This window comes from Notamacropus eugenii, chromosome 4 (genome assembly GCF_028372415.1).
Source record: "Notamacropus eugenii isolate mMacEug1 chromosome 4, mMacEug1.pri_v2, whole genome shotgun sequence".
Taxonomy (NCBI): domain Eukaryota; kingdom Metazoa; phylum Chordata; class Mammalia; order Diprotodontia; family Macropodidae; genus Notamacropus; species Notamacropus eugenii.
The window spans coordinates 60,136,023-60,381,403 of NC_092875.1; the positions used below are offsets into that span (position 1 = coordinate 60,136,023).

The following is a 245,381-nucleotide window of genomic DNA, read 5'->3' on the forward strand; positions in this document are numbered from 1 at the left end:
CTTACCCTCAGGATTCCCCCATTTTTTGAAGTCTTATTTCTCTTTAAGGCCTCGGTCAGACACTACCTCCATAAAGTCTTGCCCGATTTGAACCCAATTGGAAAAGATTCTTCCTCAGAATCTTCATAACACCATACCTGTTTATACCTCATTCACCTTTTATTTTCTATTGTAGTTAAGAGTGTTATTCCCCTACTAGATCCTCAGCTCCATGAGGGACTGCTATCAGCTTTCTATCCTACTGAATACTTAGCCTTCTGCATAGCAATTAATGAGATTATCTATTCTATTATCTATATTACTGAATAGTTGATCTACTTAAACTTTAATTACAACCCATAGTGGTTAAAGAGTAATGAGAGACAAATGGATGCTATAAAAGCCAGGGCCAGAACTAAAGAAGGATGTATTTATGAAGAGCCAGAAGGACCCCACATGTCTCCTCTACCCCTTGTAGAGAGGGGAAATTCTGTCTTAGAGAATTCAGATGACTGGCCCAAGATCATACCCAGCAATGCCAAGATTCAAACTCAAGTCCTCCAACTCTGATCCAGAGCCCTTCTCCCTCCCCCCACAGGTCCTCTTCACCTTCTCAAAGTTATTTGAATTCAGTAGACCAATCTTGCTGAAGGAAGTTAGGAGCATTTCTTCAAATGGGGCCTATAATCTCTAAACAACAGTTAAAGTTAGCTAATCCAATCTGTACCTGAACAAGAATCTCTTCTCCCACGTTTCCAACAAATGGCCTTCTACCTTAAACTTCTTGCAGCCAGAGGCAAGCGGCCCATTCCACTTTTGGGCAGCTCTGACTGTTAGTAAGTTTGTCTTACCAATTTGCTAAGCCTAAATTTGGCTCTTTGCAACTCATCTTCAGGCAGCTACGTGGTGCAGTGGATGAAGTGCTGGGCCTGGAATTAGGAAGACTTTTTTCTGAGTTCAAATCTGGTCTCAGACACTTAACCAGGCAGGACATTTAACCCAGTTTGCCTGAGTTGCTCATCTGTAAAATGAGCTGGAGGAGGAAAAGTCAACTCATTCCAGTTACTATGCCAAGAAAATCCCAAATTGGGTCATGAAGAGTGAAACAACTGAACAACAAAATTCATCTTTTATCTGACATATAGTTCTACAGTTTCCATTCTCTAGAATGGATACTATGTGAAACCATGTATAACATTGGAGACATCATGATGGTTCCGTAAGGCCCCGTAAAAGTTGCCGGGAAAGGCAGGTGGTTATGTATACGACGAAAGATCACCCACTAGACAAGCAACCATCCTCTGGCCGTTGATGTGGAGAAGTAAAGACTTAGGTTGTCAGTAAACACATTTGTAGTTTCCGATGTGCAAATGCCACATCAAGAGGATGTGTAAGAAAGGGCCCATGCTGGCTAAATGTTTGAAGCCCTGGGGCTTTTTGGAACAGTCATTTTGGGCATGGCCAAATTTGTTGGTAGGCAAACTTGTACAGGCTGTGCCAAGCATTTGTTAGGGAAATAAACTTGGTTTATTCAGTGCTATCCTAGATGGACAACTTGCAGTCAGTGCAGTGGCCCAGTTCTGGTCCTCATTGTCAGACAAAACTCAGCTTACTATACAAGCAATCTTCATTCCTAGGTACACAGTGGGGGTCTGCTGCCCTTGTTGACTTGATTGGTGTTCAGGGCTGGGGTCTTCTTGCAGGAGAGTTTTCTTTTTATTGATATGTGGAACTGAGCCACAAGACTTCTTCCACTGAGACTGCTTTCCAGTGAGTGAGTCAGTTCATATTCTATACGTTCCGTGGGCAAAGAAATTGCCATCTTTTATGACCTGTTGCCTAAGTAAACTATCTAGCAGAGACCACAAGGAGTATGGAGATGCCCCTTTCAATTCTGCAAAACAAGATGCTCATCCCAGGCTCCTATCCTTGGGTGCATGGACCACATAAGACCCCTTTTCCTCTCATCTGAAAAAAGAGGACATACTTGAGTTCATAATGCATAACCTGCTCCCAGTCCAAGTATTTGCATGCTCCATGAACAGAACATGCCACCTCTCCATATGCTGGCTTTGTCTGGTTCCAAAATGCCCTCTTCTTGTAGTGTTCAGTTCACTTTGCTCACTGACTGAATGGTGGTATGTCTGAAGCACAAACCTTAAGACTGGCTCCAAGAGAACTCTATCTCTTCCTTGCATACCAGATGGAAAGCAGCTTCTGGTAGCAGTGGCAGTCTGCTGCGCTCAGTGATCCTGGGTAGTGTTGGCAGGGAAGGAAGATGAGGTTATTACTGCTTAAGCACTGGTGAATCTCTTCAGTCAGTGGGGAATTCCTCAAATCTGAAATCTGCTGTCAAGTTGTACCAATGTCACAAAAGTGTTTACTTTCAGAGACCCTAGAGTTTGAACAATTAGTTGCTTCATGTGTACAAATGTTTAAAAATGTCAATTCCCACATCTGTCTTCTTAATTGTTTGCACTCCTGTCTGTGGATTGGTCAAAACCAACATGTTCCAGAAGAGCCAACCACTTGTCAGGTTATTCCTCTGTTATTTCCAGAGGTGACATCGGGATTCTCCATTTCAGTGAATTCCTTTGCGTTTTGTGATATGTCACATCTATGTCTAAATGCTCTGTCACCTTATTTTGCAGTCCATGATGGATACATCATATCACAGCAACCAACCACAGAGAGTAATCTTAAATGTTATATGACCACCTCTTTAGTGGGCAGTCTCCTTCTCTAGTAATAACAGTCCATCCAAACTGTTACTCATGATCAATTTTAGTTCCAAACGATGAGATGCCATTAGAATCACCAAATCAAGTTTCTACCTTATAATTTGCAGTCCGCTTCATATTTAACTGTATTATAACTTGAAAGAATTACAATTAAGAAAGCAAAGTCTGAAAAATGTAGTAAACCTTTAGAAAGTATGACAATGTTTGTTTGCTAAGCCATCTTCCTACCTGAAAGCAGGATTTAGATATATCTTGATTTACTATATAAAGAGAAAATAAAATTCGTGTTCTCCACAATTAAATTAAGGCTGAAGTTTATTCTACACTGATCCTAGGCATAAAAAAAATCCTCTGGAACTTCATGATCCAAAAATCAATTTCCTAATTACCAAATTAATTCCGTAGGACTAGTGAACTCAGTATTCAAATATGCTCATACTTGCGTTGCTTAACACATTGGCTGGCGCAAAATAAGCATTTATAAAGACTTGCTGACTCATTCTATTTTCATTCCCTTTTCCACTTCAACCCTGTTGGAATTTCATGAACGCTTTTTTCCTTCTCATTGAAACTCAGCATTTTCTTACACTTCCACTTAATCCAAAGCCTTATTCCAACTGTAAAAAAAAAACAACATAATTTCTTCAAGCCAAATTAACCCCATTTAAATAGACATACATTTTCCCTCACAACACAGATAGGGGAATGACATTTAACCGTGAATCAAAACTACTTTTTCCGGGTCTAAGGCTGCTCCAATTGTACACTGATCAGATAAAATTCGCATATCATTGGAAAGTACTTTTCCTTCCTTGAAGTGCACTATTTGGAGAAATGTCACCTTTCTTGGAGAGTGGCACCCAGACCTTTCTGCTGCAAAGTTGAAAACCTTGTAATAAAAAACTTGCAGGCAAGTTTCCAGAGCATTGTAAAGGGGATAGTTCTTGTCTTATAGGACATACTGTATACATCTTCTTTAACTTCTCTGATTCCTTCCTACCTGATACGCTGTTCTTAGTCCTTTGTAGACTTTGAGCATTGGGAAATGCGCCCCTGTCTCTGGTGACTGAGGCACCCCACACCCAGTACAGATAATTTGCCAAGAAAAGTTCATTACCTCTCACCTTGGGTAGTCCCATTGTAGCATTCTTCCCCCCACCATCCTCCATGCTTTCCCAGGTTATTCTTAATGTTGCACTTGACTTTGCTCTATCCTATTCGATCCTTAGCCTATCTCCTCAGTCCCTTTCTCTTTGATCCTCTCAAAGATCAAAGGTCTAAACCTATCCCTCTGCCCCCTTCTTCCATTAATGATTTCCTTCTGAGGGGTTTCCATTTTGGGGATGGGCCCAGACTGGCCATATTTCATAGACTTCCTGGCTGTACTTCTGACTGAACTCCACCAAGACTCACCTTCCTTTTCATCTTGAAGGGCAGGGACTTTCTTTTTGCTCATATTTGTGTCCCCAACCCTTAGAACCATTCCTTGCATGCACTTTTTAAGACATTATTAGGCTTGTTGACAGTTCCCCAGTGAAGATTTCTCCCTTATTTCCTCTTGTCTCACGGCCGGATTCCCCCTGGAAGGGGAATCCAAGCAAGGCACTGTTCTATAGAAACATGTCTGTCTTGTCTGGGTACCCCTTCCCCATCCCCATCCCCCAGCTCTTTCCTTCTACTTATTAGCAGATAGGGAGATTCAAGTCAGTGGCATGTTTTTATCACTTGGACTCTTAAGATCATAGAGTTAAAGCTAGAAAGAGCCTCTATTGTAACTCTTTAGTTTCTTTTTGAATCTTGATATGTTTCCCATAATACTTAGTATTCACCTAACGGCAGCAGTTTGTCAGTTATTGTAAATTTTGCCTACAAATTCTGATGTAACCTGTGTTCTTCTTGTTCCTCAATTAGGTCTTATTTTCCTACTCAGAGTGGCTAATTACTCTCTGTAATTTATCCAGTTCCTCAGGGAAACTGTGCTGTAATAGGAAAAGCACGAATTAGGGAGTCAGAGGACCTCGGTCCAGACGCTGCTTTTGATACTCATTACCTGTGTGACTGTTGGCAAGCCACTTAAATCTTCCTTATATGGCAAAATGAGGGTGTTGCAGTAAATGGCCTCTGAGGTCCCTTCCATCTCTAGATCAATGATACCTATGCGTCAGTTTCCACCCTTACAAATATCTAGAAATATTCCTGGTGAACCCACTAGCTTGACCAATCTGCAATATACCTCTCTCCCTTATCGTTCTAGTTGTGAAGATTGCATCATCTATCTTATATGTCTCCTAATTTTCCTACTCATACTTGGCATAATCTCCTCTTCCTCAGGAAAAGGAACTATTTCGTTTATTAACTTACAGTGTCAAATTATGATTCTCCATTTTCCCCATCAGGAATTTCTGTCCCCACTCTGAGAGCATCATTACTATAATTGAAGTGTTTTCTCAAGCATCTTTATAACAAGGCTTCTAGTTTCTCACCAAGTTTCCCAAATCTGTACCATCAGCTCCCAGATGGTGGGAGTTTAATCAAGTTCCTTCCTGCTGGTTATGCCAAAGATGTTTGCTCTTGAACTCACCTTCAGAGATACCAGTGTTCCATGACTCACAGACATTCAATATCACTGGATGAGTTTTGCTGTTAAAAAAAAGGTGGACCTTGGTTTCAGGAAGAAGTTTGAGGTTACTTGTAATTTTTCAAAGACGGTCTGTCCCATTCTCCTGTTCAACTCGGAGCTTCACTCATTGTCCATGCGCAGTGTCTGTCCAAGATTTAAATACCAGTTGATGTCATTCAGCTGCATAATAACTGTAAGCAGGACAAGAGGCAGCCCTCATCAAAATGATTTTTCCTGTGTGGATAATTAGGCCAACTCTTTTGAGTGATTATGCATGTCATTTAGGAGGTCCTGAAATTTTCCACTCAGTACATAGAAAAACATCTGGAGGACTTCACTCTTTGATTTGGATTCTGCGCTGGATCTTCTCCGTGACAGTATGAGGAGAACGCTTTACCCTGTTTCATGCCTCCCGACACCAGAAGTCTGTCAAACAAGGTTCTCTCTCTTCTATCTTTCAAGGAAGCTTGCCTAATTTGAACATGTGAACTGGAGATTCCTTTTTGGAGGAGGACCTTTATGGTGTCTTTTTGTTTTATTAAATCAATTGCTTTTTCACAGTCAACAAGTCCAGTGAGAACTTGCATTTTCTATATACATGGGTTGGTTAGTTTGTTTTTGTCAGTGATGTGATGGCAAAGGTATGCTATACTATGGAATATTGCTTGTGAAAGCTTGTCCATTCTCTTCCAATACTCTTCATTGAGAATGCCCTTATGTGTACAGGTTATTCTCATTAAAAATGGCACATAGATATTGGGTTAGTAGTCATTGAAGTTCTCTTGGTTTCATTCATGTGTGTGTGTGTGTGTGTGTGTGTGTGTGTGCGTGTGTGTGCGTGTGTGCGCGTGCGCATATGTGTGTGTGCATGCGATAATAGGATCCAAGATTTTTTCCATGCTTTTGATATAGTCCCCTCTTTTATATACTTTGAGAATTAATCCTGCAGTATCTTCAGAATTGTATGATTTCCATCATAGATCTCCTCTCTGTAGACATAGGGTCCAGTCTAGTCCTGTTATGTCTCCCATCTTTGTCCTTTGCAGGGACATTTCTGCTTTAGCTGTAAGCACATCTGGCTTGGTGATGTTGGGGTCCAAACGTGGTGGCTCTGCTGTCTTTGTTGGTGAAAGGAATGTGTTATGGAAAAATCATCTCAGCTCTCCTATCCTTTATATATTATGCTTCCTTCAGTTTCATCCTTAAGAATCCTTTGGATGACGTGGCTTAGTTGGATCTTTCACCAAGCTTTTTTGAAACCAGTTTTCCCTTTCACCTCAGGTTGCTGTTTTATGAGGAAATAATGCTCATAATCTTCCACCATTCCCTTTCATAAGCTATTACAAACAAATTTAGAGTCTAAACCAGTATTGTCTTTGACTGCTTTGTCTCTTCATGTGACAAATGAGTCAAGTATTTTTGCTCATTTAGGTGATTTTGGGGTCTCCTCCTTATTGCATTGATTTATATTGTTTATGAAATTGTCATTAGTGTTGACATCCTTTTCTCCATAAATTAAAAAAATTTTTTGGCATCAGTTACTTTTAAAAATTGGTCACTTTGGAGTTGCTTCAATTGCATAGCGTGAATAGCAAATCTTTTTCTCATTTTTATTTTTCTAGTTTCGTACTCATTTCTGTCAAGGTTACCACCAATCTTCCAGTCATGACTCCCCACTCATTCCTCATTATCTTTTTGCCAAGTTTCATCAGTTCTGTTTTCACCTCTCTAGCCTCCCAGCTGATCTGACAACTTCAAATATCCCATCATCAATCCATCTTCCACATAGCTGCCAAAGTGGTATTCTTAAAGCACAGATCTGAACATGCTACTCCCCTGTTCAATAAACTCTTGTGGCTCCCTATTACCTCCAGGATCAGATACAAATTCAAAGCCCTTTGACATTCAAAACCCTTCACAACTCAGCTTCAGTCAACCTTTCCAGCCATGGTTTACTTTATTCCTCTAAATGATGGTCCATGCCATGGTCCAGCCAAACTAGCCTTTATATTGTTCCTCACAGATTCCACTCAATCTCCCATCACCACATCTTTTCAGAAGTTGTCCTTCATGCCTGGAATGCATATCACCCCCCACTCCCTTCTTTCCTTTTCCTGTTGGAACCCTTAGTTTCTTTCAAAGCACACCTTAAATACCACCTTGGATATGAGTCCTTGTAGCAGCTTAGTGCTCCCTCCTCACCCTACCAATGACCTGGTAGTTATTTTACATGTGATTTGCATATTCTCATTTTATATATCCTTGTGTGCCTACCTATTTTCTCCCCTGCTAGAACTAACTGTGTGCCTACCTATTTTCTCCCCTGCTAGAACTAACTGTAAACGCCTTGAGGAAAGAGACTGCTTCTGTATTGTCTTTGTATCTATCCCCAGTGCCTTGTACAGAGTAGGTACTTAATAAATGCTCGTTGGTTGATTGCTTGATTATTCTACCAAAAAGAGCTTATTCAGAAATTCCTACCTCCCTTCCCCACCATCACTAATGATGAATGAGTCATTTACTGCCTGTGGAGACAATCATGTTCATGTTTTGTGATGTTAATTCAGTGTTCACTATGTCTAGCATCTTTACTCAGACAGAATTAATATATAGACATGAGATTTTGAGTAGTCTACAAGTCTGAATGTTGTTACTCATAAATCACAGTTTTCAACATTTTTCATCATCCTCATCTATGCTCACTTTTGCATTGAAATCACTGAGTATCGATGTACATATTGATTTGATTTGGAAACTTCTTGAGCTGTTACTGGAGTTTCTACCTCTTTATGTCCTGGAACAGATGGTGCATAAGCTTCAGTGATTTCGTGTGTGGTCTTCTTGGAAATGCTCATAATGACCGCTGCAATGCAAGATAAAACAGCACAGGAAGTGATATTTCTTGGTGCCTTTTGGTTATGAGATAAAATCAACTTTGACCTCTTTGTTTTCCCCTCTTCAAGAAGAACTTGTAAATCATAGTTTGATTTCAAGAGGGTCCCCTTTTATCCTTTTGTTTAAATTATGGTGAGAATGCTGAGATTGTTGTGACTCAGTTCCTTCAGTAGTAGGTTCATCTGTTATGGACCTCCATGGGTCTCACAGGACACATTTCTGGCTACCAAGGGGTTGGACCTCAGAGAAGAACCTCAAATCTCATGCCTACCTCATTGAACTTCTCTCCAAACACTGATATTCTGCCTAGACTCAGTGCTCAATGATTAGAATACTTCTATCTCCTTATACTCAACCCATTCCAGTGATCCTGAACTCCTGACTGCCAGTGTATAAACTCCATTCCCAGTCTTCAATTGGTTTTTTTTTACATCTATCTCCCATAACCCTACTCACTTGAGTGTCCTTTTGTAAATTTGCCTGCCCCTTCTACTGTTCCCTCTGGAACGCCTGCTCCATAAATAACAAACTTCCTTTTATCTCTCACTACTTCCATCTTCTGACGCTCACCAAGACATGGCTTCCTTCTGACAACATCACTTCCCACATCCTTCATCATCCTTTCCGGTGCTGGCAATAGTTTCATACCTCCTTCATTTCCCAACTCACTGCTCATGGTGAGAAAGCTGGAATGCTACTCAATTCCTATTGACATTTCCAAACTCTTCCTCAGTTACCTTCCATGAAAATCTTTCAGGTTCACATTATGCAAATTTATCACCCAAATTAGATCCTGGTGGCTATTGTCTTTAACACCACCCCTCCCCCCCCCCCACATACTTTATCCAAGCCCCACCACCCTGGACATTCTCTTTCCTCCTTCAATGAGTTTAGTTTGTCTGATTGAGCCAGGCTCATAGTCCTTCTCTCCTTTCCATCTCCTGCTTTTATATTAGGGGACTTCAGCATGTATGTTGACATTTCTTTAAATATCCTAATGTCCCAGTTCCTCAATCTACTCAGTTCTCATGACCCACTTTAGCTCAGCTATACAGAGATAGTCACACCCTTTGACCTTACCATCACCCACAAGTGTTCCATTTCCATGTTCTTAAACTCTGAAACTCCTTTATTTGATCACAGTATTTTGTCATTCCACTTTTCCCTGTGCCTTACAACCCTGAACCCTGTTCTTTGTGCTCCTTGTGACCTCCCTTCCTTATCCTGACCCGTTGGTGTACCAACCTAACTCTTTATACTCCAGCCTTGATTCCTTTGCCCTCTGGTGTTCTTGCCATGTCCCATCCCTGGGTTACTCCTACCATCTGCCTCATTCACTTTTATTCACATGCTGCTGAATTGGGGATTCAGAAAAATCACAAATCTGTGCCATCTTGTTCCACTTCAAATTCATATTGTCTGATCTCAACTGGGCTATCACTGGGAGGCAAATATTCTGTTCCCTCCTCATTTCCTCACTATTTCACTCTTGACAGTAGTTGTTGCGATTTTTTTCCTCATTTTTCCTTAAACCTCCCACAGTACCTCCTCTCTTTCCCTTCTCTTATGAGACCCTCTCATCTCATAGTTAGCTGGGCAAATTAGTCATTAGACAAGAATGACTTCCTCACCTCACCTTGCTCAGACATCCTCTACTCTCGTCTCCACTCCAGTCTCAGTGAAGAGTGACCCTTTCTGCCAAGGCGAACCTTCTACATGTGCCCTTGATTCCATCCTCTTCCAGCTACTCTAGCAGATAACCACTCCATCTTTCATCTCCAGACCCTCCCTAAATACTGGTTCTTTCTCTGCTACCTACACAAATTCCTAGGTTTCCTCTGCCCTTAAACAACCCTCACTTGATCTGATGACCACCCCCATCATCCCTCTCCTTCCCTCAAAGGTGAAGCCCCTCGAGAAAGCCATCTGCAGATGGGGCCTCCATCCCCTCTTTTGCACTTTCTGCAATCTGGCTTCAGACTTCATCTTTTAACTGAAAGTACTTGGTGGCTCAACGAATAGAGCACTGGACCTTGAGTCAGAAAGACCTGAGTTCAAATCTAGTCTCAGACACTTACTGTCTGTGGAACCCTGAGCAAGTCACTTCACCTCTGTTTGCCTCAGTTCCCTCATCTATATAATGGAGATAATAATAACACCTGCGTCCCAAGGCTCAAGTGAGATAATATTGATAAAGTATTCTTAGCACAGTGCCTGGCACATAGTAAACCATATAAATGTTAGCTGCTAATGATTTCTTTATGGTCAAATCTAATTGCCTTTTCTCAATCTCAATTCTCCTTGACCTCTCCAGAGTAGCTGACACCGTCAATCATTTCCTTCTGGATATTCTTTTCTCTGTAAGCTTTCCCAGCACAGCTTTCTCCTGATTCTCCTCCTCTGTCTGAACCTGTCCTTTTAAGTTCTCTTTGCTGGTTTTTTATCCAGGTCCAAGTCATACCCATTAACTCCAGGTAGCCTCATAAGGGGGCCTGGGCCCCCTTTACTTTTTACTCTCTCAGTAGGTGATGTCATCTGCTCCCACAGTTATTTCTGTGTATGTCATTGCCAGATCTACGTATCAACCCTCTCTGCTCAGCTGAAGTTGTGCATCTTCAACTGCCCCTTTGGCACAAGACAGCTTAGTGGTACAAGAGGGCAGAGAGCCCTGGGACTGGAGCCAGGAAGACTTGAGTTCAAATTTGACCCCAGACACTATCTATGTGATCCCAAGCAAGTCACTACCTCTCTCTGCCTTAGTTTTCTCAGATGTAAAATGGGGCTTATAACAGCATCTACCTCTCAAAGTTGTTTCAAGGATCAAAGGAGATAATTGTACAGTGCATAAAACAATGGTAATAGGCATTTAATAAATTCTCTTCCCTTCTCCCTTTCCCTTTTGAACTGGCTGTCTTGTGGCATCTCAAACTAACATGTCCAAAACAGAACTTGTCATCATTCCTCTCCAATCCCTTTCCTATTACTGTTGAGGGAGGGTGTCACCAACTCTGGCTCCTGACTATCCTTGACTCCTCGATTCTGCATTTGCACCTTCACATCCATGTCACATCCACCCCCTTCTCCCTCATTACTGGACGCCTGCAGAAGCCCTCTTCCCTGGTCTCCCACCCTCAAGTCTCCTCTGAGGTGATGTGGATTCCTGTTTGGCATTTAAAGTCCTTCCAACTTTTCTAGGCTTCTTAAACCTGACTGTCCTGGCTCACTTTCTATTCCTGGAACACACCACTCCATTTCCCACCTCTGTCCTTTTGCACTGGCTGTCCCCAACGCTTGGAATGCATTCCCTCCTCACCTCAACCTCTTAGTTTTCCTGGCTTCTTGAGACTCAGCTCCAGATCCTTTGCAGGAGGCTCTTTCTAGTCCCATTAAGATTGCCCTTTCAGGTGACCTTCATCTACTCTGTATAGATCTTTGATTGTTTGAACTTGACTCTACAATAGGCACTTAAATGCTTGTCCAATTTAACTTAATTAATTAACTTAATTAATGTCTCTTGACAATGTAAGAGAGAAAATAAGGAAAATTGATCTTTCCAGGAACCAGAGGAATGGGACCTCCAGGGAGAGAACTGAGGACCTTGCTCCCCAGCATGGACCTCCTGGCTGTTCCATGAATAAGACACTCCATCTCTGGGCTCTGTGCTAGGAACTGGAAATAGAAAAACAAAAAAAATAATCTTTGAATTCAAGGAGCCTGGTAGGTAGGTAGTGGTGGTGGTGGTGGTGGCAGTAGGGATGGAGGTGGGGTGGAGAAATCAAAAAGTTTATAGATAAGTAAATACAAAGGGGTTTGGGTGGTGAGAGGGGAAAGGTTAAGAACCTCAAGACTAGAGAGGATCAGGAGGACCCTGTGCAGGAGGTAGCATTTGAGATGAGCCTCAAAGGGAGCAAGGAATTCCAAAGACAAAAATGAGGAGAATGAATGTTCTATGTACCAGGGAAGGCCTGTACAAGAGCATGGTGGCAGGAGATAGGATGTTATATGGAAGGAATGGTAAATAAACCAATTTGGCTGGTCCTTAGAGTATGTGAGAGTTTGGGACCACATATAGATTTGGAGAATGTCGATAAGGGTAACCCTAGGTTGGGACTTGGCAAAGGATAAGTGATGATAGGACAAATAGGCAAGTGATTTGAGAATAGAGGATGGTGTAAAGATGAACTGGCTAACTACAATTTTGGAATTTCCAAAAGGGGGAAGGTGAGGTCAGAGGATGGGTGTTATATGGGGAAGCCGAGATGGAGAAATGAATACAGGTTATGAGGACAAAGATCAAGTTTAGGAGGAGTAAAGGAGTGAGAGTGATGGAAGTGTAAGAGGGGATCAAATAGGAATTTCAGAAGTTGAGGTCATGGAGGATGAGGAGTTATGGGTGATGATGAGATCTAAGGGTGTGACCATCCTTTTGTGTGGCTAGCATGCCATGAAAGTGAAAACTACTGGAGTTGAGGCTGGATGAACTGGGAAGTCAGGATGTTTGAGTGAACACCAACATGTAGACTGAAGTCCCCAGGTACAAGACCAGGAGTTGCTGTGGAGAAGAATCGCAGTATTTGAAAGTTGGCTATCTAGTCCAATGGATCAGGGTGTAGGGTGTGTTCAGGGAGGACCAGTACCTTTGGTGTGATAACTGCTTTGGTGTCCACCTGTCTCACCTAACTCACCTGTGGCTCCAAGAAGCTGGAGCATATACAGGGGCCACACCCCAGTAAATTGTTTCGGCAGACGGGCCAAACCAGGTTGAGGGTAACCAAGGGTTCTCAAACCCATTGGTGAATTAGGAGAGTCTTTATTCCAAGCATGTGAAGACTTTATCTGGTGGAGTGGGCGGATGAGAATGATTTGTTCCAACAGCCATGAAGGCAGATGAAGCAGGCGATATGGAGTGCTTATAGCTTGGTTAGACACTGAAGATGCCAAGGTCATCCACTGAATCCTGAGCCATTGCCAGCCATCTTGACTCTGTCCTGCCACTGAACTATGATGACTCTGGAGGACAGAGCGAGGCTGATGACTTCGTGCAACTCTGCCTCACTTAAATCCAATTTACGCATGAATCAAAAGACATCACCCATATCATTTCACTATTATGTCTCAAAATCCTGTGGCGACAGGCAAGTGATGAAGCATGACCCTGTACACAGGTGGCCCAGCCATAGGGTTGTTTCTCACTGGAAGCAGCAGAGGGATTTGGCAACCCCCTTGGGTGTCTGAGCAGCCTTTTAAGGATTGCACTGCTCACCTCCTGGTGTGAGGAATAGGGCTAGAAAAGGTGCCCTAAACATTGTCTGCTTACCCAAACCCAGCCTGATTACTGTGGCAGGTGGGGAATCCCACTATGTGGTCGAAACACAAAAAAATGTATGAAAATATCTGCAAAGACGATTCCACTCACCATCAGCACATGGAACGTGCACACACTAATAGACAACACAAAATCCAGTAGACCTGAAAGGAGAACTGCTTTTGTTGCAAGAGAACTCAACAGGTATCGCATCCAAATAGCAGCCCTGAGTGAAATAAGGCTGGCAAATGAAGACCACCTTACTGAAGTTGGAGCTGGATACACCTTTTTCTGGAGTGGGCACAGAGAAGGAGGGCTCCATGAAACTGGTGTGGGTTTTGCAATCAGAACTAATCTAATCAGTAAGTTGGTATGCCTGCCAAAATGAGTGAATGACAGACTCATGACTGCAATTGCCCCTCGCAGGAAAACTCCATGCCACCATCAACAGTGCCTATGCTCCCACCATGATTTGACTGTGCAACATGGGAGACACTGGCACAGGACCACTCAGCATGGTGTGCCCACATAAGAAAAGGTGCTGTGCTCTTTGAGCAAAGCAGAATTGAGGCAGCACAAAGTAAATGCAGGATGCGCAAATTTGGAATATCCACCCCAAATATTCATATGGACTATCTGTGCCAAACCTGTGGTAGAGCATTCCGAGCTCATATTGGTCTGATCAGTCATAGTTGGACACACTGAAATTTCACTTTACAATGGTGATGTCATTTTGGGCCTCTTCGAAGACGAAGGACAACCATCTAGTCCAATGCTTAGCTCAAAAAGAATCCTCACTGTAAGAGAGTAGACATCTGGTTTCTGTTCAAAGATTTCCAGTGAGGGGCAAGACAGTGAACCAGGTAGATGCTCAACTCCTTGAGAAAGGAAAGGAATGAGCTGGTGGGTGTGTGTGTGTGTGTGTGTGTGTGTGTGTGTGTGTGTGTGTGTGTGTGTGTGTGTGTGTGTGCAATCACCAATAACTGCAAATGAGGAAAGCTTTCTGAAACATGACAGAGGCAGTATCTGAAAGAGGCAACGAAAACCAAAGCCCCTGTGATGACATGAAAGAAGGTACATCCAGCCAGGGATGCTGTATCTTTTGGGGAGAGTCAGGTTCCCCTGAATGCAAGGTAGTGGAAGGGAAGCAGGGGGGCAGAAGTCTGTTTTGTTTTTTGTTTTGTCTTTATATCTCCAGCATTTAGCTCTGTGCCTGGCACACTTGATTAAAGTTTGTTGTTGATTGATGATGATACAAAGGACAGTCTATTAATAAGAAAAGGAGGTTGGAGGAAAGAGCAGAATAGGAACATAGGGGTGAGGCAGAGGTCAATGGAGGTGTAGCCTAGGAAGGCAGTTTCTCCTCTGGCAGCCTTGGACTCTGAATCGCAGGGAACCAGAAGGAAAGAATCTCCTTGTCCTAGGAGAGTATGTTGTCACGTCCTTCTTTCCCAGTAAACAAAAGTCTCTCCTTCCCAGAACCACTCTGCACCACCCCTGCTCTGGGTTGATTTGATTTCTCTCCTTTGTGAAGGGTGAGGATGAACTCTGAACCTCCAGCCCTGGCTTGGGCCCAAGAGTCCATGTGGAGAGAGTTTTTGTGTTACTGCTTTCAGTCAGTGGATCGTGAACAACGAGCTTATCCACATAACCTTTGTTTGCTTCCTGCTTCAGCACAGACACCTATTGAGCCTTCTCTCCCCTGGGGATGGAGCATTGCTGGTGCACAGGCTGCAGGGCAGGCCCTGCCACTGTTGTGTGGACATAAATTAGCTCCATTCAGGCTCTCTGCAATATCGGCTTCCTATGTGGGTCCTGCCATCTTGTTTACCTGGTTTCCTGCCTCTTGGACACCTGGAACTAGATATTCCATGGACATCTCATACTCAACTTGTTCAGAACAACTCACTGTGTTTTCCCCCAAATTCTCCCCTCTTCTCAGCTTTTCTATTACTGTCCAAGGCACCACCCCCCTCCCTTTCACCTAGGCTCAGAACCTATTGTGATCCTCGATTCCTCATTTGCATTTTGTATATCAACCAACAAGCATTTGTTAAGCTCTTACCTTGGGACAAGGATTATGCTGAACGCTGGAACTATAAAGAAAGCCAGATCCATTCTATTCTCAAATTCCATGGTATCTGCTTTCATAACATCTCTGCTTGGTCAAGAAGTGTTTGTTAAGTGTTGACACTGTACGTTGGAGACATAAAGGCAAAAAAATGATCTTGGCCCTCAGCAAGAGTACGTTCTAATGAGGGTGGTTGTTCAATCCTTTGTCATGTCTGACTCTTCATGACCTCATTTGGGGTTTTCTTGACAAAGATACTGCAGTGGTTTGCCATTTCCTTCTCCAGCTCATTTTACAGATGAGGAAACTGAGGTAAACAGGGCTAAGTAACTTGCCCAGGGTCACACAGCTTCTAAGTGTCTGAGGCTGGACTTGAAGGCAGGTCTTCCTGACACCAGGTTCAGCGCCCTATCCACTGAGCCACCCAGCTGCCCCTCCAATGAGGGAGATCATTGCAAACAAGTTTGTATATATAAGATACAGTCCAAAGGAAAGCAGCAGCGGAGGTAGGAGGAGGAGATAGAACACCAGGTAAAGAAGGCATCTTGTAGATGGTAGAACTTGAGCTGAGTCCCAAAGGAGGCAGAGGTGCAGAGGGAGATTATTGTAGGCCTGGGGGCCAGTCAGGGAAAAGGCACTGGGTTGGGAGATGGGAGACACTGGGTGAGGCCAGCTTCACTGAGTTGTACAACAAATACATGGAGAGAAATAAGGTAAGAAGAGCTTTAAATGCCAAAGTGGATTTTAGATTTGATCCTGGAGGTAACAGGGATTCACTGTGTGTGTATGTGTGACAGAGGGAGAAGAGAGTGGGGAGAGACAGAGTGGGGGAGAATGAGATCTGTGCTTTAGAACAATAACTGGTAGTTGAAAGATAGATTGGGGGGTGGTGATGGGAAGAGACACAAAGTAGGGAGACCAAGCAGAAGGGTGTTGTACTAATCCAGCCATGAGGTGATGACAGTCTGTACCAGAGGAGCAGCTGTATGAATAGAGAGAAGGTACATATCTGAGATGCACCAAAGGTAGAAATGACAAGACTTGGCACCACATTGGATATGTGTAGTGAATGTCAGTGAGGAGTCAAGGACAGCAGCACTGGTTGAGTCTGAATGAGTGGGACGATGGTATACAGTAATAGAAAAGTTAGAGGGGAGGGTTGGAGGGGAAAGACAACGAGTTCTGTTTTGGACACGTTGAGTCTGAGGTGTCTATGGGTCATCTGGTCCAAGATGTCCAAGAGGCATCTAGTTGGTGAATTGAGCCAGCTGTGAAGTGAGCAGGGTGGCTGGAGCTCACTCAAGAAATGATGATCCCAGGTAAGGACTGAACAATTAGTGAACAGGTCTCAGAGTACATTCATCTGGAAGAGAGCAAGGCAAGCTGGTGGGAAGGGGAAGAAATCCCAGACAGTGAGTTGAGAAGCAACTGTGTGTTCTAGTGTGCAGATAAAAAGACAGATGGTGATGGGGGCAAAAGAGACAGATCAAGTGCTCTAGGAAAACTTGGGGAGAAGGAAAACAGCCCCAATGCGAAAATGATCATAGGAGACGTCACAAAGCAGGTGAAACCTTAGCTGGGTGTTGAAGGGAATGAAAGTTTCAGCTGTTAGGTCTAAGGATAGTCCACATCACAATGGGCGCAGGACTGGGGGACAGCTTGCCCCAAGGGAAAGGGAAGAGAATAAGCATTTATTAAGCACCTACTATGTGCCATGTACTGTGCGAAGTGCTTTACCTCATTTGATCCCCACAACCTTCTAGGTAAGTACTGTTATTATACCCATTTTATAGTTGAGGAAGCTGAGGTAAGCACAGGTGACTTGCCCAGAGTCACACAATTAAGAGATGTCTGAGGCTGGATTTGAACTCAGATCTTCTTGACTCAATGCTCATTGCTCTATCCACTGTACCACTAACTCACCCCTCTCCCCTAACCCAAAGGCCAGAGGCATCAAGCTGGCAGTAAGGAACACTATAATTGGGTTCACCTGGAATGTTGAGTTTATGAGTAGATGTAACATGCGGTAAGACTGAGAAGCAGGATCAGAATTGTCTTGTGTGGAAGCGCCAGCCATTGGGTGGATAGTCCTTGAAGCAGGAATAGATTTTCTTGCCTTGTATCAGTTTTTAGAACATAATAATAATAGCTAACATTTATATAGAATCTACTACATGCCAGGCACTTTACAAATACTGCTTTATCTGATCCTTACAACAATCCTGGAAGATATTATTATCCCCATTTTACAGATAGGGAAGGTGAGGCAAACAGAGTTAACGACTTGCCTAAGATCCCAGAGCTAATACGTGTCTGAAGCTGAATTTGAACTCAGATCTTGAACCCAGAGCTCTGTCCACAGCACCATCTAGCTGTCTCATTGGAACATGCACATTTATCCTCTGCCTGCTTCCACAGTGACTTAGGGAGTACTGTATTGTGATGAAGAGTTTTCTCATTGGTTGTGGAATCAGAAGGACTTTTGACTCATGAGTTTCTGAGCCAGAGCTGAGGGTTCATACACAATCCTTGGAGTCCACCCCTCCTTGGGTTCTTTTGTCTCTTTTCCTAACTGGCAAAGGCATAACTGCTTTGAACCGCTGGGCCAGGGGCAAAAGCAGCTGCCCTCTCTTTCACCCAATTTCTCTGTGTCCATGAGTACATATGGTGTCTGTTTCTTTTGTATTTATTCTTCATTTCAGGTCAATGAATATTCTGATAAAGAAGTACTGAGGTGATCAGGAGATCAAAGATCCCTCTGGCAAGCAGAGTCCATTAGTAGAGTCTGCGGGAAGAGCCGAGGCTGATGACAAGAAAATGCCTGCAGACCTCCTCTCAATATGGCAGCAGCTTCAAGGCTCGTGACCTGTCTTGGTAAGAGAGGTGCTGGCTGTGGCATCGATCCTTACAGTCCAATAGAGGTCTGTGAAGATTCCACAAAAAGGGGCCACAGGAGATGAGAAGTACCTTTTGGTCACATGCTTTCTCTATAGCTGTGCCTCATTAACATTACTATACTCAAGTTGGAGCTCACTTTTCCCAGGGACCTTATGTATGTATGTAAGGGGAGAGTGCACCTGTTTGGGGAGGGAGGGTTGTAACAACTCCCCCTTGCTGTATCTTCTTAGGAATCCCTTTTTGGGAACCTGATTCTGATTGATAATAGAGAGTCCTCTGGATGGGGGCTTATGATCAGCAATGTTATAGTCCAGCTCCTCAAGTTTACCTGCCTCTGGAGAACTTATCTGTCTAGCACAAGTAATGATAAATAGCTAACATGTTTATAGAGCCTATGTGCTAGGCCCTTGTGCTAAATGCTTTACCATTATGTCATTTGATCCTCACAACCCTGGGAGATACCTCCTGTTATTACCCCCATTTTGTAGATGAGGAAATAGAGGCAGACAGACACCCAAGATCATGCAGCTAGTGTCTGAGGCTATATTCGAACTCAAGTCTTCCTGACTCCAAGCCACTTACTCTGAACACTATGACACCACCTAGCTGCTTCTAGGAGTAGAGGTGATGAGAGTGAGCCCAGTGGGGCTGCTTCAATACACATCCCGACCATCCCTATGTATTTTTTTTTTAAATGGTCAAAGAAGGAAGAAAAATGGACCAGGGGGTGGCAGAGCTTTGGGCAGGCCTGATGGAAGACACAGAATAGAGTTTTTGGTGGTTCTTACTGGTGCTGCTGTGTTTGACCCTATGTCACTGGTTCTAGAAGTGCAGTGGTCACTCATGTGCTCACCCCCTGCTGAGCTGCTTTTTCCAGTGTTAAGATGTTAGGAGACACATGTTTTCCAGAACTAAGACCCAGAAAGCAATCTGTGCCCTGAGCTTGACATAGCAACAGTCCTTGGTGCTCACCCTCTGGATGATCTCAGCCCCAGCAAAATCCCAGAATTGTTTCCCAGCAATTACCGTGTTGCGGTCCTGAAGACCTGCTATGAATCAAACTTGTCACATTGTCAGGGATACAGTACCATTGCAAGGCCATTATGGCATAAGTATTGAGACCTCCCCACACTGCCTTGGCCCTCCAACTTGGGGAAGGGCTCCTGCACATGTATCTAATCTGCCTTCTTGTTTGCAAGTCCTTTCCCTCACTTTGAAATTAAACTTGTTGGATTCTTGACTCTCCTGTCTCTAGCCTGCTCTGTTCAACTCTGGTCATGCACCAGTTACAGGCTGGTTCCTGTTGCGTTGACCTTTAAATTGCCATCAGAAGTTGGACTGGACTCAGAACCAGGCCAAGTGGACTTCCCAGTGTCAGTGGGAGTGGACTAGGTGCCATCAGAGATTTCTCCAGAGCCTGACACAGGGGCCCCCCTCCCCCATCATCTGCTGGAGTCCTCTGGCCCTTGTTCTTGCTCCAGTCCTGGACTCATGCTTTGGTTGCCTCAGAAACAGTTAAAATAAAACTTCTGGGCCCCTCATCTTGGACAGACTGGTTCTGGTCTGGCTGACACCAGGCTGGGCTGGTTCACCCCTTTTTAGGCAGCTTGTGGCTTCCCATTTGGGGTTGGGGGGCTTGCCCTATTGATGCCAGACTTAGTTCACAACTTGATCAGTTTCAGCTTCATTACAAATGAGCTTGAGGAATTCGTGGGGTCTGCCTTTCCTAGTGGCAAGCATTACAAGTGTGTGACACCATGTTCCTCACTCATTTTGGGGGTTCTGCCTTATTAAAAGCAAGGGCTTGGTGGAGGATTTTACTCCTTATTTTGTCTATTGATTTGTTTTTGTTGGTGGCCGGCAAGTTAGGTAGCATTTACTAACATAGCTGCTATGTGAAAGTCACCGTGCTTTTACGCACTCACATATACTTACACACACACACACTCACACGCACTCACTATTTTATTTTTTTCAGATAGTGATTACATACACTAAACAGAGTAAACAGAAATTGGGGGAATTCAAAGTAGAGAGCAAAGGGTAGTGGATAGACTAGACAAGATTTGGTTGAACTTGGAGTTCAACCAAAGAGAACAATCTGACTGGAAAAGCCCACTCACTAGAAGTTGAGAGGGTGGGGGGTGGGGAAAGGGACTTTGGGAATCAAGGGATGGGAGGGGGCAGATTCTCCAAATGCCTAGAACTTTGCAAATGCTGCTGTCTCTGGTAAAGGACTATGATCTCAAGAAGGTGATGCCATGACTTGCAAGCGAATTGGATTTCAGTGAGTGCAGGTTGTGCAAAGTCACCAACCTCACTTTCTCCTTCAGAGCCTTCTGGGTGCAGTGACCAGATGTAGATCAGGATGACTGGAGATAGTCCCAGCTCTTAGGTGAGTTAGGTGTCCGATATTTCCAAGCTTTGTCACTGCCCCCCTCTCTGAGCTTCAGTTGTCATATCTGTAAACAGTGGGTTGAAGGACAGGGCTTCTGAGGTTCTTTCCAGGTCTGACATAATTCTGTGCTCTAAGGGCCCTCCCAGCTCTGACATCCTGGGTTCTAAAGGCCCTCCCAGCACTGATGTTCTGAGAAGCAGGCCAAGCCAGGAGATGGAACAATTAGCTCATGGAAGAGCCGAATCTCTGGGAAATTATCCTGAAAAGTTCTTGGGCAGGAGGCTTTCCCAGACCCTGTCATTTACTGACACCAGAGTGACCAGAATTGCTCAAGGTCAGTGCAATAGAAACAAGTGTCCATAAACAGAGACTCCCCTGCCCTCTGCACAGCCCTCGAAGCATTGCTGACAATTAGCTTTGGAATGACAGGCTGTTGCGGGGGTGGGGGGGAGTTTTACCCTGGAGCTGCCCTCTCAATGGGAATCTTTTTCTTCCATCCATCCCCTTGGCCATCACAGAATATAGCATCTCTTTCCAGTTTCTGATTTGCTTCCCAGAAGAGGAGCTGATCATATAAACAACTCCAAAAAACATAAGTTCTTCAAATGTGAAGAATTCCAACCTGCGGTTGAACCTGAGTGGGTGACGTCTCCACAGAGGACAAAAGTGCAGCTGTAGTCAGGCAACGTCTGTGACTGGCCTTGAAAGGCACTTTTGGGTCAAATTCACATGCCTGTGCTTTCCTGGGAAAACAAGCGTCAGGAAGTGGGGAGCTGAAGTGATAGCTTAACTGGTGAGCGTCCATACTTCCTTCTGTCTAGGGAAGTTCCGTCAGCAGGGCCCTGGGGGTCCCCCTTAGTGCTGGGGCCCCACCTCCCCAAAGAGCTTTTGTTTTATTATGTGATTACAGAATTATCTTCACCATACACTTAAAACATATGCCCCCCCCAAAAAATTAGATGTACATTTAAAGCTATTTATATGAATTTTTACAAAATAGTTATAACCATTCCCCAGGTGCTCCCTCACTCTGATGTCTTTTTTCATCCATTCATTTTTGTTCTTTTAATACATTTGTCTTATTTTCTCCTCTGAGATCACCTTCTATTTCCCCTGCTTGTACCTTGTTAAATTCATGTCTTCCCAATCCAAACACGAGCTCCTTGTGTCAGTGGCTGTTCTTGCCTTTTCTTTGTACCCCAAGATTCAGCATAGTGCCAGGCACGCAGTGACCACTCAGTAAGTGCTCATTGATTTATAGTTCATGTTTATATTCGTCCTCATTTCTTCAGTTCATATGTCTGCACAGTTCTCATGTAAGTTCATTCAAGGATCTGGGATTTTTGTTATCATGGCTAACTCCTGCTCAGGGTGGGACTTCATCCCAGGGTGGGACTTCACTGACTTCAAAGTCAGTGTGGGTCCTTCATCCATCAGTGATCGAAACTTCGAGTCAGAAAACCCTCTGGCATTTTCTGACTGTGTGACCTTGGGTTAGGCACAACCTCTCTGTACCTTGCTTTCTTCCTCTATAAAATACGGATAATAAAAATATTTATGGTAGCTTTTTTGGTGTGGTATCAAGGAACTGAAAACTGAGGTATGCCCATTCATTGAAGTTATGGCATATAAATGTTAATGGGGAGAGAGAGAGAGAGAGAGAGAGAGAAAGAGGGAGAGAGAGAGAGACTGGGGACACAGAGAGAAACATGATGGCAGCGGCTTTTGTCAGTTTCAGAATCGCTCCCTAAGTGGTTTTGTGTCAGTCTCACTGGAACAGGGACAGCAGGAAAAATTCCTGGTTCTGCCCCTTAGTAGCTGGTATGATCTATCTGTACGTGTTGCTTTGAGTCTTAGTTTATTCATCTATACAAATGGGCCTTGCGCTATTTACGTCGAAGTCTTGTTACTTTAAAAACTTTAACGCATCACATAAATTTGAGTTAGTAATATTATTGACCAATGGAAAGGTATTATGAGGATCGAATGAGATAATCCAGGCAAAGAACCTCGTGAGCTGTGGAGCCCTCAGAGCATGGCTGCTGTGAACATAAAGAATGAACCGACTCACCTCCATTTTGCCTCCTGAAGCCTTCTCTGAATATTCAAACCCCCTTCCCTAGATCACAGAACTTTTGAGAGCTAGGAAGGGCCTTAGACCAACCCCTTCAGTTTACAAAGGAAGCAGTGTCTTCAGCAAAGCTCGACGAGCAAGTTAGTGTCACCCTGGCAAATCCCTTCCCCTTCTTTCTCCTCTGAGGTAATTGTCTCAATTATTTAAAAAAAACAAAATAGGGTGGGGTGGGGGTTTGGACTGAGCTCCTCAGCAGTAAATTCAAATCCAGTGAGCTTTGTGTGATAAAGCGTTTGCTCTCCTGCAAGCTCACAAATGCTGATCCATTTCTTCTTTAAAGGGAAGAGGGTTTGATGATTGGCTTGGCCCCCTGCCTGCCCTATGGTTGGCCCTTTGCCTGAATTCCCTCTGTCTGGATCAGGGTCAGTGGGTGGAAGCTTAGGGTTTTCCAGGTTAACTTCCTCCAGAAAGGGAAGCATCTCTTCCAACTCTGACATATTGGGGTTCTTGGTCTGCTCCTGGAAAGAACGAGATTTGGAACCAGAGGATGTGAGTTTGAATGCCTACCCTGGTACTTACCTCCTGTGTGAATCTGGGTCTCATTTAACAGCAGTTTCCTCATGTGATGAGGGACACAGTAGAGTGGAAAGAGCATTCACTGGCTCTTGACAAAGAGGACCTGGGTTCAAATCCTGCCTCTAAGGTCTCTTACCCTTTAGACTTTAGGCAGGTCACCAACTCGCTGAGCCTCAGTTTTCTCATTTGCAGAATGGACTGTCTTTTGATTCTAGTTTGATGAACTGTGGAAAAAGCCTTGTATAGCAGACAGAGCACTTGGCTTAGGGAGAACTGGGTTTGAATCCTGCTTTTGAGGCATTCTAGCTACATGACCACGGATAAGTCACTTATTGGTGGGTGGAAGGCAGTTCCTTAGGACCTGTTCTGCTGATCTGCACAGGAGGGACTGGAGGTCCCTAGACTGACAAATTTGTGCATTTCTCTTCCATAAAATGAGGGGAATGGATTAGCCCAGTTTTCCTTGTAGCTCTAAATCTGATGGCTTGTCCAGGCCACACAGTTCGAAAGTGTCAGGAATGTCTTTGGACTTCACGGCCAAGATTCTTTCCCTGTATATCAGACTGCCTCTCCAGGATTCTAGCCCTAATGCCAGCCCCATATGAAATGTCCTAGGAAAGGGTCTAGCTCTCCTCTTGGCCATCCCTGTAGGGAAAGTCCCTGGTTAAGGGTAAGGCAAACAGCTACTGATAGGTTGGTGTTACCCTAGGCTTCTGGATGAAGTCAGGTGGGAGGAAGGCAGGGCAGATTCAGAGGCTGATGTTTGGCTCACAGAATGAGGACAGGTAGAGAGAGCCCTGGCTGGTAGATTATTCAGGGCTCCTAACTGAGGCTAGCTCTTAGAAATGCCCAATGCCTGTCAAAGGCTGCCTTAAGACTGAGAGAGCTGTCAGGGACGTAGGAGCCAGTGGGAGTTAAAGCAACTTGAACCCTCCTCATATTTAGCAAACTCACAGGAAACATCTGCCCAATGTCTCCAAAAGCTCAAGTGCATTTTCCGGCTGGACAATGATGTGAACCAGAGTTAAGGGGCTCTCCCCGGTGGCTAACAGATAGGAACCCAGGCATAGAATCTAAGGGACCAGTGATCTGGGTGGAAGTTACCTCCTTGTAACTTCCCTGCCCAGGGCCCTAGTTCTGCTCGTTGGGACTAAGGAGACTATTAGCTGGATTTTTCTGAAGTGGAAAAAATAATCTAGGGGACAACACTGAGTCACATGTAGTCAGGAGACGATGAGAGATAGACCCTATATTCAAGGTTGTGGCCAGAAAGACCATACTCTGCCCTGTGTTTATTTTCCCACCCCCAGCTTTTCCTGTCCTCTCACCCTTCTTTTCTTGTGTTCTGCCACGAACCTTTCTCTGTGTCCTTGGAGGGGCAAGGCCCCCAAGGGCACAAAGTCAGGGAACAATGGAGGGCAGAGGGCCAACTGATGCCCACTGGCTTGGGGCTCCCCTTCTGCTCTTCCAGCCTTAGCTGGGTGCTAAATGGGCCAGGTCTGCCCTCCCCTCTCTGCCACTGCGCCTGGATAATGTGGGCCTAGAGCTGATGTGCACGTCTCCCATGTCCCCACCCAGGTCTGTTTCCATTTATCTAAACTCTCTTGGTCTCTTCCTCAGGAAGTGAGAGAGTCTGTAAAGGCTGTAACTATGTGTGTGTGGTCTCAGAAGGAAATGCCTCATCACAGCAGCTCCTATCAGTCTCCTCAGACAACAGCGTGGCCTCACTAGTCCTTGGCCCCTGCTCCTTTCAGTCCCAGCCTGGTACACTGGACCATGCGGTATCCTTGCAGCCCCAGTCTCCTCCTAGTCTTCTGCTTGCTGGTGGGCAGCCTGACACAGACTGACTATGATGAGGAGAATACCAATGCAGGTGAGTTATGTTCTTAGAAAGGAAAGGGCAATGCTCTGAACTTACCCCTTGAGAGAGACCCAAGGGGTCCTTGTAGCCTCCCCAGTTTTGCTGATAGTACTGTTGGGAGTCACCTTGTGCTCCAGGGCTGCTCCAGAGAATGGAGTGCTGGGAGGGTGGGTAGGCAAGGGTTAAACATAAGCACTCCTGCCATTGAGATTCTGTCTTTGACCCAGGTGACTGAGATGAACAGGGTGCCTGAGGCTGGCATGGGACAAAGAGACTTTAGGGATTATCTATCTCAAGTCCCTCATTTACACAGAAAGAAGCTGAGGCCTGTATGTGAAACCATGCATACAAGCTAAATCCAGTACTTTCCCCCTATGCCACATGTGAGATAAGGTCTGGACAACTGAGATTTGGAAGAAATCTTGACGATTGCCTGGTCCAAGTTATACTCAACAGGAACTTCCACTGTGATATACCCAAGTGATGGCCAGTGCTTAGCACAGTGCTTGGTCCGTGTGATTATTGATCGATTGACTATGTGCATCTGTTTGGGGAAGGGGCCCTATCTCACGGTGGCGCTCTCCACGGGGGTGAGGGGGAGCGGTGCTCTAATGATGAAATTCTTCTGATATTGAGCTGAAATCTGGCTCTGCTGCTCTCGCTTCTTTGCCTCCTGAAGTCGAGTTCTTCCTTTTACAGAGAAGTGCAGCAGTGTCAGTCTTCTTGTCTATAAAATGGGGCTAATGTCTGCTTAGAGGAAAAGCTTTGTAAGCTTTTGTAAGCCATCAAATGCTATAGAAATGGGGAGATGGGGGGATGATGCTTTCGAACTGGCAGCTACCCATGGGCTGCGCCACTGGGGCAGAAATGGAATGAGCTGAAAGGCATCTAATTCAGTCAGCTGAGCAAAGAATGACACAGAAGTCAGTCCTCCCATGGGCAGTCACGGGGGATTACTGAGTCCTGGTTCTCACCCTCTTTGGGGGTTAGGGGTGGAAGTAGGAGCTGCCATGGCAAGGATGCCTGGGGAGTAGGCCATGGTGGTCATGCCCTGTTCCTCTGGAGGAATGGGAAGCAAGGGCCAGGTTTGGTGGCCTTTGCCCTTCCATGTCCCCCAATACTACTAGCACCCTGAGGAAAGGTCCTGTTTTCTCCAAGCTAGTAATGACTCCACTTGGGGCTCTAGTCTCAGGGAAGCTGTGTTTTGGGGTGTCCTGGGGTAGAGGGCAGCAACATGCCATAGGTGAAAGAACACCACATTTAAAGTCAGAGGATGTTGGTTTGAATCCTACCTAGCCTTGCTATTATTATTTACATGATAGTGGGGAAATTTTATTTCTCTGAATCTCAGATTTCCATCTGTAAGATAAGGAGAGGGGCAGGGTTGGGATAAATGAACTTGAGCTGGAATCAAGATCCTGCCATTTACTACCTATTTGATCATAAGTAAATTGCCTCTTCTTCCTCACCTCTTAAATGAAGAGGAGAGACTAATTGACCTCTAAGGTCGATGGTCCTTCCTCCCTCCCTCCCCCCATCCCCTCTAAACAGACCCACATCCTTTCCAATGGTCAGGACTCTCTGTGATAGGCTGTCTCTGTTCCTGAGGACTTCCCCAGCGCTTGCCCACCCCAAACCATTTCCTATCATTCATACAATCTACCCAGAACATCTGGAAGACTAAAGAGTTGCTTGTGCTGGGAAGGAGGGAGGGAAACATTCACAGTGGGCCAAATAGCGCTTTAACTCACAGTGAGATGAGAGATTATTTTGATTCAGATGTTTTAGGAAGGGTTCAGAAGATTAGTGTAACTTCTTGGAAAAGTCTGAGGTGTCAGTCCAGGCTAGGACCATTTTCAGTATCATTATTCACACAGGTTTTGGGATGTGGAGGCAGAACCCTGGATCTTCCTCCTGCTTATCCCAGGGCCACAGACAAATCACAGTTCTCCACTTCCTCTTCCACCTTGATAATCATCTCAGATAAGGGGTTATGACTCATGGTTTAAGAAGTGCTAAAGGGATCACGAATGAAAAAATTTAGGAAGCCTTGATCTAAGGCTCTTTCCATTACAGCTAATGACTAAAGTGATCCTGCACTTAGCACATAGTAGGCACTTAATGTTTATTGATTGATCAACCACTAAGTGCTCCTCACTGGTCTTCCTCTTCCAGACAAGCCAATCACACACTTCTCTCATTGACAGCACACACAGCTTATCCCATAGGCCTGTTTCACTTCTTTATGGGCACCCAGAGTACAGGCCCAGCTGGGCAACCAGCTCCAGCTGTTGACCTGGAGGAAATGTAGCTGATGACAACTTTGGGTTCGTCCTCTTCAAGCTGAGAAACTGAGACTTGGACTCCGGTGAAGAGAGCCGCTAGGTTTCCACCCTTGCAGAGCTGGTGATGGTCCTTATTATGGGGTAGGGGAAAGCACTGTTTCCATGATTACCGGGCCATGGAGCAGAGGGTGACTGGGGTCAGACTGTGCTAACCCATAGCTGTTTCTTCTCACAGATGATAGTACAGATCCCCACACTAATGAGACCTCACCCCTCTTCGGCCTCTGCCCAAGGAGCTTTCCTGGGAAGACGATGAGCTTAAATAACATCACCTACCTGTGTATTGAGAAGGAGTCCAGGGAGCACCTCTTTAGCTGGGTCTTCACAGCCTTGGTCCCTTCCCTCTATACGCTCGTCTTCTTGGTGGGCTTGCCAGCCAATGGCTTAGCGTTGTGGGTGCTGGCTGCCAAGATTCAGAAATTGCCTTCCACCATTTTTCTGATGAACCTTGCTGTGGCTGACCTGCTCCTGGTGCTAGCCCTGCCCTTCAAGATCTCCTACTACTTCCTGGGTCACCGCTGGGTCTTTGAGGAGGGGCTCTGTCGCCTGGTGACTGCTTTCTTCTATGGAAACATGTACTGTTCTATGTTGCTGCTGGCCTGCATCAGTCTGGACAGGTACCTAGCCATCGTCCACCCGTTCTTCTCCCGTTCTGTGCGCAGCCCCACCTTTGCCACCTGCCTCTGTGCCATTGTCTGGCTTGGGGCAGCTGCCCTCACAGTGCCCCTGGCTGCACAGCGCCAGTCCTACCCACTGCATGGCAGCTCTGGCCTCATCGTGTGTCATGATGTGCTCCCCCAGGATGAGCAGGTCAGCCACTTCCTGAAGATCTTTGTCTGCCTGGTCCTGTTGGGCTTCTTCCTTCCGCTTCTGGTGATTCTCTTCTGCTACGGTTCGGTCATCTACACCCTGGTGGCCAGCGGGAAGACGTATGGCTATGCCATCAAGCTCACTGTGCTGGTGCTGGCCTCAGCAATTATGCTCTTTACCCCCAGCAACATACTCCTGCTCATCCACTATTCGGATCCCAGGACCAGTGGCTTTGGAGACCTCTACTTCTGGTATGTCCTCAGCCTGGTCATCAGCACCTTCAACAGCTGTGTGGACCCTTTCATCTACTACTATGTATCGGAAGAATTCCGGGACAAAATAAAGAGAAAGCTTTGTCAGCAGGACAAGGACATGCTCACAGTCCAGAAAACTTCCAAGGAGGAAGTCCTTGGCTTGGGCACCCGCTCTACATCTCTGCTGTAGAGATCCATCTGATGTTGCTCTGGATCTGGCTGGAGGGTGGGAGGCACGGCTTTCTGATGGGCCTGTTGTTTGTGTCAGCCCCAGAGGCATCTCCCTTTGTCCTTGCCCTCAGTGTTCCCTGAAACTCCCACCTTTATCCTTTCCTCAGCAAACTTTGCAAGGATGAGAGGGGATAAGCACTCTGTTTTTCCCTCCCCAGCTTCTACTTCATCCAGAGGACTTTCACCTTGAAGACCCAACTCCATTTCCAGGGAGGTCCAGTACCTTGTTCCCTATTAGATAAGTACTGACAGATCTGAGGGGTGTCAATACTGGAGAAGAGAAAACTTGGTAGGGGCAGAGGTCATGGGGGAAGTGGCGGAACAGACACTATCTGCCTTCTGGTGATTGAAGGAAAGCGATTTTAAGATGCTCTGCTTTGTCAAAGAAGAAAGAAACAGGACCAAGACTTGGGGAGGGATTTATATCAGACTTTAGCTAATATGAAAAACACCTCCTGATGATAAAAGCTGCCAAAAAGCAGGAAATGTTGGTCAGGAGGAGGTGAACTCCTAGAGGTACTGATGAAAAGGTTGGATGAAGACTTGACAACATTATGGAGATGCTATGCCATGCTTCAGGCAAGGAGGTGGAAGGTCCTGCTAACTCCAGCATCCTGTGCCTTGTCTTACTGGGGCTGCTGGCTGCAGGATTTGAGACCTGTCCCCTAAGGGCATAGTCTTGCTGCTGAACCTTCAAGATCCCATGCCTCTCCTTCCTCACTTGAGGCAGGTCAGGCTGGCTGGTGGATTCTACTGAACGGAGAGCTGATTAAGACCCAATCCAGTTCTAAACAGGTTCTTCTTAAGTGACCCAGCAAGTAAAAGTAAAGATTTGTGATCAAGCCAGTTGCTTGGTCAACATGAGACATAAGACATACATAAAGCCAAGATAAGATATCCATGCTTGGTGGCAATAGTCTATTTCAGCCTGTAAAGGCTAGAACTGACTTTAGAACACAGAATGTGGAATGTGAGAGGGACTTTACAGCCAATAATGTGGGAGGTAGGAGAGCCCTGAGGACATAGAATGTCAGAGCTGGGAAGGCCCTTAGAACAGGGAATATCAGGGCTGGGAGGGTCTTTAGAACACAGAACGTCAGAGCTGGAAAAATCCTCAGATTTCCTCAGAGACCAGCCAATCCAATATTCTTACTTTACAGAAGATGGAAGAGAAGTTTAGAGAGAGCTCCCAGGAGCTAGCAGGTCCCTTAGAGATCATCAATTTCATTTTACAGATAAGGAAACTGAGGCTTTGAAGATGGGTGACTTGTTCAGAGCCCCACAGCTATGAGTATATGAGGCAGAATTCAAACCCAAGTCTTCCTAAGTCCAAGTCCAGTTCTCTGGTACCTCTCATTTATTCTAAGCCCTATATCTGACAAATGAGGAAAGTGGAACTGAGAGAGATGAAGTCTCTTTCCCTAGATCACACAGGTAATAAGTGGCAGAACTGGAATTAGAATCCAGAGCCCGGCTCCAAATTTCATACTTTCTTCATTGTATTAGAGTCTTTGAACAGTTCAGTGACAAAGCCAGAACCAGAGTCCAGCTCTCTGACCCCATCCAGGGGCGGGTTCTCATTCTCTGCCCTTTGCCACAGCCCACTGATGCCCTTCATCCATGATCTGAGCCAGGCCATACTCAGGATGGAAGGCTAAGTCATGGGTGGTGCCTCCACAGGCCCTTCTCTAATAGAGTCTCAAGTGAGAGCTGGGAGGGACCTCAGAGATCACTTGGTCAAATCCCCTTATTTGACAATTGAGGAAAGTGAGGCTTATCCTCCCTTGCAGGTTAAATGACTTGCCCAGGGACACTCAGTCAGGAGGTGCCAAGATTGAAACCTAAATCCTTTAGGCTCTAAGTCCTATATTCACTACACTCTGACATACTTCCTTCTTAAGGCCTTGACCTGAATTCTTCTAGATGGGGAAATGATGAGAATTTTCTAAGTAGAAACAAGTGAACTTACAGGTCAAGTGAGGCTGAGGATAGAAAGTCTTGGCAAGCTGGTGGAGAGAGAAGAGGGTAAAGAGGGGGCAGAAGAGGGTCGGGATTTGACCAGAGCCCTGCAGGATAATCTGAGCAGCCCCAGGTATCTTGCCGAACACTCTGGAATGTAAAGTTTCTATGACCTTGGTGACTTACTTATACTCTATGAAAGAACCAATGGGCACATGGGATGACAAATGGCCTCTTGGGGGCAGAGGCAGGACCGTTGGGTGCTGAGGTCCTAAGGAGGGTTGCTCTAACAAGAAAGAAGGTTGCTCTCACTTCCCACCCGGTGGCCATCCCTCCACACAGCCCTATTTTATATAATGGCAGTAGTACCCTCCACTTTCTCCCTGCCTCCTCCACCACAGGCTCCAGGTCCTGCCAGCCTTGGTGCTTCTCATCACCCATAGCTCCCATTTCTAAGACCTAAAACCTTCAAAGAACTTAGACAGGTCTGTGGGCAGCAGGGGTGGCAGGGCAGATCCCGAGTCTGAATTCAGAGCCAGGGTCCTAATCCTGGCCCTTAGAATCAGAGCATCTTAGAGTTAGGAAAGTGCCCCTGGAGGGCATTTAGTTGAGCTCACACAGGGGGAATGCTCCCTGCCACATGCTCCTCCAACCTCATACTTTCCAGGTCCCCTTGAGTCTTAGTGTCTTTCCTCCAGCCTGTCTCTATCTTCTATGTACATAGTTGTCTGGAAATTGTTGTTTTGTGTCCTCCCCTGCCCCCTCATCAGACTGGGAGTTCCTTGAGGGCAGGGACCATGTTTTTATCTTTCTTTGTATCCCTTGAACTTAGCACAGTACCTGGCACTGAGTAGGTGCTTCATAAATGTTTGTTGACTTGCTTACAAAACATTTTCTTCGAAACAATTCCTTGAGATCAGCGGTACAAGGACGGTTATATTTAGCAGGTGAAAAAACCGAGCTCGAAGAAGTTATATGACTTATCCAGTCACAAAGCTAATGAACGGAGCCAAGTCACAAGACTGAGTCTTCTGACTCACTCTGCTGTGCCGTGGTGGTCTCTGCGTGACAGTCTTTATAAATCCATCCTGACTCACAGAGATCCTTGCTCCCCCTTCTAGATGCTCACACACTATCCCTTCACCAATCCCTGTCAGGTAAATGGCCTCCAGTTTTCCTCCCCTCCACTTTTTGGAGGAGAAAATGGAGACCTTTCCCCATGTCTAGTCTGGGAATCTCCTAGTTAGCCCTCCAGTATCCCAAAGAATCCCTGCTAATGACTCAGGAAATGCGCCCATTATTCTGGACTCAGCATAAAGTTCAGCAAGGATGGGTGACCTGAATGCTCTGAGTGAGGGTGGCTGGCTGCCCTGCTCTGATTTTTCAGGGACCATTTTGGCCCTTTTCACTTCATCACGCCAGCTTCATTCTCCTTGTTAGAGAAAACAGAAGCTTTGTCTGGCTTAACCTCCCCTGAGCCCTGACACTTATTCTGACAGGCTCCCTCCTCAGTCCCCTGCCCTTTCATCCATCCTTGGTTCTTCTCCAGAATCGCCTGGATTCCTCACAGCTGTCTGAATGTGAGGCCTTGAGGTTTCATTCATTTGTACCCTGGTAACTGGACCCCACACCCAAAATATGTGACTGATGTTGCAAGGAGGCTTCATTTTAGATACTGAGATTTTATTAACAATTGCCCTCTAAAACCGCCCAGGGTCAAGTGCTTCCTCCTTGCTTTGAGTCCTGTGGCCATCGGCCAATCCTGGGGCAGCAAAGCCTGGGCCAGGGCTGAGCCGGCTCTAAGCTGTAGCTGCGGAGCTGAATGGGGCCCTTGGAGATCAGCGTCCTGAAGGCTGAGCAGCACACGAGGCACCACATTTCTACGGCACTCTTCACTTTTGTTTAGCAGATTGGCACATCTTTTGTTTCATGTCTGCCTTACCACAGCCCTTCAAAATGGTACAGCAAGTATTGTTACTATGTTACAGATGGGGAAATGGAGGCCTGGAGAAGGGATGGTACTTGCCTAGAGTCATACCCAGACCTCCACACTCTTAGCACTTCATTCACTATGCCAAGCTGATATCGGCTAGGTCATCTGTTCTATCCATTTGTCAACACGTCTTATCTTTCCTCCCAGATTCCATGAGGGCAGCAATCATCTTACTCATATCTTACTTTGCTTCTCCTCAAGGCTGAGAACAGGGCCTTGTGCATAAAGGGAGGAGTACTCAGTAAAGGTTCTCTGCACCTCAGCCTCTTCATCTGTAAAATGGGACTAATGCCTGCCCTACCCTAACTCACAGATTGTTGAGAGGCTAAAATGAGGTGACTGATGTGGAGATTCATTGATCAAAAGTGAAGGCACCAAGAAGGCAGGGGGCAGTGGCTTACTCCAAAGTAAATAGGTCCCCTGGCCCCTTTCTGTCCCCTGAGGAGGCCGTGCTCAAATGCCACTCCTGCTCTTGGCAGTTAATGGTATGGTAGAAGCTCTATGGGAAAACCACAAAGGAGGCAGGAAGTGCAGGTATGGAAGGGTTGGGGGAATGGTACTGAGAGTAAAGCGCAAGGCTGGTCTAGACTCCCCTGCAGACTCAGCATGACTAGGGAAGGGACACAAGGCCTTTTGCAGTGGGTGAGAAAGGTCCAAGTCCTTCTTGCTCTCCACAAAGTCAGCGATCTGAGCAAAGCCATCAAGGAGGCACCTTCTGGGTCACTTCTCCTGGGAAGGTCGTCATTTCTGTTGAAAAAGAGACCACAGGGTCATTATTGCCAGCATCCATTTGTAGGAAAATGGGACATTGTGTCTGGAGAAGAGAAGATTCAGGACGTGACCATTATCTTCAAATATCTGATGCTAGGACGACAGGAGTGATTGGAGGGAGGTAGATTTCAGCTCTTTTTAAAGTGTTACTTCCAACAATAGCCAGGTGGTGCAGTGGACAGAGCACCAAGCCTGGAGTCAGGAAGACTCTTTGGGTGTTCAAATGTGATCTCAGACACTCACTAGCTTTGTAACCCTGGGCAAGTCATTTAACCCTGTTGGCCTCGGTTTCCTTATCTGTAATATGAGTGGGAGAAGGAAGTGGCAAACCAGGATCTTTGCTAAGAAAATCCCAAATGGGGTCATAAAGAGTCAGCCATGATTGAAAACAACTGAACAATCCAATAATGATCATAGATTTATAACTGGAAGGGATCTTAAAAGTACGGGCAAGGACATGGAGGCCCCAAGGGGCTGTGACTTGCCCAAGATCACACAGGTAGTGACAGGATCGCTATCTGACCCAAAGTCCTGTGACCCCAAACCTAGTATTCTTTCAGTGGACAGCTATTTGGACACTGATGAACCGATCGCCTCAGCAATAACCCTGCCAAGTGGTGTTCAAATGTGGCTTGTCAAGGATGTTGTGGAAGGAAAGCCTGTATAGGAGGCATGGATATGGTTGGCTGTCGAGAGGTTCTCCCTCTGGTGCAGTCACACCTCATGTCTGGAGGAAGGCTTTGTTGCCCTTTCTGTACGCTTATTTGTATGCTTTTACTCATGGTTATTAGTGTATAACAAAGACACAGACACCTTAAAAAACACTCTGACCTTCCTCGGCTCCTGGATTCAGAGCTGGCAGGGTCCTCAGAAATTGCCTTAGTCCAACACCTTTGCTTTGCAGATGAGGAAACTGAGGCCCAGGGAGGGTAGTGGACTTGTCCAAAGTCACATTGCTAGGAAGTCTTGGAGTCAGAATTTGAATCCGGAATTTAGAATCCTCTGATTCTTTCTACTGTACCACATTGCCTCCTTTCAGTAGGGAAGCTGCTTAACTCCCATTTTACGGATAAATAAAAGGACAGAAGGGCCCTGCTTATGGCACCCTACCCAGGGAGTCTCGGCTGCCCAGCACAAGGCTCTTGCGCTGTCCTCCCCAGGAATGTCTGGCCCCAGGACTGACTGGCTCCCTGGCAACAGTAGCTGGTGACTCACGGACTGGACGAGATCCTGGGAAGGAGAGTAATTCTGGTGGCTGCAAATCCCTTCCCTTCCCAGCAGGCAAGGTGTCACATGTGGCACAAAGACTCAATGTTAAACGGAGATGAATTTCAGAGAACATCTGCTCTAACCACCTGGTGACTCAATAGATGGAGCCCGGGGCCTGAAGTCAGAAAGACTAGAGTTCAGATCTGGCCTCAGAAATGTTTTAGCTGTGTGTCCCTCAGCAAGTTACTTACTCTCTATCTGTCTCAGTTTCCTCAACTGTAAAATGGGGATAATAAAGCATCTACCTTACCAGGTTGTGACGACTAAATGAGATGATACTGATAAACCACTCAGCACAGGGCCTGGTACATAGTAGGTGCATAATAAATGCTTGTTTCCTTCCTTCCTTTTATTCAAAGCATATGCCCTGTTTAATACACTCTCCAAAAGTGGCTCCATGGCCTCTCTGTGAAGACTGCCAGTGGCTGTCTGACTGGAGACAGTTTGTGAGAGGCTCACCATTCCATGTGGTCTCCACGTCCTTCCTTCCAGGTACTTTCAGAAGCACTGCTGGCTGTCGTCAGCTCTGGCCTCACGTCAGAGCTCTCGGCCTCAGAGCCGTAGGGGTCAGGGTCATACTCATAGAAGTAGTAGGCAATGTCTGATGGTGGCTGTACTGGGCTCTCTGGAAGGAAATAAACAGGAAACACCGACTGATGTCTAGGAAGCCAGGGTTCTTGGGGGCTGATACAGCACAGGATGGACCTGGAGCACCTACGACCGCAGACACCCAAAGCAAGAGGACCTTAGAGGATACTACAACATGACTATGCAGTGCTCACTCAGCTTCTAGTGATGGGGAGCTCAAGCTCTGCCAATCTGTACCCACGAGACCATGGGCAAGTCACTTACTCTCTCTGGGCCTTAGTTTCCATAACTGGCAGTCTAGATAACCTCTAAGGTCCCTGCCAGTTGTGAATCCTGTGATTCTATGAATTCCTCAGTTGTCAATGTCTTTCCTAAGCTGTGGTGCCCAGCATGAATGGATGAATGAATAAGCATTTATTAAGGATTTACCATGTGCCAGGCCCTGTGCTAGGCCTTGGGAACACACACACATGCGCACACAGCGCGCGCACACACACACACACACACACACACACACACACACACACACACACACACTGCCCTCAGAGAGGGGAAGACAACACAAGAGGCGGAGGGGTGGCCAGGGACAGGAGCATTGGTTGGGGAATGAAACATAAGTCTCCAGATGGAGTTCAATGAGGGCAGAAAACAGAAGGATTTGCATGGAGCATAAAGGGGACTGAGACAACTCCAAGCCAGGGATCCTGGGAAAATGGTGACACTGCAGAAAATCGAAGGACTGGTTTGTGAAGAATGCAATGGGTTCAAAGGTGACCAGTAATATTGTGAGTTCGCATTTACACAGTGATTTACAGTTTCAGAGCATCTTCCTAAAAGTGATCCTATAAGCTATGCCTTGTTAAGTATGATTAATCTGGCACATAGTAGGTGCTTAACAAATGTTTATTGACTGATAAAATGAAGAAACTGAGGCTTAGAGGTTACATGACTTGACTGAAGTCATACAAGCAGTAAATCTCTAAGCCAGAATTTGAACCCAGGTCTTTTGTGATGTCAAGCCCAGGCCACTATCCTCTACAAACATTCTCCTTGCCTTTTCTGGAGCTTGTGATGCTCATGGCCACCCCTCCTTACTAGAAAAGAGTACAGCTTCCTCTAAGCTTCAAAGACGCCATGTTCTCCTGGATTTCGTCTCTGTCTCCTTTGCTGGCTCTTTGTCCTTAGCCCTTAGCCCTCCTCTCATCCCTGGGTGCTTATGAGCTAACCTTGCCGTTCACTCTTGTGGCCTCTGTCCACACTTCTCTCTGTAGCTTCCAAACCTCCACTTTCACAGTGGCCGATGGCACCTGCAGCCATCTCAAGGACATCTCCCACTGAATGTCTCACTGGGACCTCAGATTCGACATGCCCATATACACCCCTTTCCCTTCAGAGCTCCCTATTTCTGTCTCTGGCACCTTCGGATTTGAAACCTTGACATCATCGTGGACTCTTCCCTCTCCCAAACTTCTCATACTCAATCAGTTGCCAAGCTCTACAACCTGCTGGTCTTTGCATCTAGAGCTGTGATTTCAGTGGGGTAGGAACTCTCTTACCAGCACCCACTGGCCATTTCCCTACAGTTTCAAGTATCAAGAGTTGCCAGAGGCATTGAGAGGGAAGTGCTTTGCCTAGTCACAGAGATAACGGGAGTTACAAATGAGACTCCACCCAGGTGATCCTGACTTTGCAGCCACTTTTCCCCTACCTCCCTATGGAGAGACCCTCACTATATCTACCTGGATCCCAAAAGCCTCCAAAGAGGCCTTTCAGCCTGACTTGCTCCCCACTCAGTCTATCCTTCACACCCTGCCAGAAAGAAGGATCTTTATGCCCATATCTGCTCATATCCTTCCTCTCTTCAGAAGCCTTCTATGGCTGCCTATGGCTTACAGAGAGCACATCTCACCCCCTTAGCTCAGCAGTCAGTCTAGGGACCTCCAGGTGCTCTATGCACCAAATGGAATGCATCCTTCTGTCCCACCCACACCCCATGCTGCCCTGCTTCGTCTGGAATGCCCTCTTCCCCACCTACTCATCATTTATTTTATTGTTAGATTATTAATTGGTGCTTAAATTAAATGTTTATTGGCATTCTCTGCTTCCCTGTCACTTCCCAGTGTTTCCACCATAGACCATCATTCCTACAATCTAATCTTCTTCAACAACAGCGGCAGCAGAAACAACAACAAAACAGATTTCAAGCTGGAGAGGACCTCAGAAGTCCCATTTTCCAGGTGGGAAAACAGGTCTAGGGCAGTTATGCAACTTCCTCAAGTTATGAGACTCCAGCCCAGACTGGAGAGCTGTGCTCTTTTCACTGCACAATCCGGCCTCCCCTAGTCCAGCCAAACAAATCACGCTGCACATGCCACGGCTGAAGATACCTGCCTCACTGGGTGCCTGTTGCTCCACCCTTCTGTTGAGCGTCAGGAGGCATACTCCATGGTCAGTTCTCTGATGTCATGATTCTTACTTCTCCTTGAATGCCCAAGTCAGACTAGACTTTCCTGTTGTGTTTCATGTGATGTGATATATCATACAATTTGGGCATCATCTCTTGTTTCTGAAGTGTATCTCTTTTCTTAGCTTTAAAATGAGGGGGGCGGGAGGGGCAGAGCCAAGATAGAAGAGTAACACTACACACTTTCTAGAATGCTGCCTCCAAGCCCAGCCAAATACGTATACAAAGGACTCAGAAACAAATTCTAGAGCTGCAGAGCCCACAGAATGATGGAGTGAAGCAAATCTCTAGCCCAAGACAGCCTGGAAGGTTGCCAAGAAGTGTCTATCATGCCATACAAGCAACAGGGCACAGTCCAGAAAGGCAGAGGACTGAGGGCTGAGTCCTGAGAGGCACCCATAGCAGAGGGGAGCAGGGGGTAGGGAGATAGAAGCCTACAAAGGAGACTGATAAGGAGTGGTCTGAGAAGTAGGAGAAGAGACAGGAAAGAGCATCTTCCTGGAGAGCTTGGACAGAGTCACCAAAAAGAAAGGGAAAAAATGAGGACAGAGGAAAGAACACTGGCTTTGGCAAGAATGAGCACCCTGATGATATCCACAGCTGAGGGCCTTGGGAGGGGGGACATAGCTACAGGTCTGCCTGGGCTGGAAAACAGACTGACAAACACCAGACAGAACCACAGAGCTTCCTGCCCATCATCTCCTCTCTCTCACTCCCAGAGTCCTGGAAGAAGGCCAGGCTAGAGGATCCTACAGCAGAATCAACTGCCTCTGGATATAGGGAGCCCCCAGTTTCTAGACATCTTCAAGTGGTGGCTCATCTCCTAGGGGTATTAGAGAGGATATTCCTGTTCTGATAGAAGTGGTCCTAGGCATCCCATGAGGCTAATTCCACCTCTGACACTCTGTGATATCCATTTGATAGATAGGGGAAACTGAGGGTCAGAGAGAAATGCCTTGCCTGTGGTCACACAGGTGGTGTCGCTGGGATGTGAACTTGGGCCTCCTGGCTTCTGGTCTAGTATATTTCCCACTGTACTTTGTTAGAGAAGTCAAACATGAGCCCAAGAGCTCTGACATAACTGAAGTGATGACAGCCTCACAAAAACGTCATCTACTCCTTTTTCTCAGGCCCCAGTGTCCCAGCTCAGGACAAGAGCAGCCTCCCAGGAAGAGGTCGTGGCATCCTTCTTTCCTCCCAGGGATTCATTGAATTGCAGATAATTAAAGCCACACGTGGTAGATCCCCAGGCATCAGTCTTGGCTGTGTGCATTAGGTGACCTTTGGGCAAGTCACTGCCCTTCTTTGGGAGCTATAAAATGAGCAGGTGATCCCTAAAGTCCTTTCCAACTATGGCACACTGTGATTTTGCAAGAGGTGATGGGAGCCACATCAAGGATTAGACAACAAGTAGAACCCTGGAAGTTTAGAGCCCTGGGTTCTAGTTTCTATCTGCTGCCATGACTCTAGAATCTAGTAGGAAAATGAATGGACTGAAAGTTAGGAGACTTGATTTTGAATATAGCACTTCCAGTTTCTAGTGTAACGAAAAATAATCATAGTGCTTTAAGGTTGGCTAAGCACTTTACATATGCTGTTTCATTTAATTTTCACAATAATCCTGTGCTTTTACTATCTCCATTCTACAGATGAGGAAACTGAGGCAGAGAAGGTTAAGTGACTTGCCCAGGGTCACAAAGCCATTAAATGTCTGAGACAAGATTGAACTCAGCTCCTTCTGTCTCCAGGTCGAGCGTTGTATGTACTATACCACATGGTTGTCCACATGATCTTACTTAGTCTCTCCTTTTGTCTTTGGATCTTGATTTCTTCCACTTCAGATTGTGGGTGCCCAATTAAGTGGTTGCTAAGGCCCTTTCTCTAAGCTTTGGCAACCTGTGCTCTAAGGGACCTTCTCAACACTAACATTCTCACCTGCATTATTAGAAGATCTTCTAACTGGCTGTCCTGGTTCTTACATCTTACCACATAGCTGCCAAAATAATCTTCCTTCTAATCTCTCTTGTTTTGGTTTTGTTTGTGCAACTAACCTGAGGTCCCACCATCTTTCCTTCTCCCACAGATTCCCTAAGGGAAGAGTAATGGTGCTCCCACCGAATCTTGATCTCTTTCTGTAAGTTTGCTAGGGGATGAGGCCCCTGCCTGGACACAGGACTCTTCTTCAGCTACAGAAGAGTGAGAATGAGTCCTGAGGTTTCACTGCAGGAGTGAGCAGGTGAGGCCAGAGGCAGGTGGGAGAGTGGGAGGGGCTCTAAAGAGGAGGCAGGAGATGAAAGCCCCAGCTCTTAGCCTTGGCACTGCCACCTCGAGCCCACCACAGCTTCCTGAGGCCCCCATCCATGGATTCATTCATTCACCAGCTATTTGCTGAATTCCAACAATGCACAGGCACTGTACACAGGAATAAAGTGAGACAGAATTCCAGGGCCCTAAAATAGATGAGGTTACATCAGGTTGGGAGAATGAGGAACAGCTTCTTGGAGGATTTTGATGGGGAGAGATGAGTAGGGAGGCAGAAAGAACAGCATAAACAAAGACCCAAAAGCAGACAAAGAAGGGGCCTTATCTGGGAAGAGTGATGTCCACTTTGGATAAAACATCAGGTAATGTGTGCAAAGCGATAGGCTGGGGTCAGGTCAAGTCCAGTACCTATGGGAAGCATCTGAGTAGGAGCAAGATGTGATGAGAACTGAACATTTGGATGATAATTCTGACAGCCTGTGGATTGTGAGGGGATAGAATGGAAGCAAGGAGATCAGTGGCAGCAGGTCAGCCATAAAGGAGTAAGGGCCTGAATGGAAAGAACAAGATAGATGGGAATGACCAGGAAGACAGGCAGAATCAACAGAGCTTGGAGACTAATTGGAAAAGGAGAATGTGGAGAGAAGTTGGAAATGACTCTGACTGACAGAGGAAGGCAAGTCAGGAGGAACAGGTTTGGGACAGAAAATAATGAGTTTCATTTTGGACATGCAGAGTATAAAGTATCAATGGGCCATGAGATGGAGATATTTAGCCGAAAGCTGGAAATCTGGGTTTTAGCCTAAGGAGAAAACTGTTTTAGATGAAGATATGAGGGTCCAAGTTGAGGGTATGGAGGATGGATGAGATTGTGAAGGCCTAGACACAGAAGAGATGAGAATGGTGACAAAAGAGTAGTCAAAGGTGGGAGGTGGAAAAGATGATCTGTTCAATATCTTTGTGACTCTTGGGGACCCCATTTGGGTTTTCCTTGGCAAAGATATTGGTGTGGTTTGTTATTTCCTTCTCCAGCTCATTTTACAGATGAGAAAACTGAGGCAAGTAGAGTTAAGTGATTTACCTAGGGTCACACTCTAGGAAGGGTCTAAGGTTGGATTTGAACTTAACGAAGAGTCTTCCTGACTCTTGATTCCTTTACACCCAGTGTGCAATATTATGGGGTCACAGTATATTTGAGGTGAAGGATGCTTCCCCATAACCTAGTTCTAGTCCCTTGGGCTGCCCAAGGAAAGAGTTGCTTCATGTGTAAAATGAGGAGGGGGATGTAGGTGATCTTTAATAGTAATAACTTACTTTTTTCTGTGGTCACTAGATGGAGCCATATGTGCTGGGACTGAAATCAGGACTGCAGTTCAGATTTGACCTCAGACACATACTCTAGCTGTCTGACCCTGGGCAAATTGCTTAACCCTATTTGCCTCAGTGTCCTCATCTGTAAAATGAGCTGGAGAAAGAAGTGGCAAGCTACTCCAGTATTTTGCCAAGAAAATCCCAAAGGGGTCACAAAAGGTTGGACAGGACTGAACAACATGGTTTTGTTTTGGTTTTGTCTCACACTTTCAGGCTACAGAGCACAAAGCAATTCTGGGAAATGGATGGTGCAGATGAAACTAAGGCACAGAGTGGATAAGTGCCAAAAGTATGACTGGAGCTCAGGTCTCCTATCTGCCTCCAAGGTTAATACTCCACTCAAGTACTTTCTCCATTTCCTTTCAGCTTTACCATTGCCTGGTCTATGTTCTAAGATCTGCTCCAGGGCTAACATTCCATGTTCTATTAATTCCAGGCTCCTTACAGACCTGACACTCTAGGACAATGCTAAGGACCAGCCTTTCTGGGGGAGAGGATAGAAGGCAGCCTTGAGGACCTGGAGCAAACTGGATCATTTGGTAGCCACCTGAAGACTGAAGGTGACTTATATGAACAGATGTAAGGTGAGCAGAACCAGAAGAACGATTTATATGGCAGTAACATTGGAAAGATTCAAGGACTCTGATCAACCCAGCGATCAACCATGACTAGAGCAGGATGATGAAGCCTGCTGCCCACCTCCAGACAGACGTGATGGGGCATCGGGGTGCAAACTGAGATAGACATTTTTGGACGTGGCCAATGTGAGAATTTATTTTTGCTTGACCATGCATATTTGTTATACTGGTTTAGTGTTCCTTTTTCAGTGGAAGAGGGAGAAAATGGGAGAGAAAATAGATTCTTGTTAAATGGGGAAAAAAAATCAAAATTAAAAAAAAAAAAGAACTTCCCAGATCTTAGAAAAGGCTAGGTACTTCTCTGAGGGACACCCTTTGGAAGCAGAGCTCAGCAGGACATTCCAGATCACAATGACTTTTTGGAAGTCAGACATGGCCCCCCCAACCCAGGTGGTGGAGAAGGAAAGGTGAAAAAAAGCTAGGCATTTACTTGCAGTGCAGTGGGCTGCTGATGCCTGCTCAATCCTGGTGCTGTTTCTGCAGGCAGCCACCTCCATCTGACAATGGTTTTGGTAGATGACTCCATCGGATCCGCACACGGGGTCCCCGTCATAGCCACAGTCCCGAGAGCAGAGGCACTGTTCAAAGGACTCCTCAGCCAGGCAGCCCGGGACATTGTTGCATGGACCATTATGAACCAGACCTGAAAGAGTAGCAGGCAAAGGGCTGGGGAGAGAACACCTGAGGCAGGCAGAGTATTGGAGGGTACTTTACCCCTTCCCTCTCTGAGGTCTGTGTAGGATTCCCAGTGGAAGACAATGTCAACCCAAAGGGTCAATGAGAAGGACTTGAAGAAGCTCTGCTCGTTTGTCCCTGGAAATATACCCTAGGAGAGTCCGTGGATGTCAGTATGGTAGGGGAGGTGTTCCAAGCCATTCTGGGTTATTCAGTACTCCTCCCCAGGCCACACAAAAAGCTTTTCCAGACCACCTCTTCTTTCCTCAAACCTCTCTATCCTTCCCCTCCTTTTACTGCAGCTGAGGACCTTGCCTCTTACTTTGCTGAGAAAACTGAGGCCATTTGTCATAATCAATCTTCTCCATTTCCCTTTCTCTCAAACCCCTCAACACCATCTCCTGCCATCCCCTCGTTTCTAGCAGTCTCGGATAGTGTCACAGGTGACCCTTTGCCTTGCCAAGGTCAAGCCCTCTATATGAGTTAGACATGAAAAATTAACAAATACTTGCTGATTAACTGATTGAGTCAGAGATGAGAAAATGAATTAGCATATATGACTTTTTCTGGAGGTTTAGCTATGGAAGAAAAGAGTGATATAAGACAATAACAAGAGGTAATGGTCAGATCAAATGGAGGATTTTTTGTTTAAAGGATGAAGAGACTTGGCCACCTTTGTAGGCAACAGGAAAGGCTGGAGTAGATAAAATGAAATTGAAGCTGAGAAACAGAGAAGCAAGTTCTCTACAAGAGGAGGGGACTGGATGATGGACAGATCTGAACTCATAAAGATGAGTCTGCCTGATTCCAAGCCCAGCGCTCTATCTGCTGTCATCTTAATTAAATTATCCTCGTTCTTATTTCTAAATCTGAATATTCTGTCTTCTCTAATAAATGAGCCATAGGAAAACGTGTTCTTTTAACCTGGATTTTGTGGAAAGAGGTGAGTAGAGGAGAAAGAGGAAAGAGGGTACTGGAAGTGAATGCCCAAACCCAGGGGCAGCAGAGGAAGGTAATCAGGAACCAAGGGTGGCAGTGCTGTTAAGTAGGAGAGCCAGAGAGTTCCAGGAGGCACACAGTACATTCAGCTGGGGTTCAGTGATTGGCAAAGGCTTAGAAACCAGTGAAAAGAATAGGCCCTCAATCCGAAGGCAAACATCCCCTAAACCAGGTCCAAGCAGAGGAGCCAGTGCCCTGGAAATCTATGATTTATTGCTGCTTAAGACCCATGGGATGATTCCTTTACAGATGGTGGTAGCGACAGCAGTGGTGAAGATGATTGTAGAGGTGATAATGAGAGGGGTGATGAGATAGACATGGGACACGGTGACAGACTTGGAGTCAGGAAGACCTGGATTGAAACCTGCCTCAGACATTTATTACCTGTGTGAACCTGGGCAAGTCACTTAACCTCAGTCTACCTTGGCTTCCTCATCTTTAAAATGGGCATATATAACAGCACTAACTTCAGAGGGTTGTTGTGATGATCAAACAAGATAATACATGCAAAGCACTATGCAAGCTTTAAAGGGCTAGGCTACGTGGCCTAAAGTGTGCAGGACATCTACCAGTATGAGGATTAGAGTGACCGTGATGTTGTACATGACAGTGATGACAGCACTGGTGAGGAGGACAACAGTGATAGCTTTCCCTTTCAGAAGAAAGCTGTAATCTATTTATCGATTTGCCATCCTAAGGCATGGCTGTAGATGATTCCTGCACTGGTCAGGGTCAGACTGAATGACCTCAGAATTCTGAAATTCTAGAATTCTATGACATATTTCAGTTCTGTGTTTCATAGGGCAGAGCAAGACAAATGTGAAAAGACTTGCTGCTGGGAGAAAAATGTTGACATGGTAACAAGTTCTCAGTTGGAATATAGACTGACTTGGGTTGAAAGCCTCAAGGACTTTGTACTGAGTCATTTTTCAGTTGTGTTCGACTCTCTGTGACCCCCTTTGGGGTTTCTTGGCAAAGATTACTGGACTAGTTTTCCATTCCCTTCTCCAGCTCATTTTACAGATGAGGAAACTGAGGCCAACAGGGGCAAGTGACTTGCCCAGGGTCATACAGCTATTGAGTGTCTGAGGCTGGATTTGTACCCAGATCTTCTGGACTCCAGGCCCAGCACTCTATTGAGCCACCTAGCTGCTTGCCAAGCCCCAGAAACTTACCAGGTCCTTGACTGGCTGAACTTTCCACCTCATTGCAAGTGGGCCCATCACACAATTCCCTGGCCAGTGGGCTGCTTTCACTGACATTATAGAAGCGGGTTGCTTCAAATGCTACATGGAAAGAAAGTAGACAAGGTCAGGACTGCTCAGAGCAGCAACAGGAGCTCAGGGAGATATAGGGTGGTTGTGCTTTGAAGGATAAGACCCTACCTACCCGGCTCATAGTAGTCATACACAGTGATTGGCATGGGTGCAGTCTTCCCAACAATGTACTCTCGGAAGGCCTGGAATCTCACACAGGTCAAGCATTGGCTTGGAATCTATAAAAAGACAGTGTAAGGTTAGCTCTAGCTGTCCCTGGTTCTAGACCCTATTGCATAGTTAGATAGCACACAAAGAAAGCAGAGTGGGCAAGAAATGCCCAAGACTTCAAAAAAGAGAGATAAACCAGATGCTGGTTCTCCCCAAAGGAGAAGTAGACACAAACAATCAAGGAGCAATGTGCTTGGGGATTTGGAGTCTGAAGATTATAGAATCTCTTCTGTAAGTCTCCATTTCCCTTTTCATAAATACAATATTTCAGGGTTCTCTGATTTTATCTGCGTGGAGCTCCACATAAATAGATCCCAAAGCCACCAGGGCCTTAGCCGCTAGTCTTCCTGGATTTCTGATGATGAAGAAATTCACCCTCTATTAAGCCAACTTTCTGCTGGTGATTCAATTCAATTCAAAGCCTACTGTCCACAAGGAAATGTACCAGGAGAATGAAGGAGGGCTACTGCCTTCAAGGAGATTCCATTCTATCGAAGGAGATAAAAACAAGTGCAGATAAGTAAACACTATATTCTAAAGAGGGAGACAATTTTCTTAAATGGAGAGCTCTAGCAGTGTCAGGACATGGCAAGCCAAGTCTGGGGATCAGTCAGTGGGTCAGTTTGGCTAGACCAGAAAAGTAGAATAGGAAAAATTTGAAATGTATTTGGAAAGTTAGGCTGAAGCCAAACTACCAAAGTCCTTAAATACCAGGGTGAGGAACCTATATTTTATTCTAGAGGCAACAGGGAACAATATTTGTATTTTCAGTGTGAGAGGATGAAACCGTCTCTTAGGTGGGGTTCGATTTCAGCATCCGATGGAGGATGAATTGAAGACGAAAAGACTGGAAGCTGGAAAAGCAAAAAGCAAAAAGCAAAAGCTGCTACAGAGAAAGGTGTTGGAACCAGGGTATGTCATGAGAGTGGGGAGAAGGGGAACATATGTAAGAGAGATGATGGTGGGAGACTAGACAAGACTTGGCAGACTGCTTAGATATGGAGGTTAAGGAAGAAAGTCAAGGACGACTGAAGAGGTTAACAACCTAGGAAACTGGGAGGATGCTGGTCTTATCAACAAAAACAGGGACATCAGAGAGATGGGGAAAGTTTAGTTTGATATGCCCATGGGATATTCAGGAAGAGATGCTTTTCTAAGCCTATGGTATCTACTTCTTTAGATACCTTACATATCAATCCTTTAGGACTTTCATAATTGTATCTTTTCCTATCTACATTTAGTCCAATCTCCTGATTGTTCACTTTCGTGCCATTCTTACTTTCTCTATAAGCATATCTAGTACTGGGATATGAGGGTCCCAGAATGGTGGTTCCACTGTCCTTGATGGTGAAAAGTTTGTTACAGTAATTACAGATTTTTTTCATTTAAAAATAACTGTTCTCTTTTAATTTTTGTCTTTGAATGTCCTTGGAATGACTTTGTTTAGTTGGATCTGGTAAAGCATGGATTATAATTCTCTACGGATTATAATAACCCTACCTCATAGGGTTTTGAGGGGACCCAATGAGACACAGTATATAAAGTGATTTTAACTGTAAAATGTTACATAAATGTGAAACTATTATCACTCTAATTGTACCACAAACTAATCTTTCATTCCATTTGCTAGTGGTCTCTCTGTTTACTCAAGCTTTCCTGTATTGAACTACCTGTGAAAATATTATATTGGAGAGACACTTTATAATATAAACAACTCCTGGGAGCAGGAAGTCTCACTTTTAACTTTGTAGGCACCCAGCACAAGGTCAGAACCAGAACTACTAGACATGTAACAAATGTTAGATGCATTGAATTGAATGTATACAACACTCTGATTTTCCAATGTCAAGTTGTTTCTGCTATCTCACAATACCCTTGTGAAACTGACAGAGTAGGTAGGTTTTTAGTATACCCAGTTGACAGAGGGAAAAACAATCAACCCGTAAATCTGATGTGGCCGGCATGGAAGCAGGAAGACCTGAGTCCAAATTCAGTCTCAGGCTCTCACCAGCTGTGTGACCCTGGGTAAGTCACTTAACCTCTGTTTGTCTCAGTTTCCTCATCTCTAGAATAGGGATAATAACACCTGAGGCTGTTGTGGGGAATCAATTGAGATATTATTTGTAAAGTGCTTTGTAAAGTTCCTGGCACATAGTGAACACCATATGAATATTAGTTATTATTACTATTACAGAAATTCAATGCCTTCCCTTAGGAGAGTCAAAGCTAGAGATGATAATAACTCACGTTTTTCTAGCACTCTCCTCACAACATTCTGAGTGAGACAGGTAGTGCCAGCGTTATTATTCCCTTTTCACAGATGAGAAAACTGTGGTGCTGATGTTAAGTGACTCACCCAGATTCACAGGTCTTAAGTCGCGGAGCTTGGACTCAAACCCAGTGTTAGTGGAAAGAAGATGGGATTTGGAGTCAGCATACTGAGCTCTGACTGACCTTTGTCTGCCTGCACAATGTGAATGGAGCCTCTTTAAATTCAGTTTTATTTTCAGTTCCTAATTCTCTTCTTTCCTCGTCCCCCTCTCAAGGAGAAGGCAAGAAAAACAAAACCCATTCCCAAGATGGACTGTGGCACCTTGGTTTCATCACTTGGACTGCCCTACGTCATGGGGCTGCTGTGGGCAAAGAGAGAGGAGCTCTCTGTGGAGACAGACCAAGGAATGGTGATCGATTACCTCATCAAAATAGAAAAGGACTTTCCTTCCTTCAACTTCATATCTTTTGAGTCCAATCTGCTTGTTCATCAGTAACTGAAAAAAAAAAAACCCACAAAAGGTTAAGCTTGATTTGCATTTCCTGAATACTCTTCTGGGAGCAAGTTGGAGCATAAGGATGCTGTGCGGGAGAGGACATGTTTCTGAGCCCCTAACATAATCTGATCTCCACCTGAGGGACTCATTTGCAGACTCCTAGAATCACAAACCCTCTGGAATGGAGGGCCCAGGATCCACCAAGTCTTTTTTTGAAGACTGGGACATTTGCCCTACTCTGGTTCTGTGGCAGGGTCACTAAGGAGAGCTCAGCAAGCACATGTGCTTTATCTGAGTGGCCATGAGGGTCTTGAGCTGGGTGCCTTCTTCCTCATGGTGCTGCTGTCTCGCCTCTCTCAGGACCAGAACCCTGAGAAGATCAGATCATATGTGAGTCAGGGACAGAGCTTCTGTCCCTCTTTGTTTCCCTTATAGTGACAAAAGCCCTTTTGGTTTCTTGAAGTCTTCACTAACAGACTTAACCCAGCAATAATAGCTGGTCTTTGGGGTCCACCCTCTGCCCTCTCCCCTGCTCGCGTCTTGTGTCCATCTCTCTGTGTCTTTCATGTATCTGAGCTGGTCCCAGAGTTCCCCACATCAGATCTGGCTCCCCTCTTTCTTCTTTTTTTGTCTCATCAGAATTTCATTCTCAAGAGCTTTTCATTCCTCCAGGTCTGTCTTCCCTTAAACAACTGTAGGCCATTGGATTCTTCCTCTGAACTCTTTAAAATCTAGGATGCACATTAGATTATACCTGACTTTTCTCTCCTCTAGAATGAATTCTAAGACAGAGAGATCACTTCCTTCCAAGGCTTCTAGTATTTTTGCTTTACTGCTATTATAACAGAGACAGAATTTCCATTTGAAACTAAACCTGCCAGGGAGTTAGCATATTTGTTCACTCCCAGAGGAGCTAGAAGATTTCCAAGGGTGCCCCTCCGGTGCAAATGATCAGCAAAAACCAGACCAAAACACTTTTTCCTCTCCTCTACCAGTCCTTACTGAGCTGCTCCAAGTGCCCAACTTTGTCCTAGCTACGGCTGGTGGATTCCAGAAGAGAATAATAGGCCTGATCATCAGCTTACAATCTAGTTGAGGATATAAAACTCATGAGCATGAACACTGAAACACGACACCTGGCAGCCTAGGAGAATGGCAAGAGGAGAGGATCAGGGGTCAAGAAACATGGGTCCAGTCCTCAGTCCTGATAGGAGATCACTATAATGGCAGGCAAGTCAGTTCGCATGGCAGGGTCTCACTTTTTCTCATTTGTAAAAGGAGGGTTTTGGTTCAGACAATCTAAGGTTCCTTCAGTTGTAATGTTTTCTGAATGCTACGGTTGAAAGTCAGGGATGACCCAAGGCCAGGAAGCTGCAAGGACAGTTCAGATGGGCACTGCTAGACTGAGTTTGTTTTCACAGCTTTGTGATCACTTGCTTCTCTAGACTGATATGTATGTTCTGGGGAGGGACACATTTCAGGGGAACCAGATATACCTTCCGTATGCCACAGAGAGGACTTGGCTGAAGAGGGTATAGAACAAAACACAGCCCTGTACTGCCCATTCTTTACAAATCTTTCTCCTGCCAGTACTACCTCATTTCTGACAGAAATGCTCACTGTTAATCACCAAACATTATTGCCACTACGATGCTCTTTCTATCTCAAGCCTTCCCATAACCAAATGATACACAGTAGAGCCTAGGAGCATGGCTTTAGGGCTAGGAGGGACCATCTAGCTCTAAAATTCCTCATTCTACAGGTGAGGGAACTGAAGACTAGGCAGGGTAAATGTTCTCCAAGGTCATACAAGTAGTTGGCATCAGAAGCTAGATTTGGTAAGACAGCCCCTGGCCTCCTAGAACTCACAGACCAGTAGGGGCATAAGGCACAAAGCCAGGTAACTCTAGTACACATTACATGATGGAGGAACTGGAGAGTTGTAAGCATAAAGTGTGTGAGGCTCAAGGCTGTTAGCCACTGGGAGCATCAAGGAAGGCTCTATGGAGGAGGTGGCCTTGGGCCATGGGTTCATAGATTCAATAGGCCAGGAGACATCAGCATTCCTAAGCCCTGCTGTGGACCCACTGACAAAATTCACAGTCCCAGTATCCTAGTAGATGTAGATTGTTGGAAGTCCCAGGAAGGTAAGACCCATTCACTAGAATACTCAGGGTAGGCCTCATGGAGGAGCTGGGCTGCAGTTAGGCCTCAAAGGGTGGAATAGATTTTGGAAAGAATTCCTGACCCAAATAAGAGGGACCATTCAGAGAGATTCCTGAAGCAGAAACTCCTCTTTCGGGGTGTCGGCTACATCCCCCACAAAGCATTCACAGAAGTGACCTACAGCTATGCATTACTGTTTCCAACAAGGTGACCACAGCCTCCTGATGGCTGCTTCCCATGTACTGTACTTAATGCCAGCAAACATCCTGTCCCTAGCTGACCCGGAGTGCCCATAAAAGATGAGGGAGGAGCCTCACACAGTCCCTGTAATTCCTAGGAATGGAGCCATTTCCTTATAAATGTCAGGGCAATGAACCAGACCCACATGGAGCCTAGAGAGAACCAGGTACTTCCATGATGCAGAATGAATGTGACCATAATGCAGCCAAGCCTGTCTTTCCCACATTATGATCTCAAGAATTCCCAGGCGAGACACAGCTATAAAAGCTGCTGCCACATGTCCTTTCACCATCACTAAGGAGCAAGCATGAATTTTACCTCCCTCAGAACCAGGCAGGATGGGGTAACTGTCCTTGTGATTGGGGACCCTGCAGGGAGAGGTCATTTCTCAGCACATCCTCTTTCTCTGATAAGCTGGAAGGCTGAAACCCCTGGGAGGGACTTTGGTCAGCTGAAGTACCATGTTCTTGAGGGACGTTCAGTGTTTTCAGTACATGGTCACATCTGGAGGCTTTGTGGTGAGCCAGGGCACAGAAGATTCATTAAAACACCAAGGCTCTCCAGATGAGGAGAAAGCCCCCTGTCCAAATTCTACCTGGTGACAGAGACACAAGATGTAGAGACAGGGGGAGAGACAAACAAAAAGAAAAAGGCAGGGACAAGGACAGTGAAAAAGGGTGGGGGAGAGGGAGAAGAAGAGGGGGGAGGGGAGGAAGAGAGAGAGGGAGTGGGAAAGGGAGAAGAAGGGAGAGAGGGAGTGGGAAAGGGAGAGGAAGGGAGAAACAGGAGAGAGAGAGAGAGAGAGAGAGAGAGAGAGAGAGAGAGAGAGAGAGAGAATGCCCAGAAGAAAGAAAGAAAATGAGGGAAAAGTAGAAGCTGAGACCAAGTGAACTAATACGTGGCAGTAATGGAGGACCCTGGCACAAAAGGCAGGACCATGACTGGCCAAACCTAACAACAAGCCTGGCTGGAAGCAGAGGGGGCTTCAGAGAAGGGGGCCCTTGGCTAGGGTATGACCTCAGATGGAGCTGCAGCCTCAAAGCTAATACTGTGAGGTCCAAGCCCTTAAGCTCTGCCAAGGCGTGTAGGATTCATCATGCTGGAAGAGCTCTGATGATTTTAGATCTTGAGCAGCCAGCTTCCTCCCTTTTGGTAAAAAAAGTTCCAATCTTGGGGATCCATGGAGGGTGGGGTCTCTACAGCCTATGCCACTCTTGGGAGAGCCGCCTCTGACATGGGAGAAGAAGATAGGATGTCTCCAGAGGATGGTGATCAGTGTGGTGAAGAGCCTGGAAATCATATCAGAAGAGAAGGATCTCAAGAAGAACGACCTTGGGGAGATAAATGTCAGCTGTCTTCAAGTTTTGGAAGGTCTGTTGTATAGAAGAAGGACAAGACATGGGCTTGCTCCAGAGGGAGGCACAGGGAGTGATGGGGGCAAATCACTGGGTGACAAATTTTAGCTTACTATAAAGACCATTGAATGAGGAGCACTGTGCAACAATACAATAGGTTGGGCTGGGCTGGGCTGCCTTGGCATAAGACATTGAGCTCTCCAGCCCAGTCCTGGCATCTTTGGGCAGAGGCTGCAGAGGAAGGTCCCTGCAGGAGGCTGGAGCAGCTGGCCTCTGCGATGTGGCATCTCTGTCCCTCTGCCACGTTGTTTCCTATGCCTGCGATGTCCTTCTTGCTATTCAGTTCCTATCCATCCGTTAAGGCCCAGCTCCTATGGCCCCTCTCTAAAAAGCTGGCCGAGCTTCTACCCAGTCAGCAGTAACATCCCTCCTCAGACCATCCAACATTTCCTTTACTCTCTCTACTTGGTTTAGGGGTTGCCTTTGGCTTCATTCATTCATTTGTACCCACCGCTTACAGGTTCAAAACCAAATCACTTAGCATGGCACTCAAAACCCTGTAGAATCTCCACATCCTGCCTTTCTAGCCATCTCCTCCACAAATCCTCCATTTCATAGCAAAACTGATGAACTTCCTATTCCCTGAGCAACCCATGATCATTTCTTCCTGCCTTAATGTACCCCATTTCCCCCTTTGAAATGATCCCCCCTTCTCTCTCTGTACATGAATTTTAGACATTCTCCAAGGCTCAGAGAAGGCCCTGAGGAAAGGCCAATCTCCTTGTGGGGCCCCCAAATCACAAGGACAGTGACCTCAGCCCTGCCTGGTTCCTGGGGGAGGTAAAATTCATGCTCGCTCATTAATGATGGTGAAAGAAGACTGTGAGGCAGCAGCTTTTATAGCTGTGCCTTGACTGGGAATTCATATGTTCCTAAGTTCTGCCTTCTCCAGGCCCCAGGAATCCCTCTAGGCCTGTCTGTTCTCCTCAGCCAGTACTTGTCATTTTAATCTTTTTGCTTATTTTGTATTCCCAACAAAACTCTGCATTCCTAAAAGACATCCCTTTAGGATGTTTTGGATATAGGTAGGTGGCAGTGGACAGAGACCTGGGTCCGGACTCAGGGAGAACTGTATTCAAATTCAGTCTCAGATACTTACTAGCTGTGCAGCCCTGGCAAAGTCACTGAACTTCTGTCTACCTCAGTTTCCTCAGCTGTAAAATGAGGATAATAACACCACCTAACTCCCAGGGTTTTCATGAGGATCAAATGAGAATGTTGAGTTTCTTAGCACAGGGCCTAGCACATAGTAGGTACTCATTTCTTTCCTCCTTTTCCTCCCTATGCCCTGCCTAGCATCATGTACAGAACACGTGTTCAGTAAACCCTTGTTGACTAAAGCACCAATACCTTTATTTCATCCATAGTAGAAGGTCACCCCAAGCAGAACTCTGGGGAGCCTAGCACAGAGCTGTTGGGGGCTTCTCGGGGTTACTCTGCAGGACAATGCACTTTGTACATGTCTGCTTGCCAGGACAATGACTGGGATATTCACCCAGAAAGAAAGAAAGGGGGGGGTGGTGGTGGCAAAAATTCCAAGACACAGAGCCTCCATTTAAATGCAATCCAGATGTTGGAGATGGTACAGACCCCTAAGAAGCCATAAACAGCTCCTGGGAGAGCACATTGGCTCTTTAGTGTTTCCAAATGTATATCATATAATTACCGTAATCCATGCACAATAATGAACTCAGACTGGGCTCTGTGATAGAAATGTGCTAATTGGATTTAAAATATCTGTCAATCTACTTGAAAATAAATAGTTCTCAGCAACCGAGGTTTTCTGTTTTGTTTTCTTTTAAATCCCTAATTGTCAATGCCATGGAACCTTGCCATGTACCTTTTACCTTTGTTTACCCACGCAGAGGGCCCCATGAGGTGTTTTAGCACCAGCTCAGCATCTTACCTGCTCCAGGCTTTCAAGGTCAGCTCGGAAACCTGAGAAGAGAGGGACCTCCAGAACAGCCATGTTTGAGGATCCAGAATGAAGCCACCTTCCCAAGAAAAAGAAAAATATATTTAGGATCAAATGTCTCCACAAACAGCGATTAGGCACTTGTTGGTTTCCTGTTCTTTGACATCAAATGCTGTACAGATAACACCATTAAAGCTTTTTTCATAGTAAAAAAAAAAAAAAAAGGCAGCCATATTACTTAGTGGATAGAGTGCTGGGCCAGGAGTCAGAAGACCTGAGTTCAAATCTGACCTCAGATACTTACTAGCTGTATGACCTTAGGCAAGTTACTTCACCTCGGTTTGCCTTAATCCTTAATCCACAGTATGGTCCATGGGGTCAAGAAGAGTTAGATATAGTGAACAACAAAAATGCATAAAAAACACAAAACTTAAATAAAACTAGAAAAAAAAAGTGAAGGAAGTCAGGTTCTCAAGATTATGGAAATTTGGGCTGTGATTCAGGCCCAGTGATCCAAAGATAGGCCAACAGCTCCTGAGGTTAGAGATTTGCTCAAAGTATCCATTTCTCTGTCATCAATTCCCAAACTGAAATCCAAACCAGGTAGAGGACAGAAAAAGAAGGAAAACTCTTTATTAGGGAACTATTGGGAGATATCCCAGGAGGGGGAAAGAGGGAGAGATTGGGTATATTGTACAGACTTGGAAGTCCCAGAATCTCAGAATTTTTAGACTTGGAAGCTACCCTAGTAGTCATCTAGTCTGGTCCATACCTCAAAAACAATCCACATTTCAACATATCCAATGAGTGGTCATCTAGCTTCTGCCTGAAAAACTCCAGTGAAGGCCAAAGTACTGAGGGAAGGGAAGGCGTGGGAATGAGCATCTATATAATGGCTACTATGTGCCAGGTTCTGTGCTAAATATTCTTTTTAAAGCAAATATCTTGTTGGATCTGTCTCTTCAGGCAACTCCTTTTTATTTTTGGACAGTTCCAATTGTTAGGGAGTTAGTCCTGACATAAAATCTAATTCTGCTTCTTTTCGACTTCTGGCTGTGGGTCCTGTTTCTTCCCTTTGCGGATCAAAAAGAATAAATCTAATCTGTCTTCCACATGGTCCCTTCAAATGTCTCCTCCCCACCAGATATTCTCTTTTCTAGGCTAAACCTCTCTGGTCTCTTTAATTAATCCTCATATGACATGGGCTCAAGGCCTTTCCACATCCTGGTGACCCTAATTCTCCAGCTTATCAATATCCTTTCTAAACTGTGGCACCCAGACCTGAACACAGTACTCCAGATGAGGTCTGAGCATGGCAGAGCACAGAAAGACCACCACATTTTTATTCCTCAAAGGTTTGACTCCCTCAGTGTAAACTAAGATCACATTAGTGTTTCTGGTCATTTTATCACATTACTGACACATTGGACTTGCAGTCCACTACAACCTCCAGATCTTTTTCATGAAAACAATTTGATTTAACCATGTAACTAATGCTTTGTGAAGTCAGTTTTTTTTTTAGTCTAAGTATAATACTTTATATTTATCTGAACTGAGTTTCATCTTAGTAGATTCAGCTCAGTGTTCTGGCCTGAAGAGATCTTTACGCATTGTGTCGTCTGCATTATGAGTCTGTCATCTGGTGTATTCGCTGTCCATTCTAGCCTGATGTCATTCGCTATTTTGATAATCATGTCTACTACGCCATTATCCTGGTCATTGATAAAAAATGTGAAATGGAACAGGACAAGCAGAGATCCTTGAGGTCCTCCACTGCAGACCACTCTTCAAAGTTGACATCAAATTATTGACTACTCTTGAAATTGAGTGATTCAACCAATTCCAAATCTATATAATTATACTATTGTCTAGTCCACATCTCCTAGTCTTCTCCATAAGAATGGCATGAAAAATGAGGGGAGGAGATTGTCTCTTATTAGAGATAATTTGGGGCTTAACTTAAGCTCCGAGCAGTTAGTTAGCATGGTGTGGTGGAGAGAACTCTGAAGTAGGAGTCAGGAGACCTCATTCAAAGTTCCAGCTCTTCTACTAATAAGGCTGTGGGACTTTGGAAAAATTGGTTTTCCTCCCTGGGAGGAAATTGAAAAATGAAGGGATTAGAGTATATTTAATCCAACAAACACTTAATGCCTCCTATGGGTTAAGCACTGTGTTGCTCATTGGAGTAAATGGAGTAAAGACCAAAACAGTCTGTTCTTAAGGAGCCTGTATTTTGGTAGAGGCTAGTTCTCTTCCAGTTCCAACACTCTGGGCACTGTATCCTAAGTATCCCCGCAGCTTTGGCATTCTAGATTCTAAGTTCCTTTCTGGCCTCGACATTCCTTTTTATAGGGGTCCTTCCAGTTTTGACATTTTATGTTCTATGTTTTCAGGTCCCTTAGAAGACTGCTGATCTGTCCTAAGGTTCTTTTTGGCTGTAACGTTGAGTCTACGAGGATGATACTGAATCTTTAAAGTGCTGACAAGCTCTTTCCCCTGTTGCCTATAAATGAAGGTGTAAGGTAATTAGGTACACAGGGGAGAATGGAAAGAATAAGCAGTTTCAGGACAGAATCCATGAAGAGGCCTGGAAAACGTCACTCCTGTCACTGACTCAGGCTGTTCTTCTCTCTGGCAACTGGCAGGATCTGAAACTTGTTCTCTCCAAGAGCTCTTGAACAGTCTGACTGGCCCTCAAGACTGGCTCTGCCCATTGGCACCTTTCAGTCTCCAAGTAGCTGGCTCTATGTGTACCCACCCACGTGATCCCAGCATCAGTACAGGAAAGGGAATCAACTCCTTCATTTTTCAGAGGAGTAAAAGGTTCAGGGAGCCATTGGTAAGCGTAGCTTGTATTCCAAGGTTCTTGTAGCTAGAGGAGTGATTTAGAGTAACAGCAGTCACCAAATGCTTTTGAAAAGGCCCAGGGAGCTGGGCTGGGGGTAGCCTGACTCTCTCAGCGCTGAGGCTGAGGTCTCTGGGGCACTGCTGCCTTCCTTGAAGAGGCCTATAACCCAGGTGGCTGCCTTGCAGCAATGAAGGCTTTCCACAGTTATTTCCATAACTTCTGCCATGGGAATTGCCAGAGTGAAGACAGAGGTTTGAGACGAAGCCCGGCTCAGGCAGATTGATGGCTTGTGAGAAGAAGGCGGGGAAAAAGGGCAAAGGAAGCCATATATTTTCTTTAATTGAACACACTTTTTCTTCTATTTCAAACTGTATTTGTCTCTAACTCCTTGAATAGTCTGTTAGATCTAGAAAGGACTTCAGAACGTAGAATATGGAATGTCAGGGCCCTTAGAAAAGACAGTGTCAAAGCTGGGAGGGCCCTTAAGAATATAAAGTGTCAGAGCTGGGAGGGATCTTGGAAGACAGACAGAATTTTGGAGCTGTAAAGGACTTTGGATGATAGATGACAGAATGTCAGAACTTTGAACATAGAACATAAGATCTCAAAGCTGCAAGGAACCTTAAGCACAGAGAAGAGAACTGACTTACCCAAGATCACACAGCTAATCAATAAAACAACAGAGAGAAGATAGATATGATATGCGCATATGTTTTTCCTGATTGAATTAATAAATGAATGGATGAATTTGTTAGCGTCTCTTTTCAGCCTGTTCTGCCAAATGAACCATTTTCAAGTTAATGGTGTGCCAGAAAGAACTCTGGATGGAGTCAAGATTTCTGGGTTCTAGCCCCTACTTTTGTACAAGATGCTTAACTTTTTTCACTCTCAGATTCTTTCTCTATAAAATAAATTTGTAGGAATAGACAAATTCTTAATTTTCTTCAGTTCTAACACTCTATGTTCAAAGGTCCTTTCATGGACAGGAATAGTTAGGACAGAACACAAGTGGTTAATAGGGAGATGAAGTAAAAAAAAAGTGAAGTGATAATAAGATTTGACTGAATCCAAACTACATAGAACAAATCCCCTTAATAAAAGGATTTGTTCTATAAAACTTGGACTCAGTCAAGAGGCCGCACCTGAGGACCTAGAAAGGTACACGTGGCCTCGAGGTCCCAGGTTCCCCACCCCTGCTCTGAGTGTATCCCCCCCGCTTGCTTTTCCATTAGACTCCCATCCAAGTTTTCATTACCCTTGCTTTGCCACCAATGTTTGTTTCCTCCTTTGACCCAACTTCTCAAAAGTGAGCATGCTCAATGCTGGTCATTATAACTTGTAGACAGAAGTGCATGAACAATGAATAAATGAAAGTTTGTGTCTATTAGTTAAAAGATTCCTGCTTGGTAATAAATTTGTGAAAATCAGAATCCTTCTCATTTGGCTGGTGCCTTAGCACTGCCTAATTTGGAGCATTGCTGATTCTATATCTGTCTGATTTCTTCCAGGTTTTCTGATGATCCCTCACTTCCAGCCCTGGGGAGCTCCTTACCTGGTGCATATTTCCAGGATCACTTTGTACTCTTGGTGGTCTTGATCAGATGCTGGGTCATCATCATCTACAAGGGATAAATCCCTTTGAGGGCCTTCCAGCTTCTTTGCTGGAGAGGCCAATCCAAGTGGGGGCTGAAAGCGGTGCCTCTCAGTTTTGGGTTCCTTGAGGTTCACAAAGAGCTGGAAAGCTGGCTTAGCAACTGGGTCAGGCACATTATAGGTAACATCAATCTGTACCAGCAAAGAAAATATATCATTTAGCCATCAAGAGCTCTGTGTGGAGTCGGGGTAGCCTGCATTTAATGTGACCCCAGAGTCATGGACACATGGCATCTCAGAACTCCTACCTAAGGAATGAATTCTCTGTGGTGCCTCTTTGACAAGAACTTATCCAATCTCTGCTGGAAAATCTCCTGTGATTCACTAATGAAGCCTGTTCCATTTTTGGACAGTTCTAATTTCTGCCTCCAAACAACTTCCCTTGGTTTTAGTCTTTTGCTCTGGAGTCATTTAAAAACAAATCCAGCTTCTTGTCCACAGAGGAAGTCTTCTCTAGGTAAGCAGCCTGAGCTCCTTCAGTTGAATGAGTGTTGGGGGAGGGAGGCAGAGGCTCCCAGCCTATTTTTCCATCACAGTCTCCTACTACTCTTCTATAGAACACCACTTCAGCCAGACTGGGCACATCATTTCTGGAAGATTCTTGTACTCTCCCATCCCTGTCTCTGCCATTCCAGCAAGCTGAGGATTTCTTCTTCTATTTTTTTTTTTTTAATCTCGGCAAATCCTGCCCATCTTTTAAGGCCAAGATCAAAGCTTACCTTCTTTCATGACATTCTCTCCCACTAGTGATAACTGTATCAATAGCTTATATGAATATAATGTTTTCAAGTTTACAAAGTACTTTCCTCATCACAACCCTGGGAAAGAGCAAGTATTATTACCGTCATTTATAAAACGAGGAAACTGAAATTCATAGAGGTAAAGTGATTTATCCAAGATCCCACAGTTAATAGGAGTCTGAACCAGGATTGGAAGATCCCTAAGGAGATCCCACCCATTGCTTCCTGAGGTTGTATACTCTCTCTTTGGACAGCTCTAATGATTTGAAAGTTTCTCCTTAAATTGAACCCCTTCATACTTTCATCTAGGGGTGCTAGCTCAGTTTTCTAGGGTCATGTAGAACAGGTAATACATTCTTCCTCCCATTTCAAATGCCTAAGGTCAGTAATCCTCTTTTTCAGGGTAAACATCTTCAGTTCCTTCAATGAATTTTCCCTAAAAAAGGTGCTGACCTGAGTGGAGGAGGACTGTCTCCTCCTACAGCCTGCCCCTTCCTCAATGCAACCCAAGGGCTCACGGTTTTGGCTGCTGATTCACACTGAGCTTGAAGTTGTTACTCAGAAAACTTCAGCTCAAGCAATCAAGAGCTTTTGTCAGATAAACCATGAACCATGTTTCCCACCTTAGACTTGTGAAGTTGACCTTTGAAACCAACTGTGACTTCTTATTTTTTTTATATAACATATATTATACGTATAACATAGAAGTTCATCTTCATTTCTGTCCCGTGTTCTAGGACACACATTTAGGACATATTCTAGGAAATGTTCTAGGAAAGAGTGGAAATTCTCAAACCCTTTTACTTTTTCTCTATCTGCTGTGTTTATCTTTGAAAGCAGGGCTACCCCCAGGGAAAGGAAAGTCTGGGTCCCTGAACTTTGTAGGTATGTATGTGGGAAGAAACAGTATTTGTTAAACAGTTACTGTGTGCCTGGCCCTGTGCTAAGCACCAGAGGTACAAATACAAGCAAAAAGGCAGACAGTCTGCTCTCCAGGAGCTTATATTGTAATTGGGGAAGGTAACATGCAAAAGAGAGTCCAATGGGACCTTGGGTTGCATTGAAGGTACCCTTTATGGGGACAGGATTTTGAAGTCTAGAAAGTCAGGAGAGTCCAGTCTGGCTCTCTACATGGTAGTGTAGAAAAACTGCTGAACTCAGAGCTGGGAGAGACCAGGTTTTCAACCTTGGGATACTTAGTAGCTGTGAGATCTTGGGTACATCCTTTTACCTCATTTTACAAATCAGGTAGTAAGTAATAACATACATATTCTCTTTCCTACAGCGTTGTTATGAGGAAAGTGCTTTGCAAACTTTCAAGTGTTATATTAATTTAAGCTATAACTGATGTTACCATTAGAGAGAATTTCATGGAAGAAGGCGACCCTTGATCTTGGCATGATTTGCAGAGACTGAGAGAAGATGGGAAGAAAGAATTCTAGGCTTGCTGGCATGGTAGGAGCATAAACAGAGACAGGGGAGTACAAGGCATGTTCCTGAAATGGAAAGACCGGTCTGGACAGATGAGGAAACAGAACTACAGGTGAAGTGATTACTCCTAAGACTACTTGGGCTTCAACTCCCACTAGGATGATGCCAATTCAAGGTCAATGAAGTTCTGTTTTTACCCAATGTGCAGGTGACTAGGAGCTTCAGTTAGAAAGACTTGAGGGGCTCATCAGCAGACAAATAAATGGCCACTTTCTGACGGTGAATGGAGTGGGTTGTCCATGACCATGGACACTTCAATTCAACATTTTCTAGAGTTACAGAATATATGGGAAGAGTCAATCTTATCAAGAATCCCATTTATGAGTTCCTCAGCAAGTGGTCATTCATCTATCCATCCATCCATCCACCCATTCTCAACTTGAAGAACTCCAGTGAGGGAGAACTTACTATCTCCCAGGAAGCCTAGTCCTTTTGGGAGATAATCCTAATTATTAGGTTTTTATTCAGATTTTATTTTATTTATTATTAGTTTTTTTCCTTCTATCAAAGTTACATCTGCCTCTATCCATTTTTTACCCATTGTACCCATAGCTCTTGCTGCCAAGCAGAAAAAAATCTAAGCTCAAGACAGCAGCTCTTTTTAACGTCAAGATAAAGTATTATATCCCCCCTGAATCTTTTCTTCTCTTCCCTAGTTACTTCAGTCAGTCCTCTAGACTGCTCACTGCCCTGGCTGCCTTCTTCAGGAAGCTCTCCAGCTTTCAGTGTCGTTCATAAAATACTGGTTGCATGTTGCAAACTAAATAATCCCTTTGCTCCAACTACTACTACCCTCTTAAAGGGCTAGAATTTAAGAGTATCTCACAGGACCAAGCTGTGAAAGTGGACACAGGACATTATTTTGAACCATAAAGCTAAGAAAATAGAGGGTGAAAAGTTTTATTTCAAAGTATAATTATAATACAATTTTTGTGTCAGTTGATGTGCCTGGCCTCTGTCATATTAACGTGGCTTATGATAGCCTTAGTATTTTTGGCTGCCATGTCATCCCGTTGACATCTCTTGGGTTTGCAATCCACTAAAGCCCCCAGTTTTATGCTACATACAAAGCCTCAGACTCAGTGGGTAATACAAAAGCAAACTAGAAACCAGCTGATCTAGTTGAGAACAAAGATATTGACCTTCCAGCTGGTAGTGTGGTGACTGGCATGGAGCCATGCACATTCTGTCTGGGGCCCCGTTGTGGACAAAGTATACTTCGGCGATTTATTTATTTTTGGTGCAGGGAGTTACCAGTCAGTATGTGCGTACTAGGGGGAAAGAGAACTTGATTAGCTTTGAATTGGCAAGGCTGCCATCATCCTAGAAGTTCCTAGAAAACAGTGAAGCCTGCAGTAATAACTACCAGTTGTCCTTAAAGAAAACTGACAATCCACAGCTCTGCTAGAAAGTGGGACATGGAGAGATAGAGGGAGGGGGGAACGAGGAAGAGAGAGAAGGAGAAACATACACACACACACACACACACACACAGAGGTCTCAGCTTCTTTTTCTCACCTGCATCAGGCAGCAGCCTTCTCCCTTGGCGCTAACAAAGAGTCCCGTGGGAATACTAGGTATCTGCAGAAGAAAGAGAAAACATGACCTATGATTCTTAAGAGACACAGGAAAACACATTCCATGTAAAGACTCAGGGCCTATCTGACCCTGCGTGTAGTTATCACAGCCAGCTATGTGCCAATATTCCCCATCAAAAAGCCTCCAGCACCCTCTGTGATGAACGATGCAACCATAATTATGTCATCTTTAATTTATAAGTCATGTGTGTCCACGCCTAGGGAAGGGCCTTGGAGAGAGTAGCTCCCAAGGTTTTGTGCATTATCGAACTTAGCCTTGCCCTGACACAGGAGACGTTCCTTAGAGCTAGGACCTGGGCTGCTTCCCATAATCCTTCTTCAGGGAATTCACACCCACCAGCTGAGAACAGCATTTTCTTCCTCATGGCTGCAGTGTGAACGGAACGTACCACCGCTGTCTGCAGGACCTTCTGGTTGGACTTGTTCAGTTCGAATGTCTCCTGGTAGTCTAAGTTAGTTGATGCCAGAGAAATGGTGAGGTTGACTCCTCCAATGTAAGACAGGATAGCATATTCAGCCAGGGCCTGCAGGGCCACACATGTGTCCTATGAAACACAGATCAAGTTCACAGTAAAATGAAAGAGCTTCATGATCTTTTTTCAAACTTCCCAGGTAGTATGACAGTAATTATGGCAAAAAGACAATGGAAACAGGAGATGCTTGATAAATGTGCCATGAAAGACTGATATCTAGAATATTTTATAATCTTATTTCCACTTGTACCAGGGGACAAAATCTCTCTGCATCCCTCAGAAACTCCCAAAGAGAAGAGTGCCATAGGTCTGTTATAGGCAGGCTTGGGGCATAATACTCCGTAAGTTATGAGCTTCCCACAGCTGAGGCGGCACAGTATAATAACACTCCAATCTGTGTATGCCAGATGGATCATCTTGGCCATGTGTCTTGACTTCACTCTCAGACATGGGAGCTCTAAGAGATTCCCAGCTCAGTAACTGAGAAGTGATGTCACAGCCCCCAAAGAAGAGGAGGACGTGGGCTGCACGAAAGAGAAGCAGAGTAGGGGTGCTGAGGACGGGGAGGGGAAGAGCCCCACAGTCTTCTGCCAATCTGGGCTGTTCTATTCAGTGATAGGATCACATTGTGGAAGAGACTGGAAGAAGGACTAGGAAAGTGAGGACACTAGAAACCATGTCATTTGCTGACTGTTTGAAGGAGCTGAGATTGCTTAAGAAGATGACAAATACAGACTCTCAGGATAAAGAAAGATTCAACTTATTCTGCACGGTCCCAGAGGACAGAAGTAGGAGCAAAGTAAAAATGTTGCTGAGAGACCAATTTCAGCTTGATGTAAAACTAAATTTCCAAACAGTTAGAACTGTCTAAAAGCCCACCAGAGTCACTTTATTCAAGCAGCTAGGTGGCACAGTACATAGAGCGCTGGTCCTGGAGTCAGGAAGATCTGAGTTCAAATCTGGCCTCAGATACTTAATAGCTGTGTGACCCCGGACAAGTCCCTTCATCCTGTTTGCCTCTGTATCCTCATCTGTAAAATAAACTGGAGAAGGAAATGGCAAACCACTCCAGTATCTTTGCCAAGAAAACCCCCAATGGGATCATGAAGAGTTGGACATAACTGAAATGACTGAACAACAGAACCTTCTGGGGAGGTAATGAGCTCCCCACTATTAAAGGCTTTTAAGCAGAAGCTGAAGCTTAGAATTTATATTCTAAGCATAAATAAAGTATTCCTGGTTAGACTGGGATTGGACTAGAAGAACGCTGAGCCTCTCTGATTCTAGATGTACCATAGGGATAATAGTAATACTCCCCACTTTATGGGGTTGGGGATAAGATCACATAAGTTTCAGAGATGATAGGGACCTTAGAGCTCATCTAGTTCAAGACCCCTTTCATTTGACAGATGAGGACACTGAATCCTAGAGAGGTTAACTCACACCCCAATCCTCTAACTCCCAGTCCAGAGCTCCTTCCAGGCTTCCTGCTTGTGAAAGTGCTCAGAAAACCATAACCAGGAGCCATTCTGGTCATTCCAAACAGACCCACCTGTGTGGATGAGAACCCCCCAAGGGCATTTCTTTGCTGAGATAGCCACTTCACCACTGGCAGTGCAGATGCCACGTCTCCCAGAAGCGTGTAGGTCAGTAAGGCATAGGCTGTCATCTCTACTTCAGCTGAAATAACTGAAAGAGAGGGAGCTACTAAGTAGAGGAGGGAATTACCACCACCCCCCCCTCCCCACAAAAAAAGCAGAAACTCCCTTGCAGGTGGTTTCACAAAGGCAGAGATTCTGGGTGATTTGGATAAAGACTCAGTGATAAGCAAGGATAAAAAATGCACATTGTTGTCCCAGCTATGGAAACACACACACAAGACATCTGAGAATACCAGTACCTGATTGAGAAAGTCCATCATTAAAACCCATAAATGTGTCCTCATCTGTAACAAGTGTTCCTGTTAAGCTCCAATGTGTGAATCCATCTGGAATTATAAAACACTGATGTTAAAAGATTAGATAAAAAGCTAACCAAGGTCCCAGAGTCCTAGAATCTCAGGGTTCGGAGGGATGTCAGAGGGTAACTGGTACAACTACAACAACCGAAGACCTCCACAACCAGGGTATTCAGCTGTCCATCTGGCCTACTACCCTGCTTATCCCCATCTGAACCAGCACTACCAGAACAGATTGTCAAAAATATGTCCTCAGTACCTGAATGAAGCAATCCACTCATTTTTGAATGCTCACCCTGGGGTTTTTACTGTTCATCAGAACAGTAAAGTCAGCACTAGGTCAACTATTCCAGTATGCCTAGTCAGCCCCTGACCATGACACCAGACAGTGTTTCAACCAAACTACCCTGGTAGTCCCTGAGTGAGGTAATCCACTTGACCTTACAACTCCTGTGCTAGGAAGGGGCTGTACTGATTAGCGAACAAGTGACCCTTTGACTGAATCCAAACTTCACAGAACAAATTTGTTCTGTGATTCAGTCAAAAGGCCTCCCTTGAGGACCTAGAGGGCCACATGTGGCCTCAAGGCCTCAGGTTCCCCACCCCTGCCTTAAACCCTCCATATGTAAAATCAAACTCATCACTGTGACTCTAGACTTTCCTATCCTCCCCACTTCCTTATTTCTGTTGAGAATACCACCATCTTCTCTGATGCCCAGAACTATAACCTCAGAGTCATTTTCTCACTTACCCCAAAATCAATCATCTTGTCAAGCCTACCCTGTCTGACATCATTTTGTGACCATCCAAAACCTCAGCCTCCTGTAGTCTGACTTCCAACCAAACCACTAGATTAAGAGGCAGTATGGCATTTATTGACCAGAAGTAAATTAACATGTCCTCATCAACCTTATAAAATAGATTTATCACTGCCACATCCCCTTATGTTTTCTGTGCCACAGACCTAGAGAAACTTGGCAGAACTGCTGGGCACACACCAGATTCTCTTTGTGGACACATACAGCACAAGCAGCACTGATCCATAAGCACAGATCTGATGGGAAATCCAACTTCACAGTTCTACTGATCCATTGCAGTCATGTGTGGTTTGTCTCCTCTATCCCTTCTATAAGGTTCTACTCTAGCATTCTCGTGAAAGTTGTCTCAAAGGCCAATGGAGAATCCATTCTCGTCCCTATTAATGGAGGTGAGCTCAAAGCAAAGGAGAGAGGCTGGGACCCTTCCTGCATCTACTGTCTACCAGTGCTGCTGTATTACCCTCTCCATTCACCTAGCCTACTGGGCTAACACTAGATCTCAGCTTAGTCTTTGCCTGAGTCGCATCAGAACAACATCCTCACAGTTCCTGGCTGTGAGCTCAAGTAACTAGCAAGGTTTTTAAAGGATAGTTTTAAATATACTGCAGTATTATCCTAGTGCCAAGCATGAAACCAAGCTTGTTCTCATTTGTATCCTTTCAGTATGTCATCAAATAAAGAGACATGGGGTACACAGTCACAGTGATATGGATCACCACTATGGAACAGGCCATGTCCTTGTCTCCTTTGCTGTATCCCACACAGGGCCTTGCTTGATATTTTTGAACAAGCTGGGTACTTTGGCTCTTATCCTAGGAGACTTGGTGAATGAACCGAAAAACCTTGTTATAAGGTCCCCCTATTAAGGAGAAAGCTTGGCATGGGTCCCAAACAGAGCAGAACAGTGAGCTTCCTGTGGAGTCCTTATTCTCAGCCATTGCCTTTAAATGAATTATTCCCAATTCGGAGCTCATTTGGAAAGCCTCACTGGGAAACATGAAGACAATTCCAAGCCCCTTCTTATTCCCCACGTCTTGTTGCTGGGGAGATTTTTAGGTAGAAAAGTTGGGTATGGGAGATAGCACGGTATAGTGGGGAGGGGGCAGGCCTTGCGGTCTTGAAGACCTGGGTGCAACTTGTGTTTCTAGTTTGCGTGACAGTGGGCAAGTCATTTAGTCTCTTAGGGTCCTAGGCAACTACTTAAAATGATAAGCTATAGAACAGCTGCTGTCTATGTAATAAAATGGAGTTTCCATATCAGGAGTTCCCCATGCTGATGAAATTACATCTGTGGGGAGGAAAAACCTTTTAGGTTTTAGAAAGCACCTTTTCCATGATCATTTAATTTAAATATTAATTTAAATTATTTATTTAAGGATCATAACAATCCTATGAGTTACAAAATGGAAGCATCATACTAGCCATCTGACAGATGAGGAAACTGAAGTTCATACTGGGGAAGTGACTTGCCTGGGTAAGTAACGGAGTCAGGCCTTTTGACTCAACACAGAACATTTCCCCCATGCTGGGGGCCTCTCCTTTGGAAAATACTATCATCTCACCACATTACAATGCTCAGGACTTGGTTTAGTAGCTTCCTCCTCCTGGGTCTGAGGTATATATATCATCTGGAGAATGAGGGGACGGCCTGTGCTTTCTAAGGCCCTCTCCAGCTCTAACATGACTACAGGGTTCTACATGTCCATTCAAGCCAGGGTGGGGGTGGGTTGGGGTCACTGGTGGCCCAGTAAGGCCACCCACCCAGATTACCTTGCATGATGGCCAGGCTATTCATCTTCCGAAGCACAGCTGGAGCAGCTGGACTGTGCAGGAGAGTGAGGCAGTAAGCAGTGAGGGCACTGCTATATGGATCTTCTGCTGAGTACAGGTTGGACTCCAAAAAATGTTTTGCTTTACTAATAGCTGCTTTTTCTTCCTAAATTGAGAGAGAGAAAAAATCTTAATAATAACTCTCCTTTACACAGAGCTTCAAGGTTTATCGAGTACTTTCTTCACAACAACTCTGGGAGGTAGGGAGTGCCAGGATGATGATGCCCATTTTCTTTCATTCTTCTTGTTCTACCTATGACATCATCACTGTGGGGAACTCCTTCGTGTGTAAAGTGTCCCCACAATGAAGATCAGCAACTCATCTCTAACTTAAGAGTCTGAAAGAGTTGATCAGGGCACCAAGCGTAACATATAGGGCTTCACTCAGATGGTCCGAGGCAGGGCATGGAGCCATCTTTCTGACTCCAAGATTGGTCCTCATCCCTAGTCTCGAGAGAGGAAGTGATTTGTTCATGATCATGCTGCTACTAAGTAGGAGGAGTGGCAGAAACATGGAACTTACAAATTAGAAAGGACTTCAGAAGCCATCTAGACCAAGCCAGGTTCCCAAGAAGAAGCCCCTCTCTAACATGTCCAACTAACAGCTGCCCAGTCCTGGCTCGAAGGGCTCCTGTGCACATCTGGAGACAACTGCAGTGCCCACTTCCCGAAGGCTTCTCTTCTCCAGGCTAAACATCCTCAGCATGAAGAATCTTGACTCTGAGTCACAAGGATGCTTTGATGGGTTACTCAATGCATATCTTTCATCTCCTCCTTTCGAGACTTCTCCTGTCTTCCTCAGCCTCTTATTAGCACAAACTGTCAGAATTTCTCCTTTGGATCTCAATCACTTATAATCTGTTACTGGTTATGGCTAGGTGGCACAGAGGATAGAGTGCTGGGCCCAGAGTCAGGAAGATTCATCTCCTGGAATTGAAATCTGGCCTCAGACATTCACTAGCTGTGTGAACCTGAGCAAGTCACTTCACCTCTGTTTCCTCATCTGTCAAATGATCTGGAGAAGGAAATGACAAACCGCTGCAGTCTCTTTGCCACGAAAATGGAGTCATGAAGAGATGGACACAACTGAAAACAGCTAAACAACAATAATTCATTATAATTTTTTGTATGTTTCCACACTCCACCTACAAATCGTCATTTAAGCTTCCTGACCTTCTCAGTCCTCTGAAGTCTGGATCCACCTGCCTTTCCCCGTCCCTTCTCTATTTCCTCTTCTTTAAATGGTTTAGGCTCCAGCTAAATTCAAGGAGGATTCATTACCCTTCAGCATCCATGCATTTTTCACCCACATTTCTCCATAGGCAGGTGAATGGTGCAGTGGATAAAGTATTGAACTTAAAAGTCAGAAAGACCTGAATTGAAACCTGGCCTCAGACACTTACTAGCTATGTGATCCCCGGGCAAGTCCCTCTGTTTGTCAGTTTCCCCAACTGGAGAATGGGGATAATAACACCACTTCTCTCCCAAGGTAATTGTAAGAACCAAATGAAATACTTAAAAGCACTTGTCACAGTGCTTGGTGCATGCAGATACTATCTAAATGCTTAGTCCCTCCCCCATGCCTAAAAAGGTCTCCCCTCATGCTCACTGAAATCCTCCTCTTCCTGTAAGGTTCTGGCTTCCTCAAGAAACTGACATCCCTGGGTGGAACTGATTCCTTTCTCCTGGAAATAGCTCAGGTTTGTCTGACTAAAACTCCCATTTAATCATGTTCTCACTTGTTTTATGGTGATTTACTCAGATGGGATAAGCTCTTTGAGGACAGAGACTAAGGCACTTGGTCATCTCCCTCCCACCTCTATATCTTTAGTGTGGAGCAGAGGCCTCTGCAAAGGGAAGACCCTTAATGACAGCTGATCGTCATTACGGTGGAACCTGTCTTATCTAAACTTTGTATGTCCCCCAGCACTTACTAGTGTTCTGCATACAGCTGGAACTTTGTGAATGTTTGTTGAAGGCTTTAATGTTTGTTGGATTGGAATGAACTAGATTATGTGCTCTTTGAGGGCAAGACCACATCATTAGTCATTTTTTTCCAGCCTCTCCCTCCCCCCACAGCCCTGCACATCTGAGATGATAATGGCAATATGGTGATTGATTCCCTGGAGAATTTTAGGAATCCCAGAATTTCAGGGAAGGAAGGGTCTTCAGTGCCTCTCCACAACGAGAATCCTCTCCACTTTATATCCAATTAGTGGTCATCCAGCCTCTGTTTGAAGGCAATCCATTCCCTTTGTGATAGTTTTAATTGTTAGGAAGCTTACATTTTTGCAACTTCTATGCATTTCTCCTATTTCTACCTTCTTGGGCCATGCAAACAGGTCTAGTCTTTCTTTCACGGGAGAAATCTTCAAATTCTTGAAAATGGCTATCAGGTTGGTCCCCATGAGGCTTCTCTTTTCCCCATTTCCTCCAACTGATCCTCACATGGCACGAAGTTGAGAGCTTTCACCATGCTAGTTGATTCCTCTGGACACTCTCTAGCTCATCAATGTCCCTTCTAACCAGTGGAGTTCAGGACTGACACATTATCCAGATGTACTCTGACCAGGGCAGGCACAGAGGGCTGTCACCTATATTTTTCTGAATGCAGCCCAAGATTGCATTAATATAATCAATGATTCAAATTGCGCTTGCAATCTATCAAACAACCAAAAAACTTTTCAGGCAAACTGCTGTGTAATCGTGCCTCTCCCAAATCATAACTGTAAAGTTAAAGAATAAGACCTTTCCATTTATCATTATTGTGTTTTATCAGCATTGCATTCCAATTTAACCTTTTCGGATATTGACTGTCTATTGGTATGTCAGGGATCTTTCCAGTTTGGTGGGATGTACAAATTTCACGGAATATCAGAGTCATAAAGGGGACTTTATGGCCACAGTCCAAACTACACATAAAAAGAATTCTTCTACCCCCTACCTTCCCGGCGGCCACCTGGCCTTTGCTTTATGAGTTCCAATGGAGGGGAACTTACAGTGTCCTTAGGCAACCCATTTTCTTTGGGTTTTTCTTTATAGTTATTGTTAATTTTTCCTTTGCTCTTGAAGAGGACCATGACATCAGGAAGATGATGCCATGACTTGCAAGTGAATTGGATTTGAGTGAAGGAAGGCTGTGCAAAATCAGCAGTCTCTCTCTTCCTCTGGAGCCATCTGGGTCCAGTGGCCAGGTATGGATCAGGACGACTGGAGATGGCCCAGGATGTGGTGGGGGACCTTGGTCTTTTTAAGCTGGGGTTTTTTCCAAGTTCTCACTTTGATTGAGGTAATGCTTATTCAGTCATTAAGGCTAGGTAAGAAATGAGCCAAAGAACGGCCCCTTCAGCCCTTTCACACTGATATTAAGATTAAATTGCCCTCTGTCACTGCCATCCATTACTCCTAGTTCTGTCCTCTGGGGGGTCAATCAGGAGAAGTTTACTCCCTTTTTGGGCAGGTAGGTGGTGCCATAGCACACAGAGCACTGTGCTTGGAGTCAGGAAGTTTCATCTTCCTGAGTTCAATTCCAATCTCAGACACTTACTCACTGTGTGATCCTGGGCAAGTCACTTAATTTGGTTTGCCTTAGTTTCCTCATCTGTAAAATGAACTGGAGAAGGAAATGGCAGACCACTTCAGTATCTTAGTCAAGAAAACTCCAAAGCGGTCACAAAGAGTTGGACACAACTGAAAAATAACTAGATGACACCAATCCCTCTTTCACCTGACAGTCATTTGAGAGTTTTCATGTCATTCCAACTACCCTCCCTCTCACACACACTTTCCACTCCCCATTCTATTGTCTCTTCTCCAGGCTGAACACACTTAGTTCCTTCAGGTGGTCCTCCTATGGTGGCCTGATCACTCCCTCTGGATACTATGCAGTTTGTCAATTTGCATCCTCAAATGTGATGACCCAAACTATACACCACAGGATTGCTCCCAAACAGTGTTTTCATTGCCAAGGAACCTTGTCTTCCTAGTCTTAACCCATGAGAGCCCCTTCATTGCTGGAGACTGCTCCACCTCAAGCAGCTCCCATGTCTGCTGCCATGACTGGTCAGAATGGACATGTTACTTACTGAACTGGCCAGTGGAAGAGGGACGATGGCCCCAGGAGCAGAATTAGGAACAAAAGGCTGAAAGGTACAGAGAGGCAGATTCCAGTTTGATAAAAGGACAAATTTACTAATAATGAAAGTTCTCCAAAATGAAACAGGCCACTAAGGTAGATAGTGAACTCTTTATATACTAAAAGTCTTTTAGAGGAGGCTAGATGGTCACTCATAAGGGATGTAACAGAGAAAATTCATTCTTACCTCTGATCTGGAGTATGCTGGACCTGGGTAGGTGACTTAATCTCTCTTGGCTTCAGTTTCCTCATTTGTAAGATGAAGGAATTGGACTAGATCACCTCTATGATCCTTCCATCTCTAAATCTATGATCCTATGACCCCTGATCTCCTGTCCAACCCCAAGACTCTGTGACTTTGAAGTAAAAATTATTATTCTTTAAAAATAACATTTTGTTGTTTTCCAGTTGTATCATTTTCAATTGTATCTGAGTCTTTGTAATCCAGTTTTGGAGTTTTCTTGGCAGAGATACTGGAGTAGTTAGCCATTTCCTTCTCCAGTTCATTTTACAGATGAAGAAACTGAGGCAAAAAGGGTTAAATGACTTGCCCAGGGTCACTCATATCTGAAAGTTAGTATAGAAAAAAATCAGGAACATTCAATGTACTCAACTTTAGATTTTGTAACATTTTTCAATATGCTCCAACCAAAGAAATATGGTGAGGAAGTAACTTGGTATTAAGAAAGAGAATAAAGAGACTACTGGACATCCTTGCTATGGGAACCCTTGGGCGCCATACTGAGCTATTTAGATGTCCTTACTCACAAGGCTCAGAAACTTTCACCCCTTCCCATGGAATTGTACTTTCTTCTCTGTGAAGGGTTAGGATTCCTGAACTTTCTCTTTGTCTCTGAGACAATCATATGACAGGAGGAAAATAAAGCTTGAAGCCTAGCAGATGGCAGGGCTCTGGAGTGGGGAGGTGAGTCAGGGTCCTTATATCCAAGCCTCCTGTGGGCCAGTTTGGAGAAACATTCTTCTCAGAATCTAGGAGGTCTCTAGAGGCACTAGAATCTCATGGCAGCCATGACAAACTCATAAGGCTGGACAAATGGACAAGCACTGGTTGAACAGAGAGATTAAATTACAAAGTGATTTGGTTTTTCCCCAGTATTCACTGAATGCCTCTTATGCGTTCTGCAGGAGTGATGAAAGACATATAATCCATGGTTTGTAACCTCCAGGAGCTGAATATCTTGTTGAGGACAAGAATTATATGCATACAACTACACACATACGTTCTCTTTGAGTGTAGGGATTGTCTTACTTTTGTATTTGAATCCTCAGGAGAAAGCACAGTGGCTGGCACATAGTAGGAACTTCATAAATGCTTATTGATTGATTACTGACTACATGAAATAACTGGAGGACAATTCAAGACAGTTTAGTCAAAGTCTAGTTTGTATGGTACAGAGTAAGGGGGCCAGACAAGTGGATCAGAGATAGGACCATGATGGTTCAGGTGTTAGGGGATCTGGGTTCTAGTCCCAGATCTGCCTCCAATTAGCGAGGTGGCCTTGTGTAAGTCTAGAGCTTGATTTCCTTATCTTTAAAATGAATTGGTTGAACCTCAGATCACACAGATTTAGAGCTGAAAAGGGAGCTCAGAGGTTGATTATCTAATGCATCTCTCTGATAATGCTGATCAAGAAACTGAGGCCCAGAGAAGAAAGGACTTACTCAATCCTCATTCATTCATACACTCATATATTCATTCATTCAACAGACATTTACTTAGTCACAGAGCCACAAAGACAAATCCTTTTCCCAAGGAGGAAACAATATGTACCCAAATAAGTAAAATCAAGGTATCTTCCAAGCAAATCCAAAGAAATTTCAGGAAAGCAGCCCTGGTGCCAAGGGGATCAGGACAGGCCTTTCATAGGAGGTGGCCTTTGAGCTGGGGATCCTAAGAATAAGTCTGGAGGGGGCCTGAAGACAGTCTGTGGTTTATCTGAATGTAGTAGGTATAGAGGGAGGTTCAGAGTTTGTTCGATTTAGAGCTGGACTTTAGAGATTGTGTAGTACAGCGTAGAATCAAAGAATGTCAGAATGAGAAGGGCCCTTCTTGCTTTATGCTCAGAGAAGGTGAAGTAACTGGTGTCACACTCGATGCCAGGGGCAGTGGGAGAGAAAACACGAGGCCAATGATCATGGCTCTGAGGGCAGGCGGGTCTTGGTGCAGTTTCTAGGGCTGCCTCTGACACAAAGGAGGGCAGAGCAGATGCCAGAGAATAATAAGGTCCTGAGGTCTCTGGGTGGGGGTAGGGGGCGAAGGGGTGACCGCATCCTGCAGTCATGTTTTATGAACTGCGATGACCTTGCCACTCAGGAACGCAGTTCTGATAATTTATAGAAACAATGTAATTGTACTTGATGCAATTTGTTTCCTTTCATTCCTCTGGGGTATGACCTTTACTCGCCCCCCCTTGGCTCGCTTGCAGACAGATCAGCCCTGCCAGTACTTGCTGTGCTGCTGCAGAAATGGGGGCCTCCGCACCAGGCTCTCCCCTTTTGGGACCCGAGCCCCGGGTTGGCACCCAGGTGGGGAGCAGAATCACAAGCTGTGCACAAGACAAGGGGCCCGATGAGCCCTGGAGGCTTAGAAATAAAGGAAACCACATTTGGTCCTTTGCTGTAAAACAGAAAATGTGGCCTGATGCCTCGTAAAGATGTTCATACACAGCGAGAGAGAGAGAGAGAGAGAGAGAGAGAGAGAGAGAGAGAGAGAGAGAGAGAGAGAGAGAGAGAGAGAAACAGAGACAGAGACAGAGAGAGAAACAGAGACAGAGACAGACAGACAGACACACACACACACACACACACACACACACACACACACACACAGAGTGGGGTGGGGCAGGGTACTGAGAAAGAGCTGGAGTTATGGACAGCACCTCTTCTCCCCAAGCGAGGTTGGAGGGGCCGCCTGCACAGCCCAGGCGGGGCAGCCTCTTCAGCATCCAGCCCTCTTCTCCCAGAATCCCAGGACCACAGAGTGGCCTAGCACCTCAGAAGGCATCCAGCCCAGCCCTCCAACCAACATGTCACTGAATGCCTTCCCTCATCCCAGCTGCTTACTACCTCCAAAGGCAGCTAGCTCAATCCACCTTTGAACTGGCTGGATGAAGGAGTTCTTTCTTCTCTGTACTAAGTCACAATCTGCTCATCTACCTTCCCGTCCCCCCAGTAATCCTAATTCTGCTGTCAGCAGCTACATGCAATTGACTGATTCTCTCTTCCACACGAAAACTCTTTAGATGTTTATACAAGTGATCATGAGCGAATGGTCTCCTCCAGGCTAAACAATTCCAGCTCCAGAGGATACTCATATTACCTGGTTTTAAGTCCTCTCACCCCACAGAGGCAGGCCAGTCTCCTCTGGACCCGCTCTAGCTTGTCTCTCCTTTCTGAAAGATGGCACCCAAACTGAATCTCAAACTCTAGATGCGGTGTGTGGAGGGCAGGGCAGAGGACCTGTTGACATACAAAGATACTGAATGTCCTGTCATCCCCCATGCCTAGGATGGCATCTCACTTCCTCTTTGTGGGCTCAGAAAGCACAGCAAACTTATTAGGATCCTTACGCCAGCACTGAGTTGTCTTGGAGATGAGGTGCTTCTTGTCACAAGAGGTCTTACGAGTTGAACACCCTTTGTCAGGGATATGGCTGGAATTCATAAGCTGCAGTTAGACTCGAAGACCTCTGAAGTTCCTTCTAACTCTGAGGTAATCTGATTCTCTTGTCATTCAGTCTTTTTTCAGGCATGTCCAACTCTTTGTGACCCCATTTCAGGTTTTCCTGGAGTATTTTGCCATTTCCTTCTCTAGCTCATTTTACAGATGAGGAAACTGAGTCAAAAAGGGTGAAGTAACTTGCTCAGGGTCACCCAGCTAGTGTCTGAGGCCCCATTTAAATTCAGGAAGATGTGTCTTCCTGACCTCAGGCTCAGGTCTCTATCCATGGTGCCACCTAGCTGCCCCCAATCTGATGCTCTAAATATCCTCTAATTCTCTTACAGTATCCAGTTGTCGAGCCCCTTTCTTTCCTTTCCAGTTTTAGCTCATCAGCTCCCTCCTCCAACTTTCTGATACTTCCCTACCCACTCCCCCACCCCACCCTCCAAAAAACTTGTACTTCTTTTAATGTATTTATCATAGATCCAGCTACATCAGAGTAATTTGGGGAACATATCTCTAAGTTCCTTGAGGGCAAATACTGTGTCTTATTTCACCTTTGTATTTATGTTCTTCAGTGTTAAGGACATAAATGAATACGTCTGCACTTTACTGCATATGCTTCAAATTTTTACTAAAATTTTTTTTTTGTGAATCTGATCTTTTTAATCAGCCCATGTCCATCCAGAGTCCCTGCCATGGTCTGTTGTATGAGCTGGTATTCAAAGGAATGAGGCAGTCATCAGGAGACCACTTATTTTTTAAAATTAAGTGCAAATAATCTTGGGTACCCACACCTAGGGCTGCAGGGGTGGCTGTTTTCCAAGTCCAGACAAAGGGCTCATAGGATCATTGGGCTGTTCCTGAATGTATGTTGTATCTGGAGATATTAAAACTTCATTTGTTCCCTGGGGAGCCTTGAACTACAGTTATCTCTGAGTTGGAAGGGACCTCATCTTGTCTGTCCTCATCTCTCTTCAACGATACGAATAATGCAGCCTGGGTTCTGATGCGAACCATTATCCCTATCCCATATGTAGGCAGCATGGAGGTCCAGACTTGGAGTCATGAAGACCTGAGTTCCAATCTTGCTTCAGGTATTTACTAGTTGTTGACCATGGGTAAATGTTCACTTCATCTCTCTCAGTCTCAGTTCCTTATCTGAAAAATGGGTTGTTGTGGGGATTAAATGAAATAACATATATAAAGTGGTTTGCAGACCTTCAAGTGCTATAGAAAGGCTAGTCAGTTGCACAGATACTTCAATGATGCACTGTACACTTGGATACTTTCACATACAAATGATTTTTTGATGTGAATATGTTCTCTAGTGGTGCAGACTGCAATGGGTCTGCACACTGTCTGGTCCAGTATTTTCTAGGAGGTCCACCTAAAAGTACTGGAAGCTTCCTTTGGGTCTTCTGATATTGCGTGGACAACTGCGTAGCATGCAGGCTGCCCTCGGGATGACTTTAGAGACAGTGACAGTCTATGGTTCCCAGCTGTCCAGCATTACCAGAAGAATGTTGATGTTAAAAAGGAGAGTTTTTGTTATGGGATAGTTTGGGGGTTATTCAAAGCACTACACCATTTCCCCAAGGCAATCCTACTGGATCTTCTCCTCCTCCTCACTTCTGGGCCATCTGTAGTGTCTGTCTAAGATAAGTGGTAGGGTCATCCAGCTAATGGGTCAGCCATCCAGTGTACATTCATCTGAACAACAGGCATTCTCCTGCCATTTGTTTATCCTGTGTGATGACTCAGGACAAACATTTTTTTTTTTTTTGTGATTCCGAAAGGCTGGCTCCAAGTCTCTCCCTTTCATTTAGGAGATTCTTTAATACACTTACTTATAGCACACCCTGGGCTCATCAGTGTCCTGGGGCTTGGTGAAATTGGCACGCCATTCCCAAGCAGGAGGACCTCACTGTCTGTAGGGCATTCGTCTTCCATCCAGACCAAACGCTGAACATTCATCATGACAGTAGCAAATACCTTTGGTGAGCACACATCTCTTTTATTCCTTGCTTCATGTTAAGGACCAGAGGGTTGTTGAACAAAACTATTTCTGCTCTTACATCTTTCAAACACAATATGTCCATAGAAGATACTATGTTGGAAGAGGACATAGTATACAAGTGATTAATAAATGAATAAATGAAACTGAAAAACACACAGATAGAAAACCAAATATTAACAAAGATAGATACACACAAATACTCATGTGCGGACGTGAATAGACACACGCACACACACATGGGAATTCATTCATACATACAGGCACAGATAGACCCTTACTCATATACATGGGTGTATCCATACATACATATTCCTATTTCAGATATTCACAAATGGAAAAACACTGACATCTCCTCATCAATAGGCTTCCCTTTTGACTCTAGGAGGGCAAAGAGAAGCAAAGATCATAACAACTGATCTCCTGGGTTAGAACTCAGGTTCATGCCTTTGAGGACATTATTCTGACTTGGAAGCACAGGAAAGTCTCTGACTTTCATGCCACCAGAGCACTGAGGTTTTATTTTACTTCTGGCCTCTTTTCTTTCTCTCCTAATTGCGGGGATTTCCCTATCTTTCTTCCCTTCTCCTCTCTCTCCATTCCCATATCCACTCCCACAATTTCAACTCTGACCTCTATTAATCAATCAATAAACATTTATTAAGCACCCCCTATATGCCAAGCACTGTGCTAAGCACCAGGGATACAAACAGAGGCTCTCTCCTCTCCAGGAACTTACAATCTAACGGGGGAGACAACTTGCAAATAAACATGTCTAAAGCAAGCTCTATACAGGACAAACAGCAAGTACTGAACAGAGGCCACTAATCCCAAATCTGCAGCCCCAGCCTCGACCTTTCTCCTGAGCTCCAGTCCATGATCGGTGCTTCCTAATCACAATCCAGATGTCCTACTTTCATGTCAAATTTAACATGTCTTTAGTCCAAATCTTTCAGAACTAATTTAATCCCACTTAACTACAACCACCCTAAAGATATTTGAGGACCACAACATGTAGTCTTCCCTCTTCCAACTTGTTACAGCCTTAGTTCCTATGAGTCCCTTCCTAGCAGAGAATGTCATTTTGTACCCCTGTGCCATTTTGGTGGCCCCTCTAGTCAAAGCCCTTGATTAAAATGGCACCTTTCCAGCTCCTTTACTCTGAATAATAATAATAAAAATGATGGCCATGATAAATGACCCTTTTATTTCAACTTAAGGCTTATCAAGTATTTTTCTCATAACAACTTCCTAACAAGCAGCATAAGGATTTATCCTCATTTCAAAGGTGAAGAGGCTGAGGGCTATAGCAGTGGAGGATCGCAAACCGAGGGGAGGAGACCTCACAAGTCATCCAGCCCAAGGCTCTTGTTTGACCCATGCGGAAAGATGAAGTGACTTGCTTACTGTCTCACAGGATGTAAGTGACAGAACAGGCCTTGTCTGAACCTCCGGACCTTTCTCACTTACAGCGCTGCTCACTTCCCAACCATGTCCCAGAGAATTTCAGAGAGGTCATAACAAGGATTAGAGGTCATCGAGCAGAACCTCGGCATTTTGGAGAGGAAGAAAATGAAGCCAAGAGAGGGAAAAGAACCTACTACCACTAATAATAACATAATAAATGATAGGTAATAATAATAGCTGGTATTTATAATAATAGCAAACAATTATATAGCACTTCAAGGTTTGCAAAGCACTTTACAAATATCTCATTTGATCCTCACCACAACCCTGGGAAGTAGATGTTATTAGTATCCCCGTTTTACAGTTGAGGAAACGGAGACAAATAGGATTAAGTGACTTGCCCAGGGTCACACAGCTAGTCAGTGTCTGAGGCTGGATTTGAAGTCAGCCCTCCTAGTCTTCAGGCTCAGGGTTCCATCCGCTGTACCTCCAGCAACCTGAAGCAGAACCACCTGGGTCTTCTGACTCAACCCTGTGCTTGTGTTTCACCGTTCTCTATAGGCTCTCAAAATCCAATGGATTATTCAACTGTTCTTGTCAAAAGAGAACATGAGCATCTCCACAAAGTAGCAGAGCAGTACTAGACCTGGAGTCAGGAAGATATGAGTTCAAATCTAATCGCAGACACTGCCTAACTGTGTGACCCTGGACAAGTCAATTAATTCTGTTTGCCTCCACTTCCTCAACTGTAAAATGGGAATACAAAGACCACCTCCTTCCCAGGGTTGTAGAGAGGATTAAATGAGATAATATTGGTGAGCACAGTGTTGGGCACAGAGTAAGTGCTATATACAAGCTCATTCCCTTTCCTATTATGGGCAAAGGGCCCCCTCCCCCAGGATCTGTTTCCTAGGGGCTCTCTTCTCTACTTGATGACCAGACAGGTATACAGCTAACAATACAGGTATCCATGACTACACAACTCCCCTGGCCTTGGCCCCTATGCCTTCAGCACAGTCCACTGCATGCATGGACAGATGAAACCACTGTGTTTGGGGGCTGAGCACGGATGAATCCAGATTGTATATCCAAGAGTAGCAGTTACCACCTGCCTTTCCCACCCTGATCCCCATCTCTGCACCATAAACATATACTCACACATATTCTCCCTGTTTCTGTCTCCTCTGTGTTGTTCTTTCCCTCCTCTATCTCTTCCACTCTGTCTCTGTGTCTGTCTGTCTCCGCCTCCCCCCCAAAGATGCAGTCCCTCCTTGTCCCTTACCTCAGAAGTTATGCCCGTCTCCAGCAGAGCAGCCACCACATAGGCAGTCAGAGAGATCTTCCCATGGATCCCCCCCTAGGAAACAACACACGATGTAAATGAGTCCAGGTGAGAGGCACAGTCGTTGCCCTGCCCTGTGTCTGCCGCTCTGCATGTCTGAATGAGTATATTTATCACGTAGCAATAGCTGGCATTTCCATAGCATTTTAAGGTGTGTTTTCTTGTTACATGCAATTTAGAGATATAACCTCATTTGATCCTCGCAATGACCCTCTGACATAAGTGCTATTACCCCCATCTTACAGACTGGGGAAACTGAGGCAGACAGAGGTTGTGACTTGTCTAGAGTCGCACAAGTAAAAGTGAGTGAGGAAGGACTCCTCCAGTTCACTATCAAATGCAGTTAGTGCGAGCTGCCTTTGTGTATCTCAACGAAAGCATTCAAAGGGTATTAAGTACTGCTCACATTCAAGGCGCGGGTTATATCAGTCCCTTCCCTCTAGCGAAAGAATTTGTTGTTCTGGGTATGCCTACATATATCTGTATGTGTTAATGTGTATCTGTGTGATTGTGGGTCTTAACATGCTTGTATTTGTCTGTTTCTTTGTGTATATGTGTGCACGAGTGTGTGTGTGTGTGTGTGTGTGTGTGTGTGTGTGTGTTTCAGTTCTAGTTCAGCACTGGTCCCTTGGCCCATCTGTCAGACTGGAGCGAAAGGGATAGGGGCTTTGACTGCAGGGAAGGTGCTGGGACCACGTCCCTCTCTCACCCTTTGCTGCTATGACTGGGTTGGCTGGTGCCCAAGAACATTTCCCAATTCCTTTCTAAAACTTTACTTAGCCTTACTTAGCACCCCACTAGTCATCTGACTAGTAGGGAGATTCCCAACTGGGGGTGCATTAGAGCCAGCCCTAATTGGCCCAAGTTAATGCTTAGATTTTCAGTTAGAACATACGTGCCTCAGAAATGGGCAGTTTCTACAAATTAGGGATTGCTTTAGTGTATGGTTGCTTGTCTAAACTTAAGAAAACTTAATGCAGGCTAAACTAAAAAGTATGAATGCACACAGTGCTCCCGCAGTCTGGTTATTAAACACTGACTAGCATGCCCCTGTGTGACCTAACAGGAGGGCAGGAGAAGACTGCACCAGGAAAAGAAGTCAGCACCAGCCTGTGGGCCTGATGACTTGAGGACGATGATGATGATCACAGTGCTTTAAGGTCTGCAAAGTGCTGTCCATCCATTATCTCATTTGAGGCTCATAGTACCACCAACTTTGGCATCACAGTTTCAGGGGATATCGAAGGAAGGGCTTGGATTTGCCACTAATATTCCCAAGAACAGTCAAAGAGTCTCAGATTGTCAGAGTTGGAAGGGACTTTAGGCCCTGGGCAAGTCACTTAACAACAGTTTTCATCCCAACATGAGGACAACGCCCTTGACTACCTACATCAGAGGGTTGTCATGGTGCTTAATAAATGCTTGCTGATTTGACTCGCTGACTTCAGAGTGCTCTGCTGCTTACCTGGATGTCTTTGTTCAATATTCTTCCCATAGCAGGAAAGGAGCCATCTTCCTTCTGATGCTGAATGATCCAGTCCTTGGCAGACACCAGCTCCTTAGGATCAATGAAAATAAACCCCCGTGACTGGGCAAAGGACTTCAGGACAAAAGCTGTTAGCCTAAAGCACATCAAATGCAGATGATTCAATACAGGTGCCCACAGAGAACCAAATAATCAACCAACATTTATCAAATGCCTACTATATGTTCTAGGGATACAAAAACAAAACAAAAACCCATAACTCCTGCCTTCCAAGAGCTTACGGCCCATCCCCTGGAAGGGGTTGTGCACGTGATGATTTATGCAGGTGTAGGCTGGCCTTCTCTGGGTGTGGGGGCGTCCTTCGGGGCCTTGAGAGCATGCCCTGTTCTATTTAACAGAGAGCCCTCTGTGTCCCCCTACCACGTGGCGGGGATAGCTGCCTTTGATTGGCTACCTGCATCTTTAAAATTGGCAAAGCTGAAACTCTCCCTCTCTCTTCTGCCATCATTTCAGCTTTTTTCTCTTTAGTAGCTCTCATCTGCTGAGCCCAGAGAGATCACCATGAACAGAACGGGTGAGAGGTGGAGGCAAGTGCTTCCCTTGGTCCCCTTCTTTTATCCCAGCTCCAAGAAATGGGCCTGGGGGTGCTTGTTTCTGTTCTGTGTTGTTTGTTACTCTTGGGTTCAGGTGCCAGAAGTGATCCCCATGAGACCTGGTGGTTCAAGATATGGACCCCTGAAGCCAGGATTGAAGACAGGATGGTGCAGCCAGCTAGCCTGGCATGGAAGCCCTGAGGAGACAGGGTACCTAGGATTCAAGCCTAGGGGCTGGGGGTAGGGGTATTGGGACCTTGTGCAATAGCAGTGGAACTAAACTGTGAACTTAATCTGTCTTCTCCTTTCCATGTGGTGGGGCATAAGTTTGTATATTTGTGGTTGTACTTTTGAAGTAAATATTCCCTTTTTAAAAGCTCTGGTGTTACACACATCTACATACAGACACATATATGTAGGTATGATAAATACAAGGTAAATGTAAGGGAAAAAACTAGTAGCTAGAAGGATCAGGAAAGGACCTATGTAGAAAGTGCCATTTGAACAGAGTTTTGAAGGAAAAAAGGGATTCTAAAAAGGTAGACTACGGTAGGAATGTGTTATAACCATGGGAGAGTCAGTTCGAAGACAAAGATTGGATATGGAGCTTCATGTGTCAAGAATAGCAGAACTGTGGAGTGTGGGAAGGGGAATGATAAGTGATAAGTTTACCAAGGAGGATTGAGACCAGATGACAAAGGGATTTAAAACAGAACAGAGGCTGTAGAGAGCCACTAGGTAATTGCACAGGGGAGTGAAATGGTCAGCCTCCACTTTAGGAAAATCCTTTTGGCCCTGGATGGATTGGAGAGGGAGGGGAGACCCTTCAAATAACCAACTGAAAATCATGCGTTTGGTGCCTATTATGTGCCAGGCACTAGGGATATGAAACAAAATTTGAAATAATCCTTGTCTTCCAGAAGTTTTCAATCTAGAATGCTCATGTGTAGACACATCCAAAGGACACTTAAGGTCATTGGGGGGGGGGGGGCGCATTAGCAGCAGAGGGTATCAGGAAAGGACTCAGGTTGTGCTTGAATTTAGCCTTGAAGGAAATCAGGGTTTCTGAGAGATGGACAGAGATTCCAAAGAAGTGGAACAAGCAGTACAAAGACACAAAGACAAAAGAGAAAGTGTGGTCTGTAAGGAATAGAAAAAGGTCACTGAGCTACAGGGCAGGCTACTGACGAGTCCAGGCCAGAAGTGATAAAGGCCTGAGCTGAGAATGGTAGCCAAGGGAGTAGAGAGTGGATTCATGGAGATAGAAATAACAAGATTTGGCAACTGAATAGATATATGGGATGATTTCAAATAAAAAAGCAGGTTTTGAACCTTGGTGACTACAAGGATGGTGGATCCCTCAACAGAAATAGGGAAATTTGGAAGAGGGCTTGAGAAGGGAGAAAATTAAGATGAATTATGGATAGGTTGAGCTTGAGATGACTATGAGGCATCCAGTTTGGAATATCCAATAAATAGCCGGTGTTGCTAGGACTGGATCTATAGGGCCAGGAGTTATTTGCATGGAGATGATAATTAAACCAATGGGAGTTAATGAGGTAACCAAAAGAAAGATGGTAGAGAGAAAAGAGAAGGCCTAGCAGAGAAAACACTCAGTATACTATGAGTTTTCAAAAGACAACAAGGCTAGATGGATCTGCCGGGAATGTTGAAGGAATTCCTATGATGGATGAAGTAGGGATGGTTGAACTAGACAATGTCTCAAGAGCTTGTCTAACTCATAGAATCAGAATGTCAGAAGTGCATGAGTTCTAAGAACATAAACATAGAATATCAGAGCTGAGAAGGATCACAGAAAAAAGAACACAGAATATCAGGGCCAAAAAGACTCTTAGAGAATCAGCCCCTTCGTTTTCCAGATGAGAAAACAGAAAGTCAAGGACAGAAAATGACTTGACCATGGTCACCCATAAATTGTGGCAGGGCCAGGCCTCCTTCAGCTCTCTTTCCATTATACCCGGATGCCCCTCAAGGGATGGTTTGTCCTTTACTTACAAGGAAAATCTTCCATTTACAGATATTATAGACCTTTTAAAAAATAAACTTTTACAATTCATTTTTTTTTACAGTTCATTCATGTGAGAATCACACACACACACACACACACACACACACACACACATTCTGGAGATAATATAGTCTCATTGTTCCCAAGGTTTCTCAGTTGGGTCTTGGGGAGTTTGGCTCAGGTTCCAGGACTACAGTTGTTTCCTCTGGAAAATCCCTTGGGGATCTTTGGCATCATTAAACAAAGAATTTATTGGGGGGACCTGCAGATTGTCACGTTTCCCTGTCCCTCATGGACTCCCTTTTCTTTTGCTGAGGTAGCTAGCTAGAGCAGAGATCAGGATACTAGAACTAGAGTCAGGAAGATCTCAACTCAGATCTCACGATGACTGTGGGCAAGTCCCTGAACCTCTTTTCGCCTCAGTTTCCTCATCTATAAAATGGGGATGATAAGAGTGCCTATCTCCCTGCGTTGTCATGAGCATAAAATGAGACAATATATATAAAACGCTTTGTAAACCTTTAAATGCTACAGAAATGCTAGTCGTTTCTTTTATCATTATCACTATCACTATGAAAGGTTTGACTTTCATAATAATACACTTCTATCCAACTGAAAGTTTACAAAGTGCTCTTCTTACAATAATCCTGTGAGAGAGAGGGTACAGGGATAATTATGTCCATTTTACTGATCTGGAAACTAAAACACAGTATGATAGAGTCACTTGCTCATGGCTCGTCAGTTAAAGCTGGCTGGGATTCAAACCCAGGTCCTTTGGCTCCTCTGTCCCATAACACCATGTAGCCAGCTTTCTATGTGTGTGCATGTGTGCACATTGTGCCGTATAGGAAAGAGAAATATCATGTGAAGTAATTTCTCTCCAATTTAATATGTGGGGAACAAAAATTCAGCCCTTCCAGTGCCAGTGACCTTCCCTCTCCCAGCCCACATGGTGTTCTGTGGCTCTCGACTGCATTTATCATGTAATATTGTGTATTCCAGCCAACTGTGTGGGTGTCTTATCCCCAACTGGACTGCTGATGAGAACTGGGGCTGTGTCTTATCTAAATGTGATATTTTCCTCAGGATAGAGTCCTGGACTCAGTACACAGTCATTATTTAGTAAATGCTCCTTGTTAAAATGTGTATTTGCCGTTAGGTGGTTTTTTCCTAACTTTTTTTCCAGGGGATGTATTTTGTAGTGAGAATCTGTTGGGTGTCTGTTGGGATATATCAAAACAGATCATATGAAAAAAATTTTTAAATAAAATCAAAGGGCTAAAACAGAAAAAATTGAGCTACTTAAAAAAACTTTGTTCATCTAAAAAAAAAAAACCTTCAGAAAACTAATTAACTGTGTTCAACCACAGAAAGAAATGTCCTTACATCTCCTGATCTCTAGTCTCTCGATGTCAAGATACTGAAGTCACAAACCAAGGAAATGGAGCCTCTTTGCAGCAAGGGAGAGCTCTGGCCTGTTTTCTGCTGTTGACTTATCGGGTTTATCCATCCCCCGAGGAGAGGAGGGTGGGAAGCACCCTGCCTGGCAAAGCATTTTTTAAGTGTTAAGTAATTGTATATCACAAGATTTCATATCTAGGGATTGAGCAGTGCCAGATCTTCAATCACAAGGAAAGTTCATTATATCAAAAAGGGATGTAGCCATGTCATAAAAGTAAGTTCCCTCCAAAATGAATTCTGACTCAGAGAAAATAGCACAACTGAAAAACTAAGCAACAGTGGGGGAAAAACAAGGCCCAAGGCCTCGGCTGTTAAGGGGCTCCACCAAGTGTGGAGGCGTCAAATCCCACCCTGAGCAGAACAGATGGGCCTCCTATTAATGGAGCATTTGGCCTTGAGGAGTATGTGTAGACTGGAGCCAAATGTTCATTTGGCTTTGGTTGGTCAAGCAATTACTCACTCGCATGTGGCAAGGAGGATTAGATGTGATTTATACTACTATGTCCATCTTCTCCTGCACATTTTGAATCTTGTCATGATTCCTAGAGGAACTCATATTCTATGAGACTCAGTTGCCTCATCTGTAAAATGGGAATAACCCTGGCTACTTACCTCACAGGGTTGAGATAATACAGGTAATTAATAGCATTTAGGGGATTCATGCTTGATTGGGGGTTGCATTGGGTGATCTCTGGGATTTCTTCCACCCCAGAGGTTCTATGATTTTACAAGGCTGCACAAGGGAGTAGGGGTCATGAAGCTGGGTCCAAGTTATAGGGCATGAGCAATATCTTGATTTGCCAAATTTTGGGCAAGAAGACAAGAGTCCAGTATCTTTAAGAAGCCTAACGACAATAATGAGCTAGATTAAAAGCCTTGATTGGCAATCAGACTATTAAGTGAGGGCATCTCCTCCAACACACTGCCCCTCCTGCCATCCCCACTTTCCTGGGCTCCTTCCCTGCTTTCTACAAACATATCCCGGTATCCCCTATCTTTAAAACTCCAACCCCGCTATCACTGTCCTATGTCTCTTCTGCCCTTTGTGGCCAAACTCCTAGAAAAGGCTATCTACAATAGGTGGGTGCCTCCACTTTCTCTCTTCTCCTTCCCTTCTCAGCCCTCTGTAACCTAGCTTCCAGACTCCTCATTCCATTGAAACAGCTCTCTCCACAGTTAGTAATGATCTCTTAGTTGCCAGATCCAAAGGCCTTTTCTCAGTCTTCATTCTCCTTGATCTTTCTGCAGCCTTTGGCAATGTTGATTACTCACTTCTCTCTAGGTTTTCAAGACACTGCACTCCCTTGGTTCTCCTCCTACATCTCTGACCACTCCTCCTCTGTCTCCTTTGCTTGATCCTCCTCCAGATCATACCCTCTAACCACAGGTGCCCCTCGGGGCTCAGTCCTGGACTCTCTTTTCTCTCTCTATTCTGTCACATGGTGATTCCATCAGCCCCCAGGAATTTAATCACCATCTCTATGTCGATGACTCTTGAAACTCCCCATCCTGCCCAGACCTGTGGCTCACCTCTAATCTCGCATCTCCAATTGGCTTTCTGATGGCTTGAATTGGGTGTCCAACAGACACTTTACATTCAACATGTCTAAAACATAACTCATTATTTTCCCCTCAACTCCCCTTCTTTTAAATTCCTTATTACAGTCAAAGGCAACACCATCCTCCCCGTTCCCCAGGCTTGCAACCTAGAAGTCATCCTGAACCCCTTATTATATCTCACCCCCATATCCAATCTGTTGCAAAAGTCCATTCATTTTGCTTTTGCAATATCTCTCAAAAACCCTCCCTTCTCTCCTCTGATATTGCCTGCAACCTATATTTATTAAATGTCTACTCTGTGCTAGGCACTGTGCTGAGAAAGGAACTCACAGGTTAATGGGGGAGACGATATGCTAATAGTCACGTGTGGACAAGCTACATATAGCATAAATTGGAGATGATCAAAAGAAGGAAGGCATTGGTGTTTAGGGAGAGCCTCCTGATCTCTCTGACCTACACGACCGTCTCTCTGAGCCTCAATTTTGTCACTAAAAAATAGGGCTAATGATAACTTGTATGATCCACATCACTGTGAAGAAAGTGCTTTGTAAAAGCCACACAGAAATATAAATTAGTACCATTTCTATGATTATTCTATGGCCCTTCATGGTTCAGAGGGTATGTTCTCACCACAACCCTATGAGGCAGGTAAAGCATTCTCATTATTGTTCCTATTTTACACAGGGGGAAACAGAGGCCCAGGGATTCTAAGTATCTTGTTAAGGTCATACAATTACTATTAAACCACAGAGCCAGGATCTGCTCAAGGAAAGCATGCTTTCCATGGCACTCTAGGGACATGTAGATTGCACACTGGAAAGATGCCCACTCACAGTGTAAGTCCCTATAGTTCACCCTATTAAAAATCCCTGACTTTTCATTCTTTCCTCTCACACTCCCACACTCCAGCCCTGTGGAAAGTCACCAGATGCACTGACCTACAGTGAGCTTATGTTCAAAGTGGACACTGAAGTCACCATAAAAATGCCCTTCAATTTTTGCATTTTCCCCCCTCACTGCCACTGCCCAAAATTACCTGCCATGATGCCAGTTTCTTGAACTCATATGGTTCAATGGCCTGCTAATCTCTGCATCACCGGAGTTGGTGTCAACCCCTTTGAATAGTTAATGACCTCCACCCCAACCTCTAGCCCTCTGGGAACCTTTTCGAGCCTCAACATTCAGCCACCAGCACCACTCCCAGTAACATTCCACAAGTACGGGGCACACCACTTCTGAAAGATTGTGGACTTCTAGTCTCTCTCTCCCCCTCTCGATATCATGATGTGCTTTTGCTGCATCAATCCCAGAGCCTTCTGCTGCAGTTTTAATTATGTCCCTTCTCAATGGAAATGGAAAACAGCTTTTGCTGATGTGGCAACTCAAGTGACCTGGAGTAGAGGAAAATGGGCCGGGTCAGCTGTCTTCAAGTACTTGAAAGTTGTTATGTATGAGAGGTATATACTTGCTCTCCCTGGGCCTAGAACATAGGTATTGGAGCCACGGGAGAAAGTTACAAAGGCAGATTCCAGATCAACATCAAGAAAAACTAGTTAACACTTTGAGCTTTCCAAAAGTAAAATGAGTCATCTCATAAAGCAGTGAGTTACCAGTTACCAGGGGCCTCCAAGCAGAGGTCAAATAACTATTTGTCATAGAGGGGCCTCCTACCCAGGTATGGGTCACACCTGAGTGTGACTTTTCTAAATCTGAGATTCTTTGATTGTGTGTCAACAATCCTTGGCCTAATGGGTACTGCAGGTTAAATGTAGCCAGCAGGGAGAATAGACTATATTGTACTGAGAAGACGTAGTCATGGGCTAATTCTGGCCCTGAATGTTTGTTTCCACAGAGGTGGAAAAGAATTGGTATGTAAACATGGCAACATCCCCAAATCTAACATGCACCTCTAAATACACAAAGACTTCCTGAGCTCTTTAGGCCACTGGCCCAAACATCAGCAATCCTGAATTTCAGGCCAGGCTGTGCTACTGACTTCCTGGGATATTAGGCTGTCTTTTTAACCTGCCTGGGCCTCAATTTCCTCATATTTAAAATGGAAATAATCTCAAGGGGTGACAAAGAGTCAGCCACGACTGAAACAACAAATTAGGATGTTATTTTCTGACTTCCAGCCTAACTTTGCTTTTTTGCAATTTTCACTGTTTCTGGATCTGTCTTCTGGGGCCAAACAAAGCAAATGCAATCTTTCCACAGGACAACACTTGGGATCACAGAATCATACATTTAGAGCTAGAAGGGACCTTGGAAGTTACCAAGTCCAACCCTCTTATTTTACAGATGAGGAAACTGAGGCTAAGAGAAGTTAACTGACTGCCCAGTGTCATATAACTAGTAACCGAGTTAGGTTAGAGCTCTCGTTGTCCAGTGTGTTAGCATCCTCCCAACTTTGTGGCAACTGCAAATCTGATTGGCCTAGAACCTATGCCTTTAACCAAGTCACTGATAAAAATGTTAAACAGCACAGGGTCAAGTACAGATTCCTGGGGCACTCTGCTAAAGACCTTTACCTACGCTGACATTGCATCATTAATGATCACGAGAGTACCACGGCTCTAGGCACTCAACTTCCCTGCTTTGGTGTTATCTTGGACTCCTCACTCTTATCCTACTTGTCTAACCAGTAGTTGTTGAGTCTTGTTACTTCTATCCTTACAATGGCTCTTGCATCCATCCCCTTCTCTTCACTCACACTACTGGCTTGGATCTCCTAATTGGTTTCCCTGCCTTAAGTTTCTTTTCACTCCAACTTTCTCCACAAGTGGAAGACAGTAAGGTCCTTGAGGGCAGAGATGGTTTCACTTTTTTTTTTTTTTGCTACATACAGAACCTGTCACAGTGCTTGGCATATGAGTGACTGATACTCCAAGTCTAGTTATTCAACCAGTTCAGAAGTCATCTAATTGCATTACCCTCTAGTCCGACTCTCCCCAACTTTCCCAAAAGAATACGATTAGATACTTTATTAAATGCCTCACTAAAATGTTTAATAATCCTCTTTACAAAAAAGAAATAAAGTTAGTTATGCATGACCTATTTTTGATGAATCCACACTGGCTTTCTGTAATTATCACTTCAGTAGCTTAAAAGAAACATGAGATGTGCAAATTTAGAGCTTTCTCCACTCCAAATGTTCGTATAGACTTGGTGCCAGAGCTGTGGTAGAGCCTTCTGAACTCATATAGATCTGATCAGCCTCAGTCAGACACACTGTATCTTGATCCCAATGTAGTGATGCCATTTAGGGCCTCTTTGAGAATGAAGGACAACAACCAACCAAGCAATTATCACTTCACAGAACAACAGGATCCTGGAATCTGAGAACTGGAAGGGACCTGAGTAGCCCTCTTGTAGCAGGTGCATCTGAAAGGAAGCCCCACTAGGAGATACCTGACCAGGGCTCACGCTCAACGCCCTCTAAGCAGGATGAGCACCCATTGCTCTAGGAGGCCTGTTCAGCTTCTGGATGGCTCTCATGGTCAGAAAATGTTTCCTGACATCAAGATTAAATTGTTGTTTTTGTAACTTCCATTGACTGATCTTTGTTCATTGACCAGTGACTTAACAATCTGTTCTGGAATATTCCTAGGAATTGAAGTCAAACTCACTGGTCTCTCTTTTTGTATCTTATCCTTTTTTTGAATATCCGGACTTGCCCTCACTGGCTCCTGCAGTATCTCCATCATCATCCACAGTCCTTCATCTATCACTGACAGTGATATGGAACCCATATCCATCAGGTTTTGAGGATATGGCTCATCTGGACCTGGCAGCTTGAAATGAGTAAGGACAGCTATGGACTATCACCCTACTTCCTGGTTTGTCAGGGATATCCACTCCTCTTAGCCATGTCTATTTGATTACTTCTAATGCAAAGGTCCTTTAGCTCGACAAAAAAACCCAAAAAACCCCAAGCAACCAAGAGCTGAGAAGCTCTGACTTCTCTCTGCTGGCAGTTAATATGGCACCACTCCCCCCTTATTTGATCCTCTTTTCCCAATATGGTTTTTAAAAAAATAAAATAAAGCCCTCTGACTGTCCTTGCTATCCTCCAGTCTTTCTGAGTATAATGGAGGGCATTCAACACTTTTACCTCCAATCAACAGACATAAGTTGTTTTTCAATGAGTAAACAAGATTGACCAAACCCTGTGATTCCTTTATCAGGTGAAAATTCTTTAGTTGGGTCAAAAGGGGAGCAGTAATTGGCTAACTGAGCAAGCTACTTAGGTGGGGAAACTGAGCAATAGCTGGTCCAGTGGTGGGTTAGTCTAGGGGCAGAGGAGCTTGAGACAAGCCTCTGAGAGGGGTAACTTGAAAGGAAGAGTTAGTATCTGTCTCTTTGCCCTCTCTTCTCATTCTTTCCCCCCTCCTTTTTCTCCCTCTCTCTCCATGTCCTATTTCCTTTACCCCCTCCAAAGCAACCATCCAAGAATGGCATGACACAAAGAAGTGTTGGTTGCAGACTCAACAGAGGCACCAACCCTTGGAGCCAAATAGAGCATTACATCTAAAGAAAACTAAAAGAACTTCTTATAACTTGGCCTTATGAATTTACTCTTGTCCACACACGTCTCTCACTACTTTAAGCTAGAATCTCCCTCTCTTCAAGGACCTTATGTCTTCAGGGGAAGGGGAGGAGTGTTTTTGTATTGGCTGTTTTTTTGGTGTACCTGCTTAGTAAAAGATAACTGAGGCTATTGACTGATAATCAAGGAAGGGAAGGGCATAAGCATTTACATACTTACAATGTGCCAGGCACTGTGCTAAACACTTTTTACTTAATCCCCACAATAACGCTTTTTTGGCAGATACTATTATTATCTCCATTTTACATTTGAGGAAACTGAGGCAAAGAGAAGTTAAGTGACTTCACCAGGGTCGCACAACTAGGTCTTGTGTCTGAGTGGGAAACACACTGGTGGGGGTTCCAGGGCAACAGTCCTAAGAAATTCCAGTCCCCTAGGTTTAGCCTTGGAAACCTAAGGGGAAGAATTAAAAGACCCATAGAGAATCAGCCAACATGAAGCAGGAGATAAGGAAGTCACCAGCTCTCTGCACCTCGTCACATGAATGACAATAGTTTTACAAGACTATGTTTTTATGTTCTTTGTTACCTGCCCTTGTTTTCAGCGTCTATACCCAGATTTTAAAAAAAATCTGTTAGTTGGTGAGTTCCCCATGCATCCACACTGGTCTCTTCATACAATTTCCCTTTTTATTCCTCATTAAAATCCTTTTCCTTTGTATCTGCAGAATTTCCTTCTTGGGAACTTCCCAGTCTTCCTAGGCTGACTTCCTCTGCAGTTTTAGTCCACGAGATCCCACCTACTTTTCCTCTGAACTCCGTGAAGTCTGCTCTCCCCAAATCTGGGGTGGACCTCTATGAACCCAAGGCTGGCTCACCTCTCTCTATCAGACTCTAGGAAGGGAGTAATCACTTCCCTCAAAGTTTTCATCATTTCTACTCCAAGCAATCAGTTTCTCCCTGTCAGTGAGAATCAGATCCAGAATATGATTTCCATGTATTTGGTTCCTTTACCTTTTAAAGGAGAATATGACCATTACAGCTTTGTTAACCTAATCATTCTGGGTCTGGCAGACAGAGTTCCAACAGAAGCTTGGATAATTCAAGTTCTCCACTATTAATATTGCATGATGTGGTGCTAGACTGGCAGTCTATCTCCTGAACTTCTGGGTTCCAATTCCAACCCAGCTGTGTGACCAAATCTTTATTGAGAAGTACTGCTTCAGTTTCCTCAGCTATAAAATGGGGAATAATACTTATAGAGTTATGATGAACCACTTTGCAGACTTTTAATAAGACGTATGGATGTGAGATACACTACCCTATACTGCCTCCCAATTCTGTGATGACAATGACAATGACTTACCACATGCTCCCTGAAGCATCCCTCTCCCCAAAAGCACTGTATGAGCCATCTTGGCGCTTGTAAGTCAGCTGGCGCTGATACCCTGAGAAACACAAAGATAAGATTCTGTTGTACACAAGTGGTAACTCAGTCATCCCCGGGAACGTAGAACCTGCAAATCTCTTTTGTGTTGGCAATTCGCTTGTTCTTCTACTAGGACTGCCAACACAACACTAACAAAAAATTATGAAGAGGTTGTTCTCTATAGAATACTAGAATTTCAAAATTGGAAGGAGCTTTAGAGATCATATAGTCTAATTCCAGGCCTCTGCAAATTCCATCTACCACATACACTGCTTGAATACATCCAGTGATGGTGAAATCACTAGCTCCTGGAGCAGTCCATTCTATTGTCTTTCAGTTAAGAATTTTTATAGGGTCATAGGTCTAGAGCTAGAAGGGGTCTCAGAAGCCATCTAGTCCAACTCTCTCATTTTACAGTTGAGGAAACTGAGACTCAGGAATGTTAAATGACTTGCTCAAGGTCACACAGGCAAATAAGCATTGATGGCAGGATTTGAACCCAGATTCTTTAAAGTCTGTTCTTGAAATCCACTCCACCACACTGTCTCCTTTTGGAGCTAAAAAAGAACCTTCCTGCCATTTTCACCCATCACTCCCATGTTGATTGCCTGCCTCCTGGGACCACACAGCACAAATCTAACCCTTCTCTCCCATGGCAGCTCTAATATACCATTTTTGTTCTCACTCAGTCTTCTCTCCTTCAGGTCAAATAGCCCCAGCTACTCAAATTCATCCTCTGGTCTCACCATCCTGGTCCCCTTCTACTGAAGTTTCCTCTAGTCTATTGTTGTCCTTCCTACAATGAGACGCTCAGAACCAGACACAAAAACCCCACATGAGGCTCTGACCAAGAGAGAGGATGGTAAAAACCACTCCCTCCAAACCTAAGGACACCCTCTTGACATGCCCAAATGGAAGGTTGGGATATTCTTCAGTCTAGAAGCATGGCTGATAGGTCAGGCTACCCATACAATCCTACTCACTCTCAATTTCCATTTGAAAAGCCCTGGCTAAACTTAGGCTAAGATTAAACAAAAAGGCTTCTTTTTTAGTCCAATAGTTGTATATTGCTAACTACAAACATTTTGACTCCCCCTAGTTCCATTAAAATTTAAACTATCTATAGCAAACCTGAATGTGCAACACAAACTAGTTACATCATTCCAATAATATTCATGTGCGAAACTGGCCAAAAGACGACAAATAGATAAGATGAACAGATCAGATCACTTTTCTAAGATGGCTCATTTTCTCCGTTAGTCATAGAAAACTTTAGTTTGTAACACCTTAGTTCTCAAAAAGGCAGCAGAAATAGCAGTGAGGCAGACACATGCAACTGTGGTGCTTCTATGTTGGTCTGGAGATTAAGCAGGCAGAGCAGTCAGGCACTTTTATTCTACTTGGGCTCAAAGGAGTTAAAATCTGACCTAGATGTTAGCTGTGTGGCCCTGGACAAGTCACTTCACCTTGTGTGTCTCAGTTCCACATTTGTAAAATGAGCTGGAGAAGGAAATGGCAAACCATTCTAGCATCTCTGCCAAGAAACCCGAAAAGGGTCACAAAGGATTGGACGTGACTGAAATAATTGAACAACAGTAAGAACAGCTCAGCCCCCTCCCCTCAGAGGAAAAAGTGATTTTCTTTCAAACCCAATTGCCCCAAGAAGATTAAGGGCCTGTCTCCCCTCCTTCAGTAAGCCAGTTCACTTCTTTCACAAGAGAGAGAAATAAAAATCTCTGGCTTTTATGACCTACTATGTGCCAGGCACTGGGCTAAGCACTTTACAACTATTATCTCATTTGATCCTCACAACAACCCTGAGAGGTAGGTGCTGTTATGATCCCTGATTTACAGATGAACTTTTGATTGGCTGATGGACTGGAGCTGGGTGTGTATTCAAAAGGCAGCAGTAAGAGTCTCTGTGCTCTCTTCCTGGCCTGGCTGTATTCAAATGAGGAGGCAAGGGCTGCTGTAAGCCTCTGGGTGGGGAGATAGAGGGGCACCAGCAGCTTACTGTCTCCAGGAGGCTTGAGCTGAAGCCAGGAGTATATGGTCTTGTTGTTTGGGGCCCTGTTGTGTCTTTTCTTTCCTGCCTTAGGTAAGGGAGTCTTGGAGATGGAACAGACTAGGCTGTGAACTTGTGAGCTTCTAAAGCAGGAAGAATGAGCCACCTAGAGGTCCAGTGACTGCAGTCCATGCTACAGTTTATGAGCAGCTGAGCCCAGTGAGGTACAAAAAGCCCTCAATGACCTGCCTGGTCCAGCACAGCAGTGGATCAAAGGCAGCCAGGAGAAAGTGACTCATTCATTGGCTATGCCATGTTTGGAAGTGAACTCGGTGGGGGCAAATGTTTTGTAGCAAAGGTTTTAAGTTTGAGCCCACTACCCCCAGGCACCAAGGTGGTCGAGGGGAAAATTGTGCCCCCAAGTACTGAGTGGAAATATTTTTACTTCTGTTTTTGCTGTATTTTGTTAGTAAAGTTCCCTTTGTAAGAACTAATTGATTAAATGATACTGAAGTGATAATCAGTAGCAATTGATATTGAGAAGACCCCAGAAAGGGGGCTGAAGCCAATGGCATTTAGAAAGATACCACAATCCATCAGGGATACCTCTAGAATCCTGAAGGGGTTCAGTCTTGTTCTAAGCAATGTAACTAGTTTATGTGAGCTGGGATAAGTATGCCCTGAGTCTGTAATGGACTACAAATCAATAACTCTTGTCTTTATCTCCAAGTCCCCAGCTAGAAATCTTGCTCTGATAAATCAGTTTAAAATATGTCCTAATCATACACATACTTTAGCACTTAGCTCTTTATCGCATTTACCAGCTACAGAAAATAAAGTGTTAAACACAAAAGAGTAAGCAGATTTCTTAAGAAACCAGGTTAGACCATCTTGCATAACCCAAACCCAAAGCACATATATTTTTCCTCTTATAAGCAAAAGGGAAAGGGGAGAGAAGAAATGAGGGTCATGAGCTTGAGTCTCCAGCCCAAAAAGATTTCACAGCATGGCTCATGTATGCTCTGTCTTAGTTTGTGACAAGTCCCTGGGGCCATTAGCAACCTCCTGTGTAATAACATTCATCCCTGATCTCTGCCTCCCTGACTCTCCCTGCTTGTACTCCCAATAAATCCAAAAGTTGGAAGAAGAAGTTTGGGAACCAAGGCCAGCTCCCTTCAATAGTCCTAAGGTAAGGTCAAAACTACCTGAGGACAGGGTTGAGGATGAAGACAATGGGAATTTCTGCCCAAATACACAGGCAGTCCTCTACAGCATCCTGATCTCCTAAGCAACACTTTCAGGAAATGTGGCCAAGCCAGGTCTCCACAAAGTTGGGAAGACAGACAGAACCAGACCAAGTACACACCAAGGAAATCCATGCTGGAAGTGACACAACCTTGAAAATATTGGAGTACCATGACTTTATAATGTATCCACAAAAATAAATCAACAGAAAGGGGGGGAAATCATGCCTGATCTAACATAAAAAAAAGGCAATCAAGACTGTCATTACCTCTGAACCATATCCCTATCATCTTTCTTGTTCATCCTTCATTTTCAAAGAGGACCAAAGACATCAAGGGTAATGTTTTGACTTGTTTGTAAATTGGATTTGAGTGAGGCAGAATTGCATAGTCATCAGCCTCACTCTTCCTGAGTCATGGAAATTCAGTGGAAGAATAAAAGTCAACATGACTGGTGATGGCCCAAGATGCAGGTTGATCAGGAGAATCCCCAATTAATTTGATTTGATCCAATTATACTGGATATGGGTATCTGGAGGAATCTCAGAGACATTTCCCCAAGCAGTATGGACATGCCTTCAGATACCTTGTTGAGAGGAATAGAGAAATCCTGATTGGTTGTGAGTGGCTGGGATTGCTTCCAAGATAGTAAAATGATTGGAACTCAAGAGGACAGACTTTTATCAGAAAAACCACCACTCTCCACTGGTATTGCAAAAGAAAGCCAACAGACCAGCTTGACTTCATTTGGATTTCTTCTTTGCTTTGCCTCTTTTCTGTTGAGAAGATAGAGAAATGGCAGCAGTGGAAAGCCTACACACCGCCACCTCCCTCAGGTATCTGACAAGGGCTGACTTAAGGGCGTCCATTTGGCGTGTGAGACTAGAAGGGTAGACCTTCCCTGTCCGAGAGATGGCACCATCCAGGGCAATGATAAATTTCCTGCAGAATGCCATTTTTGACACACTTGGTTATTCTCAGCAATATAATGATCTAAGACAATTCCAAAAGATTCATGATGGAAAATGTTATCCACATCCAAAGAAAGAACTAAGGAGTCTGAATGTAGATCAAAGCATAATATTTTCTCTTGTTTTTTCATGGTTTTTCTCTTTTGTTCAGATTCTTCTTTCACAACATGACTAATGTGAAAGTATGTTTAATATGGTTGTAAATGTATAGCCTGTATTAGATTGCATGTTGTCTTGGGGAGGGGAGAGAGAAGGGAAGGAGAAAAAATTTGGAACTCAAAATCCTATAAAAGTTAATGTTGAAAACTAAAAATAAATTTAAAAAAAAGAAATAAAAAATTTTCCTGCAGAAACACAGAGAGCCTTTGTATGCTCTCCCATGGATTTCTGAGCATCCATTAGAGACTAGAGCTCCCGAGAGTGAACTTTCCCAGGGTTAGAGATAGCACCAGCTGATAGATGTCCTGCAGAAGTCGATGGTAGAAGCAGACATAGGAGTGCTCATTCAGTCTGGAAAGGGAAATTGTGGGACCCCAATGTCCTATGTGGAGGAGGGAGAATTTTTATTTACTAGGCAGTGTGATCCTTGAGTCCAGGCTTTCAGGCAGAGGAGGTACATTTCTTGAGCCTTGGAGGCTGAGCTCTGGGTGTTTCCAGGTTCTGGCATTCCCAAATTCAAGAGTCTAGAGATTCAAGGGAGAGATTTCTCCTTTTCAGAGGGAGAAAGGGATTTTTTGATGCAGTGTTCTTCTTAGAGAAAGATCACTTACCTACCCATTTTGACCCCCCAAAGTTAAAGGACAGGGGACACCTAGGACTAGGAGGGAAGCAAGAGACTTGGGTGTTGCCAGAGCACATCTCTCCAATCGTCACTATTACAATCCTTGCAATTATAGGGATTCTGACTGTGTAAGTCTGATGGGAACGGGTGTTGGCTGGTCAACAACATCCAAATATGACTGCCTTTCAAGAGGAATTTAGGGGCTATGTAAGTGCTTTCTGTGTTTTCTGTATGTGCTTTGAGTGTTGGATGTATTTTCTGTATCTATTTGTGGGGTCCTTCAATCAATCAATTAATCAATCAGCAAGCATTTATTAAGTGCCTACTATGTGCCAGGAACTGTAGGTGCTAGGCAAACTAAGACAAAGAATGAAGTAATCCTTATTCTCTTGGAGCTTCCACTCTAACAGGATACAAGTGCATGGAAGAATATACACAAATAAATAGGGTCACCAAATACAAAGTGGTCAGCAAGGGAAGATACTGACAATTGAGAGGACCGGGAAAGGTTTTACGTAGAAGGGAAGCCTTGACCTGTGTCTGGAAGGAGAATAGACATTCTGAGGTGGAGGTGAGAAGGACATGGAGGACAGCTGGGCAAAGGTGCGCTGTGAGTGCCATGGGGGAGGAGGAACGGTCATTGTGCTGGGATGTAGAGCAGTGCAAGGTTGGGGAAACCAGTGTAAAATGAAGCTAGAGAGATAGGTTGAGGCCAGGTTGGGAAGGGTTTTACATAAGTTCCTAGAGGCAGTAGGGTGCTGCCAGAGTTTATGGATGTGGTCAGACCTGTGCTTCAGAAAAATCCCTGTGTTAGCTGGGTGGATAGACCAAAATGGGAAGAGACTCAGGGCAAGGAGATGAATTAGAAGATTAATCTGGGTAAGAGTTGAGAGGGACCAAATTAAAGTGGTGGCTGAGAAGAGAGAAGGGTTGGGATGTAAGAGATACCGTGAAGGTAGAAATGACAAGATTTGGTAACTGAATGGAAATGAAAGGTCGAGTGGGGAGTTAAGGTCATGAATCTGAGAGACTCCAAGTCTTTGGAACCACTAATTGGATATCTCCAAAAGACAGTTGGCTACTCTTTTGAATTTTTTGCATCTTCTGCATTTCCCATGGGGTCGAATAAAGACTTCCCCACACCTGACACACAAATTGTCACATTGAATTCTTGTATGTGGATAGGGGACCCTATTAGGCATATTTGGGGAAACCTAGATATGAGCTGCAGCTAGAATATATTTTGAGGACAATAAGGCAAAAGTAAAAATGCCCTTTAATATTGGGAGAAGGAAGAAGGAGGTGGTAGTGGTCATGGTGGCAAAACTCAGGTCCCTTGTTTTTTTCCAAGTCATAGGTCCTCTTTTTGTGGCTCCTGTAGCCAAGGGGCCTAGTTGGTGACCTTCTTTCTCCAAGATATGAGATGCATCATGAAATCCTCTTCTCTTCCTAGAGGCCAAATTCTCTACCTTCAAAACTACAGAACTTGGGGTCACTCACAAGACAACCCCACCCCATGGCCAAAGCTGCTCAGGAAATCTCTCTTCTCTGTAGACAGGTTAAAGTATAGGATGATGTTGCTGAGAAACTAAAAATTCACCCCTGATCTACACAGTAATTTAAAGTTCAGGAGAACTGTGGATATACTCTCCTCTTGGGCTGAGGTGGCAAGCATATGTCTATATTTCCATGTACTTCCACTGGAAATCTATCAGTCTGCTGCCATTTCTAGGGCTGAGAAAACCCATTCTCAGGCTCTCTCCCCTCAGGTCAAATGGGCTAGTTCATTTAAACTCCCAGGTGCTTCAGGTGGGAAGTCATTATCAGATTGTGGAGAGAGATCATGCCCAAGTTCTCCTCATCCCTAGAATGCAGATCTTCTCTACTGTGTCCTGTATGTAGCTACACAAATAAAGGTCAACAGAAAATCCAAAGGAGGGTGGAATGGTCAACATGTTTTTAAACCACAATAGACAGGAATGTCTCTCATGACTGGTGTCCACCCTCCCAAGTCCTAGCCAGACAATTATTTGTGGGGCAGCCCTAGCCACTGTAAATCAATCAGGTTCTCTGTGACTTCTCAACAAGATGATTGTGGGAATGACCATGTGCTCCATGGAAAGGTGCCCCATCCCAAATGCCTTCAAACAAAGGCTCACATCCTATAATGAAGTCAAGTGGGGACCTTATCAAGTTGATTAAATGTCCCTGATCAACCCCACCTCACCCCCTTAAATAATGTCTTTATAAGAATAAACCACATGGTATCAAGGGTATCCTTGATTGAAATATGAAGAGAATAGGTAGACTTTCACAAATGATTTCCTACAGCATATCCCATCTTAACAGATCCACAACTGACCAAGCAATTCTACCATGTATGTCATTCCCTGACTTCAAAAAAAGCACCTCCCTTGGTAGAGCAGAACACATAGCCTTCGAGGCTTTCCTTTCACAAATCTCTTCTGCATATGTAACAGCCTTATAAGATTTCTTAATAAATGCAAGCAAAGAGATAGTTCTGTTTAATGACCCTCTGGTTACTAACATTAAATGAAACATATAAGATGAGTGTTTGCCACAAGCACTCACCACTGCCACGAGGATGTCTTCTGCAAGGTCCAAATGGAACAGAGACTCCCACAGAGGAAAAGGTATTCTAGATACTCCTGCTCCCAAAAGATACTGTGAAGGTAACAGGGTTTCCTCAGTGGGATCTGGGATTGTTCTAAAGAGACTGGTTAAACTATCCATTCAGGAAAAAGAAAATGGGTGAAAGACCTTGAGCAGGTCACAATCTCTCTGGGCATCTATTTTCTCATCTCTAAAATGGAGTAATTGAACTAAATGATGACCTCTGAGGTACCCTGGCTTTTAACCTCACCATTCAACTGAAAGTGCTCTCTTTTCTCCAAATCTAACGGCCTCTCCTCAGTCCTCATCCCTCTTGACACTGTCCTTCACCCTCTTCTTGATACTCTCTTCTCACCAGGTTTTCATGACACAGCTCTCTTCTGATTCTCCTCCTACCTATCTGACTACTCCCTCTCAGTCCGCTTTGTTGGATCTTCATCTAGAGTACAACCATGGGTGTCCCACAGGGCTCTGTCCTGGGCCTTCTTCTCCTCTCCTTCTATACTGTTTCACTTGGTAATCTCATCAGCTCCCATGATTTCAACTATAATTTCGATGCAGATGATTCTCAAGTTTAGTCATCTAACCTTTACATCTTTTCTGACCTCCAGTTCCACATCTCCAACTATTAGACATCTTGAACTGGACATCCCATAGACTTATTAATCTCAACATGTCCAAAACTGACCTCATTATCTTTCTCTACAAACCCTCTCCTCTTCTGAACTTTCCTCTTCCTGTCAAAGGAACCACGTCCTCTGAATCCCCTAGTCTTAACACCTAGGTGTCATCCTCTACCTCTTACTCTCTGTCACCCCTCCATCACAACATTTCTCACATATGCCCCCTTCTCCCCTCTGACATTATTATTTATATCAATTCTAACTGATGTTGTTGCTTTAACTTTGCCCCAGAACCTTAGCACAGCCCCTGGCGCAGAGCAGATACATTGAAATGTTCACTGATCTGCTGTTTTGGCTGCTTGGGCCCTCCCAGGTCTATAATTTTGTGTTCCACGATTCTCTGGGAGGTTTGAACTGGAGGCTCTCTAAGGTTCTTTCCAGGCGGATCAATGATTGTTTTACTTGCAACAACAGTTATTTAATGTAATATTATTGAGCATTGAGAACTTTATAGCTTCCTGATGAAGGGCAGGAAGCAACACAGAATATGCAGGGAAAAAATGAAACCAGGAGAAAGTAAAAAACAGAGGTTTAGCCTCCATTCAACATGATTCATTTAAACTAAAGGCACATGGATGAATGAAAGATGAAATCATATAGTGGCGCCTTCAGCACCAAAGGTCACCCTATAATACGTCAGTGGTAGTGAATTTCCTTATCACTTCTTCCAACAAAAGATGGATGACCCTTTATCAACGATCTTCATCGTGGAAGGAATTCTTCCTTTGAATAACAATAATGACGATTCATATTCACATAGAACTTGAAAGTTTACAAACCATTTTGTTCACAATAGGCCTATGAAGTTAGTAGTGCAAATGTTATTATGCTAGTTTTACAGATGAGGAAACTAAGGCTTAGGGAGTGTAGATAGATGACTTGCTCACAACCACAGTTAGCAAATGTTAGAGCGAGGTTTTGAGACCAAGATTCTGTCAGTTTGTCCTATGACACCATGTTCAGAAGGGGTAGATTCCACGATCTTTGAGATCTCTAAATCTGGAAGGTTCTTTGATCCTATGAATCTCTACCCTGCTGAAAACTCAATTCATGGAAAGTCAGAGGGATATTGGCAAGAAAAACACAAAACCAGACGTTTTTGGTTATCTAGACACAGATAGATCTTTATATTCATCCAACTATGAGAAGAAGGCTTGATGTCTGCAGCTTCTATCTCAAGCTTGGTAAGGTAGCTCGTAAACACTACTTGCTCTGATTTCTTCTAATGCCAGACTTCACTGGGCCAAAAGTCAAGGCAGGGCAGGGGGCTTGATCACCCTCCAGCAAAGTCTTCTAAAATCAGCATACACCAATCAATCTCTGCTCTCCAAATCACAAGACTGGGGAGTTGGAAGGGAAGCAAGAGGCCATCTAGGCTGATCTCCATCAGGCCAAGAATTCCCTCAATATCACTAACAAGTCACCCAGCCTTCTCATGTAGTCTTTGGCTAGGGAAAGGGAACCCTCTGTTTCCCAAGGCAGCCCATATCACTTTTGGAAAGCTCTCACTGTAAATTAAGCTTTTCTTTACCTTAAAATAAACTCTTGTCTCTTCACAAGCTCTGCCCTTGGGTCAAGCAGAACAAAGCTAATCCCTTGTCTCCAAGACAGCCCTTCAGAAGCTTGAAGGCAGCTCTCACCACGTGCCCCCTCCCCACCCCATCCTTCATTCCCAACCCCAGTCTTTTCTTCTCATGCTGAGCCTGGTCAAGGGACCAAAGCAAATCTATGAATACTGAGCTTCTAGCCAACAAAAGGGGAGGGACATTCAGCCAAGAAATGGGAAATTGAAAATATCCGACAAAGTCTACACAGTCAGGAGGGCAAGGAAGGAAGGAGGTAAGCTGATGTGTGGGGCTGTGAACACAGCAGATATTGCCAATAGCCTCAAGGAGGACACCAGCTTAGCACACTCTCTCTCTTTTTCTCTGGGACTATCTGAAGCTAGCACATCATAAAGGTAGATGCAGGGCTTCTCAGATGGTCCTTGAGACTGGTCCCCATGATACTGCTTATGCCAAATCATTTTATATCAGAAGAAGACAGCAGCAAGGCAGCACCTCCCTCCACTGAAGGAATGCAGCCATGAGGGCTGGCTGCGCCTGGGAACTGCTCTTTCTATGTCTGTGAGTGTGTTGTTCGTGTGTGCTGTGTGTCCTCTGGGGACATCTTCTGTGCTAGGTGGTACTACTGATCTGAACCAAGTCCAGTACTCAGAGACTCCTGGAGTGAGGAGACCCCATTTGTGTCTGTTACAAGATCACCAACAGCTGCTTTCTTGACTACAAATTTTGAGTCCTTCCTTCTTCCTTAAGGCATATCTTTGTGTAATGGTAATTATGAGAGTTAAAGATCTTCCCCACCCACTAATGGGCCTGCCCATTAAGGGAAGCTTGTTTAGGAGAGATTTGTTTTGTAGGAAGTTCCATACACTTTGCTAATTTCTATCGAGGCACTGCATCAGAGGGTCCCACTCTTTGGCTTTGAAAAGTGTATAAATACTCTGAGATGATGCTTTGTTTTGGGGCTTACTCATTGGAAGTGTTTGTTTGTCCAGATGAAACTCTGGGCAGGTGATAAGGAGCCCCACTTCACTCCCCTGGCTTTGAAAACCCAGGTGTTGGTGCTTCTCTCTCGGGTAACTATGTATGTATGATCAGACAGCTGGATCTGTCTGTTGATCTGTGATGTATGTATTGCTTACAGTCAGTTGGAAACCCTGTCTGCTGATCTTTATTTCTCTGTTTGTATTTTCTTTGAAGTTCAAGATGCTAACTTTTCCCCCTGAACTAAGTGAATTATATATGTGTGTGTGTGTGTGTGTGTGTGTGTGTGTGTGTGTGTGTGTTTGATTAAAGTAGATTGTTGACCCCTCAAAAATTGCTTTCCTTTTAGAAAAGCAGATCTAAGAACCTGTACAGCAGGCCCTCCTGTGTATGTCAGGGTCCTTACTATTACACTGTGTCCAAGGTAGGACTACTCAGACGGGCAGGGATTGTTGGATCCTGACATGGCTTAGGGCATTTGTGAACTTAGATATACTTCAGAAAGTGTGATTTCTCTTTCAGTGACAAGTAGAGTACAATTAGTAATCTGGATACTCTTTCCTTTCAAATGTTTCCTTCATCCTCCCTAAATGTCTTCTTCCTTTGAGGGTTGCTGAATTGCCTCCACCACTAACCAGGGCAATACAGAACATATGTGACAAGGCTCATAAGTATTTATCGATCAAATGCCTTCCCCTCTCCATTTTTCATTCCTTAGCCTTCTTACAGTACACCAGACATTCCTTTCCTTGGTTCCTAAGGCTGTTGAATGAAGGCCAAGCCTGTGTTTGGTGCAAAGGACCTGTCCTAGGGAGCACCCAGGCCACACGGTACAGGAGAACATTGGGTCTGGGCACTAACATGGCCCTTTCCCTGGAATACCTTGAAGGAGGTAATCTGTTGCTTCACTCTCCACCTCAGGGCTGAGCTGTCTGGTTTTCTGAAGGTATTTTAGGACAAAAACGTTGGGGGCAAAATGGATCATATTTTGCTCTCCACAGCCAAAGGGCAGTCGCAGAAGGTTATCAAGATGATTCAGAGTTGGACCCATCACGTCTCCTAACAGAAACAAAAAGGAATCATGATTTAAGTGTACGCTGTGGTCATGCTCCCTTACGTGCCTGCCATAATCCTTAGTAGGGAGCATGCGATCCTTCCCATTAGACTGAATGCCTCCCTCCTCTGATCTCCCAACATTTTGTTGACAATTCCCTTATGCATTTCCGTAGAGTTTTCTGTTACGGTGAATGAATTTTGGGAGGTCAGGACCTATGATTTTATTAGTGTAGGGAACTCCCAGGAAGTAAACTCCCTTTCTGTGACTCAAGGTCCTAGTGAGGTTAGGGGACTTGCCTGATGGGGGTGAGAGGCCCTGGGGCAGTTCTCTCTCCATGGCCATGCTAGTTATAGTGGATTAATGGCATTACTGTGGGATGATGTTGGTCAGGACAATGCTATGAGGTATAGCCTATATTGGTCTACTGTGTATGCCTATTCAAATGCAGGTTCCTATAAGGGAAGGAAGGCTTTTGTTTTGTTTTTATGTTGTCAGTGCCTCTCACAGTTCCTGGCACAGAGTAAGATAAATCCTTGGTGAACTGAACTGTTCTTCTTCCCCTGCCTTTCCTCAGTAGAATGGAAGCTTTTTGAGGGAAGGAATCTTATCATACATATTCACTTCATTTCTACATGCCTCACAGTTTTCAGTGAAGGGCTTGCATAGAGTAGGTCTTCAGGAAATATGGGATTGAACTGAATTCAACCTGAGCTGCTGGTTGTTCCTTGAATTTGACTCGAGGACGGTAGTGGAATGGAGGCAGACTCCAGCCAAGGCTAGGAAAGGTTTCCAAAAGGATAAAAAAAAGTCCTGGTAAGCTTCCCAAATTGGTTTTAAAATAACTTACTCTGTTCTCTTTTCCCTCTCATAAAATAACATGGAAGATCAAAAGATTTAAGACATTGGTCTTTGGGGAAAAACTCAAATCCTTGCCCCTTGGCATTTCTCACAAAAAAAAAAAAAAAAAAAAAGAATTTCCACTGAAGGAATCAGATGGAGGTCCACAAGTCCAGGACCAAATAAGAGAACCTTTAAAGATGACTGGTTGGATCCTAACAACAGCCACATTCTAAAGGGCAGGGTAAGGTGGAAGGAGGCAGGAGACAGGAACAAGGAAAGCCTTTGGGTGTGTTATAAGGCCACCAGGCCCTTCAGCTGAAGCTATGCAGGTGAAGAATTTTAAATTCATAATGAAGCATATGCATCACAAAGTAATACTTCAAAAAAAAAAAAGAGAGAAAACTAGCAATAGTTTAAATGAGGTTATGAGAACAGGTGGCAAAAATAACCACCATAAGAACTCTTCCCCTACGCAGTTCTGTGAGGTTCACCCAGGGCATGCTCCTCACACCCATCCTATGGGGGAGGCTGGCAAAGAGAATTCTCCTCATTCTTCATGTGAGCAAACAGGATCAGAGAGGAGGGAACCTGTGCAGGGTCACTCAGCTAGTCAGCCAGTGGAAGTCAGAACTCTAGCCTGGGTCTCCTGCTTCTTCTATGACCTCCCTTCTCCTTCAACTTGCCTGCACTAACCAGGGGCAGCAAGCATTTCCCCAGGCTTATGGGTAACTTTTACTGGCCCCATCCCCAGGGAGTTATGCAGGCCTACTGTCTATATATGTAATGAAGGGAGCTTGTTCAGGACTTGGTCTTCAAGGAACTCTACCCCTGCACTGTTTCATGGCTTACCCAACCCTTCTCTCATGTTGTGAATGTGTGTCTACCTCTGGGCCAACAAAGGAGAGAGAAGCATTACCTTCTTCTGTGCTCCTGGGAGAACATCAATTCATGGTAGAGTCTTATTGGTCTTTGGGTGGCAAGAGGGACTCGGCGGACTGATCAGAGATCTCAGTTATCCAAGATGGCAGCCACTGATGATAACTTGCCACATGTGAGTGTGCTTTAAGAGTATAGTTATGATAACCTCCTCTGGCCCCTAATATTTTAGTGAGGATTGCCAAGGACTAATCCTCACACATCTCAGACCAGTATGTGTGCCTGATTGAAAAAGGAAAGAGTGAATCTACTGGGCATATCTACCTGATCGGATGTCTAAGTGGGACCCAGTGAAAGTGCTGCTTGTTTCCACTGGCTTCATGTGGCATGAGGTACCTATTATTGAAGCAGCTGCTCTTTCTGATCCTGGGATCACATTTAGTGGAACTCCAAGAGTAAAGGCTTCATTGTGGTTTTCATCAGTCTCCTCTTTCCTCCAGATCTTGTATTCTCCCATGGACCCCCAACCCGTTGAGAAGCCAATGTACGTCACCTCTGGTGGTTTGGGAAGGCCCCACTCCACAATGACAGACTCATTGGATGGTTCGATCCCATGGCCTACCTGTAAAGAGATGATGGGTCTGATATTTCTGGGCAAAAAAAAAAACCGCAGCAACTATTGGTTTAGTTCTTATATTGTAGCATCAAGGTAAGTGTCTTTCCCCCAAGAAAGTGACTAGAGATCCCTGTGACAATACTTCAAGGATCTGTGATGTCTTCAGTGTGGGTTAACTCCATTTACCAATGCGGACAATAACTCCTCTACCCCTTAGAAGAGAGCTTTCACAAGCTGTGGCTGAAAACCCACAATCATATAGTGACCAGTAGCCCTCTGGGGATGAACTTCTCCCTTTAGCTAGGCTTTTTCTTCCTTGGATTGTCCAATGTAGGACCTGCACCCCAAGCTTTTCCAGACAAAAGGCCCTACCAAGCTGATACTCTGTCAGCTCAGAAAGGCCACTAATGTTATTTTACATCAGTGGCTAAAGAGAAATGTATAATAATGATAGTCTAAGCATTAGTAGTTTCCCAGTGTGGGCAGCTCCTGCGCTGATCCATAGCATGACCTCTCTGGCACCTGGGAGCCAATTTGGGGGACTGTGGCAAAAAAAATGCATCAACCTGCAGCCAGCCTGGTAATGAGCCTATCAGACAGCACAGTCACTGGGAACCCAGGGTCATTTCCATGCCTTAAGTCACTGAGGGAGGGCTTTAATGAAGGAACAGCATTTCCCTTTTCTGTGGTGCTCTGTGATTTACTGGGCCTGGAGTTAGGAAGACCTGAGCTAAAATCTCACCTCATACACTTACTAGTTGTGTGACTCTGGGCGAGTCACTTCTCCCTGTCTGCCTCAGTTTCCTCATCTATAAAATGAACTAGAGAAAGAAATGGCCAACCACTCCAGCAACTTTGACAAAAAAGCAACAACACAAATAACAAAATCAAATGAGGTCACAAAGTCAGATATGACTGAAAACAACTGAAAAACAACATTTTGCCAAGAGCTGGCCTTACAAACAACCCTTGGGTGTAGGAGGTACAAATATAATGCCCATTTTACAGATAGGAAAACTAGAGTTCAAGTCCACATTCAAAAGTTGCTGGGATTTAAATTCAGAGATTTTTACCAAATCCAGTATTCTTATGACAATACCACATGAACAAAGGTCACATAATCTCATTAAATGGCAAAAGACAATTTAAAATCAAAAGTCCCTGAATCCTGTGAGGAAAATAAGAAACAGTGAGGTGATTTCATTCAAAATTCATTACCTGGATAATTCCATTTTTCCAGCTGATCCAAAAAGTCCGGAATTCATCCCAAGAGAGAATTCCAGTTGTGTCTACACTAGCCACAGGGTCACCCATTTTGCTCAAGGAAATCCATGTCTTGGAATTTTGGTGCCCGCCAATGACAATCTCTGTCATCTCTGCTGTGTCATGGGGACCAGACGACAGTGCAAAATGGGCATCATTGTGGGCTTTCACAGCAACATCAAAGTGGGTCATACGCAGTGGCTTCTGAACATATTGGTACTCGTACTTATTCGGAGTTGAAATGTGAATTTTCTCTAGTCAAGGAAAAAAAAAGAAGTGCAATTGTGCAAGATGGTGGCCACACAGCCTGTCCTCTAATGTTTTCAGATGGGCAGGACCCACTAGAGCTTGAAATTCACCAACAGAGCCTCCACAGCACGATGAGGGACTGGACGAATGCTTTAGTGGAAGACTAGAGGGGGATACACACTCTCAAAAATGGTACGTCTCAATGACTTCCTGGGGTAATTGTACAATTCATACCAGTCTGTTCCATATCAGGCCTCAGAAAACATTGGAAATGCAATTCAAAGAGCCTACACTGGGAGCTCATCATACAGTGAGATTTTAAAGATGTGCTTTTTCAAACCTACATATGCTAGAATTTAAGGCCAATGAAGGAAGAGACCCTATCATTCCTAGACTTTGTGTCTTCCTTAGCAGCTAAGATACTAAATTCAATGTCAATGTTGGATTATTTGAATTTTTTTAAAAAAATTCTGCACTGCTATAAAGATACTATCTTAGCTCTTCAAAAATACCAAACTAGTAGCTTGTGCTTTCTTTGTGTCTTCCTGGCTCAAACTACCTCTAAACTAGGACAAGCTATGGCAATTGAGAAGGAGAAGGATAAAGGAGGAAGCCTGGTCCGATTAGGTGCCTAGGCAATGAGAGAGGGGGAAAGGGATGCACCTTGGGCTCACTTAGAAGTAATCAGTCCAAAAGATCTTACCACCTCCCTTACTATGGCAAAATGCATGGTGCTACCCCTTCCTTCTACACACATTCCTCAACTCAACGGTCTTTTGTCACTTCTTTCCCCTCTGATGGTGGCATATGTATTTTAAGCTGACTGTATCTGGATAAAGGGCTGGGAGAGATATATAGTGTAATTAGTCCTGGGCTGCCACATGGTGAGAGATAGCCAGCCCTTAAACTCCCAATTGCTCCAAAGTCCCCTGATCCCCCAAATTCCCCTGGGGTAACTTGTGGCTTCAGACACCTTCTAGGGATATCCCTATTCCTAACCGTCAACATTTAATTTTTCTCTAAGTCTTGAAACATTACAGTTTGATTGCTTGAATAAGTGAAGCAAGACAATAGTTGTGAGAGTCAGATTCTAACTTCCACCTGCCAAATCAACTCATGTAACTGATAATACATTTTGACTTTTTTCCTATGATATTTAAGAAAGTTGTCTTTCAGTGATTTCTAACTTTATGGCTAAGCTTTGATATTCAGCATAAGGTTTGTAGGCTTAGTTTAATAGTGGATATTTACCAAGCAATTTAATCCTAATAAAGGTTAGTCAAAGAGTAAGCTAAAAACGAAATATGCTTTACTCAAATACTACTATAGTAGAACATTCTTTGCCTTCTGGAAAGATGCTGAGTCCTGAACGATATCTTGGCTGAGACAGAGGGATGTGACTTTTTACGTAGTCGGTCAAAAAGCATTTATTAAGTGCTTTCTATGAACATGCTACAATCAGAAATCAAGACTTACCATTGGGGCAGAAGAATACACTATACGTATATTCTCTTGGTAGTCCTTCTGGCTGAAAGTAAAAAGAAATGCAGCAAGTGAGAGATGTGGAGTAACCCTTAGAAGGACCAGTCTTTTCTTTAAGCTCACAGCTGACACAAAATCCTGGCAAAAGTGCCCCATGGGCTTCACCAGTCTTAGCACAGTGCCTACCGAATGAGACAAGGGTCATTGCTTCCACCCCAGAAAACATAAAAAGGGCATTAGCGCATAATGTGTCAAAGTAGGAAAGGAACTTAGAACCAAGAACACGGAATGGAAGAATGAGCCAGAAGAAACCTCAGTATCATTCCATTCAACCCCAATGTACCCAAGACAAAAGACAACTGGGCCCAGCAGGAGGAAATCACTTGTCCAGTCACCACCCAGTCACCACCACTTGCTTTACAAGTAAATTTATCGGTTTGATATCTAATTTCAATCATGATTTCTATTCCATCAAATTTTCATGATAGTTATACAGTCACATAGATATGTATGTACATGTATGCATGTGTGTATGTAGCTGCATATTTATATCTGTCTATATCTATGGAGTAGCTAGGTGGCACAGTGGATAGAGGGCTGGGCCTGGAGTCAGGAAGACCTGAGTTCAAATCTGACTTTGGATACTCACTATATGACCCTGGCCAGTTATTTAACCCTGTTTGCCTCAGTTTCCTCATCTGTAAAATGAAGGAAATGCAACCATTCCAGAACTTTTACTAAGAAAATCCCAAATGAGATCAGGAAGAATCATACTGAAATGACTGAACAAAATATCTCTATCTCAATATCTATTTCTATCTATTACATCTCATGTTAAGACTCCAAGTTACATAAAAATGTACATTTCCAATTTTTGTAAGATCCTAAGATTTATAGCTGGGGGGCAGGGTATCTTCCATATAATTCATATAGTTCAACTGCCCAGGAAGAAATGTAAAATGACAAGAAAACAAACAACTTGTTTCCTTGGATGATGAGTACATACCACTTGGCCCAGATGAACTACATTTCTGGGTACGGAAAAAAATGGGCATCTATGATTACTGAGCCATTACCAGCAATCTCTGAAAGTCTGTAAGAAATGAAAGAAATATGACAAGACTGTAGAAAGGTAGTTTCATGTGGAAAAGAGGAAGAGAGGTCAATTCGACAGTAGTAGCGCAATTAGATGGAAACTGCACTGATTCAACGTAGGGACCAAAAGAGCAGCCAGTGGTGTGAGGTCACCTGGGAAGAGAGCATTCAGTGGAACACAAGCCCAAGGGCGTGCACTTGGCCCTAGACTAACTAACGTTTTTGAATGATGACTTTGTTAAAGGCAAAAATGGCATCTTTACTGGATCTGCAGATGACGCTAAGCTGGGAAGGGGAGCTAACACACTGGGTGACAGTCTGGTTCCAGAAACATCTTGCCAAGATAGAGTGCTTGGTCGAAACTAATAACTTGAAATTTCATAGGGAAAATGTGAAGTCTGACATTTTGGTTAAGTAAATGCATTTGATTTTAGGAAAACCATTGACAAGCTAGAGGGCATCCAGAGGATGGCAATCTGAATGGTAAAGGGTTTCAAGTTCATAAAGATGAAGCCATATGATGACTGGTTAAAGGAAGTAGATATAACTACATCTATCTATACAGGACAGCTAGGTGGCAAAGTGGACAGAGTACCTGGCCTGAAGTCAGGGAGACTCATCTTCCTGAGTTCAAATCCAGCCTCAGTAACTAGCTGTGTGACCCTGAGCAAGTCACTTTACCTTGTTTACCTCAGTTTCCTCATCTGTCAAATGATCTGGAGAAGGACACGACAAACCACTACAGTACCTTTGCCAAGATAACCCCAAATGGGGTGACGAAGAGTCAGACATGACTGAAAACACTAAACAATCTTTCTCTCTCTCTCTCTCTCTCTCTCTCTCTCTCTCTCTCTCTGTGAGGAGGACCGTGATAACTGTCTCTAAATACTGAAGCATTATTATGTAGAAGATGGATCTATTTTTTTCTGTTTGGTCCCAGAGGGCAGAACTAGGAGCAGTGGGTGTGTGTTTGTCCTTCGTTGCCGAAGAAGACCATGCCATCAGAGAAGTAATGACATGACTTGCACTTGACTTTGTTTTGAGTGAGGGAGGGCTGTACAGGTTACCAGCCTCACTTCTCTTCCAGAGCCATCTGAATCCAGTGACCAGATATTCATCAGGATGACTGGAGATGACCCAGGATGAAGTAATTGGGGTTAAGTGACTTGCCCAAGGTCACACAGCTAGTGAGTGCCAAGTGTCTGAGGTGAGATTTGAACTCAGGTCCTCCTGACTCCTGCACTGGTGCTCTATCCACTGCAGCACCTAGCTGCCTCAGATTATAGAATATGAATTTTATGAAGTTGCAAAAGGACAAATTTAGTCTTGACGTCAGGCTAACACCTAACCTGTGACAGAAAATGGCAGACTTTCCCTCATTGAAGATCTTCAGGGAAATGCTATAAATGGTCACCAAGGTCCCTTTTAGGTATGATTGTCACAGTGACTTGCCAAAGGTTACAGAGTGACTAAGTGGAAGGGCTAGGATTTGAACTGAGGTCTTTGGATATTGATGCTGGTTTCCTATATCTGCAGCCTCCCTGGCCTATTCTGGCTTATCATGACTTAGCACTGAGTATGTAACAAAGAGATGGTGCAGTAGGTTCCCATAGAGCTTGGTGTGAGAAAATGATGAAGAAATCAGATCTGGCCTAGACACTTACTATGATTTGTTGATATCCTATGGGGTGGTGTAGGTGAAAGTTCCCCCCACACAACTCATTACCAAATACACATGGGAGCTGTGCTAGTTCTGGGCATGCTTTCTCCTCCGCACACAAAGCAAACTCAGAAGCCACTGTGCAGGCCGTTTGGGTGCTATAAACAAGGGAAGTTTGGCCACAGGTTGTATAAACAAATAGCATTTCTACAGCTGACCAGACAACAGGTTTTAAATGATACTCTACTTCCTGTTTGCTTCCTGTCCACTGGAAGAACCCTTTTCCACTTAGTGGCAGAGGACTATAGACATACACATTCCTAATACAATCACACATTCAGCTCAGATGGACACAGGATGTCAAGTCAACAGTACTCCAAATAATTTTACAATTACAACTGGGAGTTCGGCACAACAAATATGTGGCTCTGGCCGGGCCACATCCCTAATTGAAAACAGTTGTAAAATTCATCCCTACAGGATAACAACTATTCCTCAAACGCAGCTGCAAGTCAGGGAAGAAAGACCCATTGTAGCTGAGGTCCTAAGACAGGCTATATTAGGGGGCAATGAAAGTTGCTTAAATCCAGGATACTGGATTTCTAGATTCCCTTCTTCCATCTAAAATCCACCCCAAATGTCTCCTTCTGGGGTGGTTCCACAAATAATGGCAATGATGCTAGTAACAATTCACATTCCTACAGCACGGTAAAGTTTGCAAAGCATCTTCCTGAAAACAGCAAGTGTGCGATGTGACTGCTATTATCCTCACTTTAAACTGGAATCCTGGGGTTGAATGACTTGCTCAGGATCACAAAGCTATCAAGTGTCTTCTAAGTGTACCAACTCCTACCTTGGGATCCTGTGATTTAAGGGGATGCTGCACTGGACCAAGAGTCTGCAGGATCTGAGTTCAAATCCTGCCTGACCCTGACTGACTGTGTGACTCTGGGCAAGTCCCATACCTTTCTTTGGTTCCAGTTTCCTTATTCTACCACCCACCCCAACCTGGGTGTTTGTGAGGACAGAGAGAAGAAAGGAAAATGCCTTGAAAACCTTTAGGTGCCGTGTAAATGCTTCTTCCTATTACCACCTATGTGGCTTTTGACAGTTCCTGTAACCTCTCTGGGCCTCAGCCTCCTTAACTATTTTAAAATATTTTATTTTATTTTCCAGTTACATGTAAACATTTTCTAACATTCATTTTTTTTAAATTTTGAGTTCCAAATTCTCTCCCTTCCTCCTTCCCTCCTGTCCCCCCTCACTGAGAGGGCAAGCAGTTTGATAGAGGTTATACAGGTACAGTCATCCCAAATATAATCCTTACTTATTTTTAAAAAGGGGGAGAAGGATGAAGGACCAAGGACTCTCCCAGTTCTAACTCCTGGGATCAACAAATTTCATGTTCTTCTAGCTGTAGCTTTTTGAAGGCTATCTTTAATGGAGTACAAGCTAAAGTGAGTCTTACAAGGAAAAAGGGAACGAACATTTATAAAGGGCCTGCTATGTGCCAGGCCTGTGCTAAGCCTGTTACAAACCGTCAAGATATTAGGAGACACCCTGTTTTCCAGAGTTAAGGCCCAGCAAAATGGCTGTACCCTAAGCTTGGCATAACAACAATCCTTTGCGCTCACCCTCTGGATGATCTCCCCCTCTGGCAAAATCACATAATTATAGTATCGCTTTGACCAGCACCAGGTGTTCTCTGAGCTTGGACATGTCCTGGTCATGAAGCCCTGCCATGAATCAAACTTGTCCCATTTTTACCGTTCCCCGTCCTTGTCAGGACTATAGCTCACTCAGAGGCCATTTATGTAAGTACTGAGATCTCCCCACACTGCCTCCCCAGCTCACGTGTCTTGGTTTGCAGGCCATTTCCTCACTTTGGCATTAGACTTCTGTTTAATCCCTGACTCTCCTGTCTCTGCTTGCTCTGTTCAGTGCCAGTCCTACACAGGTTAGAGGTCAGTTCGGTCTGGTTGATACAAACATTATCTCATTTGATCCTCACCACAACCCTGTCTTATTATTATTCCCATTTTATCATTAAGGAAACTGAGGCAGAGGTTCAGTGATTTGCTGGGGTTACACAGCTAGTAAGTGTCTGAGGCTGGATTAGAACCCAGCTTTCTATTCACTGTGCCACCTAGCTGCCTACCAGGCCAGAAAGGCTCTTACTATAGACCTCTGAATGGACAGTGTAGCTGGAGTCTGAGGGCTGGCCCCAACAGGTTCAGAGATCAGAGGACTGACTGGGTCTAAGATTTGAATCAATAGAAAGAATGTCTGCACAGATCAAACCACAGGTCCCTGAACAAAGTACACCCTTCCTTGTCTAAGGAGCTCAAAGCATTTCACATGGATTATATGATCTACTCTCAGTCTGGCTTCTCTGGTTTCATTGACCAGGACTATCCCACGGTGGGAAGCCCTAGGGGCCTAGAAAAAAGACTCCAGTTCAAATCTGGCTGCCTCTGGATGTGACTGGCTGTGTGACCATTGGCAAGTCACTTACCCTCTTTCTCTGCCTCAGTTTCTTTCTCTATATAACGGAGATTACAATATTTCTAAGTCCTACCTCCCAGAGTTGTTGTGAGCACCAACTTAACTCATGTATCTAAATTGCTTTGTAAACCTTAAAGTGACACATATAAAAAAGAGTCAATAATTGTTATTTTCTATTATTTCTGTAATGGGGCTTTGCCCAAGTTCAGATCATCTAAGATGGTAGCACCCATGTGGGAGACACCAGGAACCTGTTTCTGGGGAAAACATTCTATGTGCCTTATCAGGCGAGTGACAGCAGTCTTTTTCCATTGACTGAACAGCAGGAACTGCCTTCCTCTCTAAAACTACCAGACTGTGGCAGTCTCTCTCTTTGTAGCTCTATCTGGAAGGGACGATCTTGTTCACTTGTAGGTTTGGCACCATGCACCAGGTGTGGAAGGAAGGGCTACTTTGCCCTATGGCCCCAAGAAACAAGTCTGGGATTTTTTAATCTGTTTCGGTTGCCCTTTCTTTTCAGTTCTAGGTGCAGGCAGTGGTGACCTTGGAAATATTATTACAGGCCAGATGTTGCTGCCAGTTCCGCTGGGAAGCCCTCAGAAGTCAAGGTTCTGGGATGTAGACCAGGAGGGTTTTGGACTTGGAACTTGGTGGGACTTTGACTATATAAGTTGAATTAAATTCAACCTAATCTCCTTTCCCTTTCCCAGACATGTGGTGGTACTGGGGTATTAGGCACCCCAAGTGTCGGGAGGGATGTGCCTGCATGTTTGTTCTTACTCTTCCTTTGAAGCAAATCTGGTTAAGCAGAACTAGACTGCTGGCTACCCCAGTAAAACTGAGGGACATAACTGGTGGGAACATGAGCCAAGAGCAGGCACTAAATGCCTCTTAATCCCTTAAGGGTCCTGGTTTTTTTGTTCAAAGGGACTGGCATGTGCCCAGAGTTCATTGGCTCTGGCCAACGTAATTCCCCATGTGGAAGAGGCTGGAGATCCTACTTCTGGGAAAGTCCTAATGGTGTGTGATAGTCATGCCTTGGAGAGACTTTGGTGAAGATGTAGACATTCTATGTCCAGTCTGCTAAACACACGGTGAGTGGTCAGCAGCCTCTTTGATTGACTGCAGTGGTAGAGCTGGGCCCCTTTCACCTTGCCTTGGTTTGATCCCTTCACTGATAGCATCCATTAAGAGACAATGGCATACAGGGAGAAACCTTGGATACTCTTCCTTCAAGGCCAACATGTGGCCCTGTGAATCTGGGCCTTGGTATTTGTGCTTTTTTATTTTATTAGTGGAAGGGAGTTGGAAGCTTTGACCACTGAAAAAGGTTAGGAGAGTGAACCATGAAGCCTGGGAGTCAGGGGTCTGGAAGTCCAGGATTTTGGAAGTCTAATATAAGATGGGCTTTGTAGCTACTCCAGCATGGTAGGATCTTCAGAACTTGACTCAAGGGTAAAGGAGACGAGGACTCATCCTGCAGCATGGGCACCTTTGGACAGCTCTCAGTCTGGAAGAGTGAGGCTGCAGAGAACATCTGAAATACTTAACAAAAGTCTGATGAGGGTGGGACGTGTATTAGTATCCCCATTTTACAGAAGAACAAACTGAAGTTCAGAGAAATGAAAATGATTTACTCAAGGAGCTTTGTGTCAGTATCTTAGGCAAGTGACAGAACCTTGAATTGAACCCAAACCTTCCAACCCTGTGATACTTTCTACAAGCCATTTCCTTGCTTCTCACGGTAATGCCCACATCTGATCCCTTTCTTGTGCACCATACTCCAATAACATAAGCATTGCCTTCTTTTATAAAGCAGAGTGAATGAAATCCTCAACCTCACTTTAATTATTTCAAACTGGAGAACATTCCTCTTCTAAGGCATTTCTTCTTGTCTCACACCCAGTTCCCCCTGACAAAATACAGTTTGGTTTTTGTTTGTTTTTCCCTCCTGCGACAACCAGTCAAATGAAGAAAGCTCCAAATGTGCTTTAACTCCACAATTGGCACAGGCGACAGAGGAAACCCGGGGGAATTGTGGAGGCCTCATATATCCCACTGACCAAACAATCTGGATTTTTGTTTCTCATTATGAAAATCTGCCTTTGGCCAAACATGGATGTATATCTCCTTACCTCAATAATGACACTACTTCTGATGTAATCTGTCCCAACTGGAGTTCTTTTGTCAAAGTAATTATCCTCTGGATGTTTGCTGCCTTTGGGGATCTGAAAATTGCCTTGACAACAGTTTGTTTCACCATAAGCAAATGCTTTTGCTGCAAAATTGAATGGGGGAAAGGAGGAAGAGAAATGTACTGATGAAGGTTCCTGAGTCTCAGAACCCCTCCCATGGAAGGACCACCCTCGTTATTAAAGACAGGCATCAGGACACACCACATCCAACCAAATGCAAATCGTTCCCTGACGCTTGAAAAGCTCTTGGGCGTTACCTGTGATGTTGCTGAGGCCGAGTTCACTGAAGGCCAACACTATGGAAGTGGGCTTTGCTTCTCCCGGTGCCACACATTTTTTCCTTGTCAGATGGTGTTTACCAGGATGTCCAACAAATTTTATGCCTTTGGGAATGGAAATTTTCACGTAAACCTGCAAACAATGTTCTTTGATTGTATTACCTATGGAGCCCAGAATGCCTAGAACATAAGCAGTACCTCTCATTGAAACATCCAACCCACCTCTGTATGGATTGTAGACTAGAAACCCTGCACTGACACAGTGATTGAATAACATTAAAGAAAATGGAAATGTCCAGATCTAAGAGACACCACCAGGGAAAAAGGACTCAACTGACATCCTAAGGAAAGCAGGCAGTATTGTCTAAGGGAGGATTAACTAGTAATGAAGAAACCAGTCTCAAATATCTTCCTTAAACTAATATCTCTAGTAACACCATCCACAGAGAAACTATGAGACCAACAAAAGAGGCTTCATGACCCACATTTTCTACATCTTGAAACAGATCGACTTTGGTCTACACAGATTCACTGTGGTTTGCACTGCAAGCTTCTTAGTGGGGGAGGGGCTGCTTCTTTCCCAGCTGTCCCTAGGCTCACTCACCCCATAAGGGCATCAAATGTTAGAGCTGGAAGGGACCTAAGAGACCCAAGGTCTCTTCCGGTGCTAACATTCTAAGACTATATTATACTAGTCAATTTGTAGATGGCAACCACATGGTGTAGTGGACAGAACACTGGACTGGAGTCAGGAAGACCTGAGTTCAGATCAGGGCTCTGATACTTATTAGCTGTGTGACCCTAGGCAAGTCATCTGACTTCTCTTTGCCTCAGTTTCCTCATCTGTAAAATGGGGGTAAAAATAGCACCTACCTCTCAAGATTGCTGCGAAGATCAAATGAAATGGCAATTACAAAGCACTTAGCACAATGCGTCTGGCACAGAGTAAGTGCTACAGAACTGTGAGCTACTACTATCACTGCTGCTGCTGCTGCTGCTGCTGCTGCTGCTGCTGCTGCTGCTGCTGCTGCCACCACCTGAGTTCAATCTGGATTCTGGGCAAATCACTTATAATCTCTCTTTGCCTTCATTTCCTCATCTGTAAACTAGGGTCATGACAACACCTACCTCCTAGGGTTACTGTGAGGATCAAAGCGCTCTGCAAATTATAAAGTAAGTGCCATAGAAACAGCAATTCTGAGGACAGTGAGGGCCCACTGAATGGAGTGTCCTGGCCCCCACTCTCCCATTCATTCTTCATCCAGGGCTCCTTCCACCACACCCTCTGCTCCTCTACTCAGGGCTCTGTGGAGGAGAGGGGCTACACAGAAGGTGCAGGAAGGCAACAGGCTCATGGTGAATCCAGCCATAAGAATGACTAAGAACTTGGTAAGTATCTGTAATATAGATATCTCTCCGAACATTTTAAACCTATTTACATTTCTAGTCTGTACCACCTTTGAGGGGTAGTGAATTCCAAGATTCTGCTCCTCCCTGAATGAAGCAGATCTTTTATAAATGTAAGAATCCTTTTCTGTTAGAAGAGGCACCTTCCGGCTCTAGTTCAGGGCCATATTAATTTACTGAATCATACAATGGCAAAGCTAGAAGGGATTTGAGAAATCATCTCATCTAACCTCTTTATTTTAAAAATGAAGCACAGAGAGGGGATGTGACCCCAGCACTTATTGACTCCAGGTCTTGTAGTCCACACTGTGGCTGTGCCACAAACCAGACTTTTTATTTGCTTATAAATTTAGATATTCCTTCCTTTTTTGGTCATTCTTGCCCTTGAGCAGCCAATGTGAAAGACACTAAGGGACAAATCATTGCTATCCCAGACAGAAGTTCAGTCTTGCATTTTGATCCATTGAGGGGGTTCAAGCTAACCTTCTACACTCTGGACTCTTGACTGCCTCAAACACTTAGGCCTAGCTGCCCTTCTCTCCTTCTCTCTGACCTCCTGAGTTCCAAAGGATTGCTCCCAGGAAGTGATGTCTTCAATCCCTTTACCTCTACCTTGACATCTCACTGTCCAGATCTTGGATGTGCCCCACCTTGGCTAGCACAGACTTCTTCATCTCCTGGTTTCTAGGACTTTGGGATTCTCATCCCCTACTCGCTATTCCCAACAACTATGCCTGGTCTAAGCTGGCACTGTAGTTGTCAATGTTTTAGCTGAATGCACTTATTTACAAAATCACAGAAGCTAGAAGGCCCCTTTACAACTCATCGAGTTCAAGCTTTTCATTTTATAGGTGGAGAAACTGAGGCCAGAGAGAAGTGACTTGTTCACTTTTGTATTCGTAGTCACTGGCAAAAGCAGGAGTAGAAGCCCAGGTCTCCTGCCCCCCAGTCCAAGGCTCATGACATGACACCCATAACACTCAGATTCTATCTCCCACTCAAAAATCTTCCACAACTCTGTAAAATTAGAAGTTCTTTCTCTCAAAACACAGAATAATAGAAAAGTCTTTACCTCGACACAAATGGTCAAGTAGTTATAGACACTAAGAGGGATTTTAGTTTGCTCCCCTCTGATGACATGGTAGGGAAGAGTGAATTCTATGAAGAAGGGTTTAAATGTCTTCAGTTCGGTTGGTTTGGCGATCCCTAGTCCTTGCACTGCAGATAAGCCAACGGCTTCTGTTACCCAGGTTGTGATGGAGTCAGGAACTTCCACTCGAAGAGACTCCTCACCTGAAGGGTCACTGCAAAAGGAACAGAGGGCAACTGGAGGTCCAAGAAACCAGTGGGAAAGGCTTTCAGATATTTGACAATTGACTCTTAACATCTAAGCATGCCCTCATGGCAGGCACTATCCCAAGAACAGACACAGAGTGGATGGGATCACAGAACTGTACACTTAATGGCTGATACTGCTGAATGAACATTTAATGGCAGAAGCTGCTACCAGAAATTACGCTTATGGCGATCCCATTCTTGAAATATACTGCTACAGAAGACGACAGTGGGGAAAACACACACTTAAAGCAGGCATTGTTACAAGAGTACACAGTTAGGCCCTGTTGCTGCAAAAACAAACACAGCTGACGCAATTGTTATCACCGAAATATGCATTTATGATGATAGCCTTTCTAAAATACACACTTAGGACAGAGACCACCACTGAAATTTACTTCTGATAGCCCCATTCTTGAACATTTAGGGTCAGTCTGTCTGTCTGCCTGTCTATCTATCTATCTATCTATCTATCTATCTATCTATCTATCTATCTATCTATCTATCTATCTACCTACCTACCTACCTACCTACCTACCTACCTACCTACCAATCATACATATCTATGGCTGATATGACTGCTAAAATATACACTGGTAGCACAAACCAAGCCAGATTTATTGCCTTAATAACATGTGGTGCTCCCAAAATATATCCTCATTCCTGTTACTATCATCACCACTGATAGAGATAAACCTTCTAGGAGATTCTCCAAGATCCAAGATAAATGGTGACCAGGAGACCACGGAGTAGGAAATACTTCTCCTTATGCTTCAGTACTCTTTAAAATGAAAGCTTTAAAGATATATATTCCCTGGCAGTAGAAACTTTAAGATAAAAGAGGAAAAAATGTGAAAGCAGGATAAATTATTAGCTGGTTATCAAAGGAGGGCAGAGAAGTCTTTGTCTAGGTTGATAGTTGTAGACCCTGCCATACTTCAATGAGAAAGGAAAAGAGTGAACCCATTTCCTGCCTTTTTAATGACAATTTCATGTTCCTGAAACTGCTTTCTAGAAATCAAGATCCATCCGTGAGGTTACTGCCCTATGCTGGTTTCCACATAGGAACACAACGATTTGGATGCAGAAGCAAACAGCTTCTTGCCTATGACAAAAGAGCGATCTGTTTCTAAGATTCTATTACTTGGTATACTGGCTCTATTATTTTGTCACACAATAGGACGATGACACCTTCTTTAACACCAAACTTGAAGTCTTTCAGGGATCCACTGTAAAGTCTATAAAGGCACAGAAGTGTTATGTGATCAGATAGAAAATGACCCAAAGGCCCTAGCGTCTTCCTCTGCCTGTTTTCATCAGAGGGAAACTTGATGCTCGCTGTTTTTCCTCGTCTATGCTTCTGATTACATCTGAAAGTGTATTTGTAGCTCTCTCTTCACAACATCTGCCACATACATCCCTTCTCTCCCTCTGACACTGGTGCAGTCCTTCATCACCTCACCCCTGGACTATAGCAAAAAGAGCCTTCTGGTTGGTCTCTCTGCCTTGACTTTGCCCCCTCCAGTCCCTCTCTCACTCAGACGTCAAACTGATCTTTCTAAAGTGCAAGTTTGACCATATCAACCTCTCCACCTCCCCCACATACTCAATAAACTCCAGTTTATTGCCTCCAGATAATCACAGTGCCTTTTGCATCTAGAATCAAATATAAAAAAATCCTTTGGTTTTTAAAGCCCTCCATAATCTGTTCTCTTTCTGTCCTTCCAGTTTCCTTACTCTTTATGTGATAAAGTGACACCAGCCTCCTTGCTCTTTCTCACACAGGTCACTCATCTCACAAATCTAAGCATTTTTACTGGTTGTTTCCCATGCCTGGAATACTCTCCATCATTTCCACGTCCTACCTCTCCTGGCTTCTTTCATGTCTAAGATCTCACTTTCTGCAGGCAGTTTTTCCTGATTCCCTCTCATTCTAGTGCCTTACCTCTGTTGATTCTCTCCAATTTTTCCTGCATATAGTTTGTTTATACGTAATTATTCACATGTTGTCTCCCCTATCAGACGGTGACCTCTTTGAGAACAGATGATCTTTTGCCTTTCCTTGTATCTCCAGTGCTCAGCACATAGCAGGCACTTAATAAAACATTTAAGCGACCGACCCTAGGACTTGAATCCCTTACTTACAAGACCTGGAGTATTTTGCCACATTCTTCTTCCCAAAGAAATCTAGTCTCTGTGAGCAGATCCTGCCTCACAGGCATGACACGCATATATTGCAGAGCAAGACGGAGCCTAAAATCTCAAATCCTGATGCCAGCAACAGTTTGGAGACCCTAACTACCTAGCAGATTTCAGCCCAGTAAAAATTCTTAAGTAGAAACTCTACAGATACCAACCAGTAGTCAAATGTCCCTTTGCCTCTTTTTTTCCCCTTTTCCTCAATCCCAATGTCTGATTAGATTCATTTTCCAATTTTTTAAAAACCTGCATTTTTACGTGTTTACATCCGATTTTAATGCATACTTGTAAACTGAATCTGGTACCTAAAACTAAGGGCTGCAAGTTAAGGCCAAGCCCTCCTCCTTGAACTTGGTCAGAAGCCAAACTGTTTTTGCTGAACAATTTGTGGCTACAGATGCTCTTTCCCCTGGGATTTCAGCCCATAACCAGCATTAATGTATTATTTTCACACATGAGGGCACTCATTCTTCTAGGCAAGAAGCCAAAATACACACGTCCTTCCAGTCGTTGAGCACTTAGCAATGTGAGATTCTACGCCGGTCGGGAGGTTGGTGTTCTACTTCTGTTGAATTTAGGGATCATATGTTGTTATTACATATGGTCAATAAAACCCAAATTCTTCCTCTTTGTCAAGAGCTTTAATCAGGCTAAAACTAGATTTAGAATAAAATGAAGAGGGTAAGTTGGAATCAGAGCCACAGAAGGCATAAAGGACCCTATTACATGGAACAGAGATCATCAGAGCTGGGAGGGTTCTTCCAACATATATATTAGAACTGAAAGGAACTTTAAATGAAATCTGGTTTGATGCTTTATTCTCTATATGGCAAAACCAAGGTGAACTGTACGAGGCTACAGAACTTCTTAGTGGCAGAATTCAGCATTTCAGGGCCACTTTTTCATTTCCCTTTGTTTCTGTGGTTAATCCAAAAGCAACAAAGGGTTAAAAAAATAAAAACAAAAACCCAGCTGTGCAAATACATGAAGGACGAGCTAAAGTTTAGGTGGGGTGAGGCATCCCACATATGGCCCTCTAGGTCCTCAAGTGCAGCCCTTTGACTGAATTCACACTTCACAGAACAAATCCCCTTAATAAAAGGATTTGTTCTGTAAAACTGGAATTCAGTCAAAAGGCTGCACCCAAGGACCTAGAAGGGTACATGTGACCTCAAGGCCGAAGGTTCCCCGCCCCTGAACTAAGGCAGAAAGAGATCTCGACTGCAAGCTCTCTGTGAGTCAGGAATGCACCATGGCAGCCAACCAAGGCTCCTACCATCTTAGGCTATGGCAGTTTAGGCCTAGTATCTGCAACAATGGGGATGGTGTTTTTCTTTGTCAGACAACAACTGGAGAACTGTGCTCCTTTCTGGGCACGATAGATCAGGAAGGTCATTAACGAGCCTCGAGGTCAGTGGCCGGAATGGCAGAATGACTAGAAATCTGCCATCAAAGGATTAGTCAGAGAAACAGGGGACATTTAACTCAGAGAAGACTTGGGGAGCTTTCCTCAAGTATCTGAAGGACAGTTCTGTAGAACAGGCATGAGATTTGTTTTGTTTAGACCCAGAGGAAAGAACTAAGATTAGGAAGAAAATTTCAGACAAGCAGATTCTAAGTAAATATAAAGAAAAGGTTTCTAATAATTATAGCAGAAAGGCCAATGGACCTGGGAATCAAGAGGCCTGGCTCTGACTCTTCTATCTGATACTTGTGAGCTACGCAACTGTGAGCAAGTCACTTAAGCACTTTGAGCCTCAGTTTCCTCATCTGTAAAATGGGGATAATTATTATTTTTTTACTATACCATAGTTACATATAATTAGTTTTATATATAATATAGTTACGTAAAGAATAATTATTTCATAGGATTAGTGTGAAGTAAGCATTCTGTAAGTCTTTTGTGTCACAAAATTAAAATGATTTATTGTTTATTAATAGGCATAACCATCATTAAAATCATCACTGATGATAACAATTAAAGGTAAATTATAAAAATTAATAATAGCAACAAAAGTAAAATGGGCTGCTTTAGGCCATAGTGGTAGGTTCTCAATCACTGACAGTTATATTCCATCAGAAGCTAGAGGAGAACTTGTAGATTGTGTACAGGGGATTTCTTGGTCAGGTACAGGTTGAATTAGATTCCTGTCAAGACCTCTTCCACCTCTGAAGTTGTGAGAAAAAGAAAGGAACTTGTCTATTGTGTTGGAATATATCAATATTCCCAAATAGGAAGAATATTCAGTAGGGAATCTCTTCTTTGTATTAGGAACTGTGGAATACATCCTTCTCTACGGTCAAACCATAAACAGGCCTAGCTGATATCACAAGAAAAAGGAAAATGTCTTGCGAATTCAATTTTATTTTAAAAATTGTTATATCTGACCTTGAAGTATCTAGTCAAGAATGGACAACTGCTAAAGTAGGCTCGGTGTATACGATACTATGGATTTATCCTAGAGCCAAGGTAGGTACACAAAAGGGGGTAGGGTATTGTGGGTGGAGAAGATAGGGGATGAATTGTTAGAGGGAGGCAGATTTCAGCTAAATGTTAGGTGAAAACAGTCATAGATGATCATAAGTTAGATGGGCTGACTGAAAAGATAGCGGGCTCCCTTTCATTGCAAGTTATTAAATTAAAGCAGGGTTCTAGGACCAGAATCACAGAACTTGAGAGCTGAAAAGGACCTCAGCTGCATAGTCCAACTGCTGTTAGAAAGAAAAATGTGGTAGAACATACCAGCTAAGTCACTCATGGAGTGACTCTGGAGAACTAAGGGACTGGGGACCATTTCAGAGGTTTGGGTATAGATAGACAGAGTGTCCCAAAAGTCTTGGTGCAGGATTAAGCTATTCAAGTTTTACTAGTTTTGGTGTTATTAGTATATAGTATTATTAGTATATTTTCTAGTATTATGAGTATTTAGTATTATTAGTACAAACTATTAAAGATTTAACAGAATAAACTCCACAAAAACTTTTAGGATATCTTGTATATACACACCCACCCCCATACTCCTGTATCCATCTCTACGCTCCCTGAGATCACTTCCATATTTCTTTCTGAAATATTCTTTCCTACACCCACTTTCCCATAGACCTCTTAGATTGAATATGTGCTACATAAAGAAATAATTATACAGTCATAAATTATTTTTATTCACATCTGATCTTCAGGCACTTTATTCAGGAAAGATTTATATTTGATTCTTAAAAAAGAATGAATAAATCCATCTATTAACAAGATTCCACTAAAACACAATGCACACACTTCACCTCCTACTGCCCTCCTAGCATCTGACGAAATGTCAGCCCATCACTATTCCATCTACTGCCTGAATTTCTCTTCTATAAAGACTCACCGAGCGACTTTTATCCTGGAGTAGAATAAGTAAAGAGCAGATGAACTGCTAAATGCTTTTATATGGCAAGAGAATTTTTGGCTTAGGCCTCTTGCAGTTACCATGATAAGAGAAAGCTGGCCTCAGGCTTCTCACCACAGCAGGAGGACACTGCCCTGGCTCTATTTGGAGCTTGCAGATAGCACTCCTGGAAGCTCCAAGGTCAGAACAGCTGTAGAATCAAGACAAGGGAAAAAGGCACTGCTCCTGCCTGCTTTGACCAGCTGGCAAGTATCTGTATCTTCCCCCTTTTGCTACTTGTCATACCATGACTTGCAAGTGAATTGGATTTAAGTGAGGCAAGACTGTGCCAAGTCACCAGCCTAGCTCTCACCTCCAGAGCCATCTGGGTCCAGTGGCCAGGACAACTAGAGATGACCCAGGATGCAGTAGGACGCCTTGGCTCCTTTAGACTAAGGTCTTTCCAAGGTCTCAGTTTGTCTGAGGCAATGCCTATTCAGAGATTAAGGCTAGGTAAGAAGAAATGAGATGAAACAATGGCCTCTTTTACCTAGTCAAAACAAAACAAAATAAAAAAAACCAACTCAACAATCTAGGAATCAAAACAAAATCTACACTCACTCTGAGCCATCAGAACCCACACAAAGCCAAGATCCCCCACTGCAGCCTGGGCCACCACCAGTTGCCCTGATCCCTATCTTGTCCCTGGGCCCAGATGACTCTGGAGGAGAAAGTGAGGCTGGTGACTTTGTAAAGCCCCCTCTTACTTAAATCCAATTCACTTGCAAGTCATGACATCACCTTTCTGATGTCATGGTCCTCTTTGAGAATGAAGGACAAACAATTACAACTTATTTCCAGATATAGACACCCTCATCTTCTCCTGTTTTCTGTAAAATTCCATTTTTCTATGCTGCTTATGTATTCACACTCTATATAAGGTTGTGAAGCCAATACTCTGGGCTCTGTGAAGTCTGGTGTGTTTTGTTTTCTTTTTACAGATGAGCTTGTGCTCGGAGTGTAAATAAAATCTGTGGATAACTATCTCTGAGTTATTTGTTGATTTGGTGATTGGGAGTAGTACCTAACTGATAGGCCTTTTGATCATTTTTTAATTCCATTTATAATTTGTTTTACTTAAAAAAAACAAATTTGCAATTAGATGGTCCATTTGGCTCTTGGAGTATGTGAGGTGCAGTTTGGAATTGAGAGCTTCTGGGGTGAAGTTCCCAGCAGTTAGCTGACTGGGCTAGAGATACACACATCAGTAGGACAGCATCTACTCTCAAGAAGCTTACCACCTAACAAAGAGAGGGGATAAGAGAGCAAGTAGTTGTTTTATTTACATAAATGCCAACTTGTGCCACTGCAAACACGGGAAATGGCTAGTCCACTAAGGGTTTCAGACGGTCATCATGAACAAATGACTCAAAGAATTATAGAACCTTAGAGATGGAAGGGCTTCAGAGAGCACTGAGTCTAATCCTAATGGAAGAAGGAATCTCTTCTCCAAAAATATCTCCCAAAAGAGACATCCAGTCCCTGCTTGAATAACTCCAGAGATGGGGAACTCACTAACTTTTGAGCTCATTCCACTTCAAATAGTCTCGATGCTGAAATCTGCTTCCCAGTAACTTCCTTCTGTGGCTTTTCTGGGGGACATCCCTCTACCACAGAATATTCTTTCAGATATTTGGAAATAGTGATGTTTTGTCCCCCACCATGGGTCTCTCTTCTTTATCCTCTCCAGATTCCGCTACTGACTCTTAAGATTTTCTCTACCATCCCTCAGGTACCTTTGCCCTCTCTTTTTCAGTTCTCCTTCCATTAGAATGCAATCTCTTTGAGAATAGGAATTTGAAGGCAGTTAGGTCAGGGCAGGAGGCAGAGTTCTGGACCTGTAGTCAGGAAGACCTGAGTTCAAACCCCACCTCAGATACTTTCTAGCTGTGTGACACTGGGCAAGTCACTTAGCTTTTCTAGACCTTAATTTCCTCATCTCTAAAACGGTGGCAGCCCCCTCTTACCAGGGTTATTGTGAGGATCAAAATTTTAAAATATAAATTTGCCTATATACACATACATACACACATATGTCTATATATGTGTGTATATATACCTACATATGTGTATGTATGTGTACATATGTATATATGTGTACACACGTGTATTCTTTGCAAAGTTTAAGGGACTGCATAAAGGTAGACATCCATTATGAGGAGGCAGCCTAGCACAGTGGATACAGTACTGGGCTTGGAATCAGGAAGCCCTGCCTCAGACACTTACTACTGTGTCATCCTGGGAAAGTCACTTAACCTCTGACTGCCTCAGTTTCATCAGCTGTAAAATGGGGATAATAACCACCTTCCTGGCAGGGCTGTCTTGAGGATAAAGAGTACTGAGAGCAGTGCCTGGCACACAGCAAGTGCTACATAAATGCTCCTTCCCTTCCCTCTTTGCTTGTCCCAGGCTTGGCCCATAACACCTGCTTAATAAATGTTTACCGATGACTTGATTGGCTATGTATGCTTTTCTCCAGCATCCCTAGTTCCTTTGACCAAGGAGCAAGAATAAAGTTCTTCCACCGTCAGAATGAAGATGAACTAAACAGTTTTTAAATAGCGGGGAGGCCAGGGAGGTGAAGACATGACTGGTTTTAAAAGGGATAGACAACGGATCCTCTCAATCAGAAGCTGATGTAGAGCAGCCAGAGGATGCAGGCCATAGTTTGTCCACCAGTGCTCTCCATCAGTCACCTTCATTTTCCTTCACCGCAAACACAACTAAAACAAAGTAAGCTGGGGAAAGAGGCTTCAGCCAAAGTGTGGAGCTGCCCAAGGTAGAGAGGCCATAAAGAGCTGGTTCTAGTGAATAGTTTATGGAATTTTAATTATCTTAATCAATGTATTATGAAGACAAAGTAAGGGATGATACAGGAGAAGATGAGGGTGTCTATATCTGGAAATAAGTTGTAATTGTTTGTCCTTCATTCTCAAAGAGGACCATGACATCAGAAAGGTGATGTCATGACTTGCAAGTGAATTGGATTTAAGTAAGAGGGGGCTTTACAAAGTCACCAGCCTGTAGAAATATGAAGTATTAATATAATTATATTTCAGAGAGAGGTTTCAGAGGGCCACATTAGTACTCTTAGGACAAATGTGGATCCCAAGCTGTACTTCATGTTTCTAAAGGTAGGAAAAGTGTTGACAAAAAAATAAACCCATTTAGTTCTGGTTTCCAAGTAAATTATGATGGTTATATTTTCTCGCAAATGCTTTTTTTTATTAAACAAGGAAAGAATAAGACTTAGTACCTGATATTTAGACAATGCCACATCCATGTCTCAGGGAAGAAAGTTCTTTTCCTCTTCTCAGCTCTATCAAGAGAAGGAAAGAAGCACGAAGGAAAGCTTACAAGGAAATGGCTTCCTTCCTAATCCAAATGGCCTTTGGATTAGGCCAGGTTGGCCAGGTACCCATGTGGGGACTAGAGGAAAGTGGCAGGGCTGAAATGAACAAAGGGGCCAATTAACACAAAGCTTGCCCCATAAGGAAGCACCCATCTTTTCACCAAATGCAGTTCTTTCCATATTTTATCAAATGAACATCAAACAGAAGCCCAAAATTGAGTCTGATTATAATGTTTAAAAGAAGCTATGCTGACTTTCTTTAGATTCTATTAAATTTTGTCTAGCATTTATAAAGTACATGCTAAGTACAAGGTCTTGAGCTGGGGGGATTGATATAAAGATATAAAAAAAGATACTGTCTTTCCTCCTAAGAAGCTTCCCAGGGAGACAAGACACAAATACAGACAATCAAAAGGAAGGTAGAGTGTAAAAGAGACTAAGGAGGAATCCTGACAAAATGTTCTGAGGTTCTTTGTAGCTTTAACACTCTGGGTTCTAAGGTCTTCTTCCATTCTGATATTCTGAATAGAAAATCTGAGGAAGAAGAGAATTTTTCAAAAAAACCCTTCCTACATGGTTTTATTTTAAGTTTTTACTGAGCTTTTTGTTTGTTTGGTTTTGCTTTTTGGGGTTTTTAAAAAAAATCTCATTCTTACTGATTCACAGCTTTTCTGGTTCCAGAGCATCTTGGTATATATTTTGGTTTTTTTTACATTCTCTCTACATTAAAGAGATTTAGAATTTACAGATTTTGTATTGTGACAGCTTCTCATTTTCAGAAACTATTTGTCTCAGGACAACAGAATCCTAGAAGCTCAGAGCTCATCACCTCATGCCTGGATCACTGCAGTAGCTGCTGGGGAGTCTGCCTGCCTACTGTCTCTCCCCACTCCAATCACTCCATTCAGCTGCTAAAGTAATTTTCCTAAAGTGCAGGTCCAATATCATCTCTCCCCACTCAATAAATGCCAGTGGTTCCCTATTTCCTCCAGAATCAAATATAAAATGCTCTGTTTGGCATTCCAAACCCTTCCTAATCTGGCCTCCTACTTTTTCAGTCTTCTTCCACCTCACTACCCAGCATATACTCTTTGATCCAGTGACACTGGCTTCCTGTCTGTCCCATGAACGAGACACTCATCTCTTGGCTCCAGGCATTGTCTCTGGCTGTCCCCATGCCTGGAATGCTCTTCCTGCTCTGCTCTGACTACTGACCTCCCTGGCTTCCTTTAAGTCCCAACTAAAGGCCCGCCTTCTAGGGGAAGCCTTCCTAACCCCTCTTAATTTCAGTCTCTTCCCTCTCTTGATTATTTCCTATTTATCCTGTATAGAGCTTGCTCTCTACATATTTGCTTGTCTATTGTCTCCCCCATTAGACTGTAAGCTATTTAAGGGCAGGACCTGTTTTTTGCCTCTTTCTGTGTACCCAGCACTTAGCACAGGACCTGCTACATTATAGGAGTTTAATAAATGTTTGCTGAATGAATGAATGAAAGGTAGTAAAAATGTAAGAAAACACATTGGCTTAGAATTTCATCTGTCTCCAGGTCACCTAAGTTCTTATTGGTTAAGGAGCTGACCTACAGCTCTGGATCAGATTCCACCTGGCACACTGTTGGCTCCAAATTACCTGGGTATGATCTTGGAGTGGGCTGTGCTGCCCAGCGTCCCCGTGTGTGGCTGGAAGGCTGGCACAGCCTCATCTGTGTACATGTCTCCATCCTGTCGGTGGTTCAAGCTGACCGAGTCAGTCATGACTACCAGCCCAGTTTCCTAGATAAAGGGAAATGACCAAAAGAGCTTCATCAGCTTGGTGGCTGGGCTGTCCTCTGCATGGCTGATGAGTATACAAACCCAAACACTTGTGTCTTCCCACTAGCACTTGTTAGTGGGACACAGGAGGTCTGCACAAGATTAAACATTTTCATATTTGTTTTGTTCTAGGATCCAGCTGGTGCCATAGACAAAGGAGAACTGACACATTTGGGGGAATAATTAATTTGTTCATTTAGAAACTTAATAAGTAGATCATGACTTGCCAATTCTGTAGAGCAAAAGAACACATTTTAAACCTAATAAGATTTCATCTTTTCTTAAAAGCTTGAATGCTAGAAAAAACACTGAACCTAGAGTCAGAAGACATGAGTTCGAGTCCCAGCTTCATCACTTATTAGACATGTGACTTTTGGCATGTCACAATCACTTTTAACCTCAGTTTCCTCATCTATAAAATAGGGAGAATAATATTTGTACTCTCTTCCTTACAGGTTTTGTTTGGGATCAGATGAGATAACAGTTGGGAATGTACATGGCTGTATTAATTCATTTTCAGGAATTGGTTCTTCTAAAAAGATCCATAAAACAAAAAATAAGGCCCAGATTTTATTTAGTCCAATCAACATTTGCTGGTGGCAGCTGCCTTGCCAAGGCAAGCCAGGAAGAATCTGAAGATTTCTGAGCAAAGGAATGACATGGCCAGATCCAGGCCTCAGGATACCAATGAATGAAGAAAGGGACACTGGGCATGAGGAGGGAAAACCTGTTAGGAGCCTCCTGCCACAGTTCAAACCACGTGGTGGTGAGGGACTGTATTGGAATGACAGCAGTAATGACAGATGAGAGGGAGCAGATGTGGGCGGTGCTAGGAAAGAACTGAGCCCTTCATCCAAAGCATCGTTCTTACAGCTCTGTGAGAGGGGTAGTACAGGTAGCATTATTCTGTTTTATGGATGAGGATGTGAGGCCCAGGGGGAGAAATGACTTGTCTAAGTGCATTCAACTCTGGCTGGGGCTTCTGACCACAAGTCCAGTGTTTATTCTACTAGCCTACATTCACCGAAAAGTTAGCCAAATTCTCAGCTCCCAACTTTTCCTTTGATACGTATGTCGTGTTGAGGTTAATACCTTAGACCGACATATTCCAGAAAGGCCTTTTGGAGAAGGAGGAGAGTAGCAAAGGACAGTACTGCTTACGGTAAATGCAAATCGTGCATCTTTTGCAATATCCCAGTGCCATGGGAAAACAGAGGAGCGGCGGCGGCGTCTGTGGGAGGACATGCCTGGCCACCAGAAATGCCCGTCTTCCTTGGACGTCCCAAAGGTATCAGAAACATCATATTCCGTTAATTCTTGGAAAACCTGTATGTAAGCAGGAAGAAGGAGAAAGAGAAGAGATAAGGAAGGTAAGAAAGAGAAGAGGAGAGGGTCAAGCAAGGGATGCCACTTTGGACAAGTATTGGAAATTATTCAAAAATCCTTTTGACTGTTTAATTCAATTACAAAACACTTATCTCACATCTCTTCTATGCAAGGTGTGATGCTAGGCCCTGGGGATATAAAGACAGAACCGACATGGGTCCCATACTTGAGAAGATGACACTATTTGGGGAGAACAGCTAAGTAATAACAAGGTAATTTGAGGAGAGAGAGGATTAATGTAGGGGAGACGGTGTCAGAATATACCTTGTGTAGGAGGTGGCACTTAAAAAACTGAGTTTTGGAGGCAGTTAGAGGTTCTGAAAAGCAGAGATGAGGAAGGAGGCCATCCCGGAGCCAAGGCATCTGTTGTAACTAGGTTAGCTAAGTCTCCCAGTGTTTCATCAAGAAGAGGTGGGGCCCCTGGAGCTTTGGCAGGGCCTTCTAAGTTGGAAAGGTTTCCAGAAATAAATTGTGTCAATGACATAACTACCAGCCTAGCAAAGTGCAGAGACTCACTACTGGGGCTTGGGTAGGGATGGTCACCAAAGGATGATTTTTTTCTTACCCATGGCATTTCAAAGACCATTAAGTATGTTACAGAGGGGTTGGCATAAACGTTAGTAGAGTGAGTACCCACAATGACAAAAATCACTGTTCCTTGTAATACTGAGGTAAGTAATTCATGGGATCTGTTCATAGAGGCAGAGCAGGACTGCAATCTGCACCAGTGGAGAGATTGGCCCACGTTGATAGGTGGATACAGATCTTTTCAAGTATTGAAGTTTTAGAAGCATTGTACTAGGTGTTAGGAAGGATAACCTTCGAAAAAGGGTACATTATAGTAGGGGAGTTAAAACACATCTGCGTATGGATAAGATGAGAAAGATAGATAATAAGACAAAGTTAATTAGGAATATGGGCAGCTAGGTGGTGCAGTGGGGAGAGGGCTGGACCTAGAGTCAGGAAGACTCAACCTTGTGAATTCAAATCTGGTCTTAGACACTTACTAGCTCTGTAACCCTGGGTAAGTAACGTGACCCTGTTTGCCTCAGTTTCCTCATATGTAAAATGAACTGGAGAAGGAAAGGTCAAACCACTCCAGTATCTTTGCCAAGAAAACTCTAAATGGGGTCATAGAGAGTTGGACATGACTGAGAAATGACTAACAGTGACAATAAGAAAATTAGGAATATGAAACGCGCTAAGTGAGTGATACAGTCAGTGAATGTTAGAAGAGACAATGGAAGACAGAACTCCCTTTGGGATAGATGGTCAGGCAAGACTCCTTAAAAGAGGTAGATTTTAGTTGGCCATAAATGGCTAGAAATGATTCTGATGAGTAAAGAAAGGAGGGAGAGCATTCCTGGCAGGGAATCTGAGCAAAAACAGGAGGAGAGAGAATACAAAATCTGCTGTGAGGACAGGGAGTGGACCAATTTGAGTGAAATATCAGGTTCTGATAGTGCAGTAACAGAAGACTAGGCCAAAAAGGAAGGTTGGGCCAGACTGAAGTGCTTTCAAAGCCACGATGCTGGCTGACGATGAAGGCAGTGGATGGTGCTGACTGACTGATGGTGATGAGTATTAGTAACTGAATTTCGGCAGCCCTCAGCTTTAGGCCCTTCCCTCCTTACCTGGGCAGGTGTCAGCTGAAATCCGGTCTTGAGGAGATAAATGCTCTTATCGACAGTCCCGATACAGACGCAGCTTCCTTTAGCACCTTTGACCTTCATGTCCACAACATCTCCAGGTCTTGTCTCATTGGAGGAATACATCACTGAAATCTGAGCACAGACACTTCCCACTCACCGCCAGCAGGAAACCCCAGCCCACCACTTCATTCCCTCACTTTTAGCTTGCCCTACCTGGTTTTCAAAGGAGGCTTGGACTACCAGCTGCAGACTGTCTGTGACTCCTTCTCCATTCTCCCTTACGTAGTATGCTAACAGGCGGCTAAGAGGAGCCATGCTAGGCGTGATTCGAAGATGTAGGTATATCATGCACACCTCAACCTCAGCACCTGGGGTCTCTGGAGAAGCTGAGCAAGATACATTATTTTGTTAAAAATTTAAATGATTAAATTCCAAACTTGGCCAGAAAACTTGAAGGTATTAAAAAGATGTGGATGCAAAAAGAAACCTCCTAACCATTAATGCCAACTCTAGTACTAAGGTCTTCTGGATGTTTGATAACAATCTTGAGAAAGTACATTTTCCTCTTTGAATCCCAAATTCCTATTCCCATCTCCAGGAGTAGGTAATTCCCTTCCTCCTGAGATATTCTTGAACTACCTTTGAGCTAAAATGTACCAACAGCATCCAAACTCCCCTTTGCTATTCTCCCTGGATTTCTGGGAGCCCTCTACCTGCTTGGAAGGATCTGGGACTTGAATCATGATGCCTGACTAGGAAAATGCTAGTTCAGATTACTGGTCTCTCTACATCACTTCTTTAGTTGTGGATTCTAGTAAAAGAGGGAAAAAACCACACACACTATAGGTAAGATGTCTGCGTAGCACCAACTCTAATCCAAGTGCTTCACCTGCTCCAGCTAACGCTCATGGCATCACCATTCTGACATCCATTTGTGAACATCCTACCCATCTTTCAAGGCCCAGCTCAAAGGTCACCTCCAGCAAGCCTTCACAGACCCCTAAAAGGGAAGGGATCTCCACCTGGCTTAGGCAATAGCATATAGGAAGGGTAGAAGCAACCTTCATTTACTGGATAATTCACTTGATCATTCTGGCTCTTAGTTTACCCCTCTGTAAAACAGGGATGATAACACATGTCCCACCAACCTCACAGGGTTGTGTAGGGAAGAAAGCTTTTTTGTCAGTTTTCCCTCACAGGAAAGAGACCTTCAAGTCCTACAGAACTGGAAGTTAGTCTTCACGTGACCAAACTCTAATGTGTGCTATATTTGTCTCAATATGTGCCTTTCCTCTTCCTAGAATGTAAGTCCCATAAAGGTAGGGATCATGCTTTATTTATCTGTGTAGCAGTACTGGGAGCCACTGACAATGTCTGACAAGGCTGTGAAGAGAGTGGGGTTTTAATTGCTCCATGGTGACTGTACTTACTTGTTCCTGGGAGGTGGGTTACATTACTGGTCGGGTCTGAGGCAGGTACATCTCTCTTGCTTCTTGGCTGTGTGACATTGGCAGGCTGCAGGCCTGACTGCACAATGTTGCCTCGTGATGCAACTTCATAATATAAAGTAAAATCACAAGGACAGGTGGACTTTACGGGAAAACGGACTTCATCCCCCACCTTAGGGAAGAGACAGCAGCTGAGAGGGAACCTGAGTTATGCTAAATAGAAACAGATGATACGAACACACCAAGAAGTCAATGACCTTGAGCCCTCCCAAGTCCCAGACAAAATGACACAAGGCTGAGATGTCCAGAGGTGGGTAGAGATGCCCTTTGCTCTGTCTTAGAACAGGATCTGTTCGTTTTGCCTCAACAGAGCCCAGTACATGAAGGAACACAATCACAGACGAGGTCCTGGAGCTTTCCAATAGGACCTGGATCTGAGAGTCCCCACATGTCCTATTGTGACAGTGCCACTGCCCCCTTCCCTGAACTGTCCTCTGCTCACTCTAGAAGCCACATCTGAAGAAGGACCTTGATCATCTGAATCATATCTAGAGGACAGAGATCAGAATGAAGAAAATGGGATGTTTAGACTAAAGGCCATAGATGGGCTGGATTCACTGGCTTCAAATACCTGACAAGACACCGTGGGGTGAAGGGAAAGGACTTGTGTTGCGTGGCCTGTGCCAGCAGGACGAGGGGCTTCAGGGAGACAGATTTCATCCCTCAATTTAAGGGAGAACTTCCTAAGGATCGGACTGATGGGCTGCAAAGGGAGACTGCCCTTCTGCCAGAAACACTACAGAAAACATTCCTGCCCCAGGTAGGGGCTGGGCCTGATGCCCCTTGTGGTTACCTTCAGTGCTTACGTCACTCAAGCTGCTCTGTTCAGCTTGGCTGCTGACAGGCATTCCCCCAACCAGCTGTACTGGGCAGCATGACACAAGATCTGTCTTTGGCTGCCTTTATGAAGATTAGCCACCCAGGTCCAGGGCAGGAAGGCAGGGGTCATAGAGTCACAGATACACAGTAGGAAGAGACTTCAGAGGCCCTCTAAGTCAATCCCTCATACTGGAGATGAGGATACTGGGGCCCACGGAAGTCAAGGAACTTGTCTGAGGTCCCACAGGTTGTATGGACTAGCAGAGACACAAAGCCTGGTCCGGTCACTCATTTATTAGCTGTGTTTCCTCGGACAAATCCTGTGATCTAACAACTAGCACTTACATGGCAATTACGCTGTGCCTGGCATGGTAATGAGGGTTTTGCAAATGTTACCTCATTTGCCTCTCACAAAACCCTGGGAGGTAGGCACTGTTATTATCCCCATTTTACAGTTCAGGAAACTGAGGCAAATGGAGTTAAATGACTTGCTCAGAGTCTCACAGCGGGGAAGCATCTGAGGCTGGATTTTCCTGACTCCAGGTCCAGGCTCTACCCACAGTGCTACCAGTGGCCTCATATGATCTCTCTGGTCCCCTTCTCTCAGACAAGCACAACAATTCTGCTTCTCCCGATAATTCTACCATCTGAAAATAAAATGGATCACCTTTGAGGTATTGTACTCACTGTCACCAGTGCTGAGCTTGAACTATCATTTGAAAAATTTTTGTCCCTTCCCTATCACTACCCTAACTCCTGCAAAAAGAATAAGCCCTCCCTTATAACAAATAAAACAAACCACTGGATAGTTCTATGGATTAGAAAAGGTATTGTCCATCCCACCACTTTTACTGACCCCTGGGCTCTTCCCGTTCCCTTGGGATCTCTCTGTGTCAGAGGTTTGGGAACCCTGACAGTCAGAAGTCGTGAATGTGTCAGGAAACACTAAGAATAGTTCTGGCAGGAGGGGAAAGCCAGTGCGCTTCTCAGAGTTGTGACAACAGCGGCTGCTTTCTAACTGCCCTACAGTTCAACTCTCCCACCTTCCTCATTGTACTAATACAAAGGAGATGATGTGTTCGGTCACAAATGTTTATTAAGAACCTACATGTAAGTGGCTATGTTAGGTGTCATTTGTTTAAGTGTTATGTAAATGTCAGCTATTGATTACATTACCAAGATATCTGACTTGGATGATTTCAGAAAAGCCTGGGAAGATTTACACGAATTGATGCAAAGTGGAGTAAGCAGAACCTGAACAGAGTATACAGTAACAGTAACACCGTATGATCATCAACTGTGAATGATGTATCTAATCTCAGCAGTATAATGATCCAAGACAACCCCAAAAGATTCATGATGAAAAATGCTATCTCCCTCAAGAGGAAGAAATGATAAGAGTCTGAATACTGACTGAAACATACTATTTTTTCCTTCCTCCCTTTTTCTCCCACAAAATGACTAATATGGGAACATATTTTATATGATTTTTGCACACATATAACCTATATCAGATTGTTTACCAGGGAGGGGGAAAGGAGAGGAAAGGAGGGAAAGAATTTGCAACTCAAATTTTTTAAAATAAAGGTTAATAATTGCTTTTACATGTAATTGGGGGAAAATGAATTATTATTAAAAAATAAAAAAAAATCTGACGTGGTAAGATCTTCTACTTTGAGTCTTAGAAATGAAAATTATAAAAGTAAATAATGATAAAGTGTAGAATGATAGAGGTTTTTTAATTTACAGGTTTAGTGGTGCCTCCGTTTTTATACCTTTTACATCGCAATTATTTCCAGTTTATTCCTTCACCCTCCTTACCTAGTCCCAAGTGAGCCCCCTGTTGTAACAAAGAAAAACATGTAAGAAAAGAAAAACATCCTGATCTAGTAACCATGTCTAACACAATGGGCAATATTCTACACACACAGTCTCCCCCTTTCCCCTTTTTGAAGGAACAGAATGTGGTCTATTTTCTCATCTTGTCTCTAGGGTCATGACTGCATACTACAGTTTGGCTAAAATGAAATTAAAGGGTTTTAAGCTTTGGGAAGAACCTTCAGAAGTCATCTGATCCAGCCCTCATCAGAAGATTGTCCAAAACAAAATGGGTGCTTATTATTTAGAGAATGGCTAAGTTAAGTGTGGTTCATGAACATGGTGGAACATTATTGTGTTGAACTAAATGACAACTATGACTGGTTCAGAGTAGCCCTTGAATGCTCATATCAAATGAAACAGAAGGAAGAGAACAGAACCAGGGGGACAATTAGCATGAAGATCAAAGGACTGAGAAAGCAAATCTGAATGACTTCAGAGCCCCAATCAAAGTAGTTCTTTTATCACACTTTTTCAGAAGACGGATGATGATGCCTGCCATTTCTCCCATTTCTTGGCAGAGAAGTGGGGGCCTGTAGGTACATAATGAGGCTCACCCTTTCAGATATGGTCAATGCTTTGGTTTGTTTTATTTGTTATAAGGGAGGGCTTCTTTTTTTTGCAGGAGTTGGGGTAGTGATAGGGACAAAAATTTTACAAATGGTAGTTCAAGCTCAGCCCTAATGACAGTGAGTACAATACCTCCAAGGCCATCCATTTTATTTTCAGATATCTCTCACTGTTAGAAGTCTGTCTTCCTATTAAGACAAGTCTGTGATCCTGTAACTCTAGAGCCACATGAAAGAAAACTCCTCCCTGTTTCACACAACAGTCCAAGAAAAGCAAGGGAAGGAAATAGAAGAAAGGATTCTAAGACAAGAACTTGCTAGCTCTTAAGACTTGTAGTCTAGGAGAGAAGATACTTGGGTTCTAGCTCTATCTCTTCCATTAATTGGCTATGCAGCCCTGGACAGATCACAAGTCCTGTGGACTTCCATTTTCTCACCTGTAAAATGAGGGGGGTTGGAAAAGATGACCTCTGAGGGCCCTTCCAGCTTTGATATTAACTCAAATTAGGGACACATAATCCTAAATCCCAAGAAAGCCATGTGATAAATGTGTTACATCCCTAAGTTCATAGGATGACAACCTCAAAACTGGCCTAAGCACTCATGTACACCTTAAGAATTTCAGATTGGAAAAGAGAACATTTTTACTTAGCTGAAAACACAATTAAAAAGTCATCGTGTGAATAATTCATAGGACAGTTCCTGCTAACACACTGATAAAGTTTCTGGCTGAAATGATGCAACTGTTTATGCAAAAAGTCTCTGGCTAATTGGAACACACAGTAACGGGAGCTGAAGAGCCTCTGTTCCCACAATAGCAGAAAGGCCTTTTCCAGCTTTCCCACAGTGGAACTGGTTTAAATCAGAGCGTAATAAGAACAATGTGTCCAGATTAGCTGTGCAGAATCCCATTTGTGTTTCCTTCCCAAGGAAGTCCTGTAAAATATGAACTACCCATTCAACTTATGTAAAACACAGCAGCTACGAAACCTCAAGTGGACTGAACTGACCCTCACCTTGAGAAGAGAGGCCTCACGTCTGGGCTTTGGCTTCTGACCATGAAGCATCATTCTTAAGATACTGACAGGTGCCGTTTGTAGAGATTCAAAGTCTATACCAACTGGCTATCACTAACAAGCAGCACCTTGGCCAGAACCCAGGGAGATCCTTGAGTACAGACAGGCTGGCTGGGAGGCCACCAACAAGGAATGCAGCTCTGAGAACAATGGAGCTTTGCCCCCTTGCCTGACTCATGCATAGCAGTACCCAGTGTAAATGTGAAATTGTTACAGAGGCAGCATGGGCTCCCAGGAGTCAGATCTGGGTGGGTGGGCTCTGTGGGGTCATCCAGGTGTGTAACCCCTGGACCTCAGTTTCCTCAATTACAAAATTAGGGGGTTAGACTGGATAATCGCTAACATTTCAACATGCTGCCATAGAAAAATCCTGGATTTAGATGGCTTCAAAATCCTAACCTTGCCTCTTATTACCTGGGGGACCTTGGAAAATCATTTAAGATTCCTCATATATAAAACAACAGAGCTGAACTAGACAATATCTAAAGTCCCATTGGCTCTAAATATATGTTCCTGATCCATCTAGTCCCCAAATTCCTAAAACAGTAGAGAGAATATTGTATTTGGAGATAGAAAAATTGGTTAGGTTCCTCTTAGAGCTCTCACACTTCTTAACTGTGTGGATTAAGCCTCCTGGAGCCTCAGAGTCATTTGTCTGTGAAACAAGAACGATAAGAGCTAACTCCCAGGATTTTGTGAGGATCAGATGAGAGAGCAGATTGGAAAACATTTGTGACTATGAAATACTTGTAAATTAGAGCTGCCCTTTACTGTGTACCCTTCTTCCAGTGATGAAGAAGAATCATCTTCTGTGGATAAGCCAATAACACTTTTCTACAAAGCCAGGTAATTCTACGGCGAGCCCCCAAGAAACAAAGCACAAACTTGGAACTCTGTGCTCTTGCCTTGGCTTTCTTGCAAGGTTGGGAAAGGATTCTCTGCCTTCAGCACTGAGATTCATTGTCTATGGTCAGAGTAAAAGAGGCACAATATCACTGTCCTCCACTATCATCTTCTGCTAGTGTCCACCAGTGGTGATGGGAGGAAGGCTTAGTGAGTGGAGCAACCATTCTGGAAGGTGTTGGAACCAGAAAGGTTCCAAGTGTGAACCCTGCACTGGACTGTTAGTCAAGGATCAGCTTAAGCTACTTGAAGGCCAGCCCCTGGCAGGCTTTGTCGGCCATGGTGACTCTTCAAGGGCTGGATTAGCCTGTGCACTGGAGAGAAGAGCCAATCTAATCCAATTACAAAGCATTTTAAGCTGCATGGAGTCACAGAATCTGAGAACTGTAAGGGACCACAGAAGTCATCTAGTCCATCCCGTACTTAACAAGAGGTACATACATCCATGCAATCTCCTGAAGATGTGGTGTTTGGTAATACACTGCTTTGTGGGGCAGCCCATTCTCCTTTTGGGTAGGCAGCTCTACTAGTCAGGAAGTTTTTCTTTACATTGATGTAAAATTTGCCTTTGCACTGCTAGTTTTGTCTGCCAAGCAGAACAAGGCTGATCCCTCCTCCACAGGGGACCCCGGCAGAGAGCTGAAGGCAGTAAATGGTCTCCACTAAGTCTCTTCCCGAGGCTAAACATTCTCCATTCCTTTAAACCAGTGATCAGCAAATTACAGAATATGAGAACCATTCTTGGTCCATGGGTGGCCCCACAGGCCACAGTTTGCTGACCCCTGTATCACGTGGCTTCTGGTTTTCTCCTGATCTGGTCGCCCTTCCCCCACTTCCCCATAAACTCCTCCTTGTCAAGGTCCTTCCTAGAATGTGGCACCCAGAACTGACCACGGAGAGACTCTCACCTCCTTCATGCTAGGCCCTGTGGTTCTCTAAAACCACTTCAACTTTCTTGGCTGCAGCATTCCACTGCTGACATGTATTGAGTTTGCAGTCCACTAAAGGCCTCAAGCTATAAGCTTGTCCTTTTCAAGTAACCTTAATACAGTGAGGCTCCCTCCATTCTATCCTTGTACAGCTGACTTTTTAAATGCAAGAACTGGACATTATATTTATTCCTGATAAATTTTATCCTATTAGACTTGAGCCATCCATCACTCTAGAACGCAAAGCAATTCTTACCTGAAAAGATGAGTCAGGAGCCTGGAGCTGTAGGTAGCATTTACTTGGGGAGTACCAGCTGCTAATAGATAAATAGTTGGGTAGGTATTGGTTCCCAGCAGGTTTTCCATCAATTGCTAACACTTTTGTCTGAAGGAAAAGTACATTTGAATGTTATGCATGCATTTTCCAGTAATTCTTCTGCCTCTGTTCCTATGATCTTGTTGGTATTCCAGCTTCCAACTCAATGGTTCTTCCACATTCTTCCACAAAAACCAAAATAGCTCAGACCCAGAAGTAGCAACAGAGGCAAAAATCTGGGTTTAGGGCTGGTTCTCTCAGTAGAGTCTCCTTTCTCTGACACAGACTCACCTACTCACAGTCAGTCACTTCCCACTTGCCACCAATTATGCTTACTTCCAGACTTGGGGTCTTTTGCTTCTCCCTGAACACTCTCCTTTCTGGCTTCAAGGGATGGCTTCAGAACCATTCATCTAATACGTACATCTGTAGTGCTTCATAACCACCCCATCTCCCAAAATGTTCACACTGCTCTCTGGGAAGCAACACTGGGACTCAGACTCAACATCTTTTTATCCTGGAATACATCCTCCATGCATCCATCAGGGAAGGCACTCGAGGATCTGACTCCAGTGACCTTCCTTCTCTGTTTCCTTGAAACATGGAATCAGTTCTGAGGAGAGACATGTGGACAGGCTTCCTGCCTTAAACTTTCCTTTCCGTATTAAAAACTCACTGTGCATACAACTTGATGGTCATTCCAAATGTATTGGAATAGCCTTGTGAATTCTATCTGTTTCTTTCTGTCTCTCACACACATACTTTACTCAATAATCACTCCATCTCAAATATGCTGAAGGACACAGCTCTCTATGATTGTGACAGAGGAGTTGTTACATTCGATAAACATGATTTTTGAGTCTGGCCTTATAATTTCACTGGTACAGAAGACTCCTGGGGAGGAACTCTAACAGTGGCAAAGTAGAGAGAACCCTTGGACCTGGAGTCAGGGAGATGTGAGTTCAAATTGAGCCTCTGACACTTCCTAGCTGTGTGACCCTGAGCAAGTGGCTTAAACTGTCTACTTCAATTTCCTCATCTGTAAAATGGGGATCATAATAGCACCTCCCTCCCAGGGTTGTTGTGAGGATCAAATGAGACAATATTTGTGAAATACTTCGCACGGTAGGTATTTAACGAATGCCCCTTTCCTTCCTTCCTGTGATACACACACACACGCACACATATGTGTATGTATCATATACACACATATAAATAATAGAGCCAAAGTTGTTCTCTAACATATGTGTCAAGTTCCTCTTTAACACAGGAGTCCCCTTATGTTTATGCCTAAAGGACAAGATTTACTCACCTCTAGCCAAACATACTGAGCAGTGGGGGGAATTGTGGGGATCTCAAAATCCACTACACCTCCTTGAGAAGGTAATTCACTGGTGTAAACATTGTCCTTTGAAGTCAATTCAGCTTTGATGCGGACCAACACCCCGTTGGCTGGGCTACCATCAGGGTAAGAAGCTTCCACCTGGACAGCATTTAAGCAATGGACCATTTAGGAATGTATTTTTTAAAAATAATTTATAACTAAACAGTTGGTGATTCAAGAAAAACCAGTTAACCACACTAGAATATGGAGTCATGAGATAGTGTTTTAAGGGGCAATAGTTTGGGATGTCATTTAGATGTCATCACAGGGACATAAGATTAAAAGGCAGAAGGTACTTACAGATCACCTAGTAAACTAGGTATCTCATTTTACAGATTCACAATTAGGGATAAGGGACAAGTTCTTGACTAAACAAGGGAAACAGATGATCATAGTAAAGAAAAGGTACAATTTTGATGACATGATATTTGAAACATTTTTGCAAAATTAAATTAATACACAGAATTAAAAGGGAAATAGCAAATTGGGGGTTTTGTGTTGTTGGGGTTTTTTTTGTTTTTTTTTTTGCTTTGCAGCAAACTTCCCTGATATCCAAGATACATGTATAAGAACAAGAGCCATTCTCCAAAAGATAAATAATCAAAGGATATGAACAGGAAATTCTCAATCCTTATTTGAAAAAAATTCCCAATCACTATAATAAGATATATACAAATTAATACGTGTGAGGTTCTACCTCACACGCCTCAAACTGGCAGACTGCAAAAGAGAAAAAAAAGTAATTGCTGAATAAGTGATCTAACCATTATTGAAAGCAATTTGGAACTAAATCCACCCAAATTACCACTGTGCATACCTTTTGGCTAAAGGATACCACTATGAGACACATATGCCAAAGAGAAAGACAGAGGGAAAAGACACATATGCAAAAAATATTAATAACAGCACTTTTTACTGTAGCAAAGTGAGTGCTCATCAACTGGGGAACGACTGGACAAAATATGACATATGAATGTAATGCGATATAAAAGACAGACTCAGAGAAACTTGGGAAGATGTATGTGAACTGACACAAAGTGAAGTGAGAAGAACCAGGAAAATGATTTATGTGATTATAGCATAATAAAGGAAAGCAAATTTGAAAGACCAAAGAACTCTGATCAATGTTATGAACAATTATAACTCTAAGAAGTCTAATGATGAAGCATATCTGTCACCTCTTGACAGAAAAATGATAGGTTGTTGGTGCATAAGGAGATAGCATATATGACCAATATCTGCTCAATTAGATTTGCATGATATAAGGGGGTGTTTCTGGAAGGAGGGGGTGTGTGTGTGTGTATGTGTGTGTGTGTGTGAGAGAGTGTGTGTTTAGGGGAGAAGTAATGATTAAAAAAAAGAAAAACATATCAATGGAACATTTAAAAATACTTGTACAAAAGAGAGCTGAGGTAAGTTCAGAAGGGAACACAGAAAAGTAGGGCAGTGCTGGCACTAGCAAGTTCAATGTAATATACACTTTAAAAAAATTCCAAGCTGTATATAACAAATTCATGTTTTTATATACAGTCCTCTTTTTCTGTTCTTTGTATATAGGCATGTCAATGTTTGTTGATGTTTGCAATAAAAATTTAATTAATTTTTTAAAAAATTGCCTATAGTCACATAGATAGCAGAACCTGAATTCAAACCACGATTCTAAATTCATTTATCTACCACACAATTATATCAACAGATGCAGAAAGTCTTAGATAAAATATAATTTTTATTTAAAACCCCTTAAAATCATAAACATAGAAGGGCAATTCTTAAAATGATTAAAATTGCAAATGTAAAACCAAAAATTATCATTATTTGTAATGAAGAAACACAGAAAGCTTTCTCAATAAATGCAGATGGAAAGCAAGGATATTCCTTCTCTCCATTTCTATTTGGCATAATTCTAGTAATTATTATAGTAGTAATAGGAACAAAACAATAGAGATTAGTAAGCCTAAGAAAGGAGGAATGAATGAATAAATGAAAAATACTTATTAAGCACTTATTATATGCTAGGCATTAAGGATACCAATAGGAAAGTAAGACAGCCCTGCTCTCCAAAAGTGCACCTTCTAATGAGAGGACATACTTAGGAGGTTTTAGCCACAAGTCACATGAAAAGGTCCCATGCTCCTTAGGGTGCAAAGCAAAACAAATAGAAATGCATGTTTTTTAAACATTATTTCCATTAATAAAAACTTACTGCTTTTGCATGTTGAACTATTTGACAGTACCAAGGACTTTATTAACAAGAGCCTTCTTTTGGGGGGGTCTTCAGCAGCTATGACTGTAGAGGCAAGGGCTATGTCACCTAGAGAGAAGTATCCAGGTCCCAGTAAACAGAACCAGGGAAAAAACCTCACTAATCAAAAAGCTTGAGAGTTGAGAGGGCCCTTAACAGCCATCTAGTTCAAGTTATACATGAAAGGAATCCCCACTGTGACTAACAAGTAGTCATCTAGTCTCCGCTTGAGGACCTCCAAGGAGGGTGAATCACCCCTTCCCCAGGCAGCACATTCTACTTTGGAATAGCTGCACTTATTAGGAACGATTTAGTAATATCAAGCCTTAACTGGTCTCTCTGCAATTTTTACCTATGGCTCCTGGTTCTGCCCTCAAGGACCAAACAGAACAAGTTGAATCCTTCTTTCATTATAGCAGTCCTTCAAACACAGCTACGCTGTCCCTCCTCAGCCTTCTCTTCTCCAGGATGAATATCTTCACTTCCTTCAACCGCTCTTCCTTTGACATGGACTTACAACCATTAAGCATCCTGGCTGCCCTCCTCCGGACTCTGCCTAATTTATCAACATCCTTCTTGAGCTGTGAAGCATAGACGGCACAGAATGCAATCCTCCAGATGAGGTCTCACAAGGCTAACTCTTCCAGTAACTAAACAGGTTACTTGAATTTTTCACTGTTCCCTGCCCTCTTCACAACATCTTCCTGAGCTTCAGAATCTACCTCTCATGATGCCACTTCACCTACTGCCTTGAGCCCCTGGGCTTTTAGTTGATGGGCCTTCCTCATTTCTAGCCTGACCCAGACCCTTGTGTAGCTTTGCTCTGTCCACCTTCATGCCATGCAGCTGCAACACCCCTGCTGCTGTCCTTCTATTGCCCTAGGAAGCAAAATCAAAGCAACACTGCCATTCCTGGAAAGGGCTTGTCAAACAATTACTCCTTCACTTCACTCACCATTTCAAAACCTTTTCCCCTGGTCAACCATCTCTATATGTGATATCCAATATAAGAATAGAAATTCCTGAAGGTCAAAGACTGCCTTCCTTTTTGTTTTTGTATCTTCCACCCTTACTTAGCACAGTGCCTGGCACATAGTAAGAGTTTAATAACTGCCTTTTCATTTATTCATTCATTGATTCATTGAGTGTGACTGTTTTCTATTTCCTTACTTAAGTATAGGCCTTTGCCCATACCCCAGGGGACAATGATTCACAAGATTTGGGAGGAGGCACCCACTTCCACTGGCAGTTATCAGACCTGGACTACCAAGTTCACCCTTACTACCTTTTGAACTTCTGGGAACAAGAAGTAGGAGGGCCATCAGTGGGCAGGAAGTAGGAGTTGGGGAGAAGCCACCATGGAAAATGAAAGGGAGCTACCTGAAGGACACCTTAGCAAGGCTAGCCATGTCATGGATGTAAAATCCATTCAGGCGGGAAACTGAAGACCCTCATTTTTGTTCCCCTTTCCCTTCTCTTTACCAAGAGGGCAAGCACATTGCCATGGAACCTGATGCTCCCCTCAGGGCTTGTGTGTACGTTTAAATTTTTATTTTGCTTTTTAAAGCCAGCAAAAGTGATAAAACTGTTAAGAAAAGGGATTGCTAAACTGTGTGCTCCTGCTTGAATGGGGGTGCTGAAGGAGACGACCCTGAATAAGCTGGGACAGGAGAAAGATTTAAAACTGTTCAGTCTGCCACGAGGAGATTTCTGGCAAAAGATTATTCTGATTTTATTTGAACAGTTTACCAGAGCAGAGAGAATACAATCACTCAAGTTTCTCTGGTAACACTAATTCACCAGATTCATATTTATCCCTAGTTTTGTATCTTCATTTCCATCTTCTGTACCTTTCTTTTTAAAGACTAAGTTGGTTAGTAGGTTATCTGCGCATGTACAGCTGTCTCTTCCGACAAATTCCATTTTTCTTTCCCATTAGAATAGTTTCCCTTTGTGCCTTCAGGCTTTCATTCTTGAGAATCTACTATCCCTCTTGGGCTTTTCTCCCCTGTAGTATGTTATTCCACAGGAGAGATCTCTGTATCTTTCATCTGAAACTTTTGAAATCTGCTTTCTCCACATCTAAGGTGCTTGTCAGACTGAGCCAAGAATTCCTACCTTTCTCTGTCACAAATTTTAAGAGACACTTTCCTTCACAGTTCATTTTCACTTTGGCAACCAGTTCCTCTTTGTTAGTGAGAATCAGATCCATAAAAGAACTTCCCTCTGTTGGCTCCTTTATATTTTAAAATGTAAGAGTGGAAATAAATTGAGCCAATCAAATACCCAGTGACTCCATATCAGAGCACCATAACTGGATGAGAATACTTGTATTGAATCAATCAATCATTAAAATGCCTCAGACTAGGTGCAAAATGTTCTAGATTTGTTTAGAAGTTCTTAAAAGCCACCAGAAGAAATGGAGTGTATTACACAGAAAGCATAATTGGATGTGTTGAAAGCAGTGATCATGCCCTATGAGTTTGTACAAAGCCAGCAAGTTAGTTTGGAACTGAGTATTTGAATATTAGTAGCTTAGTCTGAAATTACCAGCTAAGTGACCCTGGGCAAGTCACTTATCAGCTTTGGTTTCCTCATCTGTAAAATGGGGATAATAGCACCTAACTCACAGGGCTATTGTGAGGATCATATGAAAGAATATATAAAGCACCTGCAAACCTTAAAATGCAAAATCAATGCTAGGTATTATTGTTGACTATGTAGTGTTGGAGGTCATCCAGGAAAGTCCCTGAGGAGGAATTTCTTAGGAGTGCTTGGGACTGGAGAGGAGAGGTGCTTGGCCTCATTCTTCCACTGTGACCAGAGGAGGGCCTTGTGAACTCTGGAAGAACACTAGACTTGGAGTCAGGAAGACTTAAGTTCAAATCCTGCCTCAGATACTTATTAGTTGTGTGACCCTGAGGAAGTAATTTAAAGTCTTCTCTTCTATAAAATGGGATAATAATAGTAGCTATCTCCCAGGGTTGCTTTAAGGGATCAGATGAGATATCTGTAAAGTTCTTTGCAAATCTTAAAGCTTTATGTGAATGAGAGCTGTTATTATCAGCTTATTCTGGCTTTGTGCCTTATAATTCTTTGTAGGACAGTCTCCCATGTCTAGGGGAGTTATTGGCGATGCCAGAAGCAGAACAACAGACTAGTTGAATATTTAAGGTCCTTTTCAGTCATGTGATTCAATAAACGATGATTACTGAATACAAGCTGCATCTTGAAAATAAAGTCTATTTAAAATGTAAGGATACCCTAAAAAAAATTACCAAGGGGTCAGCTGAGAATGTTTTACTTTATATTTCTTCTCATTCAAAGAAAGTGTGCACTGTTTTAACATAACTTATGTTATCATTCAAGGTAGGCTATGGCGTTCAGTGTATACCAAAAGTGTGGTGATGGGCCATATTCAGGTCTTATATGAAACCATTTTGGGGAGGTAGAAAAGGAGAAGAGAGGGAGGGAAGCAATGCTAATATTTGCATCACCATGGTATACATAATAACTTAAAGAAAGGTATCAGAATATCAGTGAATGAAACTATATCAGGAACATACCTTTCCTCGATAAGGCAGACCAGGTTTGAACTGCTTTCGTGTATCCTTGCTATATCTGATATCAATAAGCTGCTTCTGCACGGGGGTGGAATCATCAAAGGTCACCTGCTGACTGCCATCAACACTGGTCACTGTGGCCCAAATGTTCACAGTGCCTCGAAAGTGCTCTGGAACATCTGCTGGCATCATGTCTTTCACACACACGTCAAAGACTGCAGAGCCGTGAATCTGCATGCAGAGTCGGGATGGAGATGTTATATATTCAAATAACTTTTGGTGAAACTTTCCCTTTCTTTCAGGGTCTGGTGCTTTGCTGCTCTTGGCAAGTAGGAGGTAAGCAGAATGTCAAAACCAAGCTAAACCCAAAATGAAACACAAATTTACAAACATTCGTCTTTCATAAAACTTTAATCTAAAAACTTGGTTGATAGGTGAGGTTTGTTTAACTCTGAGTTTTATTTATGCCATGAATAGGAAACCTCTAGCCCATGAGCTGGAGCCTGGTCTTGGGCTCTTCCATCGAGCTCACCCGTTCATGCAACAGGACACGATAGCTCTGTTGGAGCCTAAGCCTGAGAGAAAGCAACAGGCCTTGTAGGCTTTAGCAACAATATGCTGAATCAGCACCATAAGGGAATATTATACCCTCCCCCATAATTGTGCCATGCCTATGATTATGAACTCTGAAGTTCCCTTCTTGGTTCATCATCCCTTATCCTTCCATTTTTCCTTCTGCCTCATTTCTCTTAAAGCGATTCATTCTTCTGCCTGGGACTTTTAGTCCCTCCATCCTCCTCCATTCTCCGAAACCATACTCCTGCTTCAGTCTTTAGTCTTGGGCAGTGCATCTATACACTGTACATATACTATACACCCTTTGAGTCTCATTTCCCCTTGTCCTCAGGCTATTGATGTCTTTGTTACTGTTCTGTCATATCCACAAGACCCTGTGGACCATAGCACGCCAATGCTGTCCATGGGGTTTTCCTAGCAAAGATACTCGAGTGGTTCGCCATTTCCTTCTCCAGTGGATTAAGGCAAACAAAGGTTAAGTGACTTACCCAGAGTTACACAGCTAGTAAGTGTCTGAGGATGGACTTGAACTCAGGTCTTCCTGACCCAAGCCCAACTTTCTATCCACTGAGCCACCTAGTTGTCTCCAAGGCAGAGGATAAGTGACTTGCCCAGAGTCACAGCACTAGTGAGTGTCTGAGGCTCAATCTGAACTCAGGATTTCCTGATTCCAGACCCAACGCTCTATCCACTGAGCCATCTAGCTGTCTCTTGATGTCTTGCCAATCAATGTTCAACCCTTGGTTACTTTCACCATCTATTTTTTCCATTATTATACCAACGTCACTAGAGGAGGTTTCAAAAATATACTTTTGCTGGGTCCACTATAAATTCATACTAGCTACATACATCTCAGCAAAGACCTCACTGCTGCATTCTTCCTTGACTGAATCACTTAGAAATATATCAGGTTCAAGAGTTTAATTCTTTTTCATTAGGAGTTCATTTATGACTTGCTCATTTCTTGGAGATTGAGTTTAGATTTCTACTTCCTGTTTTATCATTTGGGATATTTTGTATTTTTGAAGATACTTACCTATTTCCTTTAAGTTCTAGTTTTGGTGGCATGTAGTTTCTGAGGATAGTGGCTTCTGGTAATTTTCATATCCTATCCGTTGTGAATTCACCATTCTTATTTGATTTTGGCAATCTAGGTTCTCTCTTGCTTTTATTTTGCTTAAATGAGCTATAGTTTTATCAACTTCCATAGTTTTTTTAAAGGTTCTATTTGATATATTTCTACTTTGATTTTTAAAATTTCCTTTGCACTTGTTTTTCCAAATTAGGACTTCTCTTCTTCTTTAAACACAGGACTAAGTTTCTTCAGCTATTTTAGCTTAATCTATTTTAAGGTACCTCTATTCCCACTAGCTTTCTTCCATTCACCCACAATAATCCCTCTGCCTCCCACTTTACTCCTTTCCCTAGTCTGGCCATTTGCTTAACTTATTAGTTCCTTTTTCTTCATTTTGCCTAGTTATTTAATTCTTTCCCTTCTTTCCCCCTCTTATGTAGGCTGTCAAGTAGAATCTCCTGTCCTCTCCTCCCCTTCAACTTATTTTGTACATTCATTTTTTTAAACTTCTTTTTCTATGCTTTAAAAAAAAAGAATTTCCCTCATTCTCTTTTTTGTTATTAATTTTCATTTTCCTGTCTATTCTAGATTTTTATTTTAGCCTCACGGCCCTTCTATATGTTTAATCCTTCTTTAGCCTCTATATTCCTCATGGAATTAAAATTTCTAAGGTACCTATTTGAGTTCCTTTTTCTAAACAGTATCTGTATTATTGCCTTATTGTTCTTCCACCTTAGTCTTTTTTTCCTGTTATACCTCACTCTTAGAAATACCAATTTCTGAAAGTGATAGGATATTGTCCTATGGTAGAAATTTTCCTGTCCCTAATTGTACAGTTCATCACTGACCTTTGCCTTCCCTGTGGTGATTGTTTTTCCTATTTGTCTTGAAATCTCCTCTCTAGATCCATGCCCTCCCAGTCTTTTGGGTGTCAGTTGCCCCTAGCAGCCATGATTCCCCTTCTCCTGAGTCAGATTGACTGGTTTCTCTAAGATCAAATCCCTTCAAATTATACCCATTTCTCTTAACAAAATACCTCTTTTCTCCTATAGGAGCATTCATCAGTGGTACCCCTTTCCCCTACTGAAATAAGATTTCCTCATTTCTTTTCCTCTTTTTCAGTCCCTCACTTTGCCTAAATTCTGAGTCTCTTGTAGTCTCTCTTCTTCTCAAGAGACCAACAGAAGTTATTTTCACTTCATTGTTAGACTTTGACTTGAATTTAATACAGCCCATATTTCTTTCTATCTTCTTCCCCTTTTATGCACCCTTGAATTCTGTAATTCAGTCCCACCAAAAAAAAACCCCAAAACACTGATTCATCTAAACAAGTTGTAATTTATAAATATAATGGAATATTATTGTGCAATAAGAAATGACGAGCAGGTAGATTTCAGAAAAACCTGGAAAGATTTATATGAACTGATGCAAAGTGAAATGAGCAGAACCAGGAAAACACTGTATACAGTATCAGCAACACCGTATGATAATCAAGTAGGAATGACTTAGCTCTTACCAGCAACACAATGATATAAGACAAGTACAAAGGACTCAAGATGGAAAATGCTATCCACATCCAAATAAAGACCTGATGGACTCTGAATGAACATAGAAGCATACTTTTTTTCACTTACTTTATTTTTTTCATTTTTCCCCTTTCAATCTGTTTCTTCTTTCACAACTGTAACTAATATGGAAATATGTTTTGTATAATTGTACATATATAACCTATATCAAACTCCCTATCATTTTAGGAAGAGGAAAGGGGAGGGAGGGAGAGAGGGAGAAAAATCTGGAACTCAAAATCTTGTAAAAATGAATGCTAAAAAGCATCATGACATACAACTGGAAAAAATAAAATATGACTTTAAGAAATACACTGATTCACCGGTAGGTGCTTTTCTAGGAGGTTTAATCCATGATGTTTCAAGTTTATTTTTCCACCATCACTTCTATTTGACTTCTGAGCAGCTAAGTGGCACAATGTATAAAGAGTTGGGCCTGGAGTTAGGAAGATCTGAGTTCAAATCCAGCCTCAGACACCAGCAGTGTGACAAACCTGTTTGCCTCAGTTTCCTCAACTATAAAATGGACATAATAATAACATTTACCTCCCAGAGTTGCCATGAGGATCAAATGAGTTAATAATCGTAAAGCGTTTAGCACAGTCCCTGGCACGCAGTAAGTGCTGTATAAATATTAGCTATTATTATCATTATCCTTGCCCTGCATACAATTAGAAAAAAATCTTAATGGTCTCTGTTATTTTGTTGGCGACTGTATTTGTTTGTGTTTCTTATATTTCTGTTGTCTGGAATGTTTGAGAAGCAAATAATTTCCTCAGATCTGGTTTCCTAGAACGTTTCTACTGCCTCTTTTTTTTTTTCCATAAACATCCATCTTTTTTCCATTAATGGTTAGGATCAGGTTTGCAGGTTTGGTCATCTTGGGTTAAATACTAAAGCCCTTTTCCTCTCAGGAAAACATTACTCCATTTCCTTTTGCAGTTTCTGGTGAGTGCATAATAATATCTTGGGTTATTCAAATTTCCTTTCCTTTATATATGAGAAGCTTGTATGATTTAAGGTTGCCTTTCCTTGATATTTGGGGTGACTTTTCTTGATTGTTTAGCAAAATGTTTTATTTAATGTTAAAGTTCTGGAATTTGGTGAAATTTTTAGGTGAGCTGAACTTGGAGATTCTTACTATGGAGTCCAGTGCATTCCGCGAAATTTCACTTTGCTCTCCATTTCCAGCACTTCTATGCAATTCTCTTGAAGGATTGACTAAAGTATAGTATTCAAGGTTTTTGTATCATTTTTTTTCTGGAAAATCGATAGTTCTTACAGAAATATAGACACAAAGCTAGAAAAGAATTTAGAAACCACCTAGTCCAACCCCCTCATTTAAAACAAAAGAAAACAGGCTCAGAAAAGTTGATTTGTCTAGGGTTATATAACTAAGAAAGTGTTTGAGGCAAGATTTGAACTTACATCTTCCTGAGTCCAAGTCCCAGTCTATTCACTGTGACATTTAGTTGCCTCCCTGAGTTTTTTCAGCAAGGTCAATTTCTATAACTTGTGCAGGTATCAGGTGGTCTTCCCCTTTTGTTTAACGCATTTTGTCCTTATATTTGTTGTTGCATCATTGCCGTTTTACAATCTGTATCTGCTATACTCTATTACAAAGTGTCCACTATTTTATGAAGCTCCTTTACCTTCAATATTGCATATAACTTCATACTTTAAAAAAATTTCCTTCTCTCTCATCTTAAATTTTTTTTAATCTTTATTACAAAGAATGACTCTTTGGTAGGGATTGAAGGGAATACAGGAGAGGTTTAAAAAATCAATAAACTATTTATTTATAAAAATAAAATTCCTCACCTTCTGCTCTAAACCATCAATTCTCTTTTCAGAGCTTTAACTTCTCTTTTTACTTCCTTCTTTTGTTTTCTTCTAATTTTTAAATTAAGTTTCTCAGTTAATTTGGGGTCTTTTGAAGTTGTTCCAAACTAGTTTCTATTTTCTTATTCTGCAATCTTTTCTTATTCTACCTCCTTGGAGTCTTTTCTTCATTGTATTTATTCATTGGGATATCTTTGTTTCCTCACCTTGTATTCAATCTCTTGCTGTTTTTTTGTAGGATTTTCCTCGAGAAGTATCATCATCATCTTCTTCCTCCTTTCCTCTTCCTCCTTTTCATCTTCCTCTTCCTCTTCTCTTTTTCCTCTTCTTCTGCTGTTTTTCTACTTCATTTGTTTCATATCTTGCTGTTTTGAGTTGATGAAGGGGCGCTGGACTTAGACAGGACTATTCGATCAGCCACTTTGTGGGAACTCTTTCAGCCTGAATTATTATCATATTTTCTACAAAGAGGAAGCTCCAAACTTTCTCCTTAAGATTTATAGGTCACCCATATTTCTTATTTATCAGCATCTGACTTTGCTTCCTAATACACTGAGAAAATAGAAGGAACTGTCTGGAGATCCTTCATCTTCTCTGTTCACATCTCAAAATTCATCTATCTCTTCACCCACAAGGGTTCTTCTCCATTGCTCAGGTTTCTAAGGAAGAGGTATTCCTTTTCTTTACTTCCTAACAAATATGTATTAAGTACCTTCTATGTGAAAAGCATTGTGTTGGGTGCTGACAATACATGTAAGGACAAAAACAAAAGCCCTACCTTCCGAGAACTTATATTCAATTATATATAATACCTAGAAATGTGAGAATGAACTGAGTCAATCAATCAATTACCCCACCTCACATAAAGTCAATGCCAAAATGCTCTACCTTAATACCTTTTTCAGACATATCAAGCAAAGAAAGGTGTCAACCAAAGTATGAATAAGGACTTGATATTAATTGATCGATCTTAGGCTTTAGGCAAGGTGCCAAAAGTCCTTGAAGGTCATTAGATGCAGTGAAATTATGTTATACAAGAAAGGTGTTTGAATGGTTGAAGAACTTAGAACTGTGGGGCTTGTGGAAATGCAGCAGGTTGGGGTTGTGAGAGCAGTTTCAGGGCATGTGCTACAGAAAGGGAACAAATACATGGGCCTCTGAGGAGAGACAGGCTTTGCAAATGAAGTGACACCTGCGCTGATCCTGGAAAGAAGGCAAGGATTTTAATGGAAACTCTGAGAGGAGGGAAAGCAGTGCAGGTCTGAAGATGAAAGATGGAATGGTAAATTTATGGAACAACTCATTGTCCAGTTTGACAGAAGGGAGTAACATGAATTAAGTCTGGAAAGTAAGTGATGATGCAAGCAAAGAAACTAAGCAGCGCTCAACCAAATGGAAGCAATGCCAGGAAAGCCAAAGTAAGAGAAAGTACCCAAGAGGAGGGGTGGCCAACACTGCCAAAAGTTGTACAGGAGTCACATAAGAGAAGCATTTAAAAAGTCCACTGGATTTAGCTAAGGGTCAAAAAGTGTGTGGGAAGTTAGGCAGTCAAGGGAACAAGCATAAATGACTTCCTATGAGTTTGTCTATAAATGGAAGAAGAGGTCTAGAATAGTATGGAAGGGATGGAAAGACCAAGGAACCAGCAGATGAGAGAAAAAGAGAGAATGGTGGAAGGTGCAAACTAGAAGACACAGGGGGATATCTGACTTTATTTGATTGCACAATATTTAAGGACCTACTGTGTTCATAAGTAAAATGCTAGTAATCTTCCTCTGAGACTGAAGAAAAGATGGAAAGAAGATGAGGGGGAGATTTGGGGTGGTCTATCAGAATTTGGAAGTATGTAGCAAGAGAAAAGAGGTAGTTCAGGGAAGATGGTCTGAATTTTCCTTATCAAAGCTAATACCTCTATTTGTGTCCTTGATGCCCTCCCCTTCCATCTTTTCTGAGAGCTTTCTCTATTGGTCACCATCTTTCTCTCAGCCTCAGTTTCTCTTTTTCTACAGCTCCTCCAGAGCTTATAAATTTCCTTACCTCCATAGTTCTGAGAACAGGATGTCCCACTTCATGTCTATAGTAGCCCACACCATTTATAGTCATGTTGATCATTAGTTTCCCAGTTACTGGCTTCCCAAATGTATACCTGGAAGAGAAAGAAATGAAGTACTTACTTTGCAGAACCAAGAGATCACCACACATGAAATGCCCTGGAAATCCTTTGATGGATCAAATTGCAAAATCAAATACTCTCAGATGTTGTTCAGTTGTATCCGACTCTTCATGACCCCATTTGGGGTTGTCTTGGCAAAGACACTGGAGGGGTCTGACATTTTCTTTGGCTCATTTTATAGATGAGGAAACTGAGGAAAACAGGGTTAAGTGGCTTGCCCAGGATCACACAGCTAGTGTCTGAGGTCAGATTTCAACTCAGGTGTTCCTGACTCTAGCTGTATCCACTATGGCTCTCAAAACTGAAGAGAAACTCAGAGGGTAACTAAGTCAACCTGAAAAGACTTGAACGGAAATTCCCTGTACAACATACCAAGCAAATGGCTCCAGAGATTTCCATTATCTGCTGAGGTAGTCCCTTGGAATAGTTATTAGGAAATTTTTCTTCAGATCAAGCTTAAATCTGCCTTGCAATTTCCATCCACTGTTTCTAGACCTGTTACCTGATACAGAACAGAGCCAATCCAATCTTTCATTGTAGAGATACACACACACACACACACACACACACACACACATACACCACTCAGAAATCAGTGGGCAGGTTATTGGTCAGCCCTCAGGTGCTACCTCCTCAAGGAACCAACACTTTGAGACTGGTTGGGAAGTGGCACACACTCCTGGACATTAGACTCTATTAGAAATTAATGGGCATTCATGAAACAGACCAGTCTCGTTCATAAGGAAGTTTATGTCCTTTACTAACCTGTTAAGTAACAACATTGTTAGGTAAACAAACCTGAGAAATGCCTGACCCATTTCCTAAAGTTTCTATATCAAAATGGAGAGATGAAAATGGCATGGCTCCCAAAAGACAAGTTGTGAAGGCCTCTTACCTGGCATGAACAGTCCCCTTTTCACATGCTTCAAGATCCCTAATATACTGAGGAGGCTCAATGAGGAGCTCAAACTTGGGCAGCACTAAATGGAAAAAATAAGAGAGGCATGCACGCTTAGTTTGTGCACCTTGATAGGATATCTCCATGTTATAACAACTAAGAGTTTTGTGATTAAAAAGTACTTCATATTCACCATCTCATTTGACCCTCATAACAATCTCCCACCCCCTCCAGAGTTAAGGAGTGTAGATATTATCCTTGTTTTACACAAAGAAATTGACATTCGAATAGATTAGGTGATCTGTTCAAAGCCCCACGCATGAGCAGTGACCAGTAAGTAAGATCCTAAGTCAGGTCATCTGTTCCTCAAAGACAGAGTTCTTTCAAGTACATCTTGGACAGCTAAGTCATCAAAGAAAAGGACAAAAAAAATCTGGATTCACACACACATACACACATTCACACATACACAAAACAAAAACCAAAAAGAAAATTTTTAAGGATTCTCTACTTACACCACAAGGAGCTAGGTGGTGCAGTGGATAGAGTGGCCAGGCCTGGAGTCAGGAAGACTCACCTTCCTGAATTCAAATCCAGCCTCAGATACACTAGCTGGGTGACCCTGGGCAAGTCACTTCACCCTGTTTACCTCAGTTTCCTCATCTGTAAAATAAGCTGGAGAAGGAAATGGCAAACCACTCCAGTATCTTTGCCAAGAAATCCTCAAACAGGGTCATGGAGTCAGACATTACTGAAACAAGTGAACAACTTATACCACAGTATCTAGTTCTAGGATCAAAGGGGTGGAAGGACCCTTACAGCCCAACATAGCCAATCTCCTAGGTGATACAGAAATCCTTTCTTCAGCCTTCTAGACAGGGAGGTATAGTAATAATAGTCTACATTAGTATTGCATTTTGGCTATAAGACACTTTTGTACCACGATCTCCTTTGGTCATTATAGCGTCCCAGTGAAATAGGATCATTATGCCTATTTTATAAATGAGGAAGCTCAGAACACCCAGGGGAGTGACTTACCTAAGGTCACAAAGCTGAAACAAAGTGCCTGCTTGCTGACAATTTTCTCTTGTGTCTTGGCACTGACCTCCATATAGAGGCTCAGACACATAGCTCTCAAGCTAAATATAGGTAAGATTTGTCCTCACCCCTCAGATTCCCTCTTGGAGGTGTTCGCTGTCCTAGCTTGAGGGCAGAAGAAAGCACTACTATGTGCTCCACCAGATAGCCAGGGGAACAGAGACTGGCATGCCACAAGACCTCCTGACTCCCCTTCCCATAGGCACTGCAGTGTTACATTCAACAGTATCAAGGGAGGTAACAGGGAAAACCTAGATCTTCCCAGATTGCAAGTCTCTCCAAGCCCTGCCTGGATATACACTTCTCAATGCTGTAACAGGCAGTTTTTTAAATTTCCCAAAAGATGGACTAGTTCGCCAATAGTACTTCAAAACCAAAGGCAGTGCTAAACTAATTTAAATGCCTGCTTTTCCCCTAACCCACATAGGAACTGGAGCTTTCCACCATGCCATTGCCCTGAAAGAAATCCTTCTGAATAGTTAGATGCTAAATGCTGCCAGACTCACCATATTTCTGAACTTCAAAGGATTTGTTGTATGTATGCCCTTGCATTTCAGCAAAAATAAACCACTCTCCAAAGACAGGTTGGTCAGATAAAGGAAAACTTACGTTGATGATACCTGGATAAAAAGAAAGTCTTTTTTTAGACATCAATCAAATGTGTTCAGTTTCTACCATATGTGAAACACTATACTATAAACTATGAGTAAGGAAAAGAGAAGATACTGTCCCTTCCCCCAAGGAGCTTATAGCTTAGTTGGAGAGAATGGACATAAAATAGAGACTGTTTATAAAGAGCAACATCCCAACTGGTGAAGCTCCCTGTCCCCAAAGACATTCAAACAGAAATTGGATGGATGACCATTTATCAGGATTGTTGGGGGAAAAGATTCATGCTTCTGATAGTGGCTGTAGTAGATGACTTCGAACATCCCTTTCAACTCTGATAGTAACTAGAGAATTTACAAATGATTACTAATTGACTAATTATAAATTAATGAATTTACTAATTATAATTGACTGATTATGAATTGACTAATTATAAATAACTTACCTTTATATATCACTTTATAATTTACAGAGTATGACATAGGGCTAAGGGGATCCTGACAGAGGAGTGATCAGTATTGGGTGGTTTTAAAATAGAAAGAGGTCAATCTTAACCTGATTTTCAGAAAAGCGGGATATAGAAGCAGAGTGGGAGTCACGCTAAGTCACTGCCAAGCATTACAGAACAGTGGAGGTAGAAGGATCCTCAGAGGCTATAGGGCACTGCCTTAGCTGACCAAATCCCTTCTATATTATCCTCAACAAGCAGTCATCCAGCTTCTCCTTGGAGACCTCCAGTGATGGGGAGTCCATTCCACCGACAACTTGAGCTTTTAGGAAATTTATCTTTTAAATCAAATTAAAGTCTGCTCCTTGTAATTTCTCTCTATTGGTTCTAGTTCTGAGGTAAAGTAAGTGAGGAATCAAGAATGACTCCAAATTTGGGAACTTGGGCTACTGGGAAGATAGTGGTGTTTAGAAGAGGGGAAGGCTTGGGGGAAATAATGAGTTTTGTCTTAAGTGTGCCGAGTCTGACATACCTACAGGATATCACTTTCAAAATGTCCAAGAAACAGGTGGTGCTCTGACTGGTTTCCAGTCCATGGAATGAGATGTGCCTCTTGGTCTAAGCTCTTCACCTCTAATCTCTCTGCCATGCTGCTACTTCCCTCCCTCTGCCTCCTCTCCCTTCTGACTGGAGGACTGGATTGTGCTCAGATCCTTCCACTAAGCACTTGCTGCTTTTTCTGGTTTCAGTGCTATGAAATGAAAAGCCTGCCTTGCTGGGAATCCCTTGGTGTCCATCACCCCTGCTTCCTTGCCTCCTTTTGTGTCTTGTCTCCTACCTTGTCCTCCTAGATTGTATGCTCCTCGAGAACAAGGACTGTCTTTCTTTCTATTAATTGTATTATCAGAGCTTGGCACAGTGCCTGGCACATAGTAGGTGCTTAATAAATGTTTATTGGATTGAATTAGTGACATAAGAATAGAGCTCAGGGGAAAGGTGAAGGCTGGCTATATAGATCTGAGAGGGAGAGGCACAAGATGATAACTAACCCTAGTGAGGTCACCAAGAGATACTCTAGAAAGACAAAAGAAGATCCATGACAAACAATACTCATACTAGTTGTATTAAGTCTGAAAACCTACAAAGCTTCATTAGGGAGACCCTTGTCAGTGTTAAAGCAATCAGTCTAACCATCTACCCTGGAAAAAGAGCGGATGCAATAATGCATGTTCCCTTATGAGGTCATGCAAGTAGATGTGGAGACTGTCAAGTGAGGCAATCAATACGTCTGTGGTGGACAGGTGCTACAGACAGACAATGAGCTGAGCCCAGAACTGATGATGAGAAAATCAAACTAGATAGTGTGAGGGAAGTTGTGGAATAAGTTTCATGACCCTATGTCATTTTTGCTACCAAAGCCTATCTCCTTAACATAGAATTCTAGAACTGGTAAAGCTCTCACTTCACTAGTCACTGTCTAGTCACTAGACTAGACACGGACTGGCCAATTCTCTCATTTGAAAGATCAAGAAACTCAGACTCAGAAAGAGAAGTGACTTGTTCAAGGTCACACAGAGAGTTGGTATCTGACCTCATGGGAATGAATGAACTCTTTAACCGAGTAAGGAAAGAGAAAGAGTATCAGGGTGGCCAGGAAGGAAGCAACCAAGAAAGCTAATGAGACATCAACAATAGTTCTAATAATGGCTTGCACTTCTATATAGTTTCATGGTTTATAAAGAACTTTGGCTCATTTGGTTGTTCCAAAAACCTCATTTTACCTTAGAGATGAATGGGATTTGGGTGCCCACTAGCAACAAACCAAAGGAAAAAGGTCAGAAGGAGCAAAGACATTACCACAACATAAGGGCTTCAGGCTGCTCCATTCAATCATCCGAGATCCCCGAGGGTCCTGCAAATTTTAAGGAAACACAGATGTGGACAGTCATCTTTACCCTAGCATTCCAACCACCTGTGAGAAAACTCAGTCAGCAGAGGTGAAGCAACTCCACTTCTTTGGTCCCTTTTTACTCACAATTCACTAGTAACGACTGAGGTAAAAATCTCAGAAGTCAAGTTTTGAAAGGGGTGGTAAGATGTTACAAGCTCTTCTAGAAATGAGCCATGCAGGCTTTCCAGGGTTTGTGCATAGAATCAGAGAACATGAGAACTGGCAGGGATCCCAGGATAGAGAATCCTCAAATGGGGGGTGGGGACAGGGACCTCAGAGATCATCTGATCCAATCATCTGTCATATGGGGGCACTGGAGCCCAGAGACAGAGCGTCATTTGCCTAAGTTTAGCCAGGCTAGGTGAATGGCCAAGTTAGATCCAGAAGCCAGATCTCCTAATCCTGATCCTTGGATCTTTTCAAGAGGCTCTGCTGCCCACCTCCACCCCCACCCTGAAGACAGCAAGCCTGAAGACTGCAGTACGGAACCTCAGAGGGTGACTGGTACTCACCAGTGGTGACTGGTCCCTGCCAGGACAGGGAATTTTCAGAAACTACCAGGGAGGGAAACAGGAACATAAGCAGAGCATAAGAACAGGCAAGGAGAGAGAGAACAAACAGTGCCTTGTACAAGGGGAGGCCAGAACAGCACCTCGTGTTTCCAGGAAGATACTCACCACTATGTAGGCTTCCAGCTAAAACAAAAACAAAAAAGGCAAGTCAAGTTCCAGGCCAGGTACTAACTCTTCATATTAATTAACATTGCTTGAAAACATGTGTTCTTTCTCTGACCTCAAATAACACTTTGTACTTCTCTAAGATACTTAGCATGTTTATGCCAACTTATACCATAGTTATTTATCTAGGTTCCTATGCCCCATCCATGTTCCGGGCTTTTCTGTATCTAGGCCTTTGCCTTTCCCAATGCCAGGAATGCCCTCCTTCTATATAACTTTAGGGTTTAGGACACACTTTCATCACAATTGCCCTGGGAAGTTAGTAATGTGAATACTCCTTCCACTTTACAGATGAGGAAGTTGGGGCTGAAGGGAGATAAAGTGGTGTGCCCAGCCAGGCCCACACAGTTAGGGTGCCTAGAGTAGAACTTGAATGCCTTCTTTTTCCAAATTACCCTGTTCTTGAGGGTGCCATCATTCCCCAGTCACTCAGGTTCTCAACCACAGAATCATCCCCTCTTCCTCCATCTCTTTTACCCTGCCCCCCCCAGCCATATCCAATCAGATGCCAAGTTATATCAATTCGACCACCACATCATTACTCATGTTCTCTATGTCATAAGCCAATACCCTAGTTCAAGTCCTTGTACCTCCTCAACTGGACTATTAAAATAGCCTCCTGACTGCCCCCCCTGATTATAGTCTCTCCCCGTGACCCTTTCCAACTTGTCCTCCATACACAGCTGCCAAAATAATCCTAGGGCACAAGTCGGATCATGCCACTCCTCTCCTTGAAAACTTTCAGTGGTTCCCCGCTGCTTTTGGGATAAATTACAAACTCATCATGGTGGCTAAAACCCTCTATGATTTGGCTCCAGCTTAACATTTCTCTTTCATTCACACCCTTTATGTTTCAGCAAAACTAGACTCCATGGAGCATCCTTCACCTCTGTGCATTAGCACAAGCTGTCACTTATACCCAGGACATATCCTGGTATAACCTTAATTTTCTTTCCATACCTTGCTGTCTCATTTCCCCCTACCAGAAGTGTGGTCTCCAACACTGCCCTCCCTATGCCCCAACCCCCATAGTGGAGGTTTTGCCTTAACTTCCTGGGCCTCACGCCTTCACTGTACTTACTCATCAGACCACTACATGTGTCCAGCCCAATTCCCTGCTTTCTAACACCTCTTTATAAGTAGTCCTCCCCAACAGAAGGTAAGCTCCATTGAGGGTAAGAACACTTTTGCTTTCTCGTCTTTACCTCCTTACCACTTCACGTAGTACTGGCACATAACAGGCACTTGATAAATGCGTTCTTTCTCTCTGTCCTAGCCCCTAACTCTCCACCATGGAGCAGCTAGCTGGTGCAGTAAACAGAGTACCAGGCCTGAAATCAGCAAGATAACTTCCTGAGTGCAAATCCAGCCTCCGATATTTACCAGCTGTGCGACCCTGGGCAAGTCACTTCACCTTCTTTGCTTCAGTTTCCTTATCTATAAAATGATCTGGAGAAGGAAATGGCAAACCACTTCAGTATCTTTGCCAAGGAAACCCCAAATGGGGTCATGAAGAGTCAGACATGGCTGAAAAATGACTGAAACTGTGAGTCAGGCACTGTGCTAAGGCCTGAGTGTACAAAACAAAAAGGAAATAGTCTCTACCCTCAAGGAGCCTACATTCTCTAGACAAAGACTACTTAGAGACCTCGTGTAACCTTTGGCTTAACCAACTGGAGGTACTGAAGTTTCTGGTATTGGATATACTCTCGTCAATGAAAATTAAATAAGAAACTTAGTCTCCTTACCTTCTCATTTACAGGCCTCAGTTCTGGAGAAACCATGAATAAATTTATGAGCACTAAAACAAAAAAGAAAAATATTGGTTATGTGGGGTTCATATTCTTTGACATGTAACATGGTAGATGCGGTAGTAAACCTAAACATTTATACTTCTGGAACACGTCATAATCACAGAATCTTAGCTTAAAGGAATCTCAGTCTACAAATGTTTATTAAGTTCCTGTTCTGTACTGGGGATACACAGAAAGGCAAAAGCCAGTCCCTGACCTCAAAGACATCACAGAATAATGGGGGAGAGCACATGTAAATATCTCTGTACAAACATGATTTATGCCAGAGTGGTTGAAGGTCATTTCAGAAGGAAGGCACCAAGAGTAAGAATGCATTTCTTGTAGAAGGCAGGACTTTAACTGAGATTTGAAGGAAGTCAGAGGATCTAAGAGACAGAGATAAGGAGAGATCGAGTCCTGAGCATGGGGGGCAGCCAGTGAAAATTCTTGGAGCCTAGAAGTGGAAAGTTCTGTTGAGGAACAAGAGATCTCAGAAGATTTCTAGACCAATCTATGCCTGGGCAGGAATATTCTCATCAGCGTTCCTAACAAGTGTTCACCTAAACTCTGCTTAAACATCTCGCATGACAGGGAACTCACTTTTTATACCGCAATGCTATTTGGACGTTGAAACCCAAATAATTGGGCCAGAGAAAGTGGGTAGTTGCAATGAACCTATGTTACACCTGAAACTTTCAAGTCCCGACTGCAAGCACATGGCTTCAGACTGATCCCTCTTCCACATGATAACAGTGACCAACTAGGGTTACCATACCTCTCTGCTTTGGTTTGTATAAAGGCTTGTCTGTCTGGATAAACACAGATGATCCTTTGCTGTCAATGGTCACTGTGGTGTAGTTGTGAAAGATGTAGCCTTCTTCCGTCAGGTGGCGATTACCCCAGACCTTCAAAAGTGCTTGGCCACGAAGACCTGAAGGCACCTAGAGGGAGAGAACATAATGGATAGAAGAGGAGAAAAGGCCAAGGTGCTGGTCTCCTACCTTTCTAAAACTCTCAATAGAAGCTTTTCATTAAGAGGGCTGCACTAGCCCCGTGGAGTGAGGGCTCAGTATTATGCAGAATAGTGAAAGGGTAGGAAACTTTTAGGATTCTTAAGTCATGGAATTCTAGAGTTGAAAAGAATTTAGGACTGAACACAGAATATAAGAGCTGGAGTAGATATAAGTTAGTCAAATACTAGACCTAGGGCAGCTGGGTGGCTCAGTGGATAGAACACTATACTTGGATAAGACTCATCTTCCTGAATTCAAAACTAGCTGTGTGACCCTGGGCAAGTCACTTAACTCTCTTTGCCTCAGTTGCCTCATCTGTCAAATGAGCTGGAGAAGGAAGTGGCAAACTACTCCAGTATCTTTGCCAAGAAAAACCCAAATGGAATCATGAGGTATTGGACACGACTGAAAAAAACAACTTAACTGAATTGACTTAGTCAAATTCTCTCATTTTACAGATGAGGAAACTGACACCCTGCCTCCCTAGAAAGCAGGTGACTTGCTCAAGGTCTCACAGACTCTTAGCATTAAAGCTGACCCATTAGCACCCCCGTCTCCTGACTCTCAGCCCTGTACTGTTCCCCCTGCATTGTGCTGTCTTAGGATGATGTTGCCAGCATGATTACTAGTCACTGAAGCAAAAAGTGAACAGCTCCATGATCTATGCTAACTTCTTGGAGCAAAATCAAAGTTTCTGTCTAATCTGTATTTAATTTTGAGAATTGAGAGTTGAGACACAGCAGCATGTCTCAGGCCCCAGGCAAGAGCAAGGGATGAGCACACGGTCTGGTCCATACTAAGTATACGGGCAATGCTGACTGAATTTGTGGTTCCATTTTCAGAAGGAAGACAGCATCTGAGGCTGAACACTAGACTTTCCCACCCTGCCAACCTAAGGTCCTGTTCTTGCCCTGACAGGATGGCTCCCTGCTGTCTCCCACCTGCCTGGAGTATTTCCTTATGGAGCTAAGCTGTTTTTTGTTATTTTCAAATGAAAGTGTTTTCAGTAATCATCTATGATTATTTGCAATTACAGGGATGGTCCCAGTGCTTAGACTTTCTACACACAGGAAGCGCAAGCCCCAGAACTAATTTTTCAGGATTCCTTCTGCTCGTTCTAGCGGGCATGTTCAGCTACCCAGAAGGAGAATTCCCAAACACCAGGAAAGTTATTTTTTTGATGAATTTATTCTCCATTACAATACAGTGCTTCTGCAATAATCTTTTAAAAACAGATTTGTTGTCATTTTAGTTGTGTCTGACTCATCATGACCCCATTTGGGGTTTTCTTGGCGAAGATGCTGGAGTGCTTTGACTTTTCCTTCTCCAGATCATTTGACAGTTGAGGAAACTGAGGCAAACGGGGGGTAAGTGATTTGTTCATGGTCACACAGCTAATAAGTGTCTGAGGCTAGATTTGAACTCAGGTCTTCCTAACTCTAGGTCCAGTATTCTGTCCAGAACTGTTCTGTGCAGAACTATCAGACATTTACCTGTGGATGGAGAAATTAGAACAGCCTATTGCATTAAGGGTTCTACTCTCTGGCCATTGTAGAGTCAGAGAGTGTTCAAATTAGAAGGGAGTGCTTATGGCCTCACCCAACACCTGTCATTTTACAAGGAATTTGCTTGAGGTCACATGGCTAATTAGAGGAACCAGACTGAGACTTGAACTTGGCTTCCCTATGCCTCATCCAGTGTTTCCGCTCCAGGACCACACAGCAGTGTTGCTTTAAAAGTCAAGTTCTACTGTTTAATCATAGAATCTTAGAACTGGCTATGACCTGGGATGCCCAGCCCCCAGCTGAAGGAGAAGGGAGCATGCCCGGCATGTTGGCTCCATGCAAGCACGCAGTCTCAGCCCTAGGCTGTTACTTCTTTGGTGCTACCTGACCTTCTCCATGCCAACCTCCAGCTGCTCCACTTACTGCTTTGGAAAAATGTACTGACTTGTTTGCCTAGCCCTCTGAATTTGTTTCCCCTGGTGAACTCTTGACCTGTACTTGACATGGTGTCTGGGTTACCTTTTTAGATCACAACTTGAACCATATACTTGTTTCTCCCTAAGACTGTTCTCTTTCTGCACTTGGTAACTGCTCCCATGTCAGAAGGGACCAGGACCCTATTCTTGAGATCATGGAGTCACAAGATTTGGAGGTGAAAGGAACCTTAGATAATATCTGGCTTGCCTGCTTCATCTTACAGATGAGTAAACTGAGGCCCAGAAAAGGAAAAGGAACTTCCCACAAACTTACACGTAGTAAAAGCTGAGAACCTGATTCCAAATTCAGTGGCCTCTATCCTACCACATGTTGTCCAATCCTTATCTGAGGATGAATCCCTTCTACATTTTCCCAATTGTTCCTTCATCTCTATATACAGCAGATATGTGACAACAGAAAAGGAAAGTTAGACAGATACTAAAGAGTCACACAATCAGAGTTGAAAGAGACCTTAGAGATCACCTAGTCCAGGGGTGGGGAACCTGTGGCTCCAAAGCCACGTGTGACCTTCTAGATCCTCAAGTCCAGCCTTTTGACTGAATCCAAATCAAAAGGCCACACTTGAAGACCTGGAGGGACATATGTGGCCTCAAGGACTCTAGTTCCCCACCCCTATTCCAAGCTTCTATCTCCTATGACATTCTAATTTTACAAGTTTTGATAGGTGCTCATCTAGCCTTCACCTAGATATTTCTCTGTGGTCCAGCTAGTGTCATCCTGATCTAACCACTGATCACCTTCTCAGCCTAGCCAAAGTCTATATAAATCCAATCTGTACCCTTTGGAAGTCTGCCACACCAACCTATGTATGAGAAGCCAGAAGACACAGCCCAAAGTTACTGAAGATCATTGCTATAGAACTAGAAGGCACCAATCTCAGAGGCCATCCTCACCAACCTCCTCATTTTCTAGTTTAACAAACCAGGACTCAGATAACATAAGTGACTTGCTCATGGTTGCCAAAAAGGGAATTTGCATCCAGAGCCTCTGACTCCAGGGCAGTTATTTTTCCATCACACCAGCCTGTCTCCTATGAGTGTAGCTGAGAGAATACCAAACTGAGTCTACCCTAGGGTGACGTGGGAGGCAAGATGAACACAGAAATAATCTTACCTGACTCAAGGACATATCTAACCAAGAAAATAGGATAGGAATAGTGACTGGATCTGTGATTTCATTTGTATAGGGAACTTCCACGTAAAGAAACTCTCTTTACCAACGGCCATCATCATTCTCTCTAGGACTCGTAGACTAAGAGAGCTGCCTGGGGGATTCGGAAGTAAGAAGACTGACTCTCCCAGAGTCAAAAAGCCAGTCTGCATTACACCCAAGACTTGAACTCAGATTCCTGTCTTCCTCATTGAGATCTGGTTCTCTATCCACTACAATATGTTTCCTTCCAATATTTTCTTCAATTTGCAGCCTACTTTCCTCTAACCTGGCCCCAGTAACCCAGAAATGAGCACACTCTTGTGAGTTTTTCCAACACCTACTTTATACCTGCCCTGAATCACATTATCTGTATCCATGTCTTATCTCTCCCAAATAACTACAAACTCCATGAGGGTAGGAATCATGTGTCTTAACTTTCTATCCCCAATAGTACCCAGCAAAGAGCCCTACTCATATAGATATTAATAAATAATTAGTGATAAAGCTATTGTCATAGAAATATAAAAATTAGAGATAGAAGGGACCTCAAGGGTCATCTATTCCACTGCTCTCATTTTACAGATGAAGAAATTAAGGTATAGGGATGTTAAATGACTTGCCCAAGGTCACATGGTATTAAGAGACAAAGCCAGGATTCAAAACTAGATCCTGTGACTTTCCTGCAGAAGGATACATGGAGAAAATCCTGCCACCTATCCCCCAATGTGTACATTATAATCACACAGCAGGAAAATCGCTCAACTCATTGGCAAAGTCCTACTTTCCAGGTAGATCGGGAGAGCACGTGATACTGACTGAGAACCTTGTAGATGGAATGAGACTTCATTGAGGGATGGGGTTTAAGCTGCAAAAATGAACTCTCACCCTAACACCATCCTGAAATGCACTCGATTCTAACCCTGACCCTAAACATAACCCTAACCCTAACCCTAACCCTAACCCTAACCCTAAATGCACTGGATTCTAACCATAACTCTAAACCTAAATGTGTTCGATTCTAACCCTAACACTAAATCGTCCATCTCAACACTAACCCTAAGCCTAAATGCACTCAATTCTGACCCCAAATGTAATCCTGACCCTAAGCCTTACCCTAAACCTCGATTCTACCAACACAAACCCTAACCCTAATCCTAACCCTACCCCTACCCCTACTGCTAAATGCACTCTAACCCTACCCCTAACCCTAACACTAACCCTAACCCTAACGAATTCTAACCAAAACTATAACCCTAAATGTTCTCGATTCTAACCCTAACACTAAATCGTCAATTTCAACACTAACCCCAACGGAGGCTCTACAGACAAATGACAAATCAACATCTCCAGCACCATCCAAACCGAAAAAAAACAGTGGGAAGGTGCAAGATAGACTAGTTCTTCTGAAATGATCAGGCCTGTGGAAAGAAAAACAAAGCTTGGAATATTCTAAGGTGAGAGGCAATGTGGTGGAACAGAAAAGCTCTGGATCTGATATCAAGCCCAGAATTCCCGTTGCCACTCTGCTACTAACTCGCTGTATGACCATGGACACACCTCTCTTGGCTTCCATACAGTCACTTCTAAAATGGGAATATTGTTGTGATGATCATGAGATAATATCCATGGAAGTCCTTTGGAATCATAAAGCACTAGGTAAAAGTAATAAACATTGTACTACCTCCCACCATTAGACTCTAAGTTCTATTAGAGCAAAGACTATATCTTCTTTTGTCTTTCTATCATCTCTAGTACTCAGCATAGGGTCTTTCACGTAGCTAGCATTCAAGAATGATTTGGATGGATGGCAGGAGAAGCAAACAGCCAGATCGACTGCCCTATGAAAAGCGGAAGATGGCAGCTCCTAAATCAAGGTGGTTCAGATCAGAGGAGGACAGTGACTAATTCACTGTGCTAGCCAGTCCCCATAGCTCCATTAGGCTCTCGTGAGTGATGATTTGCCAGGATTCCCAATGCACGTCACAGTTTAATAGCTATGAGATTGAGACCCACCCTCTACCTCCTGTTGGGGATAAGGGCCCCAAAGCTAGCCCTGCCCAGAATGAGATCTAATATGTTTCCTAGGAAAAGTTAGCTGAACTTAATAGCAGAGAAAAAGGCATCATATAGAAAATGTAAGAATTAGGTACATTCTCCTCAAAGTTCTAAATCCCTGAGGGGAAAAAAATTATATAAGAGAGGGCAATGAAGACTTTAGGAATCATTGAAGACATCCTGGACCTTCCCCCACATCCCCTGAATCAAATAGAGAATGAGAAGAGCATGCCAAGTGGATGCATCCCAAAGAACAGGAAAAAACCAAAGGGATCCAAATGAAATTGAACAGTTTCTTTATGTTTTTTAAAAAATATATTCTATATGAAACATTTGAGAAATCAGAAGAAAAAAACTTTGTGGCTAGGAGATTCAGGTGCAAATTTCGGGTGGAAGGGCTAGTGCCAAATAGACACTCTTGTCTAACTTAACTAAGGAACTTTAGAGTTATCTAGTCTGATGCCGCCATAATAACAAGACATTTACCCAAGTGCTCTAGTTTACAAAAGGGTGAGCTACGATAGCATAAAAGCTGTATTCCTAGTCTGAGGTCCTGGTTTCAAACCTCAACTTTGCAACTGACTGATTATGTTATGACTCTAGGCAAGTCACTCGCTTCCCTTCTCTAGGCCTCAATTTCCTCATTTGTCAAAAGGCACAAGATGAGTCTTAAGATCTCCAAGCCTATACTTGTCCTCATTTTTCTGACTCTGAGGAGTGAATTCCGGTAGGGAGCCTGTTTTTAGCTTCACACTTGGGCCTCCAGTGGCTTCCTAGGCTCCTGACACAGAAGCTCAGACACAGAAAGGCCCCCTTTCTCTGATTTACACAGGATCGCAGAAGAGCTGAAATACCGCATAGCCCAAAGCAACTCCACTATGCATACATGACCAATAATCCTCCAAACATAGGGGACCCACACCAATATGAGGCAGCCCATTTCATATGGGGGTCATTTTGCTAGGAAGTGTTTCCTTTTTACAACCTCTCCCCATCGCTCCCAGTTCTGCCTTCTGGGGCTATATACGACAAATTTAATCCCTTTTACATATGAAGACAATGATCATCTCCTCCCTGTGCCTTATCTTCTCCAATCTAAACAAATCCAGTTCCTTGAACTGAATGCCACATGACATGGCCTCAAGTCCCCTAGACTGTAAGCTCCTTCAGAGCAGGGACTGTTTGGGTTTTGGGGGGCTCTTTTGCATTTCTTTTATCCCTAGTACTTAGCACAGTATCTGGCACATGGCAGGTGCTTAATAAATGCTAGGTGATTGACTCAATGACTTCACCATTCTGGTTGCCTTCCTCTGTGTCCTCCTGTGACAGAGGCAGAAATGCACTCCGACACTAAATGGTACATGTACATGCTATGGTAGCCCTTGGGTTACAACGTTTAGCTTTCCTCGTCAATTCAATATGTACTGGTTATGTGACCTTGGGCAAATTAAGAAACCTCCCTGAACCTCAGTTTCCTCATCTGTATAATGAATGCGATACCTATTTCACAAGAACTGCTGCGAAGATGAAAACAATTTGTAAATTTTAAAGCATCATAGAAATGCAAATAGGTGAGTGTAGATTTATAGCTGGGAGGGATCTTAAGAGGTAGAAAGACTCCTTCAACCCCCTTCATTTTACAGCTAAGAAAACTGAGACTCAGAAGACTTCCTTTATCAAATTGCTTGCTTTCTCAATGATGAGGGAGGGAAAGGAAGATGGGAGAGAATCTGGAGCTCCAAATTGTAAAAACAACAGCAGCAAAAAAAACAAAACAAAAAAACAAACAAGGGTTAAAAATTGTTTTTACGTGCAATTGGGAAAAATATTAAAATACTAAAAAAAGAAGACTTGAAGGACATGAAAATGTCACTAGGAAGGAGGGATTTAACGTATCCTGTGAAATGAAATGAGGCTCGCTATGCAAAATCCTTGACAAACCTTAAAGCACAATACATACATCTGTTATTTTTATGTTTCTTCCACTTGGTCCCAAAGGGTAGAACCACAACCAATGTGTGCATGAGTGGCGGGGGCAAGGAGATTAGGAGGAGGCCGATATTAACTAAAGAGAAAGACAAATTTCTCACCAACAGGAGCTGCCATGAGTAGAACAGGACGCCTCAAAGGGGAGTTAAGTTCTCAGTCAACAAAAAGACAATGAATCATCACTTGCTGCAACAGTGTGAACAGAATGGATGCTACACAGTTGCTGAGATTCCTGAGTTTGTAGCTTATTTATGACCACTCAGTAATTCTGATTCCCCTCCCCAAATTGTGTCTTCTCTGTTACATATGTATAGACACATAGTTTGTACACATTAACATAACCACGTGTTTCCCCAACTAGACTTTAAGCTCCTTGAGGACAGGGATTGTTTCAGTTCCTGTCTTTGTTGTCCTGGCCCTTGGCACACAGCGGGCAAAACTTAAGAAATACTTATTGATTGGTTGCTTGGTTGAATTTTCAAAGATGAGTCTTTTCCCCAGTAGATACTATAAAGAAACGTCTCCAAGAAGAAAGGGGAGTTGGCTCTCATGACTGAACCCATTTTTTTGTTCAGTCATGTTTGACTCATCATGCCTCATTTGGAGTTTTCTTGACAAAAACATTTGTCATTTCCTTCTCCATCTCATTTTACAGATGTCTGGAAACTGGGGCAAACAGGGTTAAATGACTTCCCCAGGGTCACAGAGTTAACAAATGCCTGAGGTCAGATTTGAACTCAGGATGATGAGTCTTTCTGATTTCAGGCCTGGTGCTCTATTCACTACGCCAAAACTAGACTAAGTCTAATTGCTGTCCCCACACAAGTAAAAGAAAACTATCAGGATAGGCCTGGGTCTAAGACTGGGCAAGAGGAACAAATCCTGAACAGGAGCAGTGAACTCCAGACCACCCCTGAACTCAGTTCCTGCTAAACCATGAGAAACTAGATTGAGCTCCCACGTGACCAGGCTAGCAACGGAATGGGCAGTGACTTCTCCATCCCTGGAGATGTTTCATCAGAGCTTGTCTTAGCAGTGATGCTATGGAGGGCAATCATGATTTGGGGAAATGTTGGACCAGATGAGGTCCTTCCCAACGCTGAGATTTTATTATTCCAAATAAAGGCAGGTTCCCTTCCTACCTGAAGTAGTTCTTTTACAGACACAAGTTCTTCCATCCAATTCACCTTCGTATTTTCTGTCAATTCAGTGTAATTCAATTCATAATTTATTAAGGTGTGGGATCTTGTGTTCAGCCCAGGACATACAAAGATGGAAAAAGTCATTATACACACACATACATCTCTGCCCTTGGGGAGCTTACACGTCAGTGGAGGGGCAGGGAGAGAGGACATAACCAAAAATAAGGCAGAACATGATGAAGTGCACAGAGGAGATCACATAGAGGAGAGAGGGGAAGAAGGTGGGACACCTAGCCTGGCTAAGAGGATCAGGGATAGCTTCGTGGAGAAGGTGGTGAGCTGACAAAAGAGAAGGATGGCAAAAGGCAGGAATGTATGTGGAATCTGGGGGTGGGCAGTACACTCTGAGCTACAGAGAGGGCCTGTTCATATGCCCGGAGACAGAAGAGGGAGAGAGAGATATAAGGAAAGGTGGAGTTCAATCTGCCTGGAATGCAGAGGGCTGGAAGGGGAGTAGTAGGAGATAAGGTTAGAAAGATTGACTAAAACTAGACTGTGATGGACCGGCTATGAAGGTCAGGCCAAGGAGTTTGTACTTAATCCTATGGGCACCAGGGAGCCACAGATGGCTTTTGAGAGGAGGATTAACATGGTTAGAGCTATACCTTAGGAAGATGACATCAGTAGCCTGTAAATGAAGGACTTGAGAAGAGAGAAAATAGAGACAGTGATATATCATAAAAATATTCAAAGCTTACCTTGAACTTGATTGTCCCTTTATCTAAAAATGAAAGCAAAATGAAAAGAGGTTAAATTGGTCATTTCTTTACATGACTAAAACAAGGAAGCTGTTTTCCTTTCAAAGAGGAAAAGTTACAATAAAGGGGGACTTTCTCTGGAAGAGAACACTTAGATCCCAGGTCCTCCGAGGGGCTGACCAGGGCGAGGAGGAGGGATCAGAAGTCATTTCCTCGGCTCTGGGGAAAACCTTAGGCCTGGGATGAGATGGACTTAGCTGAGCTACTCCGGAAAAACTTGGCTGGCTGGCAAGCTTAATTCGTTCGTGGCCCTCTCCCAAGGCATGCCGCTGCTGCCGCAGAGTGCTTGAAGGGGAGAAAGCTGCTGCTGAGCTCAGGGTTTGAAGAGGGAGGACAATGCTTGGCTGTCAGAGACCACCGATCTCCCAGGGATGTGAATCATCAGGAGACATTCACCCAGCTTGTGTTTGTTGTTGAAGCCTGCCAGTTAAGACTTCTGTTTAGCATCTGTCAGGCAGATGTGTAAACACCACACCCACATGTGTACCTACCAACTCCTTTTTATCCAAAGACTTAAGATAAACAGAAGAGAGAGCCAGTTTCCAAAAAGAAGGTAGGTGAGTGAATGTATAAACACCCAGATAAATTCTGGTTTTCAGTCAGGACAGATCCTATAAGAACTCAGCTCTGATTTTTAAATTAGTGCATAGGGGGAGAAGTTAAAAAAAAGAAAAGGATTCCTTCATTAGCACGGACAGAAGTGAGACCTAGTACTTCTAAAATTAGTTGTACTTCCGTTCCCCAATAAGCTACAATTTTAGGGGCTCTGTGAAGTTCTCCGTTATAGACAGACCCTATCCAATGCCAATCTCTGGTTCCGTGAAAACATAATGTTAGGTAAAACACTGGAACACTGAGTTCCATAAAAGCAGTGTTAGAGTTTGGAATACACATTCCTCGGTGGCCCAAATTCAGACTTTAAAAAAAGCTTCAGTTAGGTCCAAATATTGTCCATGTCCTCACCCTTCTCCTCACACTCCCCTAAATGACATTTTTTAAAAGTATATAAACATATGTAAGTATATATGCATATGTATATATTATATGTAGCATCTATTATATGTGTGTACATATAAATGATGCTGGTTTGCTGACCCAATTCTGGTCCCAGAAAACATCTGATTATTTGATTATTATATAATTCAGTGATTTGTGTTTGAGTCTTATTTCCTACCAGACTGTGAGTTCTATGAGGACAGCGACAGTGTATTTTTCCCAGTACCCAGCACATTGCTATAAACACTTAAAAACTGTTTGGTAAGTACTTAATACATGCTTATTAAATCACTGAATGCATGGCCTGAGTATTAAAGGCTCCCAGCCAAGTTACCAATAAGACGGCGACTAGAGGCTGCTACAGCCAGGTTAGCAGGGTTTGCATACCTTATGGTAGGTGTTGTTACTGCAAAATAATTCTGGTTGGGGAAACCCTATGCAGGGGCATACTTGTAATTCCCATCAAGTGTGAACAGAAGCCACTCACCATTTCTTTTTCACTGTGAGAGTTAAACACTAATTCTAACTCTCAGAATATGAGAAACCAGAAGAAGATAACATGTGGCTTTTTATAAAGCTCTAGGACTAAGGGCTTCAAACAAACCCAAACTTACTGTCCTTCCTGAACTCAAAGATCCAGCCCAGCAATCTACCAATGGGAGGTAGCATTGTGTGAGGGACACTGCTGGGTCTGGGGTCAGAAAACCTAGGTCCACATCTTGACTCTGCCACTTACTACCTGCATTATCTTGGACAAGTCACTTAAGCTCTCCAGGCCTTAGCTTCCTCATCTGTAAAATGAGAGGGGAGGACTACAGGGACTTCCCCCACCCAATATCCCTACTCTGTATCTTACATATCTCTTTCTCTGTCTCTCTGCTTCTATTTCTTTCTCTGTCTCTCTCTGTCTCTGTTTCTGTCTCATTTCTGTCCCTCTATCTCTCTCTGTCTTTTTCTCTCTAACTCTCTATTCTCTCTCCTGCTCTTTCCCTGCTGCCTACAAACACACCCATATCTTCTTCATCCTACCAACCCAACTGGCTACCATCCCAGTTGCCTCCCTCCCAGAACTCCTCGAAAAAAAGCCAACTAGCCTCATGGCCTCCACTTCCTCTTCTCTCTCATTCTTTCCTAAATTGTCTACAGTCTATTATCTCATTTCAACATCCAACTGAAGCTGCCACTCCAAGTTACCCTAATGTCTTAACCACCAAGTTTAATGGCCTTTCTTAGTCATCATCTTTCTGACCTCCCCAAAGCGTTTGCCATTGTTGATTGCCTCGTCCTGGAGGTTCTGTCCTTTCTAGGTTCTGAAGGCATTCTTCTTTCCTACTTGTTCTTCTTTTCCAACGTCTCCTCAGCCTCTTTTACTAGTTGATCAAGCACACTCACCCCCAGGGTTCTGTACTGGCTCTCTTTTCTTCTTGTTCCACACTGCCTCACTGGTGATCTCATCAGCTCCCAAGGGCTCAATTCTCACCTCTATGCAGATCATTCCCAGATCTATCCACCCAGCCCAAGTCTGTCTCCTGTACTAGTCAATATCACCAAATGACCTTTGGATATCTCAAACTGGACATCTCAAACTCAGAACTCATCATTTCTATACATACCTCCCTCTAACCTTCCTCTCTTCTAAACTTCCCTATCACAGTCAAAGGCACAGCCATCCTTCTAGTCTCCCAGGTTCACAGTCTCATCTCATTTTGATTCCTCACTCTTATACCCATATATCCAAATCATTGCCAGATCCTGTCATATCTGCTCTCATGTAGGTTCCCTCTGTCCATCCACATACCCAAAGCCCTAGTTCAGGCCCTCGGCAGCTCCCAACTAAACTACTGCAGTAGCCTTCTAGCTAGTGTCCCTACTTCAGGGCTCTTCCCCCTCCAATGCATCCTCCACTCACCACTACCACCAAGTCATAGATAGGTCTGCCCATGGAGCTCCCCTCTCCCCCATGAGTTCTCATGGCTCCCTCTTACCTCCAGGATAAAATACAAACTGCTCTGTTATTTAAAGCTCTTTAGAGCCTGTCCACCTCCTCCCTTTCCAATCTTCTCACCCTTCACCACTTTCCATACACTCTAAAATCCATCTACATCAACCTACTTCTTAAACACAACCCTCCATCTTATCTCCAGGCTTTTGTAGTGGCTTTACCTCATGCCTAGAATGCTTTGTCCCCTAAACAGTAGTTTTTAATTTCCCTGGCTTCCTTTAAGATTCAGCTCAAATCCCACCAACTATAGATCTTTCCCCGGTACCCAGGCTGCTAGGGCCTTCTCCTCTCAGATTACTTTGCATCTACTCTGTATATTCTATATCTAATTACACATTATCTCTCTCATTAGACTGTAAGCTTCTTGAGGTCAGGGACTGGTTTGGGTTTTGTTTTGCCTTTTTTTCATCCCCAGCACTTAGCACAGTGCTTGGCACATAGTAAGTACTTCATAAATGCTAATTGATCGACTCACTAATGTTGTGGATAGAACAATGGACTGGAAACCCAGGGACAAGTCCTTTAATCTTTTAGAATGTGATTAAAAGCACACAAGAATTAAAATATATAGGCATGAGAGAGTTGGAGAGAGAGTTTATCACTTCCTGTCTGGGCAAGGGAAAAACAGGGACAGTTTCATGGAGAAGGTGGAAAACTTTAAAGTGCTTTGTAAATGCCAGCTCAAATCCCATGGTGATCACAACTCATTTCTACAATGCTCTAATTCAGTTCAACAAACAAAATGCCAACCGTATGTTGAATGCTGTGCTAGACAAAACTGAAACAATGCCTGCCTTCAAGGAATTTACACTCCATGTGGCATTACAACATATACACAAATAAGTAGCAGCAAATATATATGCAAAATGATTTCAAAAGGTAGAAAGCACTACCTTTAAAAGAAGCACCACCTTCTTCCCGAGACCCTGTGAGGTGTATAGGACAAATATAATTATCCCCATTTTATAGATGATGAAAGTGAGGCTCTGGAGGTTAAAGGGGACTGCCCATAGTCATGTAGGTGATGGCTCTCACAACTTAGATTCAAACCCAAGGTCTGCTGATTCCAAGTCAGGCTCTTTTGACAATAGCATGCTACAAAGGGCAATGGGGAGTGAAACGACCCAAAGTATTTTCTCTACTGAGAAAAATGCTGGTTCAGAAGGATTCAGTTTTGAGGCTACTGGGGGAAAGGCTGAAACGGGAGATAGAAGGGTAAAGAAGAAGAGAAGGGTAGTAGAGTAAGAAAAAAGACGAAGAACAAACTAGATGCAGAATCAGTATTAACTTACTTGCCTTCTCAAGCAGGAGGGAGAGGCAGAGAAAAAGAATTTGGAACTCAGAAATTTTAAAAGTGAATATTAAAAATTTTTTATATGTAATGGGGAAATGTTTATAAATTATGCTAAAAGTAAAAGAGCAAACCAGACTGAGGAAGGTAAGAAAGAGTCCTTGGTGATGAAGGAAAGAGCTCTCGGTGACCTTTGTGAAAGCTAGACAAATGTTAGTTCTTGATGATGAGGGCATCTGCCACTCAGTGTAACTTAAAGATACTGAATCTTCCCCAGAAGATCTCTGTTCTCATCAACCCTTCCAAAGGCCAAATACTAGAGTCAAAGGCAAAGAGGATCCCTATAGTAAATGTATCTTTCTTCAAAAAGTTGCAGCAAACTCATTTAAGCCATAACCTTCTCTTTCTCCTCAAAAAACCCATAAAATTTACTGACAATACATGTCACAATATCTTGTCATGTTCCCTGGAGAGTTATTTCCTGAATTGTAATTAAACTCTTCCTTCACTGATCTTTCCCCCAATTAGACTATAAGCTCCTCGAAGGTGAATCTGTCACCCTTAGCCCCTGGCAGAGTGAATGCATCATGTATAGTAAATTACTAACACAAAAAGAACAGTGGACTTGGAAATGAGAAAACTCAGGTCAAATCTAAGCACTGACTTTGTTTGCCACTAGCTGGCATCCAGTCTGTCCAAGTTCCACTCAACCAGTCAGCAACAAGCCAAGATTTTAATGACTATCCGTGCAGTGGGTGTTGGAGGGGAAATGCAGACATTAAAATGTTAGGAATCCTCTGCTGATTAATAAATAACTATAATGAGGCCCAAATCAACAGAATCCTAGAAGACCAGTGATTTATCTTGAGAAAGTTTCTAATACAACTGTAGCAACTCTGAAGGAAGGCGCACTTACCAAGAATGGTTCCATGGCCTTGGGCTACGGTCTCTCCTTTGACCACTAGATGAATCTGCACAGTTGTTTCCTTCACCGAGTTAAAGATTGTCACACTAATAACCTCCTCTACCCCTGACCGGAACACAGAAGGGGCAGCGATCAAGTAGCCCCTGAAAAAGAAAATTGGAAGTTGCTGAGAAAAGCTAGCAATTAAAAAAGGTTATCGTCTATGCTTAACTAACAAGAAAGAATGAACGACAGCCATTCTTATTGATTATTCAATCATTCCTTGGGCACCCATCACCATGGTGCCAGGTGTGGCATGTGAGAAAGCTGAGAAACCATGGATCATGCCAAAGAGCTCCATCAGCTTAGAATCACAGAACTATTTTCCACTGGGGAGGGATCTAGCAACAAAAATCGGCTCAGTTATCTGTGAATGCTGGCCCTAGAATGCTAGAGTTGAGCTTGAAGGGCCCTCAGTACACAGAATATATACTGTCAGGGCTAGAATCTCAGAGATTATGTAGCCCAGGACCTCGTAATTGAATAGATGGGAAAATCAAGGCCCAGCAAGGGGAAGGAACTTGCTCAAGGTCATGTAGTTAATTAGTAGCACCGCCAGGATTATAACATAGGTCTCTTGACTCCTAATAATACCCTTTCCAAGTTATGTCTTGGACTTAATTTTTTTTAAAACATTACCAACAATACCACAAGATCTGAAATTGGCAGTACATGCTACTTCATTCTTTTATTGAAAAAGGATCACAAACACTAATTCATTAACATGGAAAACATATAGGAGGGAGATGAACAGCTGAGGCCAGTACCTTGTACATCGTAGGCACTTAATAAATACGTATTTAATTGAATTCAACTGACTTCAATAGACCATTCAACAATTCTGGAGAAAGGTAGTTTTCACATAAATTATATTTTGAGAGCTCATGTTTCTACAGCAGTTTAGAGTTTACAAAATACTTTTCTCTAAACAATGCCATGAAGTATTCTCATCAGGATTATCCCCATTTTACAGGGGCAGGAACTGAGGCACGTGAATAGACATTCTATGACTCGCCCATCATCAAGAATGACGTGTCAGAGTCACTACCTGTGTGTTCACACACCAAGAGTCTCAGCTGAGATTTGAACTCCAGTCTTTGGACTCCAGATCTAGCAGTACCACCACTGTCTTCCTAAAGTTTTTAATGGGACAGCCTCGTATATTGCCTGCTCTGTTAGCGTTTTAAATGTCTAATTTCCATCCTATCTTCTTACTTAAATGTGCATAGTACACATCCACACATCTTGAGCTCTCAATGTACTAAACTAGATTTTTCTTCAGTTGCAAAAATTATAGCTATTACATATACATATATAAATTATACCTATATTATAACAAACTTACTAGCATTTAGGATGAGAATGTTGGCTTATCAGTCAGTTCTTAAAAGGCGCCTTGATGTCAGTTAAGGCTTAAAGTACAAGAAACACAAAGGCTCTTTTAGCTTCCTGGTTCTTTGTTGTTCCAACAGTTGGGTCTCTTAAGCAATGATGAATTGTTGCTGTGAGATGAAGGTCAGGCTATTTTGTAAGCCCCAAGTCATCATTTAGTGAATTCCATTGCTATGGTGATCCTGTCCTACCCAACAGGCAATATTAGTTCTCTGGTACTTGAGTCTGCCTTCGGCAGCTACCAAGAGATTTCAGCTTGTGAACGTGAGTGCTCTGACATCTTCGGCTGAGGGATGCCAGGTCGGAAATCAATCGGAGCAGAAGTTTTACTACTAAGTGTGTGTGTGTGTGGGGGGGGGGGGGGGGTGCGAAGAGAATGTAGACTGTAGGGCTGAAAAGGAGATCAGCGTGATCTTGGGAAGAGTATACTGACTTACAATTTAAAAGCTGCTCCAGCTCTACCACTAATTCTTTACCTGACCTTGGAAAAGTTCCTGCCTCTTTCCGAGGCTGTTTCTTCCTCTGTAAAATGAATGATTTGGATGAGATGATCTCTGAAGAGGTCCCTTGTATTATTGGCTCCATTTTACAGATGGGGAATCTGAAGCCCAGAGAGGATAAATTCTCTGTGAGCTCATTAGTAGCAAGGTTAGGACTAGATCCTACATCACATGAGAGGATCCTCCCAGTCCCTAGTCCTGCATCCTTTGGCCGCTCCCACTGCTTCTCACGTCTAACTTCAAAAAGATGATTTTGACTTTCCAGCTGTCTCCCATGGTACCAGGGCACTGTTTATTTGTTGCATTGTTTCCTTACTTTCTGGAAATTAGTAAACATAAACTGCTCAAATTAAGCTGGCTAATAATGTGATGTTTGAACTTCACAATGTTTAGTTTGGACAGTTTGACCAATGACTTGACAGCTCCCGTTCAAGTCCCTGTGACTAACAACCCTGTCAGGTCTCAGCATAACTTGGCAGGATGGGAACTATTTCCTACTAAGCGAAGTAACTGAGAGTCCTCCATGGCAGCTAGTTAAAGCATCCACTCACTGGGTTGAGGATTCATAAAGCAACGCAGGAGCACACTGAATGCTTGAAGAAAAATCCCACAGAAAAATTATTTCTGAAAGAGACTGGGCACCATAAGGTGGCCAAGCGATAACGTTGGCTAAAATGCAAGTTTTCTCTTCCCTTCAGGGGCACCTTTAAATTCCCCACCCAAAGGAAAGGCTGGACATAGACATGGAATGTCTGAGCTGGTGGGGACCTTAGGACGCCGAATCCAGACTGGACAGAGGAGCAAGGCATTTAGCGTTGGGAGGATGCATCTAGTCATCTGGTCCAAGTCAGCCCCTCATTTTACAGACTGAGGCTCAAAGAGGTTAAGCAAGCTTGCCAGACACTAGCCGGTAGTAAGTGTGGAAGTAGGGACTCGAACCCAGACTTTCTGACTCCAAGTCCTGGGCTTTTTCCAGCACTCCAATACATCCGTAGGCAACACGACCGATCATGCACATTCCCCGTCTGGAGCAAACTGCTCAGCTAATTGGGAAAAATCGGTGCGAGGAACCAGGTGGAGAGGGGTTCGAAGGGAAAGTGTGTCGGGAGGGGTGGGAATAGTTGGAGGTGACTGTATGCGGCCAAGAGAAGAGTAAATGCCTCCAGAAGGGGGAAGCTGGCGGACGAGGAAGGAGCCTGGGGCAGCTGGCTCCAGGGCAGATGCTGCGGGCACCCTCCCTCTGCGACGGGCACCCTCCCTCTCCAGCCCGCGCCCTCGGGGGTACTCACTGTCTCCGCAGCTGCGCTGCGCTCCGGCAGCCCAGCTGTAACAGCAGGAGGAGGCACCAGGTGCTGCAAGCCCCCGACTCCTTCGGGCGCATTTTCCGGCTCCGCCGAGGCGCCTCCAACTGAGAGAGGCAACGTGCTCCCCTCCCGCCCCCAGCCCAGGGCCGGCTCCTGGGGCCCCCGGCTCCTCCTCGCGCGGCTTCCCCGCCCCCGGCCCCGGGGTCGGCGGCTGCAGCCCTCTGGAAGCTCGAGCCCGCTGCTCCCGGCGTGGAGAGCCAGAGTCCGAGTGAGCACCGCCTCGGCCGCCCAGGAGCCTTTGTTCGGCTGCTCCCTAGGCTCTCGTCCGTGCGCCCTGCGCCCTGCGCCCTACCCCGGTGACGCCCCCGGTGCCTGAAGCTGCCGCCGGACCCCGCCTCCCGCTCCCTCTCCGCCCGGTGCCCGCTCCCTGCGCCGCCTCCTCCTCGGCCCCACTGGCTCGGGAGGTCCTGGGGAGGGAGCGAGGGAGGGACGGATGGAGAGAAGGAGGGAGGTCTTTGTCTTCTAGACTCGCCCTCGCCCTCTGCCTACGCAGGGGGGAGCCGAGAACGTCCTGGCAGGACTGGGGAGGGCAGAAACCTTGATGCCTTGACTCCCCCCATTCCATCGCAGTCACTAGTTCTCCTCCCTTCCCCCACCATCCCCAGCCTCTCCGAGTTCCAGCTGAGAAGTTACCGCCTTCGGATTCTGACACTTACCCAGCTGGGTGCCTGTCCTATCACTGACTCTTCCACCTAACCCCAGAGATTTTCCCCAGCCAGCATCCCCGCTCCCCTACCCATTGCCAGGCACCGACCCCAAACCAAGGCCAATATCTAGACCCCTACCTAGCACAGTATTCTTCAGTGTTGGAAGAGAATGTCCCAGCTGGGAGAGATCTTAGAATATTGAACCTACAATTCCAGTGTGAAAAAGGACTTTAGCACCTAACATGTCTGAGCTGAACATTCTAGAGCATCTGAGAGAGCCCTTGGAACAGAGAACGTCAGACCTGGAAGGGATCCGAATACAAAAGATTTTAAACCTGGAAAGCTCCTAAAGCATACAATATTGGCACTTTAAGGAGTTAAGAAAAGAAGCAGGTTGTAGGCAGTGAAGGAGCACTAGGCTAGAAGTCAGAAGATTTGTATTCTGTTTCCGGCCCTGTAATCTTGGGCAAGGAACTAAATTTCTTAGGCCTTGATTTTCTTGTCAAATGAAAGGGTTGAACTTCACCTCTAATATGTGACTTTATGATCCCAGAACACAGAATGACAGAGTTAGAAGGGACCTTAAGACACAGAATTTGAAAGACCATCTAGTCAATTTGTGTAAAATGATGCGTAAGCCATAAAACCCCATGTAAATATCAGCTATTATTATCTGATTAATCCAACACCCTCATTTTAGAGATGAGGAAATGAAAGGAAAAAATGAGAGGGGGTGGTAAAGATGGAGTCAAGATTAAGAGTAAATATGAAGTCAGTACTCAGCAGATTAATGGGAATGCCACTGGGGGAGATTGACATAAAACGTTTTCATGTGAGTGACAGAGTTGTTTGAATGAATGAATAAAAAAGCAATTATTAAACACTTACTACGTGCCAAGCGCTGGGGATACAAATACAGATTCAAAAGCAAAGCCAACTCCTGCTTTCAAGGAACTTACATTCTAATCAGGGAAAATGCACAGAACAGAGCTGTGAACTGAGAGAGGCACGTTAGTCCAGGGAAAGTTACAGTAATGTAACCATAGTGGAGTAAATTGACATCCCATCCAAGAACAATGGTAGAACTGATTTAATCACAGTTCATGGATGGGATAAAGTATAAGACTGGAAAGGTGGGAAGAGTGGGTAATGAGTCTTTGCATGCCAAACAGAGAGTTTTATATTTAATCTTGGATGTAATAGGGAGCTTCTGTAGCTTATTGAGTAGGAGAGTGATGTGGTCAAACTTATATGTTAGGAAGATCAATTTGAAATCTGAGTAGAGCATGGAATGAGACAGATTTGTGGCAGACAGACCAAACAACAGGCTATGGCAATAGTCTGTTCATGAGGTTAATGAGGGATCGCACCAAGGTGGTGTCAGTGTCAAACAAGACAAGGGAGCATATTTTAAAGAAGTTACAGGGAATAATACTGAGGAGTTGAGGATGACACAGAAGTTTTGAGCCTGTGATTTGGAAGGATAGGGGATGGTTTTTTATTAAAGATACAGAAAGATATTAATAGGGTAAGATGATGAGTTTAGTTTTGGATATATTGAATTTAAGATGTTTACAGGACATCCAGTTCAAAATGTCAAATAGGCAGCTGGAGATGTGAAACTGGAGGTCAGCAGAGAGGTTAGGGCTAATTAAGTAGATTTGAGAATCATCAGCACAGAAATGATAATTGAATCCATGGGAGCTGATGAGGTCACCTAATGAAGTGGGGGGTAGTTAGATTGGGGAAAAGATAAAAGAAGGAATAGAACTGAAGCTTAGCCTGAATAACAGATGAAAAGAGAAAAGTCTACTCAACTCATTTTGCTTCTGTTTTCTCTGCCAAGAAGAATAATCTTTGATCATAAAAGGACAGAACAGAAATGGCTAATAGCCCAAAATGGCTAAGGCTAGGTGAGCAACAAGCTGAAAACCTAACATCTAGCTACCCCTAGAGAAGTTCAAGTAACCAGGCCCAGAATTACGTAGAAGGTACTGAATGAACTAGGAGATGTGATTTGCTGAGGCACTGTGAGCAATCTTTGAAGATCATGGAGAACAGAACATGTGAGACAGGTATGGGGGAGATCAAATACCCCAATATTTTCAGAGACACACACACAGAGACAGAGAGAGACAGAGAGAGAGAGGTGTCTGCAAATTACAGGCAGATGAGCTCAATTCTTGGCAAAATTCTAAAGTATGTTATTAAAGAATGATTAGAAACATTGAACACTTAGAAAAGGAAGCAAAAATAAGCTTGGCTTCATCGAGATCCAGCAGCATACAAGATTTATTTATGTCCTTTTATGACAAGGTTACTGAACAAGTAGGTCAGGGAATGCAATAGATATAGTTTACCTAGATTTCATTTAGACATTTGACAAAGTCTTGCATTCTTTCTGATGGACAAAGTGGGGGGGAATCTGTGCTAGAGAAGACTTCATTGAATTAGGTGGATTCATAATTGGCTGACTGATTGGACTCAAATGGTTCATGCTAACTTGGATGGTCTTTAGTAGAGTGCCCCAGAGATATTAGCCCTTTGATATTTAACAATTTTAACAATGATGTGGGTTAATGCTCCCGTGGTGTCTGGTTCTACCATAAATTTATGGTGTATCACAATTTTGTCCTCAGTGCAGCAAGACAATCCTATTATTCCTCTCTAAATGATTCTTAATCCTCCTCCAATGTTTGTTCCATACCTTCTTTTCCTTACCTTCCTTATCTTGCTGTCTCACCTCATAATTTACCTAGAAAATTGAGGCCATTTGTCCTTAACTCCTTCTTTTCCTCTCTTCTTATTCCCACAACCTCTTAAGCACCAGCCCACACTCTTTCCCCTTTTACTCCAATCTCTAACAAAGAAGTAGCCTTCTTCACTAAGACTGACCTCGTGACCCCATTCCTTCCAGAATTTTCCAGGAGATTGCTCCCTGATGTTACTCCCCCCATCTTTAATCTCTCCCTACGCACTAGCTGCTGCCTACAAATAGTTTCTTCCATCCTTCACTCATTAGATCCCACCAACCTTGTTATCATCCTAGATCTGTCTTATCTTTCTTAGTCAAACACCTTGAAAAATCTGTCTATACTCAGTGCCTCTACTTCCTCTTCTCTTCTAAACCCTCTGCAATCTGTCTTTCAACTGCAGTGAATGACGATGTTGATGATGATGATGATGATAGCTAGCATTTATATGGTGCTTACTATGTGCCAGTAAGAAGACTTGTGCATTGCATGACCTTCTCATACCAACACTGTCTTCTGTTTAGCTAAACGCAATAAAACTTCATGGATGCACCCTCACGACAAACACTGGCATCTAATAGACTATGTGATTGTAAGGAGAAGAGACAGACAAGATGTGAGAGTGACAAAGGCAATGTGTGGTACAGAGTGCCAGACTGATCATAGACATCCTTTCTAAGCTAAATATTCACATTCATCAAAAGCGCCACACCCCAAGGCAAAATGACTACCAGAAGAATTAATGTCAACAAATTAGAGCTGTTCTCTGAGCATGAACAGTTTGTTGCTAACCTGGAGGGAAAGTTGAGCCAACATACAGTTGGAAACAGTGGAGCAGAAAAGGAGTGGGCAGCTTTCAGAGATTTGGTGTACAGCACTGCATTTGCTCATCTGGGTCAGAACACTTACAAACACCAAGACTGTTTGATGAAAATGATGGGTAAATTCAGAAACTGCTAAATGAAAAATGAGAACTCTACAGGGATTTACCAGCAGAATAGTTCATCTACCTCTAAGAAGGCAGCATTTAATTCCAACAAAAGCAGTACAAGCAAAGTTTAGAGAGATGTAGGATTCCTGGTTCAGTAAGAAGGCAGATGAAATTCAGTTTTATGCTAATAGTAACAATCCAAAGTGCTTTTTTGATTCCCTGAAAGCTATTTATGGACCAAAAACCCATGGTGCATCACAACTACTCAGTGCTGATGGAGCCACATTGCTTGGTGATAAGGACATGATCCTAGACAGATGGGCTGAACACTTCCATAGTGTTCTCAACAGACCATCATCAATCAATGCTGAGGCCATTGACTGTTTACCTCAGGTTGAAAGTCAATCCCTCCTTAGCTGAACTTCCAACTGAAGAAGAGGTTTTGAGGGCCATTAGGCTCCTTGCATGTGGTAAAGCACCTGGTGCTGATTTTATTCCACCTGAGATTTACAAGGTAGGAGGACCATTGCTTATACAAAAGCTGACTGAAATTTTCCATGTTTTCTGGCAAGAGGAGGTTATCCCCCAGGAGTTCAAAGATGCCTCCATTTTCCATCTCTATAAGGGTAAAGGGAATAGATTGTCCTGCAACAATCACAGGGGTATCTCTCTCTTAGTCATTGCTGGCAAAATTCTTGCTAGAGTCCTCCTTAATAGACTGCTCCTTCACCTGGAAGATGGCCATATACCTGAGAGCCAGTGTGACTTCAGAAAGGGCCAAGGAACAGTCGATATGATGTTTGCTGCCCGACAACTCCAGGAGAAATGCCAAGAGCAGAACAGAGGTCTGTAAACAATGTTTGTATATCTGATCAAGGTCTTTGACACTGTTAGTCATGACGGCTTATGGAATATTATGTCAAAATTTGGTTTCTTGGAGAAGTTCATCAATATTGTACGTCACTTTCATGATGGCATGTTTGCCCAGGTTCTGGATAATGGACAATGTTCTTGTGCCTTCCCAGTCACCAATGGAGTGAAACAGGACTGTGTGCTTGCTCCCATGTTTTTTTCATGATATTTTCAGCCATGTTGACAAATGTCTTCAATGAGGATGAACATAGCAACAAGGTCCACTACCATACTGATGGCAAGTTCTTCAATTTGAAAAGGCTACAAGTCAAGACTAAAGTGGAGGGAGTGTTGACATATGACTTTCTGTTTGCAGATGATTATGCACTCAATACAGCCTTTGAAGCTGAGATGAAACAAAGTATGGATCAATTCCCTGCTGTCTGTGCTAATTCTGGCCTATTAATTAACACCAAGAAAACATAGGTGCTCCATTAGCCACCACCGCACCATCTACACATGAAACCATCAGTTACAACAAATGGAGAAGTTTTGAATGCTGTGGATAAGTTCACTTACCTTGGTAGTGTGCTTTCCAGGGATATACACATTGACAATGAGGTTCATGCACACATTGCCAGAGCTAGTTCAGTGTTTGGGAGGCTCTGAACAAAAGTTTGGGAAAGAAGAAGTATTAGATTGACTATCAAACTGAAGGTCTACAGAGCCGTTGTGCTGACCTCATTGCTATATGCTTGTGAAACATGGACGGTCTACCAGTGCCATGCCAGGAAACTGAATCACTTCCATTTGAACTGTCTTAGGAAGAGTCTGAGGATCACCTGGCAGGATAAGGTACTAGACATTGAAGTCCTTACTCGAGCTGAACTGCCAAGTATTCAAACTATGCTTCAGAGAGTGCAACTCCAATGGGCTGGCCACATTGTTCAAATGTAAAATTAACGCTTGTCAAAAAGACTATTTTATGGAGAACTTGCATGGGGAAGGCGATCATGTAGTGTCCAGAAGAAATGATACAAGGACACTCTCAAAGTCTCTCTCAAGAACTTTGGATTTGACTGTGCAGCATGGGAGACACTGACACAGGACTGCTCAACATGGAGTGCCCACATCAGAAAGGGTGCTGTGCTCTTTCAGCAAAGCAGAATTGAGAGAGCACAAAGTAAACGCAGGATGCTCAAGTTTGGGATATCCACCCTAAATATTCACAAGGACTATCTGTGCCCAACCTGTGGTAGAGCATTCTGGGCTTGTATTGGTCTGATCAGCCACAGTCAGACACACCGAAACTTCACTTTATCATGGTGATGTCATTTTGGTCCTTTTTGAAGATGAAGGACAACAACCAACCAATTATGTGCCAGGTGCTATGCTGAATACTTTGGAAATATTATTTTATTTGATCCTTACAATATCCAAGTGAGGTAATTACTGTTGTTAAACCACATTTTACAGTTGAGGAAATTGAGAGAAACAGAGGTCAAGTGATTTGCCCAAGGTCACACAACTGTTATCTGAGGCCTAATTTGAACTCAGGTCTTCCTGACTTCACCCCCACACCCTACTCCATCTCACTCTGTCCCCTGACACACTCTATCCAGTGCCCCTCTAACTGCCTTGATTGAAACTGTTCTCTCTAAACTGAATGGCACCTTCTCAGTCCTCATTTTTCTTGACCTCTTCATCTATGTCATGCCCACTAAATATGATTGTTCCCTGTCTCTGTCTTGGGCTGTTTTCTTCTTTCTTACTACACTCTCACTTGGAGAACTCATCAGCTCCCTTGGATTCAACTGTCATCCCCAATGATTCTCAGATCTACTTATCTAGCCCTAACTTTTCCCCTGGCCTCTAGCCATATTTCCAACTGGCTATTAGGTATCTCAAAGTGAATGTCCTGTAGACAGTTTAAACTCAATATGTCCAAAATTGAACTCAATACCTTTCTCCTAACCTTCCCCCCCAACTTCTCTCTTACTGTAGAGGGCACCACCATCCTCCCAGTCACCCAAGCTCATAATCTGTGTCATCCTCAATACCTCACTCTCTCTTACCACCCCTCTTCTCTTTATCTAATCAGTCACCATGTCCCATTGATTCTACCTTCACAACATCCTTCATATATGCCCCTCTTGTCTTCTCAGGGACTCCCATCCTAATCCAGTTCTTTATCACCTCACCCCTGGGTAATAGCCTGCTGATTGGTCTCCCTGCCTAAAGTCTCTCTCCATTCTAATCCATCCTCTCACTATTCAGCTATCAAATTGATCTTCCTAAGTACAGATCTGCCTATATCACCTTCCTATTCAATAAACTCCAATGTCTCCCTGCTCTCTCCAGGATCAAATATAAAATTCTCTTTGGTTTTTAAAACCTCTCATAATCTGACCCCTCTTAACCTTCATAGTCTTCTTATACTGTACACCTCTACAATCCTGACAAGTTCTTATGAACTAGTGACACCAGCTTCCTTGCTGTTCTTAAAACAAGACATTCCATCTCCCAGCACTTTTACTGGCTATTTCTGTACCTGGAATTCTCTACCTCTTCTTTGTGCCTTGGCTTCCCTGACTTCCTCCAAGTCCCAGATAAAATCTCACATTCTGCAAGAATTAAAGAATTCTTTCTTAATACCCTTTAATGTTACTGACTTTCCTCTGTGACTATCTCTACAATCCAGAGTTGAAGAATTTAAGAGTGTCAAGGCAGGAATCAGCGGTCAGGGAAGGGCACAGCTCTTAACTTCATGTGGGGACGAAATAATGAAACACTCTATCCAATAGTTAGAGAGTCAGTTGAGAGAGTTAAAGCACAATAGAGGGAGCAGAGTCACATACTTAGGAGAAACAACAGGTATAGAGGGGTATTCATTTGAGACCAGAAGAAGCTTCAAGAAACAGGACTGTCTGAGACAGGAATGAGGTATACAGCCGAGATGGCAGAATAAAGGCAGGGACTTATCTGAGCTCTTCCAAATAAATGTAAAATAATACCTCAAAATGAATTCTAGAGCATTAATAATAGGACAGGGTGAAATGATTTTCCATTCAAAACAGCTTCGAAGCTTGACAGGAAAGGTCTGTCTCCCTGGTAAGGTGAGAGTAGAGTATGGTCCAGGCAGTGCAGGCCATGCCCCAGCAATATGGCAATGGTCTTTGGGGGTGGCTGAATTGGTGACATCAGCTCTGGAGCTCTCAGCCCACAGACAGTAAAGGAGTCATACAACTGATCAGAAGGAGATTAGAGGGGACCTGTGCTGGCATTGGGTCTCTGTTATATTGCCCATATGCTGAGCTAACTCAATATTTGGGAGGCTCCCAAGGAAAGTGTGGGAGAGAAAAGGTATTAGACTGACTATCAAATTGAAGGTCTACAGAGCCGTTATGTTGATTTCATTATTGTATGCCTGTGAAACATGGACAGTCTACCAGCTCCATGCTAGGAAATTGAATCTCTTCCATTTGAATTGTCTTGTCAAGATTCTGAAGATCATCTGGCAGGATCAGGTACTAGACACTGAGGTTCTTGCTTGAACTAAGCTACCACGCATTCAATGCTGCTGCAGAAAGTGCAACTTCCATTATCTGGCTACATTGTTTGCATGCCAAATGTATGCTTGCCTAAAAGACTATTTTATGGAGAAGTCACACAAGACAAGCATTCGTATGGTGGTCAGAGGAAGTGATAGAAGAATGCTCTCAAAGTCTCTCTAAAGAATTTTGGAATTGATTGAGTGACATGGAAGACAGTGGCATGGGACCTCCCAGCATAGCATGCCCTCATCAAAGAAGGTACCGTGCTCTATGAGCAAAGCAAAATTGAAATAGCTCAAAGGAAACACAAGATATGCAAATTTAGAGAATCCACCCCAAATGTTCACATGGTCTATTTGTGCCCAACCTGTGGTATAGCATTCTAAGGTCTGATCAGCCGCAGTCAGACACATTGTAACTTGACTCTAACATAGTGATGTCATTTTGGTTTTGAGAATGAAGGACAATAACCAACCAACCAACATGGTTGCAGGCCATGGAAGTGCCCACAATTCTCCTTAGACAAGAACTGATGACTTACACCTTAGAAGAACCAAAGGCTTATAGACACCCAGAACTAGCTCAGAAAAAATCAACACAAAAGAACTGAAACTTGGGACAGTGCACTCTCCACTCCAGGAGCAGAGCCTACAACTTTACCGTAAAGTTAAAAGTCAAGAAATAACCTGGAAAAATGAGCAAACAACAGCAACAACAAAAAGAACCTGACCATAGAAAGTTACTATGGTGACAGGGAAGATCAAAGCCAAGACAGCAAAACAAAAACCAAGACAACAAAGTAAAAATAGCTATATTCAAAGCCTCCAAGAAAAATGTGATTTGGTCATAGGCCCCAAAACAATTTTTAAAACCAAATAAAAGAGGTAGAGAAAAAAAACTTGGAAAAGAATGAGAATGATACAAGAAAATCATCAAGAAAGAGTCAACAACTTGGTAAAGGAAGTGCAAAAAATACTGAAGAAAACAACACCTTAAAAGACAAAATAGGTTGAATGGGAAACAATGTATAAAAATTCACTGAAGAAAAGAATTCCTTAAAAAAGTAGAATTGCTTCCACATTCAGAGAAAAAACTATGGAATTCAATTGCAGAATGTAGCAGATCATTCTGTGTGTGTGTGTGTGTGTGTGTGTATTATGTTTTGGTTTGTTATATGATTTCTCCCATTTATTTTAGTTCTTCTACACAGCATGACTATAGTGAAAATGTATTCAATAGGAATGTATATGTAGATCCTATACAGAATTATATGCTGTCTTGGGAAGGGAGGGAGGTGGTGGGGAGTAGGTAGGAGGAAAAAATCCAAGTTTTACGGTAATGATTGTAGAACATTAAAAATTAAAAAAAAAAATTAAAAAGTAGAATTGCCCAAATATAAATGGATGTACAAAAGCTCACTAAAGGAAACAATTTCTTAAAAAATAGAATTGAGCAAGCAGAAGTCAATGACTCCATGAGACATAAAGAAACAATAAAATAAAATCAAAAGAATGAAAAAATTGAAGAGAAGGCAAAATATTTCATTGGAAAAATCACTGACCTGAAAAATGATTCATGAGAGATAATTCAAGAATTATTGAACTATCTAAAGGCCATGATCAAAAAAGAGCCTAGACATCATTTTTCAAGAAATTATCTGGTAAAACTGTCCTGATATCTTAGAACCAAAAGGTAAAATGGAAATTGAAAGAATCCACTGATTACCTACTGAAAGAGACCCCCAAATGAAAACTCCAAGGAATATTATAGGAATATTCCAGAGATCTTAGGTCAAGAAGAAAATTTTTCAGGCAGCCAAAAAGAACTGTGGAGCCACAGTCAGGATAACACAAGATTTGATAGCTTCTACATTAAAGGCCTGCAGGACTTGGAATATGATATCCTGGAGAGAAAATGAGCTAGGATTACAACCAAGAATCACCTACCCAGTAAAACTGAGTATAATCCATCAGGCAGAGGAAATGGGTATTCAATGAAATAATGGATTTTCAAGCATTCCTGATGAAAAGACCAGAGCTGAATAGAAAATTTGACTTTTAAACTGAATACTCCAGAGAAACATAAAAAGGTAAACATGAGAAAGAAATCATATTCCTATATGGAAAGATGATACTTGTAACTCCTAAGAACTTTATCATGATTAGGGCAGTTAGAAGCAGTATATATAGAAAAATGGCACAGATGTGAGTTGATTATGATGGGATGTTATCTTAAAAAAAATCAAATTAAGGGATGAGAAAGAAGGATCATTGGGAGAAGGGTGAAGGGAAAGGTAGAATGAGGTAAATTATCTCACACAAAAGAGGCTTGAAAGAGCTTTTACAGTGGAGCAGAAGATGGTAGAGTGGCAGTCAACAAGAGAATCTTACTCTCATCAAATTTGCTCAAAGAAGGAATAACATACACACTCAGGTCTAGAAATCTACCTTACTCTACAGAAATAGGAGGGGAATGTGATAAGAGAGGGAGTGCTACCAGAAGGGAAGGTGAGTTGGGGGAAACAGTGATCAGAAGCAAAATACTTTTGAGGAGGGACAAGGTGAAAGGATAGAGAGAAGGGCAAACAGGAAAAAAATAAGATGGGGGGAAATACACAATAATCACAACTGTGGAAAAAAATTTATAGCAAGTTTCTCTGATAAAGGCCCCATTTCTCAAATATATAGAGAACTGAGTCAATTTATAAGAAAACAAGTCATTTCCCAATTAGTAAATGGTCAAAGGATATAAACATGTAGTTTTAGGATGAAGAAATCAAAGTTATATGAAAAAATGTTCTTGATCACTATTGATTAGAGAAACAAAAATTAAAAGAACTCTGAGGTACCACCTCACTGCTATCAGACTGGCTAATATATAGAAAGGGAAAATGACAAATATTGGTGGTTATGAGGGAAAAAACACCCCTGGTAGAGTTGTAAACTGATTCAACAGTTCTGGAGAGCAATTTGGAACTTTGCCCAAAGGGCTATAAAACTATGTATACCCTTTGACCCAGCAATACCACTAACCATATATGTATCCCAAAGAGGCTAAAAAAAGAGAAAAGTACCTATACATACAAAAATATTCATAACAGCACTTTTTGTGGTGGCAAAGAATTAGAAATTCAGAGGATACTCATCAATTGGGGAATGACTATACAAAGTTATGGTATATGCTTGTGATGGATCACTGTTGTGCTTTAAGAAACGATAAGCAGATCTATAGCCATATGAAAAAGTACTCTAAACTTACCACTGATTGGAGAAATGCAAATTAAAACCGTTCTGAGCTACTACCTCAAACCTATTGGATTGAGTAATAGAACAGAAAAGTAAAGGACAAATGTTGGAGGAGATATGGGGAAAATAAGACATTAATGCACTGTTGGTGGAGTTGTGAACTGATCTAAACTTTGGAACTATGCCCAAAAGGCTATCAAACCATGCATACCCTTTGACCTAGCAATACCACTACATGGTCTGTATTCCAAAAGAGATAAAAAACAAAAAGGAAAAGGACCTATATGTACAAAAATATTTATTTTTTAATTTATTTCCCCAGCTCTTTTCTGGGGACAAAGAATTAGAAATTGAGGGGATGCCCATCAACTGGGGAATGACTGAACAAGTTGTTGTGGTATTTGACTATGATGGAATACTATTGTACTATAAGAAACGAAGAGCAGGTTGCTATCAGAAAAACCTGGAAAGACCTGCATGGCCTGATACAAAGTGCAATGTACTGTGTACAAAGTAACAGTGATATTGTAAGATGATCAGCTGTGAATGACTTAGCTATTCTCAGCAATACAAAGATCCAAGACAACTCAAAAGGCCATGCTGAAAAATGCTATCCATCCCCAGAGAAAGAATTGATAGTGTCTGAATATAGATTGAAGCATACTTTTTAAAACCTTCTTTATTTTTCTTGAGTTTTTTTGTCTATGTTTTCTTTCACAACCTGACTGTTATGGATATACATGACTACACATATATAACCTACATCAAATTGCCTGCCTTCTCAGTGAAGAGAGGTGGGAAGAGGAAGGGAGGGAATTTGGAACTCAAAGTTTTAAAAATGAATATTAAAAACTGTTTTTACATGTAATAGGAGAAAATAAAATACTAAATAACTTTTTTTTTAAAAGAAAGAAATGATGAGTAGGATGCTTTCAGAAAAACCTTGAAAGACTTACTTAAGTTGATGCAAAGAGAAGTAAGCAGAACCAGGAGAACAATGTACACAGTAATGGCAATATTGTACAATGATGAACTGTGAACTTAGCTATTCTCAGCAAGGCAGTGATCCAAGACAATTCCTAAGGACTTATGATGAAATTCATTCTAGAGAAAGAACTGATGGAGTCTGAATGCAGATCAAAGCAATTTTTTTACTTCCTTTATTTTTTTATGGGGGGGAGATTTGACCTGTGTTTTCTTTCACAACATGACTAACATGGAAATATGTTTTACATGACTCCACCTTCAAACATATCAAATTGCTTGCCTTCTCAATGAAGGTATAGGGAAGGAAAACAGGGAGAGAATTTGGAACTCAAAATTTTTTTTAAATGAATGTTAAAATTGTTTTTGCATGTCATTGGGAAAATATTTTTTAAAAAAAGACAGGATAAGGTGATTAAAGAAAAGAAGCAGGACTCTTTGACAGCAAAGAAGGGAGCTGGTGATGAATTCAAGAGAGAATTAGTTCTGGCAGTTGAGAGTAGCTCTAAAGAGAGAGGACCCTGGATCTCTAACTAAGCAACTTACTCAGCAGAGACCTTGGGGAATGACAGGGAAGGTGGGGTTGTGAGGACATTTACATTTTGCAGTTTTGGAATTGTGAGTTACCTTGGACATATGTATATCCTATATGTTTCCCGCTCTATTACTGTACTCAGTTTGTGCCCATCCTTCCCATAGATACCATATGTGTTGGTAGGAGAATGAACTCCAGGGTTTTAGGGCAAATATTTTGTATTTACCATTCTTACTATGCCATCTTAGTAATTAAATGCCCTTGCTAAGGGCTAATTGTGTATACTAGCTGATTTAAAGGACTACACACTGGTTGAAGCTTTGAAGTTGAAGTTTTAGGAGTATATCCCCATATAACCCCTAGAGCCTAGAACGTAGACAGGTGCAAATGAAAATTAGGAGAGGAGGCACTACATATTAATGGCTCAAAAAAGGTGTGAAGAGTACATTATTAAAATATGTTGATTATTCATGCCTGCATTAAACAAAAGTGGAAGATAAAAAAGAATTTGAATAAGTCAAATATAAAGATAACAAGTGACCATATAAGCTAAGGAAAGCACCCTGGCGTAGTGGAAAGAGTATCAGACTGACAGGACACTTAAGGAATTAGGACAACAATTCATGTGAAAAGGACCTGGAAGTTTTAGGGCATGAGTCAATATGAGTCAACGGTAGCATGGCAACCAAAAAAAAAAAAACTAATGTGATTTCAGGCTACATTAATAGAAGCATAGTGTTCAGAATGAGGGAAAGAAAGTCTTCCTGTCCTCTGCCCTGTTTAGACCTCATCTGAATTACTGTGATTTACCCTGCTGCCACATTTGAAGAGGGATATTGGCTAAGCTGAGTATCTCTGGAGGACTGTGATGATGGATGAACTTGAAACTAAACAGTATAAATTTTTCCCCCTGAGAACTGCCTTAATCTAGGCATTTCAGTTTTTCCCTCCTTGAAGGACCTAGGTGTATATATAAACTACAGATGAGGGAGCCAAGATGGGAGAGTGGCAGGAAAAAGTACAGCACCTTCTTCCCAAAGCCTTCAAGCAGATCAGAAAATACTCCAAACCAAATCCTGATCAGGAAATCCAAGGGGAAAAAATCACAGTGAGTCATTTTTCCAACCCAGATCGACATAAGGAGACAAACAGAGAGGTCTATAGATACTGGGGGACAGGATGAGGAATAAATCTGAGCCCTGATCTGGGTACCAAGGATCAAGGAGCAGCTGTGTGGCCTGCATCCCAGAAGTGGAGTATAGTCTCAGTCTTGTTCTAGTTTTGTTCTAGTCTTGTATGAAGCCTGAAGAAAATAATCAGACCAGGAATCCAAGGCCAAAGGGAAGCCTACAGCTCTTTTACTAAACCACCAGAGATTTCTAGTTGGCTGATAATGGATGAATTCAGTAGTAGTCTACTGAATCTTAAAAGTCAGCAAGCCATCAGGCCTGTTGCTCAGATGCAAAGCCAGATCAGGACCTTGCAGTGCTTAGACCACGATAACAGTGATCAGACTTTATCCTGTATCAGACCACTTTGAGATCACTGAAAGCTTACAGGTCCCCAGACTGAACTGTCCCTGAGATCCTGGAATAGAACAAAGCTCAATATCCCTAAGAAAACAGAGACAGGACCAATCTAGACCATCCCTCCAGAAGCATATAGAACCTGATCCTAACAAAAACTAAAATAAAAAAGTGGGCTGGAATACTGAAACAAACAAATAAACAAAACGAATATCACCATAAAAGGTTATTATGGTGACAAGAATGTTCAAAACACAAACCTAGAAGAAAAGAATGACTTCTGAACATCTATAAGCAAAGCCTCAAGAAAAACAAAACTTAGGTTCTGCCTCTGGGAACCAAGATGGCAAAGTAAGAAGTAAGTTGCTCTCATCCTCCCTTATTGACCTCTGAAAGCCCAGAAAATATTACCCCAAGAAAAATCCTGCCAGCAGAAAGATGGGGTGTAGCAGTTTTGTAGCCCAGGAAGCTTGGGGGATTAACAGGAAAGGCCCCGAGGTATTCCAGCAAGCCAGTGGCAAGCCCCATCTCACAAACCAGGGGAGTTCCTGAGCCTCAGGGTGGTGGAGCAGGCAAATGACAACACCAGGACCCCTGAGCACCTCATCACAGACAGGAGAATCAGTAGACACCAGCTCAGAAAACTACCATGTCCAACGGTGTGCAGGCATTCTCCAACAACCAAACCTCCCAGTGCTTCAGTACAACTCCAGGAGGCACAACTCCAGACTGGTATATATCCTCTAGCAGCCAAACATTCAAGGGCAAAGTCCAGGTGAGCATGCATCCCCCAGGCCCCAAATTCCCTAGCCTGAGAGCTCTAATGCTGCTGACTCCCAGCTCAGCACTAGGTAAGCTGCCAGACAGGTATAGCCTCCAGCTGTCAGAACCTGTGGCCCCAGCACACAAAGCCAGGGACCAGGTCCCAGGGTCCCAGCACAACCAGCTTGGGTCCCTATGTCCTCTATGCTCCAGAAGAAGAATTCAACCTTAAAAGCCAGAAAATAGGCAAAGATCATGAGCAAAAAAGCAGAAACTGACAATAACCATAGATTCTTATTATGGGGACAGGGAAGATCAAGGCACAAATTCAGAAGGCGACAACATTGTCAATGTACCCACATCCAAAACCTCAAATGGAAATATGAACTGGTCTCAAACCCAAAAATCCTTCTTGGAAGAGCTCAAGAAGGATTTTAGAAGCTAAATAAGAAAGGGAGAAGAAAACTTGGGGAAAGAAATGAGAGGTATGTGAGAGACAGCCAATAGCTTGGGAAAAGAAGAAATTGGCTGTAGAAAACAAATCTTTAAAAGATATAATTGGCCAAATGGGAAAAAAGCATACTGAAGAAAACAACTCCTTACAAAGTAGAATTGGTCAAATAGAAAAGAAGGACAAGAACTCATTGAAGTGAAGAACTCCTTAAAAAGTAAAATGGGTCAAATGGAAAAGGAGGCTCAAAATCTAATACAAGAAAACAATTCATTAAGAATTACAATTGGGCAAATGGAAGCTAAAGATTCTATGAAATACTAGAATCAGTCAAACAAAAATAAAGGAATGAAAAAATTAAAGAAAACATAAAATACCTCATTGGTAAAACAACTAACCCAGAAAATAGATACAGGACAGATAATTTAAAAATTATAGGTCTACCTGAAAACCATGATCCAAAAAAGAGCCTGGATAGCATGTTTTAGGAAACCATCAAGGAAAACTTCCCTAAGTGCCTAGAACCAGAAATTAAATAATCATAGAAAGAATCCACTAATCACCTCCTGAAAGAGATCCCAAATTGAAAATACCAGGAGACATTGTAGCCAAATTCCAAAATTACCAAGTCAAAGAGAAAATATTGCAAGCAACCAGGAAGAAACAATTTAAATATCATTGAACCACAGTCAGGGTTATGCAGGACCTTGCAGCTTCTACATTAAAAGATCAGAGAGCATGGAATACACTATTTCATAAGGCAAAGGAGCTTGGATTATAACCAAGGATCAATTATCCAGTGAAAATGAGCATAATCTTTCAGAGAAGGAGATGGATATTCAACAAATGGACTTCCAAACCTTCCTGATGAAAAGACCAGAGCTGAACAGAAAATTTGATCTTCAAATACAAGACTCAAGAGAGGCATAAAAAGGTAAACAGGAAAGAAAAAATATAACGTTATTAATAAGGGAAAACTGTTTACATCCCTACAAGGGAAGATGACACTTGTAACTCTTGAGAACTGTATTGTTATTACGACAGGTTAAAAGAGTGTGACATACACAGAGAGTGTGGATGTAAGCTGATTTTGATGTGATGATAAAAATTCTAATTAAGTGGTGAAAAGGGATTGTGCTGGGAGAAGAGGAAAGGAGGAGGCATCACATAAAAAGATGCAAAAATCTATTATAGTAGAGGAAAAGAAGGGAAGGTGATGAGCATTCTTTGAACCTTATTCTCATCAGATTTGGGTCAAAAAGGGAATAACATAATCAGTTAAGTATAGAAATCTAACTTACACTATACGAAGGGAGGGAAGACTGTGGGAGGAAGTAGTCAAAAGCAAAACTAGCAAGGAAGGAAAGGAAGAAAGGAGAGAGAAAAGCATAAACAGGGGAAAATAGGGCAAAGAGAAAGGCACAGAGAGTAATCATAATAGTGAATGTGAATGGAATGAACTCTCCCATGAAGCAGATAATGGAATGAATTAAGAACCATAATTCTACAATATGTTGTTTACAAGAAACACATTTGAAAAAAAGGTAAAAGACTGGAACAGAATATATTATGCTTCAGCTGAAGCAAAAAAAAAATCAGGGGTAGCAATCCTGATCTCAGACAAAGAAAAAGCAAAAATAGATCTAATTAAGAGAGATAAAGAAAGGAACTACATCCTGCTAAAAGGTACTATAGACAATTAAGTAATATCATTACTAAACATATATGCACCAAGTGGTATAGCATCCAGATTCTTAGAGGAGAAGTTAAAGGAGTTACAGAAAGAAATAGATAACAAAACTATACTAGTGGGAGACCTCAACCTTCCCCTCTCAGAACTAGATAAATCTGACCACAAAATAAGAAAGAAGTTAAAGAGACGAAAAGAATTTTAGAAAAGTTAGATATGGTTGACCTCTGGAGAAAACTGAATGGGGATAGAAAGAAATATACCTTTTTCTCAGCAGTATGAATGTAATGGAATACTATTGTGTTGTAAGAAATGATGAGCAGACAGACTTCAGAAAAACCTGGAAAGACTTACATGAAGTGATGCTGAGTGAAATGAGCAGGAGTACATTACACACAAAAAAAGCCACATTGACTGACTGAGATAGACTTGGCACTTCTCAGCAGTGCAAGGATCTAAGACAACTCCAAAAGACTCATGATGGGAAATGCTATCCACATCCAATACACATGGAAGCATATACTTTTATTCTCTTTTTCTTTTGTTGTTTTGTTTCTTCTTTCTTATGGTTCCTTTCATTAATGCTAATTCTTCTTTACATCTTGACTAATGTGAAAATATGTTTAATATGAATGTATAAGTAGAGCCAATATCAGATTGCATGCCATTTTGGGCAGCGGGGAGAAAGGGTAGATGAGAAAATTCAAAACTCAAAATCTTATGGAAGTGAATGTTGAAAACTAAAAATAAACAAATTAATTATTTTTAGAAAGGAAAAACATAGCTTGGATGCAAATCCATCTAAAATTCCTAAAAGAGTTGGAGCAAGAAAGGTTTTTTTTAGCTTAAAATGTTTTTTTTTTATCAATGATATGAGAGTACTTGCGGGAAAAAATGGAAAAGAAATGAGAGCTATGGAAGAAAGAATTGAAATGGGAATTAACAACTTGGCATAAAAGGTACAAGATGTTAGCCAAACAACAAATTCCCTGAAAATTAGAATTGATCAAATAGAAGCCAATGACTTCATGAGACCACAAGAAATATCAGAACTCAAAATTCTAGAGCAACAGAAGCCACAGAAAGACAGAGTGAAAGAAATTTCTAGCCCAAGGTAACCTGGAAGGCTGACAGGAAAGGTCTATAGCACTAGATGTGGAGTAGAGCACAGTCTAGCCTTGGCTGTGCAGCACTGGGAGGAACAGGCCTGGAACAGGTCTCGAGGGTGGAATCCTTAGCAGCAGCAGAGGCTGTCAGATCTGTCAACCCACAAACACCAAAGACAACTTCAAAGATCAGTGAGAGGGCTTTTCCAACTGGATGAGAAGGGAGCAGAGTCCTCCCCTAGCTCTGGCTCCAGGTGGCGGTAGTGGAGGCAGCAGCAGCAGCAGCAGTAGTGGCCGCACAGGTCCACTTGTGGAGCCCTCCTCCTAAAGCCTCTGGGGGAATTGAGCAGCTGATCTGAATCTCAGCCCTGAGCATGGTCCTGGGATGAGGAGAAGCACTGGTCTGACAGAGCTGGAGGTGGTTGTGGAGAGGAATTTCTACTACTCACAGATTCTGGGCAGAAAAGTTTTTGGTTGCTCCCAGATCAGTGAGAAGGCCAGGAGAGAAGCAAACTCCTCTCCCTTGATTGTGCCACCATGGAGGAACTGAGAACTTACAGATCTCCAGAGTATACCCTTCTATTGACAAAGGACTCAAAAGTCAAATAATTGGCTGGGAAAATGCTCCCAAAAGAGAAAAAATAAGACTATAGAAGATTACTTTCTAGGTGAACAGGTATTTTCTTCCATCCTTTTAGATGAGGAGGAACAATGTATACCTTCAGAGGAAGTCAAGGCTTCCAAAACCTCCAAAGTAAATATGCAATGGTCTTAGGCCATGGAAGAGCTCAAAAAGGATTTTGAAAATCAAATAAGAGAGGTGGAGGAAAAATTGGGAAGAGAAGTGAGAGTGATGCAAGAAAATCATGAAAAGCAAGTCAACAACTTTCTAAAAAAGACCCAAAAAATGCTGAAGAAATTAATACAGATTAAAATTAAATTAAATTACAACAGATTAACTCAAAAGGCAAAAGAGACCCAAAAAGCCAATGAGGGGAAGAATGCTTTAAAGAGCAGGAATACCCAAATGGAAAAGGAGGTTCAAAAGCTCACTGAAGAAAATAGTCCTTTAAAAATTAGAATGGAGCATATGGAAGCTAATGAGTTTATGAGAAACCAAGAAATTACAAAACCAAACCAAAAGAATGAAAACATGGAAGATAATGTGAAATATCTTATTGGAAAAACAACTGAAAAAAATTATGGGACTACCTGAAAGCCATGATCACAAAAAGGGCCTAGACATCATCTTTCATGAAATTATCAAGGAAAACTTCCCTGAGATTCTAGAACCAATGTTGAAATTTTGAAAGAATCCACCAATCACCTCCTGAAAGAGACTTGAAAAGAGAAACTCCTAGGAATATTGTAGCCAAATTCCAGAGTTCCCAGGTCAAGGAGAAAATATTGCAAGCAGCCAGAAAGAAACAATTTGAGTATTGTGGAAATACAATTGGGATAACACAAGATCTAGCAGTTTCTATATTAAGGGATCACAGGGCTTGGAATATGATATTCCAGAAGTCAAAAGAACTGGGATTAAAACCAAGAATCACCTACCCAGCAAAACTGAGTACAATATTTCAGGGGGAAAAATGGTCATTCAATGAAATAGAGGACTTTCAAGCATTCTTGATGAAAAGACCAGAGCTAAAAGGAAAATTTGACTTTCAAACACAAGAATCAAGAGAAGCATGAAAAGGTAAAGAGGAAAAAGAAATCATAAGGAACTTACTAAAGTTGAACTGTTTACATTCCTACATGGAAAGATAATATTTGTAACTCTTGAAACTTTTCTCTGTATTTGGATACTTGGAGGAATTACACACACACACACACACACACACACACACACATATATGTACATTTATACATATATATAGACAGAGAGCACAGGGTGACTTGAATAGGAAGGGATCATATCTAAAAAAATAAAATTAAGGGATGAGAGAGGAATATATTGGGAGGAGAGAGGGAGAAATGGAATGGGACAAATTATCTCTCATAAAAGAGGCAAGAAAAAAAACTTTTCAATGGAGGAGAAAGGGGGGGAGGTGAAAAGGAAAAAGTAAAGATTACTCTTGTCACATTTGGCTCCAGGAAGGAATAACATGCACGCTCAATTTGGTATGAAAACCTATCTTACACTACAGGAAAGTAGGGGAGAAGAGGATAAGCAGGGTGGGGGGGGGGGTGATGGAAGGGAGAGCAAATGGGAAGAGGGAGCAATTAGAAGTAAACACTCTTGGGGAGGGACAAGGTCAAAAGAGTCAATTGTAGAAATGGGGGGGGGCAGGATAGAATGGAGGGAAATATAGTTAGTCTTACCCAACATGATTATTATGGAAGTCATTTGCAAAACTACACATACGTAGCTATACTGAATTGCTTGCCTCCTCAGTGAGGATGGATGGGGAGGAAGGAAGAAAGAGAAGTTGAAACTCAAAGTTTTAGGAACAAATGTTAAGAATTATTTTTGCATACAACTGGAAAATAAGAAATACAGGTAATGGGGTATAGAAATTTATCTTGCCCTACAAGACAAGGGAGAAGATGGGGATCAGGGAAGGGAGAGGTGTTAGAAGAGAGGCCAGATTGGTAGAAGGGGTAATCAGAATGCTCAGTGTTTTGGGGTGGGGGGAGGGGAGAGATGGGGAGAAAATTTGGAACTCAAAAGTTTGTGGAAATGAATGTTGAAAACTAAAAATAAGTAAATAAACATTAAGAAAAGAAATATCAGAACTAAGTCAAAAGATTGAAAAAATAGAAAAAATGTAAAATATGGCAAAAACCACTGACTTGGAAAAACAGATCAAGGAAGAAAATTTTAAGAATTATTAAACCACCTGAATATCATGATCAGAAAAAAGGGACCTAGACATAATATTTAAAGAAATCTTTTTAAAAAAATAAAAACACCTGCTAGGTCACTTAGAATCAGAGGACAAAGTAGAAAAAGGAAGGATCTACCCTTCACTTCCTGAAATAAATCTCTAAATGAAAATTCCCAGGAACATTACAGCAAAAATCCAGAGCTTCTAGGTCAAAGAAAAAACACTGCAAGCTACCAGAAAGAAAGAATTCAAGTTTTGAGGTGCCATAGTAAGGATAACACCTGATTTAGCAGTTATCACTATGAGGTAGCAGAGAGCTTCAAATATGATATTCCTAAAGGAAAGAACATAGACTTATAGCCAAAAATAACGTACCCAGCAAAAGTGAGCACAATCCCATCTAGAGGAAAAATGAATTTTTAATGAAATAGATTATTTTCAAGCATTTTATTAGCATACTCTAATCCTGAGTTGTGTAGAAATTTTAAAGTACACAGACATAGGAGCCAAGAGAATTATATAAAGGTAAACATGAATGAACAATCGTAAGGAACTAAAGTAGGATAAAGTGCTTATATTCTAATTTGGGGAGATATTATATGTATCCCCCTGAGAGCCCTATCATCATCAGGAGTTCTGTATAAAAAGACTATACTTTAGACAGAAGACCTGGGAATAGTTCTATTATGTCTTAAATATCTTAACAGAGAAATGGAAAGGGGAGGGAAAGAAGAATACCCTAGGAGGGGAAAGGAGAAGAAGGTTAGGGAAAAGTATCTTAAATAATCAGGTGTACAAGTAGAAGTCTATACAGACAAGGATGAAAGGGTGGGGGGAGCAGTTGACACAAACCTTGGTTTCATCTGAACCAGGAAAAAGAAATAATACACACACACACACACACACACACACACACACACATTTGGTAAAGTGATACATTTCACTCAACATTAAAGAAAGGATTAGTGCTAAACAAAACAAAATTTAACTTATAATATATGAAAATATTTATAGCAGCTGTTTTGGTGGTAGCAAAGAATTGGATACTGAAGAGATGCCCATTCATTGATGAATGACTGAGCAAGTTATGTTATATGAATGTGGTGGAATATTACTATGCTGTAAGAAATGATAAAGTGATGGACAGTTAGCAGATACAGTGAATAAAGCACCAACCCTGGCGTCAGGAGGTCCTGAGTTCAAATCTAGCATCAGACAATGTGTGTGACCCTGGGCAAGTCACTTAACCTCAATTGCTTCCAAAAAAAGAAAGAAAGAAATGAAATGAAATGAAGGGAGTAGCTTCAGAAAAAATCTGGGACAACTTGTATGAATTGATAAAGAATGAAATGAGCTGAATCAGGAAAACAATTTATACATTGATAATGATACTGTGAAGAAAAACTTTTGAATAATTTAGGAACTCTGATTAGCGTAATGACTAACTATGATGTCAGAGGACAAACAATGTGAGATATGCTGCACTCTGCCTCCCACCATCAACCCCCACAGAGAAGTGAAAGATTCAGAGTGTAGAATAAGACTTTTTTCTTCTTCTTTTTGACATGTTCCATGTGGAAACTTGTTTTGCTTGACTATACATGTTTGTAACAGGATTCTTGTTCTTATTTTTTCTTGGAGAGTGGGGATGAGGTACAATGGGAAGAAGAGAAGACAGATTTTTTTCTAATTGAAAAAAATTAATGAAAAAACCCCACAGATGAGAAGATATAGTGGTGTACATGCTAGGTGTCTTCAAGTATCCAAAGGACATTTGTGGAAGCTGGTTTAGATTTAGTCTTTTTGACTTGGAAGGATAGAACAAGGAGCAGCGAAGGAAGCTGAAGAGAGAGATTTCTGCCATATTAGAAGGAAAAAATTCCTAACCAATGGAGATGTCCAATACTGGAATACCTCTGGGGGGCAAGTGCCCTGCTGCCAGATAATCATTTGCTGGGATATTATAGAGAGGATTCCTGGTCAATAACAGGTTAGACTAGATGATCTCTGAGGTCTTTTATTACTTTGATATCTTATGATTCTATGGCAGGAGAAAACTCCCAATCTCATTCTTCAAGTTGGACACATGCGCTCAATTTCAAGATGTTGGATAAAAGCAATATTCTCTTAACACCTTAAGAACTAGATACCAAGTAGATAAATGAACAGCTGATAGGTAATCTGAACATTTGTTATTTTATTTTCCTCTTAAATACAGTCTTAGTAAGATCTCAATGGGGGTTGTTTGTTCTTCATTATCGAAGAGGACCATGGCATTAGGAAGGTGATTCCATGACTTGCAAAGGAATTGGATTTACATGAGGGAGCACCATGCAAAGTCACCAGCCTCACTTTCTCCTTTCTTGAGGAGGTAAGATTAAGAACAGCCCCTACTCTACTTAAAGATAATTTAGAATCACAGTGTCAGAGCTCAAAAGAGCTTTTTTGACCCTGTTCCTTTTATAAAATGATAGGGGCTGGACATGAAGACTGTATATTTTAAGGAGGTATAGTGCTTATTGCTTGATTAATTGAAATGACTAGAATTAAAGAAATTATAGGGAGTTGGTGGCTGAACTGGGAATAGAAACCAGGTCTCCTTCTATAGCCAGGCCAGAACTTTTTTATTGACTTCTCCCAAAAGAAGGAAAATTAGTGATGGGTAGATATATAGATATGACCAGATTCATAAGCTTTCTTTGTTCAAGTTCTTTACAATATATTCTTCTTAACAGCTGCTGAAAGATTATTTAATAATTTTGATGAACTTTTTGTAGGAGTTTCATTTCCCCTCATATATCTGGAGGCTTCCCTCCTTATTGAATACCAGGGATTTTAACTTGGAATTTGTGAACTTTTGTTTTTAAAAAATATTTTGATAACTTTATTTCAGTGTAATTAATTTCCTTTACAATCCTGTGTATTTTATTTTATGTGTTTAAAAATATTATTCTGAGGAATTACAGGCTTTACAAACCTGCCAAATATGTCCATGACATAAATAGAAGGTATCAATTTTATTGAACACTAGTCAATTTTATCTGAAAAATGAGCTAGATGCCAATATTCTCCTAATGCCTCAGCTAGGGTGAAAATTTGTTGTAAAGATCCATCAGAATAAGAGACACCAAGAATTCACTTTGAAATTCCTCTCAAATCTGAAATATATATTTGAACAGTTTGGTCTAAAAGAGCTTTGCTTTTTTGATTGTCTATTCAATGTCCCATAAGGCCATATACCCTAAAACGTTTCAGTCTATCTGGCAGTTTTTTTGTATGAAAATAGAAAGTAAACTCTCAGTGAGGAGTCGATCAAGTCCTATAGTCACATGTGCAGTAAATATTATCCAGTATAGGATGTATTTTATTTTATAAAGACTCCAGTGATAAGGACAATTCTAGATCAGAGATCTAAAGGCCAGGGGCCCTTAGAACATTGAACGTTAGAATCGGAAGGGACATTAGAATATAGAATGAAGAGACCTTAGGATATATCAACAATAATTCACATAAGTACTTTCCTCACACCAGCCTATGAGGTGAGTACTGAAGAATTACAGAATTTGAGAATTAGAGTGACTTCATGTGAGTCATTAAATCCAAGCCATAAACTAAATAAATCCAGATTACAGAATACCCAATAAGTGTCTCCAAGTATCTGTTTGAAAGCCTCCAAAGAGAGGGAACCTACCACCTCTTGAAGCAGCTCATTCAACTTTTGGACAACTAAGATTGTTGGGAAGTTTTTCCTGAGATGGAGGCTAAATTGCCCACCTGGTTCTGCCCTCAGGGACCAAACAGTACAAGTCTTTTCCCTCTTCCACATGACAACTCCTCAAACACTTGAAGATAGTTATCATTTGCCCTCTGAGTCTTCTCCTCCTCAAGATGAACATGCCCAGTTCCTTTAATTGATCCTCTATGACAATCTAGTCTATATGACATAGACTCAAGGCTCTTCTCTGTTCTGTCCTTTGGGAACTATTTAGCATATCAATGTCCAGAAAATGTGGTACCCAGAGCTTAATACAGCACCCTGCATCAGTGGTGTCAAAATCAAATAGATATGGATGTCAATAACTATATATAAAAATCCCTGTGGGATGCACATTGACTGTTTTAAAATGTAATGTTATCTATATTTTGTTGTATTTTTTATTATTTTCATTAAATATTTCCCAATTGCGTTTTAATCTGGTTCAGACTACACGTGGGAGCATTGTGTTGTCTAACTAACCCTTCTGCTCTAGACAAGGTCCGTCAGGGACAGAGAATAGTGGAGCCATCATCTTCTTATTCTTCGAACCTATGTCCCTCCTTACTGCAGTCTAAGATCACACTGGCATTTTTGATGGCCTCATAGCTTTTCTGTCTATCTATGCTTCCCTCATCTGAGATTTGTGAAGGTGATATTTACACTCAAATACAAGACTTTACATTTATCCCTACTGAATCTCAGCAGTTAGATTTAGTCAGGTACTCTAGCCAAGATCCTTTTGTTCCCTGACTCTATCATCCAATGTGTTAGCCCTCCCTCTCAGCTGTGTACCACCTGCAATTTTGATAAGCACACCTTTTATCCAAGATGTTGATAAATGCCAAATAGCATAAGACCAAGCACAGGTTCCCTGGGGTACTCGTTTAGAGACCTCTTGATACACTGAACAATTAAATACTCTTTGGATCTATCCATTCAATCAGGTATGAATCCATCTGTTTCACTAGCCTGTTATTATCCCTATTTTACAGATGAGAAAACAGAAGCTCAGAGAGGTTAACTGTAAACTCATCCCTACAGAGCACCAGCCTTTCAGTCACACATGCCTGGAAGAAATCTCCCCCAAATTCCAGACATCAGATCGAAATCAAGACTGGAATCTCACCCATGCTAGAAGGAGTAGGCCTTCAATGGCCAGCTCTCCTTACATTGACAGTGGTTTTCCTTTTTTTCATGTGGAGGGGGGAGTTTTGGGGGAGAGAGGAAACGGAAATAGCAATAGTGATGAGAAGAAAAACAGAGTCATTTAAACATTTTTTAAATACACAGGAAAAAGTAGAAGGAAGCTCAGAAAAAAAGACAAATAGGACACCTACGAAAGTAATTTGTTCAATATTTTGCATATTTTTAAAAACAAGATGTATGAAATGGAGACTCATGGTTCATATACCATTTTCTTTATTTTCAATGTAATAGTATTTTATTTTTCCAATTATACATAAAAACTATTTTCAACATTCATTTTTTGAAAGATTTTGAGTTCCAATTTTTTCTCCTCCCTGGTTCTCTTTCCCTTCCATAAGACGGCAAGTGATCTGATGTAGATTTTTATTCTGCTTTGAAGATGGAAATGCTCATGGGTTTCGGTTCTGGGTTTTGTTTGGTTGTTTGGTTGGTTGTTTAGTGTTTGTTAAGTTCAGAATAAAAAATTAAAATAAAAACATTTTTAAAAAAGAAAAGCTATCCCCTATACCTCTATTTTTCTGTTTTTCTAGCCTTTTGCTAAAAAATTTATACTCCTTTTTAAATGCCCTAACCTCTTCATCCCTTACTGACCTTCAACACTGTTCCTTTGATAGTTCTCTGACCTCAGACCACACAAAACTCACCCACCCAGAGTTCTCAGCTTCCAAAACCTCTTCATGCTCAGGCAAATATTTTATTTTCTAAGAGGATTTTAGTGTGAACTCTGTGTTCTTAGAAAATAAAACACAAAATGTTAGTCTGGTGTTGAGCACGGAGTAGGATCTCAATAAACACTTTGGTTGGTCAACAAGTTCTCCTAAGAGTTTCTTGTATTGAGACAGTGATGTGAACAACTATTCTATGTCTACAGATGCTCATTAGTTATATCTTTTAATTCAATTCAACCAACATTTATTAAGTACCTACTATGTGCCAAGGACTGTACTATGTAATGGAGATATAAAGATTGAAATAAAATAGCCTTTATTCTCAAGGAATTTGTACTCCCTTGGAGAAAGCAACATATACACAGATAAGTGCATACAGAATATACACAAAGTAGATTTGGGGCTGGGGCTGGGGGTGGCATATGCTAAAAACTAGGAGAATTAGAAATCAGAAGAGGTTTTTTATAAGGGGTAGAGTTTTTCGCTTTCTTTCATAATAGGTGGCATAGTGGATAGGCAGGCTGGAATCAAGAAAACTTGAGTTCAAATAAGGTCTCATACTTATTAGCTATGACTGAGGAAGTCACATAAGCTTTGTTGGCTTCAGTTTTCTCTTCTGTAAAATGGGGATAGTAGGAGAATAACAGCACCTACCTCCCAAGGTTGTTGTAAAGATCAAATGAGATAAGAATTATAAAGCATGTAGCAGACACATAGTAAGCACTGTATAAATGTTAACTGTTATTATTATTGGGGCCGTCCAGAGTCAGGAAGAGCTGAGCACGAATTTCACCCCAGTCACTGACTAGCTGTATGACTCTGGGCATGTCACTTAAACCTGTTTGCCTCAGTTTCTTCATCTGTAAAATAAGCTGGAGAAGGAAATGGCAAACCATTTCAGTGTCTTTACCGAGAAAACCTCAAATGGGGTCAAGAAGAGCTGGATACAACTATGCAACAATAACATTATTATTGTTTTCATAATTAGACTGCTCTACATACGATAAACATGTCTTGGCCCTCCCACCTCTATACCTTTGCCCAAGATGTGCCCTCCACCTGAAGTGCCCTTCCAACAATCTCCACAATCCTGTGTTATTTAAGGCCCAATCAAGCAATCTATCAACAAGATTTATCAAGAATTGACTGTGTTCCAGGCATTGTGCTAAGCACTAGAGATACAAAAAAGACCCAGTTACAATGTCACTCCTCCATGAAGCCCTCTCGAATTCTCAACCACCCCAGTCAGATGTTGCATTATCATTACACTTTGTATAAAGATTTGATCAAAACTTTTTAAGCTTTTTCTGCCCACATGTATAGGACAGGCCATGAATATGACTAGGCAGGTAGGAGTAAAGCTATACTTTACCTCCTGAGCTTAGCTTTGTCTCTGTGCCTTTCCCCTACCCAACTCATCTACATGGGAGAGCTGAAGGCTCTTTAAAATTGAGAGAAGGGACTTTGGTAGTCGTGTTCAGAGCATTACCACTAAAGGATAACAGCCAGGTATTGTCTAACTTCCAGAGATTAAAACTGGAAGGACTGGGGAACGTTCATATAAGTGTAGGTCAGCCAAGCGTAGAGAATAATAAATTCTGTCTAGAGAAGAGATCAAACCTGAGGGCACAAGCTAGCATTTCTGGGAAGGCCCTGCTCTGTCTGAATCAACTTGCTATCTGGGGGCAAACAGTCTTTCACTAGAAACAGAAACACCTTCTAGCCAGACTCTGGACAGAAAGAGTCAGGCCACCTGCTTAAAGAAAACAGACTGAGAAGGAACTTTTTTTTCCTGGGACTGAAGCAAGAGAAGCCATTTCTCTTTTTTATATCCAACTGAGTGTATATATTATTCTCTCTTTGAGCTGCTTTTCTGAAAGATCTATTTTTAAAAAGCTTCTGGCTTTGAACTAAAAGAGCATGGCAGAGTCCACTCTTCTCATGGGGAGGAGATAGAACTATAGTTAAAAACTGTAACTAAAGCCAGAGGGTAGAAGTGTCATAGCCATGTATTCGGTGAGGCATAAACCTGTATGTGTGTGTTTTTCACACTGACCATGTTAAGTGTTGAGAATACTCTCCCAATCACATGATAATCTCTCAGGATTGCTCTGGGTACCTCAGAACCTCATATCTAGGTCAACCCTCCAACATCCCAGTGAGTTCTGTTTTTCATCATCCCAAGAACCTATATAGGCCTCCAATTCTGCTTTTATCTTGAAGTCTTGGGCTTTCCCTGAAAGGGAACAAACTTGAGGTTGCTAAAATTCCCTTTCCCTTAAGACCATCATGGTCCAAATAATTCATGCTAGGAACAGAGGGTGAAGCTCAGGTTTTTGCTTCTCTGAATCATAGTTTAATCCCTTGTTGTTCCTCCAGTTCAAGGGCTACATGCCAGATTGTCAGTCCAAGAAATTCATGATGTTCCTAGGAGAGGAAACATGGTACATTGACATGAACAGAGAACCTGGGCTCCAATCTTGCCGCTGCCGCTTCCTATCATTTAACTTCTCTTGGCTTCAGTTTCCTCATCTCTAAAATGAAGTTGGACTATATGGCCTCTAAAGTCCCTTATACCTCTAAATCTATGATCCAATAATCATCTAGAAGGCTAGGGTTTAATAAAGCCCAACTTTTGGCCACATGATTCCCTCTCCTGGGGTCAGATGACTGAGAACACATGCAATTGCAATATGTCTCAGCCATTTAAGAGCTGGTTCCAGGCACTCAGGGTTCAAGTAATTAGGGATGAGGAATTTTGAACCCAGGAGCTGTTGATTCTCCATTTGACTGTAGCGTCTGCCTTTTCTGGAACTGAGAAGCTCTGCCACTGTCCCTCCATAGCTGCCATTTCTGGGGCTGAGGTCGGAGTGGTGAGTCCTGATTCACAGGCTTTGTTTCCAGGGACCAAAGTCTGATTATAAGTTTCTGATTCTCTCAGTTCTTTCTGATTTTTCCACATCACTCTCAGGAGGTCTGTTAGGTCTCTAAAAAAATTTTAATTGATACTTTCCATTTCTTACATCACCACTCTATTTCATGTATCCTTTCCTTTCCTCCTCTCCAAGAATTACCCCAGATGACAAATAGTGGGAAATTTTAGAGAGGAAAAAAGTCAGCATAACAGATCAATAATTGAGAAAGTCTGAAAACATGTGCAATGTGTAACACGTATGGACTTCCCACCCCCACCAAGGGGAAGGTTGGGGGTATCTTCTCATACTTCTTCATTTAAGTATCATTTAATCATTATAAGTTTGTTATATGTTGTCTCAATTTTTGGTATATTGTCCGTCCTCTTCACATTGTTGTAGTTACTCTGTATTGTTTTCTTGACTCTGTTTACTTCACTTTGCCTCAGTTCATAAAGATGTTTCCATGCTTTTCTATACTCATCGCACACAATTTCTTATAGTGCAATAATATCTTATTACATTCATGTAAGGAGATAGCAAACCAATATCTTTGCCAAGAAAACCCCAGACAGGGTCACGAAGAGTTGGATACAACTGAGTAATAACAAAGACCACAATTTGTTTAGCCATTCCTCAATCAATTAGCATCTTCTTTGTTTTAATTTTAATTTAGCTATCACCAAAAGTGCTGCTATAAATATTTCGGAGCATATTGGAACATTTTCTTATCAATAGTTTCTTTGGTATATATGCCCAGTAATAGAGTTTCCAGTTCAAAGGCATTTTAGTCTTTGGACTAAATTTATGGACATTTGTGGACTAATTTATGAACATTTTAATCATTTTATTTGCACATTTCCAAATTGCTTGTCAAGGTGCTTGCACTACTTCACAGCTCTGCCAACAACATATCAGTATGCCTATTCTCCCACAACACAACCCCTCCAACTTTGACTGTTGACATTTTTTGTGAAATCTCAGAGTTGTTTTGATTTTTGCACTTCTCTTATTAGTGATTTGGAGTGGTTTTTTTTAAGTGATTGTGAATTCCTTGCAGTTCTTTTAAAAACTGTTTGTTCACATCCTATGACCACTTTTTTATATGACATTGCCATATATTACACATGGTTATTAGACATACGTGCACTTGCACATGTGTGCACACACACCCAAACATACATATGTATCCCAAATCCTTGTCAGTTGTTCATACAGAAGCTTTTCAGTTTTGGGTAATCAAAGTTATCTATTTTATTTATCTATTATTTATCTATGTGATTGGCCTTGTCTCTTCTTTAGGTCAGAATAAATCTTTTACCCATAGCTATGAGAGGTACACGATTTATTACTTTTCTAAATATTTTTATAGTATGATCTTTAATATTAAGGCCTCAGATTCATTTAGAATGTGTTGTTGAGTGTGGTGCAAGATGTTGATATAAGTCTAATTTCTGCCATACTCCTTTCCAGTTTTCCAAAAAGTTTTTATCAAAGGGAGAGTTTTCCCCTAAGTAACATGTTTTCTATTCTATCAAACAATGGATTATTGAATTCTATGTTAGTTCTCTCTTACAGAGTACAGTTTGCTACAATAACCTGACCAAATCATATCACTCATCTTCCATGAGGCACAAATGAGCTGACAAAATCATAATAGTCTTCAGCCTTTTGGATGAGGTATATTAACAACACCTTATGGGCAGCTAGGTGGTACAGTGCATAGAGTGCTGCTAGGTCTGGAGTCAGAAAGACTCATCTTCCTGAGGTCAAATCTGACCTCAGACTCTTCTGTGTGACCCTGGGCAAGTCACTCCACCCTGTTTGCCTCAGTTTCCTCATTTATAAAATAAACTGGGGAAGGAACTGTCAGATCATTCCAGTATCTTTGCCAAGAAAATCCAAATGGGGTCATGCGGAATCAGACACAACTCAAACCACTGAATATCGATACCGTCCCATTATGATTGGAGTTCCAAACAATGGTGCCATTCCTTTCCCTCTATAATCTTATGTGAGGAAATCCAGGAAGCAGATGGGGTAAACATGATCCAAAGGACACTTGGATGAACATCATAGAGGGCAGAAATAAAAGTGATACTGACATCAGAGTATACTACAAACCACCCAGACAGAAAGAAGAAATAGATGAGTTTGCAAATCAGATCACAAATTTGGCACTGAGGTAATAATAAAATTACCTCATTAGTAATAGTAATGAGAGAGGATTTAAATTCCCTGGATATCTACTAGAGCTCTTTCTCTTCCAAAATGGAGTAACTAACAATTTCTTGATATCTTAATAACATCATCCTTCAAAAGGAAGAGAAACTAACAAAAGGAAAACCAATTCTCTGTTTGATTCTCACCAAAAGAAAGGAACTAGTTACTGGGATGAAATAAAGTAACTACTTCATCTTAAAGGTATAGAGAGGATGAGGAAAGCTGGAAATAACATGACATGCAACGTTAGATTTGGGGATAGCAGTCTTCAAAGTATTCAGAGGAATGATTGGTAGGATACCATATATTAAAATTCCATTGGGGAAGTCAGCTCAAGAGAGAGAGTGGAAGAATGAAATCCTGAAGACACAAAGAGAAACAATTCTGATGAAGGGAAGGAAAGAGGGGAGTTGTCTCAAGATATATATGAGAATACATAAGGAAATAACTATCAAATAGGTTTTTTAAATGATATTTCAAAAGATAGAAGTAAGCTAGGCAACAGAAAACATTTTTAGAAGCATTTCCCAATTTTTTCAAAATATTATCAGATGTGCTAAAGCTCAGAAGAAGCTAGTGAGAAAAGATTGTGATAGGGAAGTTAAGACAAATTTGAAATAATGTGATATGCAGACTTAGATAATCAATAACAAAAAAAGAGGTTGGCTTTGTTGTTATTGCTTTAACCATGTTGGGTGGGGAGGAGAGGAAAATCAAATACAGAATAGGATGATTCCTTTGGGTGGACGCGACTAGGATAATGCATGACAGAGAAATGTTAGAGCTGCTCAAATTTTATATCATTTCCGTTTTCTCTGACAAGGATAATAATCTTTGGACTGGAAAGGACAGGGGAAAAGTGGCTAATACAGAATTGAAAGACAAAGTAATTAAGATTTGAGAACAAGCATCCTGGGATTTGTAGTTCAGAGGGAAAGGCATTTCCTTCTCAGCCCTGAGAGTGATTTGGGACTAACATGATCTTTTAGCTGGAAGACAGTAGAAGACAGAGAAACACCCTGGGGTTCTTTAAGGAATACAGCTAATCTATGAGATACAGACTGATGGGAACGAAAGAGTTGAGCAGCAGTAGTGGAGGAAGGCTTCCTCAGCCCCACCTAGGACTTAATGAGGTGGAAAGAATTGGTGGCACTGGGGCAACAAGCTAAGAGAGGTTATGACAGGAGGGCTTTGAACCTCTGTAATAGTAATTTAAATGGAAAGATCTTTCTCATTAATTAATAGGGCCATATGATCTGCTTAAATCACCTGGAAGCCTAAGTTACATGTGGTAGGAGGAGCCTGTTGAACAGGCAGAACAGGAAGGGGGAGGGGGTCAGGTCAGAAGGAAAAGAACGCAGGCCAACCACCACAGCAAAACTCAGGCTCATGACAATTGATACTGAGAGGGCCCTGGCTGAGGGAAGGGAGGTTTGAGAATGGCTTCACCCCCTGCTGGGATCATGTTTACTAACTTCCTGGTCACCATGAGGGATTTTGCTTTCTGGTTCTGGGATTTGGCTTTCTGGGGTTTAAATAAATGTTTTTCTTCTGCTTTCTACATGGAGAGTCTTTTATACCTGGTGATTGAGAACTACGCTGGCATATTCATAGTCACCAGATGTGCTGTGAATATTGCCTTGGCATTACAACGTCTCACCCCTTTCTACCGGCATCTTAGAGCAGAAGCTGAAACTACTAGAAATACCTACCTCTTCAAGAATCCAAGGAAGTTCCAGCAAATATTTGCTCTTTCCCTAACTTCCTCCCTTCATGTCTGTCCATTAAGAGAGAGTCAAGAGTCAAGAAGACTCATTTTCCTTAGTTCTAATCCTTTCTAGCTGTGTGACCCTGGGGAAGTCACTTAACTGTGCTTGCCTCAGATTCCTCATCTGTAAAATGAGCTGGAGAAGGAAATGACAAACCACATGAGTATCTTTGCCAAGAAAACCTCAAATGGGTCACAAAGAGTCAGACGCGATTGAAAAACAATTATTGTAATAGGGTATATAGCTAATTAAATCTTCAGAGATAAAGGAGGCAGAGAGGGAGGGCTGTGACAAGAATGGGTCAGATAACTGTGCCCTGCAAAATGATGCCCATGTCCACTTGTGTTACAAGAATCCATCAATAAACATTTATTAAATGCCTACTCTGTGCCAGGCACTGTGCCAGGTGCTGGGGATACAAAAAGAGTCAAAAAGTCCCTGACCTCAAGGGGTTTGCAATCCAATGGAGGATGCAAACCAAATATATACCATGCAAGCTACATAGTCTATAATTATCTGGATTAAAGTAGTCTTCTAAATTTTCCCACTATTAGCCAGCCCTGCTTAGCCAGGATAATCCCTTATAATCTGGCTTCTGACCTTATCATTCCACTGAAATGGCTTTTTCCACAGTTATTAATGATTTCTTACTTGCCAGATCTAGTGGTCTTTTCTCAGTCCTCATTCTCCTTGACCTTTCTGCAGCTATTGAAACTATTGATTATTCTTTTCTCCTTGATAGTCTCTCCTCTCTAGGTTTCTGGGACACCGTTCTTTCCTGGTTCTGCCATCTAACAATTCCTTCTTTGCTGGATCTTTCTCCAGATCAGGCCCTCTAACTATCAGTGTCCCTCACAGTTCTGTGCTGGGACCTTTTCTGTTCTCCCTCTGTACTCTCTCACTTGGTGATCTCATCTCAGCTCCCATGGATTTAATGAGCATCTCTATGCTAATCATCTACCTTTCCCGTCCCAATGTCTCTGCTCTCCTTCAAACTCACACCTCCAACTGCCTTTTAGACATCTTGAACTGGGTGTTCAGTAGACATCTTAAACTGAATATGTCCAAAATAGAACTTATTATCTTTCTCCCTAAACCTTTCCCCTGCCCTGCCTTCCCTATTGCTATAGAGGGCAACAGTATCCTCCCAGTCCCTCAGGCTCATGTCCTGGATTCCTCTCTATCTCTCACCCCTCCAACCAAGTTTTTGCCAAGGTCTGTCAATTTCACTTTTGTACTATCTTTCAAATATGCCCTCTTCTCTCCTTTGACACTGCACCATCCTGGTACAGGCTTTCATCACCACATACCTGGACTACTGCAATAGCTGCTGGTAGATATGCCTACCTCAAGTCTCTCCCTACTAGAGTCCATCCTTCATTCAGCCACTAAAGTGCTTTTCCTAATGTGTGGGTCTGATTATGTCACCTCCCTACTCAAAAAACTCCACTGAGTCGATTGCTTCTAGGAGATAATACAAAATTCTCTGTTTGGCATCCAAAACTCTTCATAAATCATCCCCCTCCTACCTTTTCAATCTTCCTCTACCTTACTCCCCAGCATGTACTCTTTGATCCAGTGACACTGCCTCTTGGCTGTTCCTGGAACACTCCATCTCTTCACTCCAGCCATTCTCTCTGGCTGTCTGCCATACCTGGAATGATCTGCCCAGACTATTAACCTCCTTGGCTTCCTTTAAGTCTCAGATAAAATCCCACCTTCTACAGGAAGCCTTCCACAGTCCTTTCTAATTCCAGAGCCTTCCCTCTGTTAATCATTTCCTATTTATTCTGTGTGTAATATCTTGTGTGTAGGACACAATTGCATAGTCTTGCAGTAGTCTTTGTCTTCAAAGAGTGACTTAAGCCTAAGTGATCTTTCAGAATCTGAAAATGGTCATTTGTAGACATTCCAAGGAGTCTTCCCTAACGTAGACATGTTTTTGTGTCTCTTTTGAAGTGCCAACCCTTGAGGAGGCAGTAGGAAGAGCCACGTGTGCTTGATTTTACCTCCTCAGATATCCAGTGCGATGTATGAGGTATTCCAAGAGAATGAGCATCTTTTGTGTGAAGGCTTGCTGCACCCTTTTCGGGATTATTCATCCACCTTTGGTGTCCATTTGCTCCCTAGCTCTCACCTGTGATTCCAAGAAGCCATAGCATGTGAAGCAGCCACAACCCAGTAAATCATATCAGCAGACAGACTAGGTAGAGGGTAATCTGTCAGTGAGTTAGAGAGATGTCTACTCCAAACGTGTGAAGACCTTCCCCAGTGGAATGGAGAGATGAGAACAATTTGTTCCACCAGCCATGAAGGCAGCCGAAGCAGGTGCTGTGGAGCCCTTAGAGCTTGGGCAGACATTGAAGATGCCAAGATCATCCACTGCATCCTGGGCCATCACCAGTCATCTTGACTTTTGTCTTGCCACTGGACTTCAATAACTCTGGAAGAAAGAGGGAATCTGACAACTTTACTGTCTGACAGCTCTGCCTCACTTAAATTCAATTCACCCATGAGTCAAGGCATGTCATGGTCCTCTTCAAAAATGATGGACCACCAGCAACAACAGCGCACTGTAGCTTTTTGCTTGGTAGTTCCTTTACTGACTTGGGTATCAGTATATACTGAAAATCCTTTCTGAGGAAAACTAGGCTGCAACTCTATCCTATCAACCTTGAAGGGGTTGAAGGGTCCCTGACAGAGCAAAGTAAAAAGGTAATAAGCTAGTGAGAGCACATATCTGCCCTTGATGAGTTCATCACTGGTTCTAGTTGAACTGCACCCTGAGGTACTGAAAGAAGTGGTAGGTGTGATTATTGTCCAGTCATTCACTTGTGTCCCATTGATTCTTCATGACTCTGTGAATCTTAGGATGCCAACGCTATCCATGAGATTTTCTTGGCAAAGATCTGGAGTGGTTTACCATTTCCTTTTCCAGTGGATTAAGGCAAACAAGGTTAAGTGATTTGCCCAGGTGTGTCTGGGCTAGAGTGTCTGAAGCTGGATTTGAACTCAGATCTTTCTGACTCCAGGCTCAGTGCTCTGTCTGTTGAGCCACCTAGATGTGATTACTGAGGGAAGATCAATGATCTTTAAAAGATCAGGGAGAATAGGAGACATATCACAGGCCTGGAAAAGGGGAAATATCTCAATTTTTTTTAAAAAGGAGAAATGGAATGTATAAACTATAGGACTCTAGCGTTTTAAGTCAATTCCTGAAGAATATCTATGATATATTTTTAAAGAAATGATTACTGATTATCTGGAAAAGGAAGCAGTTGTTAAAATATCTCACCTGGCTTCATCAAGAACACGTCATGGCAGACTATATTTCCTTTTTTGACAGGATTTCTAAACTGGCAGATCAGAAGGATTCTATACAGTTTCTTTGCCTCTATTTTAGGGTAATGGAAGCATTCACAAAGCTCTCCTGGCTGGCTGCATGTACCAGCTCAACAGTTGAGCCCTGCTTCCTGCTGGTCATGTGTGATGCCGTGCTGAAGGGCATTTGGGGACAATGAAGCAATACTGTTATTGGCCATTGAACAGTCAATGAGTTGGTGGACCTTTAAAAGGAAGTGACTTACCCTCAACTGTCTCTTTTCTCTTCCTGTCTGGTACAGATATGCACTGGGAAATGTTTACAACCAACTCTCTAAAAACATATGGCATGCTTTTCACTTTAATCTGCATTATTAATATTATCTGTCACTTTCTTTAGTCTAGAAAACCAATCAAATAATAAATCAAGTCATGATTTTTAGGATTTGCAGATTCCTGAAATATAAATGCTCACACTGAAAAGCTAACAATCAACTCATGTAAGCTCCAGCAGACCCTTGTTAAGCCTCTTATTGAAGGGACTGTGGAGGGACCTGGTTGTCCTTTCCATGGCAACCACTTCCACATGACAGCTAGAGCAAGAGGTCTCAGGTGGGGCAAATCTGAGCTTGGGCCTCTGGTGTCTCTTGTATTTTGTGCTATTTGCCTGAGTATAGATGATCAAACAGTAATCCTATGGAAGGGTCCAGCAGCATTTCTAATTGTTAGGCTAGCAAAGCTAATTATACAGTGGTAAAATTAGACAGATTCAGAAATGGCTGGACCCAAAATATAGTCACCAATGGTTCAGTGTCACCTTAGAAGAAAGTGACAGGAATCTATGTGTAAGGCAAGGGGAGATTTTGTTCTCTCCTCAGTTCAGTTCGGTTGATGAATTCATGGGATATACTCCCAGATAATGAAGTGTCAATGTGTTAACACAGCCATGTTCTATTTAGCAGTTTTGTCGATTATTTGGATGAAGGTGTAGATGGCATACTGAACAACTTTGAGACTACACCACACTGGAAGGGAGAGCTAACATATGGGGATGACAGGCTCAGTACTCACAAAGATTCTGGTGAGCATTAGGTCACCTCTCACAAGGTGAAACAGGGGTAATTGTCAAATCTGAACTTTAACACCCTATTGGGCAAGTCACTTAACCTGCCGGTGTCCCTGGTAGCTCTCTAAGGTTGTACATTGCTGAGTATTGCATGAAGGGAGGGAGCTGCTTCATGGGAGTCCTTTCATCAATGAAATCTTAAGTCTGGTCAAAAACTACCCCTCCCCATAAGCCCCCCCAAAAAGGTAAAGTCTTACATCTGGGTACCAAAAAAAATCACACACACAAAATAAAGGAGGCACATTTAAATTCCTGAAAAATATCCAGAGTGGGGAACTTAATATATAAATGTGAACTCATAGAGGGATGGCAGTCCAAAGGATAACTCAATTTTGAATGACGTTAAAAGAAGAATAGCTTACAGAAACAAGGAGTTGATTGCCCTGTTTTACTCCTCCCTGTTCAGGTCACATCTGGCATACTGTGGTTGATTCCTGGAAACACATTTGAAAAGAAAGTTGACAAGCTGGGGAGAGAGCCTAAAGGAGAGCAGGATATTAAAGGGCCTTATGTCCATGCTATATGAATATCAGTTGGAGAAACTGGAGATATTTGGCCTAGAGAGGAAATGACTCACTACTTGACAACAGTCTTCAAGTACTTGAAGTACTATCATATGGATGAGATTAGAGCCAACTGGTTTGATCTCAGAGAGCAGAACCAGGAGCAATGGCTTAGAGCAGTAGGGTTAAATTCAAATATAAAAGTATACCTGTGGGATATATTTTGATTTAGAAAACCACAAATTAACATTATCTATGTTGCATTGTATCTTTTAATTTCATTAAACATTTCCCAATTACATTTTAATCTGGTTTGGGTCTAGGGAGTTTTGCTGTGCAAGTTTGATTTCTCTGGCCATAAACTTGATACCTCTGGCTTGGAACACTACATCATCATTAAAAGGAAAGTGACTGGGGGCACAGCATGAACCTAAAAATGATTTCCTCTAAACTCACCATATGTAATAGGACAGATAGATATAATTCTAGACCAGCACATCTCTAAGGAGAGCAGTCTCATGGTTCTAATCTCCTGTTCCCTTTTTGCCAGGAATCAAAGTCTCCCTTGGAGAAGAGTGGGAAGAATACAGAGTCAAGATGGTAGAGTAGCAGGAAGCTGTACAGCAAAATCCTCCCCCAAATTCCTCCAAATAGATTTTGAAAATGTGTCAATTAATCCTGATGTGGAAATTAAAAAAAAAGTCAAAGTAAGTCACTTTTCAAGACCAGGTTGGCATAGGGAGAAACATAGAAAAGTCTGTAGATACTACAGATGAGTGTGGCTACAGTATGAGGGGGAGGCTATGTATCTAGACAAGAGGAGGTCCCTGGTTCATACTGGGACACTGAACAGGATCAGTTACTAAATGGCAGCTTTATTATCCACTATCTAATTCTGTTTTGCAGATCCAGGGTGGATTGGAAACTAACGATTCAACGAGACATCACATCTCTCATAGAAAACAAAAACCAACATGGAATATATATCAAGAGGATCTTGGATCAAGGAGAGATAATTTAAGAATTATTAGACTACCTGAAAACTGTGATTAAAAAAAGAGCAGATACAACATATTTTAAAAAATTATAAAGGAAAGGTCCCCCAATATCTTAGAAACAGAGGGCAAAGTAGAAATTGAAAGAATCCACCAATGACTCCCTAAAAGAGATCCCCAAATGAAAACTCCCAGGAATAATATAGCCAAGTTCAAGAATTCTCAGATTAAGGAGAAAATTCTGCCAGCAGTCAGAAAGAAATAATTTAAATACTGTGAAGCTATAGTCAGAATCACACAAAATTTAACTGCTATCACTATAAAAGATCAGAAGGCTTGGAATATGATATTCTGGAAGACAGAGAAGCTAGGATTATAACCAAGAATAATCTAACCAGCAAAACTGTGTACAGTCCTGCAGGGGGAAATGAAATAGTCTTTTATTTAATGAAATAGAAGACTTCCATGAAAAGACCAGCACTGAATAGAAAATCTGATATTCAAAATGAAGACCCAAGAGAAACATTAAAAGGTAAAAATGAGTGAGGAATCATAAGGAGCTTAATAAAGTAAACCTTTTTGTATTTCTCTATGAGAAGATGATACCTATAACCCCTAAAAACTTTTTCATCCTTAGTGCAGTTAGAAGGAATCTTAGAAAGAGGATTTTGTTGGGGTGTTATCAAAAGAAAAATGGAAGAATGAGAAAGAGAAATGCACTAGGAGAATGGGAAATAGAGAGAAAAAAATAGAGAAAATTTTCTCAAATAAAAGAGGCACACAATGAAGGGTTTTTTATTACAATGGAGGGGGAAAGGGGGGTGGGGAGTGCACTTGAACCTTTCATCTAAACTAGTTCAAAGAGAGAATACAGACACACAAGAGTAACCCAAAAATAGAAGGAAAAGAAGATAAGAGAAAGGGGGAGGAGGTGACAAGATGGATGCTAGAATAAGGTGGGCAGTAGTCAGAGGCAAAATGAGCTTTTGATGAGGGAACAGGGTGAAAAAAAAGAAAGATACACAAAGAGAATAGGATGGAAGGAAATTCACAGTTATTGATCATAACAGTGAATGTGAATGGAGTAACATCACCTATAAAGAAGAGGATAGAAGAATGAATTTGAAACTAGAAAACAACCTTTCAGCTGTGCTCTCAGAAAAAGCAAAAGTAAATCTAATTGAAAGAGATAATCACAGAAACTCCACATTGCTGACAGGTATCAAAGACAATGAACTAATATCATCTGAACATATATGTTTCTCATGGCATAGCATCCAAATTCTTGAAGAAAAAGTTAAATGAGTTACACCAATGAATAAATAGTAAAACTATACTAGTGGGAGACCTCAACTTACCCCTCTCAGACCTAGAAAAATCTAATCACAGAATAAACAAGAAAGAAGTTAAGGAGATGAATAGAATTTTACAAAAATGACATGATAGGCCTCTGGATAATACTGAATGGGAACAGAAAGGGGTATACCTTTTTCTCAGCTGTGCATAGTACTTTCACAAAAACTGATCATGTATTAGGGCACAAAAACATCACAAACAAATGCAGAAAAGTGGAAATATTAAATGTACCCTTTTGGGATTATAAAACAATAAAAACTACCTTCAATAAAAGGTCTTTGAAAGATAAATTAAAAATTAATTGGAAACTAAATAGTCTAATACTAAAAAATGAGTGTCAAAGAACAAGGCATAGAAACAATCAGTACTTTCATTAAAGATAATGACAACAGTGAGACAACATACCAGAATTTGTGAGATGAAGTCAAAGTAAAATTTATATCTCTAAATGCTCATATCAATAAATGAGAAAAAGAATAGATCAATAAATTAGGCATGCAAATTTTTAAAAAACCAAAAAAATATAAAATTTAAAATCTAAATTAAATTAAAAACTAAAATTAATAACCAAATTTAAAACTAAATTGGAATTACAAATTAAAATAAATTAAACTACTACTTTATTAAACCACTCCTTTACAAAAATGGACAATAGAGGCATTCTTGAACTCCTGGAAAATAACCTCCTTTTGCCATATAATTTCAGTAATTAAAAATTTCAGTAAGCTTTTGTATGAGCAGTGGACCTCCTGCCTTATAAATCTCATCTAGAATAGAATCAGCACCAAGTGCTTGGCCACACAAGAGGAGCCTAATGGCATTCAAAACCTCTTCTTCAGTTGGAAATTCATGTAGAGAGGGACTGAATTAAAAACTAAATGGAAAACTAAAATAGAAATCTTGACTATCAAAGGAGAGAATAATAAAATTGAAAATTAAAAAATAAACATTGAACTATTAAATAAAACCAGGAGCTGATTTTATGAAAAAAATAATAAAACAGAAAAAAACCAATTGGTTAATTTGGTTTTTAAAAAGAAATAAGACAACCAAATTACTATTACTAAAAATAAAAAGGGTGAATGCACAACTAGTGAAGATGAAATTCAAACAATTATTATAATCTATTTTGACCAACTACATGTCAATAAAATTGACAGTCTAAATGAAATGGATGAATATTTATAAAAATATGAATTGTCCAGATTAAAAGAAAAAGAAATAGAATACTTAAATAAACCTATCTTAGAAAAGGAAATTGAACAAACCATAAATGCACCCCCTAAGAATAAATGCTCATTGACTTACTGGCTCACTGAAAAATATGATCCTATGACCTCGACAGTGGTGATGAGATGGTGCCCCTACTTTGTATCAACACAATGACCAATAATAATTCCATAGGATTCATCATGAAACATGCTACCCACCTCTTGCTAGAGAGGTGATGGATTCAAAGTGAAGATCAAGGTATATTTGAGGGGTGGAGGACATGGTTAATTCAGGATTTTGTTTTGTATATACATGTTTATAATGGATTTTATTTTATTGCTTCTTCAATGGAGGCAAGGAGAGGTGGATAGAGAGAATTCAAACTAAAAATAAGATAAAATTTAAAAAATAGTAATCTTCACTATAACAGGACTATCATGAGAATCAAATGAGAAAGTTTTTGTAGATAGCAAATACTATAGAAATGTGAGTTACATAAGTGACTTATAGTTATTTTTCTTGATGTGTGCTTTTATTTTTTAATACACTATTTATTTATTTTTATCGTGCATTTTAAAAATTTCTGAGATCTGAATTCTTTCCTTACCTCCTGACCTCCCCCACCCTTTGAGAAGACAGTAAATGTTATATCAATTATACAAGTGAAATCACACAAAGCACATTTTCATATTATCAACTTTGCAAGAAAAGAAAGTATGCTTCAATCTGCACTCAGACTCCATCAGTTCTTTCTCTGGAGATATATAGCATTTTTCATCCTTAATACTTTGGAATTGTCTTGGATCATTGTATTTGTCAGAACAGCTAAATCATTCACAGTTAATTGTCATACAATATTGCTGTTTCTGTGTACAGTGTTCTCCTGGTTCTGCTCATTTTACTTTGTTGTTCATATAAGTCTTCCCAGGGTTCATCATTTCCTATAGCACAATAGTATTCCATCACTGTCATATACTACCATTTGTTCACCTATTCCCCAATTGAGGGGCATTCTCTCATTTTTCAATTCTTTGCCATGAGAAATCCACAGGGTTTACCAACAGAATAATTTGTCCCTCTCTAGAAGGTGGCATTTAATTCCACCAAAAGTAAAGTATGAGCAAAACTTAGAGAGATATAGGATTCTTGACTCAGTAAGATGGAAGAGGAAATTTGGTTTTACGCTGATAGTAACAATCCCAAGCACTTTTATGAAGCCTTGAAGGCTATTTATGGGCCAAAGACTTATGGTGCATCAGTGCTGATGGAGCCACATTGATTAATGATAAGAACATGATCCTAGAGAGATGGGCTGAACACTTCCACAGCATTCTCAGCAGATCATCGTCAACCAATGCTGAAACCATTGACCATATGCACCTCAGGTTGAAGTCAATCCCTCTCTAAATGAATTTCCAACTGAAGAAGAGTGAAGAATGCCATTAGGCTCCTCTCAAGTGTCAAAGCACTTGGTGTTGTTTCTATTCTAGCTGAGATTTAGAAGGCAGGGGGTCCACTATTCATCCAAAAGCTTATTGAAAATTTCCAGTTTATATGGCAAAAGGAGGTTATTCCTCAGGAGTTCAAGAATGCCTCCATTGTCCATCTCTTTAAAGGAAAGGAGAATAGGTTGTTCTGTGACAATCATAGGGGTTTGGAGGAGTCTCTCTCTCTTGATCGTTGTCAGCAAGATTCTTGCCAAAGCCTTTCTTAATAGGTTGATCCTTCATGTGGAAGATGGCCATCTAACTAAGACTCAGTGTGGCTTTGTTGCCTGACAACTCCAGAAGAAATTCCAAGAGCAGAACTGTACAATCTTAGGCATCAGTCAGTTCAATCTTCTTCATTTGAGAAGTAAGGAAATTAAGGCTCTAGAAAAGGAATTTACCTGACTGAGGTCACACAGGTTGATAAGTGAGATGTTCAAAATAATAATCTTGAATTAAAAAAAATTTTTTTAAACTTAAGATCTGAAAAAAAAATTCAGAACTTGGAATCCTAGAACTACCTACTTTTAGTGCTGGAAGGAACAATAAATGCAAAATTTGAGTTATGGGGGGGAAATGTGAGATATTTCACAGTCTCCAAGGACTGTGAAATTTTATCCCTTTTATTACCCCTAGCAACTGAGAATAAGTAAGCAGATTTCTGGGCTCAGAACTATGACCTCAATTCCACAGAACATGTGCTGTAAAGAAGAAAGAGATTACTATATAGCCACATTCCTCAAATCCCATCCTTATTCTGATACTTTTGGTGGGTCTCTACTGCCTGCAGGATAAAATCTGAATTTCTCAGCCTGGTTTTCAAAATCTTTCACTTATTGGCCCTAATCTACTCATCCAGCTTTATCACCCATAATTCCTGAACAGACAGAACCAGCTCTAGATGGCCTGGGTCTCCTAGATCATCAATCATAGAACGTTAGAGCTGGAAAACACCCTAAATATTATCAAGCTCAATCCCTTCATTTTATAAAAGAGGAAACTGAGGCCTCAAGGATGAATTGACTTATTTAAGATCATATAATCAGCAAATGGCAAAATTGAATTTTGAACACAGATCTTCTGATTCCAAATATCACATTCTGACTATCCTTCAGATACAATGCACGCATTTTCATTCCTGAAACTTTGTTCCCCAATGCTGTAATACCCTTCCCTGATTCCCCTCTATTTATTCAAATCCTTTTTACTCTCAAAGGTCCAGATCAAGTGCCTCCTATTCCACAAAGCCTTCTTTGATCCTTGTGGCTTTCAATCATCTTATTTTCAGAACCTATAGGGTCTACAACTACATGGCTATTACTTAGCAAGCATTGTCTTGTCTCTTATGACATCCCTTGTATTAATTTCATCAGTGAACATTTACTTGTGAAGAGGGCAGCTAGGTGGCTAAGTGAATAGAGTGTCAGGCCCAGAGGCAGGAAGACTCATCTCCCTGAGTTCAAATCTAGCCTCAGACACTTACCAGCTGTATAACCCTGTGCAAGTCACTTAACTCTTTTTGCCTCAGTTCCTCTCATGTAAAATGAGCTGGAGAAGAAAATGGCAAACCACTCCAGTGTCTCTGCCAAGAAAACCCAAACTGGAGTCATGAAGAGTTAGACATGAATGAAATGACTGAACACCACCACCACTTTGTGCAGAGAATTGGACTAGATACCAAAACAACCATCACTACTACCACCAAAAAACAAAACAAACACCTAGATAGGACATGATTCTAGACCTCCGGAACTGACCATCTAGCAGCAAATTGGCTTTATCTAATAAGTAGCTACACATCACACCAATTAACACAATATAAAATGGAATATGATAGGTGCTTATATACAAAAAAAGTGTCCAAGAAAGGAAGATCATTTGTGACTGGAGCATCAAGGAAGGCTTCGTGAAAGAGGAGGAAGTATGTGAACCGAGTCTCCAGGGAAGCTATTTAACCATCCACATGTGTATGTCTTGCTTCCCTTGTTGAATTGTAAAAGAAAGGCACTCTGGCTACATTTCTTTGTATCAATCAATCAACCAATATTTAATAAGTGTCGACTATATACCAGGAACTTTGGTAGGGTGCAGGAGATACAAAGACAAAAGTGAAAGAGTCCATGTCCTCAGAGAGTTTACAACTTAACTAGAAATGTCTATACAAACTATGTACAATGTGGGTAAAATGGCCAGAGGTCCGGTTCAGGGGAAGAGGGAGCAGCAGGATTCTGGAGCCTGTGTCAGGGGCCCTGCCATCCTGCCACTGTGCTATTGTATCTACCAATCAAGTCCTGGCAAAAATCTTGTTGTGTTTGTCCTTCATTGCCAAAGAAGACTATGCCATCAGAGAAATGATGACATGACTTGCACTTGACTTTGTTTTGAGTGAGGGAGGGCTGTGCAAGGTCACCAGCCTCACTTCTCCTCCAGAACCATCTGGATGCAGTGACCAGATATTCCTCAGGATGACTGGAGATGGCCCAGGATGCACTGGGAGACCTTGGGCCTTTTAGTCCAAAATCTTTGCAGGTACTCACTTAGAGTGAGGCAATGCCCATTCATTGAAGAGGCCTGTTTAAGAAGTAGACAGGGGATGGCCTCTTTGATGAGGCCAAGAAAAAAAGAGACATCAGGCTGGGAAGGAAACAGCAACAGTTACTATTGATAATCACTCTTAAAACAGGAGGGTGTAGAAGGCAGCCCTTAGGCAGAGGCCTAGTGTCCTCCAATGTATGAGCTTCAGAGTGCATTAGGTGTAAGGTTTTGAGAAAGGCAAGCAAAGGGAAGGGAAGGGAAGAGGAGGGGAGGGGAGGGAAAGGAAGGGAAGGGAAGGGAAAGGAAGGAAAAGGAATGGAAGGGAAGGAATCTGGGCAGTAAAGCCCAAGTTAACTGGGCATCTTCTGGCCATTCAAATTTACCTTCCTTTGGAAAAGAGAAGGAAGGGGAGGAGGAGACAGACAGGCGAGAAGGAGCTGAGATACCCAATTAGCTGGGTCCCCATTCAGGCAGCTGTGTCTACTCACAGATGTTGTGTTCATCCTTCATTGCCAAAGAAGACTGTGCCATCAGAGAAACGATGACATGACTTGCACTTGACTTTGTTTTGACTGAGGGAGGGCTGTGCAAGGTCACTAGCCTCACTTCTCCTCCAGAGCCATCTGAGTCCAGCAAAAATCTAATGCAAAAGTTGAAATGACTGAGGGACAGACATAAGAAATGACATCGTCCTTTAACTTATTTGATGTTGATGGATCTGGAAGCACTGATGTAAAAGAATTGAAGATTGTAACAAGTGTTTGAGCCAAAGAAAGAACAAATTTTTTAAATGGTGGCCGAGATGGACAAAGAATTGGCACAATTAACTTTAAAGACTTTTTTTACCATGCTGACTATGAAAATTATTTTCAAGCCTTTCAAATTATTTTGGTGATGATGGTACAGGAAGTATTATCGTCAAAAATATTAAAATAATCGATTGCTAAGGAATTGGGAAAATGTTTTTCAGATGATGAACTTCAGGACATGGTTGACTAATGGGGTGGAGAAATAAATGAGCAAGAATTTTTGATGATGATGAAAAAGATCACCCTTTATTAATTTTGCTTCTTGGTAACTTCATTTTTGAAAAGTGATTGCTTTTTATGTTGTTCTACAATTGAATTCCCAAATGTTTACCATTTAGTTTACTTGTGCAGTGTTTTATGTTTATGGCCAACTCCGACTGGTGATCTGACTGGCTTCCATAAATTGTTACTCCAAAAATGTAAAATTAATTCCAAAGCTTATCTTTTAAATCCCTAGGCTAAAGATGCAAATTTTTTCTCTTTTCCCCCTTTTCCACTTCATTGATCCAGGTCTAATGTAACAGGAAACACAGTCAAGTAAAACTTTAAAAATAACTAAAATATTCTTTACTTCCTACTATTTCTTTTCCTTTGCACAAATCTAAAAGTAGATAGTAAGCTTTCTGTTCTCATTTTTAAAAGTTGTTCATTTGTATAAAGTATGAAATAAAACTAGATAGCAAAAAAACTAAAAAAAAAGTAGAAACAAGAAAATGGGCAGTGGGGAATGCACTAGTAACTGGAAGTCAGGAAGGACTTCATGTAGAAGATGGTGATTGGACTTCTAAGAAGCCGGGATGTGGAAGGAAGTGTGTTCCAGACATGGAGGAAGCAACATAAAGGCACGGAGAAGGAAGACAGAGTGCCAGTTTGACTGGACTATGTTGAGTAAGAAGCAGAGTGACATATACTAGCATTGGAAAGGTACATCATGGCCAAGTTGTGAAAGGCTTTAAATGACCGGCAGAATTTATGTTTGATCCTAGAGGTCACAGATGGGCCCAGAACAGTGGCACTTAGATATTTGACTTTGAAAGACTCATGAGTTTATCCATGTCAGTACCTCCTCTATTGATGCAGATAGCAGTCTCTTCATGTTGCTTCATGAAGTGAAACATGAAGACAGCCATGAGCATCATGGCTGATTCATAATCTGATTACAAATGTTCTTTGGACTTAGGGAAAAAAACAACAACAGTAATCATTGGATAGCAAATAGTTCATGCCTAAGACTATACTGGAATTAATTTTAAAATGCTTATTAAATAATTATTTTATATACACGTGTATATATATATGTATTATGTATATGTGTGTGTATATATATATATATACATATATATACTACTAGGAAGACACAAAGTTTAGATAAAATGTAGTTCCTGACAGCAAATAACTTACAGCCAGAATAAGAGAATTTCCAAGTTACAAGGATTGCTATCAGCTATTTAGTCCAACCCACTGTACCCTCCAAAACATCTTCACTTTAACACACCTAATGAAGAATCATCCAGATTTCAAAAGAGGGAGAAACTCACTACGTCTTATAGCAAACCATTAAACTTTTAGATGTCTCTAATTATTGGGGAGTTTTTCCTAATATCTATCTTATATTTGTCTTTTTGCAAATTCTATCCCTCATTCCTAATTCTGCCCCTTAGGGCCATAAAGAACAACTCTAACCCCTCTTCCATATGGCATCCTTTAAAATTCTCAAATATAGCTGTCATTTCCCTCTCTCTACCTTCTTTTCTTGTGAGTAAATATCCCCAGCTGCTTTAATTGACACAGGGACTCAGAGCCCTTCATTATCCTGGTTGTTACATTCTGGACCCTCTCTCCGGCTTATCGATGTCCTTCCTAAAATGTGGTTCCTGGAAAGGAACATGATACTCCCAATGGGGCCTGTCCAGGGCAGGGAACAAGTGAGACTCTCCCCTCCTTATTCTTGGAAGCCTAAAGATCCCAGTAGCTTTCTTGGCTGCCATATCACTCTATTGATTCAAATGAAACTGGTAATCTACTAAAATCCCAGATCTTTTACAAACAAATTGCTATTTAACTACGTCTCCCCATCTTATATTTGTGAGGTCAATTTCTTGAACCCAAGTGTAAGACTTTATGTTTATCCCTATTAAATTTCATCTTATCAGATTCAGCCCAACTTTCTAGTCTGCCAAGTATCTTAGCTATCCCTCCCAGCTGTCATCTGCAAATTTGATAAGCCTATATCATCTATGCATTCACCTAAATCACTGATAAAAATTTTAAATGTACAGGATAAGTACAGATATCTGGGGCACTCTACTGGTTACCTTCTTCCAAAGTGATATTGGATCATTAACTATTACTCTTTGCGTGTGATTAATACAAACAGTTCTAAATCTATTAATCAAATATTTCTACATAAGCATCATAAGATATCTCATCAGATACTTGGCTAAAATCATACATACAACTGTTCCATTTTTTGTTTTTGAATCCTCAGTACCTCACATAGAGCTTGGCACATAGAAGTTAATAGGGTATCTTGCTGAGCTGTGTAGGGTTGAGATTGATGAAATCAATCAATCAAATGACCCTAGCCTATTCAAAGTAAACGTCAAGATGCTAAGCCCTAATACTTTTATCCCACGAGAACACACCTCAGTTGTTCATCAGGTATAAACGAAGCCTGAACAACTTCTTGGATCAATTAGGTATGACAGGAACTCTGTGAGGGACTTGGTCATGGTCTGAGGACCATGAATAAAAGAAGACTGGATTAGAACCAAAGAGAGATATCAAGGGCCTCTATGGGCTGTGCACACACTGTCAGGAGCAAAACAAAAAAAATCAGTGACATAGGAGCAACCGGAAAAAGGAGAAAGACAAAGTAGAACTGAGCTACGGCAGGTAAGGGAGAGATCAAAGAGTGCCATTGGTCCCATAGGCATCTCCAACCAGAAGAATCACTGCCATCACCGTTGAACTCCCTTCCTTAAGGATTTCTCTTTCTCCAACTTTGCCCCCAGTGCCTGTCTAACTGACATCATAACATACTGCTGCTTCTTTTCTCAAAATCCAGTAACCTGAGTTTATATTTAATCACTAAGAAGTCAGTGTTTACTAAAAGACAAATATAAGTGTAAATTAAGGAAGAAAACTAAACATCTGCCTAAATGTTGAAAACTTTCTTCATTGGGGGCTCAGAGCCCTCGTGATAGTGTTCCTAACTTTTCTTTTCATAGAAATTCCTTAAAGTAGCATAAGAGAGAACTACATGGACCTGAGGGGCCATTATATTACCCCAGGCTTAAAATGAGCAAACAATTGCAAAAAAATGTTCCATTTAAAATGTATCATGTATGCTGGGCCTAGAGTCAGGAAGACCTGAAGTCAAATTCAGCATCAGATAGTAACTAGCTGTGTGACCCTAAGCAAGTCACTTAACCTGTGTGAAAAAGAAGAGGAAGGAGGAAGAGGAAGAAGAAGAGGAGGAAGAGGAGAAAAAGAAGAAGAAATATAATATAAAGGCTACACAAGTAAGATCTAAGGTTCAAAATCTTTCCAGTGGGCAAGACTGATCTAGCTTTTGCTTGGCTAGCACAGGGTCACTTCTCTACCATGATAAGGCACCAAGGGAAGTCTTTAGTGGAGGTACACATGGTAGGTTCAATAAAAGTATGGAAAAAAAACAAAAGGAGTAACAAAACAACACAACAGGCATAGAAGTTTAATCTATAGAATTTGAAATGTTTGTGGTTTTGTCAGCAGAGAAAAGTCTGCTGAGATTTTCCAGTGGTGAGCAATGATGAGAGATAGCAGTAATGGAGCTAGAACAGATGTTCAGAGACGAGGGTGCTGAGAGATGTCAGCACTAATTGGCTGCCTGGATGTGCCTAGAGAGTTATGGCAACATTAAAAGATTGCAATACTGCATGAGTTTGGGGAATAAGGGTGGAGTTGGATGAGATGGTTTGGGGATTTGGGAGAGAAGGGAGGAGTATGACATTGACAGATTTCCCCCTTTTAATTTCTAAATTTGTTCCTGAGTTCTCTGCCTTTCATTATAATTCATATACACATAAGGGTTCATTTCAAAAGTAACAGATGTTCTTGCATGAATTCAATTATTTTATGCAGCTTTATTATTAACAAAAAATGATACGAGGATGTCATGTATTTTCTGTTTTGCTTGTTTATTTGAAATCCAGGGTATTTGATCATTAAACATCACTGCATTATGAAGCAAGTCATAAAAAAAGAAACAGATGCTCACTAAAGGTGCGTGATATGGAAAAGAACAGAATCAAATGGAAGAAGTTTCCTATAGATAGCCAAATTGTCCAGATGTTCCTCCTCTTAGAGGACAGTGTGCTGATTCCACTGAGCCTCAAAATAGTACATGACCTCTTCAAGAAGATCAGTTGAAGGCAGAATGGTTTTTCTTCAACAAGAAAAACCATATCAAAACCCCCAAGAAGATGAAGAATGCATATTGTCCCAATGACAATATGCAGTAGTAGGGGTAGCCCATTGTCTAGTCTAAGACCAACATAAATGGGCAACCCAGAACTGACTAGAAAGAAAAGAGTAGGTGGTATCATTTTCAATGATCTTGAGTTGTTCCCATTACTGAAGCCCATATTTTTTTTAAAAAAAGTAATTTACCCTAGTTAAGATATGTGGGGGGGGGGAATGAACCCCCCAAATCTTAGAGGTATCTAAATCACAAGTAATCCAAAGAACAATGGAGAGACATATGGTGGGTATGAAGAAGCTACAGCACATAACCAATGATTTTCACAAGTGACATGTCACAAAAGACATTACTGAGGATGTGTATGACCAGAAAATAAGATCTAAGAGAGTGTTGCCCTAATGAGTATTCACAAATTATCAAATCACACAGAGGATGAGAAAGCATGGAACAGTAGTATCTACCCCAGGGGAAAGCATGCCTATACTGTACTGATCAGATTCTGATTTTATCACAATATTAAAATAACTTTACATTATAAAGGGTTTTGTTGTTGTTCAGTTGCGTCCAACTCTTCATGACCTCATGTGGGGTTTTATTGGCAAAGGCATTGGAGGGGTTTCCCATTTCCTTCTCCAGCTTATTTTACAGATGAGAAAACTGAGGCAAACAAGGTAAAGTTACTTGCCCAATGTCACACAGCTAGTAGGTGTCTGAGGCTGGATTTGAACTCACGTAGATGAGTTATCATAATTCTAGGTCCGGGCTTCTATCCATCAGGCCACCTAGCTGCCCATGATATAGGGTGGACAATGTCTTCTAGGTAATTTTGGTCTTTCCAAGACCATGAATAGAATGCAAACTCTAGCAGGTACGTCCTAGCAAGCTAGAAAGGCTTTAGGTGTGGTCTAATGATAGATTCATTGCTAGACAAGGACTGGCTTAAGTTTGCCAATATCATCATCACCACCTGGTTGATGACTAATCATTTTGGCCACAACTCACAAAGACTACTAAAGCATGGCTGTGAGCTATATCAGTGGAGTGAGTGGTCACACCAGTGAAATCATGACTCCCTGAAGTTTTGAAGTATCACCTGTGCTAGTGCTTCTTAAACTTTTTCCCCTTGCCACCCCTTTTTGCCCAAGAAATTTATATGCCACCCCAAATATATTGGTTGTTGTCCTTCATCTTCGAAAATGACCAGAATGACATCACAATGATAAACTGATATTTCACTGTGTCTGATTGTGGCTGATCAGACCAACATGAGTTCAGAATGCTCTACCACAGGTTGGGCACAGATAGTCCACATGAATATTTGTGGTGGATATCACAAATTTGTGCATCCTGTGTTTACTTTGTGCTGTCTCAATTCTGCTTTGCTCAAAGAGCATAGCACCCTTTCTGATGTGGGCACTCCATGCTGAGAGTTCCTGTGCCAGTGTCTCCTATGTCACACAATCAAATCCAGAGTTCTTGAGAGAGACCCTGAGAGGGTCCTTGTATCGCTTCTTCTGGCCACCATGTGATCACCTGCCCCATGCAAGTTCTCCATAAAATAGTCTTTTTGGCAAGCATACATTTTGCATTCGAACAACGTGGCCAGTTCATCCAAGTTGCGCTCTCTGAAGCATAGTTTGAATACTTGGTAGTTCAGCTTGAGCAAGGACTTCAGTGTCTAGTACCTTATCCTGCCAAGTGATCCTCAGAATTTTCCTAAGACAGTTCAGATGGAAGTGATTCAGTTTCCTGGCATGGCACTGGTAGACTGTCCATGTTTCACAAGTATACAACAATGAGGTCAGCACAACAGCTCTGTAGACCTTCAGTTTGGTAGTCAGTCTAATACCTCTTCTTTCCCAAACTTTTTTTCAGAGCCTTCCAAACATTGACCTAGCTCTGGCAATGTGAGCATCAACCTCATTGTCAGTGTGTATATCCCTGAAAAGTACACTACCACGGTAAGTGAACTTATCCACAGCATTCAAAACTTTTCCATTTGCTGTAACCGATAGTTTCACGTTTGGATGGTGTGGTGGTGGCTGATGGAGCACCTGTGTTTTCTTGGTGTTAATTATTAGGCCAAAATTAGCACAGGCGGCAGAATTGGTCCATACTTTGTTGCATCTCAGCTTCAGAGGCTGCATTGAGCGCACAATCATCTGCAACCTAACCCTAAACGCACCAACACTCCCTCCACTTTGGTCTTGGCTTGTAGCCTTTTCAAACGGAAGAATTTACCATCAGTGAAGTAGCTGACTTTGATGCTATGTTCATCGTCATTGAAAGCATTTGACAACATGACTGAAAACATCATGCTAAAAAGCACGGGAGCAAGCACACAGCCCTGTTTCACTCCACTGGTGACAGGAAAGGCATGAAAACATTGTCCACTATCCAGAATGCAGGCAAACAAGCCATCATGAAATTGATGTATAATACTGATGAATTTCTCTGGGCAACCAAATTTTGACATGATTTTCCATAAGCCCTCACAACTAACGGTGTCAAAGGCCCTGGTCAGATCTACCAATGTTGTGTACAGACCTCTCTTATGCTCCTGGCATTTCTCCTGGAGTTGTCGGGCAGTAAACACCATATTGACTGTTCCTTGGCCCTTTCTGAAGTCACACTGGTTCTCAGGTATATGGCCATCTTCCAGGTGAAGGATCAGCCTATTAAGGAGGACTCTAGCAAGGACTCTAGCAAGAATTTTGCCAGCAATGACTAAGAGAGAAATCCCCCTGTGATTGTTGCAGGACAATCTATTCCCTTTACCCTTGTAGAGATGGAAAATGGAGGCATCTTTGAACTCCTGGGGAATAACGTCCTCTTGCCATATAACCTGGAAAATTTCAGTCAGCTTTTGTATGAGTAATAGTCCCCCTATCTTGTAAATCTCAGCTGGAATAGAATCAGCACCAGGTACTTTGCCACATGAAAGGAGCCTAGGGGCCCTCAAAACCTCTTCTTCAGTTGGAAGTTCAGCTAAGGAGGGATTGACTTCAACCTGAGGTAAACAGTCAATGGCCTCAGCATTGATTGATGATGGTCTGTTGAGAACACTATGGAAGTGTTCAGCCCATCTGTCTAGGATCATATCCTTATCACTAAGCAATGTGGCTCCATCAGCATTAAGTAGTAGTGATGCACCATAGGTTTTTGGTCCATAAATATCTTTCAGGGAATCATAAGGGCACTTTGGATTGTTACTATCAGCATAAAACTGAATTTTCTCTGACTTCTTACTGAACCAGGAATCTTGTATCTCTCTAAGCTTTGCTTGTACTTTGCTTTTGATGGAATTAAAATCTGCCTTCTTAGAGGTGGATGAACTATCCTGTTGGTAAATCCCTGTGGAGTTCTCATTTTTCATTTAGCAGTTTCTGAATTTACCCATCATTTTCATCAAACTAGTCTTGGTGTGTGTGAGTGTTCTGACCCAGATGAGCAAATGCAGTGCTGTACACCAAATCTCTGAAAGCTGCCCACTCCTTTTCTGCTCCACTGTTTCCAACTGTGTGTTGGCTAAACTTTCCCTCCAGGTTAGCAACAAACTGTTCATGCTCAGAGAACAGCTCTAATTTGTTGACATTAATTCTTCTGGTAGTCATTTTGCCTTGGGGGGGTGGCACTTTCGATGAATGTGAATATTTAGCTTAGAAAGGATAAGTCTATGATCAGTCCAGCTCTCTGCACCACACATTGCCTTTGTCACTCTCACATCTTGTCTGTCTCTTCTTCTTATATAGGCATATAAAACAGGCATACAAGTCAAACATTTACTGATAATAAATCATAAAGAAATTTATTTTAAAATAATTCTTTGGTATACATAAAAATTTACCATTTGTTAAAGACAAAAGCAAATTTACATACGAATGAGATGGATGTGCTTATTTATTTTTACATAAAGAATTAAATCTTTGCAGAATGTTTGATACTGTAGGATGTGGAGCATCTTCAACATTTTTAAGAATTGATCAATATTTTGATTTCATAATCATCAATGCTGAGAATGCCACTTGGCAAAAATACAAAGTACAAAATGTCAGAAGCATGTTTAGAGCCATTTCAGAAATTGTTGGAAATTCTGTCCTAATCCCAAGCCAAAATTCACTTAACAATTTTTTAGGGAACTCAAATTTTAATGCTGTGTCACTTGATAATTTGGCAAATTCTTCTTGAACTTTTAATGGCAGATGACTAACATTTTTTATTTCATCTGAGTATGGTTTATGAACCCAACTTATTTTTTTAGAATAAAATTTGAAGGGAAGTATTTTTGAAACTGTTTCTTCAGTCAGATTCAGATGATCATTTATCACTCTTACAATTAAATCTTTGGGAAGGTTATTTTCTTTTTCATTTTTAATTTAATAGATTTATTTGTAGTTTTCAACATCCACTTCCATAAGTTTTAAATTTTCTCCCCCTCTCTGAGACGGCATGCATTCTGATATAGCCTCTATATATACATCCCTATTAAACATATTTTCACATTAGTCATGTTGTACAGAAGAATTAGAATGAATGGGAGGAACCATGAGAAAGAAAAAAAAACAAAACAGAAAAGAAAAGAATCCGCTTCACTCTGCATTCAGACTCCATAGTTCTTTCTGTGGATGTGGATGGCATTTTCCATCATGAGTCCTTCGGAACTGTTTTAGGACCTTGAATAGCTGAAAAGTGCTAAGTCTATCCAAGTCAGTCATCGTGCACTGTGGCTGTTACTCTGTACAGTGCTCTCCAGATTCTGCTCACTTCACTCAGCATCAGTTCATATAAGTCCAGGGTTTTCTGAAGTGGGAAGGTTATTTTAAATTATAAAATCATGTGTAGCTATAAACATTTGTAAAGAACTGTTTTCCACCCTATTCTTCCATATAATAACTTTTAAAGTAAAACTTTCCATTTTATCTTTAAACATAAATGTTATAATTTTTTTCTTGAAGGAACATGTTTAAATCATTGAGGTTTTCAGAAATATCTGACAAATAATGACCAATAACAAATAAATAATAAAAGTTTTGAAAGCCATAAGTTACAATGAAAAAAGTTAACAAAATCGGATTTCTGCTCAGTCAAAAACATGACAATTTCATCTTTCAATTTCAATAATTCATTTAAACTTCACTCTCTTGAAAGCCAACTCACCTTTGCATATTGTAATCAGCTTTTTGGAATCAGAGTCCATGTCTTTCCCAAGGTTTGAAAACACAGCTTTTAATGAAGTTAGTGATTTTGATAGCATTGTGAAACACGACATCTAACTCTGGTGATTTTTTTTTTGACTATGAGTGCCTCCTGATGGATTAGGCAGTGAATAAAAGTTATATGCTCATTGCCACCAGCTTTAACTTTTGCTACAAATCCAATATTCTCACTTATCATTGCTCCAGCATCATCTGTATAGACTCCAATGCAATTTTTCCACTGTAAACCTTCATTTGTGAAAAATTCATCAACTTTAAGATACCTGTCTTTGCTTCTTGTATGCCCTTCCAAAGGGCAACAAAACAATAATTCCTCATATATGGTTCCTTCAGAAACATATCTTACGTAAAGTAACAACTTCAAAAGAAGAACAACAAAGTCTTTACAAACACATGGAAAAGTACTCCAGATCACTAATAACAAGAAAAATGCACATCAAAACAACCCTGAGATTTCACCTTATACCATGCAAAGTGACAAATTGATTTTTAAAAAATGGCAACAATCAAAATCAGAGGGGTTTTGGAAAGATAGATGCACTAATACGTTGTTGGTAGAGCTATGAAATGGTATAGTCATTTTGGAAAGCAATTCGGAATTATGCAAATAAGAGGATGGAAATATCCATACACTTTGAACCAGAGACTCAATTACTGGATTTAAACACCAAGGAAGTTATAGGTTAGGAAAAAGTCCTCATGTACTCCAAATTACTTATAGTAGCACTTTTTTATAATATCTAAGAATTGGAAACATACTAGATGCTCATTGATTGGGGGAATAGCTAAACAAATTGTGGTATGTGAACGTAATGGAATGCTACTGTGCTGTAAGAAGAGATGTGTGTGATGAATATAGAGAAGCATGAAAAGATGTATATGAACTGATGTAAAGTGAAGTAAGCAAGAAAATAAAAAAATTCAGTAACTGCAACAATGTAAATGGAAAGAACAACCACACATCAAAAAGTAAGTGTAAAATTATAAATATCAAGTGAGACTCAAATTAAGAGATTTAAGAAGACATCCCCAACCTGCCCTTTGGTAGAGATGGGAGGCCTACAGGTATTACACATTACATATAGCTTGGGACTCAGGGTATCAATCAATCAATTATGCTAACTTTTTTCCCCCTCTCCTTTTAGAACTTTTTAAAGTACTATTTGTCATATAGGTGATTTTCTGGGAAGGAGGTGGAGAAAGAATACATGGAATAAGTATGGTGATGTCTGAAATAGAAAACATCAATAAAACTTATTTTTAAAAAAGAATGATAGCCCCAGCCTCTCAGGGGTACTCTTAGAATAGTGAGGGAAGATGTAGCCCCCTTGTTCTTGGATCTCAATCTACTAGTGTGCATGCGAGTTAGGAAAGTGAGTTTAGAGTATGGGCTGTTTTAGTGCTTTTTAAAAAAAATTTATATGATTGTTTTAAACAGTGCACTGTTTTATTATTTGCTTTAATCAAACTATTTGTTCTTCCCATGATATGTGTGTGTGTGTGTGTGTGTGTGTGTGTATGTGTGTGTAATGGGCTTATATGGTGGGAAAAGTTAAGTCATCCATAATAAAGTGTTACCTTCCAGATCTGGAACAGAGCTATTCTCTCCCCAGATCAACAGGGAAAGTGCCTTTTATCCTGAACCCTAAAGATCATATCTATAGATTTCAAATATCTTAATCTATATTTGAAAAAGGAATATATTTGAGATAAATGTTGCTTCAAATCCAATACCCATCTTGAACACAGGAGAATAAGGACACACCCTGATATATATTGTCTCCCTCTATTATAATGTAAACTTTTGGATGACAGGGATGATCCCACTTTTGCATTTGTCACCCACTACTTAGCAGAATACTTGTATTGTGCTGGGGATAAAAATGTTTGGTTGGTTAGTTGATTGTTGTCCTTCATTCTTGAAGAGGACCAAAATGACATCACCATGAGAAAGTGAAATTTCAGCATGTCCAGCTGTGACTGATCAGACCAATATGAGTTCAGAATGCTCTACCACAGGTTGGGCACAGATAGTCCATATGAATATTTGTGGTGGATATCCCAAATTTGCACATCCTGTGTTTACTTTGTGCTGTCTCAATTCTGCTTTGCTCATAGCGTACAGCACCCTATCTGATGTGGGCATGCCATGCAGAGTGGTCCTGTGCCAGTGTCTCCCATGTTGCACAGTCAAATCCAAAGTTCTTGAGAGAGACCTTGGGAGTGTCCTTGTATCTCTTCTTCTGGCCACTGTGTGATCCTCTGCCCCATGTGAGTTCTCCATAAAATAGGCTTTTTGGCAAGTATACATTTTGCATTCGAATAACATGGCCAGCTCATCAGAGTTGCGCTCTCTGAAGCACAGTTTGAATACTTGGCAGTTCCACGTGAGCAAGAACTTCAGTGCCTGGTACCTTATCCTGCCAGGTGATCCTCAGAATCTTCCTAAGACAGTCCAGATGGAAGCAATTCAGTTTCCTGGCATGGCTCTGATAGACTGTCCATGTTTCACAAGCATATAACAATGAAGTCAGCACAACAGCTCCGTAAACCTTCAGTTTGGTAGTCAGTCAAATACCTCTTCTCTCCCAAACTTTTCTTTGGAGTCTCCCAAACACTGAGCTAGTTCTGGCAATGCGTGCATACCCCCCAAAGCATTTATTAGATGTTAAATGGTGCAGTGGATAGAGCACTAAGACTGGAGTCAGGAAGATCTGAGAGCAAATCTGGCCTCAGATATTTTGTAGTTGTGTAATTCTGAGCAAATGGCTTAATGGCTATTTGCCTCAGTTCATTTGTAAAAATGGGGACACTGGAGAAGGAAACAGCAAACTACTCCAGTATCTTTATACTGGACTTTATAGAGTTGGACACAACTGAAGAACAACAAAGATGTTTTTATAATTTATTCATTCATTTGAGAATATAAAAGAGAATAAAGATGCTTCCTTAATTTTGGTGGTTATTTCATGTGGTAGTGTAGGGGCAGGTCCCTGGATGTCCTTGTGAAAGAGCATAGAAAAATTACTGACTGGATATATAGGAGAGACAGAAAGAATGAAACATGTATCAGTCATTGAGTGCATGTAAAGCATTAATAATGGATTAGGGTGGGAAGGGGATAGGCATCAGGCTATGAATTGTCAGAGCCATTTCTTGGGAGAAGAATCTTAGGGAGTGTGAGAGAGGAAGGACTTCTCCCTGAGTACAAATCCTAGGAACCTGTTCCCTATTCAGAATGAATCTTGAATTGATAATAAATCCCTGGCTCATCTGAGATATCTGATGATCCAGTTCTGACCCTTTAGTAATCTTCACATGGTGGGAAAGAGAAACAACTTCAGAAGAAACCAGTGAACCAGAGCTCAGAACATGAACACGATTTGTGGAAAGCAGAGAGGAATAACGTGTGTGAGTAGGTCCCTATTTGAATCCTAGCTAGAAGGGACCTCAGAATTCACATAGTTCAAGTCCTTCATTTTACAATTGAGGAAACTGAGACTCAGAAAAATCACAATAATAGTGTATAACAGAACCAAGATCTGAGTATAAGTTCATATGTAGGATTATATTAGCTAATAATAGTGATGATAATAATCATGACAAAGACAGACTGGAAATTATAAAGCTTCTCATTGGAGTTATTATTTACAGGATAATAAGATCATCTCTCTAGAGCTGGAGCATTGAGTCCAACCCTCTCATCTTGAGTGTAATAGGGGCCTGGTCAGTGGAAGCCCCATCCTTCTTAGTTCATGCATAATGATGCTGATGCAAACTTCACATGGACTTTTTAGAGCAGGTATTATTTTTGTCTGCTTACCACATGAAGAAAAGAAATCTCTCAAAATTGAAAATGCCTTAAAAAGGCACTAACTGGATAATTCAGCCTCTCTTTTCTTGTCTGGTTGGTTTGAGTGAGGAAAATATATTGTAAGCCTCTAGGTGAGGAGAAAAGGTTCAGGCCTTAATCTCACTAGCCTGGACCACATGTAGTCATGAATATGAGCTTCTGGTCTTTGTCTCTGCATTTGTTCTTTCTTGCTATCAAACTGAGTTATGATTTTATGAGCTTTGAAAGGTTGGCAGAGTAAACCCCTGGAGGTTGAGTTGCTGCTGTCTATGCCTGATTTTGTGATCAGCCCAGTCCAAAGAGAATTGAAGTTTCAAGTGACCAGTTTGACTCACCATAGAAGTATGCTGAAGGCATCTAAGAAGTAGTGATGACTTACCCATCAGCTATGCCACATTTGGAATTGACTTGGTGGGGTGAATGTTTGTAGCAGCCCCTTGAAATTTGAGCCCACTCTCCCCAAGGACCAAAGTAGTGAAAGAAAAAGTATGCCCCTGTTGTTGGGGGAAATCTTTATACTTCTTTTCGTGATGTATTTTCTCAATAAATATCTTTTTGTAAAAGCTAGTTGATGTTAATTCATTAAATGATATAAGGGCACTAGTTACTGTCTATTAACTTTGGAGGGGACTCAAACCAATAGCATTAGACAAAATATGCTTCTTCAAGGGTAACCCTAGAACTCTGAAGGATGATGCAGTCAGCCTTCAGTGTGAGTGGAAGTTAGGATAAGGATACTTAGAATTGACATGGGCTACAAACTTTCCCAGGGCTACTAGTAAG

General features: G+C 42.3%; 2 protein-coding genes across 3 annotated transcripts; one reads left to right on the forward strand and one right to left on the reverse strand.

Moving 5' to 3' along the window:
* Window positions 1-24,995: 24,995 nt before the first annotated feature.
* On the forward strand, window positions 24,996-35,299 carry F2RL3 (F2R like thrombin or trypsin receptor 3). The gene is made up of 2 exons (XM_072601275.1): window positions 24,996-25,430; window positions 27,939-35,299. The coding sequence occupies exons 1-2, from the start codon at window positions 25,334-25,336 to the stop codon at window positions 29,015-29,017; spliced, it is 1,176 nt and encodes a 391-aa protein (XP_072457376.1). The 5' UTR covers window positions 24,996-25,333; the 3' UTR covers window positions 29,018-35,299.
* CPAMD8 (C3 and PZP like alpha-2-macroglobulin domain containing 8) lies at window positions 32,684-183,608 on the reverse strand. 2 transcript variants are annotated; one of them, XM_072601272.1, is made up of 42 exons: window positions 183,241-183,419; window positions 180,012-180,163; window positions 174,747-174,769; window positions 165,410-165,575; window positions 164,590-164,642; window positions 162,782-162,799; window positions 162,011-162,065; window positions 159,603-159,716; window positions 157,996-158,080; window positions 156,965-157,073; window positions 149,873-150,100; window positions 143,993-144,163; window positions 142,621-142,749; window positions 136,113-136,302; window positions 134,896-135,068; window positions 134,665-134,814; window positions 132,806-132,970; window positions 131,463-131,605; window positions 129,737-129,799; window positions 120,594-120,825; window positions 118,094-118,247; window positions 117,777-117,919; window positions 110,376-110,427; window positions 108,606-108,904; window positions 107,168-107,393; window positions 104,881-105,057; window positions 93,072-93,153; window positions 81,494-81,650; window positions 79,969-80,043; window positions 67,387-67,552; window positions 64,742-64,828; window positions 64,394-64,530; window positions 62,758-62,913; window positions 62,289-62,351; window positions 58,439-58,671; window positions 54,030-54,117; window positions 48,228-48,302; window positions 45,437-45,542; window positions 45,223-45,333; window positions 42,804-43,016; window positions 35,510-35,675; window positions 32,684-33,757 (listed from the first exon to the last, which is right to left on the reverse strand). In XM_072601272.1, coding segments are annotated over exons 1-42 (5,478 nt in total). In that variant the 5' UTR covers window positions 183,333-183,419; the 3' UTR covers window positions 32,684-33,756. The 2 variants fall into 2 exon arrangements, with proteins under 2 accessions (XP_072457373.1, XP_072457375.1); XM_072601274.1 differs by lacking the exon at window positions 42,804-43,016 and having other exon boundaries at window positions 183,241-183,608.
* Between the last annotated feature and the right edge of the window lie 61,773 nt (window positions 183,609-245,381).

What these genes read in the sequence shown, in the direction of transcription:
- CPAMD8 (XM_072601272.1), bottom strand. Translation starts at nt 183,332, where the DNA reads ATGCGCCCGAAGGAGTCGGGGGCTTGCAGCACCTGGTGCCTCCTCCTG. An exon ending in ACCTTGAAAGCCTGGAGCAG is followed by an intron (nt 48,303 to 54,029) that starts GTAAGATGCTGA and finishes TTTTTTTTTCAG; the next exon opens with TTACTGATGAACAAGCAGAT. An exon ending in TTCAGCCAGTCAAGGACCTG is followed by an intron (nt 43,017 to 45,222) that starts GTAAGTTTCTGG and finishes CTACTCTTTCAG; the next exon opens with GTCTGGTTCATAATGGTCCA.
- F2RL3 (XM_072601275.1), top strand. Translation starts at nt 25,334, where the DNA reads ATGCGGTATCCTTGCAGCCCCAGTCTCCTCCTAGTCTTCTGCTTGCTG. An exon ending in TGAGGAGAATACCAATGCAG is followed by an intron (nt 25,431 to 27,938) that starts GTGAGTTATGTT and finishes TTCTTCTCACAG; the next exon opens with ATGATAGTACAGATCCCCAC.